The 222,219-nt window shown below is 36.3% G+C and overlaps 1 protein-coding gene across 2 annotated transcripts; it reads right to left on the reverse strand.

Annotated features, from left to right (window-relative positions):
- Window positions 1–13,670: 13,670 nt before the first annotated feature.
- Window positions 13,671–202,088, reverse strand: UNC13C (unc-13 homolog C). 2 transcript variants are annotated; one of them, XM_050903121.1, is made up of 32 exons: window positions 199,121–202,088; window positions 181,397–181,419; window positions 180,800–180,864; window positions 163,378–163,456; window positions 161,540–161,545; window positions 154,889–154,960; window positions 149,552–149,771; window positions 140,858–141,085; window positions 136,369–136,510; window positions 125,353–125,522; window positions 123,224–123,339; window positions 121,583–121,746; window positions 112,753–112,903; window positions 109,546–109,614; window positions 106,914–107,003; window positions 105,744–105,872; window positions 91,670–91,803; window positions 73,259–73,344; window positions 60,590–60,716; window positions 59,512–59,608; window positions 58,916–59,059; window positions 57,830–57,907; window positions 54,816–54,893; window positions 46,878–46,966; window positions 44,473–44,622; window positions 41,193–41,316; window positions 37,689–37,745; window positions 36,466–36,546; window positions 31,531–31,678; window positions 16,173–16,265; window positions 15,288–15,447; window positions 13,671–14,313 (listed from the first exon to the last, which is right to left on the reverse strand). In XM_050903121.1, exons 1-32 carry the CDS (start codon window positions 202,083–202,085, stop codon window positions 14,028–14,030), a joined length of 6,621 nt encoding a protein of 2,206 aa, XP_050759078.1. In that variant the 5' UTR covers window positions 202,086–202,088; the 3' UTR covers window positions 13,671–14,027. The 2 variants fall into 2 exon arrangements, with proteins under 2 accessions (XP_050759078.1, XP_050759077.1); XM_050903120.1 differs by lacking the exon at window positions 161,540–161,545 and having other exon boundaries at window positions 199,121–202,085.
- Window positions 202,089–222,219: the final 20,131 nt, after the last annotated feature.

A 222,219-nucleotide genomic window follows, 5' to 3' on the forward strand; every position in this document is an offset into this window, starting at 1 on the left:
TCTTATTATCAGTCCTTGTACTATGGTCAAATTGGCTTTACCAGTTGATAACAAAGAAAAATTTATTAATGATATTTGTCTGTGGGAATATGGCATCATAGCTTTAGTTTTTAAGTGAAACCTACTAGCTTTCTCTTAGCAGAGAAGGTAATGGGTATAAGTGGTAGTTGTAGAAGGTTCTGAACCGAGACAAAGAGGTTCAGATTTTACCTAATTCATCTGCCTGTTCAGTTGTGTGGTTTCCCCAGATTCCCCCCCCCCATTAAGAGCTACCTATGAGCCCCTAGGGTGAGCTGCATATTTATGTTGCACTTCAATAGTCTGTGTAAACAGTGTTCTCAAGTGCCTCCTGCTTTTGCTCTCATTGTAATCAGGATCCCAGAAGTTATATTTATTATGTTAACCATTTGTCCACATCACACAGAAAGAGTTAATAGGAATTTGACTTAAGGTGTTTGTTAGTTGCACAATATAGCTATAGCTGATTGTGACCTCTTTAAATCTTCAAAAGTTTGGTTTGTTTTTTTTTTTTAAAGCAAATACTGGATATATAGGTAAAGAAGCATTATGAAATATTCTCCAGTGATTACTTTTAAATTGTGAATTAATGATTTGCCTCCATATTGACACCCTCACTACAGTGAAAATGGATTTACTTTTCATATTGATATCTCCCTCTAGAAATTTCAAGGAGTCGGATTATTGATGGGCTTTTTTTATGTACTACCTACACTTACCAGAGGGCAGGTTTGCTTGAAAAGTCGGTTGAAGTCTTCCTACTTGGTCTAATAAAATCATTGAAACATATCAAATAGTAAACATCCATAATTATAGGCAGAGATAGCGACATACCCCATATTGTGCCTCAGGAAGAAAACAAGGTACAATGGTTAGAGAGTAAATTTGGAAGTTAAGACTGCCTGAATTTAAATTCTGATTCTGTCACTGGCCCTCTATAATTTAATCATTTAATCCCACTCCCTCAGTTTCTCTGTGTGTGAATAATTATGACGGGACATTGCTTCCCTCAGAAGAATATGATTGTGGATAAGTTAGCAGCACGGGATGAATGCTGAGAGGTACTCACTGTTCTTGAAATCCTGACTTATGACCTTTGGCTCACTGATGGCCTAATCGGAAGTCTGTTCTTATAATACCATCAAGAAATATGAATTAAAAAATGAGGCTGCATGTTAGAGCAATGTATGCATCTGTAGCGGAGACTATGAGTCAATTAATCTACACATGGGACATTATCTTGTTCTCTGGACACATCTGCTTTCATACAAACATGCTTGCACATCTCTTTCTTAGGCAGAAGTGTAAAGTACATTGAATTCAACAAGAAAAACTCCCATTGTTTTCAGTGGGATATGAATCAGGCCTCAGAGAGGAAAAAAAAAGGTAAAATCTGAAATCTGGTGGCTTTCAAAGGAGAAAATTAATTCACTGAAGTTGAATTACCTTCTATGTACTGAGTCTGTTGGGTATCAATGTAATCTTATTCAACATAAAAAAATTTCTAATGATATTACATTTAAAAAATGAGAATAGCTTTCATTTTCATGATTATAATGCTCTTTCTTTGGCAAAATAAAATAGAACTTACTTTTAATAAAAAAGTTGACACCAAAATGTGATATAAAAATATTTAAAATGGTCTGATAAGCTAGCAGCCAAAGGTGACCTTGACCCTTCAAATTTTATGGATTCTGATACTTCTTTTTGAATCTTTTAGTATCCAGTCATGCCATTGTCTCAAGAACAGTTTCACAGAGCTCATTCCTCTATTGTACAGGTTACAAATCTCATTCAGAATGCTTTCTTCCTGTAAATCACATTTGTGGATGAAATTATGCTGGTGACAAACACCATATTCATAGTTAATTTCATTAAGATTTTTTTTTTTCTTTTAACAGTCCTGATTTTGCAGAAGGTAAATCTGCTCTTACTAGACGGTTTTGAAAAATAGGTGTTTATAGGCAGGCTTTGGTACAAGGTCAATATTGCTACTATTGAGATATGCCTTTTTGATGGTTCTTTAAATAATGCAGAATTATTTGCATGGTTACTTTCAACTGTAATGACAAAAAATGGACAAATATCCTTACTAGAGATGTAATCTTGAACAACTTGCCTAGATTTCTTTTAAATGTTGTAGTTTTGAGATTATCTTTCTGAGTGTGAGTTTATGCATCCATTTATATGTTCCTTTGGAATACAAATTCTGGTTCAGGTAGTTTTTGTTCACAGTGCTTATGGAACTGGTTACCTGATTGTGATTGCTCCGTGAGTACTACTGAAGTAGCACAGATGTTACCATAAACTGTTGAAGTTTTAGCACTAGAGAAAAATTGCCCTCTCCCAACTTGCCTTTCTCTAATGTAAATGAGTGGGCTAAATACAAAGAGTTAGTTTTGGGTTTGAGACAAAGAACCCACCAGTAAGCTCCTCGACTGCCATGCTACACTGGTTACTACTCAAGTCTTTGGGCTGCTACAAAGCCCTGCTGTGCAGTGAGTTGTTAGCCTCAACAGCTAAAGCATTTTCTGTGCTTTAATATTGAGGGAAAGATAACCTCAGTTAAGAACTCTGCCTCAAGCAGGCGCAGAAGCAAGGGCACAATCATTCAGATTCCCAGGCTGAAAAGTCACATAAACTCAAAACTTTATGTAAGTAGTGACCCAGTGCTCCTGCAGTCTTTAACGGGTCTCTCCACTCACAGTGTACGCTTTTAGCTCTGACTGGACAGAGTCCAACTTGTGTTAATGGTTTTGTGGTTTTGCCCCCTGCCCCTCCTCCCCCCCGCCCCACAATTTAGCTTATTTTTCTGATACTATGGCATTCTCTGACTATAATTTTACATAGTAAAAGATGCTGTGCTGTGCTATGTTTGTTTCCACTGAGTTCAATAGCCATTTTTAATTTCTATTCAAATAGTGCTCTCACAATAAACCTTTCAGGAGCATGGGTGTGGGCAGAAAGAATGGGAAAAATCCTCTTGTGTCACTTCCCTATCCTATATTAACCAAAGAAATACTGAAAGTATATTTGGTACTTGATATAAATCTAATAAATGTTGTTCTTATCACGGAATCTCAAAATGTATCTAGAACTTTATTCCTCCTGCTAGACCTCCTTCACAATACAGTCTGAAGAGTTTGTTGTTTGTTTCTTTCTTATGGTTAGTCACAGTCACCTTGATATGTAGATATCTGCTAATTATCCTCTGTGAGTTGTCTAAATAATTTACAGTGTAAGAGTCTCAAAGGACTCTCTAGCTGATGGGTCTGATTTAGAATTGCGCAGTCTTTAATACGCAGAAAGGCCCTTTCCTTTAAATTCTGCCCTTCTCTGTTTTATTGCAATGTATCTTGTTTTGGTTTTTAGGTATCTCTTTTCAGTGATATTTTATTTGATACTGTCATCCAGATGCAAACTGCTACTGTAAATAATGATGTTCTTCCAAGCTTTCCTCCTCTGTTTGGCAAGTTATGTTTTCTAATGTGCTCACTTTGCTCTCTGCGTAAAGACAGATGTTATTCTCTAAGTATTCTAGTTAATTGCGTTTGCTGATAGAAACAATGTATGACGTGCTGGATTTTAAACCAGTTCTGTGTTTCAATAAGCTGATTCTAGCCATTGCATTCAGCCAGATAGGACTCTCTTAGTTGGCGCTAGCCTGTATAGCTGACTTGGAGCATTCAACAAAGGTTTAACCCCTTCTCATAGATTATTTAGCCAGCCAGTCTAAATAATAGCATTTGCCAAAATTGCAAGCTGTTTATAAGCACTTTGTAAATAGAAGAGAGATTCAATTCATGCAATGAATTTTGTGTATAAGCTTTGCTTATTGTCTGTGTGACAGTGAAGGATATATATTCAGAGTTATACTCTTCATTGTTTCCATCTAATAAAAATGCAGTAAGCAAAAGTTAAATGTAAACAGTATTCCTGGTTTCTATTTTTTTCTGCTGTGGCATTTCTCCCTGATCAGAAATGAAATTCTCCGCAGTAGAGCGAAGATGTGCTGCAATTATATGGGCTATTGAACATTATAGAGCATATTTGATAGTTAAGTTCACTGCTGTTACCGACTCCAGCTCACTTCAGTGGCTCCTGCAATGTTTTGTCTCTAATGTCAAGCTGAGTAGGGGAGAATGAGGGACTTGACCTAATTTCATCGTGGTCATTGTGCTGAGGAAGCTCAGTCTGGCACATGAGTTTCTTACAAATTACGTACGAAAAGACGATAGCATTTTAAGGGCATATTGATTTAATATTGTCACCTAGGTGCAAATTAGCATGTTGATACATTGATGCATCATTAGGTGCAAATTGCTATTGTTTCTCAAGCTCCTCAAGAGAATATTCCACCATGCTTTTGTGTCTTGGATATATATTATTCAGGGAAATAATCTCTGCAGACTGTTTAGCTTGAACTTGTTTGTGATGGCCTCCAGGCTGGGAATATGTTTATCTTTTTGTAACAGAGGGTAGTGTAATGCAGAACTCATGGATTCAGGCTCCACTTAGTACAAAAGGAGTGGGGAGACCCTCTCAGGGATTGAATTCTGTCTTGTACCTCCACTGAAATCACAATCAACAGAAGTAACTCTTGAACCAGACTAGAACACGACAAAAATAGACAGATCTACCTTTCTGTGTCTGTTATATCAGAGTCACACCTAGTGTCTTCTGGTTCTGCTGTGAGTTAAGGAATACAATCTGAGACCGGACTGCCTGTCAGCCCTCTTCCACATCCATCTCTCTCTTTTCTTCCTCTCCATCTTCTCCTCTGAGTGTCTCCCCATACCAGTGGAAAAATACAGTGAAGGTGACTATGCAAAAAGATGCTTCACTGGCTGATTATGTTATGAAGAAGAGTATGTTTCCCTTCCTTATCTCTATAATATATCCCAGTACTCATTCCATTTTACCCTTTGCCTGTAATGCAGTCTTCTCTTCCTGCCATCCCTGCTGAGATTCCTCTCTCTTTCTTAGCAACTACCTCCTTGTCTTCCAGGGTCTTTTCTCCTACCCCAAGAACAATGATCACAGCTATTCATTCAAAGCACCCATACTGTGTCACTTCAGTAGTAAAAGCAAGGCAAATTCATGGTTTGCATTTCTATTTCTTTTTTTATATATCTTTCAAACGTTAAAATTTTGGTCACCAAGAATTTTAAAACATAACAGTGCAGCTATTCTGTGTATCCAGTTGACTTGTATGTAGTGCTTTTTACATACAACTACTGTGTAATGCATATAAACTCTGTGTGTTTTTTTATGGACAAAGCCCTGCTATGTGTTGTAAACTAGAATCAAGCTAGCAGGCATAGTGTATGTACAGTGCCTTCTCTACTCGAAGAAATCTAGGAGACTGTTATCTAGAGGAGGGGAGCGTATTCACTACACTATAGTTTTCCATTAGTGTTCTATTGTTCAGTGCATATTTTGGCAATTCCTTTTCATTTTTTGATTCTGCTAGTCAGTAATTGACATTTGTTTTCTTAGTGTCATGACCTTAGGCCTGGAGGCTTAACTCACGTTGCAGTCAACTGTTATAACTCAGCAACAAAACCCTTCCTGCTTAAACAGATAAACATTATTGAACAAAATGTGTGGGGCCTCTTAGACTTCAAAGGAATGAAAGTTAGAGCTGCCTCAGCAACTATCAGAGGAACTGCAGTGAACCAAGAGCAGTATTTGTCAGCAAGGTCTTGTATATCTAAGGCACGTGAAGATAGAGATCTCTGATTTTTGCCTGAGTATACGCTCTGTTACAACTCCAGTAAAAGTCAGTTGTGCTTACCAATGTAAGTATGTTCTATCCATTATGTATATAGTCAAACAGTATATGTCCAGTTTACAGACCAGAGCTATGAACCACTCAGAAAGCTGGTTCTATGGCCCATAGTGCTCTTTGGGTTGTCTTCTTTGCCTAGAACTCCTAATACCCTTCTGAAAAACTAGAGAAATAGGTGTTGACTTATGTGAGACTCCAAGCCAATGCAGATTGGATCCTGGGACGGTACTGTGGTCTACTACTGTACTGTCAGTACTGTAGTAGAAATAAATAACAGAAAAATATTAAAGAGCAGACTTCTCTTCCTTCCTTGGATTAACTTTTCTGATTATTTTTTATTTAGTTGAAAATTAATCTATGACATTTTAATGGCTTTCACTACAAAGTTTACAGTATGCCCACTTGTTATTTCATATTCTGCAGTGATTAATTTATTTAGCTAAATTCATAGGGAAGGCTTTCAGCTTTAATTGCTGCAGTCTTGGAAATCTGAACCTGAATCCTCATAGCAAAATGGTCGTAAGCCATGAGTCATTTAGGAACAGTTTGTTTAGGTAAGCTGATTTTCAGCTATAGAATCTGTTTGAAAAGATCCTTTTGTTCATTTTCTTCTCGATTGGGTTTGTGTTCAAATTAGGTTTTGTAGATTCATCATTTACAAATTGATTTATACTCTGTAGTGTGTGTATGCGTTCACTGAGTAAGTGAGAGACAAGTGCTTCTCACACAAGAGAGAAGCAGATATTCTCCAGATATGTGCTTTAATTTTTATTTCAACAAATACTTATAGTAACAACTTTTTGTAATATCCCAGTTCTGCTCATTAGTCACAGTCTAATGTTTGTCTCCCATCTCTTGATTATAATTTCTAAAATAGTTTAGAATTTTTCATGTAAATTCATTTCTATGAATTCTTGGTAGCACAAGTCAATCACGTGAATGTGATGCCAAAAGACAAACACAAATGATACGAAAATACCATCAAAATAAGCATGTGTAAACAACTGAATAGTTTCCAACACTTTCCCAGCTGTGTTTTACAAATAACACTGAATCCATTTATGTTAATTTTAAGTGTGCTAGCTGAATTTAATTTAATACAATAATTTAATGTTTTCCATATATTTGTTCAGCTCTTCAGTTTATAAGGGATTTGTAAGAAAAGGGTATTTAATTCAGACTAATGTGGTAATGGTAAATTATTCTTCTGTTTTCAGTATTTGCCTACAAATTTGATTTCTACAGTTACTAGCATGAGAATATCAATGAAAACGAGTAAAATAGATTAAAGAAAAACAATGAAAATTATTGTTTTGTTATTTCTGTTCTGTAAGCTTCTCAAGTAATTCTGTTGATAATCTGTCGGAGTTAAAGATACTCTTTCCTATTTGACACTAGTTGGCATGTTTTCCACACTGATTGACAGGATAGTTTTTCATATGGAGTCGTCCTGTATGTACAGTGTATATGTGGTCCAGAGACTCTTGTTGATGTTGACTCCAAAAGTTCAAGTCAAATTTCTCTTGGTCAGGGAAAATACTGCTTTTCTTGGTTTAAATATACTGGATTATCATCTATCAAAATCTGCAGTTTCAAATATCTGGATTTTATTCTCCTGTTGCGCCCATTTGATATGTAACATTTTTTCTCAATTTGGATAAGACACAAGAACTTAGACGTAAGTCTTTCTTTTAAATACATTAATGCGATAACTTTCCAGTTGCATGCTGATTTGCGAGGTGTAATCATTTAATCACAGAGGGCAAAGGGCATGCAGAAAGGATGAAAGGTCTCTACGAGCAAATTCTGTGCGGTCTTTTTCTTACCATAAAATAGTAAGTGTTAGAAATTAGATCTATCACTTACAGCTGCCTTTTGGACATCTGTGAATTAATGGTGAGCTTAAAATCAAAATAATAACGATATTCTTGATTAGCATTAACTGTAATGATTAAACCCATAAACTCAGCCATGTTCTAAACCATGACATTTTGTTACATCTTGTTTTCATAATGAAAGATCTTTGTGCAGACACCCTGTACAGATTTTTTAAATTATCACTATTAAAAGGCAATGATGCTAATTTATTAGAGGCCCACTCAACTTCAAGTTAGCTGTATAGCCATGGAAGCTACTGTTTATACGTACTGTTTGCCATATGTCACAGCTATGATCGAGCTATTTGTTAGACTTAGTCTGTCATCCTAATCGCATCTATCTTAAGGTGCGAAATCTGAAGGTACATCTGGTTTTGCAGTTCTCCATGGTAACAGCCTGTTTTCATTGGTCCAGCTTTGAGAGTGAGGTGGACCAGATGCTCTCCAGAGGACCCTTCAAACAGAAGTTATTCTGTGATTCTAGGGTAGGCATTTGGCACCTTAATCCTTTCTCGTGTGTAAACCTGTACTAGTGATACAAACAGTCTTGGCAAGGTAACGTGTTTATCAGAACATATCCAGCACTCAGAAGAGGAGTTTAACTTCCCTCTGATACATATTTCTGATTAAGCCCATCTCAACTTTTAATGAGTTTCAAAGTTCCATTCAACCTGTGAACTGGAAAACCATATCCTGAGTGGTTACAGTAACTCAAGCTAAATTGCTCAGTTCGAATGAAATTACTGAAGAGCAGCCATTGGACAAAGCTCCCACTGACTTCACTGAGAACAGATTCTTGTCCTCTGGTGTGTCCTCTTCTGGAAATAACAATCATAGTAAAATAAAGCAATTCACCTTCTCCTTTAAATATGAGATTTATAGTGGCCAACAATTCCTATTAACAGCTAATATGAGTAAGTTGTGTAACTCACTTCTATAATTCATAGGGGAAACAAATGTAATAACTTATAAAGCTTCTTGGAATTAACTCTCCTTTTAAGTGGGGAATACTTGTATTAAGTAAGCTTGTGTAAATGATCTCTTTTTTAATGAAAATGCCTGTGAAGAAGCTGCACAAAGAAAATAGTAGTTATGAATATGCCAAAACATGCATATGGGGCATACAGCTAGAGCGATAACTAAGCCAAATGGTGGCATTTGCACATACATTTCTTGAATTCTTTGTCAAGGATCTCTTGATTCTTCCAGGGTACAGACAAACTTTTCATGATTATTTACAAGCCAGTAAAATACGCCTTAGGGGGATTTTCAGTGATGGAACATATGTGACATAAAAGTAGATTGAAATCTTACTGAAGTCTAGATTTACTTGCATAGAACAGATTATAGGGAGGAAATAATTTGAAAAATGTTTTCATAGTTTGTTGCTGGGACTTGTTGCGTCTCTTGGTGATGGTCCAACGCCTATCTATTTATTATTTTGATGCAAATTTAACTCCCCAAAAGATAAAATGTATGAAGAACCATGCAGATCTATTTCCATCTCATAGATGTTTCCATTGGTATTTTAGCAGTTTCCTGGGTTCAGAGTCCCATATGAAAAGGCTAAAGGCCAGTTCAGGTGCTGTGTTCTTAATGCAGGTGTCATTTAAAAATGGCATTAGACAAAATACAATTATTTTAGATGTTTTAGATTTCAGAATGTCTGCTAGTATTAGCTGCTTTTTATATTTATGTATTTAATTCACACGCTACTAATTCCTTTTTTGTCGGATATTAGCTATGGAGCACATCGAGGAAAATTTAATTCAATTCCTTATATTTGGCTATTGCGTTTCCATCCTAGAAAACAAAAGAAAAAGACAAAAATCTCTCTCTTAACCCTTATTGAACAGAGTTATATAAAGTTGTCAGTTCCAAGTATACTGGTTAATTTGAAGTGCTGTCATATCACAAGCTTCTCTTGATGTATTTGTCTTTTCCAGGTGCACATCAAATTGTTTCCATTCTCCAACTGTTCCTTGGAGAATGGAAAATTTGTTCTCAAATTAATTTTGCTGTTCTCTCCTGTCTTTTTTTCTCCTTTATTTCCCTAAGTGTATGTATTTATATTCGCTATCTTAACAAACCAATACAAATGGAATTCCAACTAGAATTTTGATTACATCAGTTGTCACTGAGAAGTGAAACTGCAGAAACAGCTGTTAGTTCACTAAGGTTAGCTCAGTTGAATTAAGAAAATTTTCTCATAAATTGAAATTCAATTTTTTTAATGCAATATTTACTTCCCTAAAAGAGAATATAGCAGCTTTTAAAATAGCACTGAAACCTTTTCCGTATCAATCATGTCTACTACATGAAATGCTTGCGTTCGACCTGCTTGCACTACACCACTGCATATACTCGTGTTTTGATTCATAACAATGTTTAAAACAGCCCTGTGATGTAGAGTTAATGTATTTTCCTCTCATCTTCCACATGACAAATTTTGGTGCAGAAAGTAAATATTTCTCTGTTTAAAAATAGTGAAACGTTAAAGTGTACTGTTTTAAAGCTGTAGATTATGAGGGTTTGCTTTACCAGATTGCCTGATTACTTCTAGTGTGTGCAACTGAGAGAGACCACTAAGAGCAGTAACTGACTTCCTTGACAAGTTCAGTTATTATTTCTTTACAGGTGAATCTCAGGGATAAATAATTAAGTGGGTGGTGAATACATTATGCACCAAAATGCATGCCATTTTACAGTAGAATAAACAGCTACAGAAAAATATGATAAAAGTGCTCCAGGTAAAAAACAGAAGCTGTCTGCCCCAGCCTTTGTTTTAATTCACAGAGCCACAAATGATTTATTGTGGAATTCTTTTTGCATTTTATCCACAATAATGTTCTATATTGCAGGAACCACCTCATCTCTTGATTATTCCACTTTTTTATTTCAGTCTGCTGATGTTTTCTTACAGTAAATCTTGTTAACTATTAATAGATTCTGTGTTTTAAGTGTCATCCACTGTAGACAATTTGGGCTATACCTTGCAGAAATACAGTTAGGAAGCAGTATGACTTGCACACACAAACGGAAATTTCTCAGGAGGCAGGATTATACAGACTCAGATAAAATCCTCTTTAATTGTGTTGAAGTTACTGGAGCTACACCTGGATTTTACTTTTAAGTTGTGGTGGGTTGACCCTGGCTGGACGCCAGGTGCCCACCAAAGCCACACTATCACTCCCCCTCCTCAGCTGGACATGGGAGAGAAAATAGAATGAAAGGCTCGTGGGTCGAGATAAGGACAGGGAGATCACTCACCAATTACCGTCACAGGCAAAACAGACTTGACTTGAGGAAAAAATTAATTTAATTTACTACCAGTCAAATCAGAGCAGGATAATGAGAAATAAAACCCAATCTTAAAAACACCTTCCCCACACCCCTCCCTTCTTCCTGGGCTTAGCTTTACTCCCGAATTCTCTACCTCCTCCCCGCCAGCAGCGCAGGGGGGTGGGAATGGGGGTTGCGGTCAGTTCATCACACGTTGTTTCTGCTGCTCCTTCCTCCTCCTCAGGGGGAGGACTCCTCACACTCTTCCCCTGCTTCAGGTGTCCCTCTCATGGGGGTCTGTCCTTCATGAACCTCTCCAACGTGAGTCCTTCCCACGGGCTACAGTTCTTCACGAACTGCTCCAGCTTGGGTCCCTTCCACGGGGTGCAGTCCTTCAGGAAGAGACTGCTCCAGCATGGGTCGCCCGTGGGGTCACAAGCCCTGCCAGCAAACCTGCTCCAGCGTGGGCTCCTCTCTGCACGGGGCCACAGGTCCTGCCAGGAGCCTGCTCCAGCGCGGGCTTTCCATGTGGTCACAGCCTCCTTCGGGCATCCACCTGCTCCAGTGTGGGGTCCTCCACGGGCTGCAGGTGGATATCTGCTCCACCGTGGACCTCCATGGGCTGCAGGGGGACAGCCTGCCTCACCAGGGTCTTCACCACAGGCTGCAGGGGAATCTCTGCTCCAGCACCTGGAGCACCTCCTCCCCCTCCTCCCTCACTGACCTTGGTGTCTGCGGAGTTGTTCCTCTCACATATTCTCACTTCTCTCTCTCGCTGCAACTGCTACTCCCCTGTAACTTCTTTTCCCTTTCTTAAATATGTTATCCCAGAGGCGCTACCACCGTCGCTGATGGGCTTGGCCTTGGCCTTGGCCAGTGGCGGATCTGTCTTGGAGCTGGCTGGCTTTGGCTCTGTCGGACATAGGGGAAGCTTCTAGCACCTTCTCACAGAAGCCACCCCTGTAGCCCCCCCCGCTACCAAAACCTTGCCGTGCAAACCCGATACGTTAGTATACCACAACACACAAAATACCTCTGAAACATTAAAGGCTTGGATTAGTTTCAAGAGTGATTTTGGGTCTCTAAATCCTTGGGAGAGTTTTGCAAGTATTTGCAATTACATGCAACCTGTATTTAGTAGGCATTATTAAAGTTACATTCTCAGAATTGTATAAGGAGTCACAATGTCTAAATTAATGAACTACTTTTTGAAATGTGAAATTATCAGCATAACTTTTCACATGGAGAAATGGCTTTCTGAAGTGATCAGTTAAAAAATGTGCCCATCAAAATCTCCCTCTGCCATAATGTATTCTGCAATGCATAACTATCAGCAGAATATACACTAATAAGATAACTTGGGTCCTATCCCCCCTGCTATGATCTTATTGAAGTATTGTTAACTCTTCAAAGGCTGTGCAGATCTTCTCTAATGTCTAAATATACTTATGGCAAATCTACGTTTTAGTATTCAAGCAAGAGGATCGAGGGTGTTTGAAGGACATCCTTAAAATCTCATCTAAATATCTCACAAAAGGATATCCTGGAAAGAATCTGGTTTACCTATGTGGAGTCACGTAGTTTTTAAAAGACTGGCATCAACATACTAGCTATATGTCCTCCCTTCCTTTTATTTATTTTTCCCTAAGCAAAGCTGAAAACTCCAATCTGTGTTATTAGAAACACTTGTAATGAAAACCAATGACAAATATGTGTATTATTACAGAATATTATATTATACATATATATGCCTACCTCATTTATTATGTTTTTTTGGACAGTGACATATCAAATCTTACATTTATAAAAGAGCCAGATGCTAGACACTGGAAATCGTACTTTGATATATTATAAAGCTATATTGTAAGCCTACTGCATGGGCTTCACATGCACATAAAACCTATAGGTACATAAATAATATCAAATGACAAAACTAGAACACATTTTCTTCATACTTTATTTTACAATTTCTCACTAAATATATTTACAGGACACAGAGTTTACTTTAGTGCAATACATAGTAATGTTGCATAAGTACAAACTGTTGAACTTTTCTAAAAAAAATAAAGAAATAAAGCACTTAACTGATGTTACAGCTAAGTATGTAAAGCAATGTTTATAACTCTGAGTGAAAATGCTAACAGCATCTTTTCTTTTCATAAACAATTTCTAGAAACAAACCACAAACCGTCATTACATATTCCAAACTACTAATCCTTGTACAGTACCATATCACTTAAAAAATGATTTTTTTAAAAGCACATATACTGTACTGTATGGCAGTCTTTTTCTACAGATACTGACTTACTCTTTTAATACAAATATGATATTACCTTGGCAGTTTGAAGAACAAAGTTATCTCAAGATATCAAACATCAGTAACAAACTCTGATAAGCACAGCTTCTTGAGAACTTGCTTTAACAGCATTTCTTCACAGTGATATTTATGAAAGGTTGGAAAAAGATTAGCATAAAATATTTCCATCCTTTTTCAGTTTTGTTGCAAAAATCATTACTTTATATTAGTAATTATAAAATTACAAACACTTTCTATAAGTAACTGCATCTGTAGTAATGATAGAAAAAGTTATCAGTAAGATACCTAAAATGAGGCTTGCATAAAATGATAGTTTGAAGAAAAGTAGGTACATCTTTTTTAAAATAATAGTAGAGGTAACTTAATTTAGAATAAGCAACACAGTAGTTTAACAGAGACAACCTATTAATCAATTAAAAAAGCTAATTATTTATTAATAAACCTTAAAAAATAAAGGAATTGTGATGAGGTGAAATCAACATTTAAAAAGATATGATGAAACATTTACTCTTAATTGTAGTTTTGGCACTTCATTGGAACAATTACTTTACCAAAGACCAAAATATGTATAAAAGATATACGGCTCCTTGACATACCTTGCAAATATAGTACATAAGTACTGGCAAACACTGAAAACATAGTTAGTTAAACATTCCCACAGATTTGCACATGCATGCGCTATTCGGACAACGGCATTGTATCTATGTTCTTGGCGGTGACAATCTTGCGTTACTTGGGTATTTTAGGCCATTTCTTCAGCAGATCTTGTTTCTGATTTAAGTCTTACAAATTCTTTAGCAACTTCGTCATTGGTCCTCTGAGAGAGTATTCTAAGAATTGTTAACCCGGTTTCATCTACAGAGATGTTTCTCAACAAGGGGTACCAAGATGCACAACTACCTTTCTCTGCTATGTTTTGCAGCTGAATAACTGTCATTCCTATAATGCGATCTTCCCTAGCAAAGCAGTAATCTTTCACCGAGAGGTGAAGTTCGTAGGCTCCTGGCTTATCTTCATTACTCAAAATGCTGCATGGATTAAAAATATGAATTTAGAACAAGGCGTTCAGTTTAATTCCACTAAGGAATGAACATACTCTAGAAATCTTGTAAAAATTAAAGTGATAGTAGTAGTTCAATTTTTGTAGTTCCATTTTGTTGCAACAGAATATCATTTAGTTTTAAACCTTCTACACAGTTAACCTTTCGGATGCTACTGTTGATGTAGCCTCTGTTCCCACTGACCTGAATAGAAATAGAGAATTCATCATTCCCTCAATATCTGAAATAAACACTGTTACCTTTCCCTAGAAAGTACCTAAAATGTTCAACTAGTTCCACAACTATCATAACCACATCTTTAAATCAACTGCAAAAACTAAAGAAAATCACTGGCAGCAAGCCTCAAAATGAGCTTTGTGGTCAGACACTGAGAAAGTGAACTCTGTCCGACTCAGCGTTGTGGGGTAAGGGGAGGAAAATGAATTGGTCTCAGTTATGAAAGGGGAGGAGGAGTAAACAGGTGAGAGGTGCTGTGAGAAGAACTAAATTTAAAACTCCAGGTTAGGTGAAAGTTTCTTATTGCTTTAAGGATTAAATAATAGAGATAAATAATACCATTAACACATGCACAATCCTTTACACATTTAGATATCTCAACAGTCATAAAGGCCCAGATATCTAGCAGTAATAATTAATGCTTCAGTCCAGATAACTACTTAGGCAAATCGATTCCTAGGTATATAAATAGTTATTCCTGTGTAGGGAAATGAATTGTACATTTTAACCAGCTTTTGTAAGACTGAAAGCTTAGTGGTTGTCATTTATCTTCATATAAAACAAAGATACATATTACTAAATAATTTTGAAGTGGTGTCTATATCTATGGACTCTGATGTGTATAGCAGCCTTAGGATGTTTTTTTATGTTCTTACCAGTCTACCTGCAAGAAATTCTAACAAAATTTGCATAAAATACGCAATTAACAGACAAAAAATACTTACAATTGGAAAGTTTCATTGTATTTTGGTGACCAGGTGTTGCTCTTTGTCTTGGTTCCGTGTTTTCTTTTCTTGTCGCTTAGATTAGGACCTAATATGCAAACTTCCACAAATGGCCGGAACATAGCTGTTGTTTGCCAGTTTAGATTATTAATTGCTACAACTATAAAGAAATAAAAGAAATGAAGTTAAATAAAATTCCATTGGAAGAGGACCAATTAATTATCCAGTATGACTTTGTATAGACGATGAAAGGTGACCTGAGAGCTTTCCTATAGGATACCAATACCTGGCAAGCCTAGGAGGAGCTTTGCCTGTTCTCTGCCAAGTAAGATGTCTGACTACTTTCAGTTACAACACTAGCAAATATAAACATATATTTTACAAATGCTTTACATTAACAGCTCTTTTGTCTGCTACCTTCACTGTAATTAAAAAATCAGCTTATATTAATCTAAATGATACTGGGTTTCATCTGGAATTCAAGTTTTGCAGAACAAAGGCATTTTGTTAAAAATGGAACTTTTAAAGTCTTGGTGCAGTCATTCACCACCCAGCTTTGCTACAGCTTTTGGAAAATTAAATTATATGTAAGCAATTCAGAAGTGTAATTTGGCACATTTGAATTTATAACTCTATAACTTTTGTATAATAAATTTTAATTGCCTACACAGAGAAGCGTAGACAGTACTTGCCTGCATAATCTTAACTTCTGCTGATGTTGAGCAATATGATCCTAATCACTTGAAGCATACTCATAGCTTTACAAGTACTGTAATACTTAACATTTGTAATTTCATTATTGGTACGTTTTATGTAGGATGTAGTGTTTGGGGGTTTTGGACTTTGTTGTTGCTTTCTTTTTAAAATTAGCTATTTGAAACTTACCTTTTACAGTGACTTTATGCTCACCAGTTCCAGGATGTGTAGAGACATCCACCTGTATAGATATTTCACCCACTGAATTATTAGTGGTTTGACCTGAAATAATAATTAGTAGGTTAGCACACTTGGCTTCTCAATACATCAAGAGAAATAGACAGTGAAAGAAGGTGAGCGGTATTTTCTGTCAGAAACACTTAGAAATTTCTGACATATATTTCATATTTAAGTGGGAATCAGTTACAGATTCACAAATGATTTTGCCACAAAAGTACCTAGCAATTGCAAATGTCTATATAGGTATGTAAAGTACCTCAGTAAAATACCCCCCCCCCCTTTCATCTGGAACCTTTCATTCTGGTTGTCATTAGGTGTGTTTGTGTCTTGAAATGCAGAAGTTGGTGGTTTCGTCAAACTTTATTTGCAAGTGCACTGCAAAAATCTTATTGCAAGTACACATTTGGAAAGTTATTTCTGTTTCGTTATTGATGTATCCTTTGCTGGGGGTTATGTCTAAGCAAGCTACTAAAGTTCTGCACTAGCACAGACGCAGGGGCTTAAAGAAAAAAGGGAAGGTTGTAGGGGTGGCAGAGGAGCAAGGAACTTAATTTTGAAAGTTTTTACTTTTGAGCACCGCTGCAGGTTCTAAGTCAATTTACACATAATGATTCCTTAAAAGGGCTCTAAGTATGTATTGAAAGATCCTTTAATATATCAGATTATAACAGTACAATATAAACAAAATTGGATGTGTTTACTTGTTCTTTAATTGGATGACTGTGAATGTTGAACTCCGTGAACTGTGCACTTGCTCCCCAGTCTAATCTCTGTGAACCATGAACTAAAGCAAATTACTACCCCTTTATAACTGGCTACTGTTTCTGTGGGTTAGCAGAGGAAAGATTCTATCTTCTTTCTATTTATACAGAAATTCCTTACCCACTGGTTCCCCAACCATCTATATGTGAGGAGAAGCAAACATTTCTTTGGAAGTTTTCCGGCAGCTCATGAAGGAGTTAAGGAAGGGGTACAGAGAAGAGGGGTGTCTTATGTAATCATACTGGGGAAAATGATATCCACCCCACCCCCCCCCCCCGAATTAGTTTATACCCAGAATATTTTTTTTTTCCCCCTTTATCATGCATAGTTTTTTCTGGATTTCACCATCAGTGGCTTCCTAGAAATGTGTTCTACAGTGATGTTTATTCGTTGTGTTGGCATAATCTGTGATTACGTTCTCTACACTGGTTGAACATTTCAAGGTCAATTAAATACTCTTACCGCAAGCATTACTGCTTCAGAGAACAAGTTTTTTTCCTGATACATCAAAACGTGGAAATTCAGTGCTCCATTAACTTGCTCAGAATCCTTGAATGCTGTTCTGCATTTTCCAACTTTCAGGTGAGTTTGGCTTAGAATTGTCATGAATCCACTTTTGAATAATAGTCAACAGTGTTTTAGCAGAAATACACAGTCTCAATATCTTAATCTGGTTATAGCTGCTACTTCTGAATTGCAGGGTACCTGTACAAATTTTGCTGCTAGATGTATTTCAGTATCAGCCAGAGGGTTTGGGCTACTACTGACATGTAAATAGGCAATTTGTTAGACATCAGATTTTTAATGATAAGAAGTTTAGTTTCAGTGGCAGCCATTAATCTTCTTGTTGTATTTGGATAATTACTTAAAGCTGCACTATACGGGATCTCAAGTTGCTGAATCACTCTACATCTTGCTCACAATAAATAATACATAATTTTTTCTTACGAACGTCTATAAAAAGATAGGAATGAAATGGACTAGAAAAGCTAAATAAAATCAGTAGAACAGCTTTATTTAGAAGAGTAAAACAATGTATTATCTGACTGTACAGTAAAATTAGCTTTTATTTAGGAAGAGAAAGGAAATTCTCATTTCATCAAGGTCATAAAGTTAAAGCTGATTTCCTTTTCTTCTGCAAACACAGTATCTTTAGACCATATACCAGTGAGTAGCATAATATTGACACTGAGTTTCTGTTGCTTGAAATAAAATTTATTTATGAATTTTAAAAAAATAATTCTTTGGAGTGCAAAGTGCTATGTAAAATTATTCCGTCCAGAAAGACAAGATTTTAAGAAAGGTCTCATTTTCCAACTTAATGGAGTTACATTTAAGCCAGTGTGCTGACTTGTGTGAAAACACCTTCCCCTATATTTATGTGGATTACTTAACTTGAATTAAATGAAGACAACAATTTTTTTTTTGTTTTTTAACACCTAAAATTCAGAAGGCAGCTTATCTGGGCTAGTACTCTAATACTATATATAATAGATATTTATATATTGGTTATTCTCATTGGCTTTCTGATGCTGTAAAGTAAATCAAAGAGAGTAGAGACTGGAGCTTCTAGAGCATTAATCTGCCTTGTTCTTTCATATTGTGAAATTCCGGCTTTTCAAATTGTTACATACTTCTATGGAATTCAACCTTAACAGGTTCTTTTTGTGGTGGTAGACCTTTTTATGAATGATGCTTTTGATTCCACGTATAGCCATCTTCAGCTATGAAGTTTGAGCTGAACATACTGTAACTCTAAATCATTAATCTTTTGTTCTGATTTAAAACCTGTCATTGCCAAGCAGGACAGGAGAATAGAACCAGGAATTTGCAACGTTTAAATCATAGGGCCACTGAATGGATAAGATAAACTGAATGTACTGAGAGTATAAGAAGTTCTCAAACTCTCTCCCAATCAAAATTAATAATAATTTACCACTGACTGCAGTGGAAGGTGAGTCAGGCTGATCCTGAATATCACTGAAACTATCAGCCAATGTCAATCACTTGTTTTAGCCTTTAGCTTAAAAAAAAAAAAAACCAAACCCCAAACCAAAACCCCTTTAGGAGAAATCAGGAATGTTTTAAAAGAAAATAATTAGCATTTTCATTAGATAGCTCATGCAGCAACCTGTGGGTGATGGTAATAATGGTGCGTGCTGTGTTAACCTGTGATAATGACACATTAGATCTTACCAAGACAAAATCAATGAATCTACAAGATAAGTATTGTTCTGTTTCTCCAACTTTTTTATTAACTATGCAAAGTATATCCTTGCAAAGGTCTCCTAACTGATCTTTGTCTTTCCTTTTCCTAGTAGTCCATAGTTCACAACAGTGCTCTAAGCTGTACCACAAATATATAGTGAGATTAGTCCTGTATGTATAGTACTGTTTGATATGGTTATAAAGAAATCTGTGTAAAATGTCATACAGTTTTATACTGAAAACAGCTGACATTAAAATGACCCTACATTTCACTATTGCTGAGGAAACTTCCTGCAGCAGAATGTCTCAGCCAGTAGAGACAATTTCTAGTGGAGTATAGAATATAAGCTTGGTTTCTTGTAGTTACCACACTATCCATCTTGCATTTGCTCTCTCTTGTGCTCTCTCTCCCGCCCCACCCCTGAGATACAATTCTAGGACATTCAGTATTTGCTTATAGCAGCTTTTGTTGACATTCAAAAACTATGGCACTTAATTTTAAAGTCTCTGATCTGTCTATTTCTTCTGTTTTGTTTCCTTTCTTGCTGCCAGTTCTTGTAAAGTCACAGCAGGAATTAGTGATTCTGATTGCACTATAGAAAGGTCCGTTTATCCTACCACATTTAACAAGTGAATTTAACTGACAACAAATATCTAGCCCTGCACTGCAAAGGATGATTGCACTTTTCTTCCTTTAGTACTGCAATATAACTCATTAGAAGCTTAACAACCTTAGAAATAATTCTGCTTTATGTTCGAAAACCTTATGGTTGCTTAACTATTACTGCTTCCACTCTAAACTCTGCTTTAGATTTTTATTTGTTAGGTTATTTATATGAATCAAAATACAGCATTCTCTCATAGGTGGGTTTTAAAGTGATCACCTGTATTTAAACTGCAGTCATTCTATTGCAGCAAACAAACTGTAACAGAGAATAAATATTTCCTGTGGCCAAAGATGCTTGCTCCTCTGTGGAAAAAAAGTCTAAAAAGTCAGGCTTTGATTCCTTCCTTATTTAGCACCTGGAATGTCATCAATGTGATAGTTGTTATAGCTCTAATGATCTTGACAGAAGAGAGTCATTTTTGGACCAAGGACCTAGTCAAATGTTTCTTAGTCATGATAGACATATTGGCTACATATGCACACAGAAATGAATTCTTCTGTCTTCTATTCTGTAGTAGGTACCTTTTGGAGAAGTGTGAACTTGTGGAGTCTGGTAGAGAAAATAGCAGAAAATACAAGTGGACAAATGAATCACGTATATTTTGTAAAAAATAAAGCAGAAACTCCCTGTATTCTCTAGAATAATATTCCTGCTAAATGCAAGAGACTCCTGCTGAATTAGTCTGTGATTGTGCGAAATTTATGTGAAAGGGGTCCTTTGTCTTGCTTGATCCTTTAGCAGCAAAAAGTTTTAAAAAAGTTTTCGTATTAGGAGGACTTTGGAAACTAACTTCTAGGTTTGCATGAAAAAAAGACCCCAGCAGAAATAAATGGGATTCACAGAAAATGAGCTAGCATAAAATTTAAGAATAGAATTTAAGACCTTGGAATAGCAGGAGCAGTACCTTTGATGGAGCGTACTTTCCAGCTACTCTGGAAGTTGGGGCATGGAAATGGGGATGCTTTCATAATTTCTTGAAAAAAAAAAATGGAAAATATTAAGAGGAGTAGTTTGTTTTGGGGGCTACTAGGAGCACTGGTATGCAGCAGGGACCTCAATAAGAGTGGCAAAACACATCTGAGAAGCTGAGCTAATCATTGGACTGTTCATAGGTCTCAGCTCTGACTCTCCAACTACCACAGTTGTGCTGCTATGAGTATTTAAGATAGCAGAGTTTGTGTACATAATTACTAAAACCAGCACTGTAGCTATGCCCAAAGTTTGCACTATTTATATATTCTAACATAAATATAGGAAAGTTTACATAATGATGCAAATTTTCATACAGAAGTATTTATGGAAGATAAAATTGCTCTGTCTGAAAAGGTATTGCCTGAATTATCTGTTAACAAAGTTTTTATCTGGTATTGTATTAGACAAATGTTATCATCAGTCTTGCAATCCCTTCTATTTACAGTTCAGTATGGCAAAATTTGGTAGCTATAAGAAAGTGAAACACAGCAGCCTTGAAAACTGAGCAGTGAAAAACCAATAATTTGATGGTGTAAAAATGTCAGACAGAAATACATAGTACTGAACCCTAAGAGAAAAATCTGTCCCTGCACTCAGGCATACAAGCCTTCTCTTTCATCGGCTTTGTGCCTGTATAATCCTAGGTTAACATATCATTTCATGATATGGAACATCAACTATCTTATGTTCTATCTTATAATAGCAATTCTTTCTTTTGAAACTGCTTTAAGATCTTTTGGTATTCATCGTATCTTCCTGCTGGTAGTTTCATGTAAAATTCTTAAATCTGGAGGAGGCTTTATTTAAGGGTCTGTTTCTCACAACATAAAGAATAAAAGACAGTAGCAAATTGTGTGCCAGAGAGAGATATTAAGGACGTGCTTGCAAAACAAGGATTCTTTTTATGCTGCAAACTCATCTAGTAGCAAAAGAGAAGAACAATGGAATGTTTTTATTGTTCTTCAGCTAGGGACATATTCTTCTTGTTTCATCCAATAACAATTACAGCTTTCAATAACAACAGATTTAATTCTTTTTTTTCTTTTTCTTTTTAACATTTTTTTTTTTTACTGTTGAACTCCAGAAGCATTAATTGTTAAAGTGTTTGTGGTCTGTGCGGTGTCCATTCTTGTTTAGTGGTGCTTGCAGGGACAATTCTAACTATACAGTCATGTTGTAAAAGTAAGACTCACTTTTTTGCAAAATATTTATGAGGACAATATGCAGATATTCTTACGCCTTCCATTGTCTCTATGAGCCTTTCCCCAAACTTGCATTGCATTCGCAAAGTTTGTAGGACTTGTTTGGAAAATTGTATTTTATTCACAATTATTAAAAAAATTCTGTTTTATTAAAAAAAAGAAATCTTGGCAGTTAATGAGGTGAATTGTTTTTTTTCCTCTACCTTCTGTCCAGTTTATAGATCTGTTGAGCCTTAAGTATATGGTAAGTTGTCAGAATGTATGCATAAGAGAGAGCGTAGAGATATGAGACAAGGAGGCATAGTCAAAACTGGAGCTTTTTGGAAATTCAGGCAAAATTCAGTAGAAAAATAAGGGTTGGACTTTATCACCAAAATCAGCAGCTGGGTGTCCAAAACGTGATGTGGATCTAGAGTCACGGTCTTTTTCATCTCAGGTTCCCGAGAACTCAGAAATGTACTATATCCTCTTCCTAATGCGAGAAGTTATGTATCTCTGAGGAGAGAATTGATTCAATTTCTGGAAGCTGGAACCTATTAAGCAGTCTACAGTGTCCAAAAGAGATCAGTGTCTGTTCTCAGGCGTTTGAAAACAGAGCTCCTATTTGTATTTGAAAGGCTTTTATACTATCTGCAGTTATTACAACTTAATAATCTATTATTTCCTTTGAAAGGAAAGCACTGAATGTCAGAATTTATTGAATATAGAAAAATATTTTTTCAGAAGTCCTTTACTTGAATTTACTATATTTTTTTTTTTCCTTCACACAATTATATTCCAGTTTTCCATACATTCATGGTTCCCTACATTTATTGAAGGGCTGAAATGACCCCTAGGTTGAGAAAGTAAACATGAATTAAATATTTTACTTTATGCAAAAGGAGCACTTCATTAAACAGAAAAGGAATCTGACATTTACCAAACACCTACCTGACTTTAAATACTGATGTGTTTTGTACTGAACCAATCAGTGCTTATAATAATAATAAAAAGGTAAGATGAGATTTGACAAAATTTTTTTTTTTCTTTTGTTCATCTTGGAATTCCGTAATTTGCTCATTCCTCAGATTCATATTACCATGCTGGTATTTGGTATTTCTCTTCTTCCATGTGATCTATAATCGACTTTAGATTATTCACATTGTTCCTTTCCGTCCTACTTGAGCTCTCTGATTTCCCCAACTTCCATACCAAATGGAAGTGATTCTTTCTCACTTTTTTTCAGCCTTTCTCTTTATATGTATTTGATCAAGTCTCTCTTTATGTCTACACTGCCTCCTTCTAATGGCTAGGGTTCTTATATTTTTATATTTCTGGGGCTAGATGCTCTTTTAAAGACTGTCTTCTTCCTGGATGGTTGTAGCTTCTTGACTTTCTCCTGCTCTCAAGTCAAGTGGCTACTTTTGCAGTATTTTTGCCCCAAAGTAGTCAAAGATAATAAGCTAGGCTCTGAAACAATCTTTATAGCTGTATTAAAAGTTCCTAAATCTATTTGGTGTCATCTGCAAATGATAGGACAAGGGGTAATGGCTTTAAACTGAAAGAGGGTAGATTTAGATTAGATATTAGGAAGAAGCTCTTCACTGTGAGGGTGGTGAGGCACTGGAACAGGTTGCCCAGAGAGGCTGTGGATGCCCCATCCCTGGAAGTGTTCAAGGCCAGGCTGGATGGGGCTTCGAGCAACCTGATCTAGTTGAAGGTGTCCCTGCCCGTGGCAGGGGGGTTGGAACTAGGTGATGTTTAAGGTCCCTTCCAACCCAAACCATTCTGTGATTCTATGGAGGTTTACAATTTTTTTTGTGGTTTTTTTTTTTTTACTCTGGCTTTTAGTATTCAGGATTTCAAGACCTTCTTTACCTCTCTGAGGATTTGAAATCCAGTTTAAAAGAAAAACAACTACCTGCAAACTAATCATCATGCATGACATGATTTTAGTACTGAGATTTAGGAAAGCTCACTAAGCACTGTGAGCCAGGCAATAAAACCAGCTGAACTGGCAACGTTGCCCTGTGGTAACCGTATCCTATCCCATTTGCTAGCTAGCTGCTTCAGCATAACTCTGATCATTTATTTAAATACCACACCTATGCTTTGACCTTATTTTCTATATAGGACATAAGACTGAAAAAGTTGAACAAATATTCAAGCTTTTACAGTGCCCAATGCTCCAGGAATTACGCAAGTGGTGAAATCAACATTTTAATTCAGACAAACATTTGTCATCTTCTGATTAACGATGCCAGTAAAATACATGTATTTGTCTGGGGTTCATCTGCTAATTTATTAGAAGACAAAAGATCAGGGTGACTAATCAAGTTGTTTTTCACAGGATCCTGAGGCTCTATAATTTAGAGGAAAATCTTAATTTTAATTTAATACAAAGCGTAAGTTAAAGCTGAATTGTTAAAAGCTGCATGTAGTAAGCTAAATGATCTCTTCTGTATGTGTGTTAGAGAACAGGAAGGCAAGCAGGGAAACCTGCTTTTAGTAATGATAACCACACTAACTGCAACACATGCTTTGCTTTAACAAGTTGCTATACAAACTGTTGATAATTGTTTGTTTCGGGGAATTCTGAGAACCAAGTTCAGTTACTTGATGGCTGACTTTCAGCAACCATTCTTTCACAAGGCTGCCATGAAAAGATTGATGAGATTTAGAAGGTTTGTATTTGATTAGAAAACATAAATGATTTATCTTAAGGATCACTTGGTGTAAAGGTATTATGGCTGACAGAAAATTCTGCAGCACCTTGTGAGTCTCCCAATTGTACAAAGCCACACTATCAAAATACATTCTCTCCTATTTGAATTTCTGTAATGTCAGACAGTGATATGAGGAGTTCAGAGAGCATAATACAAAAGCAGAATATTATGGTGTGAGTAGAAAGTACTAGTTTGAGTGTCAGGGTGGAATCCCCAGTTAAGACCTTCCCCTTCATCTCTGCCTAGTGTAAGCCATGCTTCACATGATGAGGGCTGGCAATTGCACAACCCTTTTGTGACCCTCCGTTATCTGTAGCCACTTGTATGTCCGTGTGGTAAGAAACCAAGGATGAGCCAGCTTTGATCTGGGAGGTAGCCAATTAGCATCATCCATCCATCCATGTGTGTATGTGTAGAATATATATACACACATATATATGCTGTCCAGCGTTTTAACTGGGCAACATACAGGCAAGTATAGCGTCTCAAGAGGTTTATATATGCAGTGAATGCTCCACTGATACCATTAAGAAGTTATTTTTTAAAACTGATGTCATATGACTGATGGATACCAGTAGCTTGTGTTCATTTTCTTGAAGACCTAAGAGAAACTGTAATATACAACTTATTTCTAATTTAGGTGCTTTTCTGTTTCATGTAAGGCGTAACCAAAGAAGTTTTCTATTGTGACAGCCTCTTAAGTGAACGTTCTGTAAAAACCTTATGCTTCACCAGCAGTCTGGTTTTTTTATATGTGAACTTGTAAAATATTTATTTTCTGCCACTATTCTGAATGCATTTATTTTGATATTAGCATGTGCTAGAATTCTTCTATTAGTTGTAATTCTGCAAGTTTCTTCATTGTTCTTATGTTTTCTGTTGTTTGTTACTCTATATTCCTTGCAACTGTACGCTGATTTCTGCAGCTTATAATGCAGGTCTGCTTGTTTTTCTTTCATGAAATAAGGTCATGTAACACATGATTGTGACCTCAATTTGAAACTACAGTGGATGAAGCAGGGATTATTTCTTGAGTTAAATTCTGTCTGAAGTATAGGTCATGAGAGAACTGGATATGTTCTGTAGGAATTAAAGTTTATAATGGAATACAGGTATAGCTTTCAAAATATGACAGTTAATAATACAACAGTTTGACACGCAAAAGAGCAGAAAAAAATCTTTCCTTTTTCACTTATAAGAGCTGCTAAATGATTTTTATTTTCTATAGTCTGATGTCATCTATCTGCTTGCCTAAACTGTAGTATGTTTGTTCTAAGTTAACTATCACTTTAGTATTTGAATCTGATTCCATATATTTAAGGAGGTAAAAGATAGTGAGGTTCTTTTGCCTTGTGCCATTACAGGTTGCAAAGGAACACAGAACTGAATTTTGGCTTGGCAGTTGAAAAGCATTTCTCTTCATTTTTGATCATGTAATTTCCTTCCCTCTGTTGGTGGCTTCACAAGATGAGTATGGAGTTACTGCTATAGTTACTCATTCTCATTAGGTAAATATTTTTAATTCTGCTTGTTATCTTTTCTTGTTTTCAGATGCTTCTTCCCCTTTTAGCTTGCAATTGTCCAGCATAAGAACGAACAAATCCGATACAAATCAGCTGATGTGAAAGAATAGCCTTTTTTGCAGCCATTTAAATGCACAAGTAGGGATTGTAGTATGAGCTCCATGTTGCTAGATGAGTATTGATTTTTCTGCTTAAGTAATACAAACTCTTTAAAGTCAAGCTAAAAAATACGTTGCAGTCCTGCCACTATGGATTGCTATGTTGTATACCTTACAATAACAGTAGCATTTTCCAATGAGGTTTATAAAACTAAGCTGCTGTAAATTTATAAGAAAAAATATTTCTCTGACTATTTCCAATAAGTAATGATTTTAGATGCAACAGTGGCATTTACTTTGGAGAAATTAGTGGTAATAAATGAGAGCAAATTCAGGACACTGTAGTGTTTGAGGAGCTGTCTTTTTATGTAGTTTGCTAAAACTAAAATCGTATTTGTCCAAATGTTATTAGAGTTGATGCTAACCAAATGTAAACATTTACAGCACAGGCTATAGTTTATGAAATTACTGAATATTTAAGACAGTTGCTAAATTAACCACAGCCATAAATCTCCTTTTAATTTTGATATCCTTTAAATTAAGTAGTCTAAAAGGTGAAGGTATAACTTAATTTAATAAAAAGGTGACTGCCAGGCTGAAAATTCTCTCTTTTTTTAGGAACGAATTTTGAGAAGCATCACTGGGACTGGTCTGAGCTTTGAGCAACAGTAAGTCAAATATACCATAAAGTAGGAAAGTTTGTACAATAGATATGGATGTAGTTTTACTTTAGTGTTCTAAGTCTGTTCCTTCTCTTCTGAAATACAGTAAGAGTTTGTCCTTTGGCTTTTATAGTTTTGTCCTGATTGTGAAAATGTGGTTGAATTTAGCTCAAGTTTAGTTAAAATTAGCTTGTCCTGCCTGAACTGAAATTTGACATTTTTGTCTAGAGTTGTTGTACATTGACAACTTGTATAAATACATCAATGTACAAATACGTGGTCTTTTGCAGAGACCTTTGAGCTTTTTCCTTGATGATACTCTGTGCTGGCTTGCTGGCTGCCATCCAGCTGTTAGCCAGCCATGGTGTGTTTTAGCCGTACAGCACTGAACCCCCAAGTCTCTGCAACTGAGCAGGGTTTTATAGGTCAGGCTTGGCAGTGCACTACTGTTTTACAACTGATTCATGCTTGGCACAAGGGTAGTGTGCACAAGCAATTGTTTGGTCACAAAAGATGTTGAAAACAATCCATATTGTAGTCTGAATTTATGCAAAAATGTTATTCTGCAGCTGAATTTAGAGGAGGAAAAAAAAATCATTTTTACAGTATGAGTTAATGTATATTATTAGTAGTGCCCAATCTAAAAGTGACAATTTACAGCTGACAAAAGTCCAAAGGAAACAGAATCAATCAGAGATCTGAACCTCAGGGGATCTGCTTGGTAATGGTGTACTGATGCTACGAGATTCTCACTTGGCTGTGATTTACGTGCTCTTTGCAGAGGTATCAATGACCATATAGTGTGTAAGATACTGGTCACTCAGGCTTTGAAATGCAGTTCTCATCACTGAAGTGCCTTCAGGTTTTTCCAAATTCTTTAGGTCTATATCAATGTCCATTTTAGAGGCTCTAAAAGCAACCTGCTCCATGAAATTGTTCTTGGCAGTGCTAACACTTGTGTATGGTTGAGTAAGAAGAAAACACTGATCCAGAAGAATGTGCTTTACAACAGGCACTGCAGAATCACCTGGACACCTTCTGGTTAATATTAAATGTGAACTTCAGATAAGTGGAACTGAATTTCGTTAGCAGTTTATAATTCACTGTATGTAAAATTGTAAAAGTTTTCCTACCAAACAATACCGATAAATTATTTGCAAAAGTTTTACATTTGTGGGTAGGGATTAAAATAGATCAAGTGCTAGCAGGTTTTGCTTATCTTTCTGGAAATAAAATTCCTTTTTTTATACTAAGGGATAAACATAGATAATCTTCCCCCTTACTGTCATATTGATACCAATGTCAAAATCTGTAATGATCAGAGTCTCAGCATTATTTAATTTTCAAACACGCTGAAAGTGTGTGGCAGATCTGGGATAGCAGTAGGGATGTCACTGGAGCAGAGAAACCTCTCTCCTCCTGTGCCAGGCAGAAAGACAGGTGTTTAATATGATAACATATGACAGAACTTAAGCTATGTCACTAAGTAGGCTAATCTGATATCTGTATTGGCTAATAAATAAAGTTGATACAGACAACATTTTTCTTTTATCTTTCATTTTTGTAATGTGGTTACAGATTTGTTTTCACAACACTGAGTGAGGATTGAATTTACAGCTTTCATCATATTCCTTTTAAACGGCAAATCATTATATGGAGAGAAAAAAGCAAAAAAACCCCAAACCCCAATGTTGTCAGTTATTCAAAAAGTTACTGCCGGTTTATGCTCAGCATTTTCATTTACTTACTCAAACACTTGTCTGTTTTGAAAACAGTCTTGAGAGTCTGTAGCGGTGCTTTGAAAAGGAAAAATCATCAGAGTAAGATTATGGCAGTTAATTTCATTAGTCCTGACTGTGTGATAATTTGCTTTTAAAGCATATGTCCATAACAATATAGTCTCCTGATGTATTTGAAAACGGCAATAAGAGTTTAGCTTTCAAGTATTTAGTGTATTGAAACCACCACATGAAAAACTATGAATTCCTGAGATTAAGCCATAATTTTAAAAGTTAGGAATGTTTTTAGTAATATTGCTTATGCAAATTGCTTTGTTTCCAGGAAGGTCTTTAGGAATGTGTAGGCACAAAGGCTGGGAATCAAAACTCAGGTTCAAGCAATCATCCTTGTTTAGAAATGGTGCAAAAGCATATTCTTGGATACTTTGGTTATTCCTACTGAATTTGACCCTGCACGTACATGAATACAGGAAGTATCAAGGACCATAACATACACTTTTACATAGCTGTTATGCTTTCGGGGCAGCGGGGGGGAAGTAACTTCCCCTCCTCACACTAATCAATTTTTCGCCCTTCAGTTTCATAGAAACACACTGCAGTTTAAGCATGGCAAATGAAAAAGTATCTTCACCTGTGGTTAAAAGTATGCCTGATTATTGCCTGATTCTAGCAGTCATTACAGGAAAACTGAGCATCCTCTTTTATCTACGGTCATAGTTACTATTCAATATGCTATTTTCTTTAAATCTAAAGTATTCTTTTTTCCGTTGCTTTGAGTTTAATTACATCCAACTGTCTATTGATTATGGATTGGTTACCTGCACAAATATGAGGGCAGATATAATTCTAATTATACTTCAGAGAAAGTTTCTCATTTGCAAACAGGGTCATTTTAACTAAATGCTAATGATACAGCTACGGTTGTGAGGCTGGAGACCGTAATAGATGAGTTTTTTCATTCTTTGAAATGAGACTTTAAAGGATGATGAAAAGCTATGAGTCACTTTTCTTTAACTTTCATTCCCAGTGACTACACTTGTGATAATACTGGTGTGCAAATATAGGCATGCTAATGTGTGCACAGAAATGAACACAGACCTCAGGCTGAAATCATGATGAAAATCAGAAAATTCAAGTTTGTGGTTCAGGATGTATAAAAGATCTCTGCTTATGGCTACAAACTGGATAATTTTTCTCCTGCAGTTACAATGAAAGTATGCATAAGGAAAACCAAAATATACTAGTAATTAATAATTTTCTGCCTAAATCCATATTGTTAATCTTTTATGAGAGGGAGGAAAAAAAAATCTGTTCCTTGTATGTTAAAGTTTTATAGCAATTTTCTCACTTGTAATGTATGAATTATTAACAAACAGAGATCCTCAGTCTAATATGGAAGCTGCCTGGGAAATAATTCCTTGGAATTAATCTTGGGGCAAGCTGCAAAACTAATGTTTCATGCTTTTTATACTGTGACTGACATACTGTACTTCAGACGTAAAAGCAATTGATTTCCAGCTTAACTGTCCGATGCAAACTTTTCTGATTCTCATGAGTGGGAGCAGGGTAATTCTTTATAGATCAGCAAATTGTGGCGGACGGGCCATTTTTACAAATGCCCATTACCTTCAAAAGAAATCTAGTAATGATTACTATCATGTAAAAATTTGCAGTTTCTAGAATGAAGAAACTGTTCAGCTTGGAATATAATGCACATTATCTATATAAAAGCAGTTCCTGTATGTACTGTAGAAGTATGAAAACACTGTCCTAGATCGATAAGAAAAATGGTAAGAAATAGCTTCTTTTTGAAAATAGAAGGAATCTTTGCCTAAAAGGATAACCATGAACTCTTGCCCTCTTATTGAAACCACGGAAAGTCGTCTTCTGAAATACACCATTAATGAATGGTATATATATTTTAAATGAAGAGGACTTTGTGTTTCAATTTTTTTGGTGCACTACACCAAAATTCTAGAGCAGGATAAAGTGGTGCTGATGTCCAGATTCAGAGTACACCAAATATCATATTCTTGCATGTTCTCTGCCTTGGTTTGCTTTTGGGAAAGTATCAAAATTTTGGATTTTGATAAGCGGGCATAAAAGATGATGTGACATGTTCAACAGAATGGTTTTGAATCTGAATTCTGAAATGCACAAAGGAAAAAAAATCTAGACAAGGAAAATAATGCTGTATTTTAGCCTACAGAAACCTTCTATTCCTTTTGAATCCACAGATGACCTGCTAGAAGGAGAAGTGTGGGTTCTGTAATGTGGAATCAGTGTGCTACATTAAGCATGTTTTGCTCACAATTTATTGTTCTTAATCACAAAAGGCAACCTTAAGGGATATGTCATGCTTTTTGCAGTTATTTGGGATTAGTAATTAATATCCTCCAGCTCTGAAAGTACCTAGAGCTGCCAATGTACTCTATGAATTTACTCTGTTTCTGCAATTATAATATGCACTCTGGTATGGCCTCTACAATGCTGTTTGTGTGTGGAGTGCTACTTACTATAAATAACCCTGATATTCAGGGTTATGGGACCTATTCTTCATGTAAAGTGACAAGCTGATAAATGCTCTGCCCTCAGATCAGCTCCATTGATTGACAACAGCAGTTGATATGGGATAACATCACATGGGCAAATTTGTGACAATAAACTCTAAAATACCACAGTGTTTGGAGAATATGATTGGCAACCAATGATTTAAAACATTTAAAATATAATTTGACATACTTATATCTCTCTTACAGATCACTTACTCTGAGACATCTGAGTGTCTATAAACTTCTTTATCAAGGCGTCTGTAGTTTGTGTGTAAAGGCTGAGAGCATATCTCAGGGACTGTAGGTCCGGGCTCTTTTCCAGGAAATTCTTTTTCAGCCCACTTCCTCCAGCATGGAAGTATTGCTAAAATGAAAAACAAATATGGTCATTCAGAGAGGCAAATTATCCAAGTGAGGCCTCAGTTACAGACATACAATTTTAAGTAAAATTCTTACACAAACTTTTAAGAATAACCTGGCATGTGTAGCTAGATTTATGATTATAGCAGTTGAGATAACTGTCATCATCTCTACTACAGAGCTTCTTTCCAAAAGTAAAAAGTTAAGTCTTGTGGGAGAAAAAAAAAATATACAAAATTTTAATTTTGGTCTTCATGATCTCAAGTATTTACATGTCAAAACTGGATATATATATTTGCAGGGTTCTTTTAGGTTGTGGAGAGTGGAGCTGGTTTTAATTCTTTATCTAAAAAAACCCTCTAAAATCAAGGCATGGTTTACAGCACAAGTAAAGAATATATTCTTTCTGAGGGAAGGGGGAATTTTGTTAAAATTTTAAGAGAGAAGATCCTAGAATATGAAGTTTTGGATTAGCATTGCATTGTAATTGTGCCTGAAATTATGATTTCGCTTTTCAGGAAAACACTGTGACTACTTGATGACATGCACTATTGGTCCACTCAATACAGGGAGTGTTGAGAACTGTAAGTAGAATCTATTCTCTCTGCATTTTTGGAGCGTTGCCAAAGGAATATATGCAATATATACATTTCAGTGCACATACAGACATACATACTAAATGCTTTATCCTAAGCATATCTGTGACAAAGCAGACCTGCAGTCCATACATGCCCATTGCATGTTAGTCTATACATTTCACCTTCTGATTCTCAAGATTTTTGCAGGACATGAAACATAAATGTACTTTTCATAACAAAGTCATTATTTACATTTCTGTGTTGATTGCTACAAAGGATTTGAAGTCATCAGGCTGAAAAGTTTTATATTGTTTTAATCCTGTGTGGGCAGTTAGTGTCAATTTAAGAGGTTCTGACTAAATCACCTTTATCTTCTCATCATTGCATACTTACATGTAATTTGTATCTTTCCAGGCGAATTATTTCATACTATATGTTCCAAAGAAACCTCTATTGTCTTGTTTAAAAGTGTATTCATGATTTCACCAACGATCTTAATCAATTTATAAGCAAGTGCTAAAATCTGTTAATATTTCCTGCTATTGTGACAATTACCGTGATTTTTTTTTTTTTTGGAGTTGTGTCTCCCAATAAAATGTTATCTGCAGCAGCAGCTACAAAGGACTAAAAGCTCCACGAAAGCTAACAGACATTTAAAGAAACAAGGACACCTGACCCTAATCTTCCTGAGTTTTTACATTTTTTTGCTTTTGCCCATAAATGGTAAATTTTGCATGCAAAACCACTAATATTAACATATCATTACTGTATGGAAGCAAATATAGAAAAATAATGAGTAAACAGGGTTTTACAGATTCAGCTGGGCACCTAATACCTTCTTCTTTAGAGATGTAAACCTTAAAATAGTTCACCTGCTACTCATGCTCCAGTCTGAGGGGTTTCAAGGTTCATAGGTAATGAAGGAGGCTTGAAAGTCACACTGACAAGTGAAAGGTGCAGACACAAGTGCATAATGTAACCTATGTGGAAATCAATGCTGTAGCCACTGCAATCTCAGCCAAAACTTGACAAATGCCACACAAGTCATATTGGGTAGTGGTTTCACTTTGTAGAGTGCCTCTGGGTTTACAGTGCTTGCAACAACAAAAATGGAAACTAGAACAATATTATCAATGAACATTATCTCTGGGCTGAGATAGCTCAGTTTGAGATAACTGAGGCCAGAAAGCCACTTCTCCTAACAGTAAATTGCAAATTGAGCTAAAAAAAAAAAAAAAAAATAAATTGCTAAGATTCTTTTTGCATCATACAAAAACTGATGATATGCTATATATATTTAAGATGAAAGATCATTCCTTTATTTTACGCTCTTCAAAGCATTAATAACACCATCATCTATTAAATTATAAATGTAAGTTGCTCAGTGAATTAATTTTTGGTACTAGAAATTAGACTAATGAAAGGAAAAATAAAAAAGACTGCAAGAACAGAGATGCTCCTCCCCCAAATCCCTTCCTTACAATAATCAGTTACTTAATTTTTGAACAGATACCATATGCCATTTTTACCATTCTTCTATTCTTATTTGGGCAGCCATTTTTTTGCTTTTAAACAAACCATATTTACCTAGCATTACCAAAATTGAGTATTTTGATCATTATACTTATGAACTGCATTCCTAAATCAACGTAGCAGTCTTTTTTTCTTGAGTTAACTTACAAGGTTTGTCTTTGTTCACTTTCATAATAGTGTAGGATCAATTTCTACATGATCAAGGCTATTTGCGTTGTATTTTGGAAAAAAAAGATTTTGCTATATCATGTACCAAGTACAGTAAGCAGGTTATAATGCCATATCATTGCCTTACAATTTGAAAATAGTTTTTTCAGAGAGCATTATCTTGCTCAGTTTATGAATGTAACGCACAGAGATAAGAACACTGAATTAATAGAGAATTTGCCTATTTCTAAACTTTTTCCTCCAATTCTAGACTTTTGTTCAGTAAAATGATTAATATCTATCTATGACTCTTAAGAGTTTAAACACCAGAAATTCAGGCAAGGTTAGAATTTACATTTTTCCCAACTTTTAGTTATTTAGAACAAATGCTTTGAAAGGAAAATAATTAGATTCACATACTGAACTGAGGACTCCACAGTGCTTAATTTGGGAGCACACGGTACTTCAGCATTTTGTTCCATTTCTGTTTCCACAATATCAGTAATCCCCAAATATTATTTTAATTTCTGAAAGAAATAAATTCCACCAATAAATTCTGCCAATTCCACTGCAAATTCAAAAAATAGCAAGTGTGAGCCCTCTCTGATACTTCTTTCTTGTCTTTTGAGATGCTAATTTGTTGCACAAGACTTGATCATGAATATGTCCTCTTATTTATATCTTCAATTTTATACTTAAGTAGCTGCCTCCTTACCTTCCTGATGTGCTGTCTCTTCAGCAGCAGACACGAAAATACGCTGTTATTCTATAAACTGATTGCTTTCAAGTTATTTACACCAACTAAAGATCCAGGCCAATGTGAAAAAGACTGATAAGTACATTAAATAATATTCCTTAATGTTTTCTTTTGACTTCAGAAACCCAATCTGTGAAGACTGTATGAAAGTCTCCAGTTTTTTATCAAAAACAGAAAAAAAAAAAAAAAGGGACTTTGTTAATCTCTCTACTTTTACATTTGGGAGCAATAACCATAAAATGAGTGGAAGTGAAAACAAAGTTTTCAGAACATTTCATCTGGCCTATGGCCTGATCCTTTCATCCTTCCAGAGAGGTCAAATCCTAGAGGTACTTTATCAATTACCAATGAATTAATTTGTAGTTCTAGTAATGAGATTAGCACCAGGTAAGGTTGGATTGATTGTCTCTAATATGGCTCTTTTAAAAATCTAATGTAAAACATTTACTGCAACGCTAAGATTTTTCTAAAGTAGTTTTATGCATTACCGACATCTGCATCAACAAGATGTTGGTAATGCATAAAAATTAATTTATTCGGAAGTGTTTTTAACAGGTGTGTGATGAATATGATTTTTTGTTTTCACTGAAAAGGGACCAATATGTAGAATAATTAAATGGCATCTTTAAATTAAATCAAATTATTTAGGAGTGACAGTAAATTAGGTGGTGAATTCCAAACTGTAAAAAGTTGACAAATTCAACTGGACATTGAATTTAAAATAGTGCACAGTAAGGCATGGTATTAAAAGCCTTGTTTTCTGGTGTGCTATAAAAAACATGCATTATATGTGTTTGCAGGAGAGTGCAGCTAGGAATAGCTACACTTTTCAGGCTCAGTGTCTCCTTTGCGGGAGAAAAAGAGGCTATGCTGCAACATAATAAGGATTTAGCCCAGCTGCTTCAGCTGCACTAACTCTAAAGGAACACAAGAATCAGACAAGCTTTTGCCACCAGTTCCTTGAAGGGAATATGTTCTGTCTGCAACTGGTAGAATAGTTTTTCTAACTTTTCTGCAAGCAGACTATTACACATTTGCTTTCAAGTCAATATAAGGATCAAATGGTTCTTGACATATGTCGTGGTTTAACCCCAGCCAGCAACTCAGCACCACGCAGCCGCTTCCCCCTCCCCTCTCCCAGTGGGGTGGGGAGGAGGAAAGGAAAAACGTAAAACTCGTGGGTTGAGATAAGAACAGTTTAATAACTAAAGTAAAAATAAAATACACTGCTAACTAAGAATAATAATAATTGTAATGAAAAGGAATACAACAAAAAAAAAGAAATAACACCCAAGAAAAGACAAGTGATGCACAATGCAATTGCTCACCACTCGCTGACCGATGCCCGAGCAGCAATCCGCCCCTCCCGGCCAACTCCCCCCAGTTTATATACTGGGCATGATGTTCTATGGTATGGAATACCCCTTTGGCTAGTTGGGGTCAGCTGCCCCGGCTCTGCTCCCTCCCAGCTTCTTGCACACTTGCTTGCTGGCAGAGCATGGGAAACTGAAAAGTCCTTAACTTAGGATAAGCGCTACTTAGCAACAACTAAAACATCAGAGTGTTATCAACAGTATTCTCACACTAAATCCAAAACCCAGCACTGCACCAGCTACTAAGAAGAGAGTTAACTCTGTCCGAGCTGAAACCAGGACAACATATTAAAGGGATCTTTATGATTCTAAGGGACCATTCTATATTGGAATCTGTTGTTTATGTCAATCATGTTCTTGGTCATTCTAGCAGAACAGAACAGAAAAACACGTAAAGCTGTACCTTTATAGTAGCTAGTGCTACTTCCATTATTGCACACTGCCTCAGGGTCAGGCTTCTGGCTTCCTCTCGAATCACATGGTCCTGCAAAGCAAGTTAAGACTGCAGTTGATTTTGAGAGAGAGACAGTATTGTGGCCTGTCTCTATTCTTGGAAAAACAAATAAACAAACAAAACCGCCAAATGCCCCCCAAGCCCCTATGATTAACAGGGATTAATTCAACTTCAGACTTCTTTTACAACAAATTATAACCTAGAGCAATCATCACGTTTCTTGAAAACATAGATTGTAGGGAAAAAGAACCAATGTTTAATATTGAGCATCTGTGTAGCTTTATTTCTTTTCCTAGGATGTATTTATTTCTCTGTTCTAGGGGGCGGGTAAAAGGTTAAATTTCAAGCTTAAATAATTGTATTAGATGATACTGAAATAATTCATTAATAAACCTGACAGTTTAACTAATGTTTGTTAAAGTCCTACATTTAAAAAAAAAGGGTTTCCTATTAGAACATAAGTGAAACAGAGTCATAAAGTGACTATACTCCTCTGAAATCTTTGTCTAAAATAAGCATCCTGTGATTTACTTAGGCAACATTTAAACTCCTCTAGCAAACTGAGCAATTATTCATAGAAGCACGAATTACCACATTCCTGCCCACATCTGAAATCCTAATGGCAAAATTGATTGGCAAACAACTGACATCAGTATCAAACGTCTAAGCTCTCCATCAAGTATATTATAGACTTCAGTAATGTAGTGCCGATGAGTTTATTGTAGAGGTACATGCTGTGTTTCAATACATACCATAAATAATACGCAGAAGAAAGTTGCTAGTATTCCCACCTTAGAGTTTTTCCAGAACCGGTTCCAGAAGGGAACACAAAGATCTCCTTTTTTTTTTTTTTTTTTTTTTTTTTTTTTTTTTTTTTTTTTTTTTTGTGAAATTTAATGCTTAGAAAGCCTAGTTGTGCAATATGGGAATGATACCTTCTTGACCCATCCAGTGATCGCTTTACCATATAAGCGTGCAGTCTTTTGTTCTAAATTTGGTTTTGATGAGACTGTAAAATCATTACTCACCTATGAATAGTTACCGCCATATTCAATCGTATTACAGTAAATAAGCACAAGAATGAGGCATGAGGCTTGGCCTCACAGTCACTAATATTTCATCTATTTTTTTCATTAGAGCAAGCCATTCACAGCTTCATTTGGCTACATTACCTTGAGTTTTGACAGTTGTCCAAGATCTTTGGCTGCACTGAATATCATCTGGGGCCCCTGTAATCACATTGAAAATTCAGGAAACAAACTCACTACAGCATGTTTGCGTTTTGTGTCAACGTGATCTTATTTTCTGCTAGGACATTAGCCAAAGTCACTGTTTTGCAACGCTAAATAAAGATTTCAATTACACTTGAGACATATTTTCATTCAGTTGATAAGGCCAAGTAGTTGAATACCTGCAGCATGATTCCCTCCAGTGTCCCATACTTGATACAAATATTGCATATTCTGTCGATAGTGGTTTCATGTGCTCCTGTCTGCTATCTCATTTTGTATTTAATATTTTTAAGCTGAGGCTGGGATTGTTTTTATACAGTGTGTCAATCAGATATTTGTCCATAATCATAGCTCTCAGGTGCTATGCTAATATAAATAATCATAATGGGAAGTGAGCAGCCCTGAGGAACCTGCAAAAGCTCAGCTGAGTAACACACAGCATAATGGCGTATTGTTAAGCCAAAGCCATTTTTTTAAGAAAAGATACCAAAGTGTTATGAAGTTAAACCAGTATTTTACAATAGCGAAATCCTGGCATGATACCAAAGGCCAATGCCTACATTTTTGTCTTAGACAAACAGAATCCTACTATAATTGCACGCTCACACTGTTTTATCACAATTACTCCAAGAAATATAATTAATAGTGCAGTTACTTGGCAGTTCAGCAAGACACAGTTCTAAATATCTGGATTTCAGGGGAAAAAAAAAAAGTCAGTCCAACTTACATACCACAATACAGAACAATTTTTCATTAGTCTTTCTGTTCCAAAAGGTTTCAGTTTCCAGAAATAATTTTGCTTCTGTGTGGTTCAATTGCAAAAGATGTAATATAGAACTGCAGGTTAAATTTTCATTATTTATTAGTAGTGAGAATGGTAAGATAAATATGAAAATTAAAAAATAAACTCTGCTTCCGAATGTGTGTGCCTCTCACCCTCAGAGAGAAAGTAATATTCAAGGCTCCAAAAGGGCAACATCTCTCTTACAGTATCCTACATTTCATTGATTTTGTTTAATTATGTGTTCAATGGTAAACAGAAGTAGCAAAATAAATGCAACTAGCTATACACCTTTCACCATGCCTGCCAACTGGGACACTTTATATAGAGGCTACCACTAGTAAAACCCAACAGCTGGTGAAGTGTAGCATACACACGTGATACTGCAAGCACTCTGAAAACCTAAACCAGTAATCTTTGTACCTATTTTTCATGTTCCTTAGTCATTACAGACTATATATTGAAGATATTGTACCTTCTACTATACAAATGTTGAGCAAAATTTTGAAAAAAAATATGCTGCAGACCATTTTCTAGTCAGAGGCTCATGTTTCTTAAGTGTGTGTGGAGAAGCAAGGGTCATTTCAGTTTTATGAAGAACGGGGGCAAAGCACTTGTGGAAGTCCCAGCTGTCACCATTTAAACTTATCTTAGTCTTGAATGATAGGCGCAATCTCTGCCTTTAATCAGTAACTGGCTGATAAACAGAAGCCTTCTTACCTTTGGCCACTAACTAATCTAATGTCCATCCAGAAGACTCTTCATTCTAGGTGAGGGGGTAGGAGGGCTCCTTGCCTCTGCTTCTTCACCACCCTTTCTGTGTTCTGCCTGAAATGCGGATGTTTTGCATTCCAGATGTACACCCATAGCTTAATGAAGTATCAACTTGCTAAACTAATGACTGGAATAAGCTTTTTTGAGATGGGCTATAACATCAGTGTCACAGCTTATTGCTTGGTGTGATTTCTGAGCATCAGTAAGGACAACAGAGGTGCTTGCAGATTCAAGCAGATGAACTGAAATCTGTGTTCAGTTGGCAGTGAAAGGTTATTCTCACTATGGTTGGAAGACAAATCTTTTTACTATTTTTTAAATAAAGGTCTACATTCAAACGCTTGGGGGGAATTGTTTGAAAAAATGTTTTACTATCCTAACTAACTGCAACATATTGTGCTGTTGTCCAAGTGGGCTTACTAAGTCTTTGACAGGTAATTCTGTATTCTTGGCAAGCAATTAAAAAAAGCAACAGAACCCCCCCTTAACTCTGAACCATGCTGTTCTATGAATCAGAGTGTAACAACTGATCCTGCATAAAGCTAATAAATGCTCCTAATACCTGATGAGAAATGCAGTTACCCAATTCAAATGCTACTTACGTATTTGCAGATAAAATTTGCACCAAAATGTTTGAAAAGCTAATTAAAAAACTCAGAAATATAAATTTGACACAGGCACTCATTGAAAGAGAGGCTGTTTCTAATTATGCATAGTAAGCAAGAGCATTATAGTAAATATGAACAAATTCAGTGAAAGGAGTCCTGGCTATGATATTGTGATTAGCTCTAGTCTAGAATTTTTAATAGCTCAGTTTATTTCATTACTACCTTAACACCATTTATACATGTTCTATTAGATTTCCTCTTGCCTCCCCAGCAATATTTTAAGGTATCTTTAATATAATATGATTTAATGATATGTCTTTAACATATGGATACTGACCAATAGATTTTTAGCAGCTTAACTGACATCATAGGATGTATACAGTAAAGTTGCCCAAAGGCACACTACGGCAATGTCATGATTAGCTTGTCGTAAAGATGTTGAATTTATTCTAGACAAGATTGAAAATAAGAAGAATTAACATTTATGTTATCCCAGTCCCTCAAAAAAGCAAAAACCAATTAAAAAAAGGCACTCCAGGCCAGGCTCTTTTTATTTCATCCTTAGACAGAATCAGATTTTACCGCTGCCCTCAGCTTTGTCACCACTCAGGGTTCACGTCAGGCCATCACCCACACTGGTCTTGTGTGTAGCAGCACTACTTTCCATATTAACTTACAGTTTCTTTCCCTCTTCTTATCAGGCTGTAAATGCAGTCCTGCCCAAAGAGGACCTCCTATCAAGTTTGCTATTAAAATACCCCAAAACTTTAGAGCTAAAAGTGGCTTAAGCTTCCGACGTTAAGTGCTGCCTCAGGATGAGGAATGGCACAGCAGGCAGGACTGGAGAATGGGATGGGGCATTCCTGGCTTTCTGGGAGCTGCAAAAATGGAAGCAATTGAATTTCTGGTGCAACTGGGAAGGGCAAGGAACACTCTTGGTGTTACTGTGCATGATGAAGTCAAATCAAACTTAAAAGCCCTTATATGAAAGCACACTACAAAGTCAGTGATTCGGCTTCTTTTATACTGCATTCATAAAAACTGCTCCGAGTTGGGGCAGGCAGTATATGAAAGAGCAAGGTCTACCTCACCAGCTACAGAAGAGCAACCTAGCTACACTACTTTGAAACACTAGAGAGCAACACACTGCGTACAGTCAATATATTATTCCTTCTGGTCAAGGTACAGAAAAGAATAGTATCAGACCCCTTGGCAGACACCTGATTAAGCACATTATTACAATCCTTTATAACGTGTGTGAACTACCGCTGGGACACTTACGGTTTGGTCCGTCAGTGGTGGAAGCACAATTTGTTTTTCTATTTTGTTCAAGACTAACTTCCATAGCTCTTTTAAAACCCGTTTCAGAACTGTCTTCTCACAGATTTTCGCAGAGACACTTAAACTGGAATAAAACAAAACACAAACCAGTCTCCAAAACTAGCATTAAGACTTCAGAGGTGCTGTATCACTATATGCTCAGATTAATGGCCGCTATGGTTTAGCTTTTTGTGACCAATAAGGATTTCTCAATGGCTTAGTTATTTTGCAATATTTTCACTAAATATTTTTGGTAACAAAAAAGACTTGCAGATTAAAAAATCATGTATATCTCCACTATCCAATCTATTGTTTAATATATTACTGATATATATCTATCAAAAATGCAAAACGATGATGAGTTATGAAGTTTGATGGATGATACAGTTTAACACTCCTAAGCCCCTAAATTAAAGTTTTGGTATATAATTTGTTTATGTCTTAAAAATAAAAAACAAACATCTCCCTTGTCTTATATTTATACTGTGATGTAGAACTAGGTGTTGATAGCTAATGCAAATTCAGGGCTACCATTTGGAAGCATTTATTTCTATATACTGGCATGTCTGTGCAATCATACTACCTATTACTAACAGTAAAATTAAATTTTTGGAGGATCTATATACTTAGATTTTTTTCTTTATTTAAGAGTATATTCATAAACCATCTTGCAGGTATCATCATGAATAAGTAGCATCATGAATAAAGTGCTGCAGTTTTCAGGCACAGGAAAAAATATTTCAAAATAACATCATGCAAATGCATATGTGGGCAATTTTACAGAATTATGTCTAATCTATTAATGCAAAAAAAGATTATTGTAAGTCATTATACATACCACATCATAAATATGCCAATTCATATTTCTATCATCTCTTACTACTCTTAGTAAGCACATAAATAAAAGCATAATTAAGAAATAACTAAACCCCAAACCATATTAATAGGATATGTTTATAATCCTATTATAAATATATATTTGTAAGAAAGGTGAAATTCCCTAGCAGCGTTGTTTTGTTTTGGGGTGGTTTTTTTTTTTTTTTAATTTCACATCTTTATTTTCTGTGCATGGGTTTAGCATCTGCTAAAATTCCATTTAACATTCCTGTGGTGAGGAATATTTTCTATTTGGACAGTAATTTAAAACCCATTTTTCTTTCCATTATGTCATTATTCTTAAATCTCTAAGAAGCTATGAAGACAGCTTTGAGAAATGGCAATTTGGAATCGAACCTGACAGGCAGAAGTCAGCTTACCCAGTTTTTTAAATGATGAGCTTAGGATAGCACATGTAAGTGTGCAAACACTTTTGGCTTTTCTTCAAGACTTGTGCTAGGAGTAAACGTCTTAACTCAAAGATAATTCAAATTTAAAACCATACTGCTTGAAAGTAACACATACCCCTCTTGTAACTTAACACATAGGACTAGGTAGATTGCCAAAAATAAAAAGGCTGACATATAGATAAAGCAGCTAAAAATTTTTTCCAGGCTAGGAATCCAGGCACTGCACTTGACAGCGTTGCAAAAATAGTTAAATCTTATCAAGTACATTAAATAAGCATTTGTCCATTGCCAGCTGTCATTGAAATTCATGTAATTGCCAAAACCCTCAAAAAATGAAGCCTAGAAAAATTAAACCCCCGAAGAAAAACCAAAATCCCCTTCAATTCCCTTCCCCACCCCTTATGCCAATGACTTTCAGACTGGCTATGCGTATGTACAGTTGGGAGCTGTGATTCTAGTTGTGTTTCCAAGATAGCAAGCCCATCAGTCCCATTTTTAGAAACGATAAGAATGTGAAGTAATCCCCTAGAGACAGAGAAGTCAGTTATAAATCAATTCTTTAAATCAGCCTTTGACTTGGGTCTTACTAGTCCCAACATCAGAAGCCCAGAGAAGTATTCTGCACCTCCAGTCGCTAACTTCAAAAGAGAGTCTTGCTGATCATAGATGCACAGCAGCTTGTCAAAAGCATAAAACCAAACCTTCATGGGGATCCATGACTCTGAAGAAGTTTCATTTGGGACTGCAGGCCACCACCAGTAACACCAGATAATCATACAGTGACGTGTGGAGTAATGCGGTTTGTACAACTTTACAACGCAGAAGACAAAGAAAGGCTCCTTGGCACTGCCCAGAGTATGTTCTGGTTAATGGGAAAAGAATCTGTGGGGATTGGTCAGGGCTGAAAATGTTTGTCCAGGATTGAGAAAGAGGGCAGAGCTGGGAGGAAACAGACTCCAGAGGATGCCGGGAAAACGGAACCTATTCTGCTGCCTCTTAAACTCTCCAGACAGGGGCTCTGCAAGACAGGCATAGCAGGCATCCTGCAAACAAAGGCTCTGCATCAAACATAATGGCTTCTGGAAGCCACAGGCTCCAGCCTTAACCTCAGTCCTGCCCAGCCACTTCTTCCTGGTTATGCTTCTTGTTCTGCTTCAAGCAAGACTCTCCCTCAGCACACCTTTTCCACCTTCACTTTGAAAATGTCTGGCTAGGAGAAATATGCATAAGGAACCAAAAGGGTATGTACCGCATGTATGTGTGACGGGAGACCTGAAGGGCAGGATCAGTGTCATGCTGCTTGTTCTCAGTCACTTCCAGCAAAAGGCCACTAGTGTTTCACAAGTACCAGTAATGACATGACCAAGGACAGTGAGGTGCTTATAGATGTACCTGTGCTGCACATGGCCTTTCAGAACAGCTGATCCTGTCACTGCTGGTTGACGAGAAGATAAGATACCCTTACTTTCAGGGCCCAGGGTGAGTTTGCAGGACTATTTCAAAATTGAGCTTTTTACCAACTGAAAAAAATCAATCTGCTCTGTAAATCTTTAAATGGTGACCAGGTTTTTGGGGACACAGAAGGGCATATTAATAAGCAGGGGGACACTGGGTGCCAGCCTAGAACAAATGCCAGACAATTTCAGTACAGGGAGTTTACTTTTGTTTTTTTGTTCAGTACAATCTTTATACCACAGCTTGTGGAGGAAAGACCGTACACTAGCTCCTTTGTAATGACTCAAAACATGACAAGAAATAGAAAGGCAAATATGTAGCTTATGTAGAAATTGCTTAGTATAAGTTAAACAGGTTAAGCATAGTATTCTGTGCACACGTGAATACTACAAATATTAAAAATAGTACGGAGTGTTTCTAGATGCTTCAAGGTAAAACCAAGTATGCCTGACTGTAGCATCCAGTTCCTAATGCCACACAAACCAGTCTGCCACACTTACGTTTTGTCCAGGAAATCCATGAGAGGCCGAAGCACAATCTCAGCATCAATGGCCGCACTGTTCTTATTGGCTGCTGCATTCCCATTTCCTCTCATTTGATTCAGTTCATTGCTCATTTGTCTTACACAGTCTTCAATAATAAATTGGAAACTACAGGATGGGGGAAAAAAAAAAAAGAGAATGAAAGAATTCTGGGATAGAAAACAACATTTATCATTTTGCATCAGGTTCTTCGACGAAATTTAAATCTTTTCTGCAATGGTGGAAAGTTCACAAACACAAGATACTGCAGGTGCTACAGACTGAAAATAACTCCTCCTAAGGATTAGAGCTCATATAACTAATTCATGTACTGTTTTGATTCCCCCCCCCCGCCCTTGTTTCTGTTCTGTCATTATGCTTTTCATGCCCTTGTAGGAGTGCCAAGTAATTATTTTCTGAAAGCAATAGATGTATCAGAATCTGTAGTTTAGGGTATGATTGACTAGCAGCTAGCAACAACTTCTCAACATTTTATTTTTGGTGTGAAAGGACAACAGGAACAGGTGACTATAAATTATTTTTCTCTTGATGGTTAATACGAACCAAGCTTTGATATTCTTCTTGAGGACAAATAGAAAACCTCTACTGATTTTGCCCTGTTTGGCTCAGTTTGACTTTTTCCTGGGTTTCAGACAGAGTCAGTGCCATCAGAAGCTTTGCTTACTTCTTTGCAACTAGGCAGAGCTGAAACATTTGGACTGTTTAAAATATTCTTTCACAAAAATACCCACTAAGAAGTAGTTAGACTCTTCCTCCTGGAAGGAATCTTTTCCACTTCAAGGTGAGTGTGAACAAATTCTTGCTCGTCAAGTTGTATCTGTTCAGCTTTTCTGAAAACTGTTCTGTTTCCTAACTGAACTGGTTGAGCAATGTGTCTGACAGTCTTCTAGTGTCATTGATGTGATACAGCCTTCAGTCAATATATTTAAACAATGCAGAACAGCAGTTAATCAGAGTTAACAGTTCAGAGGCAGAATAAGGCTCTGCATACATGGTAATTTGGTTTATGAATTGATTTATGATGAATTGAATTGGTTTAGGATTAGTTTACGAACAGAAGTGCAAAACAGAAGCCATAAATATACTAGGCCTATTAATGTGAAAAGATAAATGGCAAAGATTAACTTGAGGAAAGTGAAAGAGAATTTACTATGAGAGAAAAGAAGCATTATAATTAGGCAGTAAGCTGTTTCAGCGACATGGCTAATCATAAAAAAGAGAACGCAAATCTCCATGTGAAAACATTGGAAAAATTGGAAACTTTTCCAAGTACACTTGGATGAGTACTTACACACTTCAAAGCCCTAGATAAAATCAACATAAAGCTGCTATTGAAGCTGCTCATGTAAATCCTTGGGACCAGTCCCTCCAATAAAAGCCAAAATAATGCATTGGCTTTTCTTGATATTAGCCATCTTTCTAACATTGTTACCCTCACAAATCCCAGCAATAAACTGACCCATGAGGAATGTTCTAGCTATCTGAAGCCTATCCTAGATTGAGCTATTCCTGGGTTTTCTTTTGCAGAAACCTAGTTGGCTCATTCAGAAAGAAGCCCTGGAAAGAAATAATATTCATGCACTGTCAATGATCAGAGAACCAGGGCCTGGGAGCAAAAATAAAGCAAGACAATATGACAAACCAAGCACACTCATAAAAAGTGAACTCTGTCCACCCAGATGGTTCATCAATGGATTAAATAAGCAACTACAGACTTTGCTTAATGAATACCACTACAGCACTAATCCCTCTTTCTTAGATTCCTTTCTAATTTGAAGCAAAAATAACTTGCAGCTTCTTATAGCACAGGCACTGCTGGCAGAGCACCATACTCATTCAAGACTGCAGTGTGCACTCTGATTAATGAAAGATTTTGAAAGTAAGGCTCAACAGACAATTTTTGCAGAGCCACAGGCAAGCAAATGACTCAAGAAGGCCATTCACAGTGACCATTTGAAGTAGGCTAAACATAGGCAGTCATCCCTGGTTGAAGCAGGCCACTTGGAAAAAGCTGCCAGTCTTGGGAAGTAACATAAACATGGTCAGAGAGAAAAGTTTAACATAGCATCAAGCAAGAACAAACCAGCAATTTTTGTTTTCCAAAAAGCAGAACAAAAGTCATCAGCCTCACCTCTGTAACACGTTCATGCCCACAGATCATTTTCAGTTTTCTTTACAGTGAGGTTACTGCTACATGTTTCAGAGTCTAAACACGTACACACACACACAAATGCACACCACTCCATCAGGGCACAAGCAAGCTGTATCTCAGGACATCCAAGCAACCACCCAGATTTAATCAACGAGGTAGTTTTTTGAACAGGAATATTTCTCTAAGGTTTGCAGTAAAATAGGTTTGTTACCTTGTAGCATATGTTACGCTGAGATCATCCAATACATTGCTAAGTTTCACCTGAAGTTCTTTCAGAACAACACTAGCTTCAGGATCCAACTGCAAAGAGATAAGTAATGTTATATTTTACTTATACATTATGTTTTTGGCTTTTCCATTACAATTAATGAATTAGGAATTATATGCAATGATACCCTGCACTATGGAAAACCAAATGTGGAAACACCTGTTACAACATAGGATTGCTTTAGTAGGCCTAAAAATCCAATTACCATTTGAAGGAAAATATTTGATCGTAATAATGAAGAATTATATTGTTAGAAATCAAAACTGTGCCGTTAAACAACGGCTTTCTACGGGATGGTGCAAATTGTGTTGGCAGTCACAAGAATAGAACTACCATTACCAGGCAAACGGTATTCACAAGGCATACCAAGAGAAGGATGCATGAGAAGTTAGCTTTTGTGTTAATAATACTGCAGATGTCTTTATCTTTTAATTATTTTCATACATTCCACCACTGTTGGTAACTTTTTTGTGATGTGTGTGGAAGATGTTTCCATATTCCCATTAATGCAGTGTAAAAGTAGAACAACCTGCACTAGAAAAGATGGCTTGAAGTGTATCCATGCTGCTTCTACTGATATAGTATGAGGGAAGGGAATCTACTGAATTTCAGTACTTTTGTTTCTAAAAGTCATTAAGACATACATAATTCAAGCACAGAGCAATACATTCTGATGCACAGGGAGAACAGCTCCTGTACCTCTGATACAGGTTTTCTAAGCATAGGAAAAAAGAGAATGCAGGGGAGAAATACAGTTTTACATTTACAGGGATGGGGATCCATGCATAGATATTTAATCAAAAAGGTACTCTTGATATTGATCAGCAGCTTGTTTGTTTGCTATGCATTCTTTTTCAAAAAAAAAAAAAAAAAGACTTTTTGTCTCCTTAAATTTTGTCTCTTTAAATGAAAAATAGTTACAGTCCATTGTGGGATATGATTGATGATCAACAGCTGAATGTGAATTAATAGCTGATGTTCTAGGTCTTTCAGCTATCTGCATCACAATGTTAAGGAATGATTTTCAATGATAATCCTCAAATTCTGGGTTCTGTTCTGCAGTAAGGTCAGATACAAGTCTTCTGACAATTTCAAAGGAAATTGCGCATTTAGAATACATAATCGTCTCTATTTGCGTTTTTGTATCTTTCAACTGCATGAGTAGTGTTTAGTGCTTATTCTTTATCTGATGCTTCAGAGTACTATGGTGCAGTAGGTCAGCGCTTTTAGAGACTGGGGATACTTTAGAGACAAGGGAAAGCTGCATCACAGCACATTGGATAACTTACATGAGATTACACAGGAATTCTACGGCAAAGTAAAGAGAAAACAAACTCTGAAACACCCCCAAAGATCTACTGTGTTCTAACCTTAGACCATCCTTTCTCTCCTTAGAGGTTATGTGTGTTTTAAAAGCACAGAAAATCCAAGGTTTTCAAAATTTTGACAAAAATCTGAAATAGGTGACAAGGGGGATTGCCACACATCCTTTAGAAGATACTCAGTGATGTGTAGCACTTTTCCAGTCTGAGAAGCTCATATTTTAACACTGTGACTGCTTACTGATTTAGTTTTTAATTATTTTGCATTGAGAGAAGTTCTCTTGCTTCTCCACTTCATGTCTTAGTAGTTTCCCTGGCAGATACACTCTGACAGTTCATACACTTAAAGTGATTGTTTTCCTTCATATGAAAAGCAGGGATAAAAAAGCTAATTTTACTGAATTGTGTATATTAGCTAACAAAGCTAGAGTTTACTAACAAAGGCAAAGATTTTTCCAGGAAATGCATTTCACTAGGGAATTATACTGCCTCCTTTGGTGGGATACATACAGAACACAAATTAAGACCACTAGAATATTAACATTTAACAAATACTGAACACACAAGCATTCACACTGAACATGGTACACATCAGAGAAAGCACAAAATACCAGGCAGGCAGAAGACTCAAAATTTCTTACCAGATCATGCACAAGCTAGAGAATCATCTTGTTACTGGGACTACAAAGGCCAATGTCCTTACTTTCTATCAGAGGTTGTTGTGATAACCAGAAAACACAATATATTTGCTAAATTCACCTGGAATTGGACTTAGTCTGGCCACAACTGGATTAAATACTAATATCAGATTGTGGACATAACACACATTATAGAAAGGTGCATGCAAGTGCTAGACGTTTTAGAGGGCTTTGTGCTCACAAATTGCATGAACAAGTTTGTGTGTGCACAGCTGGAGGCATCTGGCAGGACATCCAGCCTTGTGTATGCACATGCTCATGCTTATTAATGCAGTGTCATAGGGAGGAGTGGAATATAAAGAGGTATGCGGGCTGACCATCCGGGTGCTAGACACCTGGTAATGTTGGGATGACTAAGAATATGTTAGCAAGATATTTAAATGCTATTCTTATTTTTGTTTAACTACTGGAAAATATGGTAATTTGAGTGTCTCACCAGGACTAAAATGTGCACTTTTCATTTATTTTACCATGTGCCCTCTATGTGCTAGTGAGTTCCCAGGGCAGATCAGAGGGTCCTCAGGCATCAGCCCTTGACTGACATCATTCAAATATACCACAGACATGACCTGCTTTTTTTTCTGATATGGTATAGCTAGGATGGGAACTATTATGATGGTTCTATACTATGAAATTCTGGGGGGACTTCACAACTGGTAAAGACGGTTTTAGGATGGCCTTGTGCAGTGGAGATAAGGTAAGTCAGTTTTTGGTACCTCTGCACATCACACACACAAACTATTGTGGATTATCTTCTGTATATCTTACCTTTCATGTATAAATTAATTAATTTTTTAGTATGAAAGATATGTTCAGCTATGATGTCTTATGTAAAAAACAAAATATTTGGGGGGAAAAAAAAGATTTCAGTGGAAGCAGGAAGGGTTACTGTCTCCCTCAAACATTCTAAAAGGCTGTAGTTCACAACATGACTACACTGTGCAAAAACATCACAGTTTTGCAACAAGAAGCTCAGAAAGCAATTTTATTTGTGCTTTCGAAGGATCTATTATTTCAGCAATGGTTTGAACAACTCCTGCTAACACTTTTTATACCAGGTTTGCTTATTCTCAGGAAAGCATTGTGTGGGAAACGCACTATAGCACTGTGCAAATGGTTTGGCTTAATGAAGTTGACAAGCTGCAAGACTTATGCAGGTTGACATCACAACACTCACTACTTGAGACAGTAACACATAGCTCTCAAAACCACTGTGTAAAGGAGGTAAGTTTCCCAGTGAGGCAAATCAGTGATGACGAGATTAATTCTTTTATGTAAGGCTTTCCAGTGACCAAGAGAAGTTCTCAACATTCTTGATTTGGCTGAGATTACTAGCAAGGAGGTAACAATAAAAACAACCGTCTCTGTTTCATGAGCCAATCTGTTTCTGGATAGTGCAGTTATTATAGGAAGGGACGTGTATAAAAACTCAGGTAAATGCAATCTGTAATTCTTCATACTAGTTGCTACTAGTAGCAGTTTAAGTAAATAGATACAAACATGCTCAGCTGCAGAAATCTCAGCCACCCAGCTGTGCTAAATGATGAATTATAGGGCTAACCTAGCCCTAATGTTACTCTACTTTGCAATCAGCCAGAAGGAAAGGATGAAAGTGAGACAAAAGCCAATGCTGATCAGCATCTGAGAGGATGTCATATAGGGATATACAGATACGAAAACGAAGTATCTACAGTATTGGGGACTTTTCTTTTTCTCCTCAAGTCTCATCTGCTCCATAGAGTTTGATGAAGAAGTTAAAAAACCCCATGCTTGAACAATTTTTCAGGAAAATAAAAGAAAAAAAGCCCTAACTTAGCAGATTATTGTTGGGGGAAAAAGAGATGAGTGTCATTAATGTGCCATATCTAATTTAAGCATCGAAAGAGAGAAAAGACCATTTATCCCTTAGCTTCTTGGGTTCCATTTACAGTTCACAGCATGTGCGAGCTAGTCTTAAAATATATTGGTAGGTTGCTCAGGTGTCAAAACCTGAAGTTTTTTAAAGAGCAAACTTATTTCAGTAGTGGAAATGTTATTAGCCTCTTAATGTGTAAATCCTACTTTTCTACCAATTCTTAATTTGCTTGGCTTTCTTAGGTTCATAAATAATAGAGTTAATTTTTACCCACAACAGAACATACTCATAAATTTGTTGGCACACTTCATAAGATCTGTTAATTATGGATTATTAAATACACAATTAGAAGTTTGACTTTTTCTGAATGCTAAACAAAAGCAGAGAATACTTTTGCTGAACAGCTGAAAAAATAAGAAATAAGAAATATTTGAACATCATTGTTTCCAAATGCTGCCTGTCTAAAACTGTGAAATTTTTTATACATACAAGCCTTGGAAAAGAGTTAAAGATCTGATGAATTTGGCTGCTTTTGACATAATGTGTTAGATTGAGCTATTCCATGCTGTAATTTAATGTGTGCTAGTACGGCCATAATCTTTTAACTGCAAATTTGGTAGTGTTTCTATAGGAAACTACAGAGATGCAAATTACTTTTGCATGAGTTAAATGGAACCTCTCTAATCTGAATTCCATTTATGTGCATTTTCACAGGTCTAATTGCTTATGGTTTCCTAATGGGACCACCTGGTTACTTCGGTTCAGAAAACAGTTGTACGTATTTTACGTACATCTAGGGAAGATACAGGTATTTATCAGATCCGTCACTTCAGTGGTTCTTTTTGTCTCTGATAGACATCATCTTTCCTCCACCCCCCAACCCGACTATCTAGGTATAGTGAATTCCATTTTGAGATGTTTGGCTGCCACTGCTCTAAATACTTAGGCCTCTGACTTTACAGATTTAAGGATGGACACTTCAGAACTATTCTGCTTAAGTCTGGGCCTCTGTCATCGCGTCAAAGTCTTTAGGACCACATGTAGATTCCTGTAGAAATTCCTAAGTGTTACATATAAATTTGGAACTGAACTTACCGGAGTGGAAATATGATTTACCTACAGTCAGTGTAGTACTGTTCTACATAAACAACCTGCTTTTGCTTTCCTCCTTTTTTTTGGTCCTAATTGCTGTAACTCATTTCTGCCATGTTCTGCCATCTGGTGAAAAGCAACACAAGCATTAACTTTTTTCCTTTCCCTTTTATCAGCTTCCAACTTGTCAGACTTGAAAAAATGATTTAGTGCAAATGTATGCACTCCTTTTGGATGAAACAAACAGGAGCTAAACCAAAATTCTACATCATGATGATCTGTTCCCATGATTTTGGACTTGATTTTTAAAAAAAAGACAGTGGGTTGGACCCCACTTTACTACTCTTACTTTATTATGGCAGACTGATCTCATTCTACATGATTTTTTAAGTACCCTTCCTGCTTGGCTACAGCAGAAGAGCAGAGTTAATAAAGAAACTCATATTGTTCAGACTATTTGATTGTAATGGCAGGGAGCTGAGAGCCCAGTTTTTTCTCTATGATAGTGCTCCCTGCCCTGCAATGTGCAATAGGTCTACCCTGAACATAGGGACTGCTGCCTGATTGTGGTATTTTGACTGCACAGTTTGAAAGACATACTGCTCACAATGTGACACTGAGGAGATTAACAGCATTTAATTTTCCTTAGAATTAGTTTTGCTTCAACTGAAATAGGTCTCATTATTCCGCTGAAAATCATCTGACTTTTTATGCTCTCCACAAGGAAAATATTAAACTATTTTCTTCCTGCAAGAAACTGCTTACAGTTTTTATTGCTGGCTTTGTTTCTTATAAGTACCAGTTCAAAAAGGCAAATTGGCCATTAGCGCTTATGCTCTTGGAATAGCTAGGGGAATAAGTATTCCAATTTGAGGACAAACATTTTAGGGGCGCTTTGATATGGGTGACAAAAAATTCAACACGAATGTACTTTTCTTCAAGAAATTACCCTAACGAGAAACAAACAAAACTTTGAATGTATTTTTTAGATCTTTTTTCTTAGACCATGAATCAAAGATGCATTTAAGGTACCTAACAAAGGGATTTTAGAAAAATATCTCTGAATTCTCTCCAAGGGTTGCATGTTGCACCACATTTGTAGGAAATGCTGCTTTGATACTGTAACACCCTTAATAATTCATCCTCATTAACATCAAAAGAGAAAGCAAAAAGGACGAGAAGTGATGAGAGATTTTGAAAGAAAACTGCTATGAAAACCCCTAATTATTCTTTTACTGTATTTTTTATTATGTAAGCTATTGGGAGCAAAAGGAAAACTAATGTTTTCTTGAGGAAAATGGAACATTTTGGAGATTCAAGAAAATATTCTGATTTGAAAATAATTTGATAGATATAAAGTGCTACTCAGCTTTCCTCTGCCCTTGTCTTCATCGGGATTTATGGACACGTAGCTGTTTTTATGATTCATGACATTCAACATGTAGGATTGGATCCAAGACCTTAATACAAAAGTACTTTGCACAGAACATAAGAGCATGGAAGACAAGATTATTTGTAATGTTCAGAGAGTGAAAGGGATTAATAGGAACCACAGAAAACAGCTATGTCTGGACGATAAATACATATTATCGAAGTTTGATATGAAAGTTTCAATGATGACAAGGCTGCAGAAGTTTACTTCATGTTCTCTGGAGCAGGAAGTATTTTTGCCATGGCAGCTTCAAGAAGGTATTACTAGCTCAACAGAACCTCCTCACCATGGAGTTAATCTGTAGGTTCATTTGGAAGGTGCTATTCATTGCATGACACAGGACTATCTTACCTCTGCAGCATCCCACCGTGGACGTGGAAATATGAAATAATGTATTTTCCAATTCTCTCTATAATGTGGTCACATTACATCAAAGTTTTGTGAAACTATCAAACTACAGTCTCAACAAGAAAAAGCTGATGTATGTGTAACTTCTTTATTAAAGCCAGCTACTGATAATAAGGATAGTATATTCATGGTCTAAACATCGCTTTTTAACAAGAAGACAGGATTCTATAGCTTGAAAAGTTGTTAATTTCTTCATTAGTTTTCAAAACAGTCAAAGACTACAATCAGCAAAGTATTGAAGCACATGTTTATGTCCTTTTACTGTTGACAGGACTTCAGGCACTTTTAAGTCTTCTGAAATATAAAAGGAGATAAAGCTAAACATGTTGCAGACTGTTGAGTAACAGCTTTTGGTGAAATGGTGCCAAATCTTGAATAGAAGCAGGCCCTCAGATACTGAAAAGTGCACTTAAAAAGTGTTTTATAGATATTTTAGAGACTCTGGAAGACTTTACACTATCTGCCTAGTAAAACTTTTCAATTTAGAGTGTCAACTGAATGCCCAAGCATAGCTCTTTTTGATTTTCGATCATAGGGAATTACACAAATGCATCAATGGAAATTAGTAGGAAATGTGACTTTTTAGCCTTCGAAAATATGGTCAGGAATAATAAAAGATGCTTACTATCACAAACCTCATAAGAGAATCTCTCTCCTTCTTTCTTCTGCTCAGTGGATTGCAAGTCAAAGGCATTAGACAAAGACATGACACATTACAGACAAAGCACAAAGCACATATTCTACAAATTTTTCAGATACAGGCAAAACGTACCAATACATAAAAAAGCAAAGTATAGTCCAAAACAAACATTAAAATAAAGGTGGCACTACAGATTACAACACAAAACACCCAGTGCTGGTTGAACTTTACAGATCATTAGCATGTTTCTGTGAAATAGTGTTAGGTCTTTCTAGTATTGTCAGGACATTAAATAGTTCTTGTAGACTTTTTTTTTTTTAAAAAACATTTTGATTTTCTTTGCAAGCAGAAGTGAAGGCTGTGACTACGTTGAAAACATGGTGCTAATGATCTCTAAGGAACTTTGAATGAACCAGGAAACAAATATGACTCACCTCCTTTCCTCCCATGGACTCAAACATTTTCTCAAGCTGAACTCTTAATTGTTGAATGTTGTTCATCAAGATACAGGGCTACAAAGAGAACACCAAATGTGAGAATGTGCGTGTTATGTTCCTTTTATGTATGAATATGTGTATTCACAGCCTCTGGGCTGAAGACCAGTTCTTCAGCAGCCCTACATTCATGCAACTGTGTTTTTTAGAGGAGGATCTCAGGTTCCCGACAACTGCTGCCTTCCCTTCGTTCTTTAATTCACACTCCTCTTTGCCCAGTCAGCAAACCCACTCAGCCAGTGACCGCCCATTATGCCCTTAAGACACTGTTGCCCCACAGGAAACTGAATACCTTCTCCCAACCAGCTGGGCAGTTTTCAGATCCCAGTATTTCACGTCCTGAACCTTATATCCCATGTAGTTGCTAGTAATACTTAATACAATTACATCTCATGGATTAATGCAAGTAGCACACTATCATCTCTTGGCGAGTAGACAAAGTATTAACTTGAAAAAGAATGCCAAAATCTAACTTTAATTGTAAAAAGTATTTGTTTTAATCTCTTCTATCAACTCTAATGCAGATGGACTTCTAATATAGTTGAGATCACCAGACCAAATGGTCTTTTATTAAGCTAAAAGTATGTATTTAAAAAAAGCAGCTTCTGTTAAAAATAAATTGTGTCCCCCAAAAGCATTTGATATAACACTTTATACCATAATGAGATTAATTTCATCTAAGGCCTTAGTAAAGATTGGCATACCAGAGCGACTTCAGAAATCAATCACTCCAACAATTAAAAAAATCCCATTGGACAGGCCAAAAGACTACACAAACAGTTTGACTTGATGACTCAACACTATATACGGAAACTCATTTCTTCTAGAAAGCAGTAAGCTTTATTTAATATTAGCATTAAATTGAAAGAAATGGGAAAAAAAGCTACAAATGTTATTCCTTTTTTACATTAAATTTTGAGAATAGTTATGGCTCATATTGGGTCAAATACAGAGACAGATTATTTTAGATGAAACTTGGTTTGGACTGATGAACATTAAAGTAGAAGACGTGTAATGCATTCACTCTTCCATACTGGGGAGAAAGAGTGTTGTGTTCTTTTGAGCTCTGTATTTGCCCTGGAGGGGAGTGAGGTAAGGAATATGTAGAAGGTGTATCCGTAAAGTTAAAAATGCATGAAGATTTACATCCTGCTAGATTATGGCGAAAAAAACTGGCAATATAGTGCGCTGGTCTGTCATATGTCAACTGGTATCCAGTGACAGGACATGTGGGAATGGTTCAAAGTTGCATCAGGGGAGGTTCAGGCTTGACATTAGGAAGCATTTCTTTAGCAAGAGAGCTGGTCAAACACTGGAACAGGCTTCCTAGAGAGGTGGTTGATGCCCCAAGCCTGTCAGTGTTTAAGAGGCATTTGGACAATGTCCTTAACAATGTGCTTTAACTTCTGGTCAGCCCTGAACTGGTCAGGCAGGCGGACTAGATGATTGTTGTAGGTCCCTTCCAACTGAACTAGTCTATTCTATTCTATAACTGGCATATTTCCTAGTGTTTCTACAGCTATAAGACTGATTCTTCTTACACAATGATTGCCAAACTTGGCCTGGTGCTTTTACTCTTTTCAGATGCTGAAAAGTTTTAGTACTGCCAGAAGAAAGATGTGTGGATATCTACTAAAGTGAGTCTTTTCAATGTGTTTACTGTAAAGGGCTTCAAGGTTGAAAATATCTAAAGTGGGAAGTTAAATCTGAGACATGACATATCTATATACATAAAAGTCACTCCTCTGTAGAAACTTGTATATAAAACTTCTACTTAGTAATAAAGTTTTGAGTCTGGTATTTTTATTCATTAATTCTATTTTAGACAAAATTGTGTAAAAGGAGCAGAATGGTCTCCTAGCAAATATATCTGTGGCCTGAAAAATTAGTAAGTTTAGTCTTTTGTAATGTTGCTCATAAGAAGAACCACCAATAACTGATATTTAGCTGCAGTAGATGTCTTTCTGAATTCTATTATTTGGTACCTGTTGGTGACCTCTAGATTATGACACTGTCTCACACTACAGAGAGCACTGGCAAGAATGAGCGCGTCCTCAAGCCATGCACAGGGATGCGACAAATATAGCTGAGATCTGTGTATGAGCTATATAAGGGCCGTACTTTTAAAGCTGAATAGTATGAGTATGGTGCTGCAGTTATTTTTCTAATCGTGGATTGATATATCTGTACGACATACTACTAAATATAGCAGACGTAGTGCTAAATGTTGCCTGCCTCGGGAGTACTAGCTTTGATTGAATATCAATGATACTGAAAAGTCAGTTTACAAGAACAATATTCCTTGGTCATGTTAAGCTGTTGATAATGTCGATTTGCTTAACCACATCTTTAGTGTCCGTATCTCATTTATTTCTGAGTCCACGGCAATCTGGTCCTTCATTAGGGAGTCCCTTGTAAGGAGTGAGGCAACAAAATAGCACATGATTTTCTTCTCACTGCTGCATGGATAAACCACAAAGAGCGAGTGGTAGTAGCAGAAAAGTCTGCACACACTCGCTGCACAGGGAACAATGATCTTATAAACTCTCTAATGAATAAATTGATAAAGAGAAGCAAGCCAATGCAAAATGAAATCTCAAACAAAAATATTTTCTTCTGTTTGGAAAAAAAGCTGAAGATACATTCACCATATTCACCATTGTATAAGGCTGTTATCCAGGGAGTGTTTCTGGCCATCTTGTAAATTTTTTTCTACTTTAATACTGAAATTATTACCCAGGTTTCTTAACTAATTCCACCTACTCCAGCTTTTACACATCAATGTAAGCAGCTATGAAAATATGCTGACCTTATTAAAAAATAAAGCAAAACAAAAATCCCTTCCTCCATTCATGCTTTTTCTCATATACAAAAGTGATTACGTTTTCAAAAAGTACACTAAGTCATTTAAAGGTAATTTCTGAGGCAGAAACAAAGCACAGCTTTTTACTCACCACATTTTCTTTATCACAATATGAGCTGAAGTAATTTGAAATAATTATAGCATATTGAAGAAGCACTTTGTTGATAGTCTAGGGGAGGAGAAGAATCTTTTAAGTGGTAAATTTCATCATGTAAAACAAAAATAATAAAAAAAACCACAAAAAAGGAGGTTTATATAAATTACAGATTTTTACAGGTGCTTACACATCTAGTATATAGTATTTTTTTAGATATAATATAAACAATCCTGTGAGCACATTTTCAAATCCCTGCACAACAGATGGTGGGTTGTTCCTAATGGAATGTAATCTTCAGTAGCAGAGATAAGTTAATTTTAGTCGTACTGTTTTTGAGAAGCATCGAGAGCTCTACTCCTTGCAATGTGCTACGTACTTAATGGAACAGTAGCAAGCTCAAAAAATCCTCTAGGGTGACAATGCATAGATTAAAAATATAATGGAAAAATAAGACCAAGGGAGCACTGTTCAAAGCCTGGCAATATGAGCTTACCTTACAATAATCATGTAAATAGGAACTTTGTTTGCAAATGGAAAACTGTTGCAACGGAAGAACAGGAATAAACGTAAATGCAAACTTTTTAAAAGCCATCAGGACTCTAATGGAAATCTAAAGCTTGTGAGGAAATGCTACAATCCAAATAGAAAGCTGGCCTAACAAAGTTGAGTTTATCAAATAGCAGATGAAGAACTACCACCTCAGGGCTTCAACCAACAATACTTTATTGCCATACCTTGAATTTTTCCTTCCCTTGCACTGACTAATTAGATAATTGCATTTCACTGAATTGCTCCATTAATGGAATTGTAATCAGTGCTTAGCAAGAATAATAACTGATTGTATGACATATATAAATATGAAATCTCAGAGAGGATAGAACTTCTCAAACTGGTAAACGATTTTGGCAAAGTAGATGAAAAACAGTCTTAAGCCACAGACAGCACGTCTTTCTAAGGCTTCCAGTCAGAGGTAGAAGAGATTGATTCTAAACAACATTGGAATTACTTAGCTTTTAAGTACATGGCAACACAATGTCACTCTCTCTGAAGCTTCATTGAGATGCATTGATTTTAATTTACCTTTGCAAATCTTCTCATTAAATGAGACAGTGCTTCTGGATTAGGACACTCCAGTTTCCTAATAATCTCAAAGCTTTGATTGAGCTGTGTGAAGACATCAACCACAGAGCAAGAGAAGAGGGCATGATCTGATGTTTGCTGAAACTAGACAGAAACATTCAAATGAGTTAATACTTGTTCGGAGATCAAAACTATATTAACTGATTTTCTTACGCTTGAAATTCTTCCTAGAGTCATAAAAAGTAACAAATAAAAAATAAATTAAAAAAAAAAGGTCTCACTGATAATACTGAGAAATGTGGCTTTTCGCATTTCTATTACTTTCAAAGCTCTTAAAAATAAAAACAAAATTCCCTTTCATGACATCAGTATCACAACAGAGTTTAGTGAAACCATAGATTGAAGTCTATGGGGAATTTAGACAGATGGAATTAGAGCATGAATTTGTCCATAGAGTTATCTTCCAAGAACCGTTACTGACTGTATATCTTGTGAGGTCTAACAAGGATACTGTGGGACCAAACGTACTTCTGGTTTTGCAATACTAAATAACTGTCTTAATACTTTCTTCTTTTCATTAAAAAGTAAAGGCTCACCCCGTCTTTTTTGTCTCTTTCTAGTGCTCCATGAAGAAATTCCATTGAGACATCCTCATTTTCATCCAGCCACTGAATGACAAAAGGTTCAAACCACCTGAAAATCACAAACAATTTTGTAAGTAAAGTAAGTACATTTCATAAAGATCCTGAGAGGAGAGATACCATACCACCCAGCAGTTTGGCATCTTGTGTCTTCACACCTGTTGTAGTTGCCAAAAAGTCTATCATCCTAGAAAAATTTTTGTCACCAAAGACACTGTGGCTACCAAAAGGTCTTTCAGGCTTCAGTTTCACAATACTCTAACTGGTCTACCCTAGTGATGTGAAATTAACAGTAGCCACCAGAGAAATGTGTCCATGTTTTGCAGGGGATCATACTCTGCACTTTTTTTTAATTTTAGAATGTGTCTTTTATCAATATTGGTTCTTTGTTAACATTTATTTTTTATTTGTATGTGAAATAGCTTGGATAAAACTTGGCTTTAATAAAACATCAGCTGTGTTTTATTTTTCTTTAGTTTATTTAAAAAAATTTTAATGCAATAACAGGCCCCAAACCATCTCAGCAAATCAGCAGACTTGCAGAAGATTAAGGATAGCTCATATAGAAGGACAGGATTGAATGTATTAATTGCAGGAGGAAAGGCGAAAACGAAAACAGCAGCTGAATATTAACCCAATGCAGTAAGAATAATTTCAGTAGTATATCCCATTAGCATTGTATCTTTATCCAAATTTGGGTATGAAACAAATACAGGGGCCTATAACTAATACTGCTGCCGTTCCCACATTCATGCCTTCCTCAGGCATTTTCTTACCAAAATATTTTGTCATCTATGAAGACCTGCAGTTACAACAGTTGGATAAAGCATCCTATGAAATAGCTAATTGCATTTTTAATACCTGGACTATTTCGTTTGATAGAATGAAGAATTAAAGAGGAAGAAGTGCGAAAAGTAGAGTTGCCAGTGCTGTGCGCCTTGAGATCTTGCACACACTTGAGCACAAATATTTGACCAAAATAAACCTTGCACCAAGCCCAAACTCATGGGAGACTTCCCTATACACTACTTACAGAGAGTATTCAGGCACCGCATCCTTGAAAGCAGAGAGTTCTCGCACGTATTCATTATAAAACCATTTAACTTTGAAGTGCAGATTCATATAATCTGTGCTTTTGCATAACCGCTGCTTTTCATGTTCTGGAATAGGAGGAGTTGAAATAAAAGGATTTAATAGCATTCTAACAGTAAATAACATTCTTGTGCCTCCGTGCACTAGTGGCATAATAATACAGTACTTGCATTTTAGAGCACAATTGGTTTGATTTTTTTAGAGATAGTAGTACCCACAGTTTCAATCTTCAGGTTCTGAGTACCCTTAGGAAAAACAAAACAAAACAAAGACCAGACCACAAGTTAGGCTTTTCAACTCTCTTCACTGCAGTGAGGAAAACCCACAAATTTGCTGACTTCCTGTTCTTTAGATTCTTCTTTGGTTGTTACAAAATGGTTAAGAATCAAGTTAGAAAAGACAACTATAGCTGTGTAGTAGCCAAGTAAAGTAACAACTATAAATGCCAGTCCTATTTCAATCTGTGAAACCTGCATTAGTAAATGGGCTGCATTTATCACATATAGTTAAGAAAAAGAAAGAGGAGACAACTCCGCAGCTCTACAGCCATCTGATTTATACATGGCACAAGTAGAAAAGCTGGTTTAATAAAGTGTTTTTGAAGTTTTTCAAATGGGCTTCTCCACCTTCTCAGTGTCCTCCTGTTTGCAACATAGTGGTTATGCAGATAATCATGGATGGCAGGAGTCATGGAGCCACCTGTAACCACTTTCTGCATTTTTAAAGTCTGATTTAATTGGTTTGGAACAACTGTCCACCTTTCTTCCAGGATTATGATCCTTATTTTAGCTTATCCACTATTCCCTGCAGTCTTCCCCATCCTGCACTTCAGGCTCTGGACAGCTCCATTCTGTCCCTCCGTTAGCTAACGGGCACTTTATCCATGCTCAAATCTTTCATTTCTTTCTCCCACAGCAGGGAATCATAGATCCACAAATCTTGGGCAGAGTAATCCTTCCTTCACTTACTGCTCGCAGCTTCCTAAAATCTCCACAGATCTCATCTGTTTGAGGTGTCACGTCACTTGCACATTCTTCCTTAAGCAAAAGACTCATCTCTTTTCCCCGCTCCCTGAAAAAGTGACCTAATATAGATCCTCGGCAGGAATGATATTCTTGTGTAAATAGTATGTTTTGAGAACTTACCTCTTTCAAACCTCCTTTTTGCTCCTTACTTCTGCTTGCATCGTAACAGTATCACACAAATTTTTCATATATATTTGGATGTGAACCTGATTTTATACAACAGCGGGAGCATGCCATCCTCTGTCATACACACGCCTGAATATACCACTCGGTTCTCTGTCAGTGCATATGCACTGTGAAACACACATTGTGTGGTTTTCAGATCTGACCACGTACATTAACAGGAAATTTTTAGTTTTATTATGCCAAATCAGCACTCCAGTAATATCACTGTGCCATACAAGAAATAAGTGTTTCAGAAGCGTATTATTTTCAGTGAATTCCTAAGTTTTGTGGGAATCATCTTATGAAGTGCCCCTGTGGGCTCTTACTGCCTTCTTAGCATTGTGTTAGCATGTTCACCTTCAGTGCCCTTTCATCACACTCCAGAAAAATCAGTAAACCAGTTTCTGTCTAAATATTGCATTTGGCAGTCCCAATCACTACTTGAGAGTACTATAAATTCTCCCTAGCATAATATCATTGGTTACTAGCCTTAAACAGAGCCACAGAGAGAAAGATGTATGCCTGCTCTTGTGGTTCTTACTTTCTACAGACCTGAGGAATCTTATTTTTTTTATTCTGGTAGTTTTTCCACAATCTATTATTGTAGACAGCTAGACAACCAAACTTTTGCTCAATAAAAGGTAGTTCTTACAAGTGAGACCAGTCTTTGACTGAGAACAATTATCTTATTGCTATCAAATTCACTGCACATCTACTGCTTAAGTCATCATTAAGAAAAATCTGTCTTACATTGCATCCCAAAAGAGTGGAATGAGTAGTGTTTTTTCATTCAAGCCTTGCATGAATGGGTTTCTTAGATTATACAATGTCACTTAAGAATGTTTGCTATAGTATCACAAACCAAGCAAATGCTTATTTCAATTTTAGAAATGAGCTGCTGCCAATGATGGGCAAACTTGTCCAGGAGGGTACAACTTATACAATACCATTCACTGATATTTTCTTTTTTAAGTTAAGATCTAAATTATAACACATTAGAAATGAGCACAAAAGTCATTCATGAATAATTGAGGTTTTTTTCTCCAGGCTGTTATACTTTGGAAAGAATATTTAAAGAGAGTCTCCTAGTATATTACTTGTAGCTACATATAAGTGAAAAATGCATCCTCAATTCCTAATATTAACCTATGAGAACATCAGAAAATACTTCACGTGATCTACAAAGTCATTTTGTATCCATGCATATCACCTCTTCAGTTTATATAAACCAAAGAACAGAGAAAGCAGGTGCCCATGTGAGTCAGCCCATGACAATTTTAACTGGATGGTATTAGATAGGTTTATCCACAGCAACCATGGATTTTGGTTAGAAAGCATAGGAACATCACTGTGGGCATCCTGAATTTAGATTAGGACCCACGGATTGCTTTCTGAATTTCTTAAAAACTTGCACAAGTTAATGCAAATGTGAGACAACACAGGATATATGTATGCAGCTCGGAGATCTGTGTCTTTTTTCCCAGAAGGAAAGCTGGCACCATGTTTTCCTATACAGATATATCCATTGTGGACTTTCTGGAAGACGGATGTAGTAGCTGCATAATACAACTCTTTCTAAAAAAGTCCACTCTTGCTTTGTAAATTATTATAATGCTGAGTCAGTCTTGAACTACACCTGCCAACTGCACGCTGTGCAAATGTGCTCAGCAGAGATTATGATAGAAATACTAGACCTTTCTCATAAGTGATTCCAGATAAACGGAATCTCCAGTATAGTAAACCTATTATTATTAACCTTTTTTTTGTGCTGCTACTTTTATGAAACATTCCTTGTAGTGCAGCATATTTTTATAAGCATCTATTAATCTACTGAGTTTCATAACAAGGACATTTGCAGTTCCCATTAGTGATAATGGCACATTATTCTATATTACTGTATCATGAATCAGTGAAAAAAATACTGATAAGATTTCTGTAAACTGTAAAATCTGTAAACTGTAATCTGTGCGTACGGCGCACTTTAGCTGCTTTTATCTATTGCAGTTCCAGTAAGAGTATCTTTTTTACAGGACTGATTACACTGTGGGGTTTTTTTAATATCTCCTTAGGGATAATGCTCTAATGCACATATGCTTTCCACAGGTTTGCAGTAATAGACGTTATAACCGCAACTACAATGAAAACTGTATAAAGACTAGTTCCATCTCTGTTGTACAAATTACAATTACAGTAACACCTTTAAGAAGACTTCCAGTAAGCAACAGCACTGAGAAAAAAAACCCAACAACTTCTGTTCAGGTGCTGTTTGTGTAACCAAGAAAGAAGAGAGTTTTTTTTAAAGACTATTATGTGGAATGCATTAATATATGCAAATGTGTTTGGTGTGTGATCTTTGTTCAAAGATTTCTTAACCACAGAATCATATTTCCTCACTGAACAGAGACCAGGGAAGGAAGGCAGACTGTCTCATTCTGCATTGTGAGAAAAAAAGGAATTACTGTTCTTTTTTGTCTTCTTGCCTGCAGTGGAAGTGGGCTAATCAATCCTTGACTTAATGCAGTGCACTTTAAAAGCTGATATGACGTTGCCCTTTATATTCAAGGAGGAGGTCTCAAAGCGAGAGGCCGTTTGCTCAGAGTGCTCTGCTTTGCTTCACATTTCACAGCAGGTTCAAGTGAGTTCAGGACCACCTGCTTCACATCTAAAAAGGCAGAGCTGTACATGGCTTTCTGGGAGAGGTAAACTGCTTAAGGGAACTTCAAGGGCATCGAATACCAACGTTACATACTATCGAAGAGAAGCAACATGTAATACCATGAGGGATGTGCAAATCTGCTGCGAAGAACCCTATTTTCTGCTACAAAACATTGCATTTGCCATTTTTTACCTACTGTGTTATATTGCCTAAACACTTGAAATTACTTTAGGCAAATTAACTTTGATATCTTCTTAACATTACTTAGTTGCTTTTTTTACTCCTTATTGAAAATTTAGTGTATTAGTCTCATGAATTAATTACTACCTCACAGCCAAATTCTTCCAGAAAAGTTCCAGAAAAGTGGATGGGTATATCACCAACAGGGCAACTCAAGGTGCAAGATATGCAGCTTGATTAAGCATAAACTTGCTCTGTCCTGCTTGCAACTAAGACAAAGAAAAATGCCAGTACAGCAAAGAATTTAATAAGATAAACCTCGGTATGACTTTTACCCTTCAATATCACATCAGGGTGAAATTTATGTACCATGAAAGCTAAACAGATCAATAATATTCAAAGAACAAACACTCAGAGACAAAATTCTGTCTTTGGATATACACGGCTACTATTGATTACAGAAGGAAATAAGCACTTGCTTCCAAGGGCTGAAATAATCTGAATTGTGCTTTTTTACTGTTAGTGGAATTCTTGCTTTGTACATGAATTGACCATGGAAAGCCTAAGGAAATGCAAGTTATGAATGGAGGAGAAGAAATGGTCCATCCTATCTGATATGAGATGTATGATGATGATTAAAACCCTCGTTCTGAAGAATATGATGGAAGTTTCAAATACTTTGTACTGAAGTTTCAACATTTATTCAAAGTAATCACATAGTAATAAAAAAGGAAAAGTAATGCTGGTATAGGAATCCAATTTACATTGATTAGGCTTTCATAAACCTCTAATATGTATAAAAATTGTAAAATAAAGGGAAAATGTACATGCTTCTTGGAAACCACTGCTTCTCGGGAAATGTTATTGCATAATTAAATGCTATATTATAATGCTTGAATCTGGAAGGAAAAAGAGAATAAAGGCGGCCTTAATTATATTGGATCTTACCTGTTGAATACTCAGCTTTGCATCTTCAGTGTAATTTTTATGACAGGTTATTTTCATTTTTCATTTTTTAAAAAGGTGTCTTTCCATGAAGGAAACATTTAGACTTGATTCTCTGCTCTTTGGCTCATCACAAGAGTGCAAAGTGAGCATAAAACATCACCAAATAGGCATGGTACTATTTTATAAGCGATTAGTAGAATGAAGTACAAAACAGGAAGAATCAGGCAGCAAGATAAATGTGAGGCTGCGCTTTAATAATTACCTGTGTTGTATCTGGCTCTGCCTGTAAAGCAGAAGCAAAGGCAAAACCACAGAGGTGTTCTCTAATTGTTACCCAGCAAATTGCACTTAAGGCTTATTAAAAGATAATGTGGAAACAAGCAGTTTTAATGGATTTATCCTATTCTCCTGGGGATGCTGGAACCAGTATCAAATGTTTAGTTTAGAACTAATGCACTTGCCCATAAGGGGAAATTTACCTGTGTATCTATAGGAGAAATAAGACACTAATGAATCTCCATATGTGGAAAAGTCCTGAAAGTAAAAGACTGAGTCTTCAACTTAATAAAACAGAGGCTGGGAGAAGAACAGTTGTTTGCTGTATAAGGAAAGCTTTTATGAAGTGTCTTAGTGTGAAGTTTAAGAATAGGCAGGATTAAAAATAGCGTGCAGGTTGCCTGTTATTTTAAGTTTTCTTTTACTCAAATGTTTTATTCTAGTTGATAAAGAAAAAGATATTTTTAAGAAAGCTGTCATTGGTTACTGTTTCTAAAAGGAAAGAAGTCCAAAATATAAGTGGATTCACAGGGTGATTAGCTCACAGAATTCATGAAGAGGTGCAGCAGCTAGGTTGCACTCCTACTGTGTGAACATTATGCAGCTCCACTCTGACAGAGATAAGGGGAAGAAACCCCTCAAGAAATAGGACAGGGCAATTCAAACCCTAGCTGCTGGACTACATGACTGCATTAGAGGAATGTCCTGTAGGAGGAAGGATGAACCTTTTCTCCAACCAGCAGATGTAGAACTGCACTAAACAATGCAGGTCCTTTAAGTCACTTTCTGTGGGGACAAAGTCACAATTTGGCTTGATTTCTCCCCCCTGCCCCCACCATAAAATTATTTCAGACAAAAGACATAACTCTAGTTTTTGTCAAAATGTGAGTTGCAATGAAGTTGTATCATCTTACTGGTGAAGAACAGTAATCAAGGACAAGAAGAAAGAAGAGGCAAATTATTCTTCTGGGCTGAGATACCTAACAAACTACAGAGGAAGTCTTGACTGCCCCTTGGTATAAGACAGAGCTCTCTTCCCGCTCCTTTAGGTGATATACAGCCCCTTCAGCTGAACAGAACGCTTCTCCCTTACTTGCATACTCAACTCATTGGTTTGTGGAAAGGACAGGGCCATGTGAGCTACAATAACCCGTAATTATTAATCAATGTAGGGTTCATTTAAAGCATCATTTACAGTCTAATAACCTATCTAGCATGGTAGTACTAGTAATATGTTGACCAACAAAATTGTCTTGCTCACAATTAGGCAACATTCAGGAAATGTTTATACACAAATGTTTTACAATCAGTGACTGCCTGGGTAGGAGCTAATAACGATGTTTCAGAACAAGATTAATATTCAGTGGTTAAAAGAAGATTAAATAAGGCCAGAGCTTTCATTATTAAATATATGGGGCAATTTACACTGCTATTACTGAGTGACAACTTTAAGACTAAATAATGAAGTCAGGCATTCACTGATGCACCACATTTTTTCTAGTAACGTCTGGCACCATGAATACACCTACATTCAGACATAAAGCAGCTTTAACTTATTAAGATTACCATAGGCTTGTACTGCAGTATTAACACTCAGTAGTACTTATTGTTCTAATTATGGTTGAGTATGTAAAATCAAAGAAAATTGAGTTAGGGAATGACCAAATAATATAGTGGGCATGCCCCCAAATGCAAGGTTGTGCCGTACTAGAGATCTCTGAGGTAGTTCCAAGTAAAATGACACATTGATACAGCACAATACGATGCCATGAAGAAATATTAACTTAGCTCCTGGGAACAGTTCTGTCCACTTCATCTGTCTTCATTAGCAGGTCTAATTAACTTCAACAAAATAGTGCCATTTGGTATGGCTACAGTGCTTTTTAGGCAAGCCTGGGGATCTCTGTGTTGCATGTGATAGGTACTCAAATGTATTCTCATACTCACAAAGCTCAGCCCTCCACTACATACAGTATGGAGCTGCTGTTATTAACATCATTGTCTGTTATGCTGATCAAAGAATATTTCTAACTCCCCTCTTCCTCCAACCATGTCACATTCAATCTTATTGATTATCTGCCAAAGGAAAGTTTATTATTAACCCCAACTGTAATCTCCTTGTCTTTGCCTTTACAGTCTGTCTGAATCCCCCATGAGACTACATATGACTCTTTATTGCTCAGGTCTCTGGAAAAACGAGGATGGAATACATTTGTTGAAATGTGTGAATGCAGAATGAGATTCACTAAAATAAAAAGGTTTCATATTTTGATACTGATGAAACCCTGCATTCTGGTGGATGCTGCCCTGTTGTCCCTTCCATAACCTCAGCCTCACCTCCCCAAATCTGCTCTGTAGTCTCCCTCTAAGCCAAGGCTATATTCTGCCTTAAGGGGAACTTCGTAAATTGTGAAGTTGGAGTGAAAATAGACTTGAAATCTGCCACCAAATGGCGTGACCTTTCTCTGGGCAGCATTAGCCTTTTTGTTTTTTTCCTATGCTCAGCATCAACTGATGGACCTGCCTCTTCTCTTTCAAATCACTTTATCAGTTTCTGTCATGAAAGAGGAATCTGTCAGAGAAACAAGAAGATGATAGCTGCTTATGCATTGAGGACAACAGCAAATTTAAAAAACAAACCTATGTTAAATGCATAAAATGGTGTAATGACTTTCTTGTTCTTCTATTTTTATAAGGCCTGACACTTCAGAATCTTAGCTCTGCAGGATTGAGACTGTCTGTTGCTGTATTTACACAGCAGCTAATTCATTTCTGGCCTGATCCTGGTCCTGACTTCTGGCCACTGCCAGAATTAGATTATCATAATAACAGCAATTAGAACTTTCTAACAGACTGGATAGCTTTGGACATTTGATCTGACCTATTCAAAAGTTAGAGATACAAAGGATCTGAAAAAGACATTTCTGAGGACATAGAATAAAAAAGATACTTTTGTAATTGCATGTCTAATTTCAGCTCATTACTCTCTCGTCATCTTTTAACCTTCGCACCTTCATACTTGGAAAGGAAAAGATTTCTTACCGTATGAAGTAAGTAACAAGTCACTTGCACTGCTGGTGAAATTCTCTCTCCTCATTTGTTTGTACCATAAATACAGAATAATTTGAAGACCAGACAGTACAAAAATATTAACAGCCTATAAACTCAGATCTGCTTGTGTAAACTAAATGCCAAACCACAACGTATAATCTATCACACAAATCACTTTTGCATCATGAATAACTTGCAAAGAAGAAAAAAAAAAAACAAAGGGCCAAATCTAATGAAGTCAGTTCTCAAAGAGAAACATGTGATACCTTCTCCATGCAAAATCTATACATGAAAATAATCCCAAGCTCTTTAGATCAGAAAAAAATTAGAACTGGTGTGGACTTAATTTGTTAAAGTGTGCATAAACCTTTTAATACTTTGCAAAGGCTAAGCATTGTTATTAATTTAAAATGGAAGAAAATCTAGAATGAAATGATGAATCAGATTTTAGTACAGTTTTGTTTGCAAGGCATGTCAGCTTGGCACAGTGTAGCCCTGATCTGGGCAGCTGTGGAGACTTGAACTGTGCTTTGGGATGTCCTTTCCTCCCTCACCCAAAAAGCGAGCCGTTTCCCCCGACAGCAGCCATCCACCCTGTCACATGCAAATACGCTGCCTTGGTATTCAGAGAGACATGCAGCCGCTGTACTCTTCTCTAGCAAAAGGCCACTGCTATGGAAGCTGCTGTTCGCTCTGTCTTCTCCATGTCACAACAGCAGCCTCCTAGCTAGATGTCCTGGGCAAGAATCAAGGGAGAAGACAAGGCAGAGGGGTGTAACGACTGCTGGTGCCTGGCTCGCAGGGCCGATTGGCTTCTATTACAAAGGAGGTAGGCAGCACTGCTGAAGAGCAGCAATTCTCCCCAGCAGCAGCTGCAGCTCCATACATCCCCTGAGCAGATATAGGAGGCATTCAGCTGTACAGTGAGAGGACATAGCCTGAACAGCCATTCTGAACTCCTCTCAGGAAAAAGGGAGAAAGGAATGTACAGTGTATGTTCCAGTATTGGTCTTCTGTTAGAGAACAGAGTTATGAAATACTCATTTCCTGAATTTAAGCTGATGGGAGTGGCTGGATATATGTGGGAATATATAAGGTGGGAAAAAACAGAAACAGGACCTTGGATGAGCTAATCTAATCTTTTTTATCACATCAGCAATCCTTTTGCAAACAATGTGGGACTATTTCAGTGCTTCTTGATTGGATGCAGAAAGGAATCAACTTTTTAACACAAAAGATGCTGCTTCAGGAGATTAATACTAAATTGAATCAGGCAAAGATTGCAACCACAGCCCTGGACACTACATATGAACAGATGGTAGCCTATGCTAATAACTTGGAAGGCGAGACTGGCATAGCAGAATGCGATGCATTTTAATGAACTCCATTAAAACCATGAGGATTGAGTGTGATCATATTTAGGGGCTTGCTCCTAATCTTGTAGAATTTTAAGCAAAAAATTTTGTTGCCATTAACGACTGGAGAATCAAACTCAGATTGTAGAATATCCATGGAAAGAATTAATGATTTATAAAACAGCAAAGCTCGAGAGAGAAAGAGCATACTGATCTATATTTTGTGACTAGATTTATTGAGGTTCCTGTTTAGCAATGAAACCATAGAAGGTGAAATTTTGCATATTTATAATAATTTATAATTAATTTCAATTTCCTTTAATTATTCTTTATACACAGGAACCGTTTCACTACTGATTCTGGGAGTGACTTAGAATTTCTAATGACAAAAATGGCATTTACTCTCCTCAGACAGACAGTATCCACAGCAACACAGAGATGAGACCATACACAGGGACTGGTTTGGAATAGACATAGAAAGTCAAGTGCCTCCTAATGAGTCCTCTCTCTCTCTGCAGAATTAGGATATTAAAATTAATATTTGTTTTAAAGTCCTTCTCCAGCCCAACCATCCACACTTCATATATTGTATAATTAACTCCTCCTCAAGAGCTTCCTATTCTATTCTTCACAGCCAAGAAACAAACTACGGCTTGATCTGAAGCTGTCTTTTGAGTGATCAGTATGCTCTACTTAGCAAATAGAGTGAATTATCTTGTGGCAGTACAGAATGTTTATAGTTCAATGGCTAAAACACTATAAGCGCTGGGGTGCTCAGGGATGTCTGTGTGCAGAGTATAGCTGTACATTCAAAGTTATGAAAGCATGACAATATAATGGCTATCAGAAATTCTTATTAATCTGTCTAGCTATCTATAAGTGCAATCACAACACTGAGTTGCTGAACAGCCATCTTCTGATACCTGTTCCTGATTTACAGCCTCTCCAGATACAAGGTCGTTCTCACTGATCAGGAGTGAGAGGAGAGAATCAGGAATATGTCTAACCCAAAATAGTGGCTTTCATTTGGTCCGCATGCTTCTCAGCTCTTAGTAGCTTTTGACTTCATTGATCACTCAAAGGATGATCTCCTGCCTGACATTAGCTTTCTCAAACTTGTACTTTTGCTTCACTCTGACCTGACTATAGAACATCACCTTCAAATATTAATTTGAACATCTCTTCTCCTACCCACATCTTTGATTTGATTTCTCATGTCTTCTGTTGTCATTCTACATATTATAATCACCGCTCTGGTAATTAATTCCTTCCTTTCTTCCTATCTTTTTCTTCTGCTGTGCTTAGTGTGCAAATTCCACATTCAAATAACATAATTAAGAAAATAAAGTAACACAACAGCAGATGAACAAAATAATTCTTCCATTAATAGCCAGTCTAGTCACTCATCTTTTCTCTCTTTTTCTTTATCATCATAAAAATCTACAGTATCACCAAAGTACCACAACACTGATATTATCGCATTAGACATTCTGGAGCAAATAATATAGAAATTAATCTTGAAATATTCCATTTTTTTATACTTTATGCCTATTGAATTACATTGTTGTTTAAATCCAACCTCATACCTATTTTCACCACTGGCAGATTTCCTCTGTAGTTAGTAGCAGGCTTGACTGAAGGCAATGTGAGTTTGCTTACCTGAAAATCACAATTAGCTATTTCTGCTACTGTGGAAGTAAAAAAAAAAAAAAAAAAAGGCTAGCACTATAAATCCTTTCTTTCTCTGAATAACAATTTTTTATAAAAGGATGAGAAAAATTATTTTGTTTTTAAAAAACAGCACTGTATATTATAATTCCTTTCACATCATGTTGGGGTTGACTATGAGATTATAAACTGCACTGACTGCTTTACAAGTGGTTTCTGATATACTTTTTTTTAACTTTTTTTTTTTCTGGAAAGAAACTCTGTAAAGATTGTATACGTACAAGACCAACAGAATGCATTTTATTACACATCTTACAATGCAGAAAACCTAGTTTTCTGATCAAATTTAGATTTGATCCATTTAGTTTCCAATTCATCTTAGCTATACTCTTGATGTCCAATGGAAACTAAAATCCTCTTGCATTTCTCTCACATTTAAACCTGAAATCTGTTTAATAGGTAAAGAAAATTAGTGAAGTTCAGCTAATGCCATCATTTTTTATTCTGCAAAAATAAATACTAGTTAGGGAGAGTTTGATGAACTTATTTTCAAGAGTCATGATTTTAATAATGATCTAAAAGTTCATGTGAATACGTGTATATGGGCTGGCTATATTTCTGTCATTAATTAAGACTATTTCCTTAATTCCTTCTCTTATTTTTTTTTAAATTTCATGTAGGTATTTTAACTTGCTTTTCTGAAATAACCATATTTTAATGAGTGGGTTTGAAATAATTAGTTAGAGACTATCTGCTATAGAGAAAAAAAAGTATATTTTACCTACGGTTAACCACAGTACTATCTTAAAGAATAAAAGGAAACTGCATTTGAGTCTGTTGGAACTAGAATGAATACAACCTGCCTTTTGAACACAAAGTGGTTTAATTATCTGTGTGTGTTTTCTCCATAACTTCATTCTGTAAATGTTTCTTACGGGCAAGTTAGCAATTTTCAGCTAGTAAGAAAACATGGAATGCCTACAGTACCCTCTAGCAAGCATATTTGTGGTTCTTTGGACATTGAGGATTTTGTCAGATTTAGGTAATAAGAAGTAGCATTTCAAGTTACAGTTCTTTTGTCTCCTTTTCCACAGATAACTTCATATAGTTGCAGTGCAATGATTTTCTTCCTTTACAATGCTTCTTTTTCACTAACCTATGAAACATCTTAAACAAGTATGCCAGAAAGCTCTTACCACCCACAGAAATCTGATGCCAGCTGTCATTTGCAGTGGAAATCAGTCTTGGTGAACTCTCTAGTGTAATTAATAGTTTGTTCTAATTACCTTCCAGAGCATATTTCATGTCCTGGGCAAACAGAGTCCACATGATTTCAGCACTGATTTTTCCCATGTTCAGCTCTTGAGGGAACCTGCAATCAATCACATTACATCAGTTCACCTGCTGCTAGAAATTATGCTTACAGCTGCACAGCAGAGAGGCAAATATTTCCACAAAATAATTCCCCTAGTATGCACTTACTGTATTTTGTGTTTTGTACAATTATATGAACCATCCAATCCTCAAATAAAAAATTCTCTTAGTCTAATGTCAGGGGCCTCAGTAATTAGTTGAGAGTTGCACAAATTCCCTCACATGAGATTTTAAATCAAGAAACATCCATCTATCTTGAAGATAAATCCTCAACTTTAGATAAATCAGATGGCTTATGAAAAACCTGAAAGAGTTGGCTCAGATGTTTAGCAGCTACAGGTTTTCCTTAATTCCCTTATTACACTGGAAAATAGTGAAGTTGTCTGTGAAGCTATATTGGTTTATACTAGTTGAATACAGTTCACTGTTTGAAGGCTTTCACCTTGAAGTGCAGATAAAACAGTAAAGAATATAAAAGGTAGCTAAATGCATATTTTTGATTCAAAACTTTAGTTTTGGTCTTATGCTTCACGTCATGTTTAAAAAACAGTCCTTTTTAGACATTTTTTGCTGTTATCAGTTAAGTATTTTTCCACAACTTTTTCATAGATCCCAGCTGCTTCTTATTCTATGTAAAAGACAAGCTTTAATCTTTCAGTTACCATCTTCACTGTTAGCTACTAGCAAAAGCTGACGTTTTAGTGACAGACACTGTATGTTTCACATCATATTTAAAAGGACAGCTATTTGTCTGTCCTTTAAAAAAAAAAAAAAAAAAGAAAAGGCTGTCCTTACTGCAGGTGTGGGACTGACATTAATACAAGCAGTTCTCAGGGCACAGAAGCAGACCAAAGCAGGTCATGCAGCTAAAGAGCAGAAAGTGTTGCACAGAACTTCTGAGTGGTAAAACAGTTGTTTATACTACAGTGGTGCAGTGAGAGCCATACGAATACACTAGCAGTTCACCATGAACACATAAACTCATCAAAGACCATATTCATGAGGAAACACACAGAGCTGTGTGGCTTTTGTCTTGAGTTTATTACACCACTTTACACTAGCAGAGAATTTGATCCAAAGTATTTTGACCTTTTATTGAAGCACTAATCAAATTGAGAAAATATTCTGTAATAATTTTGTAAAAATGTAAGGATTTTTAAAGTTCTTTTTGCCAAAGAAAGAATGAGAATGATGTGCAACTTTAAGGTGGTAGCAATATGATCTAAGTAATGTATTCTTTCCAGGGACATATTTGACCCTGATCGTATCTGCAAAGAAAAAGTACTTAAACAGGTCATTATCTCTGTCACTTTAATATGAAGCAGTTGCTAGCTCAGATCACTGACATGCCTTCTTGATGCTAATGGCTGCTCAGTTACAGAACTTTGTATTAATTCTGTTAACACAAAATTAATTGTTGTTCAAAAGCTCAAATGTATTTCAACTGTCTTAATTTCTTTACCTCCACTCCACTCTGAGTGCTCTCTTAGCACCAGACTTGAACTCTGACAATGTTGCTCTGAGGAAATATTTGAAAGTTGATTTAATATTGATACTGTCTTTTGTCCATAATGCAAAGCTGGCCATAATGCAAGGCTGGGTCTGATAAAAACGCATTTGTTTGATTAGTAGTATATATATGTGTATACATTTTAACTTGTGAAAACACATGCACACACAAACTGCAATTATCTTTTCATTGTGTTGCTTAAATTACTGTAGTTCGACACAGTATCCTTGATTCATCCCACCTGACTTCAGTTAGGTACCTAAAGTTCACGCCCACAGATATCAACTTCTGTGTTCCTGAGAAATATAAACTTAAAGCATAATCATCAACTGGACGTACCAATGAAATCCTTCCATCCAATGCCTACGGTATGGATATTTGCAATTTTATCATTACACGAATACATTTTTTATACAGCCCTGCAAGACTGACTGCTATTCCCGTACATCCTGTTTCATTTTATCCAATACAGTGACCTCTTAGCAGGAGATTACTGTGACAAAAATGATCATACAACAGAAAGCCCACTGTGTTTTAGTATAAAACTTTTACTTTTCACATGTAATTGATTTGCTTTATGGCAGCTATGATACCTGTAGATGTATTCATCAGAGACTCAAATAATAGATTTTGAATTTGTCCAAAGTAGGTTAGTAATGTAATGTGGACAGTTAACCTAATCATCATTTTCAGCCAAGGAAATTGATTTAACATGCTAATGAACTAGTACCTAATATGCCTGTAGATCTCATTGTGTTGCAATATTAGCCATAAAATACACTTCTCCAAGCATTAACATGCTTGGAAATGACATCACATAGCTTGCCAGAGTTCAGCTAGACTTTATTTCATTAAAGTTTCCTACGATTTAATAGTTTGACTTCCAGATAATTTAATCCTGGTTCAGAAAGTAAAACTACTTGCTTATCACATTATAACTAGAGAACTCTGGCTTTAGCACTATCCCAGCCCCTTCTCCACACAATGATACCATTGCTTTTCCACGTTTTGCATTTATGAACTGTCGTGGTTTAACCCCAGCCAGCAACTCAGCACCACGCAGCCGTTTCCCCCTCCCCCTCCCAGTGGGGTGAGGAGGAGGAAAGCAAAGGAAAAAAAAGTAAAACTCGTGGGTTGAGATAAGAACAGTTTAATAACTAAAGTAAAATATAATACTAACAATAGTAATAATGAAATATAATAATAATAGTAATGAAAAGGAATGCAACAAAAAGAAGGGGGGGGGAGGGAAAAAAAAAACCCCAGTGATGCACAATGCAATTGCTCACCACCCGCTGACCGATGCCCAGTTAGTTCCCGAACCGCGATCCGCCCCTCCCGGCCAACTCCCCCCTGTTTATATACTGGGCATGATGTTCTATGGTATGGAATACCCCTTTGGCTAGTTTGGGTCAGCTGCCCCGGCTGTGCTCCCTCCCAGCTTCTTGCACACCTGCTTGCTGGCAGAGCATGGGAAACTGGAAAGTCCTTGGCTTAAGATAAGCGCTACTTAGCAACAACTAAAACATCGGAGTGTTATCAACATCATTCTCACACTAAATCCAAAACACAGCACTGTACCAGCTACTAAGAAGAAAATTAACTCTGTCCCAGCCGAAACCAGGACACGAACAATACTCATATCAGAGCTGGCAGTAAGTGGAATCCCGTAAGCAAAGTAAACTAGTTTTCAACACTGCCTTCACAAGCTTGACTGCTGCTGCAGCTTCACTCATACCTTCACTCAGGTATGCACAACGGAAACTGTGACAAACATTGGTTTTGCACGTTAGAAATAACCATTTCACATCTGATTCATGGCTTTTATCCCGTCATTCATATGAATTGTGTTGACACAAGAAAATAAGCTTTATTCTGTTACTCTGCTCTGCATTCTTTATCCTATTCACTGATGTACAACAATTTGAGACAGTACAACATTTTGTATCATAAAACTAATTAGCCACAAGCTGCTTATTAAAAAAATTTACTACTTATAAACATATTTCAGAAATAAACAGCTGTTATCTACCATTGTTAAAATTCCTTTCATATATGTACTAACTATGACGGTTGAAAACTGAATTACATGGAGACATTAAAGCTGTGTGGTGTAGACAATTTGATTTTAAATTTCTCAAGTATTATTAGTTTACAGAGGATTGGACAGAGATTATCAGAGTGTAATTGACATAGCATTTCTGCATTAATTACTTTTTCTTGAAAGTAAGATCTAAATAATTCTAAATTTTTCAACCAATTTCTGCATTTGCTAACATCAAAATCCTGGGATTAGATTTTCCCCCTTGGTATATATTTACGTCTCTCTAAGTAATATTTATGTGTAATTTCAGTTAGCTATTCTTTTAATGAATATTGTAAAAAGTGTACAGGATTCACAGAATACATCATGCATTCAAAAGATTTGCTCTGAATGTCGAAAGGAAATAACGAAAAGGAAATAAAGCTAAGACCTGTGTCAACAAGTATCACAGAATTGTGATGGAGTAAAATTTTGCCCTTAACTAGAAAGGCTATAATATTGTGGCTACTATTTCAACCATTAGCTGGCCAGGATTGCAATGATGACTGTGATACCCTCTTTCTCTAGGCATCCAGTATTGACCACATGGACAGCAGAGCTAATGCAGCTATTTTTATAGAATTTTTGAACAATTTAAGCTGGAATGGACATCTGAAGGTCATCTAGCTCAAAGCAGAGGGAACCTCAAAGTTATGTCAGGTTGCTCAGGGCCTGTACAGCTGAATTCTGACTACCTCCAAACATGAAAATGACACATTTCTGGGCAACATAGTTCGGTGTTTGACCCCTCTCACTGTGGAATGTGGATTTGCTCCTGTATAGCTAATATGAGTTTCCCTACCTAAAAATTGTGCTCGTGCCTTTTACTGTGCACTTCTGGAAGTGGTTTGGCCCTGTCTTTTCCTTATAGCATCTTACTTGGAAGCTGAAGAATGCAATCAGTCCTGCCCTTAGCTGTGTTTTCCTCAGGCTGTACAAACTTCTCCCTTAGCTTCTCCTCACACATCACATGTTCCATTCCCCTAATCTTCTTGGTTGTCCTCCACTGTAGTTCTCCAGTTCGACAATGTCTGTCTTGTACTGGGGAATCAAGACTGGAAACAACCACCCAAATGCAGTGTCACAGGTTCTGACCAGAAGGAAGCAATCACTTCCTTCAGCCTGTGGGCTGTGGTCTTCCAAATGCAGCCCAATATGTTATTATGCAAAATACAACTCACTGCACTAGCAGCTCTATTCATGAGGGTAGCAGCATTTGGTCTCTTCTTAAGGTCCTTAAATTGCTAAAACAGTAGCCGAGCTTTTCAGAGTAACATTCCTCCATTGCATGAAATTTGTTTTAGTAACAAATGTCATGGTTTATGAGAGCTCCTTTATCAAAGCCTGAAAAGAGGCAATTAAAAACACCCCTGGAATCAAAAAAAGAATCCTTGAGATTTCCATAGATTAAAAAAAAAAAAGAAATCCAAATGACCTCCTAACTTCTTATTCAAATCAAACAATCACTTACGTATTTTAAATATAAACCCAAGAGAAATCCATTGAAATAGGCATTTTGAAACATGTCAAATTATCCACAAAAGTCTCAATTATCCACTTCATTTCCATTTGACAGACTTCTTATGCAAGTGTGGGCATACTAAAATAGATCTCAAGAAAATAAGTTAAAGCCTTGTAGAACTTCAAATAGGCAAAATTTTTATGTATTTTGTTAAATGTAGCACATCAGAAACAGAAGCTTCCTTCCACACTTCTCCCAAATGTGTCAGAAGTGAGGTTCTTCATTCAGTTAAAACCCACAGTATTTATCAGTGAAGCTGGTTCAGCTTCACTGATTGTAGCAGAGGTGGCACCTTTCAAGCAGACAATTTTTTAGGTATTTCTTATACCATGTCCCAGACCTTGTGTTCGTGGGCATAGAACAAAAGTCCATTGACCTCCGTGCTGCTGATAATGCAAGATATCTTGCTCTTTCAGCTACATTACTGTTAAGATTTAAGGTGCAAGCCAGTGATAGTAAATCTCATTAGACACCATGATCTGCATCTTCTGCACTGTCACACAGATAATGACTTTGCAGATCTCATTTAGAGGAACAGCATTACTGATTCCAATACAAGTGTGATGAAGGCAGGCTGACTTAGACTGTGCTTGAAATCTGATGTCAAACATACATCAGCATGTCTATGGTAAGTATAAATGCCAATACAAGTCGGTCCTACCAGAGCAAGTAGAGAAACCAACTGTAACATGACAAGCTTGAAAGGAATGTTCCATTTAACTCCACCAGCAGGACTGTTTGTGTGAACAATGTGGGAAATATCTGTATTATTGCAATTAATATTACATTCATTTTTGTTGATTTGATTGTTACGAAGCAATCTGTCATACAGTGACAAGCTAGTTAATGCCTGCAGGACTTTTTTCCTGTCTCTGTTCTTCTAGGAAAGAATCAAGAATGCTTCCAGTGGCTTGCCATCTGCCAAGAGTTACTGGTCAATATTGGCAATTTTCACAGTATGCTTCTAGTCTCTGGTACTTGCTGGGTGGTTTGTACCTTATCTAAGGGAAGGGCTAAAAATCGTGTCATGTCTACTTTGCAATTTACACTAACATATCTGTTTTTGATGTCCCTAACTTTTACTGTGTATTTTAAACAATCTACCCCATTGTTATAATGCCATTTGTGCATTCAATTAAGAATATAAGGGCACATGCACAACTTGAGACTGCAGAATACTGACGAAGACTTTAGGTATATATGTACTATATCCAAATGTGAACCCTTTTTCCTGTGGGGAAGTGTAATTGATACGGCTACGGTGTGCACCACTCCTGCCACAATTGTCCTCAGAGGTAGTTTTATGCATGAGTAGTCACATTTGCTTTAATTTGGTTACTCATATTTCTAAGATTACTCATGTAATAATAATATATAATTTATTATTTGCATTACAGTAGCACTTAGAGGCATCTGGTAGGTTTAAGAAATTACTATGCAGGAACTTTGAAATATGTAATAAGAGAAAACCACTGACCTTCAAAACTCACAGTTTAAAAAGACCAGACAGAGAATAGGGAAGAAGACAAAGGAGAAGTGACTTGCTCAATATCCTGTGACAGGTGAATGTCAGTCAGCAAGAGAACTTAAGCTTTTGAATCTTCCTTCTGAGCCCTCTTCCCAACCAGGACAGGGTTCCAGTTTGCTTTAATATACATACATATAGATATATATGCACATACTATTATTATTATATATACACACATACTATATATACACACATACTATTATATATACACTAATATATATAATATATACACATACTGTTATATATACACACACAGACTATTATTATTATAGCTACACATACTATCACGGAGACGTGGTGGGATGGCTCCTGTGACTGGAGTGTTGGAATGGAAGGACACAGGCTGTTTAGGAAGGACAGGCAGGGGAGACGAGGAGGGGGTGTCACCCTCTATGTCAGTGACCAGCTGGAGTGCATGGAGGTCTGCCTGGGGATGGATGAGGAGCTGACCCAGAGCTTATGAGTCAGGATTAAAGGGAGGGCAGGGGCAGGCGACATTTTAGTGGGCGTCTGCTACAGGCCACCCGACCAGGAAGATCAAGTGAATGAGGCCCTCTATAGACAGATAGGAGCAGCCTCATGTTCACAAGCCTTGGTCCTCATGGGGGACTTCAGCCACCCTGATATCTGTTGGAGGGACAACACAGCAGGGCATAAGCAACCCAGGAGGTTCATGGAATGCGTTGGTGGTAACTTCCTCCTCCAAGTGATAGAGGAGCCAACGAGGAGAGGTGCCATGCTGGACCTTGTTCTCACCAACAAGGAGGGGATGGTGGGGAATGTGAAGCTCAAGGGCAGCCTTGGCTGCAGTGACCATGAAATGGTGGAGTTCAAGATCCTTAGGGCAGCAAGGCGGGCACACAGCTGGCCTGCAACCCTGGACTTCAGGAGAGCAGACTTTGGCCTCTTCAGGGATCTGCTTGGTAGAGTACCATGGGATAAAGCCCTGGAAGGAAGAGGGGCCCAAGAAAGCTGGTTAGTATTCAAGGATCACTCCTCCGAGCTCAGGAGCGATGCATCCCAACAAAGAGGAAGTCAGGCAAAAACTCCAGGAGGCCTGCATGGATGAACAAGGAGCTCCTCAACAAACTCAAACACAAAAAGGAAGCCTGCAGAGGGTGGAAGCAAGGACAGGTAGCCTGGGAGGAATACAGAGAAATTGTCCGAGCAGCCAGGGATCAGGTTAGGAAAGCTAAAGCCCTGATAGAATTAAATCTGGCCAGGGACATCAAGGGCAACAAGAAAAGCTTCTATAGGTACATCGGTGATAAAAGGAAGACTAGGGAAAATGTGAGCCTTCTCCGGAAGGAAACAGGAGACCTGGTTACCTGGGACATGGAGAAGGCTGAGGTACTCAATGACTTTTTTGCCTCAGTCTTCACTGGCAAGTGCTCCAGCCACACCGCCCAAGTCGCAGAAGGCAAAGGCAGGGACTGGGAGAATGAAGAACTGCCCACCGTAGGAGAAGATCAGGTTCAAGACCATCTAAGGAACCTGAAGGTGCACAAGTCCATGGGACCTCATGAGATGCACCTGCGGCTCCTGAGGGAACTGGCAGACGAAGTGGCTAAGCCACTATCCATCATATTTGAGAAGTCGTGGCAGTCCGGGGAAGTTCCCACTGACTGGAAAAAGGGAAACACAACCTCCATTTTAACAAGGAAAAAAGGAAGACACAGGGAAATGCAGGCCAGTCAGTCTCACCTCTGTGCCTGGCAAGATCATGGAGCAGATCCTCCTGGAAACTATGCTAAGGCACATGGAACATAAGGAAGTGATTGGTGACAGCCAACATGGCTTCACTAAGGGCAAATCATGCCTGACAAATTTGGTGGCCTTTTATGATGGGGTTACAGCGTTGGTGGGTAAGGGAAGAGCAATTGGTGTCATCTACCTGGACTTGTCCAAAGTATTTGACACCGTCCCGCATGACATCCTTGTCTCTAAATTGGAGAGACATGGATTTGACGGATGGACCACTCAGTGGATAAGGAATTGGCTGGATGGTCACACTCAAAGAGTTGTGGGCAACGGCTTGATATCCAAGTGGAGACCAGTGATGAGTGGCATTCCTCAGGGGTCGGTATTGGGACCAGCGCTGTTTAACATCTTTGTCAGCGACATGGACAGTGGAATTGAGGGCACCCTCAGCAAGTTTGCCAACAACACCAAGCTGTGTGGTGTAGTCGACATGCTGGAGGGAAGGGATGCCATCCAGAGAGACCCTGACAGGCTTGAGAGGTGGGCCCGTGTGAACCTCATGAAGTTCAACAAGGGCAAGTGCAAGGTCCTGCACATGGGCCGGGGCAATCCCGAGCACAAATACAGGCTGGCGAGAGAATGGATTGAGAGCAGCCCTGAGGAGAAGGACTTGGGGGTGTTGGTTGATGAGAAGCTCAACATGACCCAGCAATGTATTTTTACAGCCCAGAAAGCCAACCATATCCTGGATTGCATTGAAAGAAGTGTGCCCAGCAGGTCAAGGGAGGTGATTCTCCACTCCACTCTCGTAAGACCCTACCTGGAGTACTGCGTTCAGCTCTGGGGCCCCCAACATAAGAAGGACATGGACCTGTTCAAGCGAGTCCAGAGGAGGGCCATGAGGATGATCAGGGGGCTGGAGCACCTCCCCTTTGAGGACAGGCTGAGAGAGCTGGGGTTGTTCAGCCTGGAGAAGAGAAGGCTCCAGGGAGAACTTATAGCAGCCTTCCAGTACCTAAAAGGGGGCCTGCAGGAAAGATGGGGAGGGAGTCTTTATCAGGGAGCGTAGTGATAGGACAAGGAGTAATGGCTTTAAACTGAAAGAGGGTAGATTTGCATTAGATATTAGGAAGAAGTTCTTCACTGTGAGGGTGGTGAGGCACTGGAACAGGTTGCCCAGAGAGGTTGTGGATGCCCCATCCCTGGAAGTGTTTAAGGCCAGGCTGGATGGGGCTTTGAGCAACCTGATCTAGTTGAAGGTGTCCCTGCCTGTGGCAGAGGGGTTGGAACTAGGTGATCTTTAAGGTCCCTTCCAACGCAAACCATTCTATGATTCTATGATGCTATTACATAAATATTCGGAGAAAATGGAAATAAATATGAATGGAAAATTCCAGGTGATCAATTAACATTTGATATTTATCTCCAAGTACATGACTCCCCAAAAGCTTAGTTTTCCCTCGTTCCCAGCTTGCACTTTGTCAGAGAGATGCACTTAGTATTCTGTCAGACATATTTCACTGTCTGACTAAACTGAAAGGCTGAATTATCAGCACTATGAAAAATGCTCATGTTGGGAATGTATACAATAAACAGTAATGTAAACTGCAGAGCAGAACATGACTGAGATTTTATTATGCCTGTTATTCTTCACTATTAATCTGTTCAGTTGGTTTTGCTTCTAAGTATATTATGTACATTTAATATTTTCAACATCGTCTTAATTTTCTAACATCTATACATCTATAGGTAAAGAAGAAGGAAAAGAGCCTAGGCTTGACATATGCGGCCACTGTTAAACTGCTTGGAGGACCCTAAAAATAGTATTGTAAAAAGGAAGACAGCTTCTTACAAATTCCATGTTATATTACATTCCTTCCTGACATCATGTTATAATGCTAAGATCAGTACTTGACAACTGTAAGTACAACTTTCAATTTGTGCTATAGATAGTTCTGGCACATCTTGAGTTTGGTTCCAAATGTCAGAAGCAGCAGTAATGTTTTTTCAACTGTATACATCTTTCTGGCTAAGAATAATGACAGAAGAAGCTATATAATTCTATTTCCCTAAAAGTGACCTTCACATAGAATAATCAGACACTGCTCAAGAAAGTCATATGTCACAGTTCACAGCAGTCACCACTGACTTATCTGCATTTGGGGCCACAACTGAAGGCAAATTCTGACATATACAAAAATACAAACACAATTGAAAGCAAAAATTAGTCAAAGCATTAAAATATAAAGAAGAAACAAGTCCCCAAGAAGAGTGTTTTAAATTCACCATATTTAAAAAATTCAGAGTCAAATTCTTCACAGACCCAGGTAGTTAGATTAGTGTAGAAGTTCTCTGGTTCTGACAAAATACACAACAATTAGAGTCACATGCAGGGCTGATTCTCCTTTCCTTACTAAGGTTTGATGTAAGAGAAAGTTCATCTACAAATGAATGAGCTCAGTGAGAAACCATCCCTCACTAAAGGACTGAAATTATTATCAAATTCCAAACAAGTTACAGACAGCTCAAGGATTTCTTAGCATGATTTATTGCTGTGCACAAGGTGTTAATGGATGCTAAAGCTGGGGCTTGGATTCAAAAACTAATCCAAATAAAGCCAAAGGGTATGCCAAGCACTCTGACAAGCTGAAGGGAAAGGGATCAAGTCTCCTTATATTGTAAAAAGAGCTGGACTGCTTAAGAAACTAGTCAAATGGTTAGCCAGAACTAAGTCGGATAGTCTAGGGTTTATTTTTGTAAATCAAAGACTGAGGTACCATCTCTAAGTTGTGTGAGCTGCAGGCAGAAAAAGCCTGAAGAATTTTTAAAATAGATAGTGACAGAAATGGAAGACAAGGAGCTTACTGGGTGCCATACTTCTGTGCAATGGCTCATCTGGTCATTCTGAGCAAGGAGATGGCTAGTATTTCTGCTGTAATAAAGGAACCAAGAATCTAGGTACATCTTTATGTAAATAAGCACTGACTCCTATCACATATTTCTTACTCTAATGAAAACAGCATTTCTTGTTCCTGGATTTCAGATAAAGGTCTGGGCAAAAAAAGCAAAGTTATTTCTCTTTTTCCTAAGCTCTGTCTTAACTGTACTCCAGAAATGCAATTACTGGAGTAAATTCCAAGTCTTCCCTCAGATCACACTCTTTGAAAGAAACTCAAGACGGAAATCAGAGACTTCATTGTATTTTGCAAAATCTTTTACCCTACTCAGAGGAAGGAGATATATTTGAAGGAATAGATGAGACACACATTTGTCAGAAAAGAAGTATGCATCTAGAATTTCTTCATCAAGTTGGAGGAAGGACAGTTAACAGCATTCATATAAGTACTAGCTTATACAAAGGCCTTTTCTTTTTGAGATCATTTGTTCTAAAAGGATGATAGAAGCCATGATCGGCTTTCAAAAGTAGAGGCTCTGTAACTCTGGAAGCTGTAAAGCAGCACAGAAAGGAGATAGCCTCCTTCCAGTCTCCTGCATTATGAGTATCTGCCTAATAGTAATTATTAAGCTCATTATTCTATAATTTGGTTAATCCCTCATCATCATAGTAATGAAGCACAATTGTGCATTGTTAAGCCTGTGATCTAAGAATTATACATAATGGAAAATTCGGGTTTCTTTCCTCTGTGTGAATCCACACAAGGATTTGCATTTTCTGTTGTCGTGGAGTCAACCTTCTGTCTGTTCCCTATGTCTAAGCATTTAGCAAAATATGTGTTTCCATCATTTGTATACTTTAATTTAGTGTTTATGGGCTACATGTATACTTAATTCCAAGTTATCTCTGAACTTCCTTTGTAAAGCTCATGCTAGTTTCCATACTTAAAACAATCAGAGACTGATGGGTATTACACAGCTATCATAATTATGGGTATTATGCAACTATCATAGTTATTGCAGTGTTGTTATGTGAGAAGCTAACAAAGCTTAACACACAACAGAAGCATACAAAATTTTCCACATGCTAAAGATCAATGGTAACAGCAGCAGCTGACTTATTAAATGGAAGAGATAATCAAAGGTCAAATTCTAAAGCATCTATGTAAGTAAGGAATTTTTTATTATTTGTATTTTATCACCTTATTTTTAGGTAAAAAGACTTTTCTTTTGCAACCTATTTCAGAATTTGGTCCCTAAGCAGCAAAATATCAGAGAAATTTCCCATGCAAACCTCTATATATTACATTTTCTACCCTTTGTAAAAGCCATACATTTTCACATTTCTCAGTGAAGCAAGAGGATGACCAGGAAAGTGCTCTATTAGTCATTTTGGTTCCTCTTGCTACAATTATTTCTGTCTCATAGGCCATAATTTTCCCAATTTCTCTGTCATTCTTAGAGCAATACTGTAAAATCTCAGTTTAGCCAAAACATTGCTATTAAAATCACCTTCCTCACTTGCATGACAGTCTCTAATCCTCAACTCATATGTCAACCATACAATACTATTTGGTGGAACTTCTTAATAAACAGAATTTGCTAGGTTTTCATGGGAAATAAATTAGCCATTAGGTTGCCTATACATGATTATTTCCATGTATTTCCAAAAATACTGAACTGCATGTAAAATGTAGCCACTTATGAATGTCTTCCATTGATTTTAATTAAGCAAAAATTTAATGAAAACTGTTTACACTGGCTAGTTCTAACAAAGTGCTATATATAAAACCACAGATCAATGAATGAAATTGAACTCAGCTTTAAAGAAAACAAGAAGAATCAATATATGAAGCAAAACATAAATAAACCCCCAAAGCATTTATCCTAGATAGTACTGCATGTCTCTAGTTCAATCCTAAACTAAGAAAATCCTATCATGACAATTAAAAATGCTTTTTCTTAACTTGTGCTGTCAAATCTGCAGTCTGCTACATTTTAAGGATATCCAAGTCCCTGAACCTCAGATGCAAAAACTCAGAATAGCTCATATTCCATACTCGGTGGGTTCAGTCTCATTCAGGTGCTAACAAGAGTCTGGTCCTGGTGCGTGAATACGCTCATTTTTGTGCTGTGCACGCAGCAACAGGTTAGATTGCACTGTCTGTGGAGTGTTGGGCATGGTCACTGCTTCACTAGTTCTTAAGACAAAAGTTCTCTCTGATTTTGGAAAATATGTATTCTATTTAAACTGTGAGCAAAGAGTTCATCTATTCTCACTTTTTGTGCTCTATCCTCCACTTATCCAAAGTTTTTATTTTTAACCAAAGCAATGTTCCCTTTCCTGAAGAAAACAGAATGGACAAGACAGATACCTTATACAGTCTATACAACTAATCTGGTCTTAAAGTGTATGATACATTACTACATGAGAAAATGACAGTGGGTCTTGTGAAAGAGCGGAGTATCGCTTTGTTAAACAGGGTAATGTTCACAAGTTCAATGAAGTAAGTTATATTCATCTGCTTCCAAAGAATGAAGTGTAATTGATAATGGGGCATATCACTGAATTAAGACACAAACCACATCAGATACACTTTCCATTACCAAAGAAACATTCTAGAGTTAGCCTGACATAGTCCAATTCATGATATAGTTTACCTGATTTTTTTCACTTACTTCCATGCTTTTGTTTTTTTTTTTTCCACTGACATATATTTCATACCTCACTGGCTCATACATTACAATTATGTTGTTTCTTCAATATAAGTTACTATCCTTGACTTCACGGATTTATTAAACATCCTAGCTCCTGAAGCATGAGGAAATCTGCTCCTGCAGATTTCACGTGCCAGTTCTTTCCACACTGTGGAATGGGGAGGGAGTGTGTGAAACCTCTCGGAGGCTTGCTTTTACAGCAGCTCTGATCATTTCCAGTTCCAAACACTCAGTATCATTTGACATTCTGTGTTAGCATCAACATTCTTCAGTTAGGTTCCTTGTCCTGTGTTATCCTCCTTTAATTTCTGAATGCCCAGATCATATTTCAACTCAGTACCATGTTCACTGCAAAGAGAACTCAGTCCCACTGTATTCAATTTTTCTTTGCTCTCTTATTTTCTTTTGCAAAGTTTAATCTATCTTGACTTTTTACATTTTAAGCTAATGCTTTCTGAGCTCCAAAATTTAACTTTGCTAATCATATCACTTTTTTTTCCATCTCTTGTAGGCTCTGGTTTTTACCCTGTCCTGGTTTCGGCTGGGATAGAGTTAATTTTCTTCTTATTAGCTGGTACAGTGCTGGGTTTTGGATTTAGTGTGAGAATAATGTTGATAACACTCTGATGTTTTAGTTATTGCTAAGTAGCGCTTATCCTGAGTCAGGGATGTTTCAGTTTCCCATGCTCTGCCAGCAAGCAGGTGTGCAAGAAGCTGGGAGGGAGCACAGCCAGGACAGCTGACCCGAACTAGCCAAAGGGGTATTCCATACCATGGAACGTCATGCCCAGCATATAAACAGGGGCGAGCTGGCTCGGAGGCACGGATCGCTGCTTGGGCATTGGTCAGCGGGCAGCGAGCAATTGCATTGTGCATCACTGGCTGTTTTTTTTTGTTTGGTCCCCCCCCGCCCCCTTCTTTCTTTTTGTTGTATTCTTTTTCATTGCTGTTATTATTATTATTATATTTCATTATTATTATTTTAGTATTATATTTTACTTTAGTTATTAAACTGTTTTTATATCAACCCACGAGTTTTACCTTCTTTCCTGATTCTCCTCCCCATCCCACTGGGAGCGGGGGGGAGTGAGGGAGCGGCTGTGTGGTGCTTAGCTGCTGGCTGGGGTTAAATCACAACATACCCTAACATTCTTTTTGAGTTGGTTATTCCCTATGTCTTCTCCAAGAACATAGTGCTGACACTGCTCCAAGTTTTTGTCTCTAACTGCAAATACAAGTTCCTAACAGATTTTGCAATACTATTTCACATTTGAGTACTTTCTCTAAGTATCTTTGATAAGCTCTTCTGAAACACCATTTATGCTTTCTTTACCCAAATAATAAATGGTATCACTTCTTGGTTCTTCAGGGAATCAGATAATTTTGTGGGTATCCTCTGGTAATCTCAGACAACATTAATAGCATTTGTTCTTGAGTGGTAACTATGATTTTTATTTTCCTTTCAAAATGTGATTTTTAGCTATCAGATAGAGACTAAAAATTTCAAGGGCTGGCTAAGTCAGTATTTCAATATGTTCTGCAGGAGTCACTAAAACACAGTACTAAAAAGTACTAAAGTACTAAATGAGAGTATGAAACACACAGTGTTCACAGAGGAAAGAAAACAGATTCTTACGTTGCAAGGATGTAAGAATCAGTAAATACCAAATTTAAAAGTCCTACCAGAGCTGTCTTGTTTCTTAAATTTGTATTACAACAATACACATGACTATTCTGAGTATATGTGCTATACAATTAAAGGGAAAGCTTTTTACTAAAGATGTGCAGAGGCACAAAGTTTAGATCTTGATTTCCAAATACACAAGCATATTTCAGTTGAAGATTTTGTTCTTGATTTGTTGTTCCTTTTAATTGAACAGATATTTTATTTTGATAGCAATTTCTACTGTCTCGCAGTGTGTACAGTGCATATTCGACAAGTGCTGGGAAGCCCTAGATTTGTTCGTGAATCACGTTCCAATCACATTTTACATTGTCTTAACTAGCAGAATGAGAATTTTACAACTCAAATACGAGACTTCATGTTTTTCCCTCAAACTTGTCAAGCTTCTTATGTAATATAAGATCTGCAGGTTGCCCACAATTCCCACTGAATGGTCTGGTATGGTCTTTCAGTTGCTGCAATGCTTGGTGAGGCAATCATGCCGTGTTTCATCGGGATTCATAATCGGATATAGTTCAAACTGCTCTATCACAGCATCTTTTTTGCCTCCAAGGTAGATAAAACAATAGAGTTTCCAAAACTGGTTAAGGAAAAAAATTCCGAGCAATATTATGCCATTGTGAAAGCGCCTATCAGAATGCTTGGAGCTCTCTTAGGGATCTTCAGTAACCTCATTTCTACAACAGGATTCAAATGGGCGTAGGCCTGAATATTCCACTGAGACTTTGCATGGCCATATATTTCTGATAAGGAGCCATAGTTTTGCAATATTCTTATGCATTCGACTTATATTTTCCTTTCATCCATTTTCTTTTCTGAGGTAAGCAAGGGTGAAGAGGCTGTCATCTTTCTCAACAGTTTTTACTTGCTGCTTTTGTGTTAGGAGAAGCTTTTCTTTTAAAAAAATGTATCCAAAGCAACTCTGAACAGTTTTTCAAGTTTTTCCACCCACAGCCTCTTCATCTCTTGCTCCTGATGTCTCCTATTTCTCAGACACTTTATTCCCTGTGTTCACCCTTCCACTTCCAAAACAACAGTGAAAATGGGAGAGAAGTCACACACACAAAGTCTCTCCCTTAATCTGTCCCAACTCCACCCACTCCTGCTTCTCTTTTCACATCTTACACAATCACTTAGCTGTACTTTAGGGAACCTCCTAATCCCCTCAGAGGAACTCTGTTCTTTATCCCTTTCCTTTCTCCCTCACATTTGCGTAAGAATATAGCTAGAATTATTTTTAGAATAATTAACCTCCAATTACTCTCGTTTGGTTTCCGTGAAGAGGCTGACATAAAACACATGTATGTATTTGTTCCAATTAGATGTTTTGTAATAAGTATATTTGTTATACAGACGGTCAGACAAAAAAATTGAGCTTTTGTTAACAGAGGTACTTCACACTACTTTGTATAAATGGATTAAACAGGAAAAGAGTTTTCTTTCTTCTGTAGGGTAAGAACTTGTTCCTTAATAAGGCAGGAAATGATTGAACAAAGAGATGTTTATTATCCAGGACTGAAACAATCCTTCATTTATTTAAAGGAAAGGAAAGAATCAGAAGGCAATGAAATCTCTTCCAACTTCCAGTTATTACCAGGAGGTTTCTTTGGTAATTATACTGTGGGTCCATAAAAAGTATGGTACCTTTTATCAACAGACAAGCACATCTCCGTGTACAGAGTGCCTTTCACTATCTACCCTATTTTAGCTGAAAGAAACAGATTTGTTCTTGCTCCCCTTCAGACCATTCAATTAAATGCCACTGCAGACACTTCTATTAATTGTTTAGCCATAATACAGATATGTTTCAATTTTAACTTTTGTATAAGTCATCACAGCTAGACTATGCCCAGATTTTCTAGAATCTCTCTGTAAAGTAGCTCCAAAGGGCTAAGAGGTAAAACTTTTCCCTAGGCCCTCATCATGTCACATTTCAATTAGTGCAACATCCGTTTCTCCAGTCTTAATATGTGAAACATGTTCCTTTGCACTCCTTTATATTTCATTTTCAAAACCCAGCACTCTATCTCCTCTTTCCGTGTTTATTGATTGGCGCTCTCTTCTCTCCTAGTGTATCAGCCATAAGTTATTTGACTTGTCTTGGTTATTGATTATACCTCCCTCATCTGTTACATCTTCAATTCTGAGAAATCAACTTCCATCTCTGGTAAGTCCAGGATATTGCTCTCTATTTTATAAATTTTCAAGTCAGCCTGGCTAGGCTTTCTCTCTAGCCAATCATAAATTTGGAGAGTGTCTTTTTGTGAAGTTCATTATTCTTTTACAAATACATCCCTAAAACTCTATTACAATGCCTAAAAAGGTCTCAGCATGATTTGAACACCTTGTGTGCCAAGATACTATCATAACATTAATACCGTCACACTATTTCACTGAACTTTCCCTTCTGTCTGTCCATTTAGTTCTCTTGCACAATATTTTGCAACTTAACTTTTTGGGATGGTTCATATACCATGTGTCTTTAGTGTTCCTAAAACAAAAGGTTCTCTTTTCCATGATCAGAGCACTAATTCTTTATCAAACTGTCAACATTATATTCTGTATTTTTAAAAATCTATAGCTAGATTTTATTTAAAATACAACTACTGATTCACGTGCATTTCCTGTCTTTATTTAATAAATCCATGATTCTTAATTTTTATAGGGAAAGTAATTACTTACTGGTTCAAGACAGGTGTATATAATGTTTTATCTTCATCTATGATGGTGATCATCAGAGTAATAAGCTGTGCCCAGAAATCCAAATTCTTTGTTGTTGGTCCCTGTTCTTCTTTAGGAACTTCTTGTTTCTTACCCTGTTAAAACAAGATTGAATATATTTTATATTAGAGAAATTACAGAAAATATTATGGGATTTTCACCTACAGATTATTACTTGGTTGGAAAGAGTGACGTATTAAGAATCTTCAGAAATTTTGGACAAAGACTGTTTATCAAACTTAGAGTAGATTGTATGACAGACTGCGCTTGGCTGCGGACATATATCAAAAAGCATACACAATGCAAAGACAGCCAGATCAGCAAAGAAGATCAATAGAGACTTGATTTTTAGTGCATGTCCACAGTTTAATTAAATATATTCTTGAATTCTTTGTTGTGCTGAAACTGAGTGCAGGTGAAATTGCCTGCTGAGGCAGAACCTTTATACCCCACACAATAAATACTGAACAGATCAACGATAAGGAACATTTCTTGTTTTGTTTTGGATTATATGCTGAAGTTATTGGGCCTAACAGCTGCTATGCTGTTCACTCTAAATGAAGAAGCGGTTAAATTTCCCTTTATTTTTTGATAGCCCAAATAACAAAGGCTATTGCCCAAAGTATTCTGCACAGAGATTTTCCAGGGACTCATAGATTGACTGGCAGAGCCACAAACTGTGCATTTATGAAAGGCAGAGGAAAACACCACAAAGTAGGAGGGGGGGAAAAAAAAAAATCCCTGGGCACATAAAAATACTAGGAAAAGGTACACAGGAATATCCAAGAGAGAGGCTTGTGAAGGTATTGCCTTGCCAAGGATTTTAAAGCTGTGAGCAAAACCAATCTGTTATTTGATTCCTTTTTTATCCAGGGAAATGGGATTCTTGTATACTCCTTGTAAATGAAGAGGACTGCAACCAGCTTCACATCCAAAGCAGAGAACCTGAGGTGCCCCATTACATTTTTGTAATAATCATGAGGAAGGACATGACATACTGATATATCAGATGGATTACCAACATGACTCTCCAGTCATTAATTAAAAGTTGGTAAGTAAAGCAGTGTTTTTTATGCCTCTTGACCAGAAGCCTGCTTTTTGCACCTTTTTATATAGTTATAAGTATGTATTAATATTCACCACTTACAAAACTTTATTGAGAATTTTGTAATTTTTAATCTCACTAAAATGCACATTTACAGCTAGATTTTGTCTCTACAGTTTTGATTTATGAATTCTTAGTCTACAGTTTCCTAGACAAAAGTATTTTTCAGTTCTCCACTTGACAGAAGGATCAGATTCCTTATCAACGTCCAATAAATAACTTCATTGCAGAGAACCAAATATGAAAAAAAATATTTTTATCTCTGTATGGACACACACATAATTTCTGCCACACAGAGGTATGTCTGCACATGCTAGGTCTAGCCATGCTCTTCTACACAGCTGTTGGAGATAGAAAGGGGTCTTTTCACTCAACCAGTAAGTCGGAAAATAAACATGCCTATTATCCTGCAAGTTTAAACATATATTCCCTGTACTTCTCATTTGTCGTCCAAATATGATCACTTCAGTGGACCCCGTATCTCTTTGAATAGATATGACACTATATTAATATCATAGTGAATTAATTAAATGTTATCTTAACCTCAATCAATTTTTATCTATTAACAGCATTTAGAATGGCAGAAAGGGAATTTCAACAACAATTAATTGAAATTGTTTTTGTGGTCACTGTGGAATATTTTAGAAAAGTATCATTAATCACACTGCTACATACTCAGCTGATCTACAAATGCTACAGCTTCGTGTCTAAAGCAACTGAAATAAAGATGAGGCTCAGAAGCAGTTACAATGGATGGTGTGGGTGGTATCACCAGCAATTAACAACCACACATGCAAACAAGAGTGCTTTTCAAAACAGAAACGAATATTGGAACACTGATGTCACTCACAAGGGCTTTCCCTGATGTACATTATACTTTTATTAAAAGATCTTGTTTCTATATCAAAGATTTATTTCTAATATATCATTTTTTTCTCAGAAGCTAGTGCATATTTAAGCCAAACCAACTGAAAGGCAGTTGTAGAAGACAAAGCCAGTTCACTTTTAGTCCAGCATCTTATCCAAGAACTATATTTCACAGACAAATCCTGCAATGGCATGTAGCTGAGACAGCTTTTCATGATTGTGAATGTGAATCACAGGGTGTGAAATTCTGTTCTTTAATATAGATAGCAAAAAGTAATTAATTTATAAAGTAATAGTTGCACAAGAAGGTGCTCTCTACAAAAATTTTCTGGCAGAGAAATCTTTTCAAAATCAAGATGATCTTTCCAAAATCCCCAGAGAAGGTATTTTTTTAAATAGTCTCATATTAACAGATGTAGTTTTATGCTCTGAAATGAAGGTGCATATTCTGCCCATGCCCAGTTGTAATTTCCATTCTTTATCCTAAAATGGGTTCTAACTAATGGGTTAGAAATACTCAGAATCATTCAAGTTGTTTTTACATTACTTGTTATTACTGCTGGCATTATTATTTGTTTTATGTGGTTTTGGGCAACAGATGCCTTCACAGAAGCATTGTAATGAGGTAAAACAATGTTGGAATATTGATTAGTTGCAAACTTGCAAAACTGACAGAAGAAAGTTCCATCTTGGAACAAAAATTAACTTGAAACAGAGCTACTTTCATATCCAAAAAATTTCAGTGATATAATTTGTTTGGCTTGAAAATGTTTCTATTAACATAACTGAGAGGCATAGTAAACTGCATAACAGTGTAGAAAAAGTGAGTGGGAGGACAGCATCATACAATTAAACTTATATTTTAACATTTTCTTAATGAAATGAAACACCTTTTTAGAGGCACGCAAGTTTAATTTCTATACTGCTTTGCTGAAGTCTGCTTTGGTGACATGGGTTCACCATCAGTCTGTTGTGAACAGTCAGTAAGAATGCCTCTTATTAAGTGAAAAAACAAGTTAAGTTTTTCCTTCTCTGTGGTCTCAAAAAAATTTTATCTGCTCTAATTTTGTAACTGTGATGATAATAGCTCACGTCTGTCTTGTGATTTGGTCCCGCATCTAACCAGTTCTCAATTTTATGCACCCTTTCACTTTAGGAAATAATACCCTATGCACTTACATGGTACAGTGTATTTTCAGTCTATGCAGAAGTTGTGGAAAGGCCTTTTAAAATGCCAAGATTAGATCAGTTTGTACATAAGCAAAGAATATGCTTACAAAAATTTACACACACAAAATTTCTGGAGTATAAACATCGTTAACTATATGGTCTAGTAAGTGGAAAAAGCTTATCTTGATAATAGTAACTTTCTTTTTTTCACTCAAGTTATACCCATTAGAAAAAACCTGCCAGTATAAAACCACGAACTAAATACCCGATATACTCAATTAGTTGCTGCATAGGCACAAATACAGTGACAAGATATATGAGCCACTGAATACTGCTTATCATTATAGAGGATAATACCAATACTGAGATTTAAAAAAAAATACATCTGAACAGGTCAAGAGGAACATAAATTCCCAATACATCAAGATGACAAATTCACTAGTTAACAGGTACTGTTCATGATTCATGACTTTTAAAAAGAATGATTTTCTGAAGTTGCCTGTGTTTCATTTTTGGTTGATACATAATTCACTGAACAAGCTAAAATCACAGATTGCTCTTATAGTAACCAAGAGAGCTTTCAGGAAGTATTGATACGAATGAAAACTTTCCAATTAGCAGAATCACTTTCTTTTTCACTAGCTTTTTCACTTAGGAAACACTGCTTAAAATATCTTGACCCCCTGTAACATCACTTAGGATGGTAATGCTGTCCACATGCACAGAACCGTGAAATGCCATAAGATACTGTAGAAGATCCTATACTTCAAAGCTCAATAACTAACTGGCCAAAGGCAGAATAGTGATATTCCTAAAAGGCATCTGATGGCAGATCAAACAAACAATAATACCAGATGATGTCTTACCATCAATACAGGTTTTTATATGCTCATGTTAATTGACTTGGCTAGTTCTTGTCTTTAGAATGACTAAAGTTGTAGCATACCTTACATCCTTTACCATACAAAAATGTCAAGCAACAACATGGAAGTGGCAAACTTAAATAATTAAATATTTTAGAAGAATGGACTACATGAAAGAGGCATGAGGAGTAAATGTGATTGGCTTGGGTACTAATGAATATAGCTGTTTGCCCGATTCTGCTTTTAAAAATGATACATTCTTATCATGTTTCTCCCAGATGACACGGCTCAGGACTGCCAGCATGGGAATTTTTTGATCATTATACTGAAGTTCACAGTTACTCATTTCCTATCACTTAGAAAAGTTTACAAAGCAATCTATTGCAATTATAGACATGTAATTAGATTTAGATTAGGAATGTATTGCTAAGGATCCTAGATTCCAAATGTTCCTTTAATTAAAATCTCTTTGGTTTTGATCTCAGCCAACACCCCTGGCTTATACAGAAGCTATGTCCGGTGAATTTACTCAGTGGATCATAAATCTGATCATCAGGCATTAGATTTTGTGATCCATTCTTAAATTGTGTGTCTTTTTATTAATTCTTTGTCACAGTAAATGCTGTCCTTACTGCTAATAGACAGTTCTAAGTAAATTCCTACAACAGTATATTAACACCAGTTAAAGACATGTGAAAACTTATTTGGAACACATGAAATAGGGTAAAATCCAAACAGCAGCCAATGCCAAGAATGACACTGGCTTCAGCAGTGATCCCACATCTGTTGGAAAAGAAAATCCCAAAGAGCATCATAGGACTAATGTAAAATACAACTAGTTCCTTACTTTGTATCAAGTGTACGAAGCTGTTTTGGATAAAATTTCAGTCAGTTTCAGAGAAAAGAAGTTCCAATTATTTTGTAGAGCTATAGTAAGTCAGATGTCCTTTCCTGGGCAAAGCTGTCTTAATTCAGATTTGGTCATTTTAGGAATCCAACTGAGAGATAACCTAATGGATGTTTCTTCATGTATTTTGTAATACATTTTGTTACAGGATATTTAATTTTATTGAGGGCATTGTAATTCATTTGGAAAACTAGATCATTGCAAACACCTTATAAGTAAACTATCTTTAAAGAGAAGTCATATTATTCACTTAAGATTTACAAACACAGGAAATACTGCAGATTCTATGGCTTTTTTTTAATGCAAGATCCAAACTAGGTGATTTATAACTGTTTGTCTTTTGCCACAGAATACATCAAAATCAGAAAGAGGAAGTGAGTAAGAGCAATTTTTCATATGATATTATCAAAATAAATTCTTTACTTCCACTGAATCATGTTTTTCTCAATTTCTTTTTACTATCAATTTCCTAGTCACCTGAGTTCATATGCAAACAATGGATCATGTGGCACAGAGACACCAAAACCCGTTACTGGAATTTTGATATTCTCTTAAAGAAAAAGATAAAATGCAGAGGGATTTTTCTGAGTTTAAGGAAAAAAAAGGCTAAACTGTTGACAAGCCGTCCTGCTTTCGGCTGGGATAGAGTTAATTTTCTTATTAGCTGGTACAGTGTGAGAATAATGTTGATTACACACTGATGTTTTAGTTGTTGCTAAGTAGCACTTATCCTAAGTTAAGGACTTTTCAGTTTCCCATGCTCTGCCAGCAAGCAGGTGTGCAAGAAGCTGGGAGGGAGCACAGCCGGGCAGCTGACCCGAACTAGCCAAAGGGGTATTCCATACCATGGAATGTCATGCCCAGTATATAAACTGGGGGGAGTTGGCCAGGAGGTGCGGATCGCTGCTCGGGCATTGGTCAGCGGGTGGTGAGCAATTGCATTGTGCATCATTTGTCTTTTCTTGGGTTTTATTTCTCTCTTTTTTTTTTTTATATTCCTTTTCATTACTATTATTATTATATTATTATTGTTATTGTTAGTATTATATTTTATTTTACTTTAGTTATTAAACTGCTCTTATCTCAACCCACGAATTTTACTTCTTTTTTTCCGATCCTCCTCCCCACCCCACTGGGAGAGGGGAGGGGCGAGCGGCTGCGTGGTGCTGAGTTGCTGGCTGGGGTTAAACCATGACACAAGCAAACATTTTGCACTCTGGAAAGCTGGCTGAGGGTGGAGAAAGCAATCTCAGGCACAGTGTGAAGCAGGATTAAAATCTACATCTGTATTATCCTGAGACAAATCTGTAAAGGCTGGTCCTGAGGAACACAGGGCTTTCAACTTCTTTCATCATTGATTTTACCAGTTTGTAGGACAAATGTCTGGTTTTATTTTGCTTTGTTTTTATTTTTTTATGTCTGTGCAATGAATACACAATATCTGTATGGGTGCGACTTTGACAAATCCAGCCCTATGATTTCAGAAACTAATCTGCATGAAGACTAATGCAAGCCCCAAGCTAAGTTTCAGAATATCATATTTTCTATGTAAATAATGACAGAATGGAAGCTGAATGGAAACCAAGGCAGTAGCCCTGATAAGTGTGCGGCTACAGTGCAATTTTATAGACCAGTCTTAGATGATGAAATACTACTTTTAACGGTACTTCTGTATTTTTTAAACTGCTCAGTTAATATTATTTAATTTGGAAGCGGTTAAGAATCATCAGGGAATACACAATATGCACTATATATATAAAAAATACACACATATAGACATTCATATGTATTACACTTATTTTTATAATTTTATATAATTTTTTATACTTTTAAATATTTTTATGTATGTAAAGAATGAAAATTTGGCTTTACAGCATTTACTTACGGAGGCTAAAACCATTTGCAGACACTCAAAATGCATTCAAAACATGTGAGGGATTTCACTGAACCAGTATCCCCTGAGCACTGCTATTGCATAGTAACTCCTAAACTGTTTTCATATTTGAAACAGAAACCATATTCCATGTATCCTTCTCCAGTACCAACTGAAATGGAATGGAATCCTTTTTGATAAACTCTAATTAAGATTCTTCACTCTATTTCTTTGAGGACTGGTGCATGAAAGGAGCTGATCTAATTGTTCTACCCATTCAGGGCAGTGTAATATGCAGAGCTCCTCTGGAGCGGCAAGCCAAGTGCTACTGTGGTTTGATTTACCCCACCTACCCAAGTGCACTATGCTTATGCAGGGAGTAGGTGGAGAAAGATCCAGGTGAGCCCCTCACTTATTGAAAGCTCTTTGCAGCAATCAGCATAACCTTCATACTGCCGTGAAATATCTACACTGCAATATTTTTAAGAATGTGGAAGTCTAACTGTAATAATACCCTGCTCTCTGCAACATATCTACGTTAAAGGACAACTGTGGTAAAGAAAGAATGATTTGCAATAATATAATATTTTAAAATGTATTTATTATATAATATATACTATATATCATATATTTTATATATGTTATGTTATATAATATATATTACAAATTGAAAGGATAGAAATGTTGCTCTTACTTTGGAAAACTGTAAAACACAGCATTTCAAGTTTTAAGAAAAGCTATCAACCACTGTAGACCCCTTGCTTTTTAACTGTGTAACGTGCCTACTTAACACTCTGAAGGTTGTAACACACAGAACAGTCTACAACGGACCACAGCTCGAATGCTATTGCTTACAAGGTTTTCAATTCAAATCTACTTGCTAAAGAAAGAAGAAACAATGATGTTTTAGACCAGTCATGTACAGCTCCAGCAAGGTCAATCAGAAGTTTTCTGACCCAATGGGCAGAAGGGTAGTTCTCCCTAACACTGTCTCACAAGCTGTTTTCTAATCTAAGGACACAGCAGTCAAGACCACTGTGTGTCCCACACACTTTGTCTCCTGCATATTACACTGGGACTCTGAGCTCACCCTTGCCACAGGAGAGACATCTTAAGGTTATGCTAGATATTTCCATGAAAACATCAGTGCAGTGATAAAGCAGCAAAGAGAGCAAATCAGTCGTGAAGAATTATCAGAGCACACAACAAAGAACATCCTTATTCTACTTCCTCTTTCCATGGGGTGATCTTATTTTGAATGTTGTGTACAAATCTGGCCTCTTTCCCCTTCTCCTCATCTTGAAAATAATATAGCAGAACTGGAAAATGCTCAGAAAAGGACAGCAAGGTTTATGAAAGATACAGAATGAGTTCCATTAAAGGAATGAATATATGAGCTAAAGTTTATATAGTTTATAAAGCTTTTCCTTAGCTGGAAGTTTCTCAAGATGTCTGCTTTGCTCACAGAGACAGGATGTTGAGCCAGATGAATCTTATGTTTGATGTGGCATGGCCAGTCTCACGCTCTTAATCTTTTGGCCACAATGTGATCAGAAACATGAGGTGAAACGGGGAGGACAGAACTGAAATGCAGTAGTGAGGACATTCACTATTAGCATATTTTATTTGGAAATAGAAGTCTGTTTACAGCATGGATAAATACATGCACGGTCACGTTAATCTAGATAGAAAGGAGGCTGAAGTACTTTGGCCTCAGCTCAAGTATGAATCAGGACACCAGATGGTTTTGCATACCCGAATTGATGCCTGTCCTGTGATTGCTGTACTACTTATTACACCATAATCATCAACCTACAGGAAGTATGTCACAAATTTAGATGCAGAACTCTGTGTGTGCACATTCCTCAGAATTGTCAGTGTTTCACTCAATTCCAAGTCAACATTTACTGATAATCAGTTTGGAACTGTATTAGGGAAGGTCAGATTTCAACGTGCAATTGCTTTTGCCAGTATTCAGACACAAACTGGACTTGAAGCAACTGCATACAAATGTTCAAGTTTTCATACCCTCATACCTACAGGACTCAATAACACAGGAATCTGAATACTGGGCATTCCACTCAAGTGTATATTGTTCTCTGGGAATATTAGGGTAGCCCAGTCACATAGCATAAATAATTAAATAATAATGATCAATAAATAATCAAAGCAAACTGTTTGCAAAGACCTATCATCTGAACTACTTTTAAAAATACTGAGTATGTTCACAACTAAAGAGGCTGGATTGTGAATTAACAGCAATCTCACAAAAATAAATATTGATTAGACTTTTGCTGCTTATGAGATAATCTGTATTTAAGGCCTAGGTAAAGTTCAGGTTTATTTTGCTCATTGTTCTTAATTAATAACCAACCTTTACCAGCATTCAGATTTCAGCACTGAAAAATATTTGGATTTTTGGAGATCTAACATTAACTGACAACAGTTCACTGCTATGCACCTAGAGTTAGCATAAACAGTTGGAGAGTATAAGGCTTTGGATAACAAACCAGTTTGTTTGTTCATCTCTTCTGATGACAATACTACTACCCTTCCTTACTTCAAGGTTGAAGGTCTATGACTTTTCCTACTTTCTCTTTTACCAGATCTCTGTTGCCACTGGATGATGAGCTGTTCTCTTGACTTTCTAACCAGTGTTCTCAGACAAGCTTATAACAAGCAATTTTATCTGTAAGAATTGGTCTTTCTCTGATAGAGAAGTCTCAGAATGGGGTTTGAAATATTACAGTAAAAATGCATCCTTCTGCTGTTCTAAAGTACTTTACCAAAGGTTTTTCTATTACTGTGGCTAACATGCTGCCCATCAAACACAATGCCACAACATAAGGAGAGGTCTAAGTACCCTGTGCATGCCAGATTCGAAGTTAGAACCTTTTCAGTGCATCTAAAGCAGTATGTAAATATAACAAAGTGCCTTACAACAAGTATTAGTTGGCACTGAAATTTGCATGCCTGAAAAATAGGACTCCCTGGGGTAAACAGCTTTCGCTACTGCACAACTTTATTGCCTGCTTCATGCTTTTGAATGTGTTTGGAGATCACAGATCACATGCTTCATGATTCAGTTCTTATAGTATTTCTATAAGAAATTAATAACCTACCAATTTTTTTGTAATTTCTACTGAAGAAAAAGAGGTACACCTTCAAAAGCAACTAAGTGTCTTGGGTTCCCAAATCCCAAATGGAAAAGTGACCAGGGACTCACAGATGAGTACAGCAAAACTGAGCCAGCTCTCAAGCATGGGTCCATCCACGTGCTAGTCTACAGCATCTTGTTAATACAGAAACTCTGATTCCCAAAAGCTAGGATATTATTAGTACATTATCGACCTGACCTGAGGTGCTATACCTCTAAGCAGAGATAAATCGCAATGGAAGAGCACTCTGCTGCTACAGCTGTGTAACACCTGGCTCCAGAACTAGTTAATTTGTTGCTAGCTCCTGGTCTTCTGCACTGTGACAAGTTTCACTGTGACAACACACAGAGCTGAGTAACACACAAAAGGTCTCCAAAATCAGGCAGAATTTCAATACTGTTCTGCTGAGCAGATGTCAAATATAGAGTATCCCAGTGTTTTTTTCCAGTATACTGGTCCTATCAGTCATGAAATGATTTGTACTGATCAGGAGCTCTTCAGAGAACAGGAAGAGTTTGATTTGCATTTTATTGGTTTCAGTCAGTGGCAGAGACTGCAAAAACAATTACTGAAGGGACTTCAGTCATTGTGAGCATCAGCCAGGATTTCAAAATTTTGTTTTCTTAAGAAAACAGAGTGTGACATATTTGTAAATTGAGTCAGAAAGTTATCAAAGTGCTTCCTAAACTACTTTTTCAAGGCATTCTTTTTTTCAACATAAGGCAGCTAGCTCTTCACGAAGATCAGTGTTAATGAAAAAGAGAAAATACTACATCTGCTGCATAAGGAATTAGGTAGTTCCTCAGAGTGCTTTGTCGCAAATAATGAGGACAGTAATATATGTGTCAGTAAGACTGGCAAGATGTCATGTTTGACTATCTGTAGTACTCATTTTTTTTTTTTTTTCATCAGCTGCTCTTTGTATTCTGGTATGAAACTATAGTATGACATTTTTGCATATGGTTAGCATTTACCATGCTTCACCCCAGGAAATATTGCTGTTCCCCAGGGCTGATATTTTGCTGCAAGGTATTTGCTTTATAACAGTGATTGTCTCTCTGACACGAAGGTAGAGAGTAATAAAAAGAGGAAGCAGGGATTGCTGAGCATATTTTGTGATTTACTTGTTACTCTTCTTGTAGTGATAAATTTCCCCAAACTCCAGCTTGGATACCCTCAATTTCATCATTCGTTGCTCTATTTTCACCCCAAAATCAGACAGTTGCACACAGTCAGACATAAAACATATTTTCTAGAAATACTGTGGCAGGCATCTTTGAGAATTTCAGGTTGAAGACAAAAGCAAATGCAGAAGGTGGTTAACATGAGTTACACACAGAGATAGTACATATAACATGCAGGAACCTACCACTTCTGGCCAGATGGAAATACTACTGTTTAAGTAGACTGTCTAGGTTCCACTTTTTCATAACATCATCCACAATATGATTCAGGCAAGAAATGAACCATGGTAAAACCCTGAGCCTGCAGTGGGTCTCAGCAGGACAACAGCTGCCAATCTTTCCCCTGAGTGAGAGCAGGTGGTGACCTACATATGAACCATTTCATGTTGCTTTGGGGTTCATTGATTTCAGTTCTCGCTACTCACAGCTCAAATCTCAGCTGTGCAGCTAAAACATGAACCTCCTGTGCTGCACCACCATGCTAGGATGAACTCCTTTCCTCCCTCTGAGAGGAGGAGGGCTCATCTGATGGGGATTGTAAGCAGAGATAAGAGAATGGTTAATGAAGAAGGCTTAAGAGTGGAATCTGGTCTAATTGGACTAAGAGGTTTGGACACAAAGCTAATGAAATGTTAATTACAATATTGGTTACTGCTTCATTATTATAACAGTGATACCACAAGCCAGTCTGCAGTGCGCCTGGATTCACTGGAAAACCTCCAGAGCTATAGGTTCCAACAAGCTGTATGCTTAGCTGTTCCTAACATTAAATGTACATGCAGATATATTGGTAGCAAACTATAAGAGGATAATGCAGAAGGCAGTTTCTTTGTACCACTCTAGAATTGATGCAAAATTTAGGTAGTAATTTGAATTATTTTACTCATCTCTATTAAACCTAGATTAGTTATATTATATTTCTCAGAATTGCCTCCCACCTGTTGTGAAACAGAAAATTTTACTATCTGTTATTAAGATTATATGTGATTGTTGTTTGATTACTGTTAGCAATGAGTTATTTTGAATGTGGTCTATTTATCTTAATTTTAAATTTTGCTTTTTGCACATTTTCACTGAAATTTATTGTACTTGCTAGTGATCGTAACTCTACAGACACTTGTTTGCTTAAAGTTTCTACATACAACCTCACCTGCTGGAAATCTTGCTGAAAGAGAATAGAAGAGGCATATAAATACAGTGAAATGCAGTTAATTCAGTGTTCCAGCTGAGTGAATATTTGTGGATTTTTTTTTTTTTTTTAAATTTATTTCGGGACTTCATATTGCTCTATCGTTAAGTAGAGTTGTGTAAGACTCTACATGTAGATCGCATGTGTAACATTGCCCATCCTGCTCAAAAAAAAAAAAATATTTGGAGAGGCATCACTTTAAACTTGTTTTACATTCTCTACCAAACAGAAAGGCTATAATATCCCTGCATTTTTAAACCATCTACTAAAACAGACAGGCTAAATTATTTTATGAATTCACAGAAAAAAAAGTAATGAAAATTTTTAAACACTGATAAACTTTTGCAGGTATCACAATGCTTTGCAGAAGTAAGGTTACTTCACTTTTAATTGTTTACTAAAATGGCTAGCATCTGCTGATAAACTCTGCAGACTTATGCGATACCCAGTCTAGCAACAGCTCATATTATATTTAAAAGACAAGATCGAATTGCTGCAGAGTAAATGTCAGCAAGAAAACAGAACAGTTTATGAGGCAAATAGATGTGATGTCTAAAGCTGCTCTTTCTACTAATTTATACTGCTACTCAGTTTACAATATAATCTGTTGGAGAATAAACACATACACGAGCACTCAGAGTGTGGAGTGCATATGGGTGCTGGTGAGAAGTTCTGATGTTCAAAGCTTAGGAGTTAGAGATAAGTTTTCTCACATAACAGGAATCCAGCATTAGAAAATAAATTCTCATTTCAGAAAAATTGAATATATAGCACGTACTGCCTCTCCTGAAATACAGGAATTCATATTTTGGATTCAAGTGAAATGTGTTTTCAGATAAAATTTGATGTCTTATATCATGTAGTAAGACTGTTCTTACCTATTATATACTACACAGCAAATGTACATTTGCCAAAAAACTTAATTCATCCTTTTCAAGGCAGGAACAGTCACTGAAATACCGTTTTTCCAGTGTACCACCCAGAAGGCGAAAGTAAGGAACAAGAGGTAATATGATAAAGCAGTGATGCTCCTTTTAGACAGTTGTATAAATTTACAAATACAAATTTCTTATTTTTAACATTACTTATAGAATAAACTCTGGCCATATTGTGGAAAATAAAAGCATTCTCAAGGCTTTTGCTTGGCATTTGGAATATGACAAATGCTATAATTATTTTGCATTGACAGTTTGGCCTGATGGACTAATATTAAGAAACGTTATAGAATTATCCTCTGCTTTCTTGAAGCAGTTACTAAAGCTTGGATCCAAGTATGCATCATAGGTGTTAAAATATAAGGCTGGAAAGACAGTGTATAATTTTCCACAAATTATAATGCTTCTTTTCTAAAGCTACTGAAGTGAAATATTAGATTTTTAATTTTTTTTTTTTAAATTTTCCAATTATAGATCTTAAACGAACAGTAATCAATCTAATGTCATCTTCCCTAAAGCTACTGGACAATTTTACAGTCATGTCCAATGTGATGACTAAGTTATGAGTTAACATGTTCATTTTGAAACTCATCTTGTTAAACATTTTAGAGTTCATAGCCATCTGTGGGTTTATTTATGATATATTGCTTCTTCTCAAATAAATAAAATGAAAATAACCTGAGTGCTTTGATATGAAGGAACACTGGAATACTTTGTATTTACTTATGGTAAACTAACAATAATGAATGAGCAACAGCATGAAACAAGTTCACATTGGCCTTACCTGATCCACTAACTGGGAGTAGAGATCATAGCAATTGTCAAAAATGTATTTATAAGTTGAGTCCAGGCAGGCTCTTACACAGTCTTTCACCGCAGTACTGGCTCGAGGTGGGCTCTGCAATTCAAGGACCTAATAAAATATTTCATAATTGGTAGAATGTCAGAATTAGAATGAACACAAAATATCCAAGTGTTGCAATGAATGTAGTTCTTCAATACAGGATGAAAAGTGTTGAAACAGAATAATGATAAAAATATTTTAAATTGTGTTGACTTAAGGTGATCTTAGTTTAAAGATGCATTAAAACACATACTTAAGTTAAGCAAGTAGATTGTATCACTAAGTTTTATTTGAATGAAATTATTCATATGATGAAAGAGGCATATGTGCCCAAGGGTTTACATCTTTAGGTTTTCCACTAGAGGTGGAAAACCTAAAGGTTTTTCCATTATTTAGGAAATAATTAAACCATATAATTACGTACTTTCCTCTGAATAAGAATATCAGCCAAACAGCTCTTCATTTTTTAAAGCAAAGGGTTCAGCTTTTTACTCCACTTTAGGATACATTAATTTGAACTTCAACTTAATGGATTATTTTAATTCTCTTTATGTAGTACCTAACGCAGTGAAATCACATGCTATTGCAACAAATGCTGCTTTGTGTTCCTGTATTTTCATCCAGTAATATTAATGTGTACCATTCCATTCTAAAAATATTTCAGAACTTGACCACCTAGATATCAACAACTGGAGTGACTAAGGCAAGTAGAGTTATCAGACCTATTTTGCTGTTTGACATGTGATACTATGATACTACTAGGAAAACATTATTCTATATGACACATGTTCCTAAGTTCAACTGAGTTTGCTTTATGTGACTTGACTTTAATTAAAAAGGTAAATTTTTTGTTTCCTTCAGGACATACAAAAATAATTTTTAAAAAAGGAAAAGATAGTTGCTTATTTTTCAAAGATAATGGCTTTTACCACATTGTTAATACAAAGTATGAATAGGATGACTTTACTTCAATGATCTTCTGTAAGCTGAGAGATTTATTTAAAACTGAAGGAGATTAATTAAGAGTATTAACTAGAGTATGATTTTCCTGGAAAATAAAAGGCAACAGCATTTTGTTTTTAGAGTCATTATGTAAATAAAGGACAATACCTTCATTCGAAAAAAAGTAATGCTGGTAAGCAGGTCCACAGTTGATTTCAGATCTTGGAGTCTTTCAGAATTGCTGGCAGGAAAATGATCCTGGTGAATCAGGAAGAGAGGAACCATGTGAAATTGGAGTTACAGGTAAGATCCTTGAACAGCTAGGAAAACATCCTCTAGGAAAACAAAGATGCTGCTTGGAAGGGTTAGAAATGTTCATGTGTTACCTGAATTCTGCCTGTGAGGAAGTTAGTGATGAGTATCCCTTTTGCAAAAATAGGAACGCTTCTGATAATGCTCCTGTATTTGTAATATGAATGATTTAAAATATTGTGATATTTCCAAAACATTAATGGAGTAAAAAATACTACAAAAAGACTGGAGAATGTTGCTAATGAAAATCTTTTATGGGTTCTCCACGGCACATAAATCACTTGTAGGCATAAATGTAGTAGTAAGCTTAATGAAGAAATCATATGTGAAACTTTTGCTATGATCTCTAGGTTAACAGGAAGACTGATGGGAAGTAGTGTTATTTAAATGGCTTCATACCAGTGAAACATCAGCCAAATATCCTCATGCTCCAATATTATCTGGATAACATTCTTCAAAATTAAAAGATCCTAGGATGAACATATCTGCTGCACGAAGGATATGGTCTTAAAAAACTGAGTATGTGCAACTTCTACTGCCTCTAAAATGCCTTGGGGTTCTTTTAAATATTCCCTTTCTCCTTCAGTTTTAGAAAGCAGGCCCGATGAACAGAGAAATCTGTGAGTTGGAGGCTGCCATTCCTAGAAGCTGAAAGTAGAGCCATGGCTGACAGAGCCCTAATCGCTTATCTATCATCCAAAAGTTTCATGATCCAGTGGAATGGAAAAGGAGAGGGAGATCAGAATGGTATGATAACTGGCAGGTATTCAGTGCATGCTTCTTTCCTGAGAGGCTGGGTTTGGAGCATACCTCAGTGGAAGGAGCTTCCACAGGGCAGAAATGAAACTGGAATTCCTATCATGTAGAAAAATGAGGAGTCAAGTCTCTTTCAACGTTCCTAAGATCTTAGCATGGAAATTGTAGCAAAGATGCTAGTCTTTCAGAATAAATAGAGCAGTAACTGCAATTTGCACTACATGGGTCAGTGAAGGTAATTCCCGGATGAATTAACTTAATCAAGTGTATTGGGTTTGCATGGCAAGGTTTTGGTAGCAGGGGGGCTACAGGCGTGGCTTCTGTGAGAAGCTGCTAGAAGCTTCCCCTATGTCCCATAAAGTCAATGCCAGCGGGTTCCAAGACGGACCCGCCGCTGGCCAAGGCCGAGCCCATCAGCGATGGTGGTAGCGCCTCTGGGATAACATATTTAAGAAAGGGAAAAGAAGTTACAGGGGAGTAGCAGTTGCAGCTGGAGAGAGAGGAGTGAGAATATGTGAGAGGAACAACTCTGCAGACACCAAGGTCAGTGAGGGAGGGGAAGGAGGTGCTCCAGGCGCCGGAGCAGAGATTCCCCTGCAGCTCATGGTGAAGACCATGGTGAGGCAGGCTGTCCCCTGCAGCCCATGGAGGTGAATGGTGGAGCAGATATCCACCTGCAGCCCGTGGAGGACCCCACGCCAGAGCAGGGGGATGCCTGAAGGAGGCTGTGACCCTGTGGGAAGCCTGCGCTGGAGCAGGCTCCTGGCAGGACCTGTGGCCCCATGCAGAGAGGAGCCCACGCTGAAGCAGGTTTGCTGGCAAGACTTGTGACCCCGCGGGGGACCCATGCTGGAGCAGTCTGTTCCTGAAGGAATGCACCCCGTGGAAGGGACCCATGCTGGAGCAGTTCGTGAAGAACTGCAGCCCGTGGGAAGGACTCACGTTGGAGGAGTTTGTGGAGGATGGTCTCCCGTGGGAGGGACCCCATGCTGGAGCAGGGGAAGAGTGTGAGGAGTCCTCCCCCTGAGGAGGAAGGAGAGGCAGAAACAATGTGTGATGAACTGACTGAAACCCCCATTCCCTGTCCCCCGGCACTGCTCAGGGGGAGGAGGTAGAGAATTTGGGAGTAAAGTTAAACCCGGGAAGAAGGGAGGGGTGTGGGGAAGGTGTTTTTAAGATTGGGTTTTATTTCTCATTATCCTGCTCTGATTTGACTGGTAGTAAATTAAACTAATTTTTCCCCAAGTCAAGTCTGTTTTGCCCGTGATGGTAATTGGTGAGTGATCTCCCTGTCTTTATCTCGACCCACGAGCCTTTCATTTTATTTTCTCTCCCCTGTCCAGTTGAGGAAGGGGGAGTGATAGAGCGGCTTTGGTGGGCACCTGGCATCCAGCCAGGGTCAACCCACCACATCAAGTTATGGATTAATTTAACCTAAGTTGTTGAAACCTACTCTTTCTTGAATGTCTGCTCATCCCTTGACCCATTCTTAGCTTTTGGAAAAAAAAGAATAACTTTTTTCAAATTGGAAAAATATTACTGTTAAACTGCTTAAATTCTGTAAGTTTTAGTTCCAAAGGATTTGGTGTCTCATGTCAGCACCCAATATTTTCAGCTTCTATGCCACAAGAGGGATTAATCTCTAAAACGTCTTTAAGCAGATAAAGCCCACGGGGATATTTACACGAAAAAACATTTGAGTTGTCCTCTAGATAGAATACATTGCACATACCCTGTATTTAGACAAATCAATCCTCAGAGAATTGTGCAATTGATCCAGCAGTTTTATGAACTTTTCTCTCTGTAAAAAAAAAAAAAAAAAAGAATATGTCGCATTAGACTTTGCAGGTTCCTGTAATTGGTGGGTTTTTAGAAAGCTGCTTTCCATTCTTAACTTATTTGAAAAATAAATTGTTTTCCATTGTTTCATATAAAAGTGCTAGTCTGAGATATCTGTGTTTCAAGGCCAGGTAATGTATCTTTTATCACTTTATTTCCCCTTTCGATCTTATATTGTGATTTACCTGGTATGCATTCAACACTGTGCAGCTGTGCAATACATTAGTGAGGTGACATAGACTTTCCTATGCAGTGTTTCCCTTTCTTAATGACTGATGCATTGTTAAATAACTCAAAATATCTAGAAATTGAAAAGCATTGCCTGATGTCTCTGACAAAAAATGCAATAACAGCATTAATTCAGTATAAAGTCCAAAGTTTTAAGTTATGTTAGCAAGGCTTACTAAAGCAGATAAACTTGTTAAATTTTTATATTTGCCTTGTAACTGCTTACACTCCTGAAGAAAGTACTTCCCCCTCCCTTTAATGTGTAAGAAACGATGCTCATTTACAGCAGAATTTGGTGTAAAAGTATGATAGAAAATTATACTTCAGAAACAGTGGCTTTTGTAGGAATAAGCTAAGTGATACTATGGTGTTATAGTTTTCTCTTTCAAATGTGGAGATTAACTTGTTATCTTGATAGATGAAGGTGCAGTGAAAGTAATTTGCTGTGAGATACCCAGCTGAGTTGTGCCAGTCTCAAGTAATACTAATGAGAGTTTCTAATTACCAGTCTTCATGTTAGAATATATTCCGTAGTCCACTGCACAAAACTGTGCAGAAATCCTTGCCAGCCTATGTGAAAGCAACAGGGTTGTGGAAGTATCAAGATCTGATAGCTCTCAGAATGCATGACTGTATCCACACCATCCCTGAAATACAATCAGCACTAACATGAAAACAGAGTTCTTTGTGCACTGTCTCTCATCAGTGGAGCACTAACCTACACCAAAAGCCACTAATTTGGCACAGCTCCCTTAAGGGATCAATCAAAAGGGAACTTTTTTGTCATGTTATAAATCTGTACTGAAATATTCAGTCAGCCAAATCCTTCCCAGCTGTAGCCTGAGGACTTGAATTTGAGATGTTCTTTTTGATGAATGACGTGCGGCAATCCACTAACAAATGCCTTTTCACCCAAGAGAGAAAAATAATCTAATATTTTGCCTGTAAGTCAATTGTTTGAATAAAGGGTTCCAAATCTCTATTAGTGATGCTTACTACTGTCCTTCCATCCATCTGTTGAACTACGAATTGGATTGGAATTTGCGTCAAAGGTAAACAGGCATTAACATCAGAGAGAACTTAATCTCTGTCCAATCTGAGGATAAAAGTAGTTCTAATCATTAGAAAAATGGGAAAAAAGAATAGAAAATCCAGCAAAAACGTTCTAAATTTCAAAAGCTGGATCAAACTCAAAAGTCTAATAGAGCCTGAACACTGCAAGAATAGCCTTGTTTTCACAAAGATGTAGAGTCATTCCATAATAAACCATCGATTAGCTTATAAAAGAAAACCTGTATAAGAACAGAGCAATATTGTGCTGTCATGGTAATACAATAATTAAATCATAAATATTCTGATAGTTCTTTTCGTCTATAAAACTTTTTTACTTTATAGTAATGGAGCAATGTTAATATTCCTCTTTCAAAGCAAACCTCTAGCAGCAGGAAATAAAGTTCCAGTTCAAGAACATGCTGTCTCCAAACTAAAGACCTGGCTCTGGGTACATTTATATGTGAGTACATCCACCATACTTAATATTTAAAAGAAAAATAAATTGATATTTAGAGTAAATATTTCTCTAAAAAAATTACTGAATGGACCTGAAAATAATGACTTAATAGATTTTTAATTTTTTTTTTTTAACAGACTTATGACATCCCTTAAATTTGAAATTATATTAATGTTAGTACTACTTCAGGAGTATTTAGAATTAACTGTTGACTATTTATGGCTGTAAGCAGTAGCATCAGATCCTAAGAACATTCAGGATTTCAGCAATAATAAGAAAAATCCATCTTTGGTATTATTACTGCACAAAGTGAGTTTTATAGATATAAGTTCTATCTCAAAGGTACTTGTGCATGAAATGCAAACTAATATTTAGTTTCAACTGTTTGAGGCCCTGTATGAAAAAATTATGCAGGAATGCTGTACTTAAATACATTGTTTGGTACAAATCAAAATTTGTTTTAGGATCCAGAGCAAATTTTCTCTACAAAACTAAACATTTACATTTTTTTCCAGGCATGGATTGAATTACTTTACTAAGCATAGTCTGATAATTGTGTTTCTGACTTCTGATGGGAAGACAAAAGCAAAACCAGAATTAAGTCTTTCTTGGTTTACTAGTTGTATGTGTAATAGTAGAGATATGAAAGTAACCTCTTTGAATTGTTGCTCTCCTTTCCTGCTCTCATCTCCCCAGTAAGGGTAGGTGAACAAATTAGAACACAGAGTGAATGTATCTTTATTTTTTATCATGTTCAAGGACTAGGAAGTCTGCACTGTGAGATATTTATCCACAGAAGGAAAGTTAGCAACAACAAAAAAAGTACTACCACATCCTGAGATGCTGGTATTCCTCCTAAAATTTCTGATACCTAAATCCAGGACTTGGACAACGCACCACTGTTTCAGCAAAAATAAGAGTCCATCATTATAGGCTTTTGTGAAAGGAAGAATAGTATTTATGGCTAGATCCATTAGGTTAATATGAGTTCACTGATGACACAGCCCAAGATCACAATTGCAACCGATACTTAGTCTAGTGCAGTTAGTAGTTTGCAAGCCCCACTGCAATAAAAACAAAAACTGATTGTTGAAGATTTTAGTACTATGCATGTGTGCCGGTGCTTTCTACCCTATATGCCTTACTTATCACTGTATAAGGAGCTGAATAGTATCTTCTCTAGCTTTTACAGTGATTGATTGTAAAGACTCAAGGTAAAATTTTCAAAAGCTAACAGCAACTTTTATTCTTTAAAATGACCAACTTTTCAAAAATTTTTGAATTTAGAAGTTAATATGGTATCATATATTAGGAAAAAAAAAATAAGGACTAGTATTCTATTAAAAAAGAAAGTCTACTTACCCCAAAGTTAGTAGCAGCAAACCGATCTGAGGCAGATACATTAGTTGCTGCTGTAGTGTGAGCATAGAAAGCATTTATATTGGCCAACAACATACTCATAACTGCTGGAACACCAGGGCACATATATTTAGAAGACAGACAGGAAAAGTGCCTACAATTCAAACAAACTGACAGTTATTAAAGATGGCAAAGATTCTGCTCTTTCTCTCACCACAATTTCTTTTCAGCTCCAATGATGTAACTTTCAAGCTATGTCATGGATAATTGTGCAGATACCTATGAGGAAAATCCAGACATGTTTGATATAATTGCCACTTGTTGCACACCGATATTTTCAAATTGAACACATCAGATTCACATTTGCTTCTTACTCTGTTAATCCTAAATGCAAAAACATGATTTAACTATCTTAATTGCTATTAAGCAAAACATTCATTATTAAACACAAATTTAAAATCATACATGAACTTATCACCATAAAAGGCCACAAGAGATCTATACTCTAGTGGAGAAGGATTTAACTGATGCCAACAAAAAGACTCAAACCAGCATTTTACTGTGGCTTGTATTTTAGGCTACATTATTAATGAAAGGTAAGGCATCAAGCAACTTCTGGGTTTACCTTGATTTGATTCAGGCCATAACTGAAACTGTTCCGCTTTGATTCAGGCCAGTAAAGTTTAGGTTATCAGTCTGTTAAACCTGAACTAGCCAAAACCAGAGTTGCAATGTAGCAGCACTGTTTACTTGTTTAAAACAGGAGATGCCTGCTTATAACATACAAAGAGCTTATAACGTAAGAAAACATGAGAGATACAAGATGGATGAAATATCTAACACGAGGAGAGTGAACAACATCATTGCAAAACATAAAATCTTAATTTCAAGATTTATAGTTAGGCAGGATTGGGAGGAAGATAAAGGGATAAAGAGTAAATGTATAGAGATAGGAAAGAGAGTGAGGGGGATTAGGCACAGAAGATGATGGTGAAAATGAGTATACAGTCAAACAGAAGAGGATGAAGAAAGTCCAATAACTCTGGAGCTCTCTGTATGTCTGAAGGTCCTGATTTGGCAGCATGCTCTTCTTAGCTGGAGTCTCTGGCTCCTCTCTACTGTTTCTCCTTAGAAGCATAAGGCAGAGCAGTGTGCTGGGCCTGAAACACCTGGGCCGTAGTGCCCATCCAAGAAAAAAATTAACACAAGGTACAACTAAACTCGGTCCTGCTGAACTTAAGCCAAGTACCCTTAACTGCTGTCACTGCCCAAATGATCTTCCAACCACGTCATTCAAGATTATTTGCATCTTGTATTTGGATTCCTGTTCCTAAAGATATAAAAACCGAGCTCTTTATACTTTCTTGCAAGCCTGCACGCAAACTCACTCTACCTACGTTATGCTGATACCCTCTTACTGTCTCAGTGGTCTGCTAAATTCTTTCTCCCTGGGGCCTAACTCATGCTCTTGTGACTGACCCTGTTCATCATATTCCTGCTTTCTGATGTTCCAGGGCTGCAGAAACTTGCTTCTACTGAAGATACAACAGTATCTCTTCTCGGGTCTCCCACACCACCGACTTAGTATATTTGCAGATGCCTTAGTATATTTGCAGATGCCTTTTTCATAACCCTTTGGGGTAATCTGCAATTTCATATCTGCCAAACAACTCTTACTTCTGTTAGCCTATAGTTTTTAAAAGGGAAATTGGAGGAACAGAGTCAGCAGAAGGCAACACATAAAGTCTTTCTTGCTTCTGCTTTTCCAGTACTCACCTCTCAGTGCACGGACTCTTATCTACAGATGCTCATCTACAGATTCAGAAATGGGCCTAAAAAAAAAATGCTCTGGGCTGTCAGTACCTCACATCACTCCAAACAAAGCCCTCTCCAACACTTTCATTTACTTTGCAAATGAGACATCTAAATTGTAATGTTTACTTGAGAAATCTGTGTCAGGTCACAGATATGTTAAAAAAGAAGAAAATTCCTAAACTCTCCAAGTGTCCAGGCTCAGGAATCAGTCTTTATTAGTGTACCTGATATCCATTCAGTACCTAGATATCAGAAATGGACACCATAAAATTATTGGCCAAACCGCTCTCCTCAGCAACCTTAGTCAATGAAACAGGCTACAGAACCTGGTAAGAGATTTGAAATAGAATCAGCTACTTGCAGTAAGGTAGATGTGATGCTAAACACATCGACCTATCACTACAGTTACATGATCACTATGGTCAACACAGGACAAAAGTTTTGTACTCATCCTAGATGTAAAGTGTGTTTTAGTTACCAGTGACTGATCAAAACATGCGTGTGATCCATAAATTAAAGTATTTTTCTATTTTTTTTTCTAAAAAAATAAAGCACAAGAGATATATACCCCCTGACCCTGTAACTGAAAAGCAATTGGCTGGAAAACTTCTAAAATTGTGATTTTCTAACTCTTTTGCATCTCACTCAAGGTAAATCCTCTTATAATTTAAGTCATAATTTCCAAGAAAAAAACAAGTCATTAATCATGCATGTACAAATACCTAAAGAAAATCACAGCACATATTAATATTTTGCTACTTTACAGTATCATCCAAAGTCTCTGAAGTGTTAAGCACATAAGATTTCAACAGGAGTGGATACACGGATGAATCAAGCCCTTAATCTCACTCCAAAGCTAGGCTGAGGAACTGAATAATTGCTGGATTTTCTAGTTTACCAGACCAGGCAAAAAGACTGGAAAAGAAGGGATCCAACTGGGGATGGGAGGCAAGAGAGACAGGCTCATATTAAAGAGAATCTACGGCTACAGTCTTTGCGTGGGGTTCCTCTGTATTTGCAGCCTTTCCAGGCCAAGCCAGGAGACCCACTTTGTGGGCTTTCTCTAGCATTAGACTCTCTTTAAAGTATTTTCCAGCTAGGTTTATATATCGCACAGTCTTGCACTGATGTGGTGATATATATTGCTACTTAAAACTTGTATCATGGTAGTCATGTTCAAAGTGCTTTGCAAATATTTCTCAGCATTTCTGTAAGATAGATCATTAAGTGCTATTTTACAAAATTGAAACTGCTCAAATCTACACAGCAAATCAATCACATGGGCCAGGACTAGAACTCAGCATTCCCAGCTATGTGGCTCATAGGGATAATACTACCAAGCCTTTCATTCATCGCCAGTATTTTTCAGAAGTGCTTTTAAATACCACAATGTGAATCTGACAAAAGCGCAATACAGCCAGCTACTCCTTAGGAAAATCTTTCATTGTATGTCACGTTTTCTATCGACTAGAAGAACAATAATTTCCTTTGTATAAAATACAATAGTGATGTCAGGTGATTCTCACCAGTTTCAGGTAACCTTTAAAGTTAATAGAAATCTCATGTGATCTATTAATCACGTGCATTTTGAGAAATATATGTAGAGATGATCAGAACAATTTTTTTTTTAAAATTGACACCAAAATAATTAACATATACTTTTACCATTGACCTTTAATTTCCAAAAATCTTCTAGCAGACCTAAAGATCCTTAGTGCATGAGGAACCCTAAGTTGGAGATAAGGCGGCACTAATAACCTCACTGGCCTTGGTCATACCTACAACATACGCTCTGTTGAGGGGAAGAGGCAGAAAAAAGGGCCCAGAAGGAACATGACAGACCACTGAAAAATAGTTTGGGTCAACATTTTAAGTTCAGCGAGGTGTCTTCTGGAGGTTCTTCTAACGATTTCACATTGAGCTACCCAAAGGCTGGACCGAGCTCTTATCTTGAAAATAGACCCAAATTTTACTAATTTGTTAATGTAATCTATTTATGTCGTTCTTATATTACTACACTGTTCCATCTGTAATTTGGTTAGTGAAACTGATGATAAAGCATCTGTGTCAAGTGACAGGTTATGTGAATTTTTGCTTCTCTTCTTCATTTAATTAAAATCTGTAAATTTCACAGAACCTATTAAGTTTATCACATGCAATACGGGTCATGACTCAGAGTGCTGATAACCCAGGTAAGAAATCTGCAAGCCACCTGGCTTCCCTCTGCTTGCTAAAATAAATAAATCAAAGAGGAAACTTACTTCCTTGTTTTTTGTAGGTCTCTGAAAACAGCAGCCAATAGCATGAGTTATTAACAATTTCTAATGGGCACATGATGTCACAGCAACCATTGCTAAGTCTCTCATATTTTAGAGATGTCTAAAACCAGGCCTGCTTACTTCAACTTTCTTACTATGCAATTTCCTGACCAACATGCAGTGCCTGTGATTCTTCCAATCTTTCTGCTAGTGTGAATCGGCAAAGAAAGGAGGTTAATTAATGTGCTGTACTCAGTAAGCAAATGCTATCAATGAAAATTACTTTAATGGGTGATTTGTGTGCTTTTTGCAATGCAGCCACATTAATTGAAGACTAGCAGGAGAACAAGATGGCATAGTTAATGCCCATTAACCTGCTGGAATGAGAACTATGTCACTGATTTAGAAGCATTAGGTTCTACCTGTGGTGACTCTTGCCAGTAAGAAGCAAAGATCTTAATAGAGCTTTTATTGCACTTGACTCCACTACACAGTAAATCCAGGATGCTGACATTATGTATAATTTCAGTGTCTAGTCAAACACTGTTTCAATAGGTGCTCTGCTTTTTGCCTTCTAAAGAGAAATAAATTATGTTGAAAGATGAATGAGAGGAAGAAAATTATTTTTTCTTGGTGGTGGAGAGGTGGCTTAATATATGTAAGTAAACAAACTTCCAGTACCATTCCTTCAAGACATTGAATTTATAGCATAAATCACCATCCATCACTGCAATCATCAAAAAAAAGGCCAGCTGGATCACTGAGCTGTTCTTTTGCTTTTGTTAATCTGTTTTCTGTCATATCTATTTTCTTTCCTATTCTCTCACACATATATGCTTTGACTTCTGGGAATATACGCATATCATTTGTGTAGCTAACAGCATCTATTTGGCTGCTATCCATCACAAAAAAAAACCCCAAACAACCTCTTCTAACCCATATAAGAATGGCTGTAATTGTCTTTCATTTCTTTTCCCAATACAGACTCCATGAAGAGTGGAGGAATATAATAATTATACGAAAGAGTGGACGACGGAATCTATACAGTCAGGACTTTTCAAAGAGCTGCAGTTACTGCAACACAAGCAGGCTTTTTGTTGTATTTTGGTTTGGGGTCAATGGTTGATTTTCTATTCACGTGAATTCCACATTTGGTAACTTAAAAGCAGATTTCCTTGCCTAGGAACTGGGCAGTTGGAATCCGTATCTTGAGAGTAAGACACCCCTTCTAAGTGGGCATCCTTTAGGGAAGAACTATCTATATTTAGTCTCATAAAAATGTGGATATGTCTGTCTCCAACAACAGGTGTAATCACACTTGAATTCATTCTCTTTATAAGTTTAATGAAAAAGGTCTCATTGGAGACAATGACTAAAGCAGATAAGTAACCACCTATGTAATATCTTTTGGGTTGATATCCGCATTCCAATAAGTCTCTAGTGGTGCACAGGTAATCTCCTTCTGATCTAGAATCAAACACTGACTCACACATGACATGTTTTAAATCGCAGAAAATGCAGAATTTCTTTGCTGATGCTGGTTGAGAGAGGAAAAGAGCCTGAACTTTATGTTTTCAGGACTTTTAGTTGGTCACCTACTGGACTGATTTTCCATGAAGCAGTCAGGCACTGAAACAATAAACTGATCTAAATTCTTGTTTATCTTTGCTGAGCTGCCACAATTGTAGTTGATGAGTATATTCAGTGTATTTGGAAAATCAAGGCTATCCTTTTGAAATATTATTTCTGTGCTGTAAAGGAATAAATATAAATAAATATTAATTTGAGAGCCAGAAACAAATCATCAGGGTTTACTAAGAGGATCATAGATGACAAAACCACCAGCATGAACCTGAAATGATGACAAGTGGGGTTCTTTATTACTGTAGCAGAACAGGATGCCAAATTGTTCTAGGAAGTGGTACTTTAGGGAGGCTTAATTAGATTTATGTTGTGTTCAGAAATGTAGAGTGGCATATGTTCCTACTCCAGCATATGCCGTCTACCTATGCCTAAAAGGGTCAAGACTGCCTATCATTAAGTGGCACTGAAACTTTATATAATAGGTAATTTTAAAACTGCAAACAAGTATGAATTTTAAAAAATACATTCAGACAAAAAGAGCACCTCATTAGCAACACCCTAAAACTCACTTGAGCCTGATACAGTGCACAGGCAGCATGTGGATGCTCTCTGGGGTCTGGATCATGGGCTATTAAATCATAGTCAGTTTTGCATTTACAAATGCAAACATTTTAATTTACGATGTTATCATGAGACATGCAATAGAAATATTCTGCAACTAGATTCTGAAGCACAAAATGCTTACACAATATTCCTTTGGGCCAACTGATTACATTCAAATTCTCTCTCTGTTGTATGGTAAAAAATTGCTTTTCTTTTAGTAGGAGCACATAGTTACCAAATGGAATCTGATCATTCTATTTTCCCAATCAAGAAGCTGTACATTTTTTCCCAGCCATTAAAATTGTTCCAGGAGAAAAAGGTGATCTCATAAACACAAATAAAAACAACAGATAATAGTCCAAAAGAAAATTCCCCATGACAGCTCTAGTGTCTTCACTACTCTTCTCCCCAAAGTCTGAATGTTCTGAGATGTGTCTGCAGATGAATCCACAAAAAAATGTCTATGAATATGTATTCTTCTCCAAGTATTATTTGAGATTACATTCATTATTGATTTTATTCCTAACTTAAACAGGATGTGGCCTTAAACAGTATGTGACCTACTCCTCAAATAGGCATTGCTCATTATTAACATGCAACATTTTAAAATGTAAATGGACAAGGGTATGCGGGCAATGAAATCTTAGCTTTTATTTCCTGTGTAAATTACCTGTGACTACCAATATTGAAGTCACTTTCTTACTACACCTGCCTTCAAATGCCTGATTTACAGTCATCAACAGCAAGGAGATTTGGCGGAAAAGGTACGGAAGAAAGCAAGAACAGAAAGAGGACAAGCCGAAGTAGGTCATTTAACTTAAAATGGCTTGGTTAGAATTTTTGAGTAAGGATTCCTGAAAAATGTGTTGCAATACTTGCCCAGGTCCATGTTAGATGTTTAGACTAAATTTACTTCCTTTTCATGAATGTTACATTATTTACTGATACAAAACCAAAGCATCTTCTTTATATGAAAATATAACCTGTCCATTTCTAACACTGTTAAATGAAAAAGCTTTTTAAATACTCACATGTTAATTATATTGCTATTTTTGCAATGCTGACTTTTGCTACATTTGAATTTTTAAATTCAGTTTCAAACTTTCTCTGGAAAATTTCAGAGTACTAGTATTCAAGAGCTGAAGGAAAAGAAACTTCAAAGTAATTTTTCAGTTGACGTTCATCAAAAATACAGCCATGTTGTATTGAGATAAACAACTACTGGGGCTATAGTTAAGAGGAAACACCAATGCTAAATGAGTCCTGCTTTATTTCCTAAACAAAACAGTAATAACAGCCCTCCCTTGGCATTAATAGCTCTTGAGAATTCATCTCATAAAACCTTGAATTCATTTTGATGCATACAGCAGGAACAACTATCATTTTAGAGATTAACATTTTGGTAAAAATGGCATACCAATTTAAATCAAGTTATAAAACTATAATACTATGCTAGTTAATAAGTAACGTAATCAAGATGTAAAGACATACATGGCTAAAGAGAAGCTAAACATGAAACCCCATATATTTATGAAACTCGATGCATGAGTTCCTCCATATGTAGTATAGATATACAATACCACAGGGGAATTGTGAAGCTTGATTAATTATCCTGTGCAATGTTGTTTAAGGTCCTTGGAGGAAGGGCATTAAAATGTATATATTACAAATACATCCTCTACCTTTCTATTATATGTACAGTATAATAATTCACAATGAGCTACATAAAGTGAAAGACACGTTCATTGCAATAGCAGATGGTGTCATTATATCCTGCAATAAAAAGAAAACTTCACATGTTTATGTGCCTTCATACTTATAAGATAATTTTTTTAAGAGGTACTGTAAAGAGATGGAGGAAATGAGATACATGTTCTGATTAAAAATTCTGTAATATCAGCTTTCTATAGGAAAAAATTTCTATATTTCTTCTTTAGAGGACTCATTTGGAGTCACCTGCTTTCCTACAGCTGCAGTAGAAGCAGAATATAGTCCTTTTCACCGGCAAACTTTTCACTGGAAAAATTAATACATGATAGAGCTCTTGTATCCCCAGACCTCTAAGCTAAGTGGTGCTGTGTTCTACAGTGATCGGACAGCTACTTTAGTACGGACAACGTAGTAACAGGTTCTAATATCGTTAAAAATGGTTTGCATGAATTATTTACATATCCTATGGAAGTTTACTATAGCCATTGCTGGTGTTCTATGATCATTTCTGTATTCCTGGAAAGGAGTACAGAGCTTGTGAAACCCTCCCATGGGTTCTACCATCCCATTCCCATCTGGAACAGTTGAAGTCTTTCTGATCCTTGCCACATATCAGTATCATAAGGATTAAGAAATGCATTAGTGGTAATACCAGTACCAGCTTATAAAATGCTTATATTTCTTAATTCCATTGCAGATGAGAAGCACTTCAGTGAGAATCAGATAGAGAAAAACGATAACAAGAATTTTAATTAAGGAACAGGAGTGAAATGGAGAATGAAAGCACGAAGACTTGGAACTCATCACTTCCCTCAAACACATTCTTGACAGCAGAGTAGAAAACCAGACATGATAATACTTACGTCATAGCTTGATAAATATATTCAATTCCATAGCGCATTGCAAATTCATCTACAATTTCTTGTGCAGCATCATCAAAGTACACCTTCCAGGCTTCATCACCTCTCACTTCAGGGATTTTTACAACACCATTAGATTTAACTTCCGTCAAGTAATGGAATAGATTCTAAATGTAAGAAATGTTTCAAATAGGAATTTTCGGCTTTGAAGTGGCATTCTGAAAGTATATCCTATATAGTAGTCATCAATACGTTCATTGTTAGTTTTTTGTTTTTTGGGTTTTTTTAATTTTTCTGAAGACAGGCACTAATCAGTCATCATTTGGTAAACAAAAAAACCCAAGACTCTAAACACATTTTTTTAATGGAACTCTGGTAGTGCAGGCTTGTGATTCAGCACATTGATCTATCTCCTTGATATAAGGTCACGTCAGTTAACTGGCACAGAGAGACTGCAGCATAAAATCCTGCAGGAACTTTCTCTTCTCTATCATATGCCCTTGCTAATGAATGAAATCGTGATGTTATAATGCTCACTACATAGTTCTTCAACTTATTGGATCTGTGACCAGTAAATTTCAAATTCATTATTTAAGGACTCTAAGTTACGGGAAACCTATCAGAAATATTGCAGAAGGCTCTCAAGTAGTGAAAGGTATGCAATAAAGTTTAGGTTTAGCAGCCTTAGGACCAAAGCTAGTACTTAATTTGACATTAATGTCATAGAATGCTTCTCAGATTACCTAGCTCCATATGTATCCACAAACTGAGCAGCAGATTTTATTTCCTATTTTCAGTGACCAAACCCCCCCCCAACTTTGAAATAATTTCAGTTTTGCTAATTAGCCCATAACTGTCATGTGGATTATCTTAAAGAAACAGAATTTTGCCATTTACTTCACAGGTCAAAACATTTGCAATATCAGGTCAAAATCTATGAGCACAAATGCCCTGAACATTCAGTTTTATAAATGGTGAACAATGGGATTTTGTGGATACATACTAGTGCTGAACTTTCAGCCATATATTATCTATCAGCTTTCTGAAAGTACTTTGAGAACAGAACTTCAATGTGGATCACTGTTTGAGGGAAGAGGAATCAAATACAAAGAAAATATTTTGAAAGACACACTGGTTTATCAGTGATTTTTTTTTTTTCAACATTGACAAAAGCAATCTAGACGATAGGAGAACAGAATTGTATATTGTCTGTGCTTCTGCTTTTTCTCACTCTCTCCAAAATATGAATTAATGCAGCAGGAAAGAAGTCCTTTACAATTAATAGCTATATTTCTGTAATATAGAGAAATGGTTGTATCTTCTTGATGTTAGCAAGCGTGTATGGAGCATCAAAACACTAAAACAAAATACAGTACAGGGAGAACTTAGCTGACTTCACCTCTTCTTTTTTCTAACTCCTACTGGCAGGAATGATCTGTTGGTGTTACATTGTTCTGCCTTTGACTCTGAAACTGATATGCCATCAACAATACAAAGTGGGAAATCTAAAATAAACTTGTCCTGAGGTGTAGCAGCAGTTATTTGTTTCAGTGTTCTAATGTTCTGTAGCCTTTTTTCCTTATCCATGCAACAACTAAATAGTAATTTCTGTATAGTATGCATTCTTTAACTTCTCCAACATACCTCATGTAGACAGGTGTACTGCACATGGTAGGGAGCAACTTTCTCCTCTCCTTTTATTTCAACATTGATTTTCAATCTAATGGCACCAGAGACAGCTGATTTATCTGTTCGCTTTTCTGAAGAGCAGAAAAATAATATATTAGCAACTACCAAGAATATATGTCATGTGAAAAGCTTTCATAAATCATTCTAGCTTAATAAGAAATTTTTTTAAAGCCAGAAAGTCCTGCTGTTGAGAACAAGAGAATTTTTTTAATACCACACACATGGTTCAGGCCATGAAGCAGAATATCAAACTATGAAATAAAGAATCTTTCTTATTTTATCTGCCAAATTCAAACCAGGCTGCACAGCACTTCATTTAACCTTTTTCCCTTTTCAACAGAAATTATTTCCATTTCTTATCTGGTATCTGTACTAATTATTATTTTCATTATTGATATTTTCCTTTAGTTATGAAGACTTCAGCAACAACCTGAACTACTATGTTTGAGGGAAACTCAAAATGTTCTTAGCAGAACTCAATTACAGAGCTAAGCTGAATCTTACAGAAGAAATGATATGAAGAACTTTGTTTACGCTATCTGTACTAGTTCGTTTAGTTGCTGTCACTCATTGTGGAGGTTACTGATCTTCCTTGACTTCAATTCTCAGTTTTCCAATCCACTCTAGCAGTATAACTGAGTCAATAGTTATTACAATTTTTATGATTCTTTCACAAAATGCTGTGATGTGAGTGGTGATGAACAGTACAATTAATAAGAATTGTTATTCCACAAATCCAATTGTTTTGTTTGAGTATTTCACTCCTCTTTCCTCTGTATGATGTGACATACTGTAGTTGTTCAATGTGTGTATGTATCAGAATAAAATATGCCATTCTTTTTTGAATATTAGAATTATCACGAGCCATTTACCAATATTTCTTTTTAGATGCTGATTGAAAGGTTTTCATTCTAGATTCTTCCTTTTGCAGAGCACATAGATTTTCAAAGTTGTTATTAAACTGCTTCCAGTCAAATCAGTTCAGCAAGATTTGTTTTAAAAATTCATTTCATAATAATTTATACGAGCTTAAGTCACTGAAATTTTTGAAGGAATATAATTCCGAATTCATAATGACTGAATTATCTTACCGTTAAAAAAATCTCATTATAAATAGGAAATAAAGCAAAGCTTTCTTTTAATTGTCAATAAGAAATCAAACAGTTCCCTGATACATCTATATATGTCACTGGAAAATGAAACACTAGACAGGGAAACAAGGACTATTGATTAGGAAACAAATGCTCTACAATTTCTGAAAAATTACATCACATTTCACCCTAAGTTTTCACAGAGCAGACAACTAGATAAAAATGTTACTATCACATTTTTATTAGCAAATATAGGAGATTAACTTTTAAAGGGCTACTCTTTGCACCCAAAGAGATTTTTAGAATTAAAGAACAGTTGTATGCTTAGATTTAGATAAAGGAAATGTATTCTGAGACACACTTTCATTGATTTATCTCTGGTTTAAAGAATGATACTTCTTAAGACCTGTCCAGACAAGAAAGTGCAGTCATTAAGGACAACAGAGAGCATTTTGAGCTTCAGCAGGCTGTCTTCAGTTTATGACTTTGCATGTAAACACATTTTACATGTACAGAACAGAAAACTCAAGCAAGCAAGTTTCATGAAGAACCACAGGTGTAAACACAGTGAAAATCAAGGATGGTTAGACCCAGAATGGTACATAAATGATTTTTTAAAATATGTAATAAAATGAATGTGGACAGCAAGCAAAATATTTGCTAAATTTTTCTATGTATCTTTGTAGATTTATTTTCCACAGAATGCTACTGTGAATGGACTAGTCTGAAATGTTGAGTTTTCTTACCTATTTTTAATTTTGCATTAAAATGAAATATTTTTCTTTGATATTGTTGTGATTAGCCTGCTCTCTGTAATTGTCGTAACTGGATCAAAACCAAGAAAGTATCTTTCATTTTCAAGTGAACCTGTAATATTGAAGATTTTAAAAGTTGTATATTGGTACCAAAGCTATATATTTTGAAGTCCCAAATCTGCAGATGCTGAGATTCTACCTAAATTCCTTTAAAAAAAAAAATCAGTAAGAATCATACCTAAATTATACCATACATCCATTTCTCCACTCAGTGTTCTTACTTCAATGATTGTTTGCCCGAGGAAGTCATCTGATTCCTTTTTGAAATGTTGTTTTACTCTAGATTTGATGTCATCATCTTCATCCCATACTCTCACTTTTATTCTGTCTGTAGAGTTATGGCATTCACTGTAAAAATAATAATAAAATACAAAATGTGAGTGATACATAAGCTACATACATTTGTACTGCTGTCTAATTCATTGTCCTCAATTTCCGTACACCTGCTTAACTGCATAAAGTGACAGAATACAAACAACCTACAACATTGAGTGGAATAAAAGGTCATACCACATTGCCAGGGACAAAACTACAATTACTATATATAAGAGAAAGTAAAGAGATTAACGTGACTGAATTATATGTACATACGGATTGTATTTAGGAACATCATGAACTCCTCATTAAAATTATTAGTTAATTTACAATGTGTACTTCTCGATGCTATTATTTAACAAATATCTTAGGAAAGGTACAGTTAGATCAGGTTTATTCATTTAGGAATGCTATGTAGTACATACAGCAGAGCACAAAAGTAGTAGCCTAGAATGTTATAATACAAAAAGGGAGAAAATCTTAAAAAATATTTCCAGTACATTGCAGGAAGTTTTTGAAAAATACCCAACAAGTATGCACAAACACCACAGCAAGACAAGACAGGCAATCAGAAAAACCTAGGGAAATAAGTAGCTGCTTTCTTTAAAAGATATATTACTTTTCTCCAAGACCTACATTCCCTGGTAAGGAGAATGAAGAGGGACAGACTGCTATATACTAAAAAATTCCTTGCAAATTTAAGTGGCTTACTAACCCCTCATGAGTTGAGTGGATTTGAGAAACTACTGGATGTATGAGAGAGTGAGGTGGCTTCACTTGCAATCTGCAGAGTTCCCAGTGGATAAAAATTTTTACTCCCAGCTCCATCCTGCATGTATTTGCACAGAAATGGAAAAGAAACTCTACTGCTGCTTATTCCTATAAGCCACAATGAAGATTGTTTAATATTGGTCAGCGTTGGCTTTTGATGACTTCATTGGAATATCCTAACATTGACTGCAGAAGTCTGTGGCAGTGAAAAACTTTCTGGTGACATTTAATAGCTAGTACAGACCTGGCATCAGTTATAAGCCATGTCATACTCGTGCATCTGTACTAACCGTGGTTTTTTTATATCCATTCAGTAATACTACAAAAATATTTTAAATATTACGAATCTTTGGTTATCTTTAAATATAGCTTTAAAGCGTAGCAGCAAATTTTCATCTTCAGCAAGGTCTTAGTTTGACACTAGATTAAGAGTTCTTACTTGAATTCTATTCTAAGCACTATCACTGCTCAGTGATCTGTCTCAGCGTTTCCAGCATTAAACCAGTAATACTATAACTTATCTCCCAGCTGGCACCCCTCAGGGGTGTTCTAAGAATTAATTAGTGGTGGTAATGGACTTTGGAAGTATAAAGTGCTTTAAATGGTATTGTTACTGTCAAGACCAATCAGTCACTAAAAATAGCATGCACAGCTTTTACTTTGCCTCACTGTGACATTATTCAGTATCACAGAAACACTTGTGTCTGTCTATATTCCAAATTCTAACATTGCAGATATCTCTGGTAATTAAAAACCACATTGTTCTGTGATTAGCAAAACTAATGAAGCCTAGTTTCCTTTTGTCTTATGACTGGCTTTCCTGATGTCTAACAAACTGCAATCACCTATTGAATCTGCTCCCATAATTGGGATTTTCATAAATTACCCCTTCATATGGACTCCCTGGTGTCTATTATGGGGTGAGCTCATACTGAGGACACTGTTAGGATCTCATCTCTGTCTGACCACCTGTTTTCATAGAACATAATGGATGTAGTATTAGGCAATCTGTGAAATTTCACTGACTGACCTCAAAATTCAAAAGCTATTGGCAAAGATGTATAAAATATAGGAAGACACAGATGGATCAAATAAACACCTTTGCTTTAAGAAACTAGGCTAAACCCAGAAACCATTTAATTTTCCTAAACGTAGCCCTGAATTATTGCTTAACATTGCTAGAGTCCTGAATTGCATTTAGCTGTGCACTCAATAGAAATATTAAACAGGGGATTTCTACAGTGGCATAGAAAAATCCATCACTGGTGAGGCATTTATGTGACCCTCATCATCATATCTGTGCTGCTAGTAGAAATCTTGTTCCTGCTTTGCTTCTCAGGAAGATGCTGCATATAAACAGTCATTAAATGGTACTTCAGTACAAATACCATACTTTTATTCTCCTGAGACAACACCAATTTCCCTCTGATGTACACTTAGCTGATTAAGGAATATTTATTCAAACGGTCAGGATGACTGCACTTTTCCCTGATATCCTCATTTCTCTCCCCCACATATTTTCTCCTTTAATGTTAGGTTAGTGAAACATGGTAAGACCTATCACAATCAATGGGTTTACTCACATGTTCATCTTCATGCCTAAACCTTTAGCACTGAGTCAGCTCTGCTACCTGTTTGTAATGTTCCTGTGCAAGACCCCAAAACTAGCATAGATTTGTGATGCAAGAACAGAAGGGTGGATGAACACGTATTTCTACTGGCCTGCCCTGTGGCAGTGAGACTGCAGGGAGATTTACTATTAAAGTTACAGAACTGTCTCTGCATGATTCTACTTACCTGCCCAGCCTCTCAGAAACAGCACTATTTAATGAGATGCACATTCTGCTTGAGTCACTGGTAACATCTGTGCAGAAGCTCTGTGGCTTTGCAAAAAGCATTGGGTAGGATTCCTACTTCTGCTTACTCTGTTCAGGAAAATCAGCCCGGGGAATTCAAGGCGAAGACAACATATGCTATTTTCAGTGTTCCTCTTCTAGCCACTCCACTTTATATGCTCAGTAAAAGTGTTCACTAAGGTGTGATACAGGAAGGTGAGAAGTGAATTGTTCTTTAGCACACAGAGAATGAAGATACTGATGCTTTTGAAAGCTGAAAAAGCTGCAGTATATTCAGAGATGCTAGATAGAAGAGATAGTTTTAATAATTTATCAACAATCTGGTGACACTACGTTACTTCTGCATTTACTGAATGCCGCACAGACATGAAATAATCCTCACAGCATTCCTGCTTATTCTAATGGCTAGAGTAATAAAAAATGTAATAATAAACTATCTTTACTATAGTGGTGCAATGTAAATTTAATATTAGGTGCACTGGCATGACCTGTTTGTACACCTCATCTAAGAGATCTGCACCCAGTGTTAAAATAACAACTAATGGATGCTATGCTACTTTCAGTAAAGAAATAAATGCAAATGAATGAAGAAGCTGGTAAAGAATGTATGGAGACTAATTTCCCACTCTGTCAAAATGAAATACATTCATCATAACAGCATTATTTCCTTGTAGTCTTCAGTAAAAACTCTTAGATCCACTAACAAATTTGCATACTCTGAATAGTTAGTCTAGGTGAAGAGGTTTCCCCCCCCACACTCTAAAGAAGTGTTATTTCTATAACTTGAAGAAAATAATTTTTCCCGTAAAATACACTATTTTGGTGAAATTCTGTAAGCAATCAGCAGACAAATTAGGCTATGTCTGTGTCCTGGAATTTTGGCTGGAATAGAGTTAATTTTCTTCTTAGTAGCTGGTACAGTGCTGTGTTTTGGATTTAGTGTGAGAATATTGTTGATAACACGCTGATGTTTTAGTTGTTGCTAAGTAGCGCTTATCCCAAGTTAAGGATTTTTCAGTTTCCCGTGCTCTGCCAGCAAGCAGGTGTGCAAGACGCTGGGAGGGAGCACAGCCAGGACAGCTGACCTGAACTAGCCAAAGGGGTATTCCATACCATGGAACGTCATGCCCAGTATATAAACTGGGGGGAGTTGGCCAGGAGGGGCGGATCGCTGCTTGGGCATTGGTCAGTGGGTGGTGAGCAAATGCAGTGTGCATCACTGGTTTTTTCCTTGGGTTTTATTTCTTTTTTTTCTTTTTTTTTTATATTCCTTTTCATTACAATTATTATTATTATTATTGTTAGTATTATATTTTATTTTACTTTTGTTATTAAACTGTTCGTATCTCAACCCACCCATGAGTTTTACTTTTTTTCAATCATCCTCCCCATCCCACTGGGAGGAGGGAAGAGTGAGTGAGCGGCTGCATGGTGCTTAGTTGCTGGCTGGGGTTGAACTGCGACAATCTGAGATACAGAAAATTAACTTGACTGACAAGCCTTTGCAACACCTTTGCCTGCTCGCTTCCAGTTTTGCACATTTTGTAGCTTACCACTTTTTTTCTAAATCAACTTTTAACCAATCATTTCACAAATGAGTAGTCTAAAAATCAAACATACACTACTTTTAATCAGAGTTCCAAAGAAGTAGAGAAAAATCTTTCCTGTCATAATAAGATAGATAAATCTGTTTAGAACTGGTCTTGTATTCCCTGAGCACTCAGAAAACTAGTTCAAGAATAGACAGCTAGTGGTAGAAAACCTTTGAAGAACTTGTACTCTAATAAGAAACTTTTCAATGCCACAGATAATGACCGGGTTCTTTTTTAAAAAATATCCTCAAAAGCAACAGAACAAAGAAATGTAAAAAAGGGAAGCATTATACTATTCTTACTCCAATTTTACAGCTGGGATAATGATTCACAGACAGATTAAATCACTCTACAAGTATCTTCCTTATTTCTCTCTCATAGTGCCCATTCCTCCTTTTCAAAACGTATTTAGCCTTTTTTTTTTTTTCCTCCTGAAGCACTAGCATGCATGTTTGTTCCCAACAGCAGTTATAAAAAAGATAGCAAAGTGTGAGATGAGTTTCTTCTATAAACATTCTCTCTGCTCTCCAATAAGGGTTTCCAAGATCCAAATAATATTCACCTACCTAACTTTCCAGAAATGTCAAATCCAGAGCCAGCATGACTTGCCAAAGTTCCAGAGAAGTCACTCTGGTTGTTGACAGACAAACCTAAAGATCTTTTAATTTGTTTTCAACAGGCTAATTCAGCTGAAGAATGCCAGCCTGCCTATGTGAGTGCACTTGCTGAAGAATCAGTGTAGTTTACTGTAAATGAAGTACACAACCTTTGGTTTTTGTTGTATTTTGTTTTCAGTTTCTTTCTCCGGTAGCTTCTATTTCTGTTTAGCCTGTTACAAAAGTACCTGAATTCTTTTTGGACATACACTCATTAAGGCATGTAAAGAAAACATGATACATACCACTTTGTGATACTAATCATAGATATACTTACTATTCATGTCCTTATTTCAGATGGATATTGCTTTAGTTGTAGACCATTACATACACCTTAGACGTCTTTCACAAGCTAAAGGAATAGATTTTGGAAGACAATATTTTGTTCTCTTAAGTGCTACACTCATTCAGTGAGTCAACATTGACTTAATTGGAAAATGGATAAAAATAAAGGTACCACTTGGCTGCATTAACTATGTGTGTGAAAAAGTAGCTCAAAACGTTGCACAGATTAAAAAAAAACATAGCAAATGACAGATCATTGTTTTTTGTAAACCCCCTTACAAACAAGCATAAAGAATACATTTTATATAGCAGGTAATGCACATAAAACAATCCAAGAGTTGAACCTTGCTAAATTCTTACTCAATTTTATTCCCTTATACTAAAATATCTTGGATGCCATATGGTCTAGATGGTGAATGGAAGTTGATAACAGAGATTTTGTCCTAAAAGTATAAAGAAACCACATAGTCATGGAAAATAGTAGTAGAATGAAGTTCAGGAAGCCATTGATTGCTATTATTACCCTCATGTTTATTATTATTGCCATTACTGCAAGCAAGAACCAGATACATCCATAGCATTGCTATGAGAAGTCTGTCCACTCTGTTCTTAAGTGTTCAGAGATAGTTCCACAGTCTCTCAGGAAATCTACCTATTCCAGTACTTCACTAGCCCCACTGTTGGCAAACTTTGTCTGAAGTCTGATTTAAGCCTCTCTAAATGGAATTTGTGCCTATTACTTCTTGTTCTACTATAACAGTAAGCACGGAAAATAGATTATTTCTTTCCTCTTTGCAGGAGAAGGGTGTTTGAAGACATCCTGACCACCACTACTCGTCTCTTCTTTAGCCTGGACAGTCCCAATTCTTTAACAGTGTGGTCATGGGCCGTGCTTTCTGATGAAGTAGAATGAGACTAATTATGCCTTTTCTTGCATTAATTTACTCTGTCATAACAAAAAGAGAGTTATATAAAATTAACCTGGATTGACAGCAGTTTGAAAAAAAAGACTCAGACCAAACATGGCCTACTGTGAAACTGAAAAACATTGTTGCAGAACAAACAATTTATCATTTGAATTGGTTCTTAGGGTTGTTCTGTTCTCTTGTTTTGGGCTGAGGCTGTGAGATGCAGTTATCTTAATTAGCAGGATGTATCTCAGAGACTTGGCTGCTTACTGAAGAATTTTTAGAATGGATAAATCCAGTAAACTAATTTGCAGGTTTCTGTTACCCAGTTGGTTTTGTGTAATATAATTCTCTGTTATATATTCTTGCTTATGAAAGAATCCTTAAGCTGTTTCAACAATTCTCACAAGACTGTGTTTAGATATCACTGGAAAATGGAACACCATTTAAACAGTTAACCAATTCTATTGTCTTCAGGTACAGTGAAGATTATACTTTTTACAAGACAGTTCAGTTGATCAAGAACGTATAAAATGACAGTAGGAAAGGACTTTGGTAAGGTCCTCTTGTTTTTATTTCCTATACATGGCTGCTTATAGTAAGTATTGCTTTAAATGAATCCACAAATCATTTCTTTGCAGTATAAACAAACTGCGCAAGTGCTGCTCTTTAAGGTAATTCTAAGGAAAGAACATCCACAGCTGGATGCCTGAAATAGCTGCCAGAAATTCTCACTTCATCAGAAACTCTAGACTGAAATATCAAAAATATGAAGCAGTTGAACAGCTGCTCTGACCAACACAGAGACTTTAACTATCATGGTCTCTAATCTACATCAATGCTGTTTGGTGCTAGACGATACTTTTTCCCAGTATTATCTGCTAAAATATATAGCAGTAAGAATGCTCAGCAACATTCTAGTTTGAAGAAACAGGTGGCTTTTTTTTTTCCTGCGAGCAATTGTAAATCTTCTCTCTATTGGATTTTATGTCTGCATTGATATTTTCAGTATATCACCAGGAAAGCATCAAGAATGTCAGAAATCAGACAAATTCTAACAGTTTAGTGATGACCATTATATTGACCAGGTGCTAATCATGGTCTTCAAAAAAACCCTTCTCATTGGTCTAATTTAAATCAATTAGATCAAATGTTTTCATACACTGAAAGGAGTAATAGATATCCAATGAAGTTATTTATCAGAGCCATATGGTGGCCTAGTGACAGCCAAAATAGAAAGAATAAGTAATGTAAAATAATCCAGTTATATGAAAGACTTCTGTATTATACAACTGTATATGAGGTGTTAATGAGTGGTCAGAGCAAATGTGATACCTGCAAAGTCTGCAAGGCAATTTGGAGATGTGTGCTTGCTAGACAACACTGCCAGAAAAAGCAGATTTCCATATTTCAGCGATCAACTGTTGAAAATAGACAAGAAAAGAATGAGAGTGGAGAAGAGTTTTATTATAGTGTATAGATCTAAAAGTTTCTACAAAGTTGAAAACTATACAGACAAAATATCTCTTCCTTGTAACTAAAAAATAAAAATGCAGTCCTTTTTCCCATATCAGATGCCACACTCAACCAGAAGAGGGAAGGTGACAGATAGCTGCAAGACTCTTCCTTTGCTCTGGCATTGAAAAACTCTCCTATCACTTATGTTTTATTCAAAAAATAAAAACTGCTCTGTTATCTCATTTCTAATAATGCCAATAGAAAGGATCAAAGCCCTTACCACTTATATTACATTCATTAAACGAGCATCTGCTAGCCTATTTACTTCTCTATCTTGTGTACAAAAAACATCTTTAGAGGAAAGATGTATTCTTCCTCTGATAGTCTTGTTTTTTTTACTGAGGTGCATGCAGCTGTACATAAGCTCTACTTTAGTTATGGTTTATGAGTTCCCATGTTAAAATCTATGCCAGTATCCCGTGGTCCTTTAGCAGAGGGTTACATTATGTTTTGTTCGAAACATTCACTCTCTGCTTACCAAACAATCATATTAGGTTTATGTGTGATTCTGCAAACTAGAACACTGCCCTCACTCTATCTGTTATGACAGAGCAAATGCACAGTGGGGAGCCAATGTTTTTTCCAAGTCCTTGTTTTGGAACAGATGGGGAGATTTAAACAAATGTTTTGGTATTATGAGTAAATATATGATTGTAAGATTCTGAGATATATTTTATTTCTGCAATTATCATTTGGGAGTTACAATGATGATTAGTATTTCATTTTAAATAGGACTATCATATATCACTAGTAGAGCCTAATTTAAATGAAACTTCCTGAGTCAATGAAATAGTTATATTGATCTACTTTAGATTTAATCTTGTGGTTAAACATTTAGTTTATTTAACGAGCTTTAGAAAATCTCATATACTTTCAATTGAAATCCAATGCATTAAGTCAGGGAGATAACTTTATTTTAGAAGTACAAGTGCTATAAAAATGATTGAAAATGTATTCAGTTCAAAGCAGTTAGGACATTTATGCTATAGTAAGGTTTGGGGGCGTTTTTATTAATGTTATTGCTAGAGCAGCACATGATAGTAATAGTTAGTGCTGGGTGAAAAAATTATAATATTTTCAAGTTTCCAGGGATTTTATGGTAGTCCTGCTCACATCTTTGAGAAAATACATTTAAAACTTCATACCAAATTTGCTGAATTGCTCATCCAACTTTTGACACTATGCAACTCATACAATTAAATGCAAGAAAGTTATTAATCTCCTACCTTTGGTTACTCACAGTCATACAATGAGGTATGACACTTCAACTGTTACTGCAGTAACACAAATAACTCAAAAAGAAAACATGATCTGTATAGGGGAAGCCTGTAAAAAGTTTCTGAGTGTGTGTTTTCTCTGAATTAACTATTCATTTCTAGTACTGGCGTTTGAATCTGTGAAAGGAATGGGCATACATTGTTTGATATAGTTGGATTACCTAGTACCTTTTCTAGGCAAATAGAAGCAGCATCTTGGGTCATACTCTTTCAAACTCACTAGTGAAATGATAACCTACTCAACAATAAGGTAGCAAATTTTAGTCAAAAAACAGGGAAGAGAAAATAGCTGTTGTGCTACATGATAAGAAGGTAACCTCTCATGTTATGACATTGCACCTTCTTGAAGAAAACAGAGCTCTATTTCAAATGCCTGAACCCTAACAGAAATTGTTTCCATGGTTTATGCAGATAGGAATAATGACAACTGATGTCTTTCTTATACGAGGAAAGGAACGTAAGAAGAAACTAAACAATGTTATAGCCTGAAGACAATTATTTTACGTTGTGGTGAGTGGTTATTTTGAAATTGTCCGTTGCACATGGTGAATAACTAGAGATTCTGAATCTCGACTGGGCAGTCTGCAGGATCCTAAGCTTTGCTGCTGCTGCTTCGTAAATTCAGGTTTGCTTAATAAAATGACACATCATTTTTATCATCACTGATACAGGGTTTCATCAAGTTGTATCAAGTTAACATCCAGTTTTGAATAGCACTATTAAGCACAAACATATTAGACTTATAACGTAGTACCAAAAGGTTAGGCTATTATAATGTGTCAACAGTTTGCATATATTCTCAGTAAAAATGCAAATAGAACAGTTGTGTTTAACAAACACTGAAATGCTATATCCTTTTTTATTATTATAATTTCTTCTTTTCATAATTTACTATACTAATGTTTTCACACAGCTTCCATAAAATACCTACGAACTTCATGTGATAATACTGTGGTAGATGCTTTCAGGGTAGACTGGAACTTTTCTAAACAATTTAAAAAATCTGCCTAAATAAACAGTTCTCTTTCACTTAAAATTTTGCAAAGAAAATCTAGGGTTTATATTAGCCTTTCAGAATCCTTAATTGACTTTAACAACAGTAGTTAAGTGCACATCATATATTGCAGCACATAGTAATCAAGCTGAGAAAAGAATAAACGCTGAAATACTTTTGCTACATGTAGAGGAATAACACTGAGCAAATTGATACTATTATCAGATTGGTCACATTCTCAGTCAGGAATGTGTTGTATCCTAAGGCAATATTTTCAGGAAAGGAACAGTATAGTACCTGTGAATTGGAATTTCCTGTACTGTAACACGTCTTTCCGAAAGAACTTCTAGGAACATTGCCAGAACTAGAACTGGCACGAAAGCATATTCAAACCTTAGTCAACGTATTACAGACTAAAACATGTACTTTGCAGTCAGGGTTGAACTTCCGTGATATGCTGACAACAATCTATACCATATTCAGTTCAGAGGCTGTGGCCAAAGAAAGGAGACAGGAGGATCATACCATACTCTCCACAGCAGACTTCTGGACAACACTCAGTCTTGGTAAGGATAGACATTACAAACAGGCCAGCCCAGAGCCTGAAACATACCAGTTACTATCAGATTCCCCAGTTTCACTTAGGAGAATTGTAATGTTGAATAAAAATGCATTTCTCTTGCATGGCCAGTATCTGAGACATAGGAAGGCACTTATAATGCCAACATTTCGTATGTAAGGTCAAAGTCTGGAAACTGTTACTTGAGTTCCCTAAAAAATTAGGATAGACACCACCAATAGATCCCCCAAAAGCCATAATTATGAGCTGCATGATTACTGTATGATAAAGTCACAATAAACTTCTATGCTCTCTCCGTTCAGAACTTGCTAGTTTATTAATGCTATGAATACGCATAATATAGGCAACAAATATTTTCAAATTAATTATTTCACTTCGTAGCATTATATTACCTAAATGTAAATTAAAAAAAGGAAGAAACAACAGTATCCTCTATACTTACAAATAGAATTTTTCATCCCATACTGGATTCAAGTTTCCAAAAATAGTCTTTGTTCTCCGCTTGGTTTTGCCAACTTGCACAGTAACATATGGGTCACTTGAGCCAGTTTTGTCCTTAGCTTGTAAGCCCTGAGCACAAAGAACTGCAACAAAAGGAGAGGAATGTGCTTTAGCCCTCATAGCCTTCATTGCTGAAAAATAAATGAGACAGTGACTCAAACAGCCCTCAAACTGAGGGCTCCTGAAACAAAGATTTCTGGATGAATTTTCCCAGTATCTGCTACTCTGGAGATAGACAAGGCTTGTCTAACTACCCTTCTGGACTGTATAAAATTTACAAATATGGTTTAATAGAGTAATACATTTAAAGATTCACTACAGAGCACAAACCAAATATTTTTCTTTTTACTTTTTCATGCATAATTCAGATACTCTTCTCAAACTTTGATTTAATCAGCATGGCAAGTAATATAACATTGCTGTATAACTTGGCTTGAATCTAATAATTCCCTAAAATTTCCATCCCCTCACCAATAAATAAATAAATAACATTTCCCAAAATTTCTCCAAAGATACAAACTAAAATTTCCAAAATAAAAGCTCAAATTTTCAAAAATCTGCACTGTGGATTTTGAAACTAAACATGAGGGGCATGGTTATGACTTTGTCATTTGTTTTCCTCATGTGAGAGATGAACCATGAGGACTTTCAGAATAATTCCTATTCTATCACAGACAAGGTGACAGTTCAGATCAATTATCATGAACTGTTTATGCATTTTTCAGCCTTTCTGACAGTTAATGTGGGTATATAGTTAATATATAGACATTTTGTGGCAAATACAAATGCACACAGTTTGATTTTCCATCATAATTCGTAAAACTGGAAATCTCAGGAGAAATCAGAACTGTCAAATAGCAGCCTACCAAACCCAGAGAGCTGCAGCTAAAACACTTGCCATGGCTCTTAGCATCAGCAGAGCTTGGTTTTCTTATTTTGCACATATTATTTAAACCATCTCAGTGGTAACATTTAGTTGACATTCTCTAATGTCAGTCATTTTGGATAATGAAGCTCCCTCAGTGTGCTCAGAAAAATGATTACATAAAAATGGCACCTTCTTACTCAGCAGATCAGGTCCTGGTGTGGGTTCAGTCACATCTGCTGACTTCAGTGAAAAAAGTAAGCTTCTGTTACTTTTTTTTTTTTTTTTTTTTTTTTTTTTTTTTTTTTTTTTTTTTTTTTTTTTACACATCTCATTCCTGAAAAGACTAACTCTTAGGAATGAACTAGAACATATTTTGTCTTCCCCATTCACTGTAAACCCAAAAGGAAATTTTTAGAAGGCAAGGAAGTATCCCTCTCCTATTTATGCAGGAGAATTAAGTGCCAGCTTAGAAAACATCTTCCAGAATTGTTAACTATTATACTGGCCTGAATACAAGGCAGCCTTGAGTATCCCTTAGAGGTAGAACTAAAAGTAAGAATATGAATTAAATATTTTGCCTGACATACCTCTCCATGTCCCCAGTGCTTGGTGACAGTCCCAAAATTCAACAACTATTCTTTTGAGCTTCATGCACTGTCCCACAACCTTCAGAATGGCCTCCCTTTTTCCTAATCCATCTGATTCACAATCTCAGATTTTCCCTAGATTTCTTCTGGCACATATTCTGCTATTCTTCATCTCCATGTACAGTTTACCTACTGCCCCAAATGTGATCGGGCTTTAGTTTGGACTACAGAGCCATGCATAGCTAACAACACACCTACCAACTCTCACCGAGTAATTCATTCATGGTCCACTTGACAAATGCTTTCTCCTTCCCCTCCTGAATGCCAGCTTTACATTTCAGCACTGGAAATGGCAATTCTGTCTGTCAATGACCCTTCCTTGATACTTTGCCATGAGATAACCAGCAAACCTCTGTGCAGTACAGAGGACTTTCATGGTCACTCCCCATCTCATTACTAAGCATTGTAAGGACTGTAAAGAAAAAAGACTTCACAGTAGCCGTCAAGTTTGACTGCAGCAAATGCCTTGCAACATGGCTTAGGAAGTTTGGGGTAAAGGGTAAATGCAGAGCGAACCTCCAATTTATTTATTTATTTATTAATGATGGCTAGAACATGATGCCAGTCAGGGAAGGAATTAGCAGTCTTCTATAACATGGGACCCAACATATACTGAGCTATTTATGTGGAAGTACACATCTCTAAAACACGAGCAGGGAAAGACTACTACTATTCCCTCTCCAGATTATTAATATTTTGCTCCTCAGGGAGTCTGGATTCTCTTTCCATCTTTCTCTAAGATCCAACAATTAGCTTAGGTTTGCCTCTAAGTTTCTTCACTTGGTGTGGGAAATGCTCTAATGAAGAGAGACTCTTGCATTCTCCCTTCAGGGTATAGTCAGCAAACTGAAGGAAGTGTTTACTTGCATCTGTTTGACACCTGTCAGGCCACACACAGATGAAATATTGTTTCTGCACTTTGAAGCTCCCCAGTAAGAGACTGACAAACTGGAGAAAGTCCAATGAAGGGTTGCCAATTCGGTTAGGGGATTGGGGCACATGACATATAAGAAAGGGCTAAAGGTGTTGGGTTTGCTTATCCTGGAGAAGATGAAGGCTAGGAGGAGTCAAGCTGCAGTCCTCAACTACCTAAAGAGCATGTCACAGAGACGATGAGCTGCCAGATGAGCCCATGTAGTTGAGGATGTCCCTGCTCATTGCAGGGGGGTTGGACTAGACAACCTTTAAAGGTCCCTTCCAACCCAAACCATTCTATGATTCTATGAAGCTGGACTCCTCTCGAAGGCACACAGTGAAATAATAAGATGTAACAGATGCAAGCTGCAGCAAGAGAAATCCCAGTTGGATATAAGGAAAACAGTTTTACAGTGTGAGTGGTTAATAACTGAAACAGCTTGTCCAGTAAGCAGGACAGGTTCCCCAGAGAGAATGTGGAATCTCCATCCTTGGAGAGTTTCAAACCTAGTCTGGACAAAGCCCTGAGCAAGCTCATCTAACTTTGAAGTTAGCCCTGCTTTTAGCAGAAGGTTTGAATGTACTGCAGAAATCCCTTCCAACATCACTTCCTAAATTCTATGATTCATTTATTAGGTCATGATTCTGCAGAACTCAAGTCAGTATGAATTTTACTTCTAAAAGAGAACCACCAAGCCATTCAGCAATATAAGTGAGTTTTGTACCAACACTAGTAAAGTGATGTTTACCCAGCAGACACAGAATCTAAAGACATTTGCACATTTACTGAGTAACTTGCTAAAATAATGCCATCTATCTGCTCAGGGTATCCTAGTCACTTGTTTCATAAAGCAAAGAGTAGTAAAGGACACTCCTGTATTTTTTTAACAGCGTGCATGTGTTTGATCTTACAGAGGATATATGGAAAATACCTTGTAAAATACATTAGGAAAATTACCATATGTACAGGTGTGAAACATCAGGCACCAAGAACTGACTTAAACATACCTTTTATGCAAGCTTCTGTTAAGTGGTGAGAAAAATGTGTGTGTTACTTAAGTATACGCTATTGTTTATTTTAAAAATGTAGCTTTTGTTTCACTCATTTTTAGCAAAACTGACTAGTAAAAGCTAAAAATAAGTTCCTAAAGTTTGTGTCCTTATCCCCAGGAATAATGCAAATCCTAGAGAAAGAGAAAACATTTAATTTACTTTCAATATCAGAAGAGGGCTTATTATTTTTCATTATATTAACATGAAATTGAGGCTACTTTAGGTGTGAAACCTAACCAGAGTCCTCTAAGGTTTCACATCACTGCCTTTCAGTTCTTTGGTCTTCTAGTTTAGTCTCTCTATTTGTCTGTAATCCAATATCACATAAAGTCAGGTTGAGCTGTGTAGTCAGCTGATCTTTTATTTAGATTTTCTGTGTTGGCATTTTAATTAAAAAACTGAAATATCAGACTCAGAGGACCTGGAAATCTTTATGAGCAACCAGGCTGATGCAGTTGGAACCAATCTTGAGTATGTTCTGGGTGCGCAAGTATCCCTGGCTCACCATCACTAAACTGGAACACACCCTTAGTCAAGCAGCAAGAATGGAGGATGAGTTTCAAACCAATGGGGTCTGGAATGGCAAGCTGCAGTGTTCTTAGCATTACAGTCATTAAACTCCCATAAACACAATTATGAACTTTAACTCTTGCAGTTGGTGGCAAAAAGTTCAGCACTCGCACAGGAGATACTGGTAGGAGGTAGAGGAGAGACAACAAGACCATTTACTTATCTTCCTTCCTAGAGCAGTGGAATATAAAGTAGTTTTGCCAACAGCTGTAACTTAAAACTCTTCCAGTTAGCATGCTATAAATTCAGCCATTTATAGACACACCAAGTATGCAATTGAACACACAGTTCCAGCTCTAATTATAATAAATCATTCCTGAGTCAGGGGACTAGGAAAGAAAGAGCTCTTAGAGCAAAGAGTTCAGAAGAAAATTTACCTGTGATGGTTATTTTTGCCGACCATTTGGATGTTCCATCCAAAACACTTTGTTTTGCTGCTTTTGTATATTGTACAAAATCTTCTTTGGAAATATTAAACATTTCCTGGATCACTTCAAACACCTCTGGTCTATTTTTCTCTCTAATCTTCATTCGTTCCTTCATAGCACTAATAATATTCTGTGTTTTATCTTCTGCACCATGTTTGGAACTTTTCTCAGCAGCTCCTGAAATGAGAGAAAAGGTCAATACTTTTATTAAAAAGTTGCTATCTTAGTTCTTTTTCTCCTCTAGAGTCTCCAGCAAATTCTTGGTACTGCAGTACTGTTGTTTAGGGGTTTAACCCCAGCTGGCAACTAAGAACCACACAGCTGCTTGCTCACTCCCCCTCCGGTGGAATGGCGGAGAGAATCAGAAGAGGAAAAATGAGAAAACACATGGGTTGAGATAAAAACCATTTAATAGGCAAAGCAAAAACCGCACACACAAGCAAAGCAAAACAAGGAATTCATTGACTACTTCCCATCGGCAGGCAGGTGTTCAGCCATCTCCAGGAAAGCAGGGCTCCATCACATGTAACTGTTACTTGGGAAGACAAACGCCATCACTCTGAACATCCCCCCCTTCCTTCTTCTTCCCCCAGCTTTATATGCTGAGCGTGACATCCTATGGTATGGAACATCCCTTTGGTCAGTTGGGGTCAGCTGTCCCGGCTGTGTCCCCTCCCAACTTCTTGTGCACCCCCAGCCTCCTCGCTGGTGGGGTGGTGTGAGAAGCAGAAGAGACCTTGACTCTGTGTAAGCACTGCTCAGCAGTAACAAAAACATCCCTGTGTTATCAACACTGTTTCCAGCACAAATCCAAAACACAACCCCATACTAGCTACTGTGAAGAAAGGTAACTCTATCCCAGCCAAAACCAGCACAACTACTCAGAGAGATGTGTTTCATCTGCATAGTATCAAGCCTCTTGTATTTATTCTTTGTGATACCTAAAATCGTCAACTGATTTAGTTTAACATGACAGGTTAATATTCCACTTCAATCAGGTATGTGTTCTACCTAGAAATATTTATCGAATCAGTACTGATCAGTACTGTGAAAACATCCGAACATGCGAGTAACTTTTCTTATATAATTAGGCATACTGATTCTTCCAGAAAGGCGTGTAGATATGTGCAGTATCTGGGTCTGTCTGCTCTGTCCTTTGCCTCTGTCACTAGCTAAACTTCAATAATGCATATGTGAATAATTCTTCAAATAATTTCTTAATTTTTTTTCTAAGTCAGCATGACATAACAGTATTTTCATTCCTTTCTCTCTCTTCTTTTGGAGTAAGATCATGCAAGAAACCATACTTTGTTCATTAGGACGAAAAAACCCCAAAATTAATAGAAACTATTTAAACCAAGTAATGTTTCCACCTCATTTTTCAGAGAATTTTTAGTTTGACAATAAGGACATTAATCTAGACTCCTGCTATGCTCTCCCACAGTGGAAATCTAATGAACAGTAGAAAGAAATAGGCATAGCAGCTTCAGACACTTTCTTGACTGCTTCCAGATACATCTCAATATTTGCTGATGCTACCTGCACTCATGGAAAGTTTTTCATTCCTTCCTGGAACAGTGTTCATAAAAAAAATGTTAATTATCACATAAATCCATTTAATGAAGCATTTAAAATCTACTGAATGTAAGCATTCACTGGACTTAAGCATTTAGATTAGTTTGGGACTACCCTAACTGTCAAACAGTTCTGTAACACTGACTTGACATCCTCACTCCAGATCAGCAGTGCACTCTATCCCTTCTTTAAACATCATGTGTGAACAAAGGAGTGCTTCACAAAACTCGGTGTTAGCAGTGGAATCTTCTGATGGCTATTTAAGCCACTCTTCCATGCCCTGTCTCCCAAAGAGTAGACATGACATTATATTCAGGTTGCAGCTGAATAGATTAAAGGGAATGCTTTTCCAAGAATTCTAACACTGGAACCACCCAGGGAATTTCTGCAAGGAATACTGTGTCTAGTAGACACAAAGAAGGTTCTGGAAAGAGTGAGATGGGGATAGAGAATCCTATGAAATCTGATTTTGCAAATTCATCATGCTACGAGTGATGTGAGCCTGCATTACCCTGCTCTTAAGAGCCGCAGGCCAGGGATAGGATTCAAGGGAGAGAATAGTAGTCTCCTTCCTCTTACGAAATAGAAAGATGCAGATGTATTAATAGATATAAAGATCATGGCAGTAGGAAGTAGAGAACCTTCTAACTAAAACCAATATATTTTCAAGAAAGAAAGGTATTGCTTTGCTACAAAGGCTTGTGTCGTGCAGATGGAAAACTAACGACAGAACACAGCTATTGCAGGGTCAGTTCTGAGGCGCAGCAACACTTGCTCTTTGTTGCCGATACATTGGCAATGATCCATAACTCACCCGGAGCATAATATGATGGCATGTTTTTTTTCACAGTACTACCAAATGCCAGTGTTTAAAAAAAAAAAGAAAAAAAAGCAAAAAAAAAAAGCTGATCAGTAGGCACTAAATTGTGATATTAAAACTCAATCATTAGACACCACACCTGTGCTTGTGTGGTATTAAACTTTAGGGCCTTTTGGAAAACTCTTCTTGAGTGACCACCCAAGAAAATAATATATCACAGGTATGGAACAGACAGGTTCCTTTCTCCAGTAAAATTGTCATTATTGATAATTTCAGTAAGTATATGAGGATGGTAGAAGAGATCAAATGATATTATCTATGTGAGAATAAATTCTAGACTGTATTAACCTACGGTGGTTTGTCAGGTTTATCCTATAAAATAAGTCTGGAAAACAAAGAAAATAGGTGATTTGTTGATTTGCCTGAGACATTGAAACCACTACAGCTTTTACTGGTTGGGGGGGGGGGGGGGGTGCAGGGGGGAGACTATAAGGAGACCATGCTGTTACAGGTTTTATTCACAGTTCTTCCCCGGAGAGCTCTGGAGACATTTCTCTCTCTAAAAATCATAATTGATCTCAGAAGCCCTTTAAAAGCCAAAGTGAAGTTCTCATAAAATGTCCTTTGTCTGTCAGAGGAAAGTGTTTCTGATCAATATCTCTACAATACATATTGTATTGGATAACCTCAGTGTACTCTTGAAAAAACAAATGTCCATCTTGCAGTTGGGTGTGGGGAAAGAAACATCAGACTTGTGTGGTCAGAATGGTATTACAAATGTTGGAAGCAAAAATTTAAATTCCTCCAGCGCTAAACAGGCTATTTCAACTCTTGACGAGACTGACTTATGAAGCAAGATGCAAGAATACTACAAATTTTATAATCATTGACACATTACCACTTGCTATAGGTATTACTGAATTTTAGCTCATGTTGTTAAACACTACTCGAGGACTCATGGTACTGAGTGTGACCATCGTCATCATCATTATCACTAGCAGCAGTAAGTACTTTACCCTTCCAAAAGGCTGTGAAAACATCATCCAACTAGCCATCCTCAACTCCTAGGAGGATCAAAGTATTATTGTTGCCTTTAAATGGATAGTAAAATTAAGACAAAATTATGTTGAACAACTTGCTATGCAATTAGAATTCAGATATTTCGATACTGAAGAGGAACATAGTTCCTTCTCTACAATAACATCAAACACCATTATGTTCTTTTGATGGCATTTTTTGCTGAGGCACTCTCAGCTTGCAATGGCTAAAGAAGAAATTATCAACACGTCTTTAGAGCTGGAAAGGGTCATCTTTCAGCGTAAGATCTCAGTGAAGTCTTACAGAACAAATATTTTATGCTTTGTTTTCTTTACTTTTTTCATTGTGTCCTAAGGTTTCTTAGCACATTGGAGGACAAAAAAGAAAGAGAGAGATGTATAGTAAAGTAGGAAGGCATAATGTCATAAGATTGGAAAAGTGTGGGATGAGATACCAGATACCAGTGATTCCAGATTGGCAAAAGGCTGAATTACATGGCTTCTTCAAGGTGTTTTCCATGGCTACTAAATCTTGAGAAATCCTGAAAATCTCTTGGTCTGAGTACCTAATTTTTTTGAATGCAAAAGACCAAAGTTTTAGTGATTAAGAATTTTCCACACTGAAAAATTAGGAATTAGTAGAAAAAGAATTCAACGCTACCATGAAACCAAATACCAGTCAAAGAATTCTCTAGTAATTTCATCACAAAAGAGATGATTGCTGAGCTGCCTGGAAAGCATGACAGGTGGTTCTTGCAAGATGCAGGAAAGCAACATTTTTCATTTTCTCTTATTTTCTGCTCTTCCTTAAAAAGTGCAGATACAACACAATAACCAAATGATAAACCATGGACACAATCTGAATTGCAATAACATATTCCTCTTGAAAACCTTGCTGATTTTTGAGACAGTACAGATAAAATGGGAATATGTGTTAAAATGCAACTTCCTTTAAGTTTTACTGAAAAATCAGCATAGCCTTCTATTTATATTAAATTATTTATTGCAGCTATTTTTACATCCTCTATTGCTGACAGTCTTTCAACAGCTCTTTTCATGCAGTATCGATCAGACTAATTAAGACAATATTGTAACTTATATTGCACAGGAAGTTAACAAGCTCCTTTTACCCTAGGGACTGATACAAACTCAAAATGATTGAAATCAATTCTGATTTAATACTAGAAAGGGATATCTTGTTGAAGATAAGAGGTCTAATGAAAGTACTACTCATTTTTTTTAAACCCAATTTAGAACAAGCTTAGTTATTGACCTTAAAGAGCTTGAGATGTTAATTCATTTCTACAGTCTACATTAGCAATCATTACATATATTAAAAAAAAAAAAAAAATCACAGAAGCTTGGAAGCCAATATGTCCTAGTGATTATGAGATGGCCAAAAGGATGACTGTGATAAAAATAACCATAGTGAACCACATTCATTTCACTTTATGATACTGTTAGCATCAGCTTTCTTAGAAATACATATTTAACCAACTGCACTGGTCAATTCACTTTTTCAATGGAACGTTAAATATTTTTAACATAAATGAAAAAAAGTACACGAACCTCATTTTCAAAGTAGTATAATACTCAAACTCACTGAACAATTAATCTGTTGCAAAAAATATGACAGGATGCTCAGAAACATTTGCATACTAATGGGAAGATCGGGATCCCTTAGGTGTGTTAAATATTTTTCTATCTGCAGTTTGCCTTCTAGAGGTTTACTCTTTCAAGACTCCGTTGTTCAATGTTTCCAAACTGTTTACACCACAGATGACTGCCAATCCTATTTAATTTTTGCAGGCTCTCTCTCAACCTTATCATTTATATATTTGTAAAAATTCTTCAAAGGCAATATGGTGCTCTGAACTATTTGTTACCTTTTTTTGGGCTGGTGATATGGGCCAGGGAACCTCTGGGCTGAGGCTTTCTTCAGATAAGTGAAAAGGAAGATAAAAAGGATACTTTTACTCTGTATGTCTTTTGTAGCTTTTCAGTTTTAGCCAAGATTCAGCTATTACAGGGATAGATACATCTCTCATGCCACCTGCATGGTTGCAGCACCCTGAAAAGCAGCTCAGCTCTTAGAAAGTTAGCAGCAGCTTATTTCCTTGACAGTGGGAAGGGTAGAACAGGAAAAAGCGTGGTCAGCACGTAAACATCACGGGAAGGTGTTTCACCACACAGGGAAAGGATTACTAATTTTGAGTGGTAATAACAGCTCAGCCCTTCCGTGGAGGCATGGCAACATAAACACTTGGAATCAGTTCCTGTACTCTTGCTCAGAAGGAAGTGAACTGTGACCAAACTGGAGGTCATGCAAACGGAAATACAAAGGTATTACACTCAGGCCTAGCTGGCTTGAATGTTGTTTTCCAGTGTGTACAGTGACAAGAAATTTCATCACTTTTAAGAAGCCTCAGAAAGAACAATCTCTCTAACCATTCTCTATTATGAGAAATCATGGACTAGATGAGGATTGCAAGAAACTCGTAACTCTGGTATTGTCAGGGACATGATCTTGGATCTTGCTTTGCTCACAATGCTTTTATAACTGAGTAGAAATAGCTTTGGTAACAACTCCTGTTTGAACTGTGACTCTCTCAAATAGCAGAAATACATTAAAATACTATACATTATATATGCTATCTTCCCACAGGCATCTCAAGAAGATTTCATTTTCACCCTGCAAACTTCTGTAGGAATGAGAAGACAAAGACTTGACTGCTCTTTTCTCTGATAAAAATGAATCCAAATCCTAAGTCAGATCTAAATATTCTTAAAATCAGGGGTGACTGGATGTGAGGTATCTCTTTAGAATGTGCCATTGATCTGTGTTGTGCTGTACTTAGTAGAGTGCACTACAGGACAGATGATCCGTGAGACAGAAATAAATGCCCTTGTCATATCAGACTTCCAATACAAAAAACCTCCCAACTGCCTCTAATGTAATTCAAAAAGGGACTGAATGGCATGCAGTAACTAGGTTGGGAAGCCTGGTGTAATAGAGGAGGGTTTTCACAGATGTTTGGTGAGACAAGAACCACCCAACTAACAGCAACAGAAAGGCTCCTCCAAACAAAGGCTCCTCCAAACAGAAAGGCATGGTTAGGATGCTCATAACCATTTGCTCTTTGCAATACTTCATTACACTACTGTTAAATCAAGATGTCTTGTATATGTCTTACTCATGGAATGAATCAATCCTGATTTTCTTAAATTAAAAATATTTCTGGAACAATACATTAGAACATGATATGCTATTCTGTTAAATCCTCAGAAAGAAAACGTCCCCTTCCAATGGAGAAAGTTTCAGCTATGCTTTATTTCTAGACCATTATGTATGTAATTATGATAGGGGAATTCCCACAACACTGTATAGAATGCTTGATAGTTATCTCTTTGCCACAGAATACAATCAGCATTTTCAGGGAGCAGCAAATGAGAGTCCTAGCAAAGTAGCTCCAAATCCAGCAATAGCCCAATACCTTGAAGAATGTGCAGAGAGTAAGCTTCAATTAGATCCACTGTGATCCATACAGATTTGTTTTGAGGCCCTCCTACAAGATGAATCTCACAATCCATTTTGAGAATATCAGGATCAATTCAGTGCCCCCCCTCCATGTTTTCTTCCTCCTGTACATAAATAGTGCTAAACAAGATGTGCATAAGGGGAGAGATTAAATTTAGGAAAGCTATTTCTACTTCCTACATCAACTTAATGAGCAGTTAGTTGGCAAGTGACTTGCACATATCCTGTTGCCAGCAGAAGTACAAGCTCATCATTCTTTCAATTCATTTTCATGGCTCTAAGTCCAGGTAATATAAGCCAAGTGATTCCCAGCAGAACTAGGGTGTCAAATGACTAACTAAACCAGAGAGATCAATGGACTGATATGCAATTAATTATTTTTAGCAAGTCTTAAAATATACCTAGAATGAAATGGGACAATTAGTCAATAAGATTGAACAGGAACTGACATTATGAAAGCATACCTTCTTTTGTTACTGTCCAGGTAACAGAAGTTATTTGCACTTATTGAAGAAGCTACTCAAGAGTATCGTCTTTACTTTATACACTTTTGAGAACTCACCACCAACAATCATATTAATGCTGCACAATATACTTTTATAATGTTTTCTGTTCAAAGCAAACATTCTTTTCTCACTTGTGAAACTACGTCAAAAGCTTAGCTGTCAAACACAGCCCAGTTTCAACCATAGTGTAGAATCACAATTAAGCACTGTTAAGCAGTTCAATTTAGAAATTTGTCATTGATTATGCTCCATGGGGTCAGTTGCTCTGTGAAATTGTGATTAGTTCCTGAACAATATGAATCTTGAGAATCCATCCCTTGTGACAGCTCCGCACATAGACAACACAGTGGGAAGAAAGAAGACCTGACTGGAATATCTATGTACTTTTCCTACACGTAGAAGCTAGGTAAACCCTCAGGAACATATCAACAGTGAACAATGTGGAGTAACTCCAGAGTTGTACAAGCCTCTTCTATTCCAAAATCAGAATATCAGAAAGTTTGCAGGTCTTGATTTTGTATTGTTTAGAATCTTGTGTAGTAATTGTGTTGTAATTTAGAGTATGGTTTAAATGCACCTCAGATATTTTTGGAGGAGAAAGTATGGTGGCTAGAATCAATTTGGCCAATGAAAAAACAAAGAAAAAGTTTGTTTCACCTTAATTCTAGTCCCAAAGGACTTCCCGACTAATATTTTTTTTCTGTTACACATACATGGTTTGGTATTTTGAAGGGACAAGATCCTATTTACTGTTTCATATTCTTGTCTTATTCTATATTAATAAGACTACAATAAGTATTAGGAATATTTTTTTTTTTGTCTTTGCTTTGACATTTCTTGCGTTCTGAGTTAAATAAAACAAAAGAGGGTTTACGTCGTGTAACGAATTGCTCTGGATGTTGCTATAGGCAGTGGAAAGTAAATAATATACTGATGCTACCACACATTCTTTTGGAACTGACCAGCAACATCTGGCAAGTTCCAAGGACAAAAGCAAAATCAACAGTAGGTATTTCATAAATTGGCTAGCTCCTCAGCCAATGAACATCAACATGCCTTCACTGATTTCTGATGATCTGACGCTTCATTTCAGGAAATATCTGAGTGTACACACAAAATCAAAAGGTGTGAAGTATTGCAAAGCTTTAGCTGTCAGGAAATACTCACTCTGCAAACAGTCAGCATTTAGGAGGTCTTGACACTTCTCATGGCATTTGACACCACATTCAGTGCATCTCATGCCTTGTCTGGCTATGCCCCAAAGTAGACCTTCACATTCATAACAGTATGTGGGAGTTGTAGCTGTCCAAACTTCAAAGTTATGAGGTGTAGTTGACGATATTGGATAGATCAAAGCCTGCAATGTCTTCTTGAAGACATGTATTTTCTGTTGGGTAAGAAAAAAAATAATTAAGACTTCGGTTGAAGTATTGCTTAATACCAGTGAACTGGAGCTAAAGTATATGTCATTACACTTACAACGTTACAGAAAATCAGAATATACATAGAAGTATGAACTAATTTGCAAAATACTGATTTACTCATTTTGCCTTGCACTTTGAAGACAAAAGAACCCTGGATGACCGTTTTGACTGATTACAGAAACAGGAGAGTTAAGTTGGAATCACGTCAGTCAATTAACACAGAATCCTATATATTTTTTATATTTTGAGGCAGAAATTAAAAAATTCATTAGTGTTACATTCATTGATGCATTTTAAGTAACTACCTAACACGTTACTTCTGAATATTTAAATACTTCCTACAGGAACTTAGACACACTGCACAAAATGTACTTCGATTATATATAGTGCTATCCTTTAATACTTAGTGTATATATAATCTCCTCACCAAATAAAAGCAGGCTGATTTTATGGTTCCATTTTGTCTGTATTCCTATAATAGCATACTCACTACTTCCTTTTTAAGCACCAAGATACTTTTTACCTATAAACAAGAATGATCTATACTCTCAAAAATCTGGACTGTTTTAGCTTAGGACCCATGATCAGTTCCAATAGAGGACAATTATCGGATATTCACTGATTAGCACTGCAAACAACCTGAATCTCAGCTCCTTAGTGCTTAATAAGGTGAAAACAAAGCAGTCCTTGAAGTTTTGTATATAAAACATAGGCTTATATAGCCACAATGGTCTGGTTTCTTTATTTGAGCTTTGTTTGCAGGCACCCAGATCTTCTAAGTCCAGTTGATTTATTGGGAATAAGAAAAACTCAGCAGCCTGTAGGCAGCACTCAGCACCACACAAAAATATGACCTTGTGTTTTTTGGGGTTTTTTTTCCCTACTAAATGCACACATGGCTGCCATGAATGTATTAGAAGTTCAAGACCTGTTCCCTTATAAATGAATAAATTGTTTCTTTTAGAAAGAAGAAACCATATTAAAAGAGGTAGCACAGTGGGAAGTGAGATATTTCTGGAAGTCTGTCTGTCCTACCATCTCTTCACCTTGTGTGGATATAACGCAAAATAGCTGTAATGCTGGCTGCGTAGCTGTAGCAAACTGGGGAACAACATTTTGGCATTTGTGTGGTTTGTCCATATGAGCTTTAACATCACTGCCACAGTTCTGATAGTATAGAAAGCAAGACTAACTTATTCAGTTAAGCATTTGTTAACACTCCCATAATTTTAATATTCAGTTGTGGTAAGTATATGCCAAATGCAAGATATTAGCCTGTCTAACAACACGCTGACATGCTCTTGGTTTTATGTATCTGCACCTCCGCTCAAACATGTGTGATATTCTGCTAATAATAAATTGTCTGATAAAAAACCCCATATATTTGTGTGCCTGTCTGCATAATGTTGCACAGAGCCATCAATTAAAGGACTTTTGCTACCATGGGAAAACCATTACCATGTAGCCATAAATCTACTGATTCATAGGTTCAAGCACTACAAATAACAAAAACAAATGTTAAGTAGCTTAGGCAGCAGCAGCTCTTATTGAAGTTCATAGTGACATGCTAAAAACAACATCCATCCCGTGAAGCCTGGCCAAACAAATGTGGTCAGGCATTTCATGGACATTTGATCCTAGTACCTCTGAGAACACTGTAGAACTAAACTAAGAAAAGAAGCTGATATAGCAGGAAAGACTAAAACAAATATTGAATTGGTCTCCAAGGTGCTTTCTTAGCCTATCCTAGACAATTAGCCATCTAGTAACTCCTCTGAAAGCAAGCAAAGGTCTGCACTCTTTTGATTTGGCAGACCCTAAGAGGGACTGGGCTAGTCATGGCCACCTAGCTTGGCAAACTTCATCTTTGTGCGTTTCTCCACCCTCTGTCTGCCATGTCACAGCTTACCAGCTACAGGGATCAGAAAGCAAACTTCATAACCTAAAGTGAATTTATGCAGCTTGTTGAGGAATCATGTTTCTCAGAAACCACTAGGTCTTTGAAGATTCCTTTGCAGATTGCACTCTTGCACTCCTGAACTCTAGTAGTATCAGTACAAATCCTACTCTTTCACCCTGTTCAGCTTCACTGTTTTTTCACAGTATAAATCATTTTAGAATTTTGCCAGTAATTTATATCTATTTCTGAAATGGTAGTAAGTAATGAAATGGCCCAGCTCAACAGGCCTTAAAATAAACATCTGAGGGTAAATGAAGTTTTCGGCTGAAAGACAAAATTTGTAGATTGTTTTTGCTGCTGAACATGATTTTTCCCCTGTTGTTAATAAAGCAAACTACAATTGTAAAGGAGAATTTTATTTATCTTACTGTCTAGAGGCTTTCATTCCTAATACTCTTCTCATTTTAAATGTATCTATTATATGCATTCACTGAGCTCTGGGCATGGCACATTTAGCACTGTTAACATATAGGAAGATTATTTATTTATCTGCTTATCATATGAAGTGAAGTTTATTTCTGTTATATACTACTTGAGATACTTTTTCAATGTCATCGATGTATTATTTTCACAAACTTGCAGCTCTGTCTCTTTGTTCAACAAAGCAATTAAATGAATGCTCAACTGAAAGCATACGTTTAAGCGTCACTGAAGTTAAAACTTTGACACTGCTTAAAATGTCTTTGGATCAGTGCCTGAGAACATACAAACTCACTATGTCATGAATGTGTTATACCAGAAGGATAGCAATGTTGGGTGGCAAAGCTCAAAGCATTGAACCTCAGGTTTTAATTTTTGGAGTAAGTGGTGTTTGATTTTTAATAAAAGGCATTAGTTCAAAGAATTTCCATACTGAATCTAATCAGTCAAATAACCTGTTTCCATCAGAGTTGCTAATATTCCCTCCAGAAAAGGTTGAGGGAGAGTAAAAACCAGAAGAGCCTTAATCAGAGGAATAAGTTGCCCAAAGGGGATTTTCGTCCTTAACTTTCATCGGTGAATGCAATTCTTCATTTGGTTTTGTGCAGAGTATCTGCAGAGTTCTTTTATGCCTGAAAACGTCTGTTCTTTTTGTTTTCAAATCTTGCTCTACTCAGTTTTAATGATGCCTTCGGGCATTAAGTTCTGCTGGCTACTTACAGACCAAGTAGGAAAGTATTACCTTTCACTTGTTTTAAATATTTTGCAAGTGGTTTTACTGGCTGTACCATTACATTTATCCTCGAAAGAGTACCCACTCCCTTTAATATGTTTAGTGAGGGCTGGTGTAAGACAGGCTTCTCTTATCCACCTCTTCTCTGAATTAGCTTTTTACATTTTCTCATCAAATGAACTTTTACATATCTAAATTATATTTGTTGTCTGCCTTTGGACTTGTGTTTTTATTTAGAGATTTCTTAAGAAATAGCTGTTACTGGCATACAATTTTCCATATGGCCTGGTTCAAATGGAGGCCAAAGAGTATAATGGCATAAAAATACATTCAACTTATTTTTGCCTTTCCATGTCTCCTGAATCATAGTTCAGTAGTTTCTCCTGATTGACAGCAAGCATTGGAGAAATATTTGCATTGAGCTGTCCACTGGGATTTGCTGCCTTCTTTTTTCCTCCTGAACAGTACCACTTAAGTCAGACTCTATAAGTGCAGTCCAAATTATTCCTTCTTCTGCATTTGTTGGCAATTAATATTATCTCCAAAACTTGCACCTTTAGCCCTCCAAAGTCACAGCCTGGTAGTTTTTGCATGAGGGAAGGCAAGTAAACGAATAGTTGAACCTGTATTTATTGTCATAAAAGGTAGTAATACTTACAAATGGTTTTATCTGTTCGTTTAGTAGACATCTTTTAGTAAAGCATATGGAGTATCTTAGGGTCTTTTAGTGAACTTAGATATTTTTGTAGCAGCTATAACAGATGGAAAAAGTCTTTATTTTGCACCACTTGCATGGCATAAGTTTGTTCTCTATAATTTTCACTCAGCCTTTAACTTCTTTTTAAGATTCCATCGTTCTCCTTCGTTCTATCAACCTTTGTTGCTATTTTGAGATAACAGAACAAAATAACTACTGCTTCTGCTGAAAGATCATTTCAAACACCAGCTGTTTCCTACCTCATCAATCCACCCCTGAGCACTACCAAATTGTTCCTTTATGATTACCATATAAGCATAGAAAGTTCACAATATATCAGAGAAGAGCGATGGACGTGTGTATACTTGTGCTATGGGTTTCATTTCCCAGAATATCTATCAACATATTCTGCTCTTCCATTCTTCTACTATGGAGCTTAACAACAGTGTAAGGAAAATTCAACACTTCATTTTTTTCAGTGTAGGATATATTCTAGAAGGCTATGTTTGCACTAGCAATTTAAGAAACACCAAAGGGGTCTTTATTCCTTCAAATTTAGTGCTTTTGCTTAGTTCAGCCATGTAAACCTGCTTGCATCACACTAAGTATTCCTAAAGAAAAGGGTACCTGTTGTGTTTTTGCTTAAAATAAATTTCTTTTGCAAAATGTAAGTGAAGTCAATAATGGAAAACCACAACACACAAGATTTACTAGCTATGAGAATATGATTTTTCAAAAGATTCTCCTGGTCACTTCTTGTATGAATTAAATATTTCTTCATCTCAAATCACATGTGTTATTAGCAAGAGTTACATTTACAAAATCAAATAATGTCCCAGCCACCTATAAGGACTGGGGAAAAAAAAAAAAAAAATCACACAGAAACCTTCTTGCAGAGTCCTGTCATTCTAACTGTACTCATGGTGTGATGAAGACAGATGCTGAAAGACTGCAGTAAAGCATGGTGCAGCTGGACAATTGAAATAAAAGGTTTCCCCAAGTAGCTACTTTGTAAAACAAAGGTTTCTTGCTTAGTCTCTTCTGACTATCACGGATGTGAGACAGCAGAAGCAAACCTGGTTTTGTCACTGTGGATCAGGCAGCAAATTCTGCTCAAGATCCCTGAAAGTTCCTACACAATAAACGGAATGCTTATACGCCCAGTTTTATCCAATTTGGAGTGTCTAAGGCTGAAATAATTTCTAAAAAGCTTTGAACAAAAATTTCTCCATTATTTAAATGACTTAAACCTGCCATTCAAAGCACTTACCATTTCATCATTGTTTATGGAGGTCCGGATGAGCATGGCCATGGAAATACCAGATTTTCGAGCTGCAAGTGTCTGTTTAAAGCAAATGCAAAACTGTTAAAAATTATACTAGTAACTCCAGTTGTTGAATCTAACGGAAGGCAAGTAGTACTTGATTATGCTGTTGGATTTAAGCAAAACTGTAGGAGTTACAAAAAATTCTAGTTAATGTTTGCAGCACACAACTTTTAAGGTTTCAGTACATAATGCAAGCACACTTTCCATCATCATTACTGTTTCTTTCAGCAGTGCCTAGCTGAACTGCCATTTCTAATATGAAACCTGTTATTCAGAGGTTTAGGACTCAGTTTTTTTAAACCACAGGCTGTCACTGTTTTTCTGCTTTGCCAACCAAATTAATGTGGTACAAGGATAGGCATCCTGCCCTAATTTGGAAGCTGTCTGTGCCTGCAGCAACATGGGAGATCATTTTGTAATAGTCTTATGGTTCAAGTTGTCAGTCTGGATAATTTTTTGTAACTCACTAAGCATTTTTAAACTGTGTGTATGTATATAAAATGCTACTTGTCTTAAATAAAAAGTCTTTGGGAAACCTAAAAGTAATTTTTTCCTTAAAGACAATATTCATTCAATACTATTAATAGCTATATGGAGAAATACTCTGGTTGTTGGAGGGAGGAAAAAAGGCTGGAACTCTGTCTCAATCTGTCCTCTTTTGCTCACATGGTGTGATGGGTATATGAACATCTTCCAGTTCTGAAGACTATGTCCCTGGTTGTAGAGACAATCTCATTTGCTCTAGTATAGTACATACAAAGGCACTCAAATTAAAATATTTTTAATGTACAATAAACAAGGAAATTTCATCTTCCTTACTGCAATATCCCTGTAATTTAAATGGGTCCTTGAGAATTAATTAGAGAGTCTAATGATTAGAAGGAAAAAGACCCTGGGGAAATGAGTTCTGTGTGTTTTCCAAACAACATTTCAACTCTGAATATCACTTCTGCTATCCGTAGTCCTTTTGGCCTGACAGAAACAGATAAGATTTATTCCACTGTACAAAATATTAACCATAACACTGCTATGTTACTGTATTTTACCTGCAAAATCAGGCTCATGCATCCTTCCCCCATTCTAAATTATTCCAAGTGTCCCTGTACACTTGTGCTTTATCTCTGTTCTTCTGTAGTCCAGCATCTGCTTTGTCATACATTGCTGCCCTCATAATCTAGCAGTGTGAGGATGATCGATTATACCACCCACTAACCACAAGATTGTTGCCTTTGTTGTGAGGATAGAGATTTTCACCTTACTGTGAACTGGGTCTCTGTAGTCCACCATTATAGAGCTACTACAGCAACAGTTTCAATGATATTTTGCATATGACATTCTTATTTTTGTGAAATACATACTGGGTCAGAAGCAATTTAGGCTTACATCAGCAGAGGAACTGCATCATTAATCTTTGGATGGAGAGACAATTTGAATTTCTTCCCATTTTATAATTTTAAACACTGACATAATCTAAATTGATTTTTTTTTTTATTTAGAGGTATTAAGACTGTTAATTTTTATTTTAAATGTTCACTTTCCCCTGAGAACATACCCATTCAATTTTCAATAAGTTTCCCTTGATAATAATTAAACTTGCAGATAGGCACAAAATTATTAATCTTGTGAAACCAATTATAGGGTAAGAAGTCATCCTTGGCACAGAAATATTTGATTTATCACTGTCCTATTACAGTTAATATAGGATGCAAAGAACCTCCTCTTTTTTTCTTTTAGACCCTCAGCAGTTTACTAAGCCTATGCCATTAATTTGCTATCAATATTCCCACTCTGTTATTAATAAGTAAATAATTCTGTTTGCTTCTCTGTGACCATCTTTTCCTTCTGTTTCTGTGAATATGGGAAATTCCATTGGTGTGCACCAGTGAGACTCACAAAGTGACAGGAAAGATTAAACAGAGCCCAAGTTTTGCTTTTTCAAACTTTTTGTGACAAAACCTAATGCTACAGGACCCACACATCAAAGTGAAAAACGGCAAGCAAAAATGTGTGGAGAACATTAAGGAGAAAAGAAACAATTTTCATAATCAGTAGAGTTTTAGGTTTAAAAAGATTCATTTTAAAAGCTCCCATCTTCTGATCCCTCTTAAAGCATAGGTTTCTTCTCAAAGTCTTGGAAAGCAGCCATTTACATTTACTTGCCTGCAGTATGTTAGTTTTATAGTTTTGACCTCTAGTCTTCGTGTCCCTTATACTTAGAAGGTGATTGGATCCTTTTAGGTCTAAAATACACAATCCTAGCCATTCCAGGCTACAGAGCAATGTGGACTACTTGTCAGAGCAGGAATACAAAGGGCATAACAACATTAACCTTGAATATAGGGTAGTGAATGCTACTGTGTTCTGTCCTCCAGCAATATATCAAGGTACATGAGCCAGCAGGAGAACTGCAGTTTCATGCTATCAGTATAAGTCAATAAACAGATACTATTTCCTGTGAGAAAAAGGAAAGTAGGGAAGCAATTTTGATCCTGTCACATGTCCTTGAGGCCCAGTTCTCCTAAGGGCTACTCCTGGAATCACGTAGCTTAACCATTTTGCTCCTTAATCAGAAATGTGTCTAAAATCATAGTACAGTGTCCTATATAAAATAACAAAGCCTAATAGGAAACAGATAATTAGGCTGTTCTTAATAAAGCATTTGTCATGTTGGAAGGATAATAGAAGAAAGTGATATCTAGAGGGATTTATGATAAACCAGTAAAGTTAACAGTCATGGATTAAATTTACAGGGATTTTAGTGAAAAAACTCACAAGGATTATTTCCATTTATCTATCACTGTCAGAATAAACTGCATCTTCAAGAGAAAGCCCATAAATAAAACGTTTCTGTTCTGTAGTTGGTGATAATTCAACAGCTTGAACCACTGAACAAACACAGAACAGTGTCTGTTCTTAAGGATGGAATGAAGCAAGGAGGAGTGAGTATTCTGGAAAGAAGAATGAAAAATGCTGCCAGACTAATTTATGGGAAACAAAGTGATAGGTTATGAATGTAGCAAGAAAACTTTTCCCCCTACTGCCCTTCTGTTTTTAAATAGTAGCAAGGAAGAAAGGTAAGTGCAGCTAATCATCTGGAGTCTCCAGGAAGGAAGTCCAAATTGCCAGAGCATCAAAAGAACAGGGTGAGCAACAGGAACCTGAAACCTTTCACTACTCTCCTTTAACAGGACACAAGACTTGTTCAGGAGTTTACACTTGCTTACCCTCTCAAACTCAAGACATTCAGATGCTACCTCATGTCTTTCCTTATATGAGAATTTGACCTGCAGAGTGTAAAGAACTCTATGTAGGTACTATTGCATCATGAACATAAGGACAAATTTATTTTAAAAAAACCCAACTCAATAAGAGGAGATGATAAAGCAGAACATCGTCTATTTACTTTTAAAATGTTTTTCCAAAACCCTGCTACAGGATTTAAAATAACTTAGTCTCCTTTGTGCTCAAGTCCTTTTAGATGCCCTAATAATTTGTATCTACACTGTCTTATGTATTACGTCCAAATTTGCCTTAGCAGCTTAAATAAATAGATTAATATAATTAGAAGTCATTCTAGCAAAAACATTGAGAAGTGGTAACCATAAATAAAAGAGAATGAGACTCAAGATACAATTAAATGTTAAATGAAAAATTGTGTGGGTGAAAAAAGAGCCCCCTGCCATGATGAAATAAAAGAAAGCTGTGTTTTGAGCAACTAAAGTAGCAGGGAGGAAGAAGCAGTCAAGCTAACATTTTGCAACTGTTCATGAATGCTGGCTGTGTCATACAATACTCGTTCCTCTGTTTTTAGAGGGTTTCAGTTTTCCCGATCATCTTCTCCTTCATCATTTTTTTTTCTTTAAAAGAATCTATAGACTGCTATCACCAGGAAAAAAAAAAGAGCTGAAGACAAAATATTTGTTGCCACTTTACAAATACTGTTATATTTTTAATGCAATGTAAAAGTTACCCCCAGAGGTGAATCTGACAAAAACCACACTGTTTTCAGCATTTAAAAGCTGCTCAATTTCAAAACTGTTTCTTTTTGAGCAACTACAGGTAATGTATGAAGGCCAAGTTGGATGGGGCTTTGAGCAACCTGGTCTAGTGGAGGGTGTCCCTGCCCATGGCAGGGGAGGTGGAACTAGATGATCTTTAAGGTCCCTTCCAACCCAAACCATTCTATGATGATTCTGTGATCACTTTAGGGATCTTGACTTTATTATTTTGAAAGACAGATTTGTACTCTGTTGCTTGGGGGTAGGGGGAGGCGGAAAGGAAGGAGGAAGAAATCACTCAAAAGGAAACAAGCTACTGTCTGAAAGTACTTACCCCTTCCCGTAATTTTTCTATTAAAAAAGTTCATGTCTGATCCTGAAATGTTCAACAGGACTGTAGTATTAAGCCCAGAAAACAGATTTAGAAAGGAAATGGCAACTCAGCTTAACTACACAATCATTACTGGACACCAATGTAATACCATTTACTTTTTCTTCGTATTTGTTTTCTTAGCACAGACACAACAGCATGCCCTGTCCAGCCTCTAAGATCATTCTGAATATTAAGATTAGTCAGAAATGGCATGGAAAACAACAAAACCAAACAAGTTCATTAATAATGTCTTAATTTCCCCACAACTAATTATTAATTCCTGGAACACACAGATGTGAAATAAAGAAATGTAATCATATTATTATGATTTCCATTTAGTAGAATTTAAAAAAACCCCACAAATATACAAATACTGTTTGATTATTTTTATGGTTTATCTGTTTAATGTATGAATATTAAAATATTTAATCCAACTTACCTATTAATGATTAAAGGAGTTAAAAAAATGGACTACAAATAGCAGATTTAATGTAAAATAGTCCAGACATTTAGCTTTTATCTAATGAATACTCTGGCAATGTACAAAAACGGAGAAGATGGCAGCTCTAATTTATATGAATGTCTTCAATCATAAAAGATTTTAAACCACCATAATCCAGTTCTAGTCTCTATAAATGCTTTTGTTGTGGAAACACATAAAAAGAAGTATCAGTGCATTCTTGTTTTAGCTGAAATGGGCAGTTGTTTCATCTGGTGTGTTTACTTCAACAGTATGAACCAAGCAGACTGTTTTACAACAGCAGCAAGGATTCACAAATTATTCTTGTGTTCTTATAATCAAATGATAAAGCTAAGTAATAACGTATTCTTGAATGATCAAAAGAAGAAATTTGCCTGACTATCGTGATTGTACAGTATAAAGTCACCTTTAAATCAAATTAAACCAGGAATTTTCTAGAGTTTTCATAATATTTGAAACGACGACTTGCATTAACAGAAGCAAAGACTAAAGCATAGTGAGACAGAAAAATAGAGCTAGCTATCTTTGCCTATCACTGGGCAGATCAGCACACCTCTTTGGCCACTGTGAGTTCAGTACTTCTAACCTTCACTGTAATTATTGCTATTTCTCTCCCTGGTTGTAGTCCCACCTCAAACAAAAGCTCTAACTAGTACAAAAGAGAGAACACGTTTGTTTAAATGTAGAAGTTACAGCAATTACATCAGCAAGCGTCCTCGACACTTTTTTCTGACTCCACATTAAACAGAGGTCTGTTCAAGCTCTCTGTATTGTTATTCAAACAGCTCTCTGTATTGTTACTCCACTTGAACCCTCATTTCTCCTTTCATTGTCTTTCCCTCCTATATCAGATATATGCTACTAGAACTCTAACAATGACCCATAGTGAAACTCATGACTGCAGCAAAGAGAACTGTTCCTGTAGATGGATTTTGACTACCTTATCCTCTCTAATGACTCAATCCAAAACAAGCAGGGAAAGCAGTGAGTCCCAATGCATTAGTGAAAAAAATTATCTCAGATATTTGGGAGAAAGAGAACTAGCAAGGCTGCTGTTGAAAACTGGATTTTTCAAAATATGAATTTATGGAACCAAATGGGAGTCAAAGATATCATCTTAAGATGTACATAATTTTGATAAACCGTATATTGAGATACTATACTGAAAGCATGGAAACTAACGCAGAGAAACTGGAAGTGCAGAGGGACTAAGAAAATATGGAGGGACCTTTACAAGTGCCAAAGTCGGTGGAAAAAGAAAATATTTCCATGAGTCATTAATTTAGTTATCAGAAAAAATTATACCATAGTACCTATGAGTCTTTATTTGCTTTGGGAAATTCACCTTTTACAAGAGAGATCAAAGAATTTAGTTGATTGATACAAGAGGATTTAAAAGCAGGGAACACTTTCAACTTCTCTTTATCTAGGTATCTAAGGCTGTTCAGTTCCACAGGGGAAGCATCACGACTGAGTCCTAAACAATCTGCTTGTATCACTAGAAAGGATATTTGGAATACACAGGTAACTTTTTAACATAAACTTGTTCTAATCATTTTGGCACATATGATGCAGAGGACAAGACATTCACATAAGGCACAACTTCACTTAGGATTAAATTCCTGGTCACAAAATAGTTTTTCTGTTTTCCAATAAAAGGTCATCATAAAATATGACATTCATTAAATCCTTAAGAATGATTATGAACATTTTAGAACATTTATGAGTATAAAAGCACTTACCATAGCCTGAAAAATCCAGCCAAGATAGGAAAGAAATTATAAAGAATATTAATAACTTGTCAGATTTATTGCAACAACAAAAAAAGATATCAAATGACATCTATTTAAGTCAGTATCAGAAGAGTCTAGTACTCATTTCTAGCAATATTATTCCCATTTTTCTGAAACACTCATGTAAGTAAACATAAAAAAAGATAATTTACAATGTATCAGATCTTACAAGGACTTGAGAATTAAGTTACTGAGTTAAATGAGGTATTTTGGAATCAGCTTATTACAAGATCAGAAGTCGCAGGAGATTGCTTAAAATGCACATATCTTCAAATATAAATAATCTTTCAAAGAGAAGATGACCTACACTAAGTCTGAAATGAGTTCCTCTTAAGTTGGTAAAATTGTTTTAGGTTTACAGTTGCAGAACTGAATTGTAATATAATTTACTATTTTAAAGAAGTATATAGTTAAAGAACATATAGTTAAGAGCTATACTGTAAGTCCATAATGATTAAATTCCAGAATAAATTTCAGTTTTAAAACTCTGCAACTTACACTTATTAAAAGTAGAATTCCTTCAAGAGGAGTTATCCTTCGATGACTGGACAGTAAAGTAGTAATCATTACATAGTAATCATTGACATATTAGAATACTAAAATGAAAGTTTTTTCCCACCATTCAAAATGTGAATTTTCTTTTTTGTTTCACTTTGATAATTATTATGTTTTTCAGAGCGAACAGTTAATATTAAGATTCTGATGTCTTAACTCGTTCTGAGCTATACCTGTCTGTAAACAGTTCCAACAATTAAGAATAAAGCAAAGTGCTATTTAATATGCATAAGTATCATAACATGGCTGTAAATTATACTCATGTATAATACAACTTATAGTGGAGCGGCTACTGTTAAAAAGCTGGTTTCAATGAATGCAGGCTCTACTATGTCATAAATTGCAACTTTTCATTGATTTCAGAAGGAATTCTACTCTAAAATGGTTGCTCTGCTTTCTCTTTGTGACTGTTCAGATAGTATGCTATACCACTGTAGAGTAACTGAAGAGAATACATTGAGCAATAATTTGGCAAAGACTGATCTTTTGAAGACAACTATAGTAATTGTTTACTTTGGCTGACTCCCCATCGTTTGTTTACAATGAGAAATTGGTTTGGGGGCTCACCACCATCAGAGACTAAATACATATTTTATTGAATTATGAATTCTATACTTCAGGAAAAGAAAAAGAGAAATGTGAATTGCACTTGAAATTCTTCAGAGCAGAGAGATTCTACTTAATCTTATTTAGACTGGAAGTCAGAATAAATCTCAAAGGAACTGCCATTCTTTTCATCTTTCTGAAATTTACTTGCCTAGATTATTATTTTGTCTACAGTGACTGCTAAAATAACATACCTCATCTTGTACCAAAAGTATACATAAATCTTTGGAACATTCGTAATGAAATAGGGTTGCTTTTTAAAAGGAACTTTCTTCCTCTTTCAGTATCACAATAAATCAAGTCAATTGGTATCCCAAGCACTCAATAACAGTTGTATTCATAAGCTAATTCAACACAAAAATGAGTAGTTTATTATTGCACGAAATGCACGTTACCTGATTCCACAAGTAATATCTAAATATTCGATGAGATATTCAGACTTACCTAGTACATTATAACAACTGCATCATTGACTTTAACTGGCCTCAATCCATTCTCTCAAGATACCTTTTTTCCATAAAACAATTGTTGCCTAACTGTCATTCATATGCACAATAGTAATTATAAGAAAGTTCTAGACAGCTGACAAATGAATCAACAGTTTCATGGCATCACAAGTTACTTACCACATCTCGAACAATGGGAAAAGATTTCTTTCTACGCAGGTCTGGCATACTATCAATTCCATACAGCCCCCGGCCAGCACTGTAGGAGATGAAAAGGCAAAGAAGAAAATAAAAACCTAGAGCTTACAAGTTTGCAGCCTTAAGAACTGCTTATAATATCTAAATTTACAGTTAAAATCAAAATATAGCAGTTATCAGCTAAAAAAGGTAAGTGTTCTCATTCTTATGATAAATTAACGAGAGTGTTCTTGGTGTGGCTGACTTTTTGTCCTGGCATTCACCCAAAACAAAGAGTAGCTGAAAGGTTGCTTAATACCTCCTAAAACTTTTTACCATGGATTTAAAAGTTATAACGGTAGCTTTCCATCAAAAGGACTTGTATATCTGGTAGTCGAGATGGAGCTCAACATTGTACAGGATATCAGTGTTGTCATAAATTTGATACAATGAGCAAAATATCTAACTAAATACATAATCACATCTTCTCAGAGTCCCTGTGAATGTGGAAAACAGACCTTGTAACATTTTAAGATAATTCCATGGTGACCATCATTATTTTCTCTTGCCTGGTTTAAGCTTTTTCATTAAGCACATATTTAAACCCCATATTAGATCTCACATACAACTTGGAAACAACAGCAAAGAACAACTTGGAGCCACTTCAAAGAATAAAAGACTGATACACCAACAGGATTTAAAAGAATACATACTGATCCAGAAACAATCTGCCTTATTCTTCCTGACTCTTGAGAATAGGTAACACAGGTATTATCCTCCTGAATTTTTTCCATAGTGGATGTTGGAAGATTGCTATATACCTTGTCAGATCTAATTCAGAGATACTTTGAGATTCTCAGAGAAGCTGGGATACCACATTTTTCAAGACCCAACATTTTCCCCTCCATGCTCCTTCTGTTTGGTGCTGTCTCAAGTACCCTTTTCAGTTGTTCTTATATTTCTATCTCTCTACGTATAAAAAAAAGTACGTCACAGCAAACAGTCTGTCATCTGAAAGCCCTCATTTTATTTATATGCATCACAATTATTGGGTGAAAAGGGATTTAACTGAAATTAGTGACAGAATTTTCACTTCCTTCTGAAGGGTCAGTACTTTGTCCCAAATACTCCTCCGCTGACTTGAGGATTACAATCCTCCCCCACTAGTAGAGTTGACAAATTCCATATTTATTTAAGCCAAGACTCTGGCTGATGATTCCTGTTGGATATAGATGTTACAGTTCCACAGCTGCAGCTAAATCCAAAAGGAATTATGAATCAGAGACCTCAGCTATCATGATTTACTCCCTGGCATATTGATATAAGCTGAAATCAATGCTGGGTTATGCTAATATGCCAGACTGGAAGCAGTTCAGGGACAGACATCTCCCTCTACTCTGATACCTCCACTGCTAATATCTTCAAGATGAATCAATGCAAGCCAACGGAACTCATAAATCAGAACTCCAAATAATTTAAGAGAAGTGAAATACATGAATAGGTGTTACAAAAAAGGACACCAACTCTGGTTTGAGCAATCTCTGAATTATAAGCTATTAGAAGACTAGAAGGCTAGGAGAGTATCCTAGGGAAATGTCATCTTATGCTATGCTTACTCTTCTCTGACAATTTCCTGGGTATCTGCTTTTGGCCACCATCAGGAGAAGCAGGATGCTGGGCTAGATGGACCTTTGGTCAGACTCTGTATCACTGGGGTTGGTTTGCTTGTTTGTTTTTTTGGTTGGTTTGTTGTTGGGGTTTTTTATTTGTTTGTTTTGTTTTTAAGGCAAAGCCTACAATAATTTCTCTCTCTCACTTGGAATAAAATGGGTTTCTATTTGGTCCCCTTACTATTCCACAGGATTCTGGAAGAAATGGACACAGCAACAGACTGGTAGTATTTATTTCCATGCTTTACTTTCAACAGATGCAGAGCAGAAAATTTACTTTCTTGGAGTGTGCTTGAAAGGGGACTTGAAAAGTTCAGCTTGGGTGAAGCTTAACTGAACTAAAATCAGAGGAGAGGAAAGGTAAAATGGCATAATGGCATCTATATTGTTGGGCGCATTTGTTCACTTTCTGTTCAATAATTGTCATACTTTGAAGTTCTGGTGAAACTTTATCTTTGGCAGTATCAGTACTACAGACAGGTCCAGCTTCTGGTCTGCAGAGAGATGGGGGTGCTTTCTTGCCCAAAGTCCTGTCTCTGAGACACAAGCACAGTTACACCATAAAAGAGTGATGAAATTAATAAAGCAAATCTGGGCTAACAGACTACTTAGTGGGCAGCCCTCCAAGTAGAATAAATTGCAAAAGGAATTTGAGAAGCTATCCTTAAGGTCAAAGACTACTTTTCCGTAGCAGGGGACAAATCCCTTAGATGGAATAAAAAAAATAAACTTATGAAACCACAAAGTGGAAACAAACATTTGGGGCAAAACCAATACACATTGTGGCATGGATAACACCGAAATCTGTGCTTTGGATGCAAGAGATCAATTAGCATCAAGGGAACTGTTAACTGTTAAAGCTAATACTAGAAATAATGAGTCAGAAACTGCACACTCCAGTCCTGCAGATTGTGTTACTGTGATGAAGCACTCATCACAGCTGCCAAATATTAAAGCTCAAAAGTAAGTTAGATGTTCTACATTTGGAGCTCTTGACACACAGATAAATCCCATAGAGAGAACAAAGCCCATTTCTCATATCTTGTAATAAACAAAGACACTCCAAACATTGTTTCTGATACGGATTTTAAAAGATTAAATATAATGGTCAGGATCATCTACACATTCATTTAATCTTGTAGTTCAACATACCTGCAAATATATACACTGATATACACAAGATTCAATCCCCAAAACTGATGGTTTAACTTTAAAAACCCTGTGAAGTCAAGAGTCTTTCTCCACAAATTCAAATAGGACTGAGATTAAATTCTAAAAGCCCCATGCCCAGCTCTGCCAACACCATCAACCATTTAGACTTCAAAGATCTTTCCTCTGTCTTAATAACTCAGTATTCTCTTTCATATGGTGCCAAAGTCAGATGATGAAAATGCAATTTTTTTCCCAAATAAATTATATTTAAACTATTACTTAAAAAAAACTATTAAAGTTTTTCCATAAATTGTATCCCTTTTCCTATTAGTTAAAAAAAAAAAAAAAAAAAAAAAATCACATTTCACTATCATATCACAAAGCAACTAGTTTCACATAGCCGGTAGGAGTAAAGCTGGTAGGAGAGTAAATTTTATTTCCTAGTAGGAGAACTTCCGAGTTCCTCAAGCATTGATGTTCTTCAGGGAAATCCAGCTTGACAATGAATTTTCACCCTTTCTCTTGCAAAGAAAATAATAGCTATATTTTACACTCATAACATGGCTCAAAAATGAAATGATGCTTTCATCCTTAAGTTGTATATTGTTATTAAAAAAAAGCAGACATTTGGTGTTGGATTAAATTGTTTGATCCTGAGGGATGCTAAACCTCCTCAAACCCTTTTTTTCAAAATGGCACACAGTCTTTTGGCACTCTGCAGGATTGAGTTACAGATCACACTCAGAATAAAGTGAAGAATAAGGGTATAAACTGATTCAAAATATTGCTTTCTTAAGAGACTACAGCAAAAAAAAAATCTTTAGAAGATGAGTAAGGTGAAAATGCCTTTGAGTGTTCTTTCTCTGTGATTGTCTTCAGGTTATGAGGCGCTTTATTGTTAATAGATAAGCTCTTGCAGGAAGTTTCTTAAGTTGTATGTCATTAATTGGCATTATACTCATGGGGTGTATTGTGAATAATACTCTGAATACAGATAATAATTTCCTATTATAGGGGCTTAATTAAAGTTGTTTTAAGGGATGTGAGTTGCTATTCAGGTACTAGTTTCCAGAGCAAAATGTTGAAATAAACATGATGTTTATATACTCCCCAGAATGTATATCACATTTAGCTAAAGAACAAGGCCCAAATTCTTCTTTACTGTATGATCACCTATTGGTTCACAGACAAGTTCTTATTCTGCAAAAGCTGAAAGTAATTTTGGAGCTTTAAGAAAAGAGTTTGCAGTTTCATTTTGATCTATATTGACCAAACCTAATTAAAGATATAAAAACAGTACATGGGAAGAATGCATTCCTTGTTCTAGGTTCTGAAAAAACCCCTGATGTACAAAGGGGATTATTTCCAAGATTTTGAAAAACTAAAGCTTAACCTGCAGTCTCTAAAAGAGAGAGATCAATAAATTCCTCAATACTAACAAATACGCAACAACAGTATTAGGTATTCTTGTTGAAAATCCTTTAACCAGAAAAGAATTCAGAATGTTCTTTCATAATGGTCCTGCTCTAAATTGTTGATGTTATTGCTAATACTTCTGTACAGGAAATTAGTTTCGACATTAAAGTAGTCATGGTCATTAAAAAAACGTAAGTAGTTGACTAACAAAGGAGCTAAGTTTGAAATTACTTTTTTTAATCATCTTTCAGTAATAGAAGGTCATGGTATTGTTTACCAGTGCAGTAAGGAAGGGAGGACTACAAGCTGCCTTCATATCAATGGCTTTACAGTGGATTAATAATTTCTGAGCTATTCACTGCATTGGATAAAACATATGTTAACAGCCCTGACTGACCCAGTAAAGATTTCCTGTACAGCATAGAGGTCTGTTGGTCCAAAGGATATTTGTAGGCAAAAGGACAAAATAATGTATAAAAGAGATAAACTTGTCACATGAGAATCATTAATTATTCTAATTACCGCAAAGAATTTAAAAGGAATGGTACAAATGTTCCTATACTTTCCGGAACTGTCCAGTTTTGGTGAAATGATATTTCTTATATTTTGCCCATTAGGACATTTTTCTCTATACTCAAATGAGAGCTCAGTGCATGTATCATACACTGTGCCTGAAATACTGTAACTGCCTGTAGTGTGAACAAGCTGGCTAAGACAGCAGCAAAAAGTTTTTCCCTACAGTTGATCAATTCTGCTTCATAGTTTTGAGTAGGACTTGTATGGATCCATTTTCCTTGACTCTCTTTAGATATAGTACAGAGTACGGTGATGTGTTAGGTTCACACACAAATACTTAATCAGATAGGCTGTCACCCTACACAATCAATTGGCTTCACTTCATCTCCACCAGCAACTAGACAACAGAAAACTAATTATGTTAGAGTTTTACCAAGTCAGGACTCACTTACTAGGGAATTGATTTTTTTATTTATTTGTAGCTAAACTGGGAGATGGTAAATCCATTAGTTCAAAATGTCACCCAAAAAACAACAGGATATGGAGGGGAGAAAAGCATAAATACATTTTCAGTGCAAGGAGAATGCAGTTCTGGTGCAATTTTCTAGAGAGAATTGAATCTGCCTTATGCTGACTTTTGGTGTCACACGACATTTTAAGATAATTTGGATCGCACCTGTCTGTACTTTAGTTATAAAGAAAAATTCTTCATAGAGATTCCCAAATATTTGAGCTGTCAGTAAGATGCTGAAGAAAGTTAAAATAAGTCACATGAATAGCTTTAAAACATTACAATAAATAACTTATATTTAGTCACAGCAGCAACAATAATACCCTGTTTAGTCTGATCCTGGTAGCGTTCATCAGGCCCACACTGTTCATTCAACTAAAATTATTCTTTCTTCTTTATTACAGACAAACATAGCACTTGAAAGCCATAATCAAAACACTTGAACTGTGATGAAAACAGTAGTATCTTCCAATAAAATCTGAAATTTTTTCTAGACTGGCAGTTTAGCGTAGCAATTCAGATGCAACTCCCAAGAGTAAAACATGTAATAATTTCTGTTCTGTAACTGGTAGGTAGCCTGTATGTTGAAGAACATGATACATGATCTATATGTATGCATATATGTATATATACATGTACCATTTTTTTGCAGATGAGGACTTGATCAACTATGTTTTCCTTTCAGCCCATATAAACAGATGGGTCCTCTACTAAACTATTCAAAACCCTATTTGGACACTGTCATTCTTAGTGTGGTACCCTTTGCAGTATACTTGATATATTTGACTGTCCAAAAACTTCCAACCTTTTTCCTCCCAAGTCAGTCATCAGTTTTAGAGGACTGCATTACAAATTGAGAGTTGTGGCACTGTACGTATTGTACGTATTCGCTAGTGGTTCTTAGAAAATTACTGTGTAAGTTATAGTAACATTACAAATATTTAACAATTGTAATTTTATGAAAGGTATCAATCTTATGTCACAATACCTGTATTTGATCAAAATAAATAAATGCAAAAATGTTGGAATTTTTGTCATTAAAAATGAAACATCTCACTGTTTAATATAAAGAGGTTTTTACTTTTCTTCTCTTTTTCATTCCTAGGCATAAAAAATTTGGAAAGAATCACAGCCACTCTTTAAGGTCTGTGTAAGTGAGTTCATTTTCAGATGAAAATAATGACGAAAATTAAGGTGAGGTTTCACTGTTTTGTTTTTTAAATCAGTCAGTATTGAACATACATTTTAGGTTACTGGGATACTTCATTTTCTTGAAGTTCTTAGGATATTTCTGATTAGATGAGTCTGTTTTATAGCATAATTAAATTTATGTAGTTAAATGTGATAAATAATAACTTATAAAGCTTTAATAACTTATAATGCTGGTCTGATCTCATAAAAATTGAGATAATTTTTTGAAGATTGAACTAGGGGTAAGGAAGGGAAGAACAAATGTATCATTGCTGCATATTATAATCACAAAATGTAGAGAGTGGCTTTTGTAAAAACATAAAAATGGAACCATGCGAGTTAATGAAAATAATTATGAGACAGCCACGCTGTCTGAAGACCCACAAATCCACACTTGGGTAGCAATACATAATTTTTGCTGGAGTGGAAAACTGAAATTGGAGATCTAAAATTGTATATGAATACTGGGAGAAAATACCAGCATTATAGAAGTAATTATAGGACTGGATTTACAGCTTTTCCTGGTCCTCAGTATATTAAAATGTCACCAAAGAAATACCTAGCACTTTCTCTGAAAATGAAAGTTGGATTAAAAGAGCCTTAATATGAGCTAAAAATACTATATTAAGAAATGAAAAGAAAAAAAAAAGAGCCAAATCCCTCCATAGAAGAAAACCTGTTATCCTGGTCAGTTCAAGAAGCTGTCAGAAAATTTTGGGGTAGACTAGACTATACTAGAAGACTATATCCACTCAAATTTTGGCAGACTCTGTGCTCAAATTAGTATGCGTATTAGTGTCATGAAAATGTTGAAATTATGTTTGTTAATCATATTTCTATAGTAAAGATATGAATTAATCACACATTAGGATATATTGATAGGTGCTCAGATTCTGGCTGAGGCAGCAAACCAGACTTTGTGACTACAGCTTTGAGCTTCCCTCTGCTTTCTGATCACAAATCTGTTGAATCCTTCATCCCCAGGTGCAAGCCAAAGCAGACGGACAGATATTCTAAATTGTGCTAACAGGCCTCTGGGGCCGTCTCAGCTTTTGGAAAAACTAAAGTTGCTTGCAAAGAAGTTCTGACCTCATTTCTTTTTCCCATCATGCTCGTTGTCACATTACTGGGAGCTGATGCTAGCCAACTAAAATGACTTTATGCTAGCCTTGGGCAATGTGGCCTCAAAGCGCCACCATTTCAACTTGTAAATTTTTTTCCTTTATTTTTTCAGTATTTGGGGAAAAAAAAAAAACAACCAACCCAACAAGCCACACAAAAACCCCCAAAACACTAAAATTATTTCCTAAGGCCCAAACTAAAAAAAATTATTAAAACCAAGCATCAGCAAAACAGCATTAAAACTACATTTGCTGATATTCTTGACCCTTACACCAGAGCAAATCAGTAGTAACACTAATGAAGACAGAGTATTCACAGTGCTGCAAAAATTGTCTAGAAGGAAAATCTGGTCTCAACAATTACAGGGAAGAGAAAAATCTGAACATCCTTCTCAAAATTAACACTCCCTTAGCAGAACTGTTGCAATACCATAGAACCAAGGACTCATTTTGAATTCCCTCTACTGTCCTTGAAGTCTATGTAAATGGTTTCCTTAGTATCAACATGGCCATAATGAAAAGAGACCAACAAGGGAAAGAAAAAAGCCAATTTGCATAAAGTTTGTGAGAATTTATAAGGTGGAGATAGAAAGATCTACAAGACACATTCATTTGCAAAACCAGGATGGAGACCTTCCTAGAACTAGATGAGGCAATAACATGCTACACTTAGTTTACCTTTGACAATATACATCTCTGTGGTTGGCATTATCATAGGATCATAGCATCTTATCAAAATAAGAATATAAACCTCCTGGAGCAGAAAGAGACAAAACAGATTAAAAGCAATACTGAAATGTCAGTGACACCCTAATGAAGGTGGTGAGACTGTATCTTACAAAAAAAAAAAAAAACCAACACCCCAACAAAACCTTAATTTCTCTTTTAAATCCAGATATTTATGTATCTGTGAACTTTCAGCATGCTATATTATCATGGAATCATGGCCAAACAGCTTTACTACATTTCCACCTCTGATTAACTAATAATTTCTGCAGATGTGATATCACATGGATTTAGAAATACATCCACAGGAATACATAACTGACTGTTCCTAGCCTATACATGTTTGAGTCTGGCCAGCATCCAAATTAAAACTTCTTCAGTGACAGTCAAGACAATTTATTTCTGCACCACATTCTGTATCAGAAAGTCTTTCATAAGACAGTTAAACATAAAACAGGGAGAGTTAAGTCAATATGAAAAGTGTAGAAAAGACTTGGAATCTGGGAGGCTGTGAGTTCCTTATGGGTGTGGATGACAACTAGAGCACACTTCATCTGGGAGTTAAGAGGAAGGATGAAATGGAAGAAGTAGAGAAATCAGCAAAAGAGACAGCAGATCTGAAACAAGAGAAACAAGAACAAAAACTTGAAAATGAAGAGGACAATTTTAATTGGACTTGCTAGTAGCTAGTAAGCAGGTGAAAAGAGTCTTGAACCTCTCAGAGCAATCTACACACATCATTCTTGACTTGTAAAATTTCAAACAGGGATTCTTGAAAAGCTAAGCAAGGAGTAAGCAGTTCTACTAACTTCAAGATACTGCTGAAGTTTGACAGATATACAAGGAGAGATAAAAGTCTAGTTCAAACCATTTGTGTAATTTGGATGCTTTTTTTAAAAGTACAATCTTCAGGATTTTCATCTAATTCTTCTAATGCATCAAGTCCATATTGACACAATTTTTTGCACAGAAAATTCCCAAATTGCCTGTTGGCCATATTAAAATCCTCAAAGGCATCCCTCTGTTTCTGTTTGTAGAGTTCCTTCTAGTTACAAGAGAAAAATAATGGTAATCGCTTTCATATCTTAGTTGAGTGGGTAAAGCAATTACCTAGAGTATAGGAGAGTTTATTTTAACCCTTAAGAGCATTACCACTTTCCAAGCACTATTCTAACTGTTATCCTATAAATTTAGGAGATAATCTGTTTCTCCCACACCTCCTTCTGATGCACCTGCACCATTCTGTAAGAAAGGGAAAGGAATTCATAGGTTGTTTATGCATTTCCTTCCCATTTTCACATAAACAGTCTTTGGTGCAGGGTTTTGATATTAGAATTTTCTTTTCAAGAACATAAAGATCAAGGTAGACCCAAATTGCAACTTCCAGACATATCTATAAATCTCAGCAAAAGCATGATAGAAATAAAATAACATTTCTGAGGTTGTGAAAAGTAAATGTACAGAGACTAAGAGATAAACTCAGAAACTCGGATTCTCAGGGCTCTTTGTTACTCAGGAGCAGTTCCATCAGCAGTGAATAAAACTCATCACGTGTATAAGGCATTCTTATGCCACAAAGAGCTACTTCTGACAAGCAATGTCTATAAAATCACTTCCATCTATTATTCTGCTCTATAACACAAAATATGACTAAAATTGAGGTTCTTACTGGACTCCTTTTACTGATCACTAAGGAGTAGCATATAGGAAGGAAAAAAAAAAAATCCAGATTCAGGAATGACTAATAGTCTTTTCCTGGGAGAAAAAATTATGTTTGAATTAAGAATGCTGATGATGCTACCAAAGAAAGAAAAGGACATGGCTTTTGAGGGAACAGCAAGAATGACAGAATCAAGACAGATGAGTATATAATATAAAGATATTTTGTTACGACATTAGTGGTGTAATTTATGTTCAGTCAGTAATTTACCATAACTCACACCTCTGTCTCTTTAAATATAGCTTAGTTTTCTACTCAATCTGTACTTCCCCCTACAATCTTTTCATTAGGATTTCCAGCTCAAGTTCAATTTAGCAGAAACATCTAGATCTGATTTTTTTTCTCTGTGTATCTGTAAAATATCACAAATATTTGCTTAAAAGTTATACATGGTCAAGAAGTGCCCACTTTGTTATTTAAAAAAAAGTATTACTAAAATTCATTCCAATTATCATCTGCAAAATATTAATGGCATGAAATATTTGGGTTTTAAACGAGCTTCACCATCTCTTCTGACAATACTAGGGCAGTACTGTAGCTATGTCGTGGTTTAACCCCAGCGAGCAGCTAAGCACCACGCAGCCGCTTCCCCCTCCCCCCGCAGTGTCCCAGCCAAAACCAGGACAAGGTACTATCAACAAGTTTATGTATTGTACTAGCTGGTTCTGCAACTTGTCTGCAACTTTTTTAATTGCTGAAGTATGGCAATGTCAGAGAGTTCTTACACATACGTACTTATTCACCTGAATACTTTCAACAGATTAAAGAAACTAACCAGACTTCAGGGAAGAACTGCAATTTTGAAACTGCAGCTTATACAGGAAATTATTTCCTTTCTTTTGTGCAATGAATCAATGACCGATGAACTCATAAGACAATAATACTTCCTGCCTCTTCTTTGCCCAGCACTCAATCAGTGCATAGCAAAGATCATAGAGAAAATTTGAGACTCTCAGGATTTCTTTTGCCTTTACTGGTTTCAGTTCCTACCATAGAAAAGATGATTGTTTGCTTCATAACTGTTACTTGTTACAGTGTATTTTAAACTTGATTATACTGGGAGTTTATACTAATTCCACTAAAGTATCTTGTTGGTCTTTAGTTCCCATAACTGGGACAAAATGTCAGTGTAAACAAAGTCTAAGTTTTACCTACTTTACGTATTTAAGGTGGCTCTATCGCATACTGAAGAAAAGTAGGTGACTTTTACCTCAAACACACAGTTAATCAGGGCTAAGTCCTTCACTGAATTATTCCAGAATGTTTTTTCTTTATTATCATCAAATGTAAGCATACTTTTCTTTATTATTATCATGAGTCATTTTAATGACGAATGTCTAGAAATCTCAGTATACAAACTGCTGGAAAGTGAGATGTGATTTCCTTACTTATACCTTGTCAGATGAAGTACAAAATGCTTGATCAGGGAATGGAAAAGCAGCCATGCAATCTACCGGCACACTGTGCTGAAAAAATTCATTTTGCTGTTCGAAAAAATTAAATTCCAGCTGAACTAGACAAGAACTCTTACTTGGACTGAAAAAATGGGAGGAAAACCAAACATGAATACCATATAGAGGTACATCGGTGATTATCTGTAGAAGCGTTATCAAAAAGAAACAAACCCCAAACTTTTTCCTCCTAGTCTTTAACTATCTTGAAATACAAATAACACATTTATTAAAATCTTTGCTGAAACAAGAGAGGTTCCAAGTATCAGAGATATGTTGACTGGGGGAAGTTTGAAGCCAGGCTAAGACTAGTTATTGGCTAATATTTCAATCGCAAAAAACTAGGAATAAATTAGTACCTGAATGCACTCTCTCACTTCAGTAATACTGATAGAATACATACTCTGTAGAGAATAAGACAACTATGGAAAAAACTGCTAGATATGGCCTGGTGCCTAGAGTGTTTCTAGTTAGCTATGTTCTTAAAATCTCTTTATATTGTTTGCACTTGGCATCCACAAGTCTAATAGTAATTCTAGGTTAGTATGCTTCAAAACCCACTTCCAATTCATCTGGGTCCAACAGCTGTCTCTGCATAATTTGGGATAAACAGTGACTCTTCCTTTCTTTTTGAAGATTAAAGGGCAACAGGGAGAAAAGTAGCTCTGGCAAGGGTTTGGCTGGAGCAGGTAGTGGTGGCCTTGCAGTGGTTTGAATGTAAGGATTGTTTGAGGGGTGGGGTTCAAAGGAAGAGAACAACAACAAAGACCATATTTTTAAACTTAGGAAGAGCTAATAGTATGAAAGGCTGGAATGAAGGAGCTTGGAGCAGATATGAGCCTGTATATCTCTTTTGGGTTTGGTGGGAAGACAGAAGGAAAGTGCCTAAGCAAGGTAATATGCTAAAGAAGGGCTACATCAGAAATTCTGATCACCGCCATTTAGGCTGAAGACTGATAGTCTGTGGATACAGGCACATACAGAAGGATAAAGGTAATAGCCACTGGACTCTACCATATATTGAGGGGTGGGGGGAAAGCAACTGAGGGGGCCTGTATGCAAGTTATTTCCATGTTACTCCTGGTAGTAGAGCAGGCATAGCATTTTATATTCTTTTTTAAACATTTTAAAATGCTGTTAAATTAGTTTTTTCCCCAATATAAATATTTAGTTAGAAGCACTATATAAAGGAAAGAAATTACAGAACTGATTAAAACAAAAAATCATTTCAAGTACACAGACAAAACTAAAAGGTAAGAGCACAAAAGGAGATTGGTGCACAATAAGGTGAACAATATCCAGTAGAGACATGGAAAGGCTGACCCACCAAACTCTCATATCTCACGGATAGATAAACAATAAATGTACACCTGCCTGGGAAGATACGTTTCAGTTTTAAGTGGAGAGTAGGAAAATCCGCTGGGAGATCCAGTGGGAAAATACAGTTCCACTAATATATATGTGCGCTGAAAACACACATCTCAATCTTATTCTTGGAGAACTGCATATTCAGTACTTTTTCTTGCATCTTTACTGAAACAGCCCCAACTTTGGGGATATGAACTAGAAATTCTCCTATGCACAAATTCTTTGTACAAGAACAAATCTGATCCTTCTAATAACATTTAAGAGGACCGTAGGTATGCAAAGATTATTGGTTATCAGCTGGAAGTAAAGATTAATATACTGATCTGGATTGTGAGATCAAATTTTGTTGAAAAACAGGAGAATAGCTACATTACCAGAACTAACAAACTGGGCAATGCTGTATTGACAGTGAAATATTAATCTTTGTGTATAGTATTTGGAACATTAAACGCTACAGCCATAGACAAACTGTTATAGGTTATATATTAAATTCTCTACTTCCCTCCCTACCTCCAATAATAACAACCCAACAACATCCTGGCATGGATGATGAAGTTGAAGGCACACAAGTTATCATTCAAGGCAAGGAAAAAAAAACCTGTAATGTTGACTATTTTTTGTGTGCTTCTGAAGATATTCTGCATAACAATCATCTATTTGAATTTGTCAGAGAATCCAAGAAAAATGAATTTGTTTTACCATTAAGAACATGCCACTGAAGGAAAGGAGTAATCATCTGCATGCAGCACCATCTGTGTACCATTAGCAAATTTCAGAATGGATTAGGCCATGTGGTAAAATTATCCGTCTCTGACATCACTGCCATCAGGCAAGCAGTGAATTAATACAGACCAAGTCTCTGGAAAAAGTAAAACAGTACTACCCTAGATTCATATACATGATGAAAAACCCAGCTGACCTCCATGTACTTTTCAAAAATACTGAAAGGTTGAATTCTAAAGCATCTCATCTTCAATAAAATGAAGAAGAAAAATAAAATGAAGATATTATATGACACTGGCATGGAAAGAACAGGAAAGATGGAGCTTTTGCCTTTTAACAGAGAAATAGCATGAGAAGCCCCAGGAAAACTGTATTTGGTCTTTGCCTTTCCTTTCTCATCCTGGCTTTTCTCTCATTTCATGCAGCCAAGTGGAGATCATTGCAGAGAACGAAGAGTTGCAGTCTGTGCCATGAACTTGGGATGTGCTGGTGCATGTGAGGTGGGTTCACAGCATTGTGCTATGAGAGAGAGGGAAGAGTAAGGCGGAAGAGACGCAATTGAGATATTTTTGTATAAAGCAAGGTATCAAGGGTTGTGCAGGAAAGAATCTCCCCTCACTTCAAACGGCAACACCTTTTGGGGAGAGTAAGAGGGAAAAGGAGTCATAGCTAAGGCTGCAGACAGTTATGCTGGCAGTGAAGAAGCTGAGGGATCCTAGAATTTAGAATTAGGTTTTTCATGCACGAGTAGAGTGGAAAATGTGATTAAAACAGAGCCACAACGGTCTTTGTGATGTCAGGGTTCTTCAGCTGAAGGAGATGTTAAGTGAAAATTGCATCACTGTTTTCAGGGAGGCCTAGTGAAACAGAGGCTTGCACAAAGATATTGCAGACAGCAAAGGGAGTAGAGGCCCAGTCTAAACTTTGTCAGTAAAAGTAGTAAGGTTTAATCTAAAAACATGAGCTAGTATTGAGCTATTGTCAGTCATTCGAAGTAGTCCTACGCAGCACTTGTACACAGGTTGTCTATACAAGGGATTGACACAGCTTATCCTCAGAGGATTCAATATTTGAATTTATTCACCTGTGAATGGAAGAAGGGGCATAAAAAGAGCAACTTCTGTCTGTATAGTCCTTGTCAGTGCCAAAAGGTCTCCTTACATCTATGAGATTTTTTTTTTGTGTGGAACCCACAAAAAATAAGAATTCTATACACTCTTGTACACTACTAAGTCCTACACCTATTAGGAAATTGTAATTAAGTAATTGGCTATGGAAAGTAGTGCATACAGCAAAACTGTATGTTCACAGGCAGCTTCCTGCATGCATAGATATCAATACTTGATTGTCAGTACCTACACTCAGAGTCTGCTTACAAAATGCTATTCCTAAACTACATGATAACTAGATGTTAAACTGTTTCTCTTCTGGTTTTGCAGATTGCAAGCAATATGACAGAATGACCTCTCTCTTATCAAGCTTACTCATATGGGGGGCAAACAATAAAAGGTAATAGAGCAACAAGCAGGTTACTTAAAGAAGGGGAAATAAGGAAAAAAAGAAAAATCATATGAAATTGAAAATTTTCCTTAAGATTTTGGTTACTTTAAGAAATGATTCTCTAACTTAAGCAATGAAAGCCCAGCCACATGCAGTGATCAAAACTGGGTCATTAAAAACCATGGATGAGAAATCCAAGACAGTTTGGACTAGCTTTATTTTCAGTCTCGGATTTCTGATTTTTCTAGAGAAAAAAACCCCATTTCTTCTTATTCTAGGAATACAGCATTGAATCGAATATACAATTCTGCACTGAACAGCACCTATAAAAGTATCTGAGAACATCAATTTCTACATTGTATTTCAAGAATTTGAACTCATTTTGATGTTAAATATTGTTCTCTTACTAGTTCTGAAAATTATACAGTGACCTATACCCCAAACTTCTCAAAAGTAGTTGTTGAAAGGTATGAACAGCTTTTTTTTTTTTTTTTAATACACAAAACCCAAAGTTTTGTGCCAGGCTTACACACTAATGCTTCTGAGTATGATCATTCTTAGTTTCAGTAGACCACAGCTTACTGTGTAGTTTTTAAGACGTCAGATTCCTGCTTCTCAGTGGTGAGGTACATTATTATTAGTGGTGCATCAAATCATAAATTACTCAAATCTGAGGCCATCAAAACCTATGAGCAAAAATGAATTGACACTGCATAGCACAAGAGAAAAGAAGGATATACCTTCTTTGCAGATATGACAAAGAGAATTTGAGGCAAATATCAGAAGCTGCCTCTGTGATGCCTTCTCGTTCTGATATGCATTATTTTTTTCAACAAAGAAGCCACCAAATATAAATTGTCATACATCAAATCAAAAAGTTATTGTCATAATTTGCTAGCACAGTTGCAATGGATCTGATGAAAGCCCTGCATGATTCCATTAGAAAAATAATGTGAACATGAGCATAGAGAGCTTTACTAAATGTTTTTGTGGCTAATACATTGCTGAAAAAGTATTCAAATCAGTAATCTAATCAAGAGAAACAAAGTTGCTTCAGATGTTCTAGTTTCATGTTGACAAACAATATAATTCAAACAAATACTAATGTTTTGCATTTGGAAGTCAGGAAAGAAAATTCACAGCACTTATATTGTTCTATTTTTAAAATGTAGAGAGAGAAAATCCCATTCAAAGAAGGATTAGTTGTTTTGGCATAGTAAGAAATAATGCTGATCAATATACAAGGCAAAAGTTTTTATCATTTTAGTACCGAGATACTTTCGACCTTTTTGACCTTATGAGAAAACTACAACTGATCAAAGTGAAAGCAATGTGTGGTTTGCGAGCCAAAAGAAGTATGCTATAATTTTATTCTAATGCCAAAGAGCATGTTAATAAGAAAACCACATCCATTATCTCTTACAATATTTAAAATGTTTCACATTGCATTCAGCAACTAATCCTGCACAATGTCACATATGGCCTCCCACTTTTACAGCAACTCTGAAGTTTCTATGAGCTGGAAAAGGAAGAGATACAACACTTCAAGGTATGACAAACTATACGGAAACTACCTAAGCCACTGAAAAGCTGGAGAGTGCTCTTAAATTTGTTTAAGGTTTAGCAATAAGTACAAATGTTACCCTAACTATACCTTCTACAGCAGCATATGAATTATATTAAGCAAATTAATATCATTAGTACCTTTTAGGTGAAACAAACCCCAAAACATAGGAATCTAAATGGGAAAATTTCATAGTGCCCAGAATCTGTTGTATAGCCTTTAAGATGTACAAATGAGAAGATGGAAGATAAATTAGATAATTTGATCTCATCACCTTGTCTTTGTAACAAAGCATAACTATAGCAAACAGTGCTTTTTGAGGAGAGATTTTCCTCAAAGTAAGGAATCCCTAGAACTGGATGTAAGATAACTCCATCTGGAGACAACCAAACAAAATGTACAGGTTTCTGCCACATTCACTCTCAGCAAATGGAAGATCTTTTTCTCTTGACCTTTTAGATTTCAAACATTAGACTGATATTATTATATTACTACACATTTACTAAAATGAAGACAAAAATCAAACTACAGCTTCAAAGGGCATTTATTTTTGTATGCAAAGTAGCAAACAGTTTTGTCATTCAGTTGACCTGTGCAACTGAATTGTTGTATTAATTTCTTAAAAATTAAGGACTTAAAAAAATTAAAAGCAGAAGACATACACAATGAAACTGACTGTCTTCCTTTTAAAATAATTCAATTTCTTGTAAGAACAAAACTTAGAAAAAATACTATAACACTATGAGACTAATTTGCAGATGTAAGTAACAAAATTCACAGTCATATTGGTACTTACCCACTAAAGGCCTGGACTGCATAAAGCTTGGAAGTATCCAAGGAACTTCCACTTACTATCCGAGCCTTTAATAAAGACCAAAAAAAAGTACAGTTAGTCAGTTGCTTTTAGTAAGTCTTGGACAGAATTTAACTGCATCAAACATATGACACCTAATATGAAAATGTTTAGCAGGGTCAGCTCCAGGCCAAAGCTAGAGTAACTATTGCTTTGGAATACATTTTGGTAGCATTCAGCATTTAGTGAAACACACTGGAAGAACCCATGGGAAGATAAGATATTGCTTCCCAAATATTGTTGTCTTTCAAGCCCTATAGTGTATGCAGTGTAGATCATAATTAGAGGCAAAAATCCCAGATATCATGTTTGACAGTAGCAGACCCCTGTGTTGGCAATTATGATAATCACGACAGTGAGGGTTATCCTGTTTATAAATGCAACACATTTGCAATACACTCAAAGGAGAACAAAAGAGTGGAAAGCTTGGAAAAACATGCAGATTTCACAACTAAAATGAAGGAACCAAACAGGTCAAATAAGTCACAAACAAAGGTCAACAAAATACATGAGCCCTATAGTAAATATGTGATTTTAAACCTTTTCATCCACAGAACCGCTATCTGAAAGAGAATTGGGAAGAAGGGGAATATAGGTTAGACAAAACAGTCTCTGTGAAAATATCTTATGCTATAAAAAACAGATTTATGCAGAGCAGAATCCAAGTAACACCTGTGCTTAACTGTATCATTGCAGCAAGATCACTGTCACCACATTTTAAACAAGCAAAAAGATGTTTTCAGTAGATAAGAACCCCTGCCGCTTATGCAGGACTATGTGGATACCATAATGCTCTATTTTCAAGGAAAATGAAAGTATTTCTGCTAAGGATATAAGAAAAAAACCAACAAACCCGAAACTCCTGAACTGTAACTATTCTATTCTATCACAGCTATTCATATAATGACAGAAATTACCCCCCAAATGCCAATAGAAGAAATACAATTGTGAAAGTATAAGATATGAGATATCTATATCTCATTACAAATTGCTTAATGCAAAAATGTGATGTATTCACATTTACTACCAGACAGAAAATATTTGCTGACAGGAAAAGCTACCCTTATTTTATTGTCTTGTCAATTTTAAAATACAAGTACACTTAAAATTGGTTTTATATACTATTCCACCAATAAGTGTCTTTTTTTTTTGACACTTTATAGTACAATGCATACATGAAACTGCATAATTTTAATTGTCACCTCACTAATCTTTCCATTTTAACTCCCCAAATGGAGTACACATTTTACAGGCCTTTTAAATAGTTCAGATTTTTTTAAGATGCTTGGAGATATCCCACATTACATACACTACAAAATGATCATTTACACCTTAAACACGTGCCACATTTCCTTTTTAAATGATTTTATCTACAGGAAAATATCACATTCAAACACATATATGAAAAATATATTGGCAAATGTAAAGGTGCATACAGTATAGTAGTGACAACCCAGGGAACTAAAAGGCTCTATTGTGCCACTAATTTTAGAGGCTACTTATGTGATCAAAGTAAAGCATGTGCACAAAAACGGACAGAATAGAAACTGGAGATAAGTTGTTCAAAACATGTTTTGCCAGTCAGATTACATCTGATTTTGTATTATTCAAAAAGGTTAAAGAGGATTGACCTACTAGGTATTAGCAATGTCACAACACCAAATTTGAATCCACAGAAAATCCAACTATGCAACAGTCTCTCCTCCTTTGTGAGACCACAAAATTTGCCATTTTCTTATGCTTGACTACAGATCTTAGCTTTTCTTTCACAGCTATTGTGAACAATCCTTTTAGAAAGAGTATGTCTAAAAGAACGAACTATAGTTTGTTGTCCCAAGGAAAATTTATGTTTTGTGTTATACAGAATATTAAATTCAAGCTATTACTAATAGTAAATTCCATGATTTAGTAAAAATAGAGTAAGCACTTCTCTGCGCACCAAGAACATCTGCTTGCTGTGAATTGATACTTTTTGTAGTTCTTCTCCTGAATGTAAAAGGACATGGTATCAGTTTTTATTTTTATGTTTTAGAAGAAAAGCATTAAGGTATTTTTTTCTGCTGGGACATGAACTATTCTGATGTTTTCTCACTTCAGAACTTCCCCACACACACCCCCTTCAGAAATACTAGAATTTTTATTTTGCCTCAGAAATTAATTCTTGACTAAATTAAGCTATAGTGTTTTAGTTGTCAAATTACCCTTATTTGACTGAGTAGATTTATAAAATGAGTTTAGTCTTTACATTTTCTTTATTTATTTGTGAAATATATTTGTCTGACAACATCAGATATGATTGGCTACTCTTTCTCCACAAGCATATAAAGAAGACTTGGATGACCATATGATCCTACTTTCCCACTACAAAATTATTACAGCATTTTCATAAGCAGGGTAAGAGCAGAGCCAGGAGTAACCAGATGACTGTAAGCTGGGCTGGCTGTGAGGGCTAAAGGAAATAAGAGGAATGGTTAAAACCAAAGGGCTGCAGCAGCACCTGGACAGGTGAATGAGAGGAAAGGCAAGAGAGGATATACCAACAGGACTAAGTAGGAGAGGCTGAGACAGAATTAAGTCTCAGACTTGTAAAAAAGGACTGAAGGAAGTTTTAGGCAGGACATCACTTGTAAGGTAAGAAGCCTCACCCTAATTTGTTCATGTAACCTACACCTTCTTTCTAGAATATCTAATCATAACAATATTTGTAATACTGCCATTTAAAGACGCATAATAAATCTCAGTATTATTTATATGGAATGCAATTTTTAAATAGTTTGCAGGTACTTTGCTACCAGCTGCCCAAAGAATCACATGAATTATATGTTTAATTCAGTTTTTTAGAAAGTTATATTAAAAAATACAAAATTGAGACTTGTCTTCCACATTAAATGGAATTTTGTATTTCAGAGCATGAGGGATGGACATATGAAATTTTCTTTACCTCTCTTGGGTTTCAGCCAGCTTTATCTAATTTCACTACACTTCCTTTACTGGAACCTAATTTTGCCTAAACTTAGGAACGAGAGCAACAATCAAAAATTAGGAAGGGAAAAAAGGTATCACTTCTTGGTTTAACTTGTTTTTCTTTGCAGTTGCTACTTAAAAAAAAAATGCCGCAGTCTAATGGCCTCTTTTCTCAATAGAAATTGCATAAAGCAGACAACTGATGCAAATTTCCCAAACGGAGATTTTGACAGCATCTTTTTTTTTTTTTTTATGACAAATGACTGCATCTTCAGAGACAAAATTAGTTTGAAAACTTCATTGTTTATTGCTTCTTCTGAACTCACCATGAGTGAAATAATCTGAACTGTGGAAGTGTTCTCTGTGTGTATGAGAGCACCAAATCAGGAAGTGTACAGTCACCAAGCAATTCACTTTAGCAGTCATTAGGCTACCAGAATAGACAGCAACATTCCTTGATGTAGATAAGAAATGAACCATGATTATGTAAGAGACCACTGAATGTATTTTTAAATTAGGGATACAAGGCCAGACATCCGGATTATACCGCTGAATGACAATGATTTACTTAAAAGAGCTTATCTTCATATAACTAATTTCTGTCATCCACACATTCTATGGCAAACAACTAACCTAAAAAAGTTTGAATGTACTAAGAACAATGTAGACACTGGTTCATTTAGTTAACCCCATGGGATACTTCTTATTTTATTTCAATTGGTTTGTTTCTCCTTAGATTTTTATTTTACGTGAAAATTCACTACATTACAAAATACCAGTATAGCCTTCATGTTATCCCTCTATACCATATGCCATTTTAGATAACCAGAGGGTGTTTTACTAGGATTATAGGAAAAATCCATGGAGTGATATTGTTCCGTAATTGTTGCTATTTCAGCTCAGTGCACACCAAATATATACCTGTGTAATGGAACGATGAAGAGTAGAATAGTCATCTAGCTATTTACTACTGAAAATTATATTTACAAATGTCAAATATTGAAGGCAAAAGAAAAATCCCCCTTTTTTTAGGCAGTCTGATAATTTCAAACTCAATTATATTTAATTAGGCAACTGGTAAAAAGAGGAAAAAACTATTTTAACTTAGTTAAGGATACTGTAGCAGTACAAGGTTTCTGTTGTTCATTTAAATTTATATAATGGTAACAATTAATACAAAGAAGAAAAGGTAGCATATCATTAATTACCGCACAGAAAGCATGATGATCGACTATCATATCACATTTCTCCAAATAAGCTCATTTTCTATGCAGAATTCTTAAAAGTCGATGATAGAACACAAAAACTTTAGGAAGGAGAGGACAACCTTAAGGAATGTTTAGCAAACCATATATTAAAATGCTCCTGCTTAGCTAGAAAGTTCTCTCCAGTTCCGTACCATTCTTTACCACTTATCTCAAATCCTCCTTCTTTACTACCACTCCCTAAGCCTCCCATAAACAGACATAAATCTTTAGGTAAACATGAAATTAAAAGTATTCAATAGTTAATATCAGTCTTTAGGGTTCCATTAACAAGAATTTCCAGATATTAAAAGGCTGTATAACATTCAACATACCCCTAAATCCTGGCTTCTGTTGAAAATGGTTCACAAGTATCCACTGAGGTTAGTCAGTCCCCAGGTGGGGGTGGAGTGAAGGAGGCTTATTTGGCATTCTTTCAGCCCCCTCAAATAAGCCCCCAAGTTATTTTCTGTCCACACAGCAGTTTAAAGGTTTTGAGAAGGCTAAGTAAAATCTCCAACAAGTTTTTATTAACGCTGCATAATTACTATTCAAACTCAGTCTGAAAACTAATAGATCTTATAAAAGTGGAACTTTACACTGTTATCAACTGTTTTCAAATTAACACATGGTCTGATTTATCCATTTTTAATAGCAATGTTGCCATCTGTAAGTTACCACACAACACAGGAATTCATCATACAAGATAACTAGCTTCTATACCCAAACTTCCTAGGAAAAAAAAAATCTCTAAAGGATGCTAAAAAGGCAGATTCTTCCAGCATGAAAGATAAACTAGTAAGCAAGATAAAGAAGCGAAGACAGACCTTGCTTTTGTAGCTTATGATACCATCAGAAATACAACTGGACAATAGTCTCATCAGTCAGCAGAAATATTTATATCAAAGAGGTTCAGAAGATTCCGCCCCCTGCCCCGGTCATAAGCATCCTTCAAGCTTTGTGTCATTATTTCACTTTTTTATTTTTCTGAGCAGCAGAGCATCATCCTAGTACACTTCTCTTTCTTTAATTATTGCAAAAATTTAGTTCACTACCCCTCCACCATAGCATAAGAACTGTAATAAGGTCATAAAAATCTAAACTGTTAGGAAACCCTAGGATTAGAATGGTATTATGTATACTACCTTGATTTTCCACTCTTGTAAGTGTGCATAATCATATAACACCAAATTAGAAAAAGATTTAAAGTTCATTATTCTCTCAAAGTACCATTTTAATCTTTAATTCTGCAAAACGTTTGCAAGAACATCAAATTGACTGATAATTACGTGATTCCTGGAAGTATGCCTAAAGTCCTTTAGACATAATACTTGCTGGAATTAGATAACAATACAGCTGGTCCATGGAAATAACATGTGTAAACTACCAGTAGTCAGAAGTAGTCTGTAGTCTGAGCTGGACAATTCTAATTAGTATGTATTGCTAAGAAAGGGAAATAAACGATGAAAAACAGGGTCAAATAAAAGCAGCACATTGAAGAAGTAGATTACCTGTCCAAAACAATAACACAAATTAAGCCATGCTAAAATAATAAATGCTGTACCCAGAAGCTAATATTATCACTACAGAACAGAATATTACAGTATGTAAGCCTAGAGGATGTTGTGTTGCTGAAGCATATTCTAGGAAGATATACTGTATAACGCTTGAAAGATAACATTAAAGCTAGCACATCATAAGAGATGAGTGATGCTTGTCTGACAAAGAGAAGGTCAAACTTGAATAAAGCTTGGTTGACAGGAGAAATAGAAGAATTGCCGCTAGCACTTTACTAGCAGTGATGTAGAAAAATTACTAGCGGATACATTGAGAGCCAAAACAGGAGGTCAGCTTGGTGAAGATAAAAACTGCATTTGTGTCTTTATTAATAAACTGGTCTGCAAATCTGAAACAAGAGGACATGCTTTAAAAACATCTCTGGTGTTTAGAAACTGAGTCCCATTAGACTTCTAATGGCTCTTGTTTTCTATTGTCTTTCAACAGCTACTAGATACTTCTACCTACTTCTGAAACTTACCTCTAAAAAAATAAATTATTGACTATCAAGAGAACTATTTGATTACAGAATGTGGTATGATACTAGTGCTTCTTAATTTTTGGTGGTCTCAAAAAACTACAGTCCTCTTGAAGACCAAGCTTTCTTGACAGTGTCTGGCTTGTCAGAGTGATGGTAGAGAGTAAAATGCAGAGTGCGTTTTAAGCACTCTATTCTGACCCCAGAACACATCAGAATGGTAAAGCATACATTATCCATAAAGGACAGAGGGGCATATTTTATCTCTTTTGATACAAATGATACCAGTAAATGGAACTAAGTAATTAATTATAGCCTATGAAAGCAAACGGATAATTGATTATTGCAAGTCTTTCCATATCACACAGCCAACATTGCCACAAAATATTTGACTTGGACCACTATATCATGGTCTTACTTGCAAGCTGAAGTCCCATCGTGTCTCTTCCAAAGAAATGTAAGCAAACAGCCACTTGGTTTGACACCAGCTGTGAGAGTAGTCCCTCAGGACTCTAACAAACAAAAGCATGTTCCTTGGTGCTTCTTACACTGAACATGAGGATTTCACTGAGACATGCAAGTTGGTTTGTGGTAACAGCATAGACAGAAGTGACAGTAGAGCAGGAATTTTAAATGGCTGCCTGGGACATAGGACTGAGCTGCTGACTATGTTGGGCAAAGAATACGCATGCAATAGCAAATAGTTTAGTGCCATAAGAGCAGATCAGAAGGTCAAAGCAGTTGGTGCTGAAGACCTGTGTCCACACCACAAACGTTTCAGGGGCATTTACTTCATACCAGTTTTATTTTTGGCCCTGTGGACTGAAAGCCCATTAGTTGCAGAGTACATCAGGTGTGATCTTGGAAAGCAACGTCTGGCTTGGTTGCATCCGTAAAATATCTAGATCACACTCAGACATTCCAGTGATCAAACCAAATGTGATGAATTCAGAAGACTAAGAGATTTGCTTCAAAAGCGTACCCCTGTTTTAAAATGAAATGCTAATGGCGGCAAACCCGTAAGTCATATAAATATCCTACTGTTAAAGACCAAGAACAATATATACACCTAGGATCAAGAACAAAGGAGCAGAACATAATGTCTGGGAAACAGCCACATATTTCACAGGCTCTGCTGTTCATAGCTGCTGTTGGTATGAAGATGTTTCTTCTCCTGGAGTTGTATCCACTTCCTAGCTAAGATTTAAGGAACCATGTAAAATAGTCTCAAACACTTTAAAAATTATCTTCAAAAAACCCAAACTAGGAGGCTAAAAAATTTAGATAAGCCAGACTAACTTCAAGACTTACAGCAGTGGAAGAAAAAATGGGTCACATGTACAATCACATACAGAATAAAAAGATGACATCAGCCAACGTTGCTTACTGAGGTAAGACAGAGAAATCAGATTTTCTTCTGTTGATAAGCAAACTGGCTTAACTGATATGAGAGAAAGAAAAGGCTTGAAATACCACAATGCTAATATGATTTGTGAAAACTATTTTTCATTACATTCGCTATGTAAGCAAGATAAATACAGTAAAGGTGAAATTGGCAGAAAATAGTGTACAGTTGTATTGTGATATTTGGGAGTAATTCTTTTGGCAGAAGTATCATGTGGGGTATCAACCAATATCATACAGGTCAATTTCAGCCAATGTTCTCAGCAAGTTGGATGAACAGAATTTCATAGAGTCTGCAGAAGACACCAATCTGGAATGGGTTGCAAGTATTTGAAAGGGTGGAGTTAGAATTCAAAATGTTCTTCACATATTACTGAATTCACTTCACTGCCTTGTCACTACTGTAAAAACTAGTTCTATGTTTGGAAGAAAAAATGAAAAATGGCAAAAATTGATTAGATAGTAGTACAAAACATATAGCACATTTGAAATTGAAAGCATTGTTGATGTAATATTAGTGCAAAAAAGGCTACGGTAATTCTGGAAAGTATTAGTATGTGTCATATGTGAGACAGATGACTCAGCTCTATGGGCACCTGTTAACTTGAGCTGAAGTTGTCTTTCCAGTTTTTGGAATCACACAAAAAGTAAACAAATTGAATAGAAAGAGAATGACAAAGGCCAGAACAAGCAGAGATTCATAAAACAATCTGTGAGGATAGACTGAAAGGATTTGGTTTGTTTTGTCTTACTGAGAGATAAAGCTAAGGAGGGAGGTGGCAACAGCACTTCAAATGCATTAAAGAGTATAACCAAGTAATACATTTTTTTTCTCCATGGCTAATGATGTTAGTTACATATTAGATGTCAAAAAAAAGGCAAGAACGTATGCTTACTCACAGTTACAAAATATACCAAGTAGCATTTGTGTAGCAAATACTATAAAGCTCAGCATATTTTTTTTTTGTAATATAATTACCTTTTTTTTTTAACTGAAGCAACTCAAAAAAGTCTCAAGATAATTCTCATGAAAGCAAAGAGACTGACCTTCTTCACAAAACATTAAAAAATGGTTATTTCCCCCACTGTTAGCTTTTATGGTATAGGTAGAAACAAAATCAAATTACACGCTGTTTGTTTCAGCTCTGCTTGAAAGTAATAATAAGTTGGAATAATTACACATGAACACCAAAGAGATGCGTAGATGTTAAGAGCTATAGACTGGTACACTGGAATTCAGAAAATTTCAACCAACATGCCTTTTAAAGTTCCCAAACAAAACTCCACTACTTTGTTTGCAATACCTTCCCTGCCTTAGGGATACAAAGAAGCATCAGCCCCATCCTGTTTGTGCTAAATAGAACCGGAAGACCTGCAGGTTAAGATTAAAAACTGCTTTAGTTCTTACTCATCTACTTTATACATATTCTTCTCTCCTGGTTTATTTTACATTTGATAATACGTTCATCATGTCTCTCTCTCCTTATTCCATCTTGGTATATATGCAGCTGATGGACAAGAGTTCCTTTGGTGAGGCTGCAATTACACTGGTGATACCTAGAGCTATACAGAGTTTACAAATCTGTGATAGCATTGACAAATCACTTGCTGCTGTTTGGCCTCTGATGAAGAAACCTCATTTCTCAAAGAGAAGAATCGGAGTCAAAAAGATGTTTTGCTCACATCGCATCTCCGAGATTCCAGTGTAACATAAACAAGTCCAACTAGTTTCAGTAGTCAACTCCAGAGAAGCTACTAGCATATCAGTCAGCAGCTTGCTCTTTACCACTACTTGTTTAGTGAAAACAGATTACAGTCTTTTCTGTGTTCAACAGGAGTTTTTTTTTTTTTTTTCTAGTTAACTTGCATCTTTTTATACACCATATTCTTTACCATAGTATCAAGGACATTTTTAAACAGCTCTATCAGCAACACAATTAGAAGACATGGGCTACCTGGAAAACCCTATCTTTAAATAGGTTTTAATTGAAAATTAGTTAAATTTTCCGTGGAGTGAGTAAGAGTTTTACATGAGGCAAGTGCAGAAGAAAACTCTCTTACAAAAAGGGTATGTATTAAACAATATAAAAGTGTAGGTGTCTGTATGTATACATCTGTTTTTTGCTAGAATTATTTATATATCAATCAATCCTGTCTTTATTTTCCGTTTCACCAAAACTTCTGATCATGCAAGCTATCTTAAGAATACTCTGTACTGATCAAGGAGGCAAATCTCATGGTTGACAAAGTTTCATCAGTTTCAACAATAATTTTACATCAGCAGGAACTGGAGAGGTTTCAGATATTTTCTCCTAGAGTCCCAGGCAGACACAACAGTGTAGGTGCTCCATTGATCACCTGGAAAATGTGCATAAAGAAAAAGTCTGGCACCTGTCCCATGAAAGTAGTCAGAATTTCACTTTGGCAGCAAAACAGAGAATCTCTTTAGTTTCACACTTTATTGTAATATTCTACTTCCCCCATAGATCAGAAGAAGATTTGAGCATATTTATGAACTCATGTTTTCCAAGTCATTACATTTTTTAAATGCATGTCTAGATATTTTTTCAGCCAGTTGCTTTAACAAGATTCCTTTTATCCTGAAGCTGCATTATAAAATGATGCAGCATTATTTCTGCTTCTAAAATACAGTGATCTAAAGAAAAAGCTTATATGCTTTAGAAATAAAAATAGGAAATATTTCTTAATCTTGGTGATAAAATATTGATTTGTGTTCATTTCCACCACAGAACCGGTATAAATAAATCCTTGGAACGCTCCGGTTTTCTCTTAGCTCTAGCAAATTTATTTTAAATCTGTTTAGGCACAAAAAGGGCAGGCAAATTGCATGAATATTAGTCAATCTACATTAATTCTGAAGTCAGTGAAAAATATTATTAAATAGTCTCCTGTTCTCGTAAGGAGTAGAGTAGTAGAGACTTTCTTCTTTTGTGAAGGAAACTAGCAGTTTTAATGAATTACTTTTCCTAAAAAAGGAAGTCATTCTCTAAACAGAAGTGGTTTGGGGTGGTTTGTTTTGTGGTTTTTTTGTTTGTTTGTTTTTAATAAACAGCCAAAATATGGATGATTTCTGCTAAACCTTACGGATTAAGGATGTAGGGGGTTTTGTGTTTTGTGGGTTTTTTGGGATTGGGGTTTTTTTTTTGATGATTAAAGAATAGGTATAGCTATTCCAGCAAAAGGGCATCTGATAACAATAGAAATTTTTTTTGATTCCCAAGCTATTACACAATTGTATTTGTGACACACATTTTCCTGATGTAATGCACACTGATTCAGTAAGAGTTACTATGCTAAATTAAACTGTTGATCTTCAATTTATTTGGTTACTATCCTTTTTTCAAAGAGATGCAGTATTACAGTCTAAGATTTTCTCATAAACATGAAGCCTGTAACTACAGAATTAAAATACAATCAGCCATAAGAACACTATTATGTTTTCTGAAAGACATATTAAACCATTAAAAAAAAAATTCACTTAAGGTTTCTAAAACTTGGATTATTTTTTTAACAGATCTTGGAAAAAACATAACTTCTTGTTGATAGGGGTTTGCTTTTATTTGAATGGTAAAAGTCTCTAAGATGATGATCACTACTCTCGGTATAATTTTCCTTACTCTAATCCCTCTTTTGATGGACTGAACACATAGTAGCAGCAAGCAACTGATGCAGACCATCCTTTCATGAAGTCCAAACTTTAGAGTAGGTAGCCAACGTAACTACTTGCTCTTTCTTCACAGACAAAAGATGGACATATTATCTTTATCATTAACTGATTAGATTTCCTCACATAATTTTTCTAAAGCAACCGTTCTACAATTCTATTAATCTCAAGCTGAACAAACTATCATTTACTGTCTTAAATCTCTGATATCCCTTTTCCCCGTCAAAGGACAGAAGAGAAGCAGGAAGAGAAGGATATAAAGACTTATGCCTGACTCTAGAGTGAAACCAGTGGCAAGAAAAAAAAAAAGCATAGACTCTGTGTGCATGAAATACAAGCATATGCAAGAGAGACTCAGTCAAATCGTTATATATTGGTTCATCTGCAACATCTTGACTGAATTCAATAGAGTTGTTAATAATTCTTTAGAACTCTATTTTACTTCCTGTAACATTACTGGAAGATTTCCAGAGTGCACATACATACATACATAGGAAAAAGGATTTTCCAGAATTTTAGCTAAGCAGGTTGAGTGCAGGAATATATTGTATTTATCAATTCCTACCCATATCATCTGAAAATGTATTTAGTTTCCCCCCGCTTCAGCTTCTTACCCCACCAAAAAAAAAGTTAAAGATATCCATCATTTTGTTTACCTGACCAAAAGGCAGGCACAAACATGAAGTCAGGAAAGAAAAAAAAAAAAAAGATAGTTGGAAAAACTGTATTATTAAATTCTGTAGTTCATTGTCATCCCCAATACAGCACCAAAATAAATTCCTTAACTTGCAATAAATCTTGTTTCCTCAGTACCACACATCTATTCAAGTGTATAGCAAGGGTATCCATTTCTTCCCCAGCCTGTTTACACAATACATCTGTTTCATTGTCATTGTCTTCTGATGTAAGTATGGAAGGGAATTTACACTGATGAAAAGTCTCTGTAATCTACCTGTTTACATTATTTACATATGAAGAGAAGAGCAATAGATGAATCAACTTCTGTTGAAAAGTATTATGTCCCCAAATCCAGCTCTTTATACCTCATACATTACGTGAATATATATATTTTTTTTAAACATTACAGATCAACTCTATCAGCCACACAGCATACACAATAAATCCTTATATTAATGAAGTCTTTCGTCACTCCAGGTTAAAAAAAAAAATCTGTTAGGGATATGGTAGAATACAAACAAAACCTTGTATCACTGAATACTGTAGTTTCAATATTTTGAAACAAAACAGAAAATTTTGGGGCTTGGTATTGCTGTTAACTTTTATTAAGTAAAAGTGTTCCTGTCTGAGCTATTCTTTCACAATGATGCAAAGACTAATTGCAGTATACTCATTCATTAACTCCCCCCCATTAGACTATGCCTGAGATTAGAAAGATGAGAAATGTCATTGGGCTCAGTGAAGGAAAAGCATCTCAAAGAGATCACGCAAAATAAAAAAAAATTCATTATTTTGCACAAAGTGATGCTAAACTCAAAGGAAACTTAAAGTGTAGCCACAACTCTGCTTCAAGCCTTCCAGTGAGGGCTTCTGGTGAGCATTTATGGTGAAATACAGCTAAAGCCATATAAAGTATGTCAAAGCTGTATCAACTTAAAGCTATATTAGTTCAAAACAGCTTGTTTGGATTTAATTACACCTAGGCTTTCAATAGTGCCACGACACCTTTATTCACTAAAGGATAAGTATAAACTTCAGTTTGTATTTAATTTTTTAACAACAAAATACTTGAAGAAATGAGGTGGTAATGACAACACAGGGGTCTTACAGATTTCAAAGAATTTCCACAAGACGACAAACTGTTACTTTTGTTATGACAATGGTAGACTAATTAAAAAGGGCAAAAGATGACTTATCAATAACATCTTTTATACTGTGGTATGAACAAGACTGACTGGCATTAGCTGTTACTACTGGTCAATGAAGGAATTAACAGATCAGTTTGGCATAATACATGCAAATATACATGTTCTATTTTTATTAATTGCTGTAGTATTTTATACACTAAACTAGAATTCTGCCATCTGACTAGACATCCTTCCCTTACCCAATCTGCACCAGCAGCCTGAGAAGGAACTTTATTTTTAAGAAAAAAGCCCCCGCAAACCCAAACACAATTCACAATATTTTAATCAGTCAACATAGTTACCTCAAGCAATTAAAAAATAAGATGGGATATACATCTACTTTTCATTTCTCTTTCTACAAACGGTGGTCCTTTCTTAAAGCCCACTTCCCAACACAGCTAATGTAGATTGAGTGTAGGAGAACTCTTTAATATTTAAAGGCAATTTATCTTCTAACAGGCTTCTTACTTCCCCATTATAGTCACCACCAACCAATATGCAATTGCCATGACCAACGTAATGGTTTTATTTATCCTGTTCCACCTGAATGGCTATAAAATGACTGATTCATTTACTAAACAATACCAGATCAACTGATTTTCATATGGGCCACAGCACTGATCTTTTCAAGTCCAAATCTAGATTTATATTCACGTAACAAAACTGGTACAATATTAACTATAGTTATTAGTTACTAGTAACTGTGCACCTATACAAGTGTATTAAAAACAAACATGATGGAGGTGAGACATAAAGGAAACAAAAGCCTGAGTACCCCAAGACAAGGTTAGATTGACTTATAAAGCCTATAGTCTTTGGGAAAATACAGCTGACTCGGGCAGTTCCAGCAAACAGTTATTGTAAAAAGGCTAGAAAAGCTGTCAAAATAAAAAAAAAAAAATATACTTCTTTCAAAAGAGTGTAGTTGGAATAGACAGAGTTTCAAATATGCATTAGTAATATACTGACTTTGCTGGCAGCTTTTCTTAATGTGGAACCAAATAACCACACTGCAAGGGGAGTGCGGTAATGCATTACTGGTTCCTTTGGTTTCAAATGTTAGCATCACATTTCCTCCTTCATGCATCCGTATACATCAGGCTGTATTGATACTGATATCTAAGTTCTGTTCTTCAGTCAGACACCACTAAACATAATACAAATCCTTCCTATGAAACAACAGAAATCCCACTTTCATCCACTGTTAAAGAGGCAACTCCCATCCCTGGCCCCTGTAATCTGACTTGCCACTGTATGTATGGAGTAAGATGAGTTCACCCTTCTTGACACCATAAATGATCTACAGGTTACTCTGTGGCAACAAATTCAGACCAAAGGCTTTTTAAAATCTGACCAGTCACCAAACGATCAGTAAGATCTTCATCAACTTGATCAAGAAGCTATTGCTGGTAAACTACCATTCGTAGAAAGAGTCTATGTTATCATTAAAAGCAACTCAGAAGAGTGCATGCAACTCTGGAAGCTTATCCAGAGTGATAGTTTCATCACGAGAGAGAATGACACTTGTTCTAAGGCACCTGTAAAAGATAACAAGATCGGGATGGAATGAAAGAAGCCACTAGGGAAAAATAAAGCTAGACAATAATGAGTGAGGACTGGAACTCTAAATGAAAGGGTAAGAGTTATTCTTGATTACAATGTACAAAGAAACAAACCACTGGCTAGCATTTCTCTGATATTTTTCTAAAAAACCATCAATCCTTCCATTAATATACATGCATCATCACAATGCCTCTATGTCCTTACAGAACTTTAAATCTGAGGATTACTCATGTACCGCTCACGTCTCCTCTCATCCATATACCCTATTAACTTTCATTCCAGTATGTCTCCAAAAACACTTTGTAATAAATAATACATGAGCAATCAACCCACAGTGTATTTTTTTCTCTCCAGCCAGAGACAGAGAATAGGACTATCCGATGGGGCTCTTGTGCACTAATAAATTATTTATGTACCAAAGTTTCAATGACCTTGCCTCATGTGTTACTAGAAAGAAAATAATAGCATTCTAAACCTTTCTTTTGTACTAAATTGGAGAAATAACACTACTATATTATCTGGCTATATCTCTGGTTGGCCAGATTGCTGTCTACCTGCTGCTGCCTACATGGAGAGATGAAACAATTAATTAAACAATAGGTTATGTTTTGGTTATATAATGAAGATTAATTCAAGGAACTTGATCTGCAACTAGTACTTTTCCATAAGAAATCAGAAGTTGACTGTGAATCAGTTACAGGGGTAAAAGGGGGGGGGGGGGGGGAGAATTCATAAGAGTCATGTAAACCCTAGATCAGCTGTCACTTTTCTTTAAAGTTAGTGCTGCTCCTGCAAATATTAAAAAGAAAATATAATACCCCACACTACTACTTGCTTAAATGATAAATTAAGTATTCTCTGGACATGCATGAATCCACACATAAAGAAAAGGGGGCATGTTGTGAAAACTGAGAAGCTACAAACTGTACATTTTGTGTTTTGTAGAACTCCTTTAAGAACTGATTTACAAAATGTTGTTTCCTATACTAAATCAAAATTGCTGTGCAATTCAAGTAATAAACAGAAGTTAAACTTGTTTTGTCTTAGAGGACAAACTGACATTAAGACATCCTTCTTCAAAGGCTGCATACAAAGTATTCAAAAAATGTAATTCCTTATCACAGAAGGGTTGAGGCTGGAAGTGACCTCTGGAGGCCATCTTGTCTAACAACGCTGCTCAAGCAGGGTCACCTAGAGCAGATTGCCCAGGACTGTGCCCAGATGGCTTTTGAATATCTCCAAGGATGGAGATTCCATCTGTGGATTCCATTATCTGTGAACAGAGTGTCTATAATATCAGTCATCCAGCTCACTGAAAGTAAAATCAAGAAAGATTTGACTCCAATAACACTGCATGTCACTCAGCAGCAGAAGTTTTTCAGTTAATGTATTCTTTTAGTAGACTATTCCAGCTAGGAAATATATTTTGAAAGTTTTAAATTCTGAAGAATTGTTAGGTGTTCTGCAGACATTAAAAGGTAAAATACCATATTCATCCATTAGATACAAAACATGAGAGACTGTTTTGTTAATAAGTATTGCCAGGTATGCTACAGGACTTGAAGATACATTTGTAACAAACCAGTTAGTGACTGCTGAGGCAGAATCCCTGATTGAAACACATCCTCCTTGTTAGTGTGGAAAACAAAGCACAAAGAGAAAACAGAACTGCTACTCGAAAGTCAATACATACTGTTTTCAGAATAATCTGAGTAGTGTTGTAGCAGTTCATCTGTAAATTCCTTTTAACCTTTTGCTGTATTCCCTTCTCATTTATTTCAGTGGAAACAAAAATAGAGGTCCTAGTATGACATCTTATAACCACGCAGACACTTTATGCCCCATAGACTACACCCCATAACACATTTTTCATAAACTGGCCTTGGCGTCAGTTGGTTTCTCTGTAAATATAGTATAAGAAATGCTTCAGTAATTCAGCAGAAAAAAATGTCAATAGACTAAGAGACTGAAAGAGGTAATTCACCTACTGGGTTAAAAGAAGAACAAATACATTTAATTCACAGAACTGATTGCATGAGATGTAACATCAAAGTTAGTTCTCATTTTCTAACAGCCTATGTTATCTAATAATGTATACAAATGCACAGACTTTAAATAGTGGAACCAATTTGGGTTTCACTATTTTGGGTCCTCTCTGTGTGCTTTCTTTAATTAGGTCCTCAGACATTTATATTCTTATTGTACAACAACGACTAGGTAAAATGACTGTGGTCCCCCTCTCCCATACCTCATAAAATCATTAAAAAGTCATGAAAATACTAGCTATTGCTAGCTGTTTCTTCATACATACACCATCTAGTGTCTAACACAGTACTGGAGAAAAATATCTGCAAAATGCAAATCTACAATCTAGTGCCTTTATTTGAATGTAAAAATAGACTTTAAAATAAACTTTCATATTAGCAATATTTAATTGCTTGTATAACATACTTTCAACTTGACTATATGTTTATTGTAAAAGCAGCTGTCCATGTACAAAAGAAACCTTATACTAGCTCAAGCTTTGGATGCTTATTACTACTAAAGACAAACTTTGGCTAAAGGCACAATTCTTCATCTTTAAAATGAATGTATCGGATAATTATTTTTTCAAGGCAGATAAAGCAAAGATTCAGTCAAGGTGACAATTACCATCTGGCTAGCTACAGTAATTATGTGCTCCCAATTAAATGCACATGCAATATTATAATGTTAGCATTACAGTGTATGTTAATATTGAAAATCACCATATTTGTGTATTACTAGAGGTATTAAAGTTATATATATATGACTGTCTGCTTTGAAGTCTGTTAACATAGAAGATAATGAATAAATCTGTGTCAACACCCTCTGTGAGTTAAGTTCCTTTCTACCACCTCTTCATACATGGATGCTACCATTTACACTTCTTTTCTCTTTCCTCCACACCCTTCTCTTCCCATTTTTGGGGACTGACTACCTGTTTGAGGGCTTACTGGGAGTACAATTAAGGACAGAATTAAAATCAGTTTAGACTTGCACTCTCACAAGTACATAACAAGTTCTGCATACAGGATGCAGAACACTGCTGATCAGGATGAATATAGAACCAACCATGCCTTGAAAACTGTTCAAGAAAGCACTGTAATATTTGAACACTGGATTCCTCCTGTGAATACGTTTATAAAGCTATAAGAAAACCAAGAACGGTGTACTGTTTAGTTCTTTTTACGAGATTTAAATCTTGTGAAATTTAAATTTTCAAGTTACAGAAATTCAAAGCAATACAATTGCTTACAAACATGTTTGACTAAACATATTCAGAAAATCCCTTCAAAATAAACTTGTAAAATTTTAGCCTTTTGACTTCCATGGGACTATTTCACCCTATGAACAAAACCAGACATAAGCAGAATTTTTGTCACCAAATTCAATGGAAGCAGGATCAGGTACCATATAGAAATTGATGTTCAACTCTAGTAAGAACAATGTTTTACTTAAAAGACAATATTAAAATACCATTACCTCCAGCAAGGATCTTCTCTTCCAAATCATTCATTTGTTTCTTGTATGCTTTTAAAGCAGCTTCTTTAAATGATGGTCGTATTCTTTTTTTCTTTGGAGTTTCAGTAAGCATCTCTGGGACATTCTGATTTTCATCTTCCATTACTTCTATGTCAGCAGCCATGTCACTTTCAACTTCTAATATCCCTTCACTGACCACACTGTCAAACTGTGTGTCATATTGCTCCTCTGGTAGTATTGCATATGGAGTTTCATACGAAGGCTGCCCCAGTTCATATTCTTGGACCTGCTCGCTGGTTTCACTACTATTAGTTCTATTTTCTAGTTTAGCAAGGACTTGTTCCATTACTTCTACATAGTCTGTTTCATTCTCACCAGGTGGTTCAATTAAGTCTTCCTCATACTCTGCTTTGTAGCAATAAGGCTCAGCATAAACATCAGAATCGAGTGTTGTACTTGATTCATTTGCAGTAGACTGAGATAAAGTTCTAAACCTTCCCATGAAAGATGATCCACTGTCTTCATACCCACTTAAACTTTGTGTACTTTTATTCCAGACTACTTCTAAAGCTGACTTAGCACGTTGAAGAGTAGATCCAAATTTAGGAAAGCTGAAAGTCTTATCAGAAAGATCAATGCTTAATCGGCTATGCCACGATTTAGGGGCTGTTTCTTCCGAGTCATCGCTTTGTAGTTCACTCTGACTTCGGTACATCATAGGCAATCTGTTTTGATTCTGATAAGAGGAGATAGAATTTGTTTCCTGATAATCATCATATTGACCAGTCCACTGACTTTGTGATTCGCTATCAAGGCCTGGACATGATGGAGAAGTACCATCAAGGGTAAAATCGTAGCTTTCAGTATCATACTGGAGGTCAGAACTTTGGCACTTTCCAAAATCTGTCTGTTGATCTGAAGGGCTGCTCATATCATACACAAAAACTTCCTGTGTGGATGAGTCTAGGCCCAAATCTGCCCCTTGTTCCAACTGATTCCAGTCTTTCCATGGGGAAAGATCGTCGTGTAAAGAAAGCTGAGAATCACTATAGTGACTTCTGTCTCCAGATGCACATATTATTCCATTGCTTACTCCACTGTCAACAGTTTCTGTGTTCTCTACTTCATTTTGCTCTGGATACCGCTGCATATCTTGGACAAAAGTCTGTTCCTGGCAACTGCCATACCAGTTTGTAGAATCATCTTGCCTTCGCTGCCAAAGTTCTCTATCAGAGGAAGACAATAGTGAACTGCCATTTGTTCTGCTAAAATACTGATTTTCTGAAAAATCCTCAGAGTAAGACTGACACAATTTTGAGAAATCTGACTCTGAACGGCTAAGTTTTGGTGTTGCAAAGTCATTCTGTAAATGCCATAGAGGAGTCATGTCTGAATAATAGGTCTTCGATTGTTTTTCCATGTTGTCAAATTCTGGTGACTGATTACCGTAATCTCTTCTGTTTGAAAAGGTGCTATTATCAGCAGTTCTATTAAGGTCTTTAGTACTTGGGGACTCGATACTCCCCTTTGTAGTGCTTGTTTTTATTTGAAGTGCTGATTTAGATATCTTTGCATAACTGTTCTTATTTATATCTGATTCCAAGTCTTTATCACTGTCAGGTGACTCCCAGTCATGCATTTTAGGTTTTGTCTCCACCGTTAAAAGCTTCATATCCATACTCTCATATGTCTGAGAGGAAGGTAGTCCTCTTTCTTTTTTGTCTTTTATGTCATGGGAAAATATATCTGTAGAAATTCCTATGCCAGTTCCCTTAAGTTTATAAGACTTTTTTAAAATCAAATCTCTCTGTTGTGATGACTCAAAGTAAACAAGAATGGGTCTTGGCTTTGCATTTGGACAGTCTCTTTGTTGCCCCAGTCTTTGGGCAAACTCAATTTTAATAGTGCTTTGTGCCTCTGAGAACCCCATTTTATCTATTAACATTTTGTAAACTATGCTTTCAGTTTTTTCAAGCCTCTCTTCAGGCACATTTAGAAACCTAAGACTTGCTTTGTTTCCTGGATGGCCTATTTGCTTAATGTAGTCGTGTATGTCCCGAGTTTCTCTTCTGGACTGTACAAATCCAGTTCGCAATTGTTCAATTTCATTTTGTACAACTTCTACACTACTAGAAATTTCATCAATTGATTGTTTCAGAGCATTAACATGCCCTCTTAATTCAGAGAGTTCTGTTTCTATTTGACTTATTCCCTGAAGCTCTTTAAAGATCATTTCCATAACATCATGGGTTTGACTAATACAACCTGTTGAACTAAAGCCAGGTTCAAGAGTATTTGATTTCTGGTGACGGCCAGTTCTGTCTAGAGATTTACTTCTTAAGCCCCATGTTTTCTTCCATGTACTTAGTTCTGAGTCTGACGAGACACATTCTTGGCTCTTCTTCCATTTCCTTAGTTTTCGTAAAGCTCCCAGCTTCAGTGTGTGTAAAGTGCGTTCTCCATCCGAACTTCCATCAGACGGTGCAAGGCTGCTTGAGCTTTTTCTGTTGCGTCTCACAGGCATTGTGTGTGATAAGTATTCGTTTTTCTTGCTATTACTTTTTACTTCACTTAACGACTCAGAATATGAACTACCATTTGAAGACAGATCTTGAACTATATCTTCATTATTATTGTTTGTTACAAAAATATGCTTTTGCAGTCCATTGGCAATAGCAACTCTGTAACTGAATGTTGGAGAAAGCGAAAATTCTCTATTACTTTCCTCTTCTTCAGTTGATAAGTTGCGAGCAGATGGACACTTGGCAATCTTTTTAACAGTGCTTTTTAAAGTATTCGAAAATTTTGGATTCTTTGTTTGTCCAATCTGAGTTAAGTCTTGTTCCTTTTTGCTCTGACAACTCTCTTTCCTTTTTGTACTATTTCCCGATTTCTTTGTAAACATTCCTTTGCAAATCTTATATATGTAGGATGAGATCAGGCTCTTTAAGAGGGCAGAAACCATGGAGTGTAATTTATATTAAGCTGTTTCCACAAAACACAATTTTTGATCCAGACAAATATTTGTATCTCCAACAGGATCATCAGCAAATATTTCATCAACAGAGACTATAGACATGTAAACTACTGATGCTCTGGTATCATTTGACAGGAGAAAAAAAAAAAATCACCCATCTGCTTGTTCGAAACCAAATCCTGAAGGGGTTTTGTATGTCTTGCAAAATCTCACTCTGTCACGCATGGCTTTTTGAAGTGTCTAAAAAGGAGGGAATGACATTACAATGGCTGCCAAACAAACTTATCATTCAATAATACTGATGTTGTTTTAACTGGGTTACAATGGAAACACAGAAGAGTTAAGTATTTATTTATACTTTCCCCATAATGGTCTGAATAGAATTTTTCATGAACAATTGAAGCTGAAAGCAGTTCTAGGCAAATATTTTTAACATAAACGAATAAGCTATACTTATTTACAGGCTTCTTTGTCCAGTTTAATTCTCTGAATTTAACTGAGGTATTTGGTATTAATGCTGTCTGCTTTCTTTCAGAGTAATGACATTTCAATTTAGATCCATATGATATACAGCAGTGGTCAAAAAACCGACAAGGGAACAAGTTGTTACTAGCTAGTAAAACAGAAGTTAGAAAGGTCTCTCTTGGTTCATCTTTTGGAGCAAGGTAGGATTCTGTGCAACAAATCAGTATTGTATCCATGCAGTACTGTTCTATCTTCAGATTGAATTATGCACATTACTGTGGTTTGAGAAATAGATGCTTTCTTTTTATACCAGACTGTTACACATGTTATGGTAAACCAGGACTTAAAACAGGCATACCTTCTTGGTTTCTCTTCTTTAAGAAGAAAAAAAAAAAACCTATAGAAAATAACAGAAAATCATAATGACAACTGGTGGAACATTCTCATCCAGGTTACTAAGTTTTACATTGTTCTGGTCACAGAAAAAAAAAAAAAGCTACACAAAATGAGAGGAAGAGGGAGAAACAAATAGGATTTGCAAGTCTCAGGACAAAAACAGGTGCCATTACAACAGGAAAGCAATTTGATCTAAAATATGGAAGAGTAAGAAAAGATTTCATGAGGTATCTGAAAGCTTCTATTCCATTAAAAAAGCTTGTATTCTGCAGAAATGTAGTTAATGCATTTTAAACATATAAATGTACTTTTTTGTACAGCATATCATTCACCTCCCAGTCTCATAGCTGCAGAATAGAAACAAGACAAACAGCTCAGAAAAATCCAACGAAGTAGTAGCACTTAAAATGGCCATTTCCGTTTCTAATCCAGCTAAAAATTCTTTGGCAGAATAAGAAGTTTATTTAGATACAGGCTATATGAAGGTTTAAAATTTGCTCTGTGGTGTCTTAAGAGGAGTAAAGGATATGAACTGTCCTCCTTGTCTGCAAACAGCATGGCACTGTATGAAACATTATGGTTCGCTCACACACCTCAAGATCTGGTCTTTTCATTACAGAGTTTGTCTTCACTGACCTTACTATTATACTCACTTATGGTCAATAATAAACACTAACTACTGATTCATACTGCAGCAGCAAAATGCACTACATTGAATAGAGCCCAAGCAAAGCTGGTAAAAGCCTGATTGGCTTCTAGAATCCCGGAACAGAGGATATAAACAGACTTATTTCTTTTCCTGTTACAACAAAATTGGGATGCAGCCCAAGAGCAAGCAGAACAAGAATAGACAACATTCTTCATCCTTCCCAAAGTTGCTGCCTGTTATTTTATAAAAGGTGAAATATTTGTGGAACGTGAATCACATTTTTAACGTATATATGCATCAGCATAGCCCTTGTGACTTCTTTTTCTTCCAGGCTTATGCCTGAAGTCAGAGTATTAAGAGTGAATTGAGAGCAAGCAATGTTTGGAAGCAAAAGAATGCTCAGTGAGACTGCATGCAATTTTCAAGGCATGCAAATGGCTTTTCTCAGAATATTACAAAGCTCTCACTAGAGCCAAGGCTGCCTTGTTTTCACATACTATTAGTAGAGGAAGGAACCATCCTGGGACACTTTTCAATATCAAAGGCATGTTTCTAGATGTAGAAACTCTTGTTAACCATTCAGCTCTTACACTGAATGTTTGTAACCATTTATTGAACAAAATTTGAAGTGTGAATGCCTGCTTCTGCCCACACAACCACGGCTTTTTAAGTGCCCTTAAACTTCACTCAAATGACTTGGACATTCTTCTCATTGAAAAGACTTCAAACCAACAAAGTATAAACAAGCTAGAAGGCTTGTTTACTGGCTCAATCTACAAAACATCAAGAAATAACGAGGTTATCACTGGAATCTGAAACATTTTCATTCATTTTAAATAAGGTTTAATTCTTCTCTGTAGAAGAACCTTGATTTCACAGCCAGTCATATATATGTTTTATCCAATGCCTAGCCTATGCTTTTTATCACAGATAACTGAAAGTATTATAAATAGCTACAAATCCAGTACTCAATTTACTTAAACCCAGTTTCTGATGCCATAGTAAAAACTTGTACTGTTACAAACACACAGAGATCTGCTAAATGGAGCAGATTTATGTTCTCTCATGCGAGTTCCGTTCCATCTCAGCTATATTAGTCATATGATCTGTTCATCAGTTTACAGCCTACCGTTGCTCTGTCAAATACTCATTTTCTAAAACTGTATATCTACAAACGGAATCAAGTTTGAGTCATTATAGGTCTCACCCATTTCTTTTTGTAAAGATTTGCATAGGGTTGTTCCTACCATTTTAAATCAGTGTAGGTTAAAACTCTAGGAAATAAGGAACAGTCTTTTGACAAGCACATTGGACTAAGTCAATTATTTGGATGAGCTGCAAGTTGTCATTCAGTGATGTTCCGGTTTTATCCAGGTCTCCCAATAAACCATCATGACCGCATTTTTTATTTTCACTTTGCTTGTTTATTAACTTAAATAAATTATATGATAAAGTTGAACACAGATGGGTTAACCCATTCTAAGCACAAGGAATCAAGTTGAAATGTTACAGCAGTGAAGTATAGACTTTATGCTAGATGGTTATAGAGTAGGAAACTGGTGAGCGTTACGGATTGTGAGATTAGAAATAAAAGAAATTGTTGATGCGGTCCTTCTGTAAAGAAAGGACACAACGACACTTCCTTCAACTTTTTACCCATAGGAAGTCTGAATATAGACTTTTGTCAATCAACTTGATGGTGAACAGGTAATTTGGATTGATTTCAAGGATACTGTTGATAACAAAGCATTGTCAAAATAAAACTTGTCAGTTGGAAGCATCACGTATAAAGGATCTTATTCCCAAGTCTAAAACTAACATGTCAGGTAGAAGGGGGGCGGAGTGGGCCAGGTTAAGAATGACAGCTTTTTAAATAATGCAAGCGGTGTATTTTAGTCACATGTCTGAACATCAGATCCTCATAGAGTCCCAATTTTTTTTTCATTTTATCAAATCCAGCCCTCTGTTTTTATAAAGAAAGAAATTGAATCATCTTAAAGAAATAATTTCAGTATTTAAAAAGAATAGCTAGATTGCTGCTGACGTTCTGTTCGGATCCCAGTGAATGAAGCTGTAGAGCAGCAGCCCTCTCCATTCAGAGATAGCTTTGCAGATGCAGACTGTCCCCTCAAAACAGCAAGAAACAGGCAGAACCATAGCCCTGCTTAACCTTTACACTATTAATCAACTACAAGGCGCCTGTGTGTATTGAAGGGGACAGGGAAGAAGATGAGACTAAAGTGCAGTCTCCCTCTATAAAAAGGCATACGGCACTTTGTGTTCACAACACCAACACAGTAGGCGAAAACAAAACAAAACAAACCCAAAAAGTCTTTTTCTGCAGCAATACCACTCTGCATTACTGCCAAAGTAGTCACTACTGCCTATAGGCAAGTAACATCTATTTGTGATATGCAAAATACTTCACAGAAATTAATTAACCACACATGACAAACAAAATGTAAACAATCTACTTTGCAGCCACAGAAACTGAGGTTGAGAGGTTCTCTTACTATCAGGAACATAAGGAATCAATAACAGAATAACGAGAATTCAGACCTACAGATTTCTCAAGTATGGTCTTTTACGAGTCTTATGGTCGCCTGGGAATAAGGTTATCCTGACATAACTGTACCTACCATCAGTGTATGTGTGCTGGGCGAAATCTACGCTACCTTTCTTTAGACAAGCATAACTGTGCATACTCCAGGTTGCTTCATTAGTTTACTATAACAGTACCATTATACTGACAATCATCTCAGATGACCTAATTCAGAAGAACTTAATTTGGAACAATTATGTGCTCCTTTATATTCTTCTTAAGTTCTCCTCATATTCTTGAATACTGACATTTTAAATCTGTGTTATTGGTGAGCCTCTCAAGGTAAAGTGATACTCATCTTAATACTGCACATGCTACATAGATGACCTGCCTGCAGACCCTGGCAAAAACAGGGACAACAGCAAGAAAGTAGTCCTGCTTTCTCTTGTGGATAATTACTCTTTGTTCCAGGAATTCTTCAGGTTTTCACCAGCAGAGTTTTGCCCTATCCTATCAGCCCTTCCAACATTCATATGAGAGCATGGAGTGCTATCAGCACTCTCTCCTTTTGGCTAGAAAGCTATTCCTATTGTCTGTCAATATCATTTGCAAAGTTCATTATATCTGCTTATTTATCTGGTGATATTTCTTTATGAATCCTGCTATTAATGTATCTAACCACCATTAAACATGTTGACTTTCTATTTATGGGGACTGTTACCAATACAACTGGTGACCAAACTGCTGTTTCAAACTCCAGTCTAAAGAGACTACAATTTGCTTATTTTTTAACCCACAAGGCCTACTGCTGTCCTGAAGAGCTTGCACGTATGCTCATCAAGTACACTATGAAATCCAATCTAAATATTTAACAGTCATACTGCAAGACTGGTCATTCATAGCTGTTACTTGACTTATCTGTTCTTTCAGCACACAACTTAATCGAGTTTAAGGATAACAACAGATGCAAGTAGCACATGCTTAAAACTGACTTTGGCTCGTGATTTAGAACAGCTTCTGAAACAGAAACCGTATATAGAACTTTGTATATTAGTGAATTAACTCAGTGGTTTAACAGTTATTTGCAATTAAACTACTTGTTAATATGCAGAAGCATATTGTCTTCAGAACAGCTTAGGAGAAAATGTAAATTCCCAGCTAGCTAGGATGAGTAATTATTCTGGAGAGAAAAGTCATCTTCACCGCTCCCCTACTGCTATGACCACTATGGGAAAAGAGAGGATTTTTTTTGAAGTCAAAGATGTTTTTTCATCAATTACTCTTGAAGACAGATATGAGTTGAAAAAAAAAAACCACTCTTACTTTGCAATAATTTTTCTTACTTTTCAGTTACACTATCCTCCACACCTTTGTGTGTATTCATATTTGCATTTCTCTCTGAGAAATCTTGTTACAGCAACTGTGAGGCTAAAGTTGCCGATCAATTATTTATGAACTACTAATAAAACTGTTGAAGACATTTAAAACACTATTTATTTCTTTAGAAACAAATGTGTAGTATGGTATTTATATTACAAATATGAAAATTATATTTGAAGCTATTGTCCTTAAAGGACAATAGCCTTGACTAGAACTAAAAACAAAAGGAAGAGATTTGCCAAATAGTAGATTAACACTTAAATGTAAAAAGCTATTGAACAGTTCCTAAAGTTAACAGTTCCTACAGTTAAAATGTGCTCCATTTGGAGAGCAGCAGATAGCTTAGTATAGTGTAGCTGAATATATTAATGCACACAAGGGTGAAGAGACTGCAGATGATTGGAACACAGCTTCATTATTATTTGGCTAAATGTACTAACCTTTTTTTCTTTAATGTTTCTAGTTGTTTCCTCAACTTTTTAAATGAAAAGAAGGAAAAAAAAAAAAAAAGAGAGACTGTACTGTATAAAGAAGGAGGCAATAGTGAACCTGAGAGTCATTTTCCCCTTTACAGCTGTATACTTGATGTATGCTGTCCTACATAAACTTATTTTTAGTCAATACTCTCACTTCAAAAGCTGCTAAGATCTAGAGATAATTCCACTTAATAGTCCATTCCTATTTAAATGCAGGCTACAAAAGCAATGGAAAACCTGGAGAGGGAAAACTTATTTGCTGACAATATGGGGATAATTGTATTACTAAGTATCAGGCATATGAGCTTCTAAGTATGAGTTAGACTATTACATGCATGCTATTACGTCAGATTAACACAAATATACAAAAGACTTACTGTATAGAGTACAGAATAATCAGAACCTATTTAATGCCTTTAAAAATAGAAAGCATCAACATGCATTTGACCAAATCTCAGCTCTGTCCTTAATTTTGTCTGTGTTTTTAATAAGTTTTCTTTAAAGCATTATACCCTGAGAGCTCAAGTGATTTAATTTACACTGAAGCATAACACATATGCAGAGGATATATTTACAGTGTACTGAGTGTACGTTCAAAGTCTCATATAATACTAACATTTCAAACTTTTCAGCAAGTTTAAACAATCTCTATAATAATTCCATCAGAAAATATATTTTAAAAAATCCCTCAATTTTCTTCCAGGTATAGAATTTTAATCTGATTTTACTGGCCTGAGCCTTGGGATGGGCAATTCTCTGCCCTGAATTAGATCTCTTTTGGACAGAGACTGCCTTGGAGTCTGTGACCATGTGTGCACTACATCGCTCTGTATAACACAGATTTTAGAGACCTGTGATTTTTTTGTTTATTTGTTTTTTTGGGGGGATTTTTTTTTTAAACTGCTTACAAAAATTCTCTGCGAAATGTTTAGATTAAGGGAACAACTTTAAATGGGCAAAATGTTACTCATAAGCCCTCTGGATTCCATCCTTCCCCCACAAAAAGGTTTTAAATATTTTCTAAAATGTAGTTAACTAATAATTCCATTAAATTTTTAGAACACAAAAGTATGAAATGCACAGTTTTTGATAGAGGTCTTTCATTTGATAAACGGTAGCAATCATCTGTGACATTTACATTTGAAAAACACCACAAGCACAAACCACTACAACTACTGTTGACAGCAACATACACTAGGATGAGTAGGCACACGCAGACAGGAGCCATGCTTGCTAAACACCTGAAATGACATCCATGATAAAAATGGTAGATATTAAACATAATTCTAAATTTGCTGCAAAAATTTTATAAGAAAAAATTCTCTGCTTTCTTTGCTTCAATATACTGACAACTATGGAGTGATACTTAGATTTCCACCTGAAAGTAAGAACCTCTGCTTTAGAGCTATCAACCTAATTGAATGACACAGGTAATATAAGAAAAACAAAACCTGTACAAGAACCTTCTTAGGTGCCAAAGAATTTTTATGCTTCAGAGCTTCTGTTTTACTGTAATGGTCTCACAAGGCAGAATCTAGTATACTACTTCATTCTCCCTAGATTTTCACAACACTACAGTTAAAAGAAAATTTGGAATTTTCAGTCCTCCTTGATACTTTAATGAATTGGGAGATATTCTGAGCTATCAGTCTTCTCCTCCTTGACAATACTCTGGAATCCCAGTACTTCACCTGTGATTTCCTAAGTGTTTCCACAGCAATATATAGTCAGTATGATAATGTTGTGCTGACATCACTGCAGGATCAAGCAAATGGTATAGTGACAGAAAACCTTTATACAACTCTCTTTAGGTTGTGTAAATTCCATTGAAAAACCCTCATTTATCTTGCATCATGACTTCTTTCTATGCGAAAGGTCTTTGAGATGACAGTTAACCATAATTTGTCATAACATCCTTTACAAAAGTAATTTCTGATGAACAAAAGATGTTTTAACCTTAAATACTACTTTTCACTCTTCTTAACACTTTTAGACTCAACAGCGTTCTCTCAATGCTTTTCTCAGTATGTTGATTTATATGGTAAGAATTAGCACTGATTTTTAGAACACTCAAATATGTCAAGTAACCTTACATTTTCCATTGCCAAATCATAGCTGTGTATTACACTAAATAAAGGCATCTATTTTATATAATCACCGACAGCTTCGTTCAGGAAACAAGCATTATATCACCTCCTCTGTGAAAAATAACTACAACTTTATGATCAGAGGGTTTTTTTCACATCAGAAAGCATTTAAATAATGTTACACCAATGAATGCTTGTAAGGCACAAGAATTCCTGTTAGCCAAGGGTTAACATCAGTATTAAGACGCTGGAACTGATATTAACCCTTTATGTATCAACATGTTTTAAAAAAAGATCTTACTTAAAACTGGGCTGCATTCAAATTAGACATGCAACAGAATGTTTTAAGAGATTTCAGGACTACTGAACAATCAGATGAGCATTATTTTTAGTGTCTTAAATGTTTTTAATACATTTTTACTAGACATGCCCATTATAAGACAACTATTAGTGTCCTTAGTTTAAGGGCACATAGCTTTACGTTCTATTTCACTTATTACACACAATCAGTAGTCACTTGAAAGAAAATAGTATTAATAAGACAAAAAATGCAATAGGACCCAGGTGACTAAAGAAAGTTGGGGGTTAATGAATACAGTCAGATATAAAAATCTGCATAATTCTTCCTCTTAAAGCAAAATGAACCATCAATCTCATAGTAAGAAATTAGTTTCAGCTACTATTACTTGGCCTCTGGAATTGCAGAAGGCAAAATACTAATGTTATCTTCTTGAACCTAAAAGGATGAACAAAAAAGTATTAAATAGCTACGGGGGTTTTTTAGGTTGTGGATTGGGGGAGGTACATGAGAGAGGGTATTCTAACACATAGGTTTAGCTGTGGAACAGAATCAAGCATGTATTCCAAGCAAGCTGCCTCTTCGAAAGAAAGCTGCAGGGTGTTCATCTTGAAGATTAGTCAAGACCCAGAAATACATAAGCATCTGTAAAGCTCAATTTATTACTAATCCTATCATGAACTAGGAAAAAAGTACTGGCAGATATAAGCAAAACATACTATATATTCACCACGTATTCATATATCTAAATTATTTATCTTTTTATACCAATTAAAATGTTCCAACTCATTGTGGAATCAAATACTATACTATCTTACTCAACTTATATTGTGAACTTAGCAACATTACAAAATAACCCCCCCACTTTTTAATGAAGTGTTGATTCTTAAGTCCACAAGCCCAGACAGTTTCATCAACATTATAGCATTAGAAAGCAAATCAGTTACAAATCAATGGATTGCATTAGCTAGAACAGTGGGAGGTACATTCAGAATGAAAACAAGGAAAGGAAACAAAGGAAATGGAAAAATATATGTAGACTAGATACAAAAATACAAAGAGGATACATACCTGGATTAAATTCTTCTTAAAAATAAAGTACAAATTACATACCACCATCTTTATATTATTTTCCATTTACGCAGAAATACTGTACACAACTCCATTACTATTTTGCCATTCTTCCTTCAGCCTTAAAAACAGTACAATACAACATGAGGCTGCTTCTCACTGATTCAACTCAAGTGCAATCAGGCATGCTGTTAGTCCGCAACGGTATCCGTTCTAAATTCCACTGTATTCCCTAGGCAGCACTAAATGTTTTTTTTTTCCTCCCTCTCCCGTTTTTTTCCCCTCTCCTACAACTTGTGCTAACAGCTAAGATTAATCATGGTGTTAGCTACTAATTAATTCTGCAGCCTAGCTTTATTTCTCCTCTATAATAGCAAAACAGGAGTCAGTGTCCTACTCCTGCTCAAATACAACATCAACATGAGAGAACAGTAATCATCCTGGTGTTTTATGTGCTGGTAGCTTCACCCCTTGCTGTTTTCTCCTGCTACCGCTTCTGAATGCAGTATTCGCTGCAATAGCCACAGCCCTCCTGCATGGAAGACAGCCCCTCTGCTTCACAGATAGAGTAAAATAGGCTTATTGAGAAACCTTGCTCACAGAAACAACACATGCAGTGCATCGTGAGAGCTAGCAGGTGCATCAGTGGCCACAAGGATAACAGTGTGAGATAGTATCTCTTGCTCGGTAGGGCCATGTTTCACCTAACCTTTTATTTATCAGTCTGACATGACCCAAAGAAACAATTGTATAGCTATTTCTTTCAGCAGTGCTTTCATCAACAGCTGATCATTTTTGGTAATGAATTTGCTGAATAGATTTGTAACTATTACCATTCCATGATTATTTAAGGATGCCTCAGATAAGAAGCATATCGCTCTGTTTTCCATGAAAAGTATTTTGTATGTTCCCAATTAATACCTAGACAATAGGACTCAGTCATTTGTTTACTGGTATTCAAATAGCAGAATGGATTATTATTGTGCATGCAGTGAGTAAATTATCCTGTACAGAATACAATTGGTGTTTTTTCAAATGTTAACTGATTTAATAGTGTAAGGCCACATTCAGCCTTACATATATTGAAGATATATTTAAAAAACTCTGACACATGAAGAACTACAGAAATACATCCAGAACAATCCTATATAAAACCATTCTACATACAAAATATACACATAATCCAAGTGTAAAAGTTTCATAAAACATGTACATGCATAAAACCACAGGTATACAATTACCCCCTTTAATCTTGGGAGATAGCAGCACTGAAATGCCATATAAAATACTAAGTTTTCAGCTAGTAAATTATGTATGTTTCCTGTATAAAAATAAAAAAAAAACTTTGGACTTTCCGGTAATAGCTGACACATTTGTAACAGAGAAGCGTGTAATTCAGTTATTTACTTCAAATATATATTAAGGATACCTTAAATAAGAGGCAGCACTTAAAAGTATTTAACAATTTCTAGTAACACTTATTTAAAGCTTATTAGCTGTAGCTTTCACTTTCTGCAATCCTTGTATTATTGTTAGTAATGTGATCTTGGGATACAATGTACAGTTTTAAGTACAATTTATAAATGGAGCAGTTCTAGTATAAAATCCTCTTACATACAGTGGTAAAATTAATATTTTTGATTTTTTTATATAATTGTAAAAATAATTATGGACAATGATATTTATTATGTCCTGCTGAAATGAATACAACCTATAAATACTCCATTAATTAGATTTACAGTTAAGAACCAGATGAATGCTTTATTATTTAAATCTTACTGTAGTTATTAGCCTGTGGCAATTTCTTAATATTCTGTCTAAACTTAAACAAACTGATTCTTCAAATCTGCCACGTTGCATGCCAACAAAGAATACAATAAAACTTTTATATAAGTGCACAATAGGAAATATTCCACTGATATCAATACGCAGTGATATAGTCCTAATTACATGAGATGTAACAATAATGCCTCTCAAAATCAACAGGACTACTCATGTAAGGATTAAAAAAAAAAGAAAAATCAGGCAGCCTAATCAAGCATGGCCACCCACAGTAGATACACACGACAGAAATAAATTGGGTTTTTATCAAGATTAAGCAAATGGTCTTGAGACTACAGATGCTAAAACCAGTAAATATTGGAAATGTTTTGCAAAAATATAAGGTTTTGTCATTTAATAAAAAACTGTTTGCAAATAATGTTAACTCATAACACTTAGATTAATGTTGTCATCTTCAAGCAAGTTCCTAAGTATTGACCCTGTTTACACTAATCTGTTACATTAGAATGTTTCAGTTTGAAGACACTTACTTGATAGCCCAGCATAAGCAGGGAATTTTGCTCTGCCAAATGTATCATTCAATTAATATTTAAGAAGGAAAGCGAAAAATCAAACCAAAAATCAATCCAAAGACCTTCAGAACTAATTATGACTTATCTACCCTGGAAATAAAATTCCATGTAGAACTTGCCCAAGCCAGCAAAATGCTGACTTCGCTTGTAATGACACCGACCAATCAAGAATCTAGTTTCATGTATAAATACATACTAATTACTTGCAACTGGAGTTACCCAATTCATCTTCACAACAAAGTTGTATCTCTGTTCACGTGATCCTCACATAGATATGACGTTAAGAACTTTCTATAGTAAATATATGAGCAGAGGTTTTCATTCTGTACGGTAGCTGAAATTCTCACAGTTCTGGTAGCCCAGATACTTGTAAGCCAAAGACTGGAATGAAACTACTGTGCACCTTGAAAAGGCATCCATGTCAGCCTCCAATAAACTAACACATAGAGCAGTTCGCACGCATGGGCCATTTGTGTTTTTGTGGTTACTTGCCAGTAACCTCACATGTTGATGAGGCTGGCCTTAAAGAATCACACCTTTAAGGGTTCATACTGATTTACTGTACTTCACAAACACAGCGTTGAAGATATAACTCCCACGTGTAGAAGGAACAGGAGAAATACAGACTATGTACAGAGATGTTGCAATTTGTTACACAATTCTAGTGAATCCCTGTATCTTAATGGAGAAAAAGAACAAAACCCCACCAAAACCAAACACCACCACGCTGCCCAAACCCCCCCCAAACCTCAATAGGCAGCTATAAGCCTTCATGGAGAGAACAGCTATTCTGTGTGCCAATTTCCAGGATTGTGTGACCATGACTTTTCAGAGGTGATTCTTGGAATTCTTGGGAATAAAAGTCTGTCCAGTGAAAATATTTCACTAATTTTTAAGTAATAAAACCGGTGTTAAATAACACATAACTATTATAGATGTTATTTGACTATTTCTGTTGTTAAATACTCATATTGAAATGGTGACAATTATAAACTGATGGAACAACTTAGAATTAATTTATATTTCATGATGGATTTCAGCCTGGAATTTGGAAGAGCTGTCACAGAATTAAGCTATCTTTCTCCCACCCTCCACCTCCCTGGTCTGCTTAAGGGATGGATATTTCTTCCCTTTCGTTAAAGAAAGGCAACAACCGTGTCAATTCTTAAATCTAATCAACCAACTAAAAATAATCAATCAGTTCTTACATCGTAATGTTCTGACCTAATCAGACTGGGGGGGTGAAGCCGAGAAGACTAGAAAGGACGTTTCTCTGCTCGGTCTCTCACTGAAACCCCGCCAGCCGCTGTTACCGCAGAGGCGCACGGCAGCACGCGGCTCCCCCGCGAGGACCTCACTTGCGGGGAGGCAGCGCGTGCTGCGCCCCGGCAGCCGGCGGAGGGGAGGAGCGCGGCCGCCATGCCGCTCCCAGCGCGCCCCCTGCTGGCGGCTTTGCGGCCCCGGCCGAGCAGGGAACTGCTGCGCGCAGCTATGGCCCGTGCCGCTGACTGCAAGTCGGGCCGTTCTGCCATCTAAGGCAGCGACACTGAATTAAAGGAGGTGATCGCGCTGCTTTTACCGAATTTTGTTTTAACCCATGGAAAGCTCTCATGTCTACAGCTCTTAATAGAATTTCTAGTCTATTCACAATACAGCGAAATGTATAGAATATAGCATCTCCACCCCCTTTTTTTTGGAAGCACACACATAGTTTTAAAGGTATTCTTCTCCATACAAGCCATTTTTTTCTATACAATGATTATTTTCTTTACTGTAAAGCTCAGCGTTTTCTTCTAAAAAGAAGACTTGATCATAAAAGGGGGAGAGAGAAAATAACTATTCATGAGATACAAATCTTGATATTTCATAAGTGCATGGAATCCACCCATGAGCTGTTTTAGATTTTACTTCAGATTACTATGATAAGTGTTTTGGAGTTCCTGAAGTTATGAAGGCTAAGGCCATTTCTTATTCCACACTAAACCTTTTCCAAACTGTTTCCTTAAATCAATTGGTAGGTTTATAAAACTACGCAGTTAGAATTCCCTTAAGTGAAGTAAAAACACTTTTGAGATTTTTTTTTAATAGCAATTAACAGGGAACAGGCAAACAATTTAAAAACATAACAACAGCTTCTTGCCAGCTGCAATTTAAACAAAAGTTGGCCCTGATTTCAGAAGGAATCACAAGAAGGGATCACAGTGAAAAGCAAATGGGGGGCAAAGCCCAACAACAACTAAAAGAAAAAAGGTCAAGAAAGGCCAATAACTAAGCATATTTCAGGAGGAAAAAGGGAGCTTTCTCCCCATCCAGATATATCAAGCACCCAAAGACATAATGTTACACATTTGAAGTGGTAACTTAAGAACAACATATGTTACTCCTGAAATTTAACCCTCCCATTGTGTTCTTTATGACTATTTTGTTCACTGTTGCCCTCTAGGAATGTGTTCATTCTAGAGACTACTTGATTTTCTTGTCTAGGAAAGTAGAAAGTTTGCTAAAGAATTTTTTAAAATCAAGAGTCTGACTCAGTTGCCACTTTTCATGTACGGAACTGTTTTTAGTTTGATGCTTTGCTTTCTATTATTGTGTCTCTTTATGTTTTGCCATAATTATAACGTTTTCTGCAGTAACCGACCTCTTACAGATACTACTATTAAAGCATTAAACTCTTCATTAATCACAAAAAAGACAGTATTTCTGTTTCTAAATATTAAATCAGACTATTGTTCTACTAAACTGTTTCAGATTCTGGAAAAAAACACCAAAAGTTTCAGCAGAATATGTATCTTCATTATTCTTCCACAACCACAATATAACTAATTGTGCAGCTTTGTACTTCATGCAGAAGAATATGCCAATCTTTACAGAAATTAATGTAAAATCATCAAGGATTCAGATAAGCATTATCTTTCGGGAATATTCTTACTTTTTTTTTCTTTTATCCTAAAATTGTCAATTATCAGCTGCATTATGCAAATACTTATTTTTACTCTCTTCAAATTACATATAAACTTATTACTGGTGCTATTGACAGGAAAGTATAATGAACTCAAGAGTAACATAATTTGCCTGCTTTTTCACATTTGCCCCATTATACAAGTAAATTTTTATTATTCCCTCTTAAAAGTAATTTGCTTCTATTGATTTTTTTACGCCTTGGTTCCAGATAAAATAACTCTTACAATATGCAAGTGCTGCCTCAGATCTAACTATATGCATTAGACTTTCCTGGACCTTTCCTCTCTCGGGTCTATCAGTGCATGCATTCTAGTCCCAGCTGAGGAACTGATTGTTACCTTCAGCCTGGTGGTTAAAGTTTCTTTGATCTAAGGTCTCCTCAAATACAGTACAGGTGTATGACCTTGGGTGAGCTTTACTGAGAAAGCTGTAATTAGGATGGGAGCAAGACAGGGGCGGGGTGGGGGGGAGACCAAACCAAAAACAATGGGGGAAAAAAGTTAGCAGCTCAAGGATTTCAGAGGTAACATACTGATATGAAAAGCTATAAAAGGGGAGAGGGGGGAGGAAAGAGCATCTGAGGATGGCAATTCAATATCAGCAAGGATCAGCCCATTTCAAGGAGTGACAGAGGGACCCTTTCCCTGCTTTTCCAGCCCAGTGGAACATGAAAATAGAACAGAAACACTTGGTCTTATCAGGGTGATGCACATATCAATGATTAGCCTAGTAACTTCCTAATCCTAGCTTTCTGTTGTTCATATTAAGAAATAAATAGTTGCTCTGGACTCTTAAGTCAAATTTATCCTGCTTGCAGAGTCTCTTTGCCTATGGTAAATCTCATTGGAACAAAAGTGACCTAGAGTGGGATAGTTACAGCATCTCCATTCCACACAACCCTCAGTCATATACTCAAATTCAAGCATATACTTAATGGCACTAATTAAGAGTGATCTCGAGACTTGCCATGAGTGACAGCAGCATGGAAAGATTCAGCAATAAAGAGCACACCACCAAACCGGAAAAGAAAAATTTCTTTAGTAGTCAATTAAAACAACCAACCCCACTAATTTGAAAATGGGTAAGGAGGGTAGATCACAAGAAAGATCCATAATGATGAAGTAGGAACTCTAAGGCAGATGCTGCAAGGATTCTAGAAGCTGAATGCTTGCAACAATCCTGCTCAAAGTGCTAGGATTGCCAGAGCAAAGGGTTACATCATTTATCATAAACCTGGAAGCAAGGTAATTTGCTCTCCTGCATCTCTTTTTTCCCTGAGCCCTCTCTCTCTAGCCACTGCTTAGATTCCATCAATATCGTTCGTTAGCTTTTCAGTGTATGACCTGTCATTCTCTTTGCCAGGATTCTGAGTTCATCAGTGCTCCATTCTTGGCTGCTCTCAGCTCTCTTTCCTATCCTAGATCTCCCACTGATACAATTGCTGGTCATCCCAGTATTTCTCTCTCCTCACCCTGGAACTTCTTTCCCTTTCTTGCCATCATGAGAGATACTCTGCTAATCCTTATAATTAACAACCCCAACTTTCTCTAACATAATGGATTCTTCCCTTCACAATCCTAACTATTCACCTTCAGTACCTTCACTGCACGCCAAAAGCCAGCTTTTGCCTCCACAGAATGGTGCCCTTAAAGTACGGCCCAGCTGATTCATACTAACTGGCTTATTTTTCCTGTTTTATGTGAAGCACACATTCCCACTTGTAAACTTTCTCTGATAAGAACCCTGTTGAGTTTCACAGTCTTCCAAGCATTGCCTCAAATGTTCACAAAACACTAATTCAATTATAAATATGCTCCAGGAGCTATATAATTCTATAGCACATTGACTTAGCCACAGGCTACCAATAAAACCAGTAATAAATCATTTAACATGAGTCCAAAGCAACCTGCAAAACTCTATAACTTGGTTACTAGAAATAGGTACTGAAACAGGAGGAAGGGAAAGAATGTTACAATGGTCCCTTTTTGAACTCTGAAGCAAAGGAGAGAATTGAAGTTTAATTGTGGAAGAGAGTATGTTACATTCCTGTTTGTTGATTTTCTTCTATGACAGTCAAAAGAGAAAGCTTAGGTTTCTTACCCTCTATTGTGAATCTTATCTCACTTTTTGAAGAGGAAAGCAAAGTGATAATTCTTTCTCTGACCTTGCCTAACAGAACCCTCAAATATTGGTGCAGCAGCTCATAAAGTTTTCTCCCAGGGTCTATCATTCTTAATACCTTCAATTAACTGAAGAAAGCAATTTTTAACTTTCACATCGATTGGGGGGGGGGGGAGGGGGGAGGGGAATAAATCGTAAAATACCTAAACTCACAATACCATAGGAAGATTTAAGTTAAAATAAGCCTTCAAATAAGTTAACTGTAGGTTTATTTAGATAAAAGACATCTCAATTTTCTTTTCTTCAAAATTCTATTGATTTTTTATATATTTTCCCCCCGAGAAAGTGTCAGAGGAAGTCATTCCATAAAAAAACAAATATGCTAGTAAGTTTACTTAAAAGATAGGAAATAAAAGATACAAAAGCAGTTCTTTGGTCAAAGTTGAGGTAAGTATGATTTTATCTTTTTACATATTATATATCCTGCACAAAAGCCATGAGACATGGAAGACAAGGTGGTGGAATAAATTTTAACTTAAAACATAATCCAATTATAATTAGTCTGTGCTAGATAATTTACCAACAGGGCAGCATAAAACTTGCAACTGCTTCTGTACAACTAGCAGCTATATTTATTGCTTTTTATGACTTTCCTTCATGCCTCTGATAGGAGAGTTGTTATCCTGACCTATTAGCTGAATTTCTAATCCATTATCTTTACTTAGAACCATGTATTCCAGGCTGCAATCAGGATGAAGTCATGCATGATTTTCGAAGCCATGACTGAAGACGAATCAATCTCACATGATCTCTTTGAGGAAATAATTGATATTATTTGCAAACATTGTACTCCTTGTTGTGTGTTCAGTGGCCACAACACAAGTGAGATACATTCTTGAACTCCTGCCTTTATCAGTGAATCACCTTTTGTCAAAGTAAATTTCCCATACACCACTTTTTGAAAGCCTCAAGGGCAACTATGAAGTGATCTTAGAACTGTTAGTCCAATCTCCCCACGCTGACCTTTTTACCTTCTTCATGTAAAGTGAAACAGTTCAGACACAAGGTAGTCAAGATAATTTCTACCATAGAAGTAGAACTGCTTGATATAACCAGTCAATAATTTTCTTCACATACCTAATAACAAAAAAGAGTGATCCATAAAGAAAAGACATCCTGAAAAGTCCTTTAACTCCTCAGGTATTTTGAGCTTCCTCGTAACATCAATTAACATTCTAAGCCATTGTCAAAATGTCTTAAAGTTGACAAACTTGCAGTGATACTAAATTCACTTAATTGAAAAGAAAGTGCACTTCATTTCTTTGTTTTCAAATTGTTAGTTCATCACTGTTGTTTAAATATTTCACCTTTGAAATAATTTCACAAAACTAAGAAATGTAGCTTGTTTGCTGACAATCATTTAGCCCACTCAATATGCTGATTGTCACTTGAATGCTATGATTACTTTTGAATTGCATCAGGATACAAAATACCTATTATTAACACTTCATGAAAAGGAAATACCTGTTTATTCCCACTTCAAGACACACTTGCATACAAAATATTACTTGGAATGCAAGGTTAAAAAATTGTTCAACTGAAAGATTGATTTTTTTAAAATTTGCAATTTCTTTGGGCCTATTGAAATCTTTTAAAGGGAAGCTTTGCATTAATCTTATAGCCCCACGGCTCCTAAGCAAAGAATGATTTCTGCTTACCCAGTCCTAAATTCCCATTGCTGTCACTGTGTAATATTTGCTTTAGTATTAGTTTATCAAGTTTTGTTTCTGAATAAGACAGTAAATCAATAGTACTGACAGAACTAAGCTACTGATAACTTCTCTATTAGTGAGCATTCTCATACTGAGCATCACTGCATCCATCATATAGTTAACCATGAATCACAATGAACAGCAGAAAAACAATCCACAGTGAATATTTAATTCTATACCATCTTTTTTTTAATATTGGCACACACCCCAATATTTTTTTATTTAATGGCATAAACTGTGACATACGGATGTGCTATCCTCATTTTGCAAACTAAGAAATAAGGCATGTAGGGAAGATTCACCTAGGCAAATCTGTGTCACTATCATTGTTGATTTCCAGGTTATAAGACGAGTCAATATAGTGCCACTATTTCACTATTTTTGTTTCCAGTACTCACTATTGTCACTAAACACCGTTGTGGAATGATACAAGGGGTAACTCACATGAGTAGCCTCTTGCTTAATGTTAGCCTTAGGAATCAATTACTAGGATATGCTTTTTATAAAAAGCATATCTGTCTCAGAGGTGACAACTATTTGTTCAAGTGATTATATTTCAGCAGGAAAACAGTCTCTACTACACATAGGATTAGTAGCTAAAGATATAATCAGTGACATACACAACTGGGGTGGGAGGGAGGAAAGGGGAAAATCCATTTGATTGCACTCAAGGCTGACACTGAGTTAAAAGAAAACCACCGTCTAAATGCATCTTTTCATAATTATTGCCAACACTTCACAGCACTCGTTTCAAATCTGTTAGAGAACTAAGGCAAACAAACAGAACCCCACCTGTTCACTGTTCCTACCAGTACAATGATCATGAAACTGAAAAACAGATACTAGGATTGGATTATTGCAAAAGAATTCTGGTTTGGATTTTTGTTTTTAGTTAATAAGCAGAGCAGCTATTAAAGGACCCTATCTAGTCCTGCATTGTCTTTTTAAAAGCTATTAATTCTGATACGCAGTTTTCCTTCAAATGCTTAACTCCTCTCCTCTCCCAAATACGGGAAGGATTTCCCTAATACTTTTATCTTAGCATTGCTATATCCTATATGATTGCAAGAAGGCCTAACTATTACTGTTTAAAACAGACACCGAGGCCATTTATTATATAAAAAGATACATTCTCCAAAACAACAGTTTGCACTTTTGCTATCTGGTCAATATTTGAGTAAATATTCATTAGCTACAAGGCCTCTGATGAACCACTAGATGTCATCTCATATTTGGTCAGAACTGTCTAATTCAATTTCTTATTTCCTTAGGTTAGCATTAAAAGCATATATTCCACATATTCTTACTGGAACTTAAGCCACCTATATATTTTCTAGTGCAGTAAGAATTCATGTTTGTTTCACCTGTGAGGAAATACCTGAAGCAATAGCACTCCACTTCTCCTTTATGGGCAGGTATTTTGTAGTTGTCTATTTTAAGACCATCCACCTGAGAAATCTTCCCACACACACTCATCTCTCTTCCAAGCTAAACCCACTTCCCTAAGCCTCCAAGAATAGTTAAAAAAAACCAAAAAATTGTTACTC

Source organism: Gymnogyps californianus, chromosome 11, assembly GCF_018139145.2.
Source record: "Gymnogyps californianus isolate 813 chromosome 11, ASM1813914v2, whole genome shotgun sequence".
NCBI lineage: Eukaryota > Metazoa > Chordata > Aves > Accipitriformes > Cathartidae > Gymnogyps > Gymnogyps californianus.

What these genes read in the sequence shown, in the direction of transcription:
- UNC13C (XM_050903121.1), bottom strand. Translation starts at nt 202,085, where the DNA reads ATGGTTTCTGCCCTCTTAAAGAGCCTGATCTCATCCTACATATATAAG. An exon ending in GGCAAAAATAACCATCACAG is followed by an intron (nt 136,511 to 140,857) that starts GTAAATTTTCTT and finishes CTTTTGTTGCAG; the next exon opens with TTCTTTGTGCTCAGGGCTTA. An exon ending in GACAACTGTCAAAACTCAAG is followed by an intron (nt 36,547 to 37,688) that starts GTAATGTAGCCA and finishes CTTGCTTTGCAG; the next exon opens with GACCATGTGATTCGAGAGGA.